At 40.5% G+C, this 228,011-nt stretch overlaps 5 protein-coding genes and 1 non-coding gene across 19 annotated transcripts; 2 read left to right on the top strand and 4 right to left on the bottom strand.

The window, feature by feature from the left end:
• Positions 1–11,815: 11,815 nt before the first annotated feature.
• Positions 11,816–11,922, bottom strand: LOC123955844. Its single transcript, XR_006821389.1, has one exon. It is a non-coding gene; the product is annotated as a U6 spliceosomal RNA (small nuclear RNA).
• Positions 11,923–46,328: 34,406 nt separating this feature from the next.
• ADRA2A (adrenoceptor alpha 2A) lies at positions 46,329–48,403 on the bottom strand. Of its 2 annotated transcripts, XM_046028061.1 has the most exons (2): positions 48,284–48,403; positions 46,329–47,852 (listed from the first exon to the last, which is right to left on the bottom strand). In XM_046028061.1, exon 2 carries the CDS (start codon positions 47,817–47,819, stop codon positions 46,467–46,469), a length of 1,353 nt encoding a protein of 450 aa, XP_045884017.1. In that variant the 5' UTR covers positions 47,820–47,852; positions 48,284–48,403; the 3' UTR covers positions 46,329–46,466. The 2 variants fall into 2 exon arrangements, with proteins under 2 accessions (XP_045884017.1, XP_045884016.1); XM_046028060.1 differs by lacking the exon at positions 48,284–48,403 and having other exon boundaries at positions 46,329–47,994.
• A 28,375-nt stretch (positions 48,404–76,778) lies between these two features.
• Positions 76,779–175,143, bottom strand: SHOC2 (SHOC2 leucine rich repeat scaffold protein). Of its 6 annotated transcripts, none has more exons than XM_046027761.1 (10): positions 174,208–174,246; positions 131,514–131,593; positions 128,450–129,394; positions 104,374–104,511; positions 93,042–93,172; positions 88,484–88,672; positions 84,338–84,460; positions 81,944–82,081; positions 81,515–81,632; positions 76,779–80,445 (listed from the first exon to the last, which is right to left on the bottom strand). In XM_046027761.1, the coding sequence occupies exons 3-10, from the start codon at positions 129,150–129,152 to the stop codon at positions 80,237–80,239; spliced, it is 1,749 nt and encodes a 582-aa protein (XP_045883717.1). In that variant the 5' UTR covers positions 129,153–129,394; positions 131,514–131,593; positions 174,208–174,246; the 3' UTR covers positions 76,779–80,236. The 6 variants fall into 6 exon arrangements, with proteins under 6 accessions (XP_045883717.1, XP_045883718.1, XP_045883720.1 ...); XM_046027762.1 differs by lacking the exon at positions 174,208–174,246 and adding an exon at positions 148,892–148,907; XM_046027764.1 differs by lacking the exons at positions 131,514–131,593; positions 174,208–174,246 and adding an exon at positions 174,918–175,143.
• BBIP1 (BBSome interacting protein 1) lies at positions 174,646–198,538 on the top strand. 7 transcript variants are annotated; one of them, XM_046027773.1, is made up of 5 exons: positions 174,655–174,771; positions 175,704–175,800; positions 190,921–190,998; positions 191,767–191,936; positions 198,409–198,538. In XM_046027773.1, the coding sequence occupies exons 3-4, from the start codon at positions 190,953–190,955 to the stop codon at positions 191,931–191,933; spliced, it is 213 nt and encodes a 70-aa protein (XP_045883729.1). In that variant the 5' UTR covers positions 174,655–174,771; positions 175,704–175,800; positions 190,921–190,952; the 3' UTR covers positions 191,934–191,936; positions 198,409–198,538. The 7 variants fall into 7 exon arrangements, with proteins under 7 accessions (XP_045883731.1, XP_045883729.1, XP_045883727.1 ...); XM_046027775.1 differs by lacking the exon at positions 198,409–198,538 and having other exon boundaries at positions 174,646–174,771; positions 175,716–175,800; positions 191,767–192,056; XM_046027771.1 differs by lacking the exon at positions 198,409–198,538 and having other exon boundaries at positions 191,767–192,056.
• Positions 193,166–223,715, bottom strand: PDCD4 (programmed cell death 4). 2 transcript variants are annotated; one of them, XM_046027768.1, is made up of 12 exons: positions 223,563–223,715; positions 219,248–219,353; positions 212,750–213,052; positions 210,956–211,050; positions 207,155–207,268; positions 204,811–205,032; positions 203,108–203,205; positions 202,086–202,200; positions 197,630–197,737; positions 197,285–197,395; positions 196,103–196,242; positions 193,166–193,934 (listed from the first exon to the last, which is right to left on the bottom strand). In XM_046027768.1, the coding sequence occupies exons 2-12, from the start codon at positions 219,288–219,290 to the stop codon at positions 193,874–193,876; spliced, it is 1,410 nt and encodes a 469-aa protein (XP_045883724.1). In that variant the 5' UTR covers positions 219,291–219,353; positions 223,563–223,715; the 3' UTR covers positions 193,166–193,873. The 2 variants fall into 2 exon arrangements, with proteins under 2 accessions (XP_045883724.1, XP_045883725.1); XM_046027769.1 differs by having other exon boundaries at positions 212,750–213,010.
• Positions 197,874–198,818, top strand: LOC123955575. The gene has a single exon (XM_046027770.1). The coding sequence runs from the start codon at positions 198,153–198,155 to the stop codon at positions 198,816–198,818; it is 666 nt and encodes a 221-aa protein (XP_045883726.1). The 5' UTR covers positions 197,874–198,152.
• Positions 223,716–228,011: the final 4,296 nt, after the last annotated feature.

Genomic DNA, 228,011 nt, shown 5'->3' with positions numbered 1-228,011 from the left:
CTCTCCCACAAAAGCAGGCACGATGAGTCCTCCAGACCGGCTCTTAGTCCAAGGGGGTAAGGGACTCATAGTTTAGCGTCTCTGAAGGAGGAAGGCAGGAGCAGGATCTCCCTGAGGAGGAGGAGCCATGCGACCTGTCCCTCCTCTTGCGGGCCCTCCAGGTAGCTCAAACCAGGCCATCCTCAAAGGGCAATTCTAGCAGGAAGGGATCAGGACTCTTGGTGGGAAGCATGGAGGAGAGGATTGAAGGGAACGGTGGGCTCGGGGCCTGACTCCCCCCGAGCCCTCTGCAGACGGACTAACCCCACTCAACAGCGTCAGAGCAGCAGCGGTCGCTCACGATGGAGCCCGTGTGCACTGCACACTCTATGGGCGTGTGTGACCTTCACGTGACACAAACTGTTATCTCTTCTGTATAAATGGTGGGACTGACTGTACAAGAAAGCAAATTTGTAGCTCCCCTTGGCTCCTCATGGCAAACCTTTCCCCCCCTCTCCATTGAGACTCCTCATTTCCTCAGGTAGAGGTAGACGTTTCTCCGTGGCCCCCCAACCTGGGATAGCCCCTTCCCCTGCCTCTGTCCTTAGAAACAGTCGTGAACACCCGCCGCGTTCTGCACTAGGGGTCAGGCTCGAGCCTCGTCCATCTTGGATCCCAGCTGAGTGGACTAGACACCCACGACACCACGTGGGATGGCACAAGAGGAAACCCTAGGAACCTGACTGTCTTCCAAGCCTTCCTTTCCAGGGATGCTGACTTTGAAAAGACCACTAGACACCATGTTCCCATCCTCCAGACCCGAGCGATACCAGGCTGACTCTTGCCTATGGTCTATAAGTAATAGAAACGCCAGAATCTGCAGAATCGGTCTGAAGGAGTCATTTGCTTCAAAAAATACCCAACAGCTGTGCATGCCACAGTTGACTGTCCATTAATCATGCATCACGGGGGAACAGGCCATCGCTGCTTCCAAGTCTCCTGCAAACGCCCAGACGGGCACCCAGTTTCTAAACGGCCGGGGAACAGAGACAGGCCTCTAAATTCCAGCTGGCCCTCTCTGAGTGCTGTAAAGCCCCAGACATCTGGCTAGAAATATTGGCAAGTGTGCAGTCCGTTGGCGGTGGAGCACATGGTTATTATATAAGGGTTTGAGCAACATTTGGTAAAGTTACATTCACTCTCTCTAGCCCTGCGATGGTCTGAGACACCACCTCAGCTCACGCCTTTTCCTTCTCCCTCTCTGTCTCTGTCTCTCTCTCGGCGGTTCAGCGCAATGCATATTAAAAATAATTAGACTCACAATATTAATTTAAAAACAATGTAGCCATTGTATTTGCTGAAGGCCTACTGTGTGCCAGGCAGGGCCCTAAGCTGCACGCACTGCCTGCAGGCTGGCGGAATTATCCCCATCCGCAAAGGAGGCAACGTGAGCCAAGGGAAATGAAGGGACTTCCGCAAGTCACACAGCCGGGAAGCGACAGAGCCAGGATTTCAAACCCTGATCTGGCTGATGCCCTCATCGCATTTTCTCTTCTTCCCCACAATCCTGTAGGACCCTCCTGCGATCTCTGTTACCTGGTCAGGATCCCGAAGCCCGGAAATGAAAAATGACTCACCAGTGAGGCCTGAGCAGCTCGGGGCAGGTCAGGGGCCAGGAGGGAGAAGGGGAAGGCTGTGGGCACAGAAGAAGCCTATGAGGGAGACGGTGCAGAAGGAAAACTGTTTGTTGTGAAACGTTTAATTATTGCACTTGGGGGTAATTTATTATCAGGGAAATTAAGTGATTCCATTAGCCTCCTGTCGCTTTCCAAAATAAATCTGTCAGTGTGGGATGAGGGGGAAAGGAGATGAGAGCTTCTCCGTTTTAATTTGTTTTTCTGTCAATTGCCAAATGGAGGTCCAGACTCCATTTATCTATGGGAAGGGAGTTGGCGGCACTCCTGTGTGAGCCTCTATGCAACATTCAGCCCCTCTGCAGCCACATTTCCATATCGGAACAAAAAAACGAGCCCAGCTTGGAAAAATGGGACAAGTGCCCAGTCAGCACAGGAAGAGACCAGAGGCCTGGGAGCTGGAGCCAGCCCTGCCCCCCTCCAAGACCTTGAGCAACTCGGTCCCCAGCTCAGAAATGAGATTCTCCAGTGGTAATGTCCCTTCCCCCCAACATCCCCTGAGCATGGGCTGATGCCAGCTTCAAGGCATTGTCCTGCCTCAGCCCCACAGTCAACTTCTAACAAGGACTTGGTCGATGCAGAGCTCTCCTTCCCCCGCCCACTGGGCACCGTCCCTCTCTGGATCCAACAGGTACAGCTCTGATGGAGCAAATGGTGGTGGAACCGAACCAGAACCCCGGTCTGAGCCTCAGCCTCGACCAGTGCTCTAAGCCACTGGCCTGCACAGCCACCTGACTCCACCGGGGCGTAGGGAATGTTCTTCATGCACGAACGGAGCAACACGAAATCCTACCTGCCCGGACTGTGAGCGATGGAAGACAAGGCACTATTGTTTGCTTCTGTGTGTCGGAATGACTCCGGCGCCTAAGCAAATCAGAAGTGCTTTGTTATTCTTTGTACTCTCAGGGCCTGGTACTCAGCGGGTACCCGATATATATTTGTTGAATTAATCGATCCCCCTGTGATATAAAATTTCTCACTTAGCTGAATGGATAACCAGATCTTAACCAAGGGGGAGGAAATTGCACTTTTTATTATTATTATTATTATTATTACAGAAAATCTAACTATCTGGAGAGAGACGAGCTGAGAGCGGTCTAGTAATTCCAAAGGGGAGAAGCCAAAGTTTGCTGCTCCGCCCCAAGAGCTCTGATTTCCTCAGCAACTCCACTGTGGCTCCGTGAAGATGAACGTCCCCCACTGAGAACGGTGCCAGAGGCCACTGGCTGCAGGAATCTGCTGTTCTCAGATGCCCCTCCCTAGTCACGGACCCGGGGAGCTGCAGTCTTCCTCCTGGCCCAGGTCCCCGGCTCACTTCCTCATCTAGAACGTGACAACAGAGAGCATTGCCCAGCCCCTGAAGACAGGGCCAGGAACGCCAGGCTACCAAGATTGCGTTTAGGCCATTGGCAGACCCAGGCACTGAATGAGACCTTCTGGAAGGTTCAGCGCCTGGGAGTCAGACCACTTCATGGTCGAGGCAGGCACCAAGCTCAAAGCCAAGGGGGCCCAACATTGCCATTTCACAGAGGCACCAAGACATGGGGCTGCCCCTATCAAAGAATTATTCCAGAATTGTTCCAAAGAATGTGATGAGGTTTAGGTCATAGGTCATGTACTGGAAGTGATGCTTCCCCACCATGGACACGGCATGCGACTCACCCCAGCCCACCACCAGTGTTCACTCAGTGGTCCACTGAGCTAGAAGGAACACACACACAAGCCCTCACACACATTCTGGGTTTCCTAAGGAAGAAACAGCTGTGGTTGAAGATGTGAAGCCAGTGAACGCAGGCTGGGAAGGAGACCCAGGCGCCTGACCCAAGTGCCCCACGTCCTTGTCCCTACCTCCTCTTGTCGGGGTTAGGGGGAGAACCACCACCTCTCTTCAACAATGACTGCCTGGGTCCCTTATTTGTATCCTCCATAAGCTAGCTAATGTCAAGCAAGTCACCCAGATCTGTGGGTCTTGAACTTTAATGCATACCCGAAACACCTGGAGACACAGGTATTAGTATAGCAGGATAGGGCAAGGGCCTGAAATCCTGCATTTTTAGCAAGCTCTCGGGGGACGCCCATGCTCCTGGTCCACAGACCACACTTACAGCAGCAACACCCTACCCTGCTGGGCCCTCCGTTTCATCTGTAAAGCGGGGCTCACACTAGCTACCTTCCAAGTTAGAGACTAAGCCTCATCACATCTGCGAAGTGCCCAGCAGAGTGTCTGGCATATAACGGGCCACATAAGCAATAGGAGTTTCACCTTCCCTGTCCTTCCACTTCTTTCTAGCTCACCCCCGAGCCAGTGGCTCTTGACCTTGTTTGGCCAACGGGCCCTTCGAGGCCCTCATGAAAACTAAAGGTTCTTGAGCAGCCATGAGCTAGACTGTGTTGTGATCATGAAAGTCCCAAATCTCCATGGTGTAACACAACCAAAGCGTGTTCCATGCTCCTGCTCCACGTCCAGCTTGGCTCAGGGGGGCTGTGCTCCCTGTCGTCGTTCAAAGACCCTGATGACAGAACCCGCATGTCCACATTCTGGTGCCCGCTCCGGCTCTGACACTGACTCTGATGGGATCTGCTCAGAAGGGACCTGTGGCACTTCTCCTCCTTCAGAGGGCAAGACAGTTCCCGCACAATGCTTCATTTCAAAGGAGCCAAGGACGTGCAGGTCTGCCCTGTGCCCAGAAGATGGAGATCCAGAAATATGCGGTGAAGAACTCTCATGATTACCCCCTACCTGCTTCCCAGGGGAGAGGATGCAGTATCGAAGCTCGTTCCTAATTCCAGGAGGTCCACGGACCTCTCACGCCCAGTCCACCCTTTATACGTTTTGAGCAAGTTCGAAGGAAACCAGGGAGGAGGAGGGCTCATTCAACAGTTCAGTAAATGTTAATTGAGCATCTACAATATCAGGCACATTCTGGGAGGGAAACAAGGTAGAACAGGTCCATGCTGTCACGGGTCTCATCCTTGAGAGGGGATAAACACACGATAAGCGGGGAATGACAGGAGGTAGAAAGTACTACCGAGGTAATGAACAAGAATGGGCTGTAACAGAGTAACTGGAAGGTTGGGAGAGACCTACTTTAGACACAGAGGTCAGGGAAGGGCCCCTCTGAGAGCTGAGAGCTGAAACCAAATAGAAGAACCAGAAGAAGCCAGACGTGTGGCCGGGTACAAGAAATGCATTCCGGGCAGGGGAAGCAGCAAGTGCAAAAGCCATGTTTCTGGAAGAGATCAGTCTGCTGGGTGGACAGACAGAAGGCCAGTGTGGGGCAGTCTTCGTGAGTGAAGTGGGCAGTGGTAGAAGTTGAGTGGGACAAAGAGTCAAGGAGCTCAGCAGGGGCCAGATCACGGGAGCCCTGGCCATGTGTCCATGCCGCCTGACCTCGATCCTGGGAATCCTTCCCCCATTACAAGGGGAGCTGGCAGTCTTCTCTCTCCCCACAGCAGGACCCAGCGTGAGGGCTTCCTTCTAGAACTCAACACATCTCCCTTTGCTCTTGTACAAAGACCCATGCTGCCCTCCTCTCCTGTCCTCAGCTGTACCCGGCAGGCCTCCCTGACTCCAAAACAAGTCTCCTGCATTCCTACTTCCAAGCTGTTATGATATTCCTTCCTTAAAATGCTATGTAATGTCCTCTGTACCTGACCTGTCCTCTGTACCTGAAGAATGGTCAGAGGCTTAAATCCCACCTTCTTTCTGACACCTCTAGGGACCACCCACACGATGGAGCCGCTGACCTCTTCTTAAATTTTTTAAGCTTCAGTGAACCGGCCTCATGGCACCTGTCACTATTTCACACATAATTCTCCTCTCTCAGGAAACTACAAGCTGGCAAGGAACAAGAATGACGTCATTCAATTGCTGCTCCTCATCTCCCACAGCTGGTACTCGGGAAATGGTTTGACTTAAGACAGAGGTAGTAGACTGGGAAACGTGCCAACATTGCCCTCTGCACCCAGGCTCACTGGAGGACAGGGATGGGTCCATGGCTTGCTCATCTCGGCCTCCCGGTCCGCTAACACAGGGCCTGGAGCTGGCCAGCACTCAGGGGATATTTATGAAATAAACCACAGGACTCGGCCTGGGGATTTTGGATTCGTGACTCGACATCTCTCAGCCTTGGTTTCCTTATCGCTAAGCCAGGGATGATGAATTCCTTCCACATCAGCTTGTTGTAAAGACCAGGTGAAACGTAAAAGGGAGAGTGGAGCCCTCACATATTATGAGGGGCTGAGTGGCTCCCTGGTCAACAGACTTGGGTCACTCCCGGGGGCACCACACCCAACAGAGAAGGATGTGAACCAGAGGTGGACCGATACATCCTGTTTCCTACCAAAGCAGGCCAGACCAAAAGCAAAGAAGGACAAGGTTGTGTTTCAAGGGAGAGCATCAGTGCTTTGCAAGATAAGGAACTTCTCACCCACCCTGTCTTGTATCAACTCTGCTTGCCTTCTGATTCCCTCTCTTGGCTCGTGGGGAGAGCAGAGGGGAGCTTGGGCAGACGGGTGTCATAATCATGTTCTTGGTCTCCAGGCTCCCCCTTATTTGCTTCTTGGGAGCTGGCAGGAATTGGGTTGCCCTCCAGAGGTCTGCTCTGGCTTCCCACACATTCCATACAACGAAAGAGAGTCTGCGGAGCAGCAGCAAAGGTCAGCGAGGCCATCGGATGTGCAGACAAGAGGTTTAGATCTGACCGAGCAGTGAGTGAGGCAGATCGGAGGGCCAACACCCCTCTCAGCCCCTGCACACCCAGCTAAGATTTCACGGGCAGACAGGGCTGAGTGGCATTCTGGCTCCCCGTGTATGAGCTGTGTGACCTTGGGCAAGTCTCCAAAGCCTTCAAGATTCACTTTCCTCCTAGTACCTACTTCAGAAGGCTTTGGTAAGACGGCATCTGGATAATGGTTAACAAAGAGCCTGGCCTGTGAAAGAGCTCAACCGATGTTAGCTATTGCCCTTATTATATCATCCAGGCATGGGTCTGAGTTCGAAAAGAGTCCTCCCAGACACTCCCCAAAAGGTCAAGAGCCACAGCCCCACAGGGCATGCTTCTGACGCACTTGGGGATCTCCTCTGTGGCTTGGGCCCCCTCCTGACACTCTCAGACACGTCTGAGCCTTGTGAGCTTTTGCGGGACAACACAGGCAGAACAAACTGGAAAGTGTCTACGCTGGCAAGGTCCCAGAACAAGATCATTCACAGAAGGACCACATGTCAAAATTCTCCTTTGGATTAGGAAGCGAGAGAGGTGGCAGAAGGCAGAGCTCTTGAACGTTCCTTTATCAAAGCCGTGGCAAGGCCGGTTTTGATAAAAACCAATCTAGTGGATCGGGAAGGAAGTTTCCCTCCCCACCCCCCGTGCAGGGAAGTGATGTGGTGTGGGTCACCTACCTGCCTTGCTCACCTCACCCATTTCTGAATTTCTCAAAGGCAGAGACAAGCCTATACATCTTTAGAGGGCCAACACCTGACAAAGGGCAGGCACGCAATAAATGCTTGCTTAATTCAACTGAGCAGAGAGAATCCTTTTTCTCTGTCCACAGGTGCAGAAAGCACCCAACCTGACCTAAGGAGGTAGCTTCCAGAGAGCTCCACCAGCGTTCCTGGGGCAGACACACATCCAGCCTGGTAACACAACTTCCCTGCACTATACTGGCATTTCAGTCTTGGGCTTTGGTTACCTGTGGACATCTGCCCCTCCACCTGGACATGTGAGCTTCTGAAGAGTAGAGACACTGTCTTCTGGTGCAGAGGGGGCACAAGCATTATTAGTATGATATGCCGGCTACTCTCCGTTTGCCCCTCCAAGTCCTCCCTCCATCCTTCTCTGCTCTATTCTGTGTCATGGGAGGCTGAACTCCACGAACTGCATCAACAAGGTTTCCTGGTAGCTGGCTTCCAGGTGGTTTCAGTCAATGGGAGGTGCTAACAGACAATCAGAAGTTGAAAGGAAAGGACAGGGTATTTATTTCCCCCAAAAACCTCCCTGATGGAGCACGGCTCGGCTAGTGGCTCTACTCCCCTATGCAAGCCCACGGCTTCTGTCGGGTGGCCCTCTCCTGCACTATTGCTCTCTCCATGTTCCATAACTGGTTCCATCCTTCCCTTGAGCCCTTCAGAGGCAGGTGTCATAATCATGTTCTTGGTCTCCAGGCTCCCCCTTATTTGCTTCTTGGGGGGCTGGCTGGAGTTGGGTTGCCCTCCAGAGGTCTGCTCTGGCTTCCCACACATTCCATACAACAAAAGAGAGTCTGCGGAGCAGCAGCAAAGGTCAGCGAGGCCATCGGATGTGCAGACAAGAGGTTTAGATCTGGCATTCTGCTGTTACTGACCCTGGGGCCCTTCATCATCCTTGTTGGTGCCCCTTTAACCCTGCCCACTGCTTTATAAACAGTCCCCTCATTGAATTCCTCTTCATGACTAGCCTGACTGTGACATCTGCTTCCTAAAGTTCAACAGATAGGCCTGGAAATCCGAGAGGAGTGAAGCTCTAGTCCTGGCAACTGGGACAAGTGACTACGGGCCTTTGGGGAGGCCCCGCCCCTTCTGGGTTTCAGTCTTTCCCTCTGTACGATGGAGGATGATTTGACTAAGTGTCTCTAAGTCCCCCTATATTCTCGCAGGATCCCTGGGACAGTACGGTACAGAGCTGGTGTAGGAAACTACTTGATGGAAAGTTGCCAAGGTGGGGAAGGGAGAGCGCGGATGGAGGAGGGCAGGGATATAGGGGAAGGTCTTTGAGATAGAGATTAAAGTCAATATGATGCTGTTCGTTGACAGAAAGGTGAACAGTCTGCAACAGAGGAAACTGGTTTCCTGTGACCTGGGTTTTGTGCTTTATGTGGCTGCAAGGCCAGTGAGGGACAGAGAGGCTTGGTTCAGGGGAAGTGTGTAGAAACAAGGCAGCTGATGTAGAAACATCCAGCATGGGATAAGAGCAAAGCGTCCTGAATTCAGGTCTCAACTGTGCCATTTCCCAGCTCTGCAACCATACTCGTTCCACCCTCTAAACCTCCCATCCCTTTCCTTAGAGTGAGGATTATAAGAACAACTTCCTCAAGCAACAGATGTGAGAGTGAGAAATGCATGTGTAGCATTTGTCGCCGTGCCTGGAACGCAGTGCTCAATAAACATCACCTATCCCAATAGACAGCACCTGTCCTGTGACCGATCAGCCAGACTGGGAAGCGGGTACCATCCAGTATGAGAACCAGCAAGGCCATAGAACACATTCACCCCAATAGCCAAGCTAGGAGACAGGAAACGAAACCCAAACTTTCTTAGGGGTTAAGTCAGAGGAAACAAGATAAGAGCTTGTAACCACCCCTACTCTCTTTCTAGGGACGATTTCCCAACTTTGATGCCATGAACTTGAATCTAAACAGAGCATGTCAGTTTCAGTAAGCTTAAGCAGCAGAGATTAGACTCCAAGACAGTGGAAGGCGCTGACATCTGCAGGACGGGGCAGACACGTGCGGGATGAGACTATCTAGTCCTGACCAGACAGTGACTGCTCCAGGTTCAAAGGCTGAAGAGACATATGAGCTGAAGAGTGCTGGGGGACACTAGAGCTCTGACCCAGCCAGAGGGCGAAGAGCTCTCAGATTCCTCGTTAACATGCCATGCACCCAGATGAAACACCAGCATTCAAGGACTTAAAGGAAATGTCGCCTTAATAAATGCACAGATGGGGAATCTCATAAGGAAGAAAAATAAGGGTTTTTTTAATTTAACTTTTTTTAATTTTAATTTTTTTATTTAAATAAAGAACCAAATACAAATTATACAACTGAAAATTATCACTGCTGAGGAGTGCCCGGGTGACTCAATTAGTTAACCGTCTGCCTTTGGCTCAGGTCATAATCCCAGGGTCCTGGGATCAAGCCCTGCATCAGACTCTGTGCTCAGCAGGGAGTCTACTTCTCCCTCTCCCTCTGCCCCTCCTCCCCAACTCATGCTCTGTCACTGGCTCTCGCTCTATCTCAAATAAATAAGCAAAACCTTAAAAAAAGAAAATTATCACTGCTGAAATGAAAGTTTCACTAGATACGCTTAACTTCAGATAGCAGAAGAGTCAGTAAACGAAAAGACAGACCTACAGAAATTATTAATCTGAAGAACAAAGAGACAAGAGATCGAAGAAAAGTAGAGCTTCAAAGATCAATAGGGAAAAATCATATGGCTTCACATATCCATAATTTCAGTGCTAAAAGAGAAGATAGTGAGATAGGGTTAAAAAAAAAAGTTAAGAAATAACAGAAAAGGGACACCCGGGTGGCTCAGTGGGTTAAGTCTCTGCCTTTGGCTCAGGTCATGATCTCAGGGTCCTGGGATTGAGCCCCATGTCAGGCTCTCTGCTTCTCCCTCTCTCTCTGCCTGCCTCTCTGCTGGCCTGTGATCTCTGTCTCTCTGTCAAATAAATAAATTTATTTTTTTTTAATTTAAATTTCTTCAAAATTTAAAATCTTCAAATTTAATTTAAAATTTAAAAATCTTCAAAAAAAAAAAAAGAAAGAATAGGAAAAAAAATCCAAATCTGATGAAAACATATCAACTTACAGAACCAAGGAGCACAAATAAAAATTCTAAAAACTGAAAAAGTGCGACCTGGTGCATGATAGTCTCATCTGCCTCTCTCCTGTCCTGGCCCTTCTCCCTCTTAACTAGTCTGGTTTGAACACTGGTCTAACATGAGATCTTCCCTGATTGAGAAGGCAGAGTCGAGGGGGAAGCATCCTTGAGTTGGTCACCAAAGAAAGAGGGGGCTCAGGAGGATCTAGAACCATGCACCCAGAAGGCACGAGTGTAGGAGGTGAAGTGTGACTACTCAGCCAATGTGTGGGTCCAGATTTGTGCCCTGGCCACACTCTGCAAAGCGGAACACAGAGTGAACTATATGGTGAGGAACAGCTCATTATTTTCTACCAAAATAACCCTCTCCTGGACAAACAGCCAGGATCTCCCTTTGCCTGTATCCATCTCTACTGAAATGTAGAGCCAGGTCTTCCCCACACTCTGAATCCTCACTCCCGAGATGAGAAGGACAACGTGCTGTATCTGCCCAGGGTTGCTCATGGCTTTAAAAGCAGGAATTCTCAGCATTTATGGCTGGAAGCTCTGTGAGATCTAGCAGCAAAGAGAAGACCCACAATCCTCCTCCCAAGAGGTATTTTTCAGATATGTTAGGAGATGCAATCCTGTTAGGAGATGTCAAGTTGAGCATCAAAGTTAAAGCATAACCAACTAGTTCAGGCCTTGTAGCTAAGCAGCCCAGAGGCTCAGTGCCAAAGCTTCCAGAGAAGAAGACTTCATACCTCCATGCCCTCCTGCTGCTGCCTGAGGCATCCAAAGCAAAGAGGAAGTGGGAGGGTAATGCTGAGGGTGAAGGTCAAGCTCACCTGTAAGACCAGAGAAGAGATCAGGTGAACCCAGGCAGCCGGCCAGGAGCTGCTCTAGAATTTCTGAATAGGAAGCACTCAGAGCAGCAGTCAGATGGAACCCGCCGCTGGGAACATGTCACTGCGCATCAAAGATGGGGAGGTTGATGGGACTAATCTATAAGGGCCACCTAATGCTGCATGCCCTCTTGGCACTGAATCCAGAGACTGTGGCCGAAAGGGGGAAAGCGGGGGGCTTTTCCCCAGAAGGTGTTAGAACTAGCTGCTCACAGTGGTGTTTCAGGCATTAGTAAGAGAGTCTGTGGGAGGACAGGGAACGTTCTTTCACTCTTCAACTCACACTACCTGTTGTACCCGCTGTCAAAGCAGGCCCTGGTTATGGGTTTAGCTTGGGGACAAGAGAGCGACATAATCAGATGACCTGACTGGGTCCTTGGCTCTGTGTGTCAGTCAGAGTTCTCCGAAGACACAGAACCAAGAAAACACGCTGTGTGTGGAGACAGAGAGATTGATTGATTGATGCCTCTGGTGGGCCCAGGAAGACTCAGCTCTGCAGGGAAGGCTGGCGGGCTGGAGGCCCAGGGACGAGCTGAGCCCATGGTCTGAGTCAGAAGGCAGACTTCTGTAGAAATTCCTCTTCTTTGGTCTTTTTGTACTTGGGAGGAGGCCAATCGTTTTTTGTTGGGTGGTTTTTTGTTTGTTTGTTTGTTTCTGTTTGTTTGTTGTTTTTTTTGTTTTTTATGGAACCCTTCACAAATCTGCGTATCATCCTTGCGCAGGGGCCGTGCTCATCTTCTCTGTATTGTTCCAATTTTAGTACATGTGCTGCCAAAGCGAGCACAAGGTGAGTCGTTTTTATTAAGGCCTTCAGCGGACAGGGTGCAGCCCAATCACATTGGAGGGAGGAGCTAATCTGCCTTACTCAGTATTTATTGATTCACGCGCTTATCTCATCAAAAACCTTCACAGCAACATTCAGAATCATGTTTCACCAAACACCTGGGTCCTACAGCCTAGCCAAGTTGACACAAAATTAACCATCACACCATCATTCCGACACGGGGCGCCTGCTCCGGGAAGGACCTGTGCAGGACGCAGATGAGCCTGAGGACAAGGTCAACCAGGGCCGACGGGGGATTGAGACTACCAGACGTGACTGTTCTCCTAGACAGTAGCCGTTGAAGTCACGGGCCTGTTTCCTTTCAGGGAGGCTAGACCAGAGCGTCTCCAATTTGAATGCACAAGTCAGTCACTCGGGGATCCCAGGATCTTGACATTCAGCATTTCCCATGAGGCCTGAGCGACAGCCTGCAGGTCTGTGGGCCACACCTGGGGTCAGGAGCCCAAGCCCTGAGCTAGACTTCCAGGTCCAGTCCCGGATCCACCCCCTCACATGCTATGTAACTTTGAACAAGGGAAGTACTTACCTTGCTTGAATCTCATCTGTAAAGTTGGGTCAGGGGTAGGGGGGAACCAACAGTATGGACTTCAGAAGGTCTTTGTGAAATTAAAGAGAAAATGAACAGGACGTACTGGGGCAAACAGTTCAATCTCAATAAATGCTCTTGGCTACTACATTAATATGCGCACAAGATTTTAAAAGAATCCATGTCAGGTAAAATAAATAAATCTTATATCCATTGATCCACTTGATAAAAGGACCTAGACATAAAAACCACAGGAAGAATGGTTAATAAAATTGAGAACATTCTCCCTAGAGAAGAATGGATGTCAGGAGGAGGCAGAAGGAGAGTGGAGGCACCGAACATCCTTGAACTAGAGTATCCATGAAAACGAAATGAGAATGACCCTACAAGGCTCTATTAGGTTAAACAAAGATCACAACATGGAGCTTCTGAGGAAGTCAAAATGCGATCCGTAACAGGACCTGCGAGCCTTCGAAGCTATCCAAAAGTGAAGCACGATATGAGGACCGAGTCATCTGTCCCCTACCCGGAAGACAGCCCAACCAGCAAGACCATCAGAGACAAGATTTTGGTGCCACAAATGCACATGACAATTCCCCCAACCCTCCAAGCCCTTCTAGAACTCAGAGCAGCTTACATCACTGGCTCTCCCTGGGGATAGTCTCCACCACGTAGTCCTGGCGCTCTAGACCTGTTGTCCAAGGACCTTTCCTGGGGGACACTTGGCAACCAGCAAGCTTAGTCATGATGCATCAAACAATTCATTCGGATTTCTCCAATTCCATTACCCGGCCCTTTGGGAGCCAGATGGGAAAAAGAATCAGTTCACGTGCAGACCAGAGAAGCAGCTGTGTCGAAACAGCCTTGCCCCCATGAAAACAGCAGCCTCCCAGACCCGAGCTGCCATGGTGCCAGAACATTCGAACAACCACCCTGCAGGGTCATATGTCAAACACTTGGCACACCCATGAAGACAGTTCTCCCCGTACTCTCTGCCCCAGCCCCTACCCCATGACCCACTGGATTGCTCCACAGTCTAGGGACCCAAACTTAAAACCTGGCTCAACAGGGGCCTGGGTCTTCCCAACATCCAGTCACCAGCTATGCAATACGTTGACATTGCCCCATGCATTCTGGCCATGTCCCCAGGACCCACCAGTCGGGTGTTCCTTGCTTCTTGCCTGTGGCTGAGAGTTCCTTCCAAGCACAGGCTTCCCAGGAGCTAGAAGGACAAGGGAAACCACTGCTTCCCCAAACACACCTAGTTTTGTGTGGTCTTACATCCCCATCTCCTGCCCCCTGTCACCTTCCTCTTGCAAGAGAAGAGAGCCTAGAAGAGAAACAGAATAAAGAGGGAAGAACCAGGATGGGGTGAGAATACCTGGGCCCAGCTGTCAGGTTGGGTGGTTGGACCATCAGTGGGGGGGTGGGGGGGGTACTCTTTGCCTCTACATGGGAAGAACCAGCCTGCTTTGTCCTCCTAGCCCCTGAGAATGGGGAGTTTATTTGTTCTTCCTGCAGGAACAGTGAGGTCATCAAGAACAGGGACAGATGTGACAGTCAAGCAGACAGACCTGACCTCAAATCCTGGGCCTGTTGCTCACTACCTATGGATCTGTCGGGTAACTGCCTCTCTCGGACTCTCCATTTCTCTATCTGTGAAAGGGAGATGAGAATAAAAACAGTGCTGCCTCACAGGGCTATCATGAGGTTAAAAGAGATTAAAGCCCATAAAACACTTAGTCCACTCCTGGCTTTCAGTACTGAATAAATGTGGGAGTTAGATCTCATTAGAGACACCCCTGCCCCCAAGTCTGGCCCCAAGTCTGACAACACTCATCAAACTGAACAGAGTTGGGGTCCATCAGGAACACTCGCCAGCTCCCAGGTCCATCTGCATGTGGGCTCTGGGGTGGACACAGCTGTCTCCCAGCACCCCCTCACCTCACCTGTCAGCAGGAGCCAAGGTCAAGGAGATGGGGGTCTCCCCATCTAAGGTTTACCAGGGGAGACAAGAGCTCTGCAGAGTTCAAAGAGCCCAAGGCTCCTGCTATAAAGGTGCTTCAAAGTCATAGTTCCTTCAGCAGAGAGGCAGGGCGTGGGCAGGAATGAGGAGGGAGAGGTAGGACCCCCCACACACACCCCAGGAGGCCTTGCTCCCATCTCTACCAGGCCCAAGCAGCTTTAGCCGGAACAGTCTAGCTTCTCTCTGTCCGACACCCCCCCCCGCCCCTATTCCACAGGGGCTTCTTACTCTAAATCTAAATCTAGAAGGGAGTTGGACCCACATCTGGCCCAGCAGCCTCCACTGACTGCAGGACAACCCGAGACAGGCCGACATGGGGCTGTGGCCTTGGACGCTCACCCTCAGGCAGCCCAGGTTCCTGGAAGTGAGCCTATCCTGACAATTCAGAGAACAGTTGGGTGCCAGCCTCTGTGCCCCTTAGAGGGGAAAATGAGGCATTCCATCTGCAGAGGGAGTGGGGAGGGGGATGGCTGCCCCGATGCCCATTGTCTAAGGCTGCAGCAAAGGGCCACGGGGATCTACCTCTCACAGGGGCTTCCGTGGGGAACCAGGACTAGCAGCTTGTCCTTCAGAAAGGGGCTTACAGACCAGTAAGGAAGTGCCAAGGGTCTGGGGCACTGGGAGAAACACCGACTGGAAGGAAACCGGCCAACAGAGGTCAGTGGTCAGGGGCCCGAGGAGAAGGCCCTAGAAGCAGCTCTCAGGCCACGTTGACCCTTATCCATAGAGCAGGGGGAGAACTCCGACCCTGGAGAACCCCAAGCAGCTCAGGTACCCACTCTCCTCTCTGTAACGAGGCTTCTGAAGAGGCCAAGCCCCAAAAGGCGGGTCTGATTGCTTTCAGCCAGTCGTGGTGGTCCCTTGGGCGCGGATGCGTGATTCTGGCCAATGAGATGCAAGCCTGCTGGAGGGCCGCTGGTCAAGGGTTCCTCACAGGGAAGCAATGGCCCCCGGATGCGGCTCTATGGATGTGGCACCTGGAGACAGTGCATCCATCTTGTGACCGTGAGGAGCGCCAACCTGACGGCCAAGCTGAGAGAACCCCAGAGCAGGCAGAGCTGGAGCTCATGGGACTCCCTGCATCTGGACTCATGACCAGCAGTAAACCCCTTACTGCCCAAGCCCATCTATCCACTCGGGGTTTTGTTAGCTGCGGGCCTTCTGAGAGATTTAGAGACCCCATTTTCTCTCTTCTCCCCACATGCTGCTTGAGAACTATCCAGAGCTTAGGGTTGCCGAGGGAAACTAGGGTTAACAAATAAAAATATCGGGTACCAGTTAATTGAAACTTTAGGTAAATTAGAAGTAATTTTTCCAGTATAAGTGGTGTATGCTGTATTTGGGACTCACCCTAAAATATATACATAAATATCCATTGCTTGTGTGAAACCTAAATTTAACTGGTCATCCTATATTTTATCCGACAAACTCTACTCCAAATCCCCCGTTTTCTCTCACTCAGTAGTAAACTATCCTCCAAGATGGCTTCCCCACCCTGAGGGGCTCCTGGGACAGCAGCAGTACACCCCCTCACAGAGTCTCACACACCACCCTGCACCCCCCTCTTCCCTGCCAGGTCCTAACAAATGGTGACAGAGGAATGAGAAGGAGGGGGACCAAAACATTGCCTTCATGACTGAGAAAGCTGTTGTGGGGGAATCTGGCCAAGAGCTGCAAGCAACTGGGCTCCTAACACTGAATCCCAGAACGAGACAGAACACCTGCCCAGTCCCAGGCAGCCTGGGACTCTCCCAGTCCTACTATGGGTAGGGTTGGGGCCATCCCCCAAGTAACCCCATGACCAGGAACAATGGAGACTCAGGCAGAGGTCGAGGCTTTGCTCTGGCAGAGACCTTGCTTCCAATCCTGACACCCCACTTAGTGGCCATGTGACCTTGGGCAAGTTGCTTTCCCTTCCTGCAATCCCTTCAGATTGAAATATTTCCCTATTATGTGATATATTATTTACTTTAAAATACTTAAGTATAAACAATGTGAAGTAAATGCATATGTGCATATTAATTTATTTTCAACTTTACTCTAAGGCAATTATTAATCACTGCAGTTTCCAATCAGGGATCCACATTTTAGTAGGTACTACTAAGGGCTTCAAATATCCTTATCTAAATTTGTACCCAAGGTCGGTAGCCTAACTTCCTGAAGATCAGACATACTGGTCGTGGGTGAAATGACAAAGAAACAGCCTGGCTGAAAAGACTGTGCAGCCCAGTGCTGACACTCAAGTTCCTTTGGTCCTGTGTGCCCCACCTCTGACTTCAAGGAGGGGTCTGTTATCTGATCTGCCTCAATAGGTGGCGGGTGCTGCCGTCAAAATACCATTTCCTCCCCCTGGAGCGGTTTTTATGCACAGAGCTTGTCCAAGTGCCAAGGTCAAAGCCGGGAGCATGCTGAGCTTGTAGGAACAGGTGTGCCGCGTTAGCCGTCACTTACCTGCAGCTCTTCACGTGGCAGAATCCGAGACTCATGCTCATTGCCATGCATATCCAAGCAGCAAGAAGATGCAGAATTCCAGCCCAGGGTGATCCCTGGAAGCTGTGTGCTAACAAAACCCTGAGAGTTGCTAAATGGCCAAGTTGACTTAGACTTCCTCCCCGCTTCTCCTTCTGGCTCGTTGGGAGGATTCCTGATAAGAACATGAAACACATGAAATACAAATGTTGATACACTCATCATTCTTTTTCTTATTCCAGCCTCCCTCTTCTTTAATCAAAAACCTCTCTCTGTCCTCCAGGGGAGAGGAGTTGAGAGGAGTTGTCCTCTCCCCTGGAGGACAGAGAGAGGTTTTTGAGGAGGGAAGACTGTTTGCTGAGATTTAGAAGACCACACAGCACGTCCCACCAACATGTGTCCAGAGGTCGCACTGCATGCAATCTCAGGGCACACGGGGCTCAAAGAGGCTCTCTCATTGGTAACAAGAGCCCATGCAGGGTCCTCCGCAACCAATGAACATCATGACTTCGCATCACTGTAATCTCGTGGTGTCATGTGAGCTGCTGGAGCCGGCGACCCTCCCACATCTGCCAGTGACACATGACACTGAGACACGGCTATCTTGATGTGGACACATTTTGTCATGGAGATATTATCTCCATGATTATCATAATAACATCAGAAATAACTGTCATATTGTACCTAGCACATAGTAAGAGAAATATAGTGCTAGCCGAGTTCTTCAGGTGAATGTTCTCATAACACCAATACCTTATGAAATCTACAGCAGGGAAAGTGAAACTTTAAAAAATTAACAAAGGTGGGGCGCCTGGGTGGCTCAGTGGGTTAAAGCCTCTGCCTTCGGCTCAGGTCATGATCCCAGGGTCCTGGGATCGAGCCCCGCATCGGGCTCTCTGCTCTGCAGGGAGCCTGCTTCCTCCTCTCTCTCTGCCTGCCTCTCTGCCTACTTGTTATCTCTGTCTGTCAAATAAATAAATAAAATCTTTAAAAAAAAATTAACAAAGGTGCCCAAACTCCTGGAATAAAGGGTAATTGGGATTTTAACTCGAGTGGTTTCGTTCTGGAACCTGTATCCATAACCACTGGTTTACAGAATATCCACAGGATTGGGGGCAGAAGGTACAGAAGTAGAAAATCACATCCTAAAGTTCAGAAAGATCCATAAACAAACTAAAATATCCATGGAAACTCTGAAAAAGAAGATCTATGAAGAATATGCTATATATTCCCAAAAATTAAATCAGTGTGTCACGGCATCTGCGCAGACATTATCCCAATCAAACAGAAGAAAATGCAAGAAGTGGACCCCACTGTGTACGGAATTGAGTACGTGATCAATGTCATGTCTCAGACCAGGGAGGGAAATAGGGATGATTCGATAAGTGATATGGGGCCAACTGGGTGACCATCTGCAGGAAAATAAAGTCAGCTCCATGCTCCACACCGTATACAAGGACAAGGTTCAAAGTGATCAAAGATTTAGATTGAGGAGCACCTGCCTGGCTCAGTGAGCTAAGTGTCTGACTCCTGGTTTTGGCTCAGGTTATGATCTTGGGATCATAAGATAGAGGCCTGCATCAGGCACTGCACTCAGTGGGGAGTCTTCTTGAGGTGTTCTTTCTCCCTCTGCCCCTCCCCTCTTGTTTGCTCTCTCCCAAATGAATAAATAAACCATTAAGAAAAAAAAAAAAAGACTTAAATCGAGAAAACATGAAATCACAAACTGACTGGAAGAAAAAAGAATTTCTATACAGCCTGGTGTAAAACCCTCTAACCAAGACTCAAATTTCAGAAGTCATAAGAGAAAAGACAGACCAATTTGACTAATACAAATTAAAACTTCTGCATGGAAAAAATGATAAGCAATAAAACTCTGGGAGGAAATATTTATAACCCTTATCACAGATAGAGGGCAGTTCTCTCTAAAATGTGCAAACTCTTACAAGTTGCTAAGGAAAGACAACATAAATGGATATGCGTAGACCATTCATAGAAAAGGAAACAAAAATGGCCCTTAAACATATGAAAAGTTGGGGCGCCTAGGTGGCTCAGTTGCTTAAGTGTCTGCCTTTGGCTCAGGTCATGATCTCAAGGTCCTGGGATGGAGCCGTTGTTTGACTTCCTGCCTCTCCCTCCCCATACTCGTGTTCTCTTTCTCAAATAAATAAAATCTTACATATATACATATATGTACATATATACATATATGTACATATATACATGAAAAGAAGCCCCATCTTCTTCATAATAAGAAAAATGTGAAGGAAAACTTCTTTGAGATAATACTGTTTATCTAGCAAGTTGGCTGAAAACCAAACATTTAACTCTCTGCTCTGCTGGAGAGCCCATGGAGAGATAAGCTCCCTCACACACTGCTTATAGGAGAACCCCCCGTGGAGGGCAATTTGGCAACATCTATCAAAATTACGAATGCATGGACCCCTTCACCAGTAATCTCACCTCTGGGAATTTATCCTACACACAGACTTGCAAACTTGAACTAATGTACTTACAAGGTTATTCACTGCAACATAATTTGTTATAGTAGAAAAAGATGGAAAACAGCCAAATGTTCGTCAGTAGGGACTGGCCAAGGAAATCATGACATTATGGTATGTGCACCCAATGATGTGTTGTGCTGCTGTTTGGAAAAAAATAAGCATGAGGAAGCTCTTTATGTCCTGATACAAAAGAAACTCCAGGATATGTAGTGACTGGAGGAAAGTGCAGAACAACGTTTGTAGTATGCTACTTTTGGTGTAAAAAATAGGAGGGGAGTATTTTTTTTTAATTCACTTATATTTTCAAAATAAACTAAAATTTACAAAAGAAACAAGAATGATCCCGCATTAAAGGTAGCGGGCAGGAACTGCACACAGAGAGGGGCTGAGGCGGGAGGGAGAATTTTCACCCTCAACCTTTCCTTGATCCATGCCAGTATATGCCCTATTTCAAAAATCAATATTTTTAAAAATTTTAATGTTACATTTTCAGCTCTTTTCATGATTTACCAAGTGCTATGTGAAAAGAGACATCCTCCCCTAGTCCCTCGAATGAGGCTCAGGGACTACTTAAGTGAAAAAAATGAGGGTCAGAAATAACTGATGGGTGTGTTACTTGGAAATTAAAACAGCAGTTTTGCATTTTGATGAGACTATCAACATGTCCCACATCCGGTCACGCAGGTAGAAGGCTGCGGGGAGCACCCAAGTTCAGAACCCGAAGCCCTCCCCCACCCCAGGCTCTGCCCTCCACACTGGGGCCTGGTTGCAACTTCCACTCACCTGGGGGCTTTAAAATAAGCCCAGGGCCTCAACCCACCGCCAGACTAGTCAGGCCAGACCTCCCTGTGATACCCATCTCAGCTCACACACTGGGTGCCAGGAGTCTAGCTCACTCTGCTCTGGACACTGGGGCTTCCAGAGCCCCTAATGAGTCCCATACGTGCACCGGACAGGAAGCCATCACATGGAGAAATGCCCTGCAGGAGGTCCAGCCTCACATTCTCGGCCTTTCTCCTGGGACTGGCACAAAGGAATCGGAACTGACTTCCGGGCTCAGCCTGGCACAGTGCCACTGAACAGGTCCCCCAGACCCTCTGGGCCTCCCTCTCCTCACGGCCCAATGGGGAGTCATACCTGTGACCTGGGCTTGCTGTGGTACAACTTGTAGACCAACAGACATCATCTGGACCAAAGAAACAGGCCCCGTGACCCAAACCAGCGAGCAAGGCAGTGCCTGGGAAGTGAGAAGTGGGGGGTCTTGCTTTTAGTAAGTCTTCCCACACCTCTAGCATTTTCTCTCAGGTAACTTCTTGGCCATGGAGGCATTAAAAGTCCTAGAGACCCAAAGGGCAGGGACCAGGAGACAAAGGCTTAGCAGGAACCACCACCAAGATGGACAGAGGAGTCAAGTTTAAGGAAAGTTGCTTTCTTGAGGGCTTCAGGCAATGTCCACACAGGCATGTGGAAGAGAAGGAACCGCATGTGAGGTGCTCAGAGTATGGGGCCCGTGGGGAGTCTGGGTGCCCTGGAGTGGATCCCATGGCTGTTTCTCTCATGTCACCCTCTTTGTTCCAGACCAGGGTCAGGGTTCCTTTCAGACCCAGAACCTCAAGCAACTGATACTGATTCCAGGAAGGCACATGTACCGAAAGCCTTCCGACCTTTTGTGTACACAACCTCCAGGTACTCCCATCATCCCCACTGCACAGAGGAGGAAACTGAGACCAAGAGAAGGTGTATGCCCCACATCACTTGCTGAAGCCTTTTAGACTCGGCCCTCCAACACCCTCACCGCTCCTGGGATGCGCTGTAGGCGCGAAATGCACTGTGAATTAACGTACCAGGAAAACAATGTAAAATACCTCATTAACAATTTTTTTATATATATTTGTTGAGAGGAGAGAGAGAGAGCACAAGCAGGGAGAGCAGCAGGCAGAGGGAGAAGCAGGTCCCCAGCGGAGCAAGGAGCCTGATGCAGGACTTGATCCCAGGACCCTGGGATCATGACCTGAGCCGAAGGCAGATGCTTAACCGACTGAGCCACCCAGGTGTCCCCTCAATAAACAATTTTTATATTGTCTATACTTTGAAATGATAGTATTGGGATATGTTGGGTTACACATATTAAAATTAATGTCAACTTTTTTTTTATGTTTTTAGTGTGATCAATAGAAATTTTCCAATTTCGTGTACGGCTCCCGCTATGTGCTTCGGGACCTAAGTGGGGGCACAGGGCAAACATGGAGTCAAGACAAACGTTATTTATGAGCGACACTCGTTTCACATAACTTTCTGAGGGCGTATCTCTCCCAGCCAGCTTCGGGCCGTATCCAAACTGTGCCTCAGTTAACTCCCACTGTTGGTCCCTTCTCTGTCCTGAGCACGGAGCACTGGGAGGGCAGATGCTCGGGGCGAATGCAGGAGCACGGTGCCAGGTGCCTAGAGTGGCCTCGGGCAGGGTCAGCGCAGGAAGATGATGGCAATGAGGAAAGTGAAATCCACACTGGGCCCTCGAGGCCGGACAAGGTGGGAGGCCCCGTCCGTCCGCTCAGCCAGATGGGGCAGATGAAGGAAGGATCCCAAGGACACACGTGGTGCTCAAGCTCCTTCTCTCTACTCAGCTCCTAGGGATCCCCAGGCCTCCCTGGTTACACTCCTCTGAGCCCACTGCCCCACTCTCGATAGAACAGGTGACGGGCTAGGACGGTGGCTTTGGGAGAGCTTGCCCTGCCTCCCTGCACTTCCAGTTCATCGGAGAAGCTGAGTGTGAGAATGACATGGGGTCAGAGCCCCCTCACCTCCAAAAGACGCCATGTGTCACCCAGACAGACACACAGAGGAAGCCAACAGGCCCTCAGAGAAAGAAACATCAGCAGGCCACCGAACAGCCCTCCGTGTTCCCCACAGTGGCCGCACTGCGCTGACCACAGCAGGGACTCAGCTTCCTGGAGGCGGGTGTCAGGCAAAGAAGGAATAACGCTCCCCCTGCTCAGTGCTGAGCTCCGGCTGGCTGACCGGCTGGCTGACCGTCTGTGCACAGGGCCCTACAGGCCGCACATGCTGTTCCTTGCCTGGAACAGCCTCATCACCTGGCAAACCTTCCACTCTTTCCTCACCTCTTGGCTCTGTCCTCTTCTCTGTGACACCGGCCCTGCCCCCCCCCACCGCCCCATACAATGGTACCTCCCTCCTCTGTCCCACTGCCACCCCTGGCACTGCCCTTGCCAGGGCGCCCCACCTGGTGCCAGCGTCCCCTGCACCGGCCGCACCCGGGGAGGATTAAAGACACAGGCCCTGCTGGCAGAACCAGCCCTGCGGTGTCGCCCACGACACCAAACAAGCACTGTTTTATCTCCACCTTCCCCTTTTTATTCCAAACACGAAATAGAGAAGTTTTATCAAGCACATTTAATCACTGCTCTTCCTCCTCTCCTCTCATTACAAGGAGGGTGACTTAAGCTGTGTCCTTGGCAGGCTGGAACAAACGGGGATAAAAATTCAAGTCACTTCCCGACACATCCGAGCTCATCCTCCCCATGTCGGCTCATTCCAGAAACCTTCCCCCAGATCCTCCGGGAGCCAGGGACAGCACCACACTGCAGTCGCACGGTGGTCCCCAGCCATGGAGGTGGACAAGCTAACGGGGGGACAGCCTGCTGTGTCTCCAAGCTGTCTGTTTCTACACTCTCTTCTAGAACAGGAGATGAACAGAATGCTATGGGGAAGCAGGCGATGGAGGGACAGAGTCCGTCTGGGGAGCAGGGAAGACTGGACAGAGGAAGGGACACGTTAGCTGGGTCTTAAAGGATAACAAGAAAGGGAGAGCTGTCCCAGGCGAAGGCAACAGCATGTGCAAATGTAAGGAAGAATGAAAGAACGCGTGCTGCTGAGCCCAGGGAGGACCAAGCTTGGAGGGCCACCTGAGTTGCTGTAGGCCACGGGGAGCCACGGGTGTCTAATCTGTAGGAAGTTCACGGTGGAAGCTGAGTGGAGGGTAGACCATTCTGGAGCATGTAGGGCACTGTGCTGGGCACAGCGTATTCAACTCTTGTATAGAACAACTGACCTGTTATTTTAAAGGTCTTCAGACTACAGACTGGCCAGGTAGGGGGAGAGGAAATTTAACGGAATCCCCAAACAGGGGATAACACAAATGCCACCACGCCTCTGTCCCTGGCAGGCATGGCTAATCAATCACAGTGTCTTCTTCATCCTACAACTGAGGAACCAGGTAGAGGCAGAAAGGCAGGCCCGGGGCCCCACCACGCAGGAGGCTGCAGAGCCAGGGCTGGCGTCCACACACAGCGGGGTAGGCAACAGATTCAGACAAACATCAGTGTGTATCCAGGTTTTTCCATCTGCTGGATGAGTGTCTGCATGGTCCCCCACCTTCCCTGTGCCTCGGTCTCCTCAGCTGTAACGTGGGGATAATAATACCCCTTCACAGGTTGGGTGGAAGGGGATGACAAATGCCAAGTGTGAGTTCAGAGCCGGGCATGTACTAAGTGCTCGAGGAATGGCAACTCTTAGTCGTGGTCATGACACTGTTATTTCTCACGCCTACCATGCCATCTTTCTCTATGTCTTGCCCAACGATCCCCCAGCTCCCATCTTTTCTTTCAACAAGTTTCCAAGGAAGCAGAATGGGAGGTTCTCGAAACAGTCAGGGCGCAGATGTGGGCCTGATCTGGCCTCTATGCTTTGCTCTGGATGGACCGAGAGACGAGGCTTCGTCCCTTCGGCAATGAAGGGAGATGGGGAAAGCAGCTGTCACGAGCTGGAGCTGCCCTTGTGTCATCTGGGCCACCACTTGGGTTTCTAGGAAGGAATTATCTTGGAACCTTCACAATAGTAACATGGGGCCAACTCGACGGCTGCCAAGAGCCCCACCCATACGAGGGGACCCCAGAAACTCCCCTGGAAATTTAATATGATGAGACATATCTCAAAGAGCTGCTTTCAGGGAAAGTCCAAGGATGTTGGAAGATTTTTCTGGACAGGGTCTTTGGGCTATGGAATGTTCTCTCTGGTGTATGCTGAAAACATGAGATGGTCCCTACACGTGATGGAGACAACTCTCTGATGAGCCTTCAAGCTGCTGGTACATTTGGGACCAGAGCTAAGTGGTTCAGGGCAGGGGAGGAGAGGTTGAGGACCACATTAGGGTCTTCCCTGATCTCCTCTGCATTCTGGAGGAATTATTATTTTTTATTTTTTAAAAGATTTTATTTATTTATTTGACAGACAGAGATCACAAGTAGGCAGAGAGGCAGGCAGAGAGAGAGGAAGGGAAGCAGGCTCCCCGCTGAGCAGAGAGCCTGATGTGGGGCTCGATCCCAGGACCCTGAGACCATGACCTGAACTGAAGGCAGAGGCTTTAACCCACCGAGCCACCCAGGCGCCCCATCTGGAGGAATTCATTTTTAAAGGCTGCTGAGCTATCTGCCAGCCTGGGGTAACTACAGTTTTTGGCCAGCACAGGCCTCAGGGGCCAAGGGACCACCACAGAAACCCGGAAGCCCTTTCCCAAGGGGTGCAGGGGTCTCTGTCTAGAGTCCGGGCAGAAGCAGGAACACTGGAAAGAGGAAAGTGGAGAGGTGCCCGCCATGCGGTTCTCCTGCGCTGCTGTCACTGAGAGTGTCCAGCGCCTGCCTGTACCAGGCAGATATTGCCGGAGCGGCTGGACCTGACCTGGGCACACCGAGATGGGAACAGACCCATCGGGACGTCAGAAGGGCCAGGGAACTGTCAGTGAGCGTGTGTCAGGCCACCGACCCTGAGGCAAAGGCTGGAGAGAGCTGAATCAATTTCTTCCCGGGATCTGCTTACAGTTCCACAGACCTGAGGGGGGACCGTGGGCCAAAAATCTGGCCTGGCATTGGCCCCTCCATGTGCAAAAGCTACACACTTCCCACTGGAACAGTTGGCTCACATTGTGTATGGTCTTTAATCCTTGGGCTATGCCTGCAAAGTCAGTTGCTGAAGCCCGCCTTTTCACAGAGGGAGAAACTGAGGTTCGGGTTCAGGACTCTGCCTCGGGTTGGCCAGGGACCCCACCCTGTCTGGAAAGGGCTTCCTGTGGGTGTCCCACCGATACACCGGTGATGACAGATGAGCTTTCTAGTCTGCGGCGTGGCCTTGCCTGAGGGGTCCCGGCAGGGTCTGCAATAGTCCACTCCTCCGTGGGTCAGGAAAACAGCATGGGTCCTAAGCCCGGCCAGGTGATGGGTTCTCGACCTGTTAGGGACCCAGTGGGGCTTTGTACATCCAGGTGAAAGGGAAGCAAATACGTGGTTCTTGGCAGTGCCCAGCAAGGAAAGGGGATGGGTCCCCTTCCCTCAGCACCTTGCAGGCTGGTCTAGTCTGGAGATTTGGGAGCTGGAAACACCAGAACCAATATCTCTCCTTCTGCTTCTTAGGGTGAGGTGGGGGAAGTGGGAGGAGGAAAGGCAGGCCCTGGGCAAGGGTCAAGCACAGAGAAGGGAGGATCAAAAGGCCAACATTGTATTTACTTGTCCCAAATGCTTGCCAAAGGCCACAGGGAAGCTGACAGCTGGAGCACAAAGCCCAAATCTTCCTCAGGACTTGAGCCCTACTGGCATTCTGGAATTCTCCAGTGGGAAAAGGCAGGAGGGAAGGGCTCAGATGGGTTCTCAACTCTTTCCTAGCCAAGGGAAGAGTGGGCTTCTTGGGCCATACAAGGAATCCAGCTACCCTGCCCCCAGCACCCCTGAGAATCCCAACTAGATGATTTTTTGTTTAAATCAGACTTTGCAACTCCCTTCTCCTTCTGCAGGCGAAAGCAGAAACTGGAAGGCAAGACCTGTGATGGCAAGGACTTGAAAACTGCTTATAATTTCCAAGTGTGTGTTAGAGAGAGTGAGAGGTGCACGGTGATTACTGTGTGATTCCATCACTTTGTAGGAAAGTTAATCCCGAGGCACTTTTTTTTCAAAGTACTTTCCCAAGGTTGTGGACTTGATTCTTCTCCGCCAATCCCTTGGGTTGATTTTGAGTACCTCCTTCTTGGGAGCTCTTCTCGCTGGTGCCACTTGTTTTAGCCTAATGTCAATGTTCGCTTTTATTTTCCCAGGACGAGAATGGCAAACATGCTTCGTTTCAGGTGCCACGTAAGCCAAATAGTGGCGGCTACCTGGAGCTCAGCCTTGGGAAGAAATCTGTGGCCAAGACCAGACTCAGCAGGAAATGGTGCTATGATTGATTAGTAATATGTACCAGGGACATGGGATGGAGGAGAGGTAATTCCTGAGCTATCCCCTATGTGGAGATTAAATTAAATTTCCTCCACTCTACCCAGCCAGTCTATAGTCATAAGACCGTTAAAATAAAAAGTTAAAAGGTCAGTGGTCTTACAACAAGAGTCCAATAGGCTGTGCCCAGCACAGTGCCCTACATGCTCCAGAATGGTCTAGCCTCCACTCAGCTTCCACTGTGAACTTCCTACAAAGTAGTCACCAACAACTTCCCATGGCCTACACCAATGCAGGTGGCCTTTCAAATTCTGGGCCCAATTTTCCTCCCTGGGTTCATCAGCACGTGTTCTTTTGTGCCTCCTTGCCTTTGCCTGGGACATCTCTCCCTTTCTTGTTATCCTTTAAGACCCAGCCAACATGGCCATCCCACTGTCCAGTCTTCCTCATTCCCCAGACGGACTCTGCCCCTCATGGTCTGTTTCCCCACAGCATTCTGTCCATTTCCCCATTCGAGTAATAGATCAATAAACAGCGCCAAAAAAGCATTCATAAACTGCAAAGGACTACGACCACCGAGCATCTCAGGGTGGCTTGTGGAATGAGGGTGAATTCTTCTGAGGGAGAAAGGCATCCTCTTACTCCTCGGAGCCTGGAAGGTCCTCGTTCCTCCTCTTCCCCTTGGAAATGCTTAATGAAATAAATAAGCTCTGAGTCGAGCCCCAGTCAGCCAACTTCAGGCTCCTTGAACCCTACGTCCTGACGCTCCCTCATTCATGTCTGCGCGGTGTGACTCAGCACGATCACGTGCCTCCACGGGAAGCCAGGTGGCACGGGGCCCCCACATGGGGAGACGGCTGGCTTTTTCCCATGTGAACAAGTAATACAAGATATGAAAATAGAAATGGATGGAGGAACTCCACCCGACTGCTGATTGGTCTCACTGAGCTAAAAAGGAGAATGGGGTTTTAAGACCCGGGCAAAATCAACAATGAATGGCTTGTGGGGAGGAAAAGAGATGGCATTTTCTTGAGCTAAAGAGACTAAAAATAGTGTGAGGTTTTCCAAGAGGCTGCAGTGGACCTTCAGGATATGACTGTGAAGCGTTTATTCCAACAGTTATTGGCGCACTCAAAGTCAAAGCCATTGGCGGGCCTCTGCTCCCCAGGCTCTGGGAGGGGAGGGGTGCAGCCTCTTGAACGTCAGTCCTCAGCTCTCAGCAGAGCTCCCGCCCGGAATGCCAGCCTTGTCCCCACATGGAGTCCAGACGCCCCATGCCCTGGTTCCAGCCACTCCCCAGAGCTGCATTTCTCAAAGTTTCTCGCTAACGCACCCCCAAGAGCGGCAGAGAAATTACAACGTGGGGAGAGCCAGATCTGAGCCTATAGAGGCTATCCCAAGCATGAAATGTCCTCCAAATCTCAGATATATCCTAAGAATTCATGAAAACTATCTCATTCTACTAAAAACAAACAAACAAACAAATAAATAAATAAATAAATATCCAAGTTTGTGTGAGTGTTTAAAAATCAGTTTGTTCCCTGATCTCACAATTACATCATCGCTCCAGAAAGGAGGGTGGTGTTTATCCTGGGACATCAAGAGCCCCCTGGCCTACCACTGCCTGTGCCTGGCACCCCACAATGACAAAACAGAAGCCCTCCCTGAGGACCTCGGTCTCAGAGCTCCTTCAGCCATCAAAGGGAATCATTCATTCGCCCATCAGTCCATTCATTTATTCACTCAACAGGTATTTACTGGGTTCCTTTAACTGTCCAGAACTTGGGATGAAGCAAGGAGGATCCCAGCCCTCTAGGATCTGTCCCCAGGGGAGAAACAGACAGGAACGTGAGGCATCACAGAGCTCTACGATGAATGTTCCAGCAGGGAATAACCACCACGGCTCTGGGGGCAGGGAGGCAGGGCTCCGGAAAGCCTTCCTTCCACGGAAAGCACAAGCCAGACTACTCCAGCCTAGCAGTCAAGACACGTGGGTGTCCTTGGGCACACCAGTTAACCTCTCAGTTTTCTCATCCATGAAATGGGTACAACGGCTTCACACAGTTTTCCACAGGGATTACAGTACTTATGTACTGCAACGTGATTCAGGCTAAGGTTCGATAAATATTATCTATTAAACAGAGAGCTGAGGAGTGGATGGAGCTGGGATGGGGGGGGCAGAGATAAAGGAGGAGGGTGGGCGAGAGCGTGTTCCAGACAGAGCGAACAACATGTTTAAGAACAGATACTCAATAAATATTTGTTGAACGAATAAATTCTTTAACGGAAGTGAGAGCAATGCAATCTGAGCGAGCCACGCCCTTTATCTCTCGTTTCCTGGTAGGTGTGTGTGGAGCGGACAAGAGGCCCCTCTGCCAGGCACCCACAGGCAAGCCTGCTGCATTTTTCTAACCAGCATGTCAAACACTTCAGGGCCAAGACTGAGTCCTTCCCCCTCTTCTCCCAGGCCTAGAACCCTGAGCCTTTAACCCCTTAGGAATGACCCATTCCCCTCTCTCTTCTCTCTTTCTGCTATTTCACCGTCATCTCTACCCTGGGGAAAGGATTTGACCAAGATCATTGGAGAGAGCTCATGGGTGACCTAAGAAAAGCAAACAAGGGCAGGGGGTGGGCAAGGAGCCCTGAACCTGTGGTCAGAGGCCCTGGATTCAAGTCCTTGTACTGCCAGCTGGCAGCCCTATGACCGGTGACCTTGGGTGAGTCGCCTAGGACACCAGTCCCAAAAGCCCACTGGGCTCCCATGATGAGCAGGTTTGGGGAGGGAAAGCGGTGAGCAGTAGGGTCACCAAGCATCCTGGTTTTCATGGGACTGAGAGATTTCCTGAGATTTAGGACTTTCAGTGCCCAAACCGGGAAAGTCTCAAGCCAACAGAGATGACTTGGTCACATGAAGCCTTGCTTCTCCCCTGCCATGTTCCGCCCCCTCTGCTTCCCTAGACCCGCATCACAAGTCAGCACAGAGCAGCACAGAGCCCTTTGGCTCCAAGGCTGAGCCATGGGGCCATGTCTATGCTGAAGGAGGGAGGAAGAGGAAGAACAGGCTTTGATGTTGCCACCATGATGTTTCTCCACTGGACACTGGCTTCGATTCACTAAGGTGGCCCACTGTCGGCGGGTCAGGCCAGAGTCGCTCAGAGATTCAACATAGGGCAAAAACCAGGCTAGCCGGGGAGTCTGCAGGGCTGGGGGTAGGGGGGACAGGTGGAGGGCTGGTCTGTGCTGCTCTCCAAAGGGTTGGGGTGATGGAATTTAGGACCCTGGTGGCCCTGAGCCCATGGCCCCTCCCCACAAGAGCTAACTGGGCTGGTCAGCCCGATGTTGAACCACCAGCCAAAAAGTAGGCAAGAAGCTGCAGGCAGGTGCTCTCAGCTGGGCCCCACCCCATCTGCGCTGGTTACACCGGGACAGCCTCCTGGGACCTCTGCTCAGAACCCCATTGCGGGCCCTGCCATCAAGATCACAGCGGGCTCCCTGCCATCCCGTTGGAGAGACAGCTTGTGTTTTCAATTACCAGTCCCCGTTTCCGTCCTGCTTCGGGCTCGGATGCCAGGCTATATTAGGGCATGCCGAGCCAGGCTTGTGGGGCTTTCTCATTAGCCACATCACATCGTATTTTTAGGAGAAAGGGCTGCCTTTCTCCCTTATTCCCCAAGCGCCATCCCCAAGAACATACCCCACTCGAAGACCCGAGGGCCCCCGTGGTTCCCACTGCAGCCTGGAAAGGAGTCAGCTCTGAGAAAGGGGCGAGGGACGGGATGAATCAGAGGCCACAAGGAACATGGTCCCTCTGCCTGTTTCTCCACCCACTCAAGCCACCTACACTCAGTTGGCTCCAGGCCCTGCCGAGCTCCCGGTGTCTTATGGCCCCGTGCAGAAGGATAAAGACTCAAGACGCTTGTGGGGACCAAACTGCCTTCCTCGGAGCCACCTTTCTGTCCTTCTGGTCCCTCCGCAGACCCCCAGCAGCGCGGGGGCCTACCACCCTCTTGTCTGCTACGTCCATCGTCACTGCGGCAGGAACCTCACAGTTTCCAAAGTGCTGCCCCACTCACGGGAGCATCAGACTCACCCACGGGGCATGCAGTGGGATGCCTGTTCCGCAGCTGAGATGGTAAAAAGGGACTTGATGGGTCCAGGTCCTGGAGACAGTACATGCGGGCTTCGGGGCCTCAGCCTGGCCCCAGGGGCGCGGCTGAGAAGCCAAGGCCCAGCCGCCTAGTGAAGCCGTGCTCTTGGTCAGCAAGGAAGAGCCGTCATGGGTGGGATTCCCTCCCCGAAGTACCCTGCTCACGCTGGAAGCAGCAAGTTCGGCACGTGCCGGAGCCCTCCGTACTTCTCTCCTGCCCCAGCTGTCTCGAGCCAGGACAGTCACCCTCCACGGGCGTGGGCAGTGCTCCCCATAACTTTTCAACTATCTCTGGTCCCTATTCCTGTTCCACCTTAAATCAGCCTCGCTGGCTCGCTGACTCTCACACACAACATACACAGACGGGCACACATGCACACTTGCCCGCGGTGACTCTGGGACGAGAAGAAATCCCCCGCCCCCCAGGCCAGCTCGGGGTGCAGGAGGAGGGCAAGGCTATTCCTCCCATTCTTCCCCAGTCCACAACCGAGCACAGTGCCACAGTACAGGGCCTCGGGCTGAAGGATGGCTCCCAGAGCGGGGCCATGATCATACTGGGGCAGAGGGAGCAGGGCCGAAGTCCCATTTCAATGCAGTGGCTTTGGAAAGAGGGCTGGGATCTTCAAGATCTCTGTGTCCATGAGAACTTTAGGATAAGGCCGCAGACAGAACACAGGGACCCATTCCAGATGCTTCCACACTCTCTTCCAGAGAAGGGAGAGGGCAAGCCCTTTGCCTAGAGCTCTGTGGCCGCCAGCCCTTCCATGTCAGGCATGCGTCATGGTTCAGGACCTAGACCGTGTGACAGGGCCTGCTGAGGGGAAGGGCACCCGACCAGCAGGTCAATTCACCTTGGTTAAGTGGCTGTGGCCACTTTTGCTTCTGTCCCCAGCTTCACTTCAAGCTACAGATCCAGGCTCACTTTCCTGGGCACTCAGGGCAGCCCACACAGTGCATGCATACAGGCTAGACAACGGAGGAGGGGTTAACTTCTTTCTTCCATTGACCACTTCCTCCAACATCTGGCCACCCCACCTACACCTCCCTTCCCACGTCTTCTGCTCTTTCCTCACACCCACTGGCCCCCTCCTATCCCCATGGCAGCAAAGATCCTAAGATCAACCAGGCCCTATCAGATACCCTGTATCTGGAGGGCACAGGCATAGGCGAGGTTGGCTTGTAGAGAAGGAAGGCAGTCTCCACCCACCCAGCAGTTTCAGGTTAGTTAGAGAGAAGGGAAAAGCTTACATAGACCCCACCACTACCACTGAAAAAAAAGTCAAACAATATGACAAGATAAAAAGATCCAGGATCCATCCCCCTAGGTGGTGGAATTAAGCACTCTGGAAAGATCAATAGGTCAGCGTGGGGGCGGGGGGGACATAGAGCAAGAGGAATTTGTAGAGTTGGTGACAGCCCAGTTTGTCTTGAAAAGACAAGACAAATGTGGACTTCAGGCACCTCTCTCTTTCTGGTACCACATAACTTAGAAGGAACACAGGTCTGCAGATCCCAGAGCACAGACTCTTGACCTCAATGTTCTTTCATTTTCCCTGGACTCACGTCACACAGAGCTGATTTACAGCCATAACTGACACTTAGAAGATTCATGCCCAATCATCACTGCGCAGTTTCAAAGGCTGGGATCCATATGCATGTGTAAAGAAGCAGAATGTAAGTGCAGAAAGTTGGAAACCCAAATGGCCCAGGCGCTTAGCCCATATGGTTTCATTTTGCCAACAAGATCAAAGAAGAATATTCCAAAAACTCAATAAACACACAAAAAAATGCATACACATTTCAACAACCTCTAAATCCCGTTCCTGGAAGGTCTGGCCATGAAATCAATCACTGGGTGACAACAGCTCCTGTTTGGGGACAGTCAGGATTTGGGCCATGAACTCAATTGCTTCTGGTAATGAAGACAGTGTTGGACTATTTGCTCAGCCAGGAAACTGCTGTGAGAACAACTGTTCTGTCCTCTTTAAAAACACATAAAAAGTAAACTCGACCCTGGAAGTGTAAGTCTGGATGACCAGGAACCTTGCACCACTCACCCACAGCTTCAAAGAATTCCAAGAACCAATGGATGACCGCTAGTTCCTCCCAACTCTTCCAAGCAGTTGTACCAACTACGCCTGTAAACATGGTCTGTAGGCTCCCACAGCACATGCGTGGCTTATGGGTTTCTGACGTTGGAGTGATGGCCTCCAGACAAGTTCAAAGAACTATTTAAGGCCATTGGAAACCAAGGGCAGTGTTGACACAGTTTAAATAAGAGAATGGGCCCTAACACGAGGACCAAGTGCCACTGGCTGAAGTACAACTAAACTCACTTCAAGGTCATGCAGCCTTTCAGGTAATTTTGACCCAAAGATCACAGGGCTGTACCCATTGGGATTTTCTTGGTTGTAAGTGACAGAAAACCCAACTGAAACCGGCTTAAATAAATGGAAGGGAATTTATCAGCTCATGAATTTTTTTTCTTTTTTAAGTCTAGATGTAGGTCTTATTTCATGCACATCTGAATTAGGGACTAAACTGATGTCATCAAGACTCCATCTCTTTCTCAGCTCTGCTCTCCACCATGGTCACCCCAGGTGACCGCTGGACCCAGCAGGTCTAGTCAAAAAGCACACTTGCCTCTCTCCCAATAGTTCCAGCAAAGTCTTCTGGGATCTCATTGGTTCTGACTAAGTCAGGGATGGATCCATGACTGCAATGGCCTGAATGTTTATATTCACCCACAAAATTTGTATTTTGAAACCCTCACCCTGCAATGTGATGGCCTTAGGATGTGGGGATCTGGGGGGGTGCTCAGGTCCTGACGGTAGAGCCCTCATGAATGGGATTCGTATTCTTATAAAAGAAACCCCAGAGAATTCTTTGCCCCACCTGCCATACAAGGATAAAACAAAGTCTTCAACAGGGAAGAGGGTCCACACCTAATTATGCTCGCACTCTACTCTTGGACTTTCTAGCCCTAAGAACTATGAGAAATGAACCTCTGTTGTTTATAAGTCACCCAGTGTGTGATATCAAGGTCTGTGTAACAGGGGACTGAAGGGACTAAGACAATGACCTGGTCACTGTGGTAAGGTTGGGACATACACTATGGTTTCATGTCTGTGCTTAGCTCATATGACCACCTTGGAGCCCAAGATGAGCCCATATGACCATCCTGGAGCCCACCCCGACCACAGGGACTGAGAGCAGTAAGAGGAAAGTGTCCAAACACAGACAGGGGCGGGAGGAGAGAAAGAAGGGAGTAGGATCTCTGGAGGCAATGTTCACCACATTATACCAAATGAATCCATTTTCACATGTGGATATCGTCATACACATGACCTTGATGAGCTCCAGATAGAAATTACCACCTCTGTTCTCTCTGTCCCAGGGCAGGGAGATTCCTGGAAATGCTTTGGGAAAGCCAGGGAGAAAAAGAACAAAGCCCAGGAAGAGCTTAGAGGTGACCCCTTAGCAAAGCGCGGGGTCGATCTCCTGCCTCCTTCCACTTTGCTCCCATGGTCCTCCGCCCATGAGAGCCGTGTAGGCCTTATCTGCAAAGCTGCGATCAAGGGAGTGTGAGTCATCTCTGCCCCCTCACAGGAGGGCCCCCGAGACCGGGTCAGAGAGGCATGTCCAAGACAATCTCCACGCATTGCTGGGACAGAGAGCAGGCGGTGCCATTACTGAACAAGTAACTTCATCATCGAGGAGATCCAAGGCTCAGAAGACAGCAGCAGGTGCCAGATCCAAAACAAAACAAATTTAACACGAGCAAACAAGTGATCACATTGGTCACCAGCACAGCCAAGAACAAGCTATGACAAGTGCTGGGCAGGGGAATTACAGTGAGTGGTTCTGGACCAGTTCCATGAACAGGGATTACGTCCCAGGGCGGCCTGAAGATCCGTGAGAGGGGTGGGAAGGCCCAGGCCCTGCCAGGTCCAGGCCACATCACAGAGAACCCAGAAGCGGCTACTAATGCACAAACAAAGTCTCCCTGACTTGAGGCTCCCCCCTCACAGTCTCTATGAGGAGTGACATAGAGGAGCAGAGTCACCCAAAAGCAAAACAGAGGGTGGGGTGTGTTGTCCCCCAGGGGGCCACCATGATTGTGATGGTGAAGCTGTGAATCACACAAACTGATTGCTTCTGACCCCTTTCTTGTCCTTCCCCATGGAGTCAGGGCCAGGCTTAATGAGCTGAAACCACCTTTGGTACATGGGCTGAAAGCTGAAACAGGAACACTTGTCCCCAACCCCCAACTCCACTGCTCTGAGTACAAACTTCTAGATCAGAGTTCTGTTTTAAACCCATCTGGGATGGTCAGTTTTATGCGTCAAATTTGGCTAGCCCCAGATACTTTTGTCGAACGTTATTCAAGATGTTTCTGTGAAGGCATTTTTAGAGGAGATTCACATTTAGATCAGTAGACTCTGAGTAAAGCAGTTAGCTCCCTGTGGTGGTGGTGGGCCTCGCCTAGTCAGCTGAGGGCCTCCACGGAGAGACTGACCTTCCCCAAGCAGGAGGAAATTCTGTCAGCAGACTAGCTTTGGAATCAAACTGCAGTTCTTCCTGGGCTTCCAGCCCACCTGCCTGTCCTGCATGTGTTGGAGGTGTTGTTCTAGCCTCCACAATTGTGTGAACCAGTTCTCTAAAGTAAATCCACATGGTAAATGACGATGATGATGGATGGGTGGGTGGATGGATGGATGTGTAGACAGAGGCATAGACAGGTATGCGCATATGTTAGAGAGACAGATCTAGAAATGACTGAGAGAGAAAGACAATGGAAAGAGAGAGAAATGTATACACACATACATCCTGTGGTTCTGTTCCTCTACAGAACCCTGATTAATATACCAGCTGTCTGGGTTTAAACCTGAAACCCTTTCCACATCCCCACACACTCATCCCACTGTCGTAGGAGATGAATATGTAGCATATCCACCGTATCCCATATATATTTTTATCACATATACTATATATCATGCACACACATACACACAAGCGCACGCGCACGCCCCTCCACCCCTCCAGGCTCTGCACAAAGGTGCGCTCTCTGGGGTTCCCTCCATGATCCTCAGGCTCCAGGGTCTACAGCCTGCAGGTCAGTCCACACACCCTGGAGCACCTGCCTTCATTTCCAGTCATATCAGACACCAAGGAACAGCAGAACTACAGCGCATGAAGGTCAGAAGAGCCAGAGATTTCAGTGGCTTCCACCAAAGCCCAGAGAAAAGCCCTTTTACCAGACCCACCACTGCATAAGGACTTTAGGAGAGGGTCCTTATCAAGCCGGAGGAAGGCTCTGCCCCCACAGACTGCTCCGGCCGGTCGGAGAACAGAATCCGCTCCGCCCCACCCAGTGGGCGTGCACATGCAGGGAGCGTCCCACAGTGTGTGTCAAGTTTCACACTTGACACGATGTATTCACCTGCGTGCCTGCCGTTCCATGTCTGAGCGTGGTTCCCGAAGGTCCCATCTACTGTGTGGGGTACCCTCCGTCACATTACGTGTCATTCACCCATTCATCTGACAAAGGCTCAGTGGACACCTACTGGGGGCTGGAGGTGCCTGGGACTCAGCAGGAAACAAAGCCCCGCCCTGTGTGGAACGGACACTCCCATGGGTAGAACAAGATAAGAACACTGATATGACATGATAACCACACAGCCAAGACTTGTGGAAAAAGATAAGATCTTATCCAATTTTTCAGAGAAGGACAGTGAAACTCCAGTAAAGGAACAACTTGACCAAGGTCACAGAGACGGCCAGAAATGAGGCCACAGAGCCACCCACGTCTGTCTAATACCAGCACCCAAGCTCCTCTTCCCCGGGTGCCGGAGAGCGTGGGAGAACTTGCCGGCGACGAGTAGCTGGAAGGCGAGATGGCTTTCCGAAGGCAGAGTGTCTGCATTTCTCATGCTCTCCTCCTGCTTTACATCTCCAGCTCGTCTGACCAAAAGTTCCCTATGATGTGGGCACAGTGGATCTGGCGAAGATGCCAGGCCCTGGCTCGAAAGCCACATGAGCCAGAAGAGTGGCGGCGAGCAGACCCTCCCGCAGAGCTCCAGAGGATGAGCGGGGCAGTCCCGTTCGGGCATCGGCCACCTTCGGGGACAGCGAGGGAAGTTGGCAGGGAGTCAGACCCAAGTTCTAAGCCCTGGGAAAATTAATGCCAAACCTCGGCTCCTTTCCTCCTTGAAAATTAAAAAGTACTGCGGTGTAGCTTGGCTTTGCAGTTTGGGTGTGATTTCCTGAGGCAGCTGGGGAAGACTGTGCGTGGTGTTCCCCCGTGCAGGACAGCTTGGGCAGTTATGGAGGAAGAAATGAGAGAGCTGGGATCAGGAGACAGTAAAACCCACCTGCGGGGAACAAGGCAGCAAAGAGCAGAATCCTGGGTGCCGGGAGACCTTGGTTTCGGGGCTGCTGCTCTGGAGACCACTGTGGTCATCGTGGGTCTTACACAGGCCTCAGCGTTCATCTGCTCCCACTTTCTCGCTCTATTGAAGAACACAAGGTCTTTCTTTCATCAGGCTGGAAATGAGAAAGCCAAGAGCCTAAGAGGTCACATCCCTGTCACGGATCACCCTGAAACACTGGCTCTACGGGCATGCTGTTGGCCGCCCCCAACTGGGCAGCCCACCCTGGCCCAGCCCAGAGCAGCTCCATGAGCAGACCTCAGCCTCCAGCTCTCAGGCTGGGGTGGAAAAGTTCCTGCCCTCTGCCGAGCACTGCCCTGGGGAACCCACCAAAGCGCTAGGAACTGTGACCGAGTCACAGTGAGGAAACAGTCTTGGTCGCCTGTTTGAGGTTACCATCAAAGCCGCCGGACAGAACCAGGATGGGAATCCCAGCTTTCCAACCCCAGTGTCCTAGTGGGTGGCTCAGTGGGTTAAAGCCTCTGCCTTCGGCTCGGGTCATGATCTCGGGGTCCTGGGGTCGAGCCCCGCATCCGGCTCTCTGCTCAGCGGGGAGCCTGCTTCCTCCTCTCTCTCTCTGCCTGCCTCTCTGCCTACTTGTGATCTCTGTCTGTCAAATAAATAAATAAAAATCTTTAAAAAAAAAAAAAAAAGTCCTTCTCAGGAACACCAGCCATTCCCTCCAAGACCTAGGACCCTCCGGGAATGCCTCAGAGAGGCGGATCCCTCTCAAACAAGCAAATGTTGAAAGTGTAAGGATTGGGTTTCAAGTCAACAAACAAGTGGAGAATGACAGAAACAGACCCCCCAGGAACCGTGAGCCTGCTGCTCGGAGCTCCAGGGGCAGGCAGAGCAGACAGGCATGTCAAGTCCCAGGCTCCCCAAACTCCTGGCAAGCAGAAGGCTTTCCTCAAGGAAGGGCCTGGACGGGCCCGGCACAGCAGTGAGCAGGGACAGTCCCCGTGTCGGGGCTTATCAGGTATCTCTCGACTCTGAGCAGGAGCTCTGGGGTGCTGAGGGCTTGCAAACCCTCATCTGCCCCTGCGTGGCCCCCCAGTTTTCAGCCACTCAGCCCGCTTGGGTTTCTCCCTGGCCTGTGGTAGACACAACCGCCGAGGCTGGGAGACGGAAGCATGTCAGGCCCGGCTGGACCTACATAGCGCCAAGGCCAACCAAGTTACCTGCCCAAGGGGATGACTGCATGGAACCCTGACCGGGAAGCTCTGAGTCCAGGAACCGCTCTCTAAGGATGGAAATCCACGGTGGGGGCGGTGGGGGTACAGTATTTCACGGCAAGGGTACCTCTGAAATCCCAGTGACTGGGTCAGCACAGGGAGAGACTAACACTGCCCTTGGGTGACCCTAGGGGCAGCAGGAGCCCTGGCTTCCCGAGGGCCATGTCAGCCCCCTGGCCAAGCCACGGTTGGCTCTGGGTTACTGCTCTCAAGTCCACCCGGCTAGCCTCCAGCCACAGCCAGAATGATAGATGGATTGTGCTCCCACCCCCAAAAGCTCTGCAGTGGCTCCCCATTGCCCTCAAGACAAATCTTTCCAGATGGCTGTGTGACAGGCCCTGCCCCCTCCCCCTCCCCACCTGCCTTTCAGCTTCTCACGCCCAGTCCCACCAAAGTGGGCTTTGCTGAGTTGCTTGAACAGACAAGGCTTCCCCCCAACAACCCCCACGGTCTTTGCCAGACCGATTCCCACCCATCCCTCAGTTCTCATCCGGCTGTCACTTGGGAGGAGCCTCCCCTGGTGCCTGAGCCCAGACCAGGACCCCTGGCGGTGAGTCCCCATCGCCCACGGTACCCCCCATCATCCTGCTTACCACTCCATGGTGCCCACTCAGTATCTGTCTCCCTCCGAAAGATGTGTGGCGAGACAAAGCCCCTCGGAATCTTGTTCAGCACTCTGTCCCCAGCACTGAGCACAGAGCAAGATCAGTGATCTTAGTTTGGGGACAGTTCCCAAAAAGAACTGTTGAATGGATGAATGGATTTATCATTCATTAAAACTCCTGAGGCCAAGGCATTAAAAAGAAACTTTAAGGTGAGTATCTGCTGAAAAGGAAGGCTACGAGGTACACACAGGTGCTAAGGAAGGAACCCCAGAATCCCCAGCGTACCCCGGGAACAGGGGCCAGGACAGTCACTGATCCGGGCATGTCCTCACCACTCCTCACCAAGCCCCAGCTTCATGGGTCACCACCCGGCAGCTCCTAAGCTGGGACCAAGCCACAGGCATGAGGAGAGCCTGGAGAGCTTTGATCAAGAGCTCACCCCCATGGCTCCCTGGGCTGTCTCTCACCTGACTCACCAGTGGGCAGGGAGGACGGTCCCTGTGTCTGAGTCTGCTTATATCTGTGTGTCTATGTCTCTGTACGCAGGCGCACTCTGCCATTACCCACCACAGAGTGGACAGAAGGAGAGTCCATTTTTCTTCTACAGCTGCCCAGTGACCCATGCAACTGGCCCGTGGACAATCGGAAGGAACCAAGCCCCTGGCCTCCCTCCAGTCTGTCCCTCAAAGTGGTAGCACCTGGCCCCTCTCGAGTGTTGGGTCCTACCCTGGCTGTTCCTACCTGATCTGCCCCTCTGGCCAAAGCCTCTGCCTTTGTCCATCCTGTTCCAAGTCCCGGAAGGCTGTCCCCAGGAGCCGCTCCCTCACCCTGACTCTCTCTGGCACTCACCACACTCTGCCTAAGGGCAGCCCTCCGGTGCAGGACTGAGAGTGAAGGCACTGATTCTCTGGGTTGCCCCTGTCCAGGCACGGTCTGGCAATGACTGCAGCGGCCCTCTGCCCACAGCGCCCATCAGGCTCCCCTCCCACAGCTGCAGTTCTAACGGTTTTGGTAACAGCTCCCTCCCCTCACCCCGTCAGGCTGAGGGTGCTCACAGGCCCCACTCTGCACCCCCAAGGGGCTTCACCACCCTCGTGTGCTCCCCTTCAGCTTGCCTGAACCTTGTCAATAGTCCCCCTTTTAATCTCTCTTTACTCGCCGTCTTAGGACCTCATCTTGTTTTTCTCAGAGATGGATTCCAAAGAGGCCCCAAGTTCCTGCCCTTGAACAGCTGGATAGAGACTTAAAGTCCAGTCCAGCTTGGCCTCCCAAACCATCCTGAATGCTCTGGAATCACATAAATTCCCTCTTCCATGGAGAGTTGCTGCTAAAAAAAAAAAAAAACACCTGCTGGAGAACCAGCGTTGGCCTCTCCAAAATGTCCACATTCCATCATCCTGTCCTCCTCCTAGTAAGTTCTAGTAAGCTCCATTACCATGGTAGGGAATGGGGATTCCAGCCCTGGGGGTGAGAAAGAGGAGCCAAATCACAAGTTGGAGAGGGGCCAACTGTGATGAGAATCAAGGACACAATACTGCAGTCCTCTTTAATTCCCTTTGTGACCTCTTCCTCTAGGACACACACATTTGCCCTCAAGTCCCCTGATGCTTCCACCTCAGGTCCTGGTGAGCAAAATATCCCCATGAAAGAGGTCTTGAACCTGTCTGCACATGGAGAGACATGTGCACACACATACACGTTCACATACATTCTCACACATGTGCACATAGGCCTTCACACACGTGTGCACATACACTCATTCACATGCACACACATACATAAAGGTAGAGCCCACATTTGAAAAACACACCGAACTTCCACTTCCACCCCAATTTTCAGGAGGCTCATGACTCTTTTAGCCACTTATTCCCAAGGACAACCTCTGGCCCTGCCCAGTGGCTTACCTGAAGCAGAGACACAAGGAGAAAGCAGAGTCAGTCATTCATAGCATCTTAAAATGGATCAACAGAAAGGCCCAGTGAGATTTCTTAGCCCAACATTACCCAACAAGTGTTCCAGTGAACATGAGTCTCTGAGCTGCTCTATGAAAAATAAAAGTCCGCAGTCCAGGCAGTTCGGGAAACACAGGCCGCCATGTTCTCTCCTCTCAGAGAATCCCAAGGCTCTGTGAGGTCCTGAAGAAAAGGTTCCTGCTAAAGGTCATTTCACCCAGTATTCAGGGATAGATGATAGGTTGGCAGATGGACCAAGAGACAGATGGCACATATGTGACAGAGCAAGACAGAGGGAAACAGATTGATTTTGAAGTTAAACAAACTCCATGGAGCACACGTTTAAATAACATTGACATAAACCAGCCATTTTCATAATTAACGGAGGCTCAGAAAGGGCTTTGCCCAAGGTCACCAGCTAGGAAAGGGCAAAGATAAGACTAGAACTCGGGCCTCCTAATGCCCAGGTTCACACTCCTTCCAACAAGTTCTGTTCTTTTTTTTTTTTTTTAATTTAACTCTAACCCCCAGGATCTCTGGGAATCAAAGAGGTCAATGCTATTTTCAAAACAAACCCTGGTGTTTGTGATTGTACTTGGTGACTTCACGAGGCTTCCCTCGCAGACACACCTTCTGCTGAGGAAGATGTCCCCTCCTGCATCCCGGACTCCCAGGGTGCCAGGGCCCAGGGCGGAGTCCTGAGGGCTAGGCCTGATGAGTCCGGGCTCTCGTGAGGCCAGGGGCCTGGATACTGGGTCCTGCTACTCTACTTGAGCTGGGGAGGGAGGCTTCCTGACTGGTGGACCCAAATGGCACAAGTGCTCACGGTGCCATCCCCGGGGATGGGGTTGGAGAAATGAAAGCCAAGGTCTGAGGCCTGGGTGTGCCTCCTCAGCCCGGCACTCCTTCCACAGCTCTGCTACCAGAACTAGAGCTCTCCTTCCATCCCTCCTCCCTCAGCCAAGGTCCTGGCACCCTGCCTCCCACATCCTATCCCCTGAGCTCCCAGCCACAGCGACCTCTCCCTCACTGCGCACTCACGGCCCAGAGAGATGCCCAATGCCCTCAGCGGGCCTGGACCTCCGGTGCCCCCCAACCCTCCCACCCCTGCCACACAGTCACCGGGGTTTGGCTACTTAAAGGCTTCCCCCAGCACCTCCTGTCTCCCCACGCGGCATGGAGGCTTCCAAAGCCCACAGCAGGCCCTAATTTCAGCTACCTCCCTCAGGGCAAGTGCCAGGCTCGGCAGGTGCATACACAGAGGAAGAGAACCTTCTCGTGGTGCCCGGCGTGGTGCTTGGCACATAGCAGGCACAGAGGGGGGCCTGGGTTTATAGGCAACTTCCTCATCCAATAGCAAAATAGAATTCATTTTGGAGATCCGTCACAGGACAGAGGAACCACAAGGAGGAGGCTTCTGGAGCGACTCCAGGATGCCACACCACCCACCGGCCTGTGAGGGTCTCAGGTCCCTGAACAGCACCATGTGGGGGCAGAAGACGTGTGCAGGCATTTCTGGCCCTTGAACTCTGATTTGGTTATAGACTCACAGAGAGGGAAAGGCCAAGTGCTTCCCATGCTCCTCTGCAGGCCTTTAGCACAGCTGAGCTGAACAGGAGAATTACAGGGAGAAGGCCGTGCTTGCGGCTGGGCTCAAACGGGGCACCAGCCCTCCCCAGCTCAAGGCGCTTTCCAGGAGTAAATCTGGCAAGACATGCTTCACACCCAAAAGCCAGTGGCTTTTGACACCTCAACCAAATTTCCATAAAATAGGAGGTTCAGCGGTAAAGACAGATTCTCCTGGCCTACACACTCAGGAGGAGATGCGGACAGGAAGGTGTGGGGAAAATCTTATCTCCTGATCCTTAGGCAAAGATCCCCACGTGGGCCACTTCTCCTCAAATCTGCCCCCTGCCCCCGCCTCTGCAGGCTGTTGCTTGAGCCCTCCTCAGAGCAAGCAGCAGCATTGAACTCAGAAACCCAGCCCCCAAGTCTGGACTCTAGCCCTCACTCCCCCACCTTCCCCGGCCCCATCCATCTCTGAGGCTTCTCTGCTGCTGGAATGGGGGAGGGGGGTGCACACCAGAGGCCCCGCACTGTGTGCCACCATTGCTCATACTTGTCTCTTTCCCAAGCAGCAGGGCCTCTGGGGGCGAGGGCAAGGCCAACACCTCCCAGGCAGACAGAACCGAACGGAGAGAGTCAACAACGGCCGTGTTTGTATCTGCTCCTTTGTCTGGGACACACAGCCCAGTTCCTGGGGGCTTGCCAGGATGGCCTATTGTCTGGCAGTGTTTGCCTTTGGGGCGAGAGGTGCCCTGGAGTGAGAAGTGGGGGGAGGGAAAGCAGGGCCCGGCACCACACCAGGCAGCCAGCCTGGGTGCCAGAGGCCATGGCTCATGAAGCCCCTGGGCGAGGAGCCAAGGGCCTGCCCACTCTTCTGTCTGCAGGCTCGGATGACCAGTGACGGCAGAAACTTCCCCCCCACACAAAGACCCCTCAGAACCATTGTCTTCCTTCCCCCAGACCCCTTCCGGGCTCTCCACTCTCCCATCCCTGCATACCTACCCTCACCCCCAACTCAAGGAAGGTAAGGAAGGTAAGAGACGCCGCATAGTACTGCCCAGAGGGAACAGAAACAGCTCAGGGAGAGCCGAGGACCTGCTTCTGGGGGGACGTCCAGAGTCAGTCTGCGCATGTGCTGGAGGCGGCTGGCCTTACAGTTCCGTCTTCCCCACCACCTGTGCCTTGATTGCCCTCAAACCCAGCTCCTGCATGAGCGGCTCTCTCCCATCAGAGCTGCACGTCCATCAGCTGCTGCTAAACTGAACGAGGCAGCATGTCCCCGGAGCTGTAGGACCCTGTGCAAGTCAGTTCCTCTCTGACGAGGAGGGGCTGGATTCCTGGGTCTCCCAAGGCCCTTTCAGCTTCAAAGTCACAGAACCAGAACCACAGGGCGAGGGTCTGAAGCCCTCCTAGACAGCAGAGCGGAAACGGATACTACAGCAACGCAACAGGAAGGATCCGTGCCTTCGGCCCGAGACCATTCAAGCCACCAACCAACACACGGTTCTGTGCAGGGGTCTCCACCACACTTTGTGCAGAGACCACACCCTGAGCTGTACACCGCAGGCTGCCGGTCATCACACTGTAAAGAGTCGTGCACACTTTGAGGTGTACAGACACTTCGGGGCACACAGACACTTTGCAGCATGTAACACTTTGTAGATCTACACACTTGGGCGGTATCCCACACTCTGCGTAGAGACTTCCCTGCTGGGAGCACTCTGCTAGTGTGAATGTGACTCTGGCAGGGCTCTGAAGCTCAGCCTGCAGACCCGGGAACCAGATAAAACTGGGTGGGATGCCTTTCGGCCACTTGTTAACCTTGAGCAAATCACTTGCCCTCTGAGACTCAGTATCGCCACCTGTACCAGGGAGATAATAGTACCTACCTCATAGGGCTTGAGGGCAAGATTAAATGAAGCTGAGCCTACAATGGGCTCAAGATAGCGTCCAGCACACAGAAACCCCTGGTAAAGGGTGCCTGGGTGGCTTGGTCAGTTAAGCTTCAGACTCTTGTCTACCAGGGTCACGAAAGCAGGGTCGTGAGCTCCAATTCAGTCGGGGGAGCCCTTCGTGGAGCCCCTCCTCCGGTTCCGCTTGGAGGCCTGGGCTGGGCTCAGAAACCTTTCCGCCTCTGGATGGACTCCCTGGGATTTCAGCTTCTCTCCCTCTCCTTTCGCCCCTCCCCCCCATGGCACGCATGCGCGCTCACATGCCCTAAAACAAATCTTAAAAAAAAAAGAAAGAAAGAAACACTTGGTAAACGGTAGCCTTGCCATTGCTCACACTTTCAAAGTTTAGTGTTTTATAATGTAATCTACTGTTTAATTTAAAAATTTTAATTGAAAAAAAATATATATATAATTGGATGTTCCCAGGGTCGTAAAGCTTTGGAAACTCAGATAACAGACAGAACCATTTAATTCATATTTATTTCACATTTGATCTGTAAACTTTTTATTTAAAAAAAAATCCACTGTCATTAGCAACGTGTGCTGCCATTAGTTTGTCTTTAGTGAAATAAGAGCGCAGGCCTTAAAGAGTCTCTGTCTATAACATGTAGAAACTTCGATGTAAACACGAGGTGTCCGCCCTCCTCCCTTGATTTTGGGAGTTCGTCAATGACATGATCTCAACCAGAAAAGCAGAGGGGAAAGGACAGCACTTTGATACCTAAGAGCTCCCAGAGCAGGAACTGCACAGTTTGGCAGGCTCATTTGTCTTTTTGAACTGTTTACCTTGGACAAATTGTATCAGGTTTGCTTCTTCCACATAATTTCCACTCCTCCATCTAAAAACAGCAGCTAAAAGATTTCTTGCAGTCAGCACTTTCAGAGAAGGAGGGGCAGGTGCGAAAACATACAAGATAGAAACATACATATTCTTCAAGCAGTGGCCCTGGAGAGAGGGAAGATGGGAAAGAGGGAGGGAGGGACCCAGGAAAGAGATACTTTTAAAGTGAGTTACCAGGGTGAAGGGTGCATCAGAGGATAATGGCTTTATACACAGGGCTGCTGCAAGGCAAAAAGGTTCATTTACTTCTGTCTTGGTCCCTCCTTGTAATATTTACATAGGAAAAGGCAATTATGCTGTTAGGCACAGGGGGAAAAAAAATGGACAGAAAACTTTTCCCCCTCAAGGAATCTCAAAGCAGGTCCAGCCCCAAGGGGGCAGTCACCAGAAAGGGACTTGCATTGCAAAGGGGCCGGGCCTGAACCGAAGACCATGCGTCTGCCTCAGAGGCATCTCCAACAGCATCACAAGCCCAGACATTGGGGACCTTAGCGTGTACTATCAAAAATAGTGTTTATTTACAGTGAGGGGATGGGAGGATGGGCAGGGCTGCCCTGAGCATTTTTTAAAAACAGAGTTGGGGGGGAAAGAGAGAGCAATTAGCTTGGGCTGGGTAACCCCCATCCCTTAATCCTTCGTGAACCATATCCTCTGGGGTCCGTTCAGTGCTTTTGTGCTCTGATCTGCACTGACAGCTGGACTCATGGGAGGCGAAAATACCTTTAGGAAACAATACTGATTAGGGGACGCCCAGGAACCCAGGAGGATCGCTCCAAGTCACAAGCGGCCCTAACAACAACAGGGGGGCCTGCGGCCCTCCCAGCCAGTTCTTTTCCCTGGGGGGAGGGGAGGAGGGAAGAGCAGAGGCCCACAGGAGGCCACAGGGCAAGACCGGGCCAGGAAAACACCGAGTAGGCAGGACCCGGGTTTCAGTGTGCTGGGACTGCATAGATGCGCCCCTCGATCCCGCCGACTGCGGCGGGCGCCAGTCTGTTCGCGGGTCGCGGACCCGGCGCTCACACGATCCGTTTCCTGTCCCCCCGGCAGAGGATCTTCTTGAAGGCCCGGCGGAAATCGTGGTTGAAGATGGTGTAGATGACCGGGTTCAACGAGCTGTTGCAGTAGCCGAACCAGAAGAAGAACTTGAAAAGCGTGCGCGGCACGGAGCAGCCCACGGCCGTGAGCGTGTAAGTGAAGAAGAAGGGGAACCAGCACACCACGAACACGCCAATGACCACGGCCAGCACGAACGTGAAGCGCTTCTCGCGGTTCTGCCGCCCGCGCCAGCGCGACGCCTTGGGGCCCCCGCCACGCTCCTCCCCGGGCCCCGCCGCCAACGCCCCGGGCCCCGTGGCCCCCGGCCCGCGCCGCGGCAGGCTGTCCCCGGGCTTCACCTGGCTCGCCCGGGCCTTGCTCTTGGCCCGGGGACCCCGCTCGGACCTGCGGGGCCCCGGGGGCCGCTCGGCGTGCTCGGACGACGAGCTCTCCTCCAGGTCCAGCGCGTCCGCGTCGCGCGGCCCGGCCGGCGCGGGCTCCCCGGGGGCGCCGTTGAGCTGGGCGGGCAGCGGCTCGGCCTCGGCACCCACGGGGCCCACGCCGCGCTCCGGGCCCAGGCCGTTGGGCCTGCGCTCGGCGCCCCCCGGCGGCGCGGCGGCGGCGTCCGGGCCCCGGCGGCTGGGCGGCACGCGGGTGCGACGCTTGGCGATCTGGTAGATGCGCACGTAGACCAGGATCATGATGAGGCAGGGCGCGAAGAAGGAGCCGATGCACGACGAGATTACGTACCACTTCTGGTCGTTGATCTCGCAGCGCGGCTCGGCCGGCTGCTGGCCGCCGCCGCCGCCCTTCTTCTCGATGGAGATGAGCGGCGGGAAGGAGATGACGGCCGAGATGACCCACACGGTGACGATGATGGCCTTGATGCGGCGCGGCGTGCGCTTCAGGTTGTACTCAATGGCCTGCGTGATGGACCAGTAGCGATCCAGGCTGATGGCGCACAGGTGCACGATGGACGAGGTGCAGAAGAGCACGTCGAGCGCCAGGTAGATCTCACACCACGCCTTGCCGAAGTACCAGTAGCCCATGACCTCGTTGGCCAGAGAGAAAGGGATGACGAGCGTGGCCACCAGGATGTCGGCCGAGGCCAGAGACACCAGGAAGAGGTTCTGGGGCGCCTTCAGCGCGCGGCTTGTGAACACCGCGATGATGACAAGCACGTTGCCGAACACCGTGAGCAGCATGAGCAGGCCGGCCAGGCACACCAGAGTCAGCGTCACCTGCAGGGAGTAAGGGGTGGCCCGGGCGCCGCCCCCTGGCGCCTCGGTCCCGTTCCAGCTCGCGTTGCCCGCGTCCGGCTGCAGGGAGCCCATGGGCGCGAAGCTGCCCTCGGCCAGCGGCTGCTCCTGGCGGAACATGAACGCGGGTGCCCGCTTGCCTGGGCCTGCTGCCAGCTGCCTTCCGGCCCAGAGCCCCTGGGTCCTCCTCTTCCTCCCGCGCCCCGCTCGCCCTGCGGCGCCTCACATGGGGAGGGGGCCGCGGGGACGCCGGCCCGAGCTGGGGGGCGGCTAGCAGCCCATGGACCCGGCTCCCGCGAACGGCGCCCGGCCCGCGCTGCTGGCGCTCGTGGGGGGCGACTTCTCCTTCCCAGCTCCGCACAAGTTTTATTTCTAAGCGGCGGGAGAGAGTAGGTCGAGCCGATGGGGAAAGGGAGATTTATTCTTCAAGGAGGGAGAACAGAAATCATCGGTGGCCTGATCACTTGGAGGGATGACAGAAAATTTAAAATCTAGCTCTATCTTGACTCTGGAGCCTGAGCGAAAGCAAGAGGTCTTACCGTGTGCGGGGCCCGCCCCCACCCCGGGAGGCAGCCGAAGGGCGCCGATGCGGGCCTGGGGTCCTATGTCTGTCTTCTCACATCCCCGAAGCGATTACCGACTCTCTCGCTGCCCCCAGACGCGGCGGTGCCGGCCGGGCCCGGGCTGGGGCCAGGGTGCGGACTCCGCCGCCTCTCTCCGAGCGCCGCCGGACTTCCAAAGTTGCGTGCCCAGCTGGGGCTGGGGCTCAGCGCGCGGAGCTCGGGGGCGGCGACGGCGGCGGGGTGAGCCGTGTGCGGGCCGCATGAAGACACCCCCGTCCTCAGGTGGGCCGGGGCAGGTGGCCGATCGGCCCTCCGAGAGCCGCGGCCGAGGCACACGGCCTCCTGGGCTTTGGCCCGGCGAGCTGCGGGCTCTGAGTGCAGCCGGACCGGCCGGGGTCCGAGGGCAGCTTGAGTTGGGACAGGAACGCGGGGCTAGGGGTAGAAGGTGCTGGGGGTGGCCCGGCGGCGGCGCGCCGGCTGCTGGGCGTCCGCACCGAAGCCGGAGCCGATGCTGCTCCGCCGCGCTCACGGTGGACTGGTTTTATAGCCCCAGGATCAAGCCGGCGTTGCCGAGCAGCCGGCGTCAGCCCCCACGTGGGAAACCGACCCTCCCCGCCCCTTGCGCCTCCCCTCCACGGGTCTAGCGCCCTCGCCCCGCGTGGGACCTTGGGGAGCGCTGCTCCCCCGGCGGGACGGGCTCTTTGGAGAGGCGGGTACCTGGAGCGAGGGGTTTAAAGAGCCCGGGGAGTGGGAGCGGCCCCTGCTGGGAATTGGCCGAGCAGCTCTGGGCCGGCCCAGCCGAGGGCAGCTGGTACCGGGGAGTGCCCCCATCGAGCTGGGTCGGAGGAAAGAGAATTGGGGACCCTGGCCCGAATCGGAAGCAGCACCCACCGGTACCAGCAGCACCTGAAGCAGCCTGGTCCTGGGCTGGGCCGGTCTCGCCCGCAAGGGCTCCTGGCGGTGGGGCGAGTGGGATCCTGGTGAGAAAGGAAAGCACGGGTTCGGATCGAACCCTTGGGGCGGAATGGGACGGACCCCCGGAGAGCGGGACCCCTCTGAGTCCAGAGCTCCGCTCTGGGGAGAGGAGGCCACGTGTGGTCCTGAGCCACAGAGCGGTCTGCGGGACACCGGCAGCGGGAGGTGTCTGGACCGCGCCCCCTTACACTACGGTGAGGAGGGGTCCTGGAGGCGGCGGCCACGCGCCGCGACTGAGCGAGGGCGCACTGACACCTGCTGGCAGCTCGTCGTCACGGCCGCCACGCCGGGCGCTTTCTTCCGCCTCTGCAGTCCTTTTGCCTACAGCGCCTTCTGCTTTTTCAGGACAAGTTTGGGTCCGAGCTCAGGAAAGGAGAACCCAGATTTCAAACTGCATTTTGTCACGTTGCAGAAATCTTCCTAAAACATATACTTGGTGTGTCGGGAGTGGGAGTTCGCCTGAGAAAGTCACATTGGGAAGGGCTCAGCAGGCATCGGGACCCAGGACTGGCATCCCATCCTGGCCAAGGCACGGCCCCCCGTTCCCACAGATCCGAGATGCCTGCAGCGTACCCTAATGATTGCCCAGTTCTAGCGGACCACCAACCATTTTGTGTTGGTGGAGGCAGGAGAACTAGTCTCCTCCCCTTCCCGCCCCCATCTCAGATGCCTGCACACCGTCTTTTAGTTAAGGAGGGGAGTGCTGGCCCAAAGAGGAGAGAATCATTTCCGTGTTCTCTCTGACCGGAATAGCCTGGAGCGAGGTGAAGGGCTAGTTTTTCTCCGCCTGCTGATTGCCGGACCATAGATCTCAGCAGTTGCCAGTGGACCAGCCTGAGTTGTGTTATCTGCGCTTTTTAGATCAGCAGGCAGTTTAAGGGTAAGCCCAGGAGGACAGGCACTGTTAACGGGAGAGATAAACAGAAAAGTTACCTAATTGAAGGATCTGGTAAAGCAGAATGCCTTCTGCAATCGGGTAAACTGGAAGTTTAAGACCCAGCAGACCACCTCCCCCAAAGGCAGGGTGCAGGCTGGGGGCTGGGGAGGAATGCAGGGCCGGGAGCCTCAAATTGGGCCCGGAGCCTCAAGTTGGGCCCCAGATGATGTCTACAGCCCGCACCAGGGATACAGTGACTGAAACAGCATCTCTGGATGGACATGGTCAGGAAGTCTGTATCTTTTCAAAGCACTTTGCAGAGTCTCATTTGACTTTCATCTCCCAATCTCTGATCCAGTCCAGGGAACTCCTCTACTAGTCTTAATTCTGAGGAGCCAAAAGCACTTTTCTGGAGGATCTAAAGAAAGCTGAGGAGACAGAATTTCCTCCCTCTGTTGAGCCCATCACTTCCCACCCTGTACTCAAATCTCGGCTCTGAGTCTCCTGGCAGGATGCAGTAACATGGCACTAGGCTTGGTTGGCCAGGTGATACACTCTTTTTTGCACAGCAACCAGGAGCCCTGAACTTTGAGTATGAATGATGAGAGACGCAAAAATCCAAGGCCAAGGCAGTCTGGGGTTCACGGTGCTATTAACAGAACTTGAGGACAGCCTCTGCTGCCCATCTCCCTATCCCCTGCAAACACGCTGCTGTCCTCCCGTCTCATTTCAGAAGCAAGACAGAAAGTGAAAACGCAGGCCGAAGTACTTTCCTTTCTTGGTTCTCTGCTGCTAGCCTGTGTATGACACCTCTTGCCACATTTTCTGAATGCTTCCCAAACAGCCAGTCAGTTCCTTAATTCCTGGGTTTGGAGTCTTTTCTACTAAAATGAGAACGGGTCTTTCAAGGAACTAAGGTCTGTGAGACAAGTAGTCAACATTTCCTAGCTTTGGCTAGTACCCTGTGTGGTCCTGTCCCAGGCTGTGTCCAGAGCCCTTCACCTACAGTGTTCTCCCTCCTTCCTCTTGTACATGCCCCTTATCACCAGGGGCTTGGCCTCCTTTCTTTGACACACAGGGTCAGTCTAACTGAGCTTAAAAAGCTAAGTGGGCACCATTATTTCTTGCTAGAAGATTTAGTGCTGTGCTAGCTGACTGAGACAGCACTGAGCAGAGAGACATCCACAAAGACAATACTTCCTAACCAGGCTTGCATATCAGCATTGCCTGGGAAGGTCAAACGCACTTATCAGTGCTCCCCGGCACTGTCATGATTTGTGAGGTCTGTGGTGGGAGGCAGCACGTGTATTTGAAAGGGTTGGTTGGCAGGCGCTAACAAGCACCCTCAGGACTCAGTGGCCTAAGGAAGACAGGTCGGTTGGGGGAGGGGGGGTTGCAGGAGAGAGGAGCGACCCTCTGGGTGGGGGCAGGGAGGGAGCAGCCAAACACCCTGAGGACTTTCAGCCAGCCAACCTGAACTACAGAGAAGGTGCTCCAGATTAGGAATCACTGCCCTGGCGGCCAGTGGGACAGCCAGGGGGGCTATCCCAGGCCTCAGGGATCTGAGGCAGAACAGGTGAGAACCACTGCAATATGGAGGTTGACTTTTGTGGCTCGAGAAGTCACCTCTGGGCATCCAAGTGGGGGTCCACCACTACTTTTACTATTAATAAAAATAAATACTATTTCTTAGCTCTAACCCCATACCAGGCATGATGCTGAGCAGTTTATGTATTATACGTATTTTATATGATCCCCCCAAAACAACCCTATAATGTAGATACTACCTATCTTTACAGATGGGAAAAACAAGACTCAGAGAGGAAAACTGGCTAAGTAGATAGTTCATCTAATAAGTAGGAGGGTCAGATCTGTCCTGATTTTAAGCCCACTGAGCTTTCCAACTGCCTTTCTGTGGGTGCTGTCCTCTACCACACTGACAAAAGGAAACCTGCAAGAGAATCATCAGAAATACGAGTGTGGACAAGCTGTCAGATCATCCCTATATCCTCTTCCTCCCAGTCCATCGTGTGGCTGCTAGAGCAGGACAGTGTGGGGCCAGACGCGTGCCTTCAGTCCACGTCTGATGCTGCCACACGAGAGGAAGCATCGAGCGTCCTTTCCACAAGACTGAGCACTTCCCCATGGCCAGCGTGATGGAGAGCCAACACCAAAACACCGCTTACACAACCACGGAGTTGTGACTTCCCCTTGACAGAAGTCACAACCCCACTCTCCTGGGCGCCCATACATACTCCTTCATGGCTCGGGTGACCTTTTATTGCACCCGCTCACCTGTTCGTTTATATGATAGTATAGTAAGGGGGAAGGACTGTTTTGTTCATCTTTGTATGCCTAGAACTTACATGAACAGGCTTCCTGGAAATCAAATTTCTGGAACCTACCCCTTGGAGATTCAACAGGACTGTGGTAGGACTTGTATTGTTAACAAGTTCCTGAATAATCCAATAAATACCAAATGTAAGACGCGCTGGCATCAATACCGGTTAAATGTGTGTGTGATGACTGCAAGAAGGAATTAGTGAATGGATGGATACCACTTTCCATTAAGGTTTCCAAGAGGGACGAGGCCAACAAGAAGGTGCCTACGATGACTAGCACTTCGTTCCAAAGTCAGGAATTAGTTGAGTTTTCTTAACTAGTTCGGGGACTTGAGTATAGGATTGTCTCATAGCCTATCTATGTATCTCTGTCTTTTATTATCTCTCTATAGATTTTTTTCCTAAAAAAAAAAAAAGAAAGGAAGGAAGGAAGAAAACATATAAGTAATGAGAGATGTTCTATTTATAACTATCAGCTAGGCAATTTGCCAATAAATGAAAGCTGCTTAAACTCAATAATCTGTTTGTCCTGGAATTCCATTTGTAACTAAAGGGTCAGGCAACACCAAAATGTACCTTGACTTTGTCTGAAGGGAGTGAGGGAACTGGGTAGGAGGTATTATTAATAGCTTACTTTCTTTCTTTCTTCTTGAAGGCTTGACTAAGAAAAAAAACAAAAAACAAATAACAAAAAAAAACCCAAACCCATGCCTCGTTAGCCTGGGCTCCTGGCTGTGACATAACCCTCAGGAACAGGAGTGCAGACACACAAACATAGGGCACACACCCACGCACGCAGACGGTACTCAAACACACATTGTCATCCGTCTGAACACCAGGAGCAGGTGGGGAACGCCGTGTCCCCACTGCTGCCCCCGCCACAGCACAGCTGGGACCGAAGGCTGCCCCGAACCAGGGACATCTGTCAAGTCCCTGCCTTGTCCACACGGGGGTGGTGGGAGGGCAGTCACAAGGAAAAAATCCTCTTGCTCCCTCTGAGCCATTGTTTAATTCCTGCACTTTCTTGTAACCCCAGCCAGAGCCCTTCGGGGTCACACAGTAGCTGAGGGCGAGTGTAAGCGCAGAGAAAGGCCAGGATGAGAGCTGTTGTTCGGCGCTGCCTGATCTCCCCATTCCTGCGTCTCATCAGAGCGGCGAGCTGCCGGTCAGTCCCACTGTGCTCACAAAAACAAGTGAGACGTCCTGCCGCTGCCTCCTGCTCTTTCTCTAGAGCCCGGGCCGTCATCTCACCTGTATCCCTGGGAGAGGAAGCCGGGTGTCTTCCGCCACCACCAGCCCCAGACCAAGAAGAGAACCCTGTGCCGGGATGGGCGATTCCCCCCGGGTGCAAGAACAGGCTGGGCTCCTCTCTGGCCCCTCGCTGCAGCCCTCCCTCCCCGCCCCATGGACGTGGACGTGTCTGTGTTTCCACAACCGTGGGAGGGGGGAGGGCGGTGCCCACACAGGAACCTTGTCATCACCTCGTGCAGCTCTCCAGGGCAGTCCCCATAAATAAGTGCCCTTTCCCTCACATCCAGGCGATTATCTTGCCTGTTTTGTCCAGAAGCGTAAGGAAAAGCATACCTCGAATCAGTTACGTCAGGTGATGGCTGTTCAGTCTCAGGTGTAATAGGGGAGCTGGAGCCGCTGCGCCTGGGGGTGAAGGAGATAATGGTCACCGGCGTTAATAACTCTTAAACTAACATTCATTCATCTGTGTAGGCAATCACCCTTCACATTTACTCAAAGAAACCATGGAGACACGATGCCTGAAACATAACACAAACACACACACACACACGCCCATGCACACACACACACACACACACAATATAAGATGTGGTCTGCCTATCAACGCTCCCTGGAAATGATTTCACCAACTCCAGAAGAAATCCTTCTTTCTAACCAGAAAACACAGAAAGGGAGTTCCTGGAAGCTACAAGGGATGGCGGCAGGGGAACCCCGAGAGAAGGGAGCAGGGGTCCTCGCAGCAGTAAACCCCGGCTCACCTGTGAGCTGTGCCTGCGTGTGACCGACAGAATGCAGCAGAGCAGACACTTCGAACACTCCACTTTGGCAACAGTGGCCGCAAAAGGAAAGACAAAACCTGTGATCTGAAACCAGCCTTAACACTGCTATGTGTTTGCTCAATCTTATAATGTGTATAAAATCGTCTCAGCACTGCTTCTTCAGCTGTACCACTACAAAAAAAGGGGAAAAAAATCAAGCTACTAAAAAAAGAGTTCAGAGACTACAGTATGCTAAGCGAAAGAGGCCAGACACAAAAGTCATGTATTGTAGGATTGCATTTACACACAAGATTCCAAATTGGCAAATCCATGAAGGCAGAAGGCAGATTTGTACTTGCCGGGGCTGTAAGAAGGTGAAACAGGGAGCAAGCACTTTGGGGGTGTGAGGCTTGTTGTGGGGGTGATGAAAAAATGTTTTGGAACTAGGTAGAGATGGTAGTTGCTCACCATTATGAAATAATCACTTTAAAATGGCTCACTGAAAAAATAAAATGGGTAATTTGGGGTCACCTGAAATTTCATCTAAAAATTTTTAAAGATCTTATTTATTTATCTGAGAGAGAGAGATCACAAGCAGGGGTTTCTGCAGAGGGAGAGGAAGAAGCGGGCTCCCTATGGAGTAAGGAGCCCAATGTGGGACTCCATCCCAGGACTCTGGGATCATGACCTAAGCCAAAGGCAGACGCTTAGCCAACTGAGCCACCCAGGCACCCCTCACCTAAACTTTTTTTTAAAAGAGTTCAGAAATTGTAAGCGGTTCTCCACTACCTTACACCCAAGACTGAAGAAATACAATTCCCTCAAGACAATCAAACGCAATTTTATATGTTTGTTTGCTTCCAGGGTTCTTTTTTTTTTTTTTTAAGTTTCCCCTTCTGATTTACTTTACACTATGAATATGCAAAATATGCTTCCAAAAGTCAAAACGATACAAAACAGAAAAGTGTCATCCCATCGTGATCCCTCCCACCACCTCCCCCACTTAAACCAGTTTCATTGTCTTCCTTCTATAAAGACAAGCAGACAACGTATCTCTTGTAAATCACTCCATATCAGTTCATATCAACCTTATTTTCATCTTCTTTTTTTTTAATAGCTGCATAGCATTCCATGGTGTGTACATATCATTGCTTATTCAACCCATTTCCTATGCTTGGACATTTTGGTGATTCCAATACTTTGCCATTATAAATGATGCTGTGCAGGTGCACTTTCATTTTGTTGGAAACATAACTTGAGCTTACATTCCTAGGAGTGAGACTGCTGGGTTGAAAGGCAAATGCTTATGACTCTTGTAGATATTGCTGCGTTTGCACCATTTTGCTCTCTCTCGGGTCACATATGCGAGTGCCCATTTCCCCAAAGTCTTGTAAATGGAGCATATCATATTGTCAAACTTGCAAATTTTGCAAACCTGATGGGAAAAATAGTATCTCATTGTAGCCTTAATTTGCAGTTCTCTTATGAGTACAGCTAAACATCCTTTCCAGATCTACTTTGGTCAATTTTACATCTTTTTGTCAATTGTCTATATTTTTAGCTTATTTTTCTATTACTCTATTTAGCTCTTTTGGCCATAGTTAGAAAGGTTTTCTCGCCTATGTTTTCCTCCAGTTACTTGTATAGTTTTAATTTTTATATTTAGATCTCTTAATCTTAGTAATAATAATAAAAGAATAAAAGCTTTAATTTTTTTCAGTATTATTTTATTATTTGTCTGATAAGACTAGTCCCCTCTTTCAGTGTTTCCTTTTCAGTGCTCTCCTTGGTATTCTTGAATATTAATTTTTTCATAAAAACTTTAACATTGACTTGTTTTCCTCCATACAACTTATAGGTACTTTTTTCACTAAAATCTTTAAAATTCTTTATTTAAATTCAATTCAGCTGACATACACTGTAGAATTAGTTTCGGGGGTAGAATTTAATGATTCACCAGTTGCATGTAACACCCAGTGCTCATTATATCAAGTCCCCTCCTTAATGCCCATCACCCAGTTATCCCATCCTCCCACCAACATCCCCTCCAGCAACCCTCGGTTTGTTTCCTAGAGTTTAGCATCTCTTATGGTTTGCCTCCCTCTCTATTTTCATCTTACTTTATTTTTCCTTCCCTTCCTTTATGTTCATTTGTTTTGTTTCTTAAATTCCACATATGAGTGAAATCATATATGATTTGTCTTTCTTGGACTTATTTTATTTAGTATAATACCCTCTAGCTCCATCCACACTATTGCAAAAGGCACAATTTCAAAATACATTATATGTTTATTAAAAAAAAAAAATTTGGAAGGGGAGGCGAACCATAAGAGACTATGAACTCTGGAAAACAACCTGAGGGTTTTGAAGGGTCAGGGGTGGGAGGTTGGGGGAACAGGTGGTGGGTAATAGGGAGGGCACGTTTTGCATGGAGCACTGGGTGTTGTGCAAAAACAATGAATACTGTTACGCTGAAAAAAATAAATAAAATGGGAAAAAAAATAATAAAAAAAAGGCACAATTTCATTCTTTTTGATAGCTGAGTAATATTCCATTATACACATATATACACAGTATGTATAAGAAGATATATATACAGAAGATAGAGTATATATATATATCTTCTTATACATACTGTGTATATAATGGAATATATATATACTGTATCTATATATCTATATACTGTATATAGTGTATATATACTGTATCTTCTTTATCCATTCATCAGTCAATGGATATCTGGGATCTTCCTGTATTGGGGCTATTGTGTACATTGCTATTAATTCAGGGAGAATCAACATCTGGATGATGCTGAGATATCCTATTTCAGGAGAAGAAATGTCTTTCAAACTGTTCAAGTCTTCTCTGTTTTTTAGGAGTTTTTTTTACAATATGTATTTTTATATGTTTTTTACTGTATGTATTAATATTTACATCTATATCTATGTATTTCTTGCTTATTATTTTTCTTCTTCCTAATGTAAATGGGATTTTCTCATCCATTGTATCTACTGGTTATTATTCATGTATACCATACATTCTCAATGAGTCAACAGCATACAGTATATTGTGTTAAGTTTTGGTCTCAGTTTTGTCATAGTATCTTATCATACAAATTCTGTATTATATTTATTGTGTTCTTCTCTATTTTGTCCTTTCTTGATTTAAAAAAAATTATGTAGGAAGGCTTGTCTTTTTCTTCTAGTGGTTATCTTTGAATTAATACTTTTTTATAATGCCCTAGTTGTTTTTTTTTCTTACTAACCTTTCATTATATGGTATGTTGCTTTTAAGTGGTATCTTTCAACTGTCATCTACACAAAAATTACCTCTCTTTTCCTCTCTCTCCCTTCTCAACAATTTCATCAAGATATAATTCATATACCATAATTCATACACCTAAAGTACACAATTCAATGATTCTTAGTATATTCCCTGAATTGTATGAGCACCCCCACAATCAGTTATAGGAAACTGTCATCACTCAAAAAGGAATCGTGTACCAATTAGCAATCACATTCCATTTCCCACACTTCTCCCAGCCCAGGCAACCATTTATCTACTTTCAGTCTCTTTAGTTTTCCCTCTACTGGACATTTAGTGTAGATGAAATCATATAATTTGTGGCATTTTGTGACTGGATTGTCTCATTAGCATGTTTTCAGTGTTTATCCATACTGTAATATAATGAGTATTCCTTCTTTTTATTGCCAAGGACTATTCCATTCTGTGGGTATATCACATTCTATGTATTCATTAATTGATGATTAGTTGATTATTTGCACTTTTAGCTATTATTAATAATGCTGAATGAAAATTAATGTACACATTTTTATGTAGACACATGTTTTCATTTCCCTTGGATGTATATCTAGGAATTGGGTCATCTATAGGTCTGTGCTTAACCCATTTTGGAACTTCCAGCTTCTTTTCCAAAGCATCTGCACCATTTTACATTTCCACCAGCAATTTGAGCATTCCAGTTTCTTCACGTCCTCACCCATGTGTGGTATTAGCTTTCTTTTTTATTATAGCCATCCTGGTGGATATTAAGTCGTACCTCATTATGGTGTTGGTTGGTATCCCTTCTCCCCTTTCTTGGATTGCATCCTTTCTACTTTGCCAGAGTATTTAATAGCTGCACTTTCTTCTGTACCCTCATTCCACCCTTATTTTGGTTTTTGTTTGTTAATTTCTAAATCTAAGCTCGAAATTTACTTTAAGACTCTTGGCACTTTTGAAACACACAGGCCTGTATTTGAATCAGTTTCCCCTACTTACCCTGTGCCCACACAGACGTCACTTAACCTCTGTGAACCTCAGTTTCAGCATCTGTAAACTGGGAATAATTGAACTTACTTCCTGTGGCAGGAATTAGATGAGATGATGCATATTAAGTACTCAACAATACTGCCTACCATACACTGATGGTTAATTCATGATATGTATTATTACTAATATTGCTAATTATTTCCTACTCTCTTCTACATAAGTAGTATATAGGATGTAATAACACAAGAGAGGCCACAAAGGAGAAAGAGACCTCACCTCAAAAAGATGTTTTGTGAAAGATAGCTTGATAATGATGCATGTTTAAGGGTACTGTGTTCTAAAACTCTAGAAGAGTCTAAGAGTCCTCACATAACCCTAGCATGGATCATAGCACAGAGTCCATTATGCTAGGGAGCACTGTTCATGAGTAGTGGAGAACCATATTGGAATGTCTAGGCAGCTGTGGATAGAGACCAGGCTAGAAAATGCATTTCCAATAAATCTCAGATAACATTAGCGTAGGTAATCCAGAGATCTGAAGAAAAACAGTGGAAGCAACACAAGATTTGCCAGACCAACTCGGACAAACTCTAATGTCTTTTTCACCAACACCTCAATACCCTCCCTAGTTGATGATAAGACTTCACTACATTTTTTTCTATTTTTACAATATTTTTTCAAGTCACTAAAATATTTATTTCTTGTTTTTCTCCACATTAGAATGCAATGAGTCAGAAGAATGTTATTGGTGAGGAAAAGAAGCGAACATTTAAAAATAGGAAATTCATACTGAAGAAATGCAGAAATGCCATTTTAAGATTATATTTTGGCGAAGGCAATTAATAAGCTTTTAACAGACGTTATCCAAACAAAATAAACTTTAAAAAGCAACATGAGGGGCGCCTGGGTGGCTCAGTGGGTTAAAGCCTCTGCTTTCAGCTCAAGTCATGATCCCAGTGTCCTGGGATAGAGCCCCACATCGGGCTCTCTGCTTCGCGGGAAGCCTGCTTCCTCCTCTCTCTCTGCCTGCTTGTGATCTCTGTCTGTCAAATAAATAAAATCTTTTAAAAAAGCAACATGATTTTGACAGTATTGATTGCAAAATGAAACGACTTTTTTTTAATGTGCTAAAGAGGGACTAACCATGTTCACTATTAGTGTGGTAAGACCCAATATGCAGTATCTGGGAATGTTAGCATGTTATCAAGGCTAATTCGGAGAGTTGCACAATAACTACATGCTAGGGCTTGTAAGTCACTTGTATAGTCAGGAGTAAAACAGGTACAAAATCATAAATGATACTTTGAGGCTGCTTTTTACCACTTGGGGCATCAGAGTACTGCCATAATTTCTTGAAGAAAGCACAAGAGTCAATTTAACACCAAAAGAGGTAACAACTAGAATATTTCTGAGAAGAATGGTGTTTCAAAATTTGAGAGGTTAACTATAAACATACCAGAATGGCTAAAATAAAAACAGTCATACTAAGTGTCAAACAAAATGTGGACCTATTGAATTCTCATACACTTACTGGTAGATATGTAAATCAATTCAAACACTTTGGAAAATTGTTCAGCAGTATATTTTAAAGCTGAACATATGTATATTCTATAAGAATTTCATTCTTAGGTATATATTAAACAGACATGCATATATGTTTATTAAAAGACACATTTAAAAATATCCATAGAAACTCAAAACTGGAAACAATTTTATTATCTATCAAAATGGTAAAATGGTTTAAAAAATTGTGGTATATTCCCAGGATGAAATGTTATACAGCAATGCAAATCACTAAACTACAATTAGATGTAACACTATGAATCTAATTTGTAATTTGTGTACTCTCTGTCTTCTTCCCATCCTCCACATATTTTTAGACTTTATTTTTTTAATTTTTTAATTTTTTAATTAACATATAATGTATTATTAGCCCCAGGGGTACAGGTCTGTGAATCGTCAGGTTTACACATTTCACAGCACTCACCATAGCACATACCCACCCCAATGTCCATAACCCCACCCCCCTCTCCCGACCCTCCTCCCCCACAGCAACCCTCAGTTTGTTTTGTGAGATTAAGAGTCTCTTATGGTTTGTCTCCCTCCCGATCCCATCTTGTTTCATTTATTCTTTTCCTACCCCCCAAACCCCCTGGTTGCATCTCCACTTCCTCATATCAGGGAGATCATATGCTAATTGCCTTTCTCTGATTGACTTATTTCACTCAGCATAATACCCTCTAGTTCCATCCACGTCTAGACTTTAATTTTTTAGAGCAGTTTTAGGTTCATGAAATTGAGTGCAAAATAGTTTTCCCATATATATCCTCCCCCCTACCAACACACGCGCGCACACAAACACACACTTTCCAAACATCAGTATACTGTACTACAGTGGTACATTTGTTACAACTGATGAACTAACCTTGACAAGCCATTATCACCAAAGTCCACAGTTTATCCTAGGGTTCATTCTTGGTGGTATATTCTATGGATATAGATGTATAAGAACATGTATTCCCCATCATAGTATCATACAGAATAGTTTGACTGTCCTAAAAAACACTCAGAATAGTTTCACAAATCCTGTGCTCCTTCCAATCATCTCCACAAAGCCCTTCTTTCACTGTCTTGTTTTGCCTTTTTCCAGAATGTGATACAGTTGGAATATTACAGTATATAACCTTCTCAGATTAGCTTTTTCACTTAATAATATGCATTCAGGGTTCCTGCATGTCTTTCATGTCTTTTCATGCCTTGATAGCTTATTTTTAGCACAGAATATTTCATTGCCTAGAAGTACCACAATTTATCCATTCACCTACTGGAGGACATCTTAGTTGCTTCCAAGTTTTGGCGATTATGAATAAACTCTCACAGACATCTGAATGCAGGTTTTTGTGTGGCCATGTTTTCAGCTCATTTGCTAAACACCTACGAGCATGATTGCAAGTGTATGTCTAGTTTTGTAAGAAACTGCCAAAGGTCTTCCAAAGTGTCTGTACTGTTTTGCATTCCTGCCACTAACAAATGAGCATTCCTATCACCCCACATTCTCACATTTCTTATCAGGGTTTTGCATTCTAGCTATTCTAATGAGAGTGCAGTGGTATCTCTTTGTTTTATATTTTCAATTCCCTAATGACGTATGATGTTGAGCATCACTTCATATATTTATTTAACCTCTGTTTATCTTCTTAGGTGAGATGTGTTTCGATCTCTTGACCATTTTTTAAATGGGATGGGGTTTTTTACATTGAATTCTAAGAGTTCCTTGTAAAAATTTTTGTAAGTCCTTTATCAGAAGTCTAATGCAAATATTTTCTCCCAGTCATGGCTTATCTTCTCATTCTTTTACCAGAGTATTTCAAAGGACAGAATTTTAAAATTTTAATGAGACCCTACTTATTTCATAGATCATGACTTCAGTATTATACCTACAAGGTCAACACCAGATCCAAGATCATCTAAACTATCTCCTGTATTATTGTCTATGTGTTTTATAGTTTTGCATTTTACACTTAAGTATATGGTTCATTTTGAGTCAATTTTTGTGGAAGGTTTAAGGTTTGGATTTCTTTTTTTTTAATGTGAATATCTAGTTGCTGGCACACAATTTGTTGAAAAGACTACTCTTTCTCCATTGCATTGTCTTTGCTCCTTTTTGAAAGATCAGTTGACTATATTTGTGTCGGTTTATTTCTGAGGCCTCTATTCTGTTCTATTGACTTGTCTCTTCTTTCACTAATACCACACTGTCTTGATTATTGCAGCATTATTCAAGTCTTGAAATTAGGTAGCATTAGTCCTCAACTTTGTCTTTCTCCTTCAATATTGTTCCAGGGTTTCTGAGTCTTTTGCCCTTCCTTACAGATTTTAGAATCAGTTTGTCAATATCCACAAAATTTTCTAGAATTTTGTTTGGGATTATGTTGAATCTATAGATCAAGTTGAGGAAGAACTGGCATCTTGACTGTTGATTGATTTCCTATGAATGAACATAGAATCACTCTCCATTTTATTTAGCCATTGGTTTCTTTCACCAAGAATTGTATTTTTCATCATGTAGACCTTATACGTATTTTGTTAGATTTATACCAAAGTATTTCATTGTTTGGATGCTAATGTTAAATGGTATTGTTTTTAATTTCAAATTCCTATTCTTTGCTAGTATATAGGAAGGCAATTGACTTTTGTATGTGAACCTTAAATCCTGCAACCTTACTGCAATCACTTATTATCTAAGAGTTTGTCAGTTCTTTTGGATTTTTTATATAGATGATCACATCATCTACAAAGAGTTTCATTTTTTCCTTCCCTTTTACTTATCTTCTGTTATTGCATTAGCTAGTACTTCTAGTATGTTTGAAAAAGAAGAAATGAGAAGAGACATCCTTGCCTTCTGTTCTTAATTGAAAAGCTTCTAGTTTCTATTTACTATGCTGTTAGCTATAGGGTTTGTTTTTTGTAGATGTTCTTTATCAAGTTGAGGAAGTTACACTCTATTCCTAGTTTTCTGAGATTTTTCGTAAATGGATGTTTTTTCAAATGCTTTTTTCACAACTTATATGATTATGTGATTCTTAGTCTGTTGATATGATGGATTATATTTATTTAGGAAAATTAAAATGGCCTTGCATATCTGGAATATATCCCACTTCGTCCTTGTGTATATTTCTTCTTATACATTTTTGGATTCAAATTGCTAATATTTTGCTGAAGATTTTTGCATCAATGTTTGTGAGAGATATTGGTCTGCAGTTTTTTTGTAATGGCTTTGTCTTGTTTTGGGATTAAGGGGATTATGGCCTCACAGAATGATTTACAAAGTATTCCCTCTGCTCCTAGCTTTTGGAAGAAATTATAGAGAACTGGTATCAAATCTTCCTTAAATGTTTGGTAGAAATCCCCAGTAAAAACATTTGGCCCTGGCACTCTATTTTGGAAGGTTATTAATTAGTGGTTCAATTTCTTTACTAGAATTGGGCCTATTCAGACTCTTTCCTATATGAGTTTTGGCAGACTGTGTCTTTTGAGGAACTGGTATATTTTATCTAGGTTATCAAATTTGTGGGCATAAAATTGTTCATAATATTCCTTTATTATCTCTTTAATATCCATGGATACTCTGGTGATTGCCTGTTTTTTATTTCTTCTATTTCTAATTCGTGTCTTCTTTTTCTAGTTAGCCTGGCTAAAGTGCTGTCAATTTTTCTGATATTTTCAAACTAGCTTTTGATTTTGCCATTTTTTCCTATTGATTTCCTGTTTTTTAGTTCACTGATTTATGTTTTGTTTTGTTTTGTTTTGTTTTTTTTAATTTTTCTCTTACCCACTTTGGATTTAATTGGGTTTGCTTTCCCTCTATTTTCCAAAGTTGAAAACTAGATTGATTTTAGATCTTTTTTCTAGTAAATGCAATCAATGCTATACATTTCCCTCCGGGCACAGCTACAACCCACAAATTTTGATGTTCTATTTTCATTCTATTTTGTTCAGAATATTTTAAAGTTTTTATTGGAAGTACTTTCAATATTTAGAAATGCATTTAATGTGCAGTACTTTCAGATTTTCTAGCTATCTTTGTTATTGGTTTGTAGCTTAATTCCATTGTGGTCTGAGAATACAAATATGAGAACATATTTGTATGCTTTCTTTTAAATTTAAGTGTATTTTATGGTCCATAATCTATGGCCCGTGTTTTGATGATTTTTCCATGTGAGCTTAAGAAAAATGTGCATTTGGGGACGCCTGAGTGGCTCAGTTGGTTGAGCGGCTGCCTTCAGCTCAGGTCATGATCCCGGCGTCCTGGGATGTGCATTCTGCTATTGAAATTACTGATATGTCAATTATACCCAGTTGATTGGTGCTAATGAGTTCAACTATGTTCTGATTTTCTGACAGCTGAATCTGTCCATTAGAGATAGAGGGATATAATAGTGGATTGTTTTATTTCTCTGTACATGTTAGCTCAGTTTTTGCCTCACATATTTTGATGCTGTATTGTTAAGCACCTACACATTGTTATGTCTTATTACTGATGATTTTCCTTGTTCTGAAGCTTGCTTTTTCTGAAATTAAAATACTACTCTTTGATTAGTGTTTCTGAAATTAATATACTACTCTAACTTTGATTAGTGTTAGCATGGTATATCTTTCTCCATCCTTCTGTTTTTAATCTGTGTCTACTGTGATACTTGTTTAATTGGTGCATTTAGACCACTGATGCTTAAAGTGATTATTCATATAGTTGGATTAATATCAAACTTCTGTTCATTGCCCTTGCTTTGTCTTACACATTTTTTTCTGCCTTCTCTGTCTGAATTGAGCATTTTATACAATTCTTTCCATTTTCTCTTCTCTTAATGTATCAAATATATGTATATATATATTGTATATATACAATATATATGTATATATATGTATATATTGTATATATATACATATATATACATATATTTGTTAGTGGTTGCCCTCGAGTTTACAATACACATTTACTAATCACAACTAATTTAAGTCCACTTTCAAATCACACTTATGTCACCTCGTTGGTAAAGCAAGCACTTTGTAACAGTATTTTCAATTCATCCCCCCATGTTAACGCTGTTGTCATTCATTTCACTTATCCATAATCTATAGTCACCAAATACATTGTTGCTGTTATTTGGAACAAACTGTTACCTTTAGACTAATTAATAAGATGATTTTATTTTACCTTCATTAATTCATTGATACTCTTCCTTTATTTAGATTAAGTTTCTGACCTGTGTCATTTCCCTTCTCTCTCTTAAGAACTTCAAGGAATTCTTGCAAAGCAGGTTTACTGGTGACAAATACCCTAAATTTTAGTGTGACAAAGTAGTCCTCCTTTGGAAGAATAATTCCACAAGGTACAGAACTCTAGGGGGGCGGGGACTCCCCCACTTCCAACATTTAAAATACTTCACTCTTTTCTTACGTGGTTTCAAAAGCAAGTCAGATTAATTTTCTTGTTCCTCCATGGGTAAGATGTTTTTACCTTCTGATTTGTCAAGATTTTTTTATCTTTGACTTTTCTGTCATTTGAATATGATATGCGTATGGGTTTGAGTGCATTTATTCTGCCTGATGTGCTCTGAGATCCCTCGGTCTACAGTTTGTTGTATGACATTAAAGTTGGGAAATTCTCTGTCATTTTTGCTCAAGTATTGTTCTTCTCCTTCTAGTATTTCCATTACATGTATATCTTCTGTACTGCTTCGTAGTTTTGGGGTACTTTTGTCGTTTTTCTCCTTGTTTTTCATTTGGATAGTTTCTACTGACGAGCTCAGATTCCTCAACTGTGTCACTTACTAATGAGCCCATCAAAGGTATTTTTTTTTTTTAAGATTTTATTTATTTGTCACAGAGAGTGAGCGAACGAGAAAGGGAATACAAGCAGGGGGACTGGGAGAGGGAGAAGCAGGCTTCCGGCTAAGCAGGGAGCCCAATGTGTTGCTTGATCCCGGGATCCTGGGATCCTGACCTGAGCCAAAGACAGACACTTCACAACCGAGCCACCCAGGCACCCCCATTCCTCATTCCTATGTTTTTATTTCTAGCATTTAAAAATTCATTCTTAAAATGAATTCTTAGAATTGCTATCTCTCTGGTTACATTACTCCATTTCTGCATGTTGTCCACTTTTTCCATTTGAGCCCTTATTAATCAGTTAAGTTCCTGGTCTGACAGTTCAAAAACCCCTGTGATAGATATCATAGTCTGGTTCTGATGTTGGCTCTGTCTCTTCAAAAATTTTTTTCTTTTAATATGCTTTGCAACTTTTTGTTGAAAGCCAAATATGATGTATTGGGTAAAAGGAACTGATACAAATAGGTCTTGATGTGGTGCTATGATGTTGGGGGAAGGAAAAGTGTTCCATTGTCCTGAGTAGGTCTTTTAGTGAGCCTGTGCTTCTGGGCTGTGACGAGGAAACAAATACTTCTTAGTCCTCTCTTCCTCCACCCCCACCATTTCAGTGGAATAGGAAGGCTACACTTGGATATTTCTATTCCCCCACAGGAGAAGCTAGAGGAGTCTGTTAGGTGTTTCTCTTCCCCCAGATCAGTTAGGCTCTGATAAAACCTCAGCAGGTTAGTGTCTGGTAATATAGCTTCTCTTAAGGAAGGGTAGGGCTTGTTAAGAACAGAAATGTTCTCAGTATATTTCAAAATGGCTCCCTTTCCTCTCCCCATGCTGGAAGGATGAGGAAATTATTCTCCAATCTTCACTGTAAGAACCTGCCAGGGCTTCTGGAGATAAAAACTTTAAATAAAAGTGTGGGGGTCCCCTTTAGACTGGGCTGCTGGGATATTTTAACCCTCAGACTTGTCCACACTGAGCCATCAGCAATTCATGCATTACAGTTTAGGTTTTCCTAACCCAACACTGGATTCCATAAAGATTTATACTTATGGGTATCTACTCAGGATATCTCTTCTGGTAATTGTGATTTTCCATACCCACCCATTTCTCCACTTTGAGGAGCACCAGTTGCCCTGTGACTTCACTTCTCCTATAAATCTAAGACCTGTTGTTTTTCAGTTTGTTTAGCTGTGAGAACTTTAGAAGTGAGAACTTCCAAACTCCTTACATGCTGGGCCAGAAACTATAAATTTTTGCTTTTCAATAACATTTATCAACCTTGAATAGACTACAAAATTTACTTACTGATTACCATTGGCCTTGCCTCACTAGAATGTAAATTTCACTTACTATGGTCTGTTTTGTTCACTAATATATCCTACACCTAGACAGGTGCCTGGCATGTTACTGAGTGCTCAAGTACTTGCTGAATGAATACACACCATTTCTTCATGCTTAAGTTTTGGATATTTAAAAAAAAAAAGAACTTGAATGCAGAATTCTCTATCAGCCATGTCTCAAAAGGCAACTATGAGAACTTTAATTTGGATTTACACCCTATAGGCCACCTGGTTTCTATAGTCTTGGAAGTAAATGCAATCTGGTTGTAAGACTTGTCACTCCATTGTTCCCTTGGATTCATTTAAACTGGTCGGGATGGCTAGCCAAGAGGACTGTTTTTTAAATTACTATTCAAACAGCTCCAAACATCTCTCCCCCAAAGCTGAACCTTTAGAAAATGCATTCAGAGCGAAGCATACAATATCACAAAATCAACATGACAAAGTCAAAAGAACAGCCAGCTAGTAGAGGTAGTCCCCACTACCACTGTACTACTTATTAGCTAGTTGACTTAACAAGTCTTTGGATTTGATTATTTTTATCTTAAAATGTCTTATTCTACCTGAAAGACAGGGATGGTCCATGTAATTTCTTTGAACCCCCAAACCTAAAGTCATTGATCTTTGACTTTATCCAAAACAAAAATTTTATTAGCAAATATTTCCACCTTTAATCAACATGAAAGATTGCCCAACCACACAAAAATAGTAGCAGTTAAGAATATAAATTATACATTGTAGACTTAAGTCATTAACACTTTGCTTATAGCTTATACTTTGCATTTGGTTTAAAAGGATACAAAGGGAAGAAGTGTGGAACTATTTAAATTGTTCAAATTTATGGTTGTTATACGGTTTTTCAAATTAGTAGATTCTTAATGGAGGAGAAGTGTTTGATTTGGCTTTCACCTAGTTAGTCGGTTTCACCCATGGCAATATATATGATAGGATTCAGATGGGGAGGCTACAATAAAGTAATAGGAATACTAAGGAGTCAGAAGACTCAGGCTCTAATTTCAATGTGACATGATACTGCATCAGTGTATAACTCATTCAATTACCCTGGCTATTCCTTCATCTTGAATATAAAGATAATGAAGATTTACATAAAAGTCAAAAGAACAGCATGGGAAAAACAGAATTAATATACAAATGATCCTTAAAACACACACACACACACACACACAAAAACTCAACAGTTATAACCAAAACCAATTAAGTGGAAAAAATGATTATCAAGGCTGTCAAGTTTTTAAAGGTTCAAAATACCTGAACAATCCTCAGTGGAATTCTAGTAATCCAAATTATTTTAAAATTCAGTCTTAGATAAACAATAGTATATTGTATATTGTGGAAAAAAAGTTATATAATAACTGCTAAAGCACTCAGGTACAAGAAAACTCTTATTGAACCTAGAACTTGTTTTAAAGAGTTTCCTGGGTAGAAAAGCTTGTGTGTTTTATTTTTTTAAGATTTTATTTGTTAGAGAGTGAGCAAGCACAAGCAGGGGCAGCAGCAGACAGTGGATGAAGCGGGCTCCCTGCTGAGCAAGAAGCCTGATGCAGGACTCAATCTCAGGACCTAGGGTCATGACCTGAGCCAAAGGCAGACACTTAACAGACTGAGCCACCCAGGTGTCTTGTATATTTTAGAATCATGCATGTTTTTTTTAAAGCTGGCATTAACTACGTGGTATTCAAATGTGCGTTTAAAAAAAAAAAAAGTGGTGTTCTCCATGAAGTGTGTGTATGGGTGTATGTATATGAAATGAAAAAAATAAATGCTAATACTCAGATCTCTCATCTACAATTAAAACTAAATGAATGTGTTAAGACTAATTATGCCCTGGGGAAAGTAACAATAAGTTATTACTGTACAAAGCAGAAAACTAGAAAAATTTTGCTTTTAGTTTTCATCTGCAATCTGAATTAATTAGGGGTTAAAAAATTCTTGACTATACAGTGTTCTTTTGAAGTTGATATCAAAGGCCAAATGTGTAAATTACTTGCATCTATGCTGATGTTTACAGAAGGAAAAAATAAATCACCAAACATTTTAGAAGAAAATGGTAATCATTCCAAACCCAGGATCATCCATAATTCTTCATGTTAACATTTTATTCTCTATAAACCAAAGTCTATTGGTGCTTTTTAAATAGCAATCAATGCTCTCAATTACCTCGGGATGCCTTTCTTAAGCAGTAATGAGAGGTGCTTTGAAGGTTAGAAAAATTGAATGAATCAGCAATTCCTAATTTTTAAAAGTAGATTACTCAAAATAGATGTGAAATCCATTACATTGTGACCTCCTCAATGGTGAACATTTCTGTCTGTAATGTGTATTTGATAAGATATATAATGAAGGGGCGCCTGGGTGGCTCAGTCGGTTAAAGTCTCTGCTTTCAGCTCAGGTCATGATCCCAGGAGTCCTGGGATTGAGCCCCGCATCAGGCTCTCTGCTCAGCAGGGAGCCTGCTTCCTCCTCTCTCTGTCTGCCTCTCTGCCTACTTGTGATCTCTGTCTGTCAAATAAATAAATAAAATCTTTAAAAAAGATAAAAGATATATAATGAACATTATTCTGCACCAAGAACAGTGCTAGTTAAAAATGCATGGAATCTCCAGTAAGTAAAATTCAGCAAAACATGACCCTCCAAACTCTCCACCCAAGTTAAAACAAAGTTGACTTAATTTATGTTTTCATCGTTATGCTTTTACTCTTTCATATTCATATAGATGTTCTCACATAAACATATGGCATATATCTTCATACTTTAGAAATTAAAACGCTAACTCCAAGCATTCTGCTACTTCTACCATAAGAAATATGGCCATTCAGATGCTTAAACAGTGAGCATTAAAACTCCCTCCCTAATAAACAAATTACATTAAAATTAGGCTTTCTAATTTTCGAAGCTAGCAATAAAAACAAACAAACAAAAAATCCATTCGGATTCTCACCGAAGGAAAGGAATTTTAGTAACCATACAGTTAATTCAATAAAATGAAATATGTTAAAAGACTTGGGACATTTACAATGCCTAATTTTGAAGGTAATATTTATAATATATATACTCTCTCATTAGGCACTGTTCCACTTATAATTTAAAGGAGAAATTAATACCCAACTTTTAAAAATCTCAGTTAAAAACAACAGTTTTAGAGTTGACAGTTTCATTGTTCTGTTTGTGAGAATGCAAACTGGTGCAGCCACTCTGAAAAACAGTATGGAGATTCCTCAAAAAGTTAAAAATAGAACTATCCTATGATCCAGCAATAGCACTATTAGGTGTTAGTCCAAATGTACAAAAAACACAGATTTGAAGGGATACATGCACCCCGATATTTATGGATTACCAACAATAGCTAAACTATGGAGAGGGCCCAAATGTCCATCAACTGATGAATGGATGTATATAATGGAATATTACTCAGCCATCAGAAAATTGAAATCTTGCAATTTGCAACAAATTGGGTAGAGCTGGAGTGTATTATCCCAAGTGAAATAAGTCAATCAGGGAAAGATAAATTTCATAGGGCCTCACTCACATGTGGAATTTCATAAGGAGAACAGGCAAACATATGGGCAAGTGGGGGGAGGAGAGAGGGACACAAGCCATAAGAGATGCTTAACAATAGAGAACAAACTAGGGGTTGATGGAGGGAGGGAGGTGGGGTAAGGGCTAGATGAGTGATGGATATTAAGGAGGGCACTTGCTATGGTAAGCACTGGGTGTTGTATGTAAGTGATGAATCAGTGAATTGTACTCCAGAAACCAATATTGCACTATAAGTTAACTACCTGAAATTGAAATAAAAATAAATGAAGTTTCATTGCAGAAGTCATTGAAGAACCAATAATCTAATCACTTAAATTTAATCTAAGTATTTTTATTTTATAAAGGTAGTCTCTTCAAGTCAGAATCTTTTGATACACATTTTAAAATTGTGCCCCTCCCAAATACAGTCTCTTCCTGGGCCTGATTTTTTGCAAGTAGGTTTAAGACCATGAAAATCTTGTTTTTTAGCTAGACTAGGTAAGCAGGTCTTGATCAAAGAAGAGTTTAAAAAAAAAAATGTATGGGGGCACCTGGGTGGCTCAGTCAGTTAAGTGTCTGCCTTTGGCTCAGGTCATGATCCCAGGGTCCTGGGATTGAGCATTTTATCAGGCTCCCTGCTTCTCTCCCTCCCCACCCCCCAACTCGTGCTATCTTTCAAATAAAATCTTTATAAAAAATGTATACATTTGTATACATGTATACATTGCAGAAGATTAACTACGAAAAATTAAATAGCAAAAAGGGAGAAAAACCACCATACCATACACAGGTTGACTAAGTAATTAGAATGTGAAAAAGAATGGTAATTTTTTAAATGAAGAAAAACAGGTTAAATCTTTAGGTGACATTTCTAGAGATAAGATTTAGGAATCAAATTTAACTAAGAACATAAGCAATCATCTTCATGGAAAGACCATGAAGAATTGCCCTTAACATTCCTTATCTGGCACCCTCCACCCAATTCTTTGGGGAGAGAATATTGTACACAGGTTCAATCTTAAGAACGAGCAGTTGGTATAATCTACCTACTAGCTTCTATTTATAAGGTTCAGGGCTGAAAACTAATTATGAAGAGAGTTCTGTATTTGTACTAATACAGTAGTCAGCAGTCACGGTTACTGAGAACTTCGTATGTGACTATGGTGACTAAGGAAAGCTAAGTATTCAATTTTAATTACTCTGAATTTAAACAGTCACATTTGCCTGGTAAATAGCAATGGTTTTGAACAGTACAGAGTCCTGGAAAAACCGGTATGGAAATTATAGGATACTAAAGTAGAATACACTGAGAAGTTAGAAAAAGTGAACTCTGAATGGAACTGGCTACTTCCTAAAGACCATATCCCTTGTTTCCTTTCCAGTTCTACTACAGCTACTTCAATTGTTTATTTTTGACACACTGCGCATGAGCAGGGGGAGGGGCAGAGGGAGAGAATCTCAAGCTCAGAAAGGAGTCAGACCTGGGGCTCCATCTCACAACCCTGGGATCATGACCTGAGCCCAACACAAGAGTCAGATGCTTAACCAACTGAGCCACCCAGGCACCCCCTATCTATGTAAAAGCTAAATGTTAGAGTTCCCCAGGATTCCATCCTGGAGGATTCCATTCTCTTTCCATTCAACATGTGCTCCCTAGGAAATTCTTGTTTCAATTATCATCTATATGCTGAATGTTGTTTCCAAGTCTAACCTTCTAAACAGTAGACTTAATTATCCAAATGCTTTCCTGACATCTCCATTTGAGGTCCCACAGGTAGAACACATCCTCTCCCTACACGCGACCAAACTAAAAAAGACCTGGTGGGTCTTGCAAAGTTTCACACTTTAGTAAATACACCCAGATGCTTAAGGCCATAATCCCAGAACTAAACTTTTTTTTCTCTCAAATAAATCATGAAGTTTTACTAATTTGTCTTCTACTACTCCCTTAAATGTTTCTTTTTCGATCCCCACCACTACAATCCCAAAGTCATTGTCTTCTCTCACCTGTATTACTCTAACAGCCTCCCATTTGGCCACTTGGAATCTAGTTTTTATTCCCTTTATCCACTCTTCTCAAAGTAGCCAGTGTTTTTTTGAAATACACATCCAAGAAGGTTAAGAGGAAAGATGATAGTTAATCATTGTGCCTATGACTAGTATTTGTGATCTTCCCTGATAACTTTTCTTCAGCCAATTACAGTTTCTACTGGGTAAGGTCTCCATTACCCTTAGGGATTTTGTTCTCATGAAACACTTAAATACACAATTTAAATAATGTTCTTTATTAGCTAATATCCTAACTTTCTTTTTCTAGGAATCTTGTGCTCAATTTTCACCTTTAGTTACTAAGACATCCTAAATGGTAGAGCAGACTTCCTTAGGAAAGCTTAAAAAACAAAAGGCATTGTCTCGGGAAGACTCAGAGAATGAGGAAATTACCTTTAATAATTCAATGTCTCCATGATATATTCATTATATACTCTAATAGAAAAACCAAAGCAGGAAAAAAAAAAACAGCACCCATATAGTTTGTGGCTTTATAAAGAGTAAACAATATAAATAACTATACTGAAGTTAACTCTTGACCACATAAAATGCTTTGTTGCATTTTTTTGTGCACCTGTTTTTGTATACCTTATAGATGCCATTTGCTGTTTTACAGTTTTCCAGAAGATTAAATGGTAGTGAAGAGTCACTTCTCTCAGTTCCACATTTTTGTGGCTTGATGACAATGCAAAGATTGATTTCAAAGTCCAATTTCAGTTACATGTAGCACTGGAATTTTTTAAAAGGTTCAACTGGAAAATATTTACAAATACTTTATTTATATTGATTACCTTAATGCAGAATGACTAACCAAAAAATTAAGATAATTTTTATGTGGTCAAAAAATCAACAATATAATTCAGGTGAAAAGCATATTTTTTTTTTTTTAAAGATTTTATTGGGGTGCCTGGGTGGCTCAGTGGGTTAAGCCGCTGCCTTCGGCTCGGGTCATGATCTCAGGGTCCTGGGATCGAGTCCCACATCGGGCTCTCTGCTCGGCGGGGAGCCTGCTTCCCTCTCTCTCTGCCTGCCTCTCTGCCTACCTGTGATCTCTCTCTCTCGCTATCAAATAAATAAATAAAAATCTTAAAAAAAAAAAGATTTTATTTATTTATTTGACAGACAGAGATCACAAGTAGGCGGGGGGAAGCAGGCTCCCCACTAAGCAGAAAGCCCGATGCGGGGCTCGATCCCAGGACCCCGAGATCATGACCTGAGCCGAAGGCAGGGGCTTTAACCCACTGAGCCACCCAGGCGCCCCGAAAAGCACATTTTCTGAAGGCTGTTTTATACCTTCTGACCTTGAATCAGAATTCAGAATAGCTAAGTTTTCACTACAGCATGAGCCCTATTAAACATCAGTGGAAGCCTGAGCTTTACTAGGAGAAAAGTCAGAGCTGTTAAATATTGTTTTCAGATACTATCATTTTTGCAGTGCTCTATCTTGCAACTGTGTTCTATACCTTATAAACTCTGTACTGTGCAAATTATCATGTACCTAATTAAAAACAAGTTCTCAGGGGCGCCTGGGTGGCTCAGTGGGTTAAAGGCTCTGCCTTCAGCTCGGAGCCTGCTTCCTCCTCTCTCTGCCAGCCTCTCTGCCTACTTGTGATCCGTCTGTCAAATAAATAAATAAAATACTAAAAAAAAAAAAAAAACAAGTTTTGACATGCAGGTTAAAATCAAAGGACACTATTAATCTATTCATCCTACAAAATACTTGTTAGTCTTATTTAGCAATTACAAGACAATGTGGTGAACTCTGTTAAAAATGAGTTTTGAAGTGAGAAAAGTAAAACATTAAACAAGGAAAAATTATGTATTAGTATACTTTTCTATTAAAGACAGATATTTTAAAAAAAGATTAAAGCCATATATAACATTCCCTTTAGTACTGGGCACTAGGTTTTAAGTGCTAGCTAGCTAGAGAGATTTACTGAATAATTTCTACAAAATTATTTAAAGAAAATGGTATAGACAACTGAAGCAAATGTTGTTTGTATATTAAGCTGACTAAACCAATTTAAGATTAAATCCTCCATATAAATAATATCAATAATGATAAAAGGTAAACTTAATAACATAGGAAATCCAATTAATAACGGTCATTGATAAAGCCCCTCTTAGATTTTCCAAGAACATTTTTATTAGCACCTAGGACATATAAAATCCTTATAATGTCATTTAAGTATTATTCAATTACTATTAGGATTTTAGAATAGAGCTCTAATAATCTGCACAAAGACTGAATCTCCCCACGAGCCCACTTAGTCTAAAATGCTCCTTCCTCAAGATTCTTTACTTTGATCTGTCAGAAATTTGACATAATATACTGATTTTGTTAGAACAAGGCACTTTTACTGCCATCTGCTGAAAAACTGTCATAATATACGTATCTATGATGTGACTATATCCCCCAACATGTAGCACTGTTGCACACTGCACAGCCTGCAAAGCCTGCACGTTAATGGCCCTGCCCATATTACTCTTAATGGTCCAGACACTAATAGTACGGACATTAATCTTCCTGTCAAACTTTAAAAGTCCCCAATCTAAAAAACCATAAATTACTATCCAGCTCAAGTCCTGATCATTAACAAGTATTTACATTCAGAACAGTTTACATCTAGAATGTGTATGTCAGCAGGATAGTTAACAAGGATATAAAGTTTTTTTAAGCGTAATAATGACCTAACTTCAGTTTTAAGAGTCTTAAAATCTCCCAAAAAATGCACTTATATTTTAACTTGTATTTCAAAGTTCAAAATAAATCTTATACTGTTGGTGGGAATGCAAGTTGGTGCAGCCACTTTGGAAAACAGTGTGGAGATTTCTTAAGAAATTAAATATAGAGCTACCCTATGACCCTGCAATTGCACTACTGGGTATTTACCCCAAAGATACTGATGTAGTGCAAAGAAGGGCCATATGCTATACAATGTTCATAGCAGCAATGGCCACAGTCGCCAAACTGTGCAAAGAACCAAGATGCCCTTCAATGGATGAATGGATAAAGAAGATATGGTCCATATATACTATGGAGTATTATGCCTCCATCAGAAACGATAAATACCCAACTTTTGTTATCAACATGGACAGGACTGGAAGAGATTATGCTGAGTGAAGTAAGTCAAGCAGAGAGAGTCAATTATCATACGGTTTCACTTACTTGTGGAGCATAAGGAATAAGATGGAGGACATGGGGAGATGGAGAGAAGTGAGTTGGGGGAAATTGGAGGGGGAGATGAACCATGAGAGACTGTGGACTCCAAACTGAGGGTTTTGGAGGGGTGAGGGGTGGAAGGTTGGGTGAGCCTGATGGTGGGTATTGTGGAGGGCATGTATTGCATGGAGCACTGGGTGTGGTGCATAAACAATCAATTCTGGAACACTGAAAAGAAATTTAAAAAAAAAAAAAAATTGCACAAGGATGCCTGGGTGGCTCAGTCAGTTAAGTGTCCGAATCTTGATTTCAGCTCAGGTCATAATCTCAGGGTGGTAGGATGCAGCCCCAGCTCGGGCTCAGCACTGGGGTGTGGAGCCGGCTTGAGATTCTTTCTCTTCCTCTGCCCCTCTCCACCCCCCTCACTCTCACACTCTCAAAAAACAAATAAATAAATAAACCCACATATGTTTCCTTAGAATTAGTGTTACCAGGTTAAGAAGGCATTCTAGTCAATAACAAAGTACTGGTACCTATTTTATAAAACATCTTAATACTTACGTTATATAATAACGCTCAAGATATCCCAAATCAACATCACAATTCTTATATATTCAAATTCTCGGAGATGTGAAAATCAACCAAACATGGCTACATCTCTTCCAATTGCCCAAAATGGCTCTTAAAACTTAAACTAACTAAAAGAATCAAAAGAACAGAGCAAGAGAAAAGTTTTAGCAAAGATAGTTGGTATGCCATCTTTCTATCCTCTGGTATAGGCAGAAGGAAGCCTTTCTTTATAAGGTGTTCATTTTAGGTAAATTTGAAAATTTCAGGAATTTACTTCCCTGCTTATTTATAAACTCTGCCCATTTGTTTTCGTCTAATTTTAATCATACAAGAATAACCATATAACCTTGGTTTTCCAGAGGCAGTTCTGATGTATGGCTGTTTCGCCCAACATAATGACTGTTAGTGCTCCTTTTCCGTTTCAGATTGTACCATTTTATACATTTTAACCACAACCCAATACTGCTGATTGTTAACAATTATAATTTTGTGATCTGAAATTTGGACTCAGTATGCATGGCCTAGCAATAACTGACATGAAAAGCAAAAGTTGTAACAAAAGTTATCACAGAAAGACTACATAAATTGTGACGTATAACCATTTATCCATGTTAAATGAGTCAGGCTTTACAATGAGATAAATTAGAATTATGTAATTACATTTTTGGAGCTCATTCCAATTTATCACCCACCTTTGAATATAAGTACAAATAAATGTTTTATGCGTATTTTCTCCTTCAAGAGTTTCTATCTTTTTTTCATATGTATCCATTAAGTCCATAAATTATGTAGCATCTCCCCCCTTCTTTCTGTATGAAATAATCATACAGGATTTAAAAAGTACTGTATTACCACAAAAGGACTGTTTAACGTTGTCTTTGCAGTTTTGATATCATGATATATTAACAAAAGCAAAGTTTAGAGCAATTTTCCAATGTAACATTCTACAACACTTTTTTTTTAATTTATTGAGCCTTATTGAGCGACTACACCTGATTTCTTCAAAAGAAAGGAAAATGTCTGGATATGCTAATTAGTCCTGCTGCAGTTTGAGGAAAAGTATTAGCTCACAGTCATTCAACAATATTCCTTAATATATTCAAACCCTGTTTAAATATTAAATTTCTTGATTTCACAAGGATGTCCTAATTAAGAGTCCATTTTAGTTTCTTACTAGAAATAATGAAATTCAAGGGCTTTTACAAGGTGGCAGCCATAAAAAGGGCACATGTTTTATACTTCCTAAAAAAATTTTACAGTCCTCAGCTATAGACGGTCTGCCTGTAACATGACTTGTTAAGAGTGTGATCCTTCTGCACTTCTGTTGCAGACTAACATAAATGAAGGTAGGGGAACCAAAATTTCAAAAACCAAATCTATTTTCATTTTTAAGAAACATAACCTTTTTTTCTCACAAAAAAAAATTAGTTTACTGCTTTGAAAGTTCAAGTTCTATCATTTTTATACATAAACACAACTGGATATGATATTTAAAAAAAACACATACACATAGATATATAGAGCTGTAATAAACAAATTCCTTTTATAAACAAAATTTTAACTGAAAAGCCACAGTAGACGGGAAAAAAAGAAGAAAGGATATTACTTGGTAAAATCCAGTGACATCTACAATAGTTTTACAGCACATTTAAGCATTCTAGGGTTTTATATCTTCACCTGCCTTCCATTTCTTACTTGCTCCTTAAAAAATTGCCAATTATGAATCCAGGTTCGACCTCAAACTAAGTCCTGATTGTGAGTGCCAGAAAAAGGAAAACACTCCAAATTTCCATTTTAATAGAGCTTCAATTCAAAAATGGTTTTATTTAAAACACAATGCCCACCCAAATGGAGGAAAAAAAAAAAAGAAAAACAAGCAGCAATACTTAATTACACAAAACATTCATTATATGGGAAATGTTTTTTAGGATGGTATCTAGAATGCACTTGCTCTGTCTCTTTAATAATTAATGGACTTAGAATGACACTACCAAAAGTAAGGTTACTGTCTAACGGGCACACACTTACAGTACTGCTAGCCTTAAAAGCAGTAAAGCAAAAGAAAACATATCAAATAGCACATGCACATCTTACAGAATTTCCACTGAACTATCAATGGCTTCTATACAATGTGCCTCTTTTCCGTAATTGTATTAACAGCTACCAAGAAAGGAAAGATGAGATTAAAATCAATGGTACTGAACTGAATTGTTTGAAGCCAGTGCCCCAAATGTGGGGAAAAGTGCATTTAGTTCAGCAGCAACATAGCACAGTGTGAAGATATTGTGCTTAGACGCAGATATTCCAGAACTGAGAGATGTACAAGGCAAGTCAAGATATAAAACCATAGTACACTGTTAAATAACCTTGAAACATACATATATTGCAGTGTTCAAAGAAAAAACATTCATTTCATTGTACAAGGCTAGGGAGAAATCCTTAAAGTTACCTATTGTAGTTTATGATATAATAAATACATATCTATATAGCATTGTATATACATATATAGAATGTGTGTGTGTTTATGTGGGGTTTTTTCTTTTCTTTTCTTTTTTTTTTTTTTTTTTGCCAAATTATTCTGTTAGTTTTTGTCATTCTGCAACTTTCAGGAGTGAAAACTCTTCCATACTATAAGTTTCTGTTTCCCCAAACTTAAAAGATATTTATACTAGAAAAGATCTCAATACCCTCCCCCAACCTAAAGACTCACTTCATGTATTTTGCTTTACAATTGATCAGAGAAACACAATTAAAAGAATTCTAGAATTTTTGACTATATCTTTTCACTTGCCAGTTGTTTCAACAAGCAAATATCTTTTAATATTTAAACCAGCTGATGCAAATTCTTTAGCAGAGGATATAAACTAGATTTCACTGATTAAAACAGAGCAAATCAAACAAACAAACAATAAAAATCCAGTGATTTACTCTGACTGTAAACAATATATAAAATTTAAATCTCAAATTTCAAAATAAGTTAAAGAAAGATTCTACCTTTAGGGCCTATAATAGTACAATGATCTGACAACTGGTAAGGGGAAAATGTATATAAAAAGTTGCAACAAAATTGTCCATTATTTTTGCTAAGAGAAAGTATATCTAATTATACTACCTCTGGCCCTTAAATTTAATAACTTCATAATTTGTTGGCAAATGTTTTTAGCAAACTGGCATATCATATTACACAACAGAAAAACATCCATCAAGTTCAGCAAAGAAAACTTATATAAGCCTTTTGTACAGAATTAAAAAAAATCTAAATGGCTATGATTCCTCTATTAGCAGAAACACATAATGCAGTCTTTATCAATCTGCCAAATATATCAATATCTACATAAATAGATACAGATATAGATATGAAACATTAATGGCAGTCTATTTTTGAACAGTGTGTGGGACCAGCAGATTTGTATCAGACCATGGCACGATATGGACCCTGCATCTTTAGGAACTGAATGATAAAAGAAGGACCCCCAGCAACAATCTGAGGAGGAAGGTGACTGAGTGGACAGTTCTCGATACTCATGATTGAAAGCTTGCTGCAAAGAGCCAGCTCAAAGGGAAGGCTATGTAGATTGGGGTTGTCATTCAAATATAGTTCTTCTAGGTTCTCCAGTGTACCTGTTTAAAAAAAATCAAATCAATTACTATTTTTTTAAAAAATCAGTTACTATTTAGAATTTCAGTTGGGCATGATACTATATCCTGGGCATTATATATACTGAATACACATTGACTCTTATTCTCTTCTTTTCATTTTAAAACTCTACAACCATGGATCTCCCAATTTTATTGCATATTCAAATCAAGTGGGGCTGATCTAAAGAACTCTGAGGTCCAGGTCATGTTCTATACCAATTAAATTGGAATTTCTTCCTTTATGGTCAGTTTTCAAGTTTCAAGTTTTTTTTAAATACACATGCTACTATTATTATTCTTACTTTACACAAGTAGAAAACTTGAAGCTTAGTGAGTTTCCATATGTTACCCAAAGCCATAAAGCCAATAAGCAGCATGGCCAGATTTTGAATTATATCTTACCCCAAAACCATTTCTTTAAATTAAATTGTAACTTATATTAAATATAACTCTAAACCCATTCTTAACCACTAATATAAAGGGTCTCTGAAACAGCATGATATAGATGGAAGAACATAATATATGGAATTACTAATTTAAGAACTATAATGTAACCTCAATTGATAATTCTCTTTGTAAAATGGGGTTACAACTTGCACCGACTAAAACTCAAGGTAGTCACATTGATTATATGAAACACTGAAAACATTTCAAGATACCATTAAACAGTAATTTAGTCAAATAGTAAAATTAATCCTAAAACCTCAAGAAGAAATGTTCTTTTGGCATAAGACATTATTAGTTTAATTCAAGCTTGTGTAATTTTTAAATGGAAGAAATATAAAATAACTCATCTAAAATAAGGTTAAACATAATGGAAATGGAAGTAGGTCAAAATATTCTCAAATGCAGTACTATCTCTAACATCCCATGAGGAAACCTAACCAAAACCTGACCAACCAACCAAATACTTGGAGCTCTATTTAAAAGAGAGAAAGAGAATCTTGAGTAACATCAAGTGACAAAAACAGATTTGTCCTATTTATCTGAAATACTGCTTAAACACACAAGAGCAAATTAGTACAGAGTCAAGTATCCAAATGGTTCATACCAATTTCTTCAGGAAGATGAGTGAGTAGGTTCTCTCCAAGGCCTAGATGTGTGAGATTGGTAAGGTGACCAATGCCTCTGGGAAGGGTGGTCAACTGGTTGTTTGTCAAGACTAATTTCTAAAATATTAACAAAATAAAAGATAGTTACACATGGATTTCCTACTACTGATATAAATTTAAAATAATATATCCACTAAGCTGATAAGATAAATTAATAGGTAAATTAGATTAGGTAAAAATCACTCAATAAATTTTACTTTCCCAAAGTATATCATTTATTAGCAAGTGAAAAGCAAACATAAAACTCAGCTCTAATGCTATAATAAAAAATCTCTAATTAAAGAATTATATCAAATTCTTAAGAAACATATGCAGTTTTGAATGTACCCCAAAAACTTTAGTCATATAAATCACCAAGGATGTTTTACCTGTAAATCCTTAAGGTAAGCAATTTCATTTGGCAAGGATTCCAATTTGTTCTCCTCTAGATCCAATTCTCTTAACTTCCTAAGGTTTCCAAGACCATGGGGAAGCTTCTTTAGAAGATTGTTTGATAATATTAGAACCTAAGAGAAATTATTGATAGTGTTTGGTAATTCATGAAATGGAATTATATATTACCATTGGGTGGCTTAAAATTTATTAAACTGCTAATTTTCCAAAGAGTGAATATATATATTTTTAAAGATGTTATTTATTTATTTGACCGAGAGAGAGAGATCGTAAGTAGGCAGAGAGAGGGGGAGAAGCAGGCTCCCTGCTGAGCAGAGAGCCTGATGCGGGGCTGGATCAGATCTCAGGTCTGAGATCATGACTTGAGCTGAAGGCAGAGGCCTAACCCACTGAGCCACCCAGGTGGTCCCCAAAGAGTGAATTATTAAGAGCAATGTTCACTATATAACATAAAACATTCAACTTACTATTCTTAAAAAAATCACCATAGCTATTGGAAATAAAAGATTTAACTGAAGTCGAAACGAATGAAAGCAAAAGTTTAATTTTACCCATAACAAATAAAATGTAAAATTAACTACTTTCACTAAAATTCATATAGTTAATGGTATTTTGATACTGAGTGGTTACCAATGTGTATCTGATAGGAAATCACTTATTTATTCAAAACCCCTTACAAGCCATCACTTTTAGGGAGGTAATGATTTCTAAACTGCCTATTTCATACACAATAGTTATTATTTATGGTATATTTATTATATTGCAAGCCATCCTCTAATATACTGAAGAGGGGAAAAAAGTAGTTGAGAAAGATAGTCCCTGTTCCCAGAGAAATTACGGTGGTGGTGGCAGTATTAGGAAGATAACACCGAGTATGGGGATAGCGGAAAAGAGCACAGAATGGAAAGCCCTACATAAGATTCTGGTTGATGTTTTATGCCCACTTTTTTCCCTGCAAAGTGATAATACCTATAATAAACATACATAATAAGACCAGAAAAACCCAGTAGCTATTGAGTTTACTACTTGCAAGGCACTAAATGCATTGTTTGCATATTCACATTTAATCCGAACTCCAATCTTCTGAGGAAAATACTATCATCTTCATTTCACAGCTGAAGAAACTGAAGCTTGGTCGAGTTAAATCCATAAACATAGATAAAAGTGGAATTGTACCCAGATCTGTCTTCGCTCAGAATTCATGCTTTTAACCACTACACATACTATTTGACCTTACTAAATAAAATAATTTTAAAAAGAAATTAGATTTTAAGAAAACATGGATACAGAGGAAACTTTTAAAAATATATATTTAGGTTGCCTAGGTGGCTCAGTTGGGTTAAGTGATTGCCTTTGGCTCAGGTCATGATCCCAGAGTCCTAAGATTAAGTCCTGCATCAGGCTCCCAGCTCTGCCGGGAGTCTGCTTCTCCCTCTGACCCTCTCTGCTCTCATGTTCTCTCTCACTCTTTCTCTCTCTCAAATAAATAAATAAAATCTTAAAAAAAAACCCATAAAAATATGTATATTAGTAAGTTTTTTCATAAAAAGGACAAACATTCCAGGGACTCAGAAGCTTGAGAATTCATCCTTCACTAAGGAGGGGACAATAAGATGGATCTTTAATTACGGAAAATAATTTAAAAGGAAAAAAAGGGATGAGAAAAGGATACTGTAGATACTGAGAATAGTAAGACTAAATGTACAGCGGTGCCTGGGTGGCTCAGTCGGTTGAGCGCAGGCCTTGGCTCAGGTCATAAACCCGGCATCCTGGGATGGAGCCCTACATCGGGCTCCCTGCCCAGTAGGAAGCTTACTTCTCCTTCTCCCTCTGCCTGCTGCTGCTCCCCTTGCTTGTGCTCCCTTTTCCCTCTCTGCCAAATCAATAAAATCTTAAAAGATTAAATGTATACAGAGCTAGAAACATGCACAAATTCCCAATAAAGAAAATATCTAATTGGTTAAATAAGAGCATACTAGGTAATTAGGATGTAAAAGTGGGCCAGAATCATACGAAAGGTCCTCATTGCCAGCCTAAGGACTCCATAATCATTCTGGTAGACATGAGTGCAGGATTCCTAAATAGAGTTAAGGGAAAAACTATGTTCTAAAAGATGCTAAATTTTAAAGACATTTCTTTTAAAGACACTTTATAGCACTCAAACCTACCAATTTTTAGTGGGCAAGAGTAATTCAGAAGCACTGAGCCCAGATTAAGTTAATACCTCATCATCCTAATACAGTTTTATGTTTAAGAGAGCTCTAACATTTCTAATTATGATCTTCCTCCAGTAGAAATTGGAAACTTTATAAGCAAGATGAATGCAGAAGGATCTAAAGAGTTCTAAATAAATGCTCTTTTATACTTACCTCAAGAGAAACAAGACCAGACACATCCTCGGGAATCTTTGTGAGCTGATTGGTGGCTAAATTCAATTCTACCATACTGGTCCAAGTTCCAAAATCCAAGGGAAGTGATGTCAACTGATTGTCCTGGCAAAGACAAAAAGAAGTAACCACAGTAGAATGATAAAAACAAAAAGCTCCAAATACATACACCTCTCTTTGGAAAGAAAATTCTTAATTAAACATAAAACCCAATTCCCCTTTTGATACCCAAATAAAAAATGAAAAAGCAATGAAAAATCTAAGCCTCCAAAGTAGTTTAACCTTTTTATTTTGTTCCTTATGTGACTATCCATATTGGATACAGAAAAATATACTATATAGACCGACAATTGAGATTTCAAAGGTCCCAGTGAAAAATAGGTTTTCCCCATTTCACAATAATATACAGAAATCATGGAATAAAACGTGGATGCTCATGAGCACAATGGAAGAAGAAATACTGAATTACAGCCCAGGAGGAAATCAGATAAACATAGCAATTCTAGAGACACTGAGCAATAAAGGAGAAGAGGAAAAAAATCTTAAGAAGATAGCAAATTAAATCATTAAAACACTGATAGTATCCCCAATTTTACTTTAAAAATTCATAAGAGATGGCAAAAATACATATCTCACTGAATAATAAAAAACAGATTATGAAACAATATGATCCAATTTTGTTTAAAAATTAAATATAGCGGGGCGCCTGGGTGGCTCAGTGGGTTAAAGCCTCTGCCTTCGGCTCAGGTCATGATCCCAGGGTCCTGGGATCGAGCCCCACATCAGGCTCTCTGCTCCGCGGGGAGCCTGCTTCCTCCTCTCTCTCTGCCTGCCTCTCTGCCTAATTGTGATTTCTCTCTGTCAAATAAATAAAATATTAAAAAAAAATTAAATATAGCTACATGCAGAAAAAATTGTGAAATATATACCAGTGATTAACTATTTTTCTTCCTGCTTCCTCAAATCTATATATAAAATACATTTTCATCAATAGCAACTCTTACCACAGTGTATTTGTTGGGAGTTACTTGTATCAAGAGAGGATCATCAGTACCCCTGATGTATGCCAATGTGTTAACAGTGATGCTACCTCAAGTGGTAGGATTATTTTATGTCCTTTTTGTTAATTTGTATTTTTAAATTTTTCTGCAATACACATGGATTACTTGTCTCATTTTACACAAAATAATTGGTAAGATTAATTCCCAGAAGCAAACATCCATTTGAAAACCAAGTTTTTCTTTTATTATAATATTTACATTTACTACCTATTCATTATAACACAAACTTATTAACTACTGGTAATTAGTAGCTTGATAAAGCATTTTCATTAAAAAAAATTTACTACTGGTGTTTATGAGGAGGAAAATATCAGGTTTCATTTTGACTTCAAAAAAAATTTTATTAAACCGCTGTCATGCTATTGAAGAAAAATTAAGGCAAAGCTCTAGGCAAAGTCTTATTTCACTGAAAACAAGACTTTCCAAGCTAATGTTAAAGTAACATCATATCCATAAAAATGTATCACCAAATGCAAAAAACTAACCACACCTGGACTACTGTGTTCCAAGACTCTTATTACAAACAGAACATTCAGAATAAATACAATTACTACTACTAAATCTCATATAACTGAAATGATGAACAATAATTTTATACCTGTTTAAGATTATGTAAGATTATCTTGAATTCCCATTAGTCCACTTATTACATACTTCTAAAGAATTATCATAAAAGATACATATATTTACAAGTATGCATAGAATCAATAAATTCTACATTTAGACTATAGTTCATAAAGATCCGCAATTATGTTGAAATAGTTCATCAAAGATAAAAGCCTGTAGTATAATACAAAAGAACACTTACACCTGGAAGCAGGAAATCTATGTGCCCTGGATTCCTACATCTCAGCAACAAATTAGCTATATGGCCAATTTACTTTTTACCTATGGGCCTAAAGTTTGTTCACTATAAACAAAATCACTGGAAAAAAATCAGGTTTCATTTCTTTCTTCCTTTTTCCTTATTACAAATGTGAAACTCATTCACTATAGAGAATACAGATACACAAGAAGAAACTAAAGATCACCCATCAGAAGAAAAAATTTGCAAATTATATATCTGATAAGGGGTTAATATCCAAAATATATGAAGAACTCCTGTAACTGAAGAGCAAATACTATGCAGCCATCAAAAAACCCCGAAATCTTGCCATTTGCAACAACGTGGATAGAACTAGACGGCATTAAGCTAAGTGAAATAAGTCAATCAGAGGAAGACAATTATCATATGCTCTCTCTGATATAAGGAATTTGAGAGGCAGGGTGGGGAGTTGTGGGGGGAAGGGAGGGAAAAAAATGAAACAAGATGGGACTGGGGAGGGAGAAAAACCATAAAAGACTCTTAATCTCAGGAAACAAACTGAGGGTTGCTGGCGGGGGGCGGTTAGGGATAAGGTGGCTGGGTTATGGACATTGGGGAAGGTATGTGCTGAGTGCTATGAATTGTGTTAAGACTGATGATTCACAGACCTGTACCCCTGAAGCAAATACATTATATGTTAATAAAATAAAAAATAGGCAGAGGATGCAAACAGACATTTTCCCAAAGATGACATACAGATAAATGGCCAACAAGCACATGAAAAGATGCTTAACATCTCTAATCATCAGGGAAATGCAAATCAAAACCACAGTGAGCTATCACCTCGTACCTGTCAGAATGGCTGTTCTCTAAAAGACAAATAACAAGTGCTAGTGAAGATACTAAAAAAAAAAAAGAAGGAGGACCTTTGTGCACTGTTGGTGGTAATGTAAATGGGTGCAGCCACTATAGAAAACAGTATAAAGGTTCCTCAAAATATTAAAAACAGAACTAGCATACAATTCAGCAATCCCACTCCTTGGTATTTATCTGAAGAAAATGAAAACACTAACTCAAAAACATATATGCACCCCCATGTTCATCGCAGCATTATTTAAAACAGCCAGATATGGAAGCAGCCTAAGTGTTCATGGATGAATAAAGAGATAAAAGAAATTTCAGTACACACACACACACACACACAGGACAGTATTAAGCCATAAAAAAGAATGACATCTTGTTTGTGACGATGTGAATGGACTGTCAGAGCAGCATGCTCAGTGAAATAAGTCAGATGGAGAAAGACAAATACCTCTTATATATGGAATCAAAACAAACACCAAGCTCAAAGATAAAAAGAAAAGACTGATGGTTGCCAGAGGTAAAGGTTAGGAGATGGCAAACTGGGTAAAGGGAATCCAATGGTATAAACTTTCCAGATATTAAATAAGTCAGTCATGGGGATATAAGATACAGCATGGCAACTATAGTTAATAATACCATATTACATATCTAAAAGTTGTTAGGAGAGTAAATCTTAAATTGTCATCACAAGAAAAAATATTCCGTAACTATGTATGGTGATGAATATTAACTAGAGTTAGTGTGGTGAACATTTTCCAATATACAAATATTGAATATTATGTTGTACAACTGAAACTAATATAATGTTATATCAATTATTCCTCAATAAAAAAATCATCCTTAAAATAATTATGGTATTTAAAGATAAACATATTTTAATAAATTCTGGCTATATACACATATAAATCTATAGATACTTAATATATTTAAGCACATTAAGAACAGTTTTTAAAAACTGTGTGGATGCCTTAACAATCTTGCATGCTTTAACTTTTTCCTACTAAATATTAGAGAATGTTTCAACTGGTATTAATATTCTTCTAACCTTGAGTATTACTTTTAATGACTTCATAGTATTAACAGTGTATCAAAGATACACTTTTAAAAACTGAAACCTTTGTTAGGTTGGTACCAATTAAATTGAAAATTCTACAGTAAATATCCCTACAACTATGCTTTCATGGATATTTATGATGATTTCTTTAGGATAAAGTGCTAAGAGTATGCATGGCTCTAAGATATTTGTTATCTAATACAAACTGTCCTGATGTATCATTATTAGTTTAGGCTCCATCAGCAAGTAACAAGTGTTCTCCATACTAATAAAGAAAACACAAATATTAGTATAAGTACTAATAATAGCAGCTTTTCTCCCCCTCAAAACAAAGAGAGGCTTACCTTCATATTCAGCTTACTTAATACTTTTGCTCTGGAGAAAATTCCAAATGGGATTTTGTTGATTCGATTGTGTTCCATGTTCAGGGAATAGATGGTGGAAAACTGAGATGGACCACCTACTGGGTATAACTGGAAGCAATTTCTAGCTAAGGTCAAACTATTCAGTTTCACAAGACTTGATAAAAGACTCTGTAAACAAAATAAACATAGGAATTAGAATTGTAACAAGATTATTCCATAGAATACAGAGCAGCGGTCACAAATGCCTCAAAGGGCCTTCAAGTAAAAAATGACAGAGACTTGTTGTTGGGCTAGCTCAGTGATGCGTTACAGGGAGGACAGTCACTACTCAGCTCGAGCTAACTATTGCATTATAGGAATATGGAAAAAACAGATTTCCAGATTTTACAGGAAACAGAAAAACTCCTATAAAATCTGATTTTTATTCCTTGGCTTTAGCTTATATAGAACACTATAAAGAAGGGGGACCTGGGTGGCTTAGTCAGTTAAGTGTCTCTTTTGATTTTGGCTCAGGTCATGATTTCAGCGTCATGAGACAGCCATGTTGACTGTGGAGCCTGCTTGGGATTCTCTCCCTCCTTCTGCCCCTCCCTCACTTCCCCCCGTCTAAAAAACAAAGCACCAAAAAAAAAAACCACTCTATAAAGAAAATATGTCTGAGGGTAAGAGGTATCTCGAGTGGCCAGTTTGAGAACCTTATAGAGCAGAATCTTTGGCATCACACAGTCCTGAGTCTGAGTCCTGGCTCTGCCACTTGCTATGTGACCAATCCTATTCAGGTCCAAATTAATTATCCTCTAAATTGTTATTAAGATTAACATAAGACTGACTCAGAGTAAGCTGTTATTCAGTAATTTAATAGCTCCTTTAAAGAATATTAAATTCAGAAGAAAATAACACTTCCTGATATTATGTAACAGTGTTTTCCATACGGTAAGATTTCAGAGGGAAATATGCATCTATCAAACAAGTATTTACTGCAGATACTACCCCCATATCCCCTCATTTCAGCCTCCTACCATGTAACCACAGAGCTAGAGTTTAGATATTACAAAAGAAACCCTGCCATTAAAATGACTAAAACCTATTTAGAGAAATAAAGCACAAAGATGGGAAAAAGAAAACAACATGTAACTGTATATAATCAATAATAAATTAATATGTAATATGCTCTTGCTTTTCTAAGTCTGCTTGAAGGAAGAACATTAGCTTGTTAGAAATGTAGACCTTTCGGTCCTATTTCTACCGAATTGATAGGAATCTTAACAAGATTCCCAAGTGATCTGTATGTGCACTAATGTTTGAGAAACACCGGTATAGGCTATAAAACAACTCTGAATCCTAGCTCTATTTTTCAGTGGCTTGTGACTTTGGACAAACTATTTCTCCAAACCTTAATCTGTTCATTTATAAAATGATGATGTCTTGTTTTGTTAAACTGTAGTGAAGACATTTTAAAGAGGTAAAATACATAAATAGCTTTACAATGTCTAGCATATAATAAATGCTTAAATTTTAAGTCCCTTCTCTAAATTTAAAGAAAAGAAGAAATACTAGAGTAACTGGAAAAGCAGGAAGGAGACTGAGAGTGAGCTAGATCTTGAAGGATGAAAAAAAAAATTAAATATTCAGAGAAGAAGAAGAAACATTTTGAAGTAAAGACCCAATCAGAGAGGAAACAAGCTGTGTGAGTTATGTATGTGTGTATATTTCAAATAATGTTCAAATATTAGCTGTATACCAGGAGGAAACTGAAGACTTAGTACTTGAGGTGTCAGTCAAATCGTAGGACCAGCTGAAAGAATGAAATAACTATGTAATTGAAGGTATAATTATATGGTGAACTGAAACTTGTTCTTTAAGCTGAACGTTAAGAAGCTTTCAACATTTGTCTACTGATGTACACAGATAAAATAAAGAGCTCAGTTAAGAGTGCTGAGAACACTTTGCATGGCAGTCAATTCTGGAAAAATGCCTACATCCTACTTTACTGAAAGTACATGAAATTTTGAGTATCATGGTAAAATTTTTTTTTTATTATTCTTACATGTAGCTAACTTTACTGACATTCTTTGAAAAAAACTGCAGAAATCTGAAGAGGTAACAACAAGGCAACTCTCCAACCTTTTACTCTTAGGGCATATAATGAAGCTATGAAGTTGCTTATCAATTCCTTAAAGTCAGACACACCTGGATCCCCATTCTAGGTCTTCCACTTACCAGTTACGTGGCCTTCAATGAATTAGACAATCAGTATATTTCTTACACTACTCTCAGGAAAACAAGGTACAAATCTGGCTAAAAACATAACTTATTTTAAGTCTTATTACCCTTCCTATTTGATAATACCCCAATAATTAATACAATTATAGTGAAGATTCAAATGGGATAATCCATGTAGAATCCCTAGCCTTACCTCTTGACCATATGTACTTAATAAAATCCTTTTCCTTCTATGTGTCTACTTTAAAACTAGTCCATTTTCAGATAGTCATCAAAAAAAAAAAACAAACTATATGGTCATTTTGCCAGCTCTGATTTCAGCAATGAACCCCAATTGAAAACCACTTTCCTGATTGTGCATGCCCAACCCAGTTTGAATGTCTAGTAAGTGCTGTCTAATGGATTTTGTTGTTTTCCTTATTGTGGTTATTATAAATGCAGGTAATTACAAATTTGCATTAGGAATATGCTGTTTCCAAAGCACACAGACTCCTTATTAAATAAAACTTAATCCTTTCCCAGATTTGGACAGGACCAATCAAGGGCTTCCCCCATAGCTTCTCCAGCTGAAAAAAGGTGACTTTAAATACGTGCATGTGGGAATGAAAATGCATACACATTGTGCGCGCACACACACACACAGACACTTCTTCCAGAGTCAGACTGAAGAGAGCTGTCTTCTTTATAATTCTTTTACTAAAAATAAATCTTGATTAATTTTAGTCACAAAATATTATATATGAAACTAATTAGCACAATGTCTGTATCCTAAGAGGTACCCAATAACTACTAGTTTTCCTTCACTGATAATTAGATATAAAAATAAGTTTAAAATTTTCTCACTTCTTGAAATTTAATATACACCCAGTCTTTCTGTTCAGCCTGACATTGTAAAAGCAGTCAGTTTTACTTAAACTCACAAATCACACCTTAAAAAAATCCCAGTAAGGTCTCATTATTGTGCTAATTACTGTTAGAAAAAGAGATGACTTTAAACAATAGAACCCCACCCATTTTTACCATTCTAAATAACCACTAGCAAAGAAAGACAAAAATCCAGACAGTCTAGTTGTCAGGGCTATCTCTACAATCTGTGGATTCTATTCCTAATCCGGTTTAAACTGCAGGTGAGATACCGTCATAGCAGTTTTAGTGAACTGGTCCATCTTAGCAAATACAATCCTGAAAAAGTGATTTTTGTACTCTGATCAAAGGTTTTCTAAAAACCCAAACACCCAGAATAAAAGAAGCAGAATTAATAGGTACTTTTTTCTGTATCCCTATAGAAACAAATCAATCATATACATTTATTTTATAAACTAACTGCTACGAGCCTATAGCTTTATATATTCAAACTGTTCTTTATAAATCGTATCTAAAAACATTTGCCCAAAGTATCTTTTTTTTCCTTTTAATATCTTTATTAACATATAATGTATTATTAGCCCCAGGGGTACAGGTCTGTGAATCGCCAAGCACCTTTATTTTTAATTCAAATACACACACACACACACACACACGCACACACACACAGGAAAAATAAAAATAAAGAGTCACTTACAGAAAACATTTTTAACTATTAGGAAAAAAGACATTTTGCAAAGCTCAATCAGTAAGCCACAAGTCCATTCTTTTGTTAGAATAATACAGTAAGACATAATGCTTGAATAACCGTAAGCAAACATACAAGTTGTGGGTATGCTAAAATAATAATATGTAGCAAAAGAATAAAATAAAAGAGTACTTCATTCTGCCCAAAATAAACAAAAATATTTTTTCATAGAACAAAACCCAAATTAAAAATAATGTGTTAAGAATTTACAAATTTTGGTGACTGGTATATGCTAAATAAGCTTTATTATTATTGTATAAACAGGGTAATAATCTGATCATGGAAGTGTTACAGCTAATATTAACATGATTAATAAATAGTGTGTTCTATATAACTTATTCTTTTCGTGAACCATATTTTCTACAGCACTTTTTTAAATAACTGAATTGGGAGGGGGAGTTGAGTTTTAAAACCAATCATACAACTTTTCCTTAATAGCTGCTACTGTCAGTTCCAAAATGATGTGAGAAAGATTTACATGATGATTACAATGGGAATGTAGCAAACTGATTTCTCACTCTGGTTTCTCCCTTCTATACATAAAAAAAAAGAAAAAATTAGTATGTTCCTACAATCATAACTATTCTTTCTTCTTTGGAGTATTTATTTTAGTGGTGGCTAAATGTCTGTAGCATACTCATTATTTAAACAATCTCAATAATCAAATTATCCACCCAGCTGTAAAGATTTACCACCTCTCACCTCTGGTAGAGCAGAAATGTTATTGTTCTCTAAATTGAGCTCTTCAAGGGCACTGCATTTTGCCAGTGATCTGGGTATTGCTGACAGTCTGTTGTATCTCAGACCAAGACGACTTAAACTGGACAGGTTTCCTGTGAATACAAAAAAAAGGATTTTTTTTTAATCTGATAAACTTGTTAATTTCTTTTCTGATTTCAAATTACAACTGCTAGTATCAGGTTTAAATGTCACATGTAGTGCAGCCAGCCTCTAGTTTTAAATGGAACACTATAACCAGCGTTAAAGAACTACGGACATAGATGCCTGTGTCACACTTAACTTCTGGAGACAAATATTGTGATGTCCTTTAACTTTCATCATCTTTCTTTTTTTCTTTTTTTAAAGATTTTATTTATGTATTGAATAGAGAGAGAGAGAGATCACAAGTAGGCAGAGAGGCAGGCAGAGAGAGAGAGGGAAGCAGGCTCCCCCCTGAGCAGACAGCCAGACCTGAGCCAAAGGCAGAGACTTAACCTACTGAGCCACCCAGGTGCCCCAACTTTCACCATCTTTCTGAAGTCTGCTCATTTCTTTATTTTTGCTTTGATCATTTTTCAAAAAGTTGCTGAATAACTTTCTTTCTTAAATGTATCACCACTACAATACTTACAGAAAACATTTATTAGCTTATAGCATAAATTAAGCCTTGAAACCCTAGGAGGGCAGTCACTATGCCTCATAATCCTATCTAGTTATCATTCATCTGCATCTTTCCCTCTTGCTGAAGAAATCAGTGATTCAAGTTATAAGAAATCACTAAATCAAGCTAATTTTTACTCTTTACATCTTCAAGGTAAAAATTCGTCATTGATAATGAAAATATTCTGATAATTAAATACCATAAGTATAGCCAACTATAATGCAGAAAAACTCAGCAAACATTTCAATTCCTGTAGGAATTGTAACTGGAATTATTCCAGAGGTATACTATTTTAATTTACATTACTTTCTTTTTTTTTTTTTTTTAAAGATTTTATTTTATTTATTTGACAGAGAGAGATCACAAGTAGGCAGAGAAGTAGGCAGAGAGAGAGGAGGAAGCAGGCTCCCTGCGGAGCAGAGAGCCCGACGCGGGGCTCGATCCCAGGACCCTGAGATCATGACCTGAGCCGAAGGCAGCGGCCTAATCCACTGAGCCACCCAGGCGCCCCTAATTTACATTACTTTCTAATAATAGTGTCTGGAAACTGGGCCAAGAGTTTGCTGGTTCTGTTTAAGTAAGACTCTGTTAGGCAGAAAACTGAATTTAAAGGCAACAATAAAAACTATCACTTAGCAAAGACAGTTAATTTTGTGTTTAAAATTCTAAACTGGGGCGCTGGGGTGGCTCAGTCAGTTAAGCGGCTGCCTTTGGCTCAGGTCATGATCCCACCCTCCTGGGATCCAGCCCCACGTCAGGCTCCCTCCTCAGTGGAGAGTCTGGTTCTCCCTCTTCCTCTGCCTGCCGCTCTGCCTACTTGTGCTCGCTTGCTCTCTCAAATAAATAAAATCTTGAAGAAAGAAAAGAAAAAAATCTTTCTAAATTAATGAAGGATGTGCCACTAAATCTTTCTAATGACATTCTGGTAAGATACGTCAATTTCGGAGGGGGGAAAAACAAGCTGAGGATTAGATGACTTTCCAAAGCCCCAAAGAATTTAGAGATTAGAAGGGCAAGAACATGGTTATCACTGCACTATGACACTGAATATGATACAAATGTTTCTTAAAAGTTGGGTTTGCAGAAAATAAAATAATCTGCTTTGTGGTGAAGTATAATTATATTCATATTTTTAGTGGCAAAAAAACTAGGGACAACCCATTTATTCAAGGATATATGAAGAATTATTTAAACTGGAGACACCACAGTGTGAGAGACAAAGAATTCTGTGTTATCTATGTGACTCGGGGCAAGTTACTTAACTGAATCTATTTCCTCATCCATAACGTGGGGATACCAAATACTTGATAGGGTTGTCTAAGGGTTAAATACAACATGTGTAAGATATGTAGCACAATGACAGGTACATACATTCAAAACATGACTTTATTCTGTAGTATATGTCTGTACTCTACTGTATTTTATACCTATAAAATTATGTTACAAAAAATTTTAAGATGTGAAAGACTATGATGTTAAGTGAAAAAGATAAGAAAAATTATGCATTTTGTATGATCTCAACAATGTAAAAAAAACAAGTAGAAAAGAATGGAAAGAAAACATTCAAACTAAGTTATCTCTACAAGGTAGAATTATGGAAGATTAATTTTTTTTCTGGAAACTTGTCTTTTTCCTAATTTTCTACAGCTTTGCCATTTAAAAACATTTTGATTAAAAAAAAGTCTGTAATTATGAAGTCATTTTAATTTAAAAGACTGCAATATCTTTATACCATTCTCTTTTTGAATGAGTATTTTACATCGTGGAGACATTTTATACTAACGTAGAGGTAAGAACATTCAGACATTTTACATTGTGAGGCTTATCTTCTCCATAAAGTGTAGATACGAGCTAAATTATGAAAAAACTGAGCATAGTGGTTTGAATTCCCCCAACAGGCTGAAAATCCTTTAAGTAAGAAACCTTATATATTTCTATCTCCCCAGAGAATGTTTCAGTGTTAAGCCCACAGCAGGCATTCATTCACATTTTCTTAATTAACTGCAGAAGCTAAAGCATTTTCACTATTTGTCCTTCTCTCCATTAGGAACAAATGTTTAATCTTAAAACTGTATGAGGTGCTTTTCTTTGACCCGTTCTCATTTTAAAATAGGGAGGGAAGGAAGAAATCAGTATTTTATCATTCATTTGCCTATCCCATGCCCACTATAGTTACAACAAGGCCGGTAATGGTGGACATTTTCCTACAAGCAGTGATAATATCTGATTTTAAAGAACTTCAAAAATCTTATGGTAAAATTTAAATTTGCTGTATGAAGTTGAAGACAGAAAAGGCAGTCAATCTTAGTGGGGGAAAAAACAAAAAACGAAGACAGACCATTCCTTCCTTTCCTTCATACCACTGCTTACCCTATGGAAGAAGCCTGATTCAATGTAATAAAATGGCTGAAGCATTTACCAAGGAGTCTCTGACCCCGTATTTTTGCTCAAACTGACATCTCTCATTCAGTCACTGTTTAGAGCAGAGCAGTACACAAATACAGTATTTTAAATATGATTTATACTCATCAAAACCTAAAAGCTTTCTCTAATAACAAAGATTAGTATAACAAATTCTAAATACTTATCAACTCAAAAGCCCAATAAATAGAACGAGATTCCCGAAATTTCTTTTCGAAAAGCAAAATAACTCTTGAACTTCTAAATCAGAATAGGTTTCTTGAATTTAAAAATTACATGAAAATAATGTAGTGAAACTGCCACATGACTTTATCTAGTACTAAAATTAGTGGTTATTTAAACAAAAATAGTACCTCCATCTTTCCTAAACTTTTTTCTTTTTCTCCCCCCACCTTTTTGGTGTGGTAGAAATTGAACTTTAAAAAATGCAACCTAGGGCGCCTGGGTGGCTCAGTGGGTTAAAGCCTCTGCCTTCGGCTCAGGTCATGATCCCAGGGTCCTGAGATCAAGTCCCACGTCGGGCTCTCTCCTCAGCGGGGAGCCTGCTTCCTTCTGTCTCTCTGCCTACTTGTGAGCACGGCACGTTAAGTCTGTCGTTTTGCCAAAGTTCATGACTCTCAACAAAATAAAAGAGGTGAAAAAAATTTAAGGATAAAATACCCTAATTCTCAGGGCGCCTGGGTGGCTCAGTGGGTTAAGCCTCTGCCTTTGGCTCAGGTCAAGATCTCAGGGTCCTGGGATGGAGCCCCGCATTGGGCTCTCTGCTCAGCAGGAAGCCTGCTTCCCCCCTCTCTCTCTGCCTGCCTCTTTGCCTACTTGTGATTTCTGTCTGTCAAATAAATACATACATACATACATACATACATACATAAATATTAAAAAATACCCAAATTCTCTTGGGCAAGGAAAAAAGCTGGACATCAGAAGTGTGACATTTTTCTTTCAGTGACTGGTTTTACCATAAACTAAACTGCAACCTAGAAATCAAGCCATGGCTTGCTTTAATGTTGAGCTATGTGACTAAGAAATAAAATCAACATTGCTGAGCTTCTGTGTAGAAATGTAGGCTGATCACTGCCACTCACTGGCATTTAGCTTTTAAGTGCTTAACTTTGACTGTAAGTTGTTCTGTGCTCTGCTCTGACAGCTTGCTTTCTTATGCTGTCAGATTTCTAAATTACAGCAACATCAAATGGCTATGAATTAAAATTAGATGCTTTCAATTTCAGCATATATAATCAGCATCTTTAGGTTAATTCAGTATAACTTGAGTGAAACTCAACTCAAATGATCTTAATTTTATTTTAACAAAGTAGCAAAAAAAAAAAAAAAATCAACAGAACAGGCACACAGCTCTAACAATGAAAATACTGTCAACGGTAGTTTTTTTTCCAGAAACACTGAACCAAAAAACTGAAAGCAAACTGAAAAGCAAGCAATATAAAAATTCTTAAATGTCAAAAACCCAAAAGAATGCCACCATTAAAAAGAAAACTAGTAAAGTTGTTATATGAATCTGAACTGTAATTACCTAAAACCTAATTACTAAAACTCTACTTGTTGATATAACCATAATTACTGTATCATTTCTTCAGAGCCCAGCACAACAAAAGACCTCTGTGAATTGTTCTGTGCTTCAGCCTTGAAGGCAAGTTCTTGTTGCAGATTTCTCTCTTTATCTCATTTGAGAAGAAATAGAAAACAAAAGTTTTTCCTACTTGAGACCTCTAACCTCCCCCCCACCCATAGTTTCATAAAATCACCACAGATCACAGGAGATTTAACATACCAAGTTCATAGTTTGAAACAAAATGACGGCTGTAATGAAGTTTAATATTTTTCTTTCGTTCATAACTGACTCTTGAATTAGAAAATATTTACATGAAAGAGAATATACATTTTATTCAAGAGGGTAGACTAACGGTTAAGTCAGAGAAACTATAAATATGTTTTGAAGTACTCTCTCGCTTAACTACAACCAGCTGTCCCCTCCCTACTTCCTTCTGCCACTTCTCCACATCCTGTGAGCTGTCAGTGATCCTCGCACTGCTCAGCCTGGATGTAAATGGCAGTGAGTACTGCGCCAAGGAGTGAGAAACTACTCTAGGAGTGTTTGTGTTAAATAAAGAAAGGGGTAAAAACATCTCGGTCTACTTATAAGAAAAAAGAAAAGGCAAGGAAATAAAGTGATTTTTGGAAAACTTGATTATCAGGTGACAGTTAAAGGATCTCATTTCAATTGTGAGTTTACAGCACGTTTCTTTAAGTCCAGGGAAAGGCGAGTAGGGCAGCTGCTGCAGGACTTGCATCAACTGTGCAGGATAGATGTGGATTATTTTTTTTTAAGTTATATTTTCCAAGAAGTAGAACAGGAAAAAACAGGAAAGATATCAGGAGAATTATATTCCAATAAAGTTTACCACTAAATGTTTTGGGTGAATTTCTCTTCTCTGATAAATGAGAGGGAGAATCTCAAAGGTCAATCAATTAAGACCTGATTTGTAACAGACTAAGACCCAAATGTTTGAATTTCTCACCAAATCTCAACCTTCTGCTATACAATTAAAATACTGGGGATGAGAGCAATGGAAAAGGCAAAAGAATTTTTAATATACACGGTATATAATAAATGACAATATTATAAAAAGTTTCAATAAATATTACTCACTGCCATTATTTGGATTAACAGCTATAAATACTCCATTTGTTGGCAACTATCCAAAGCATGTAAAAATATTTACAATTTTCTTATTGTTAATGTTTCAGTCCTTATTGATTTCCAATACATATTTGTAATCTGATTATGCAGAATGTTCTAGAAGCCAGGCATTTATGTTATTCTGAGATAACACCTTAACCACAACAGATTAATAATGAAGCTAAATGCCTTCATATTAATAAACATACTTAAAATACAGTAATTCTGGCAGGAGACATATATAAAATTAAGAAAGCCAGGAGAAAGGAGGATACATGGAAAAGTGACCCTTTGTCAGAGGAAGTGAATCCAAAAGACTGTGACCCTAGTCCTCATAAATGGAAGATCTTTATCACCCACAACCACCACCTACACTTCTCTGTTTGCCAGGGCTATTCATTTTTGCACTCTAATTTCATCCCCATTTCATTATTATTTGACACAACACAAATACAGACACATTCATAAAACATTAAACAAAATACTGCTGGACTATCTGAAAGAAAGAACAGCGCTGACTAATAACGATGTCCTGTATATATCCATTTGATCAGCTGCAAGAGTACAGAAAATTACGTAGGTATTTAGGTGAAAGAGTCCTGAGCAGAGACACTTCTTTATACAGAGAAGTATAAAGGCCCTGAGGCTAGAACTTGACTGATACACTTAAGGAGTAATAAAGTGTACAGCATCAATCATATCCTAAGAAATACACAGTGACTAAGCACTGGTGACAGGGATAAGAATATAAACTTTATAACATTTCAAGCATCTTTAATTTTGGTTCCGTCTGATTTGTGGTAAACAAACTTTATTTTTCTTTCCAAAACTTCTGCTCAGCAGGGAGCCTGCTTCCCTTCCTCTCTCTCTCTGCCTACTTGTGATCTCTGTCAAATAAATAAATAAAATCTTTTAAAAAAATGATATTTCTATTAAAAAAGATTATGCATTATTCTTTTCCCTTTACTGTTGCAACTAGTTGGTTATTCAAAATAAGCAAACTTACAGACATATCTTGCAACGTAAGAACATACAACAGAAGCTAAGTGTGTCTATGTAATTCAAGAAAACTATAAAAAGTATATAAAATATATAAAACTATCAAAATTAAGCCTATATTTAGTATCCCAGGGAAATGGACTCTGAAAAATCAACACTGAGAAACATAATGGAGTTCTTAAATTTCAGAAATAAAGGAAAGTACTCTGGGTGGCCAGGCAAAAAGATTAAGTCACAATGGGAAAAAATTGGACTGGCTTCATACTTTTGTACATTCAATGCCAGAAGATAGTACAACCATGTCTTAGTTTTACTAAGATGCTTAAGGAAAGAAAGCTGGACCCAATGATTTTTATATCCATCCAAACTGTTCAGGTATAAAGGTTATAAACATTCTATAACTAGGGAACTATTTATTTATGAACCATTTCTGAGAAAACTGCTGTAAGACTGACTTGAGCCTACCCAGAGATGACTGGGGCAACTATGACAACACGGAACTGTTGATGAACATTAAAAAGAAAAACAACTACAGAGCGGCATAACAAGATATACCATAAATGTTACATGTCCCAACAAGTGTCATCTGACAAAAATTAGGAGGGGGGAAAAAAAGACAAAAAAGGACAGGTAGTAGAATAAATGCACTGGTTGCCTCACCTATGTCACTCTACTCAGCAGAAGAAAATTAGAAAGTATTCTGAACAGAAGAAAAACACAATATATCAGGATTGGTGAAATGCTACTAAAGCAGTACATAAGAGGAAATTTATAGCATTAAATGCACACATGAGATAAAATCTTCAATGTAAGAATATACAACACAAACTAAATATGTTGATATGTCATTCAAGAAAACTCATGAAAAAGCAAAAAACAAAAAATTCACATCAATGACCTCTAAGTTTCTACCATAAGAAACTAAAAAATAAAACTCGAAACACATAAAAGGAAAAAATTAAGGTCAAAGTGGAAATCAATGAAATAAAAGTCAGAGAAACAATACAGGAAATCGGTAAAATTTAGAGATAATCAATTAAATTGACACAATTCTAACCAGACAGTTAAAAAAAAAAGAAAATCTAAGTTACTGAGACCAGGAATGAGAGAAGTGACACTACGACAGATTCTATAGATATCAAAATAATAAGGGAGTATTATAAACAATTTTATGCCTATTAAATGTGACAAATGAAATGGACCCATTCCTTGAAAAACATAAATGATTAAGTTTGCTCAAGAATAAAGTGGGGAGGGGGAGGCCTGGGTGGCTCAGTGGGTTAAAGCCTCTGCCTTCAGCTCAAGTCATGATCCCAGGGTCCTGGGATTGAGCCCCACATTGGGCTCTCTGCTCCCCCTCTCTCCCTGCCTGCTTGTGATCTCTCTGTCTGTCAAATAAATAAATAAATTCTTAAAAAAAAAAAAAAAAAGAATAAAGTGAGGGTTGGGGCTCCTGGGTAGCTCAGTCGTTAAGCATCTGCCTTCAGCTCATGATCCCAGGGTGCTGGGATAGAACCCCAGATCAGGCTCCCTGCTCGAGGGGAGGCCTGCTTTTCCCTCACCCATTCCCCCCGCTTGTGTTCCCCTCTCTCGCTGTATCTCTCTCTGTCAAATAAATAAATAAAATCTTTTTAAAAAAAAAAAAAGGAAGAAAGAAAGAAAAGAAAAAGAATAAAGTGAAGGGCACCTGGGTGGCACAGTTGGTTAAGCCTCTGACTCTTGGTTTCAGCTCAGGTCATGATCTAAGGGTTGTGAGGTGGAGTCTCATGTAAGGCTCCGCGCTAAGTGCAGAGTCTGCTTAAGACTCCCCCCCCCACCCCTCCTCCCTCTCTCTAAAATAAATCTTTAAAAAATAAAAAAGTGACAATCTAAATAGCTCTGTATCTATTAAAGAAATTGAAAATTTTTAAAAGATTTATTTATTTATTTTAGAGAGAGGCGCAGGGAAAGGAGCAGAGAACCCTCAAGCAGACTCCCCACCAACACAGGGTTCAATCCCAGGACCATGAGAGATCATGACTAGCTGCAAAATCCAGTCTGCCGCCCAATAGGTGCCCCAAAATTGAAAATGTTTTTTTAAAAGTGTACCTATAAAGAAAAACCCTGACCCCACTGACTTCACTGATAAATCTTACCACATATTAAAGGAAGAAATAATGCCAATTTTATACAAATTGTTTCCCCAAACTGAAGAGTACGAAACACGTTCCTACTTACTATATGTGGCCAGCACTACCCAGAAACTAAAACTAGACAAAGAACAGGTTTTATAACATTATATGTCACTATATGGTACATCCAAAGCAATTAAGTAAATCTAATTTTTGAAACTTCTACCAGAATGTATCTTTTTTATTATGTCTTCTTGAACATCAATAACATTATATGGGTTTTTGTCAAGTTCAGGGAAAGACTGTAGAATTATATTTTATTTAGTTTCTTCATTATATTACTTCTATTCTCTTTCTAGAACTTCTAGTCCTTTCTCCCATGACTCCTTATCACTTACTTTGTATCCTTCTTTCTTTTTGTTCTAGATTCTAATGGACTTCTTACACTTACCCTACACATCTCTATTTTGGTCTTTGGATGTGTTCATTCTATTACATAGTATTCCCATTAAATTAAACTTTATATGGAAAAGGTGTTTCTAAGAAATGTATTATTTCTTTTTTTGCACCAGTCTGATCATGTTTTATAAATGCAATAAATATCTTTTCTATGCTTTTTCTTCTAGGTTCGCTTTTCTTTGTTCATCCTGGCCATTTCAATAGATTTTAAGATAGAAAAGCAAGGGGGCGCCTCGGTGGCTCAGTCCTTAAGTGTCTGCCTTCTGCTCAGGTCATGATACCAGGGTCCTGGGATTGAGCCCCACATCAGGCTCCCTGCTCAGCAGGAAGCCTGCTTCTCCCCTCTCCCACTCCCCCTGCTTGTGTTCCCTCTCTCGCTGTCTCTCTCTCTCCGTCAAATAAATAAATAAAAATCTTAAAAAAAAAAAAAAAGATAGAAAAGCAATAAATAATTGTGTACAGTCTCTACTGATCCAGAAATCAGATTTTTTTATTTATATAGGAAATCTGGTAAAATTCTTAAGAATACAGTAGAATAATTCACTGTAAGTTGTACACCATCTTGCCTTTCAGAAATAAATCTAATGCAGGTAACTAGATAACTAGAATACTTAGTCTGTTGCTACTACAAACAGTAATGTGATATAAAGAACTCTGGGCCAAGAATCAGGAAGATATAGGTTCTAATGGATAGCTATTATATCCTAAAGAAGTCTCAGATTAGTTGTCCTGCAACCTGGAACAGTTTATTGTAACATATTAAAAAGCTCCTTAATAATTGCTTCTATTTCAAGTAATGATAGACTAGCTAATTCAGATAAACCCTCCCACCAAAAAAAAGTTAAATATACTTCCAAAACAAAAATCAGAGAGCTAACAAGATAAAGACTAAGTACCAGGCCAGATACAGGCTGGAAACCCAAGAAATAAGCAAATAATGGAGAAAATTTTGTCCTAAGAGTGCTTCTCTAACTGGAAGACACAGCTCATAAGGCATGTTTTTCTGCCTAGAGTCAAAATCTACAACTAGCCAAGGTGGGAAGTCTAGAAATCAGTACCAATGGGGATACTACAGGGTTCTCTCCTCAGCACTAAGGGTAAACCAGAGGTAAAATAGTCCTCCAATCAGTCTACAGACTATCTGTGAATGACCTGGGGGGCCAGAAAAATTTCAAACCTTAGGATACAGATAGATTCAAGTGGTCACTTAGGTACCTGACAGAAACAAAAAAAAAATCCTTCTGGAGAAAGATATCACCATTATAGGCCTCTTATGATATAATAACAGAACCTCATAAATGTTCATTACTGCAATTACAAAAAGTAAGTCCAGGTGTAATTTTCCTAAATAAACACTACAGTATCCTGTAACACACCAGTAACTAAAAAGGTGTCCGAATTTTTAAAATTTGCTTTACTGTTTGTATAAATTTATGGACATTTAGAAAAATAAAACTGTGTAAATACAGAACATTTCATAGCAAGGACACTTCAACTTTTCGAGTCTGGCTAAGTCTTTGAAACACATTTTGTACTTCAAGGCATCTCTTCTCTTAGCCCCTTCAATAGTGGAAATGAACAAGCTTTAAGTTACACTGCCCATGTTTTAAAGACTAAATAGCAGTGGTTTTATTTTTTCAGTGTGTTTGCTTTAGCAAAGAAGGGACCACACCCTATATAATAGCATGCTACATTCTGAAATAGCAAAAACAAAAATGCACCCATTCTGCAATTTAAACAATTATAATAAAATATATACTCAATATTCAATATTCCAAATTCTATCTTCTTTATAATCTGATCAAATTCATTTCCTAAAACCTACTTAGAAATGGAAAAAAAAAATGTCTTGCTATTTTGACAATAGTGAATTTTAATCTTTTAACTCTTATTATAGAAATGCACCAAAAATAGTCTTTTTCTAATGTTCAGGTAACTATAAATGACTATCAATATAATCCATACCTATAGTATCTGGGAGGTCTAGCAGTTCATTGTGCTGCAAGTCAAGGTTGGTTATCTGTGTACAGTTTCCAATCTCCTTTGGGAGGTGTTCAAGTTGATTGTGAGCTACATCCAGCGTAATGAGGTTACATAATTCACCTGTAAAATTGGCCAACATAAAAATTTAACAAGAATTATTAAAGAATACATTAAGTAATACTGAAGGAAAGAAAAAATAAAACTCTTCATTTTCTATACCATAATTATACCTTTCTGGAAAATGTAAAAATCAAACACACGCTCTGAAACTTATTAGAAAAGGACATCTTAAAATATTGAATCATTATGTTGTACGCCTAGAATTAATGTAATCTGTCAATTATACCTCAATAAAAAAGAAGAAAATGACATCTGATAAAGTTAAAAATATAAATGACCGCCAACTAATATTACATATGTAGTTTTAAATAACCAATTCAACCACATTTATGTTTGTATATTCCATACTTTAAGTAGTACTCACTAATTTTTTTTTAACCAAATTCAACACAGTAATGTATTAGATTCATCTTGAATTCAATTTGACGGTCACCTTCTACCTCAAAATATATATATATAGAATCTCAAATAGGCATATGTTCTGATGTTATATAAATATACAAAGTGAGATTTATAAATCAAAAACTGCTTCTAGATTTTGATAGTACCCCACAAGGATAGAAAATAAGGTATATTTCTCCACATTCTAGTTGAAAGAGCTGTACTGGCAATTGAGATTATTCTTAGTGTTATTCTGCAACATTCTTTCTTGCAGAATTCTTTATTTGAACATACTGTTCAAAAACTTTATAATTTGTAACAGCTACATTGGTTCTCTCATGACTTCCCTTTTTTTCAAAGGCATTAGTTATAAATACTGAAAAAGAAAGATAAGCAAATAAAGCGCATGAAACTGAAAAAAAAATGTGTCTAGGGCACATTATTAAGCCATATTACTATAAACACAGGCAACAAAGAGAAAACAGATAAACTGAATTTCATCAAAATTAAAAACATATGTGCATCAAAGGACACTATCAAAAGAATGAAAAGGCAACCCAAAGAATGGGAGAAAATATTTGCAAATCCTGTATCTACTAAAGGATTAATATCCAAAATAAAAGAACTCTTACAATTCAACAAGTCCCCAGTTTATAAATGGTTAAAGAACTTCAATAGACATTTCTCCAAAAAATATACAAATGGCCAATAAATACATGAAAAGATGCTCGACATCACTAATCATTAGAATAATCAAATCAAAACCACAACGATATACCACTTCACACCCACCAGAATGGCTATAATAAATTAAAAAAAAAAACAAAAAAAAACAGAAAATAACAAATGTTGGCAAGGAGGTGGAGAAATTGGACCCTCATGCTAATTTACCACCCAGGTTCTCAGGGTAAAGACAGAAGAAAAAAGTCCTTTCCTGTTTTCCCCTAGGCATTGCATATTCAAACTGCAGAAAATCAAAGGCAAAGACAAAATTTTGGAAGAAGTTAGAGGATAAAAGCACCTTACTTTTGGAGAAACAAGAATAAAAACCATATATTCAGACTTCTCTTCAGAAAAGCATGTAACAAACAGAGAATGCAATGAAATATTTAAAGTTTGAAAGAAAAAAAAAACAAACCCAACCAACCTAAAGTCTGTATCCAATGAAATTATCCTTCAAACAAAATTTTCCCTCAAACAAAATTTGAGGGAGTTTGTCACCAGCAGACCTGTCTTACAAGAATACTAAAAGAAGTTCTTCAAAAAGAAGGAAAATGATATAGGTTAGAAACTTGGATCTATATAAAAGAAGAGCATTGCAGAAGTAATAAAGGTAAAATATTTTCTCACTTTTTTTTTTTTAAAGACTTACTTATTTTTGCGAGAGAGAGCAGAAAGTGAGTACACTCGGGGGAGGAAGGAGCAGAGGAAGAAGCAGACTCTCCTTTGAGCAGGAAGCCCAATAAGGGACTTGATCCCAGGACCCCAGCTGGGATTACCACCTGAGCTAAAGGCAGATGCTTAACGGACTGAGCTACACAGGTGCCCCAAATATTTTCTTACTCTTAATTGATCTAACAGATATTGGTTTGTTCAATGTATTAGTAGCAACAATATATTAGATGATTACAGATTAAGGAAAAATGAAATGAATGACAGCAATGTTATGAGGGACAAGAGGGAGGAATTGGGAATATTCTGTTTTAAGGTAACCACACTAGCCATATGAAGCGGTACAGCATTATGTGTGAGCAGACTTACAATGAGCTACAAATGCATACTGCAAATACCAGGATGACCACATATATACAAATAAAATTTTAAAAAAAGAAGTATAAGCAATATGTTAAGAGAGAAAATGAGTAAAATGCTCAGTTAAAACCAGATAAGGCAAAAAAATGATGAACGACAAAAAGAAGTTCAGCTAATAATAATAGTTGCAAATATAACTGATATTTATCCAACTCATCAGTAAACACTATAAATGTAAATAACCTAAATGCACCAAATAAAAAATAAGAGACTGTCAGAGAGGATAAAAGAAAAAAGACTCAACTGCATGTTGTTTTCAAAAAACTCACTTTAAATTACATAATGGTAAATGGAACAATTCTCCAAAACATAAAAGTTTGTATATCTACTTATCTCTGTATCTAGTACAGTGCTTAGTACATAGCATCATGTTAACTTAAAGAATAAAAGAAGTTAACTGGGGAAGATAAAATTTGGATTCTAATACTCTTCAAGCCAGAGGTAATAAAATACTTTTTTAAAATTTGCCATCATCTTTTCTAATAAATAATATTTGAAATTTAGTACCTACGAAAATAACTTCAACTACTCTAAAGAAAGATACACAAGCCCAAAAGTGTACAGAGTTGAGGCAAGTAAATAAAACAAACTGGAAGAAGACAATGACTAACTTTAGCCCATTTGGAACAGCTAGGATTCAACTCAGATCCATTACCACCATATTGCAGGACTTGCAACTTCAGTACTATGACATTTTGGACTGGGTAATTCTTTGCTATATGAGGCTGCCTGGGGCATAAGCAGCACCCCTAGTCTTAACTCATTAGATGCCAGCAGCGCCTCCCAAATAATAACAATCAAAACTGTCTCTAGACATTAACAAATGTCCTCTGTCACAACACTGCAAAAACTGCTCTCAGTTGAGAATCACTGCTACATTGGAATAAGAAAGTTCAATACTGTTCAATTCTCACATTTTTCAAACGAAGCTGGAAATCTAGATCTTCAAATAAAATCTTTTTTTTTTTTTTTTAAAGACTTCATTTATTTTATTTGACAGACAGATCACAAGTAGGCAGAGAGGCAGGCAGAAAGAGAGAAGGGAGGAAGCAGGCTCCCCGCTGAGCAGAGAGCCCGATGCAGGGCTTGATCCCAGTGTCCCGGGATCATGACCTGAGCTGAAGGCAGAGGCTTTAACCCACTAAGCCACCCAGGTGCCCCTCAAATAAAATTTTCTAATGCTAAAATGCTAAAAACGAATTCTTAGGTTAAAACAGAACAACTGTGTTACTAAACATGTTTGTGGGCTTTTTTTCAGCATTCAGGATGCCAGTTTGACATCTCTGAACATAGAAATGAATTAGTTACTAACATTTTAGGACAGAAATTTGCATATGACTACCTAATATTAAAACTAAGAAGTGTTTTTAAAAAGCAAGATATAATACCGAGACTCAATTAAGTTAAACTTTTTTGATTTGTATAAACCACCGCATGGCAACTGGATTATTTTAAACATATATTCTCTCCAGAAAGTCATCCTCCAGCAATACAACTCTCTGCAAAGTCAGGATATCATGGTAATAGTGACACATTAGGAACAGCATCACCTAATAACACTAATACTTCTTTCTCACAATCTAGTAATCTCTAAATATTCTGAAAATGCTTAAAATTCAGGAAATGTGATTTAATTTTTTAACAGCACAGAAAAAAGTAACATGATTTTAAAATCTGGTCTGTTAGTCCCAGAAATACAGTACACTCAAAATGAAATTACATATATTATTGAGAGTAAAATCTAAAAGTTATTTTAGGCTTTTCCCAAAATCTACATATAAATTTTAGGAACCATGGAGAACATTTTCCGAATAGATTTTGTTCAGTCCAAAGAAAAAGTTTAAGTGCTCGCTTCGGCAGCACATATACAAAGAAAAAGTTTAAGAAACTTCAGGGAAGTTTATCATTTATACATAGTTCCCATAAATATTTTCAAAACTAATCCAAAGCTTTGTACTTAATGCAATTAACAAAACATTTTTAATGTTGGTGGAGGGAAGTGTTTAAGATCTCTTTTCTTTGGAGTTAACACTCGTAACTGCCCAAGCTCCTCTTGTCCATAGTCAAGTAATTAGAAACATTTGAAAACTGTGAATATATGACAAATTCTGTATTAGACATTGTATCAAGATAAGAGCCTACATTATAATTTGTAAGTAATTTAAATATTAAATATATAAGCAGTTCATGAAATACTTATACACAACTTGTTATTTCTATACTCTGTCCAGCTACACAGTACTTTTAAACATGTTTTACCACAATGATTCAAATATGATAAAAAGAAAACAAAACAATATGTAAATCCACCCCAAATGGTTCTCAAAGACAATAACTAAGGTTTAAAAGTGACTTGCCTCTGAATGGGTTTAAGAGTGGTTTTTATTTCCTACTTTATACATTTGTATTTTGTGATTTCTCTTCATTTGGTACATTTTTTTATTCAAAGAGAAAAAAGGGAGATTCAAAGAGGTAAACACTAGCAGTCTCTTCTACACTGTTCACAGAAGAGTATTTTCCGACCCATAACAGAAGTTCCCCATCTATGGAGCACATATATCTTTTAGTGAAAATGAATGCATCATGCTGTCATACTGTTAACATCAGCCATTAATACTACGCATCTTATGACTCATATCCCACACTCATTAAGCAATCTTTTGATTTTAAATTTGACTTCCCACACATTTGCCTACAGAGAGAACATGGACTTCATTCATTTATCCACTCTACAAATGCTTATGAAACACTTACTAGACACTATCCCAGAGGATGAAGATACAGTAAGAGAAAAAAAAAAAAAGATAAAACGCCTGCCTTCATAGAACTTATATTTTAATAAGGAAGAAACAAATTAACAAGTAATCAAGTGAGGAAGTATTAAGAGCTATCAAAGAAAATAAAGCAAGATAAAAATAAAAGAGTGCATGGGGAAAGAGAGTGAAGGTGTTGGTAATAAGTAAAAGGGAAAGAAATGCTGATGAAGTACCATTTGCAAACAGACCTGTTCTTAAGGATTCTCTCTCCCTCTCCCTCTGACCCTTTCCCTGCTCCTACATGCTCACACACTCTCACACTCCTGCGTGTTTCTCATTCGTTCTCTCTGGAATAAATAAATCTTTTTTTTTTTTAAGATTTTATTTATTTATTTGACAGAGAGAGAGATCACAAGTAGGCAGAGAGGCAGGCAGAGAGAGAGAGAGAGGAGGAAGCAGGCTCGCTGCGGAGCAGAGAACCCGATGCGGGGCTCGATCCCAGGACCCTGAGATCATGACCCGAGCCGAAGGCAGCGGCTTAATCCACTGAGCCACCCAGGCGCCCCTCTGGAATAAATAAATCTTAAAAAAAAAAAAAGAAGAAGAAGAAGAAGAAAGAAAGTTAGGAAAAGAAAATGGACCTAAATAATGGGAGAGGGAAGAAACAATGAGAATTCTCGGGAAAGAATGTTCCAGGCTGAGTGAAGAACAAGCACAAAGACTAGGAGGCATTAGAGTTCAAAATGCAACAGAAGGTCAATGTGGCTAGAATCATGATTAAGGAATCAGGTGGTAGGAGATAAAGTAGCCCTGGATCAGATCCACTTAAAGTACTGTAGGCTAAGATAAAGAGTTCAGCTTTGGCTAAGAAATGAGTGGTAATCGTAATAAGAGTGTTTATTATTGTTTTTACAGTAGTTCCAGGTTTATAGAAAAACTACACAGAAAATACAGAGAGTTCCCATAGATCCTTTTCTCTGCACACAGTTTCCCCTATTAACATCTTCCATTAAGTGGTACATTGTTACAGTTGATAAATCAACATTGATACATTAATATTATTAACTGAAAGTTCGTATTTTATATTAGCATTCACTCTTTGTGTTGCCCAATTCTACGGGCCTTGATAAATATATAATATGGTGTACCCATCATTACAGGTATCATACAGAATAGTTTAAATAGGGGTACCTGGTTGACTGACTCAGTCATTTAAGCATCCAACTCTGGTTTCAGCTCAGGTCATGATCTCATGGCTGGGGGAATCTAGCCCCACATTGAGCTTTGTGCTCAGTGCAGAGTCTGCTTCAGATTTTCTCACCCTCTCCCTCACTCTTTCCCTCAAATAAATAAATAAAATCTTTAAAAAAAGAAAAACAACTAGCCTAAAAATCCTGTGTTCCACCTACACATTCACCCCTCTTTCCCTCTCCCAGAACCCCTAGCAACCACTGATCTTTTACTTTTGCCTTTGCCAGAATGTTAATATATAGTTGGAATCACATAAGATGTAGACTTTTTCAGACTGGCTTCTTTCATTCAACAATATGCACTTAAGGTTCCTCTATGTCTTTTAGTGTGGCTTGATAGTTCATTTATCACTGAACAATATTCCATTGTATGGTTGTACCACAGTTTGTTTACCCATTCGTTTACTGAATGATATCTTGGTTGCTTTCAATTTTTAACAATTATGAATAAAACTGCTAAAAACATTTTGTGTTCAGTTTTTTGTATGGACATGTTTTCAACTCATTTGGGTAAATAACTAGGAGCATGTCGGATGGATTGTAATGGTAAGACTACGTTTAGCTTTGAAAGAATTTGCCAACTGTCTTCCAAGTGTCTATACCATTGTGCATTCTCACCAGTGACAAGTAAGAGTTTGCATCTACATTTGGTGTTGTCAGTGTTTTGGATTTTAGCTATTCTAATAGGATGTAGTGATGATGGTGGTATTTTGAAAGAAATCTTACAGGATATAAGGGAGCCTTATGGAAAAGCAGTAATAATGTGATAATGTTTTCCCTCAAAAAACAAAATCTATCCTGGAAAATTAAGATCTACATAAAAACATATACAAGTAGAATGCTGTAAACATAAAGTAGGGAGTATATAGGGGCACCTGGGTGGCTCGTCAGTTAAGCTCTTAACTTACTCTTGATCACATCTCAGAGTCATGAGTTTGTGGAGTTTACTTAGGAAAAAAAGTGTTTAAAGTAGGAGGTATAAACACATACACAAAGTGATGGGTCGGGAGCACCTGGCTGGCTGTCACTGGAGCGTGCAAGTCTTGATTTCAAGGTTGTGGGTTCAAGTCCCACACTGGATATAGAGACTACTTAAAAATAAAACTCTTAAAAAAAAAAAAAGTGATGGGCAAATAGAGAAGGAAGATTCTGGCTGGGTGGGTTAGGAAAAGCTAGATTTAAAAAGATGGTCAGAAACAAAGACAAGAAGACGGAAGGAAAGAAAGGAAGGAAGGGAGGGAGGGAGGAAGAGAGAAAGAAGGAAGAAGGAAGAAGGAGAAGAAATAATAATATGAGGTAATCAGGGAGGCAAGAAAATCATAGACTCCCATTCTTTTGTTAGGGATATATTCAACAGAAATGAGTCCATATATTTACCAAGAGACTTATATTACAGTAACATGGTAGCACTATTTGTATTAGCTCCAAATTACAAAGTACCAAACAACAGAAAGGATAAATAAGTAGTGGCATATTCACACAATGAGATATTATGCAGTAATAAGAATAAACTATCTCTAACTACATACACCAATTATGATGAATAATGCCAAGAGGAGAATTCAAACACAGTAACATAAACAGATTAAGGATCCATTTATATAAAAACAAAGAAAATTAACTGTTAGTAGAAGTCCATATACTAAGTTTACTCTTCATGGGAATAGTGACTGATAGAGGGATATTATGGGTGGTCTTACTGTTCTATTTTTTTAATTTGGATACTGATACTACACAGTTTGCAAACAGTCTTCAGTTGTACATTTATGATGTATCAATAAAAAGATTTAAAAAAAAAAAAAAGTCTCTGGCCCAAGCTCCTGCTTTGGACATGCCTTAAACTAAACCATGGCATAAAACCAGAAAAAGCCATTCCTTAAATTTGTGTTAGATGGATAATCTTCAACATATCTTAGTAAAGTGTTGGGGTTTTTTTCCTCTATGGAAGTTCTCTAAAGTCTAAATTAATTCCACTTTGAAAAACTTATTCTCTTTTTGCCTTTAGAGGAGGAAAGGTTGCACATTATATCCAAGACTTTTTAAGCATGACGGTACCCTATATACAGACAATGAAGCAAACGGGACATATTCCTTCTCAAAGGTGACAACACTGTCTAGACTCCCGTTGGGATTCTTCCTGCCATTTCTCTGAGCAATATAGCCTCCCAGGTTACTCTAATATATTAAACCCATTTTCATTTTGTAATACAGGAAGTGTTACACATGCAAAAAGAAGTGGCACACAGGATGCCTGATATCTAGAAGTCAGATAGTTGAGATATAAAACTAATGTTCATTGAACAACAGAAGAGTGATTTTAGGAGGAGAAAAAAAAATTTCCCCTTCTGGAAACTGCAAGTTATTAAAATGCATTTAAGTACCAAATTCCTGAGGAATATTTGGAACTTTTCTAAGTTTCCACTTTTTCCACATCTTATTTTAGAAAGATCTTTGACTTTTAGTAATTGTTAAAAATTTTTTATATTTTATATGCGGCTTTGCTCAGAGTAGCTTAACAAATACTTGATTAAATAAGTGACACACTAAATGAGTGGGGTTTAACCAGGAACAAAGAAATGTTACTATGCAAACATCTGGATACACTACGGTCCCTAAAACATAACAGAAAATAAATTACTGCTCCGAGAGCATTAATTCAATCAGTCTGAAAAAAATTCCTATGTTTATGTTCTCTTTACGAGGCACAATACTAGGCCCTGAAGATACAAAAAGACTACAAGACACTAAATACCTGTTCCCATGAAACTTAAAATTAGTAGGAGACAACACGTGATTTGATGAAGCCAGAGAGGGCTCCGCTTATGAAATTTTACCATTAAGGACCCATTCTTTAAAGATCTTCAAGGCCTTTCATTATCAAAGTTCTTTATCTTTAGGGTGACCATCTCATTCACTTCTTCACTCAAGAAAAATTTACTGTGTATCTACTAGAAATTAAGCCGTGAATAAAATAAAGTCTATTCTCAAGGAGCTTACTTACATTCTAGTATGCACCGAAGGAAGCATCAGAAAATAAGGAAATAGAGTGTTAAGTGCTGTAAACAAAAGTAAAGCAAGGAAAGACAGCTGGAAATAAGAGTGTCTGGAGAGGCAAGGAGGAACTATGTGCATATGTGAACTGAAACACAGGACACGTTAGAGGGAGAAAGGAAAAGAAAACACATCTGGAATCCCAAATATCAAACTAAGGAATATGGACCTTTTTGATCAGGTAGTAAGGTACAATTTAAAGTTTCTGAACAAGCAGAACATTGTTCTAAAAGTCTATTTTCTCACAGATTTGAAGGAATGGATTGGAGAAGGCAGAATTAGGAAGCACAGTCTATTAGGAAGCTATTGCAATTAGTCTGAATAATACAATATGAGGGCCTACAGTGAATAATCGAAAGCAGTTGAATGAACAGGCGCCTACACAAGCAACTAAGAGACATGGAAATAACAATAGGGATGTGGTAAATTATATACAATAAAGGGGTTTTGTTTTTTTCACAGGTGGTTGTGGACCAACATTCTGTAAAGCACAAAATTGCATTCTTGGATGTTCCAGCAATGTCACATTGTTGATACAAGATTCTAAATGCTTACTTTCGATTTGTTGTTAACTTGTGACAAACTGGTGACAAAAAAAGTGGTCGGCTAGCAACCTGTCTGTCGGTGATTAGGCCACATTTGACACGATCTAGAATACGGAAAAAAAAAATCCTAATTCCAAGATCTTGAACCTGAGTTGACAGAGAAAATAATGATGTAATTAAAACAGAGAAACAGAACCCAAAAGGAAGAGAAGTATTTGGTAAGGAGTTATATTTTGATCATGCTGAATTTAACATATCAGTAAGACATATAGGTAAAAATTTTTAGTTAATTAGGGGAGAAAAAATAACAGGTAAGAAAATACTGTCATCACAGAACATTTTTGTCCCAAGAGGGTGTTGGGGTTAAGATCTAAAGAGTCAAATATTGGTCTTCTGGCTAATGGTAATAATGGACTACTGGACAAATTATTTTATTTTATTTTTTGATTTTATTTATTTATTTGAGAGAGAGCATAAGGTAGGGAGGGTAAGAAGCAGCAGCAGACTCCCCATTAAGCAGGGAGCCCGATGTGGGACTCAATCCTGGAACTCCAGGATCATGACCTGAGCAAATGGCAGTTGCTTAACTGACTGAGCCACCCAGGCACCCTGGATAAATTATTTTAATAACACTACGAAAGCATGCAGAGAGACTCAAAGCAGAAACTAGAACAAATTCAACTCCTGCAAAAAGGGAACTGTGGTAAGCAGACTTTTAAGATGGTCCAAATAACCCTATCTCATGTATAACTGTATACACTGCATAATTAACCCTCCCCTGAGTGTGCACTGAACTCAGTGACATGCTTCTCATGAAGAGAATATAAGAAGAGTGAGGAGATGTCACATCTGTGATTATGTTACAAAAGACTATGTATGCTCTTATCTTGCTACCACTCTCTTCTTTGATAAAGCAAGCTGCCATGGTGAAGAGATCCATGTGGCAAAGAATTGAGGGCAGTTTCCAGCCAACAGCCAGTAAGAAGCTGAAGCCCTTAGTTCAACACCCTGCAAACAAATGAATCCTAAAAACAACCGCATAGGCTCAGATGTGGAGCCTTTTCCAGACACGCCTTCAAGATGGCACCCCAGCCCTGGCTACCACCTTGAGTAAGAGATCTTGGGAGGAAACCCTGAATCAGATGACCCAGTTAAGTTGTGCCTGATTCTGAACCAAGACAGTAGTAAAAGAGTGATTTTTAAGAGCTATGCTTCAGAGTAATTTCTTATGAACAGTAGATAACTTATATAAAAAATTACACAGGTTATGATCCACATTTGTTAAGGCTTTTACCATGAAGTTACTCATAAATCTGGCAGCAGAAAATAAATCTCAAGTAGAAAGTCAGAGTCCTACTGATGACCTGAGAAGCCAGAGGGCAAGGTCTAGGATCTATGACAATGGCTGAAATTCAAGGTTGCATATCCTGGAAAGGAGGAAACCACAAAGAGCGGAGTACCAAAATCTGCATACACATACCCCTCAAATTTTTGACTGACTCCAAAAGTACACTTATGGGAGAGAAGACTGCAAGAAGCCCAGGGGAAAAACAATAGCTAGAAGCTAAAAGAGCCAAGCAGAGATTTTGACAACTGCCATCTATAGTGGGTAAGTTTTTGGAATTGCAGTCCTGCCAAGTTAGAAGGGTCAGAAAACAGTATCTCAAAAGAGCCATATTATAAAAATAAAGACCATATATCAAGACTAAATCTCAAAAAACTACAGTATCTCAAATTAAAATTTCATGTGCATGGCATTAACAATAGATTTAGACACTGAAAAAGAAATTATATATAGCAATAAAAAAAAGCAATAATCTAAAACACACATAAATAATGAATACAACATCAATGACCTGAAAGGTAACATAAAGAGATACAATATACATGTAGTTAGAAATCCACAGAAAAAAAAAAAAAAAGGTGCCAAAATCAAGAAAATTTCAAGAAATAATGGCTTAAATCTTTCCAGCTTTGATGAAAACCATAAACCCACAGATCCAAGAAGCTCATAAACTCCAAGCAGCTGGAAACCAGGGACAAAGAAAAGTATTTTCTGAATATACAGAGAAAAATAAAACACAGAAACAAAGATAAGAATAAAAGCTAAACTGTTGCCCAAAACTAGGCAAGCCAGAAAAAAACAAAGAAAACCAAATAAAACCCAGAGACACAGGAGAGGTTTAAAATACAGGAAAAAGGAAAAAAGAAAAAGAAAGCTGTCAAACTAGAATTCTATACTAAGAAAAATAGCTTTCAAAAATAAAATCAAAAGGCTTTGAGACAAACAAAAGCCTGGAGAATTCATTATGAGCACACATACACTACAATATATATATAAAGGAAGTTCTTTGGAAAAAAAGGAAACAAATTCAGATCTACATATAAAGGACGTAAGTACTAGAAATGGTAAATTTCATGAGTAACTATGAAGAGGTTTTTTGTTTTGTTTTACATTTTGTAATATCTTTAAAAGATAATAAAGAAGGATGATGGCATGGCAAAAGGCACAGGAACCAACCAAAAGAGTCCACAATAACCAAAGGTGGAACTGGGCAACAAAATAATAAGAATCATACTGAACTGGAACCCAAAGAATAGAATAATGAGTCCAGACTGATATAAATCAAGTAATGGAACAAATAAATATTTGAGGGAGAGAAAGGACAGCTCCTCCCTACAGAAGAATATTACATAATGCAAAAGAAATGAGAGAAATTTTTAAAAAATCACCATTAGAATACAGTACTAATTGTTTCAGGGAAGAAGATCAAGATCCACCAATGAATGCTAAAATCAGGGAGCAAAAGATTAAGGAAAAACTAGATACTGGCATAAACTAAAACGAGCATTCCTTAGGGTAATTATTAAGAAGAAAAAATTAGGGGCGCCTGGGTGGCTCAGTGGGTTAAAGACTCTGCCTTCAGCTCAGGTCATGGTCTCAGGGTCCTGGGATCGAGCCCCGCATCAGGCTCTCTGCTCAGAGGGGAGTCTTCTTCCCTCTCTCTCTCTGCCTGCCTCTCTGCCTATTTGTGATCTCTGTCAAATAAATAAAATCTTAAAAAAATAAAATTAAAAAAAAGAAAAAATTAACTTTAAAGTAGAGCAGCACAGCAAAAATCACATAACCAAGGTCAAAATCACCAGCAATGAGACATATCAACATCATGTATCTCTTGATGTGATTCAGTGGGGAAAGCACCATAATCACCTCAGTGGCATTCTTGCCAAACACATAATCTCAAACTAGTTATGAGAAAATATAAACAAAAAAATGAGTGATTTATTGCATAATACCTGAGCAGTACTCTTCACAAGTATCAATATCAGGAAAGAAAAGGAAAGACTTTCAAAAATCTTTCTACAGGGGTGCCTGGGTGGCTCAGTGGGTTAAGCCTCTGCCTTCGGCTCAGGTCATGGTCTTAGGGTCCTGGGATCGAGCCCCGCATCAGGCTCTCTGCTCAGCAGGGAGCCTGCTTCCCCCTCTCTCTCTGCCTGCCTCTCTGCCCACTTGTGATCTCTCTCTCTGTCAAATAAATTAAAAAATAAAATCTTCAAAAAAAAAATCTTTCTACAGGTTGGAGTAGAATACAGACATAGACTATTAAATGTAATGCAGGATTCTGGGACAGAAAAAGGACATTACTGGAAAAACTGGTGAAATCTAAATAAAATTCGTAGTTCACAGTATTGTACCAATGTAAATTTATAATGGTTATATAGAATGTTAGTAAGAGAGGAAGCTGGGTAAGGGGTATATGAGAACCCTGTGTACTGGTTTTACAACTTTTCCATAAGTCTCAAATTTGATCTAAGTGAAAAGCTTAAAAAAGATAAAATTTAAAGCAAGAATAAGAGCAATGCATTATTATGGGATTTATAGTACACGAATAAAAAGGTATGACAATAATTGCACGAAGAATGGAAGAAGTAAAAGTGTTCTGTGTGATGTTCCTAGGACATACGAGAAGTGGTATAATATTATTTGAATGCAGACTGTTATATGTACTGTAAATACTAGAGCAGATACTAAAAGCAAAGTAACAAAGACATATATAACTAATATGCTAACAATTGAGAAAAATGGAACTTATAGAAACAGTCAATCTAAAAGAAAGCATGAAATAAGAGGAAAAGAATAACATGGTACAAACAGAAAATAGATGGCTGATTTAATCCAATCATATTAGAAACTGTATTAAATGTAAATGGTCTAGACCCTTCAAGTAAGACACAAACTTCTAGGATTAACAGGATCTCACCCATATAAGGAATTTAAGAAAGACAACAGATGAACATATGGGAAGGGGTTGAAGAAAAAAAAGGAGAGGGCGCCTGGGTGGCTTAGTTGGTTAAGCAACTGCCTTCGCTCAGGTCACGATCTTGGAGTCCGGGGATCCAGTTCCACATAGGACTCCCAGCTCCACGGGGAGTCTGCTTCTCCCTCTGACCTTCTTCCCTCTCATGCTCTGGCTGTCTCTCTCTTCAATAAATAAATAAAATCTTCAGAAAGAAAGAAAGAGAGAGAGAAAAGTAGAGAGGGAAACAAGTCATAAAAGACTCTTAACAAAACAGAACAAATTGAGGGTTGATAAAAGGAGGTGAGTGTGGGATGGACTATAGATGGGTAATAGAAATTACAAAGGACACATGTTATGATGAACACTGGGTGTTTTAATTAAGTGATGAATCACTGAATTGTACTCCAGAAACCAATACAGCACTGTATGTTAACTACCTAAAATTTTTTTTAAATGCTTTACTTGACAGAGATCACAAGTAGGCAGAGAGGTTGGCAGGGAGAAAGGGGGAAGCAGGCTCCCCACTGAGCAGAGAGCCAGATGCGGGGCTCAATCCCAGGATCCTGAGATCACGATTTGAGGTGAAGGCAGAGGCTTAACCCACTGAGCCACCCAAGCGCCCCTAACTACCTAAAATTTAAATTAAAAACTTTTTTTAAACTGCCAGGATTAAAAACAAGATCTATATGCTGTCTATAAGAAACCATTTTAGAATGTAAAGACGCAAAAAGGTAAAAGAATGACAAAAGATATACAATGTAAGTACCAATAACAAGGAAGCTGGATAAAACAGGATTCATTAAAAAAAAAAAAAATTACCAGGAATGTTACAACAGAAAAAAGACAGATATTTTATAATGATAAATAATCTCATCGGGAAAAAAATATCCTAGGTATATCTACAAGTAATAACAGTTTCAAAATATAAGCAGCAAAAATAGCACTAGTGTTGAGAAAACCTATTAGTATGGTTGGCTACTTCAACACTTATTTTCTCATTAATTGAAAAATCAGTGGATAGAAAATTGATGGTGGTATAGAATAAATGAATAATATCAACTAATGTGACCCTGCTCCAAAAAAACCGAACATAATGCATATAGAACATTTAGTAAGACAGGCCATATTTTATAAACCAATAACAAAAATACCAGAAAACATCTCTTGAATGCTTGAAAACTGAACAATTCACTTCTAAATAATCCATGGGTTACAGAAGAATAAGAGATATTTAGAAATTATTTAAAATAAACAATAACAAAAATATAACATCAAAATTTGGATGCAGCTGCTAAAATAGTACTTGGGGGGATTTATAATGAAATGCTTATATAATGAAAAGTTAGAAATCAATCTAACAACTTAAAGTAGACAAAGAAGAGCATATTAAACCCAAAGTAAAAATAAATGAGCAGAAAACAAACAAACAAAAAGATTAAAAAAAAACCCCAAAGATAATAGGACAAAAAACAAAACCAAAAGCATTTTTTAAAGACCAATAAAATTGATGTATCTCTAGTCAGACTGATCAAAGAAGACCAAATTACCAATATGAGGAATGAAAGAGAGACACGATTACAAAGTATGCTAATGACATTAAAAGAATATAAACTATTATGAACTTTATGCCAAAAATGCAACAAATTATACAAAATAGACAAATGCTTTGACAGATTCAAACTACCAAAATTCAACTGAGAAGTAGAAAACTCAGGTAACTCTGTATCTTTATTAACTAAATTAAATTAGATCAGTAAATAAAAACTTTCCTACAAAGAAAACATGTCTCAGATTGTATAACTGATAAATTCTTCTGAACATTTGAGGAAATACTTCTAATTCTATACAAACTCTTCTAGAACATAAAAGAGGAGTACTTCCCAACTCATTCTATGATATGAAGCCAGCCAGCATTACTCTTATGGCAAACCATTATTTAAAACAAGAGAGAGAGAGAGAGAGGATTACAGATCAACAGCTGTGATGAATACAGACATAAATTCCTTAATAAAATTTTAGTAGGGGTTAAATTAAAATCAGCAAAATACAAAAAGGCCCTAGTAAAATGTATATAGTAGGTACCCAAATACTGGTAAACAATCAGGTTTCATAAGTGAAACCTAAGTGACCTAGGTAAGTGACCTACCCTGTGAAGTCATATGACCTGCCCTTTTGAGTCATATCAAAGATGCTTATATTTTATTTTATATGCTACTTATTTTTTTTAGAGGGAGAGAAGGGCAGAAGGAGAGGGAGAGTGATAGAATCTTAAACTCCATACCCAGCTCCATACCCAGCACGGAGCCCCATTTGGGGCATCTCATGACCCTGAGATCAATCTGAGCTGAAACCAAGAGTCAGTTGTTTAACCAATTGCACCACCCAGGCACCCCAAAGATGTTTATATTTTAAAAAGAATTATTGTTCCTAGGGGCATCTGGGTGGCACAGTTGGTTAAGTGACCAACTCTTGGTTTTGGCTCAGGTCACGACCTCAGGGTCATGTGGAGCTCTGAGTTGGGTGGGGCATGGAACCTGACTTAAGATTCTGTCCTCCGCTCTTTCTCTCTTTGCCCCTACCCCAACTCTCTCTCAAATAAATCTTAAAAAAAATTTCAACTCTTGTTCCTGAACTTATAGGAATACTTTCAAATATTCAGGGATTTCCTGTATAAAAAAAAAGAACATAATAATTTGACAAATTACATGATTAACAAAAGCTGGAAATACCTATCTATCACACATGCTTGAACAGATTTATGAACTTACATCAGAATTTCTACCATTACTTTAGTCTTAGAGGCTTAGTTTTCCCTTTCACTGCAAAGATTTCAGGAGCTCTTCTAATCAAGGACATCTGCAACTAGGCAGCATGGGCAAGAGTGTCTATATTCCTTTGACTGGGTAGCCTGACCTCAGGAGGGTGAAAGTCAATTGCATTCTCTCTCTGATCCTATCAAACTCTTCTAAGATGGCTTTAGCAATAACAACTTTTACATGCTTTTGTTGTTCAGTGAAACACCCTACAATCTGATGACAATAAACTAAGTAAATTAACAGTTCATCTCCAAGTCTCTAGACTCTCTTGAGGATTCCCAATCAAAAGGAGTTATTTATTTACAACCATGAATTCCCTTTCCTGATTTCTTTTTCCTGCCAAACTAAGTAACTCATTAGCACTTGTAAAAAACACTCAAATGAAATCCATTAAATGATATTACCTGGACCATGAGAGCAATTTTATCACTCCTGGCAGTCCTGGGAGAATTTCAAGAATTTTAGGGACAAAGGGTTAAAATTTCGGTTAATAGTGAAAAATGCGTAATAGTACTTGGCTTCCTTAAATTCCCTTCAAGCCCCATTTATTGAAAACCTGTAATTTATTATCTACAAAAATTCACAGAAAATTAGTAAGGAATTAAAATCTCTAAGGTCCTTCAACTTTTAAAAAAATTGCTGGTTCAGTCCTTAGTATTTTTATACAGATATTATTGGTATATATTTTCTATTTTGATTATATCACTTAACTTACAAAGTATAACAGCAGCACTTCAGTATGGTAGGAATTCTGTTTTCAGTAACTTACCGTGTCAAATGGATAAAAAATTTTTCCTAATTCTAATTTCTTATAGATCTGAATGCAGTAGAGAGTTCTTTAAAATGGGTAAAAATGATATGGATTCCCAAAAAGCATACATTTTAACGTATCATTTTATTCTCATAAGCAAATGAATTATTCTGACAAATTCATATGAAATTGTGTATTATATATAAATGTAGCATTTTATTGATTATACAATGTAAGAAGAATAAATGAGTTTTACAGCGGAGGGGGCTGGGGGGATGGGTGAGCCTGGTGGTGGGTATTAAGGAGGGTACGTACTGCATGGAGCACTGGGTGTGGTACATAAACAATGAATCTTGAAACATTGAAAAAATAAAACTAAATTTAAAAAAACTTTAAAAACAATTCCTTCTAACTTAGCTATCTTTATAAAGAATAAAAAAGGGTTCATGTTTAAATAAAGAAATCCTAGGGGCACCTGGGTGGCCCAGTTGGTTAAGCGATGGCCTTCAGCTCAGGTGCTGGGATAGAGCCTTGGATCAGGCTCCCTGCTCAGAGGGAAGCCTGGTTCTCCCTCTCCCACTCCCCTGTTTGTGTTCCCTCTCTCGCTGTGTCTCTTTCTCGCTGTCAAATAAATAATTAAAATTGTTAAATAAATAAATTAATTAAATAAAATAAAAGAAATCCTACACTAGCCCATAATTCAATGAAGGAAAACTAGGAATATTCCAAAGAGATAAAGATGGAGTGTTTTCTGATTTCAAAGAGCAACCATTTCCTTCCCTAGAAGAATAAAATCCTTTATAACTTCATTTTCCAGAATTCCCTAAATTATTCAGTCTATCTGATGACCTTAACTCTAATCTACCCAGCCCCCCCCCCAAAAAAAAATTTACAAAACTTATCTTTAACATAATACTCAACAGAACCAGGACAGTACAGGTCACAGCGAGAGGGAGTGAGTATTTCCTGTTTTCCCTCTCAAAACACTTCTTGACTGTCCTGATATACAGTGAAGGGTCTCTTTTCAGGATTACAAATGGTAAAAGAAGGTATGGGAAGAAGGATGAAGCACTGATCTATAAAAGAAAGCAACCGCTAGAAGACCCACCTACTACTTAACACAAAAAGACAGGACATTTACTTTATGTGTCCATGCCTTATCACACAAAAAGAAAGGTAAATGAGTATTACTAAATGAAGAGTTTCCTTGGCTACGCTGGTGAATTATCTCTGGCTCTTCATAGGATTACATTTACTGTCTGTTTAGTATTCTTTTACTGTTTTCTGCCAGTGTTCACCCATGTGAATATGTAACACTGGTATGAAATCACACTGCATTAATAAAAATGCCATTAATGCTGAGACAGATAGATGTTTTGATTTTAATATAGTTACAGAAAGCAACGCAGCTTGTGTAGTGGCTAAATTCCAAATATATTATTTAAACTAAATAGTAGGCTATATTTCAAGAACTTCTAATTTCTCATATTCCTCAAATATATTGCTAGATGGCATGACTGAAAATGGTGTACTCATGACTATACGCATTTAATATGCACACTATAAATCTAATAGATATCTATAATAATGTGAATCTAATACATAGAGAGAAGTTCAACAAAATGATTAATTAGCATATATTTTGAATTGTAAATTCTTATTATGGGTTGCAGCAGTAAATCAAACTACGGTAAAGGTATATGACACTTTTGGGGCACCTGGGTGGATCAGTCAATTAAGCATCTGACTCTTGATTTCGGCTCAGGTCATGATCTCAGGGTTGTGATAGCAAGCCCCATGCTTAAGATCCTCTTTTCCCCTCTCCTTCTGCCATTCCCCACCCTCAAAAAAAAGGGTATAAAACACTGTAAAAAAGGTCAAATTTCCACTTTACTTGATCTTTGCCTGTGGGTCTTATTTGTACACATTCTCAAAGGGGCTCAGGATTTTATTTTTTGTAATTAAAAAAGCAGTAAACTGGGGCACCTGTGTGGCTCAGGCCATGATCCCAGGGTCCTGGAACTGACTTCTGCATTGGGCTCCCTGTTCAGTGGGGAGTCCACTTCTCCCTCTCCCTTTGCCCCTTCCCCTACCTGTGTAATCTCTCTCTCAAATAAACTCTTTTTTAAAAAAGCAGTAAAGCAAGATCTGCACCACAAAAAAACTATTTGTCTTTCCTTTATAATAAAAGACAGCTTTCAAAAATTAAAAACAAATCTATAGTGATCAAAACACTGCAAATCAAAACCACATAATACCACTTCTTACTCATGGAATGACTATCATAAAAAAGATGATAGCAGGGGCGCCTGGGTGGCTCAGTGGGTTAAGCCTCTGCCTTCAGCTCGGGTCATGATCTCAGGGTCCTGGGATCGAGCCCCGTATCGGGCTCTCTGCTTGGCAGGGAGCCTGCTTCCTCCCCTCTCTGGCTGCTGCTCTGCCTACTTGTAATCTCTCTCTCTCTCTCTCTCTCAATCTGTAAAAAAGAAAAAAAAAAATTGAGAAAAAAAAAAAAAAGATGATAGCAATGATGTTGAGGATGTAGAGAAACCAGAACCCTCATACACTGTGGTGGGAACATAAAAAGGTGCAGTGACCTAGGAAACCAGTCTAAAAGTTCCTCAAAAGTTTAAATATAGAGTTACCGTATGACTCAGTAATTCCATGTTTAGGTATATAACCCAAGAGAAATGAAAACAAATGTCCACACAAAAACTTGGGACACACGTTCATAGTAATTTTATTTGCAACAGCCAAAAAATGGAAACAACCCAAATGTTCAACTGACGAATAGGTAAATAAAATGTGGTATATTCACAGAAAGGAGTATTATTCAGCAGCAAGAAAGAATGAGGGGCACCTGGGTGGGTTCTTTGGCTCCTTCCACTCAGGTCACGATCCCAGCATCTGGGAGTAAGTCCCGTATCAGGCTCCCTGCCCCCTGGGAAGCCCGCTTCTCCCTCCCCCACTCCCCCTGCTTGTATGCTTGTATTCCCTCTTCCACTGTCTGTCTCTCTCTCTCTGTCTATCAAAGAAATAAAATCTCCAAAAAAAAAAAAAAAAAAAAAAAAAGGTAAACTAGCGTCTGCCTAGGTCTAAGGGGTTTCAAAAAAACAGGAGGGGTAACTGCTAAAGTGTACAGTTTGTTTTTAGAGTGATAAAAATGTTCTAAGATTGTGATGGCTGCACAACTGTGGATATGCTGAAACCCACTGAACTGTACACTTCAAATGTATGAACTGTATGGTATGTGAATTATATCTTCATTAAACTGCTAACATCTTCCTCCCTCAAAAAAAAACCCCAAAAACAAAAACCAAACACTAATGCTATGGCTTTTAACTGCAGCTACAGATACAGTAACAGGGCTTATTCTTTAGAAGTACATATCCCTTGAACTTGCCAGACTACTAAGTCATAAAATAAGGGAGTGGGGCCCACTCTTCTAGACTAGTGGGGGTAGTACAGTAAGACCTAGGTTCAAATCCTGACTCTTAACTTCCTAGCTGCATGACTTTTTAAAAAAGATTTTATTTGAAAGAGATAAAGAAATAGGGAGAGAGAGCAGAGCAGGAGGGAGGGGCAGAGACAGAAGCAGCTCACGTAGGGCTCGATCTGGGACCCTGGGATCATGACCTGAGCCAAGGGCAGACACTTAAACTACTAAGCCACCCAGGTGCCCCCTCCCCCAGCTACATGACTTTCGGTAAATTATCTAATCTCTACATTTTCAGTTCCTACTTCATTACAATGGAGGACAAAGTGTCTATTTAATTGGGTTTCTGTAAGAACTTAATGAGTTAAAATAAGCAAAGTATACCATATGACATACTGTGCTCAAAACAGCAATTATTATTATTACAATTATGTTATTTTTACTGGACATTTTCTTGTCCTTTACAGGGAAAAGATAACGCAGACTTCTGCAATGTCTGCCCCAAATTCATGCATCTAAGTTTATTTATTTCACAGAGAGAGAGATCACAAGTAGGCAGGCAGAGAGGGGAAGAAGCAGGCTCCCTGCTGAGCAGAGAGCCCAGTCAACGCTGGGCTCATCCCAGGACTCTGAGATCATGACCTGAGCTGAAGGCAGAGGCTTAACCCACTGGGCCACCCAGGTGCCCCAAACCTTATAAATTTTAACCCCTTTTACGAAATATTAACTTTTATCTTTAAAAGCAGTTTATTCTCTGATGCCCTGCTTGGAATAAAATAACATTTATGAAGTTACTATTCTTACAGAAATACAAAAATTACAAGAACACAAACTTTAATAACGCCACTAATTGTGGGAGGGTACTCCTTAAACAAATTCAAAGGTTATTTTTTAAATTACAAACTTAGGAATAAAGGTCAAAAGATTAGGCAGACACAAACCATTTAATTAAATAAAATTTGCCAATTTTTAAAAATACATTCACTTAAATAAAAATGCTGATCTATAAGCTAAGAACAAACTGAAGTAAATATAAAATCCTGTAATTTCGGGGCACCTGGGTGGCTCAATCGGCTGAGTGACTGCCTTCTACTCAGGTCATGATCCTAGAGTCCCAGGACTGAGTCCCATATCAGGCTCCCTGCTCAGTGGGCAGTCTGCTTCTCCCTCTGACACGCCCCACTCTCATATTCTCTCTCTCTCTCTCAAATAAATAAATAGAAATTTTTAAAAATAATAAAACCCTATAATTTCTTACATAAATGTATGTTCTTAATTCCTAAGTAATTTGGTAACATCTCTACGGAAAAGACATTCTTAATAGGACTCTTATGAATTAAAGCCAACATATTCAGGGGTGCCTGGGTGGCTCAGTGGGTTAAGGCCTCTGCCTTCAGCTCAGGTCATGATCTCAGGGTCCTGGGATCGAGCCCCACATCCGGCTCTCTGCTCAGCATGGAGCTTGCTTCCCTTCCTCTCTCTCCTGCCTCTCTGTCTACTTGTGATCTCTGTCTTGTCAAGTAAATGAATAAAATCTTTAAAAAAAAAAAAAAAAAAAAAAAGCCAACATATTCAGACAGAGGATAACACATACACAAAATAAGAACAACAAAAACAGGAAATAACATTTGATATTTCTATATAAAAATTTAGCATTCCTTTTTTCTTTAGCAATTCCATTTCAGAATGAACAATCTATACTAGTGAGATTTTAACTGAATCTGGTATGAAATCAAAAGTCAATCAACAAGCGCACTTCTATCTGAAAACATGAAAAGGAGTATTTCCTTTCAGATTCCTGAAGATATTTTAATACCTGATAAGTGAGTCATACTTTCAAAAAGCACAGTTCACTGCTTGGGAAAATCTATCATGGATTAGAAAATGCATTTAATGAAACCAAAATTAAATTGGGATTTTGTGTCTGGTGAGAGTTAAATGTAGAAAAATGCCATACCTAAAACTTAAACCCTATCTTTTTCAAAGCTAAATAAATTTTTAAACACACCTACAGAAAAGTATCTCTCTATAAAGCTGCAGTGCCTTGCTTCCTTTGTCACCCACTCACCCAATGCTCAAGCAACAATATTCTTAAATCACCTACTTTATTCAGCATGTAACTGCCTTTCGTAAGAAAACCTTCCTTAGAAAGTTAAATAATTAACTTTTACGTCAATTTTTTTAATGTTATAAAATGAGCCCATAAATACCTTTATCAACTTCTTAGAACTGATAAGTCAATGTTTACTATACTCCCTAATTAAAAAAATTAAAAAATATTTTTACTGACTTTTTGACATATATATTTACTATTTTTTATACTATTACCATTCTTTTGCCTTTTTTTTTTTTTTACATGGCTCTGATATGCCAATCTTTTGTAGTAAATTAGGCAAAGGAGTCATGTGAATTTACACAAACATTTTTCAGATAAGGAAGGAAAAATGAAAACTGGAAAATGTAGCCTAAGTGAATCTACTATACTTTTTAAATATTTTTAAAATAGGTGGTAACAAGTTAAAAATTCAGGAAACATCTTTTTATTGCTACAAATTCACCTCTTCTCCAGGGAAAATGAAAGCAGAATAAGTTTATGTGAAACAGGCCCAACTACATCTATATTCTAACTCACTTTTCAAAAATCTATAAAATAAGCTCACACCATATACTAAAATTGCTAAAATTAAATGAAGTAAAACATAAAGAAGAAATTTAGAAACCAGCTGTTTTTAGGCAAGGATCAGATATTTTGATAGAAAAGCACTTGACATATTATCCGGCATAACAATTATCTGGCATAACAGATAACCACAAATAGTAGTAACCCAAGATCTCTTACCAATTTCAGCAGGTAGTTGTTTGATTTTGTTCTCTCGAATGCTAAGCATGCTGAGTTTTGACAGATTTTTGATGTCCTTTTCCACAGTAGTAATACGATTAAAGCGAAGGTAAAGAGTGGTGAGAGAATCTAGCCTATACACCACTGAAGGAATTTCTCTCAGTTTATTATGCCGTAAATCAAGCATCCGCAGCTTCTTCAAGTTATCAAGAGAGTCAGGCAAACTGGTAAGTGAGTTTTCATTTAGAGCCAGTGTCATGAGATTTACTAGACAGCCCACCTCAGCTGGGAGGGACTGCAATTTGTTGCTATATAAATAAAGTTCTGTTAACTGAGTCAACTCTTTGATTGATGATGGCAATATGTGTATAGACCTCTTGGATAAGTCCAAACGCATTGAATTCTCTTCCCGGCATTTGTTAAGCTCTTTAATCACCTCTGCATTGCTAGATTTTTTTCTAGTCCCAGGTGCTGGATTTGGCCGTTTGATGGTATTGTCAACTGAAAAAGCCACCCCTGGCTGGGCAGTACTGGAGTCCTTCTTTCCGTCTTTGGCATCTTTCCCTTTGGTCTTAGGTTCTTTTTCTTTGCTTTCTTTCCCAAAACCTCCAGAGGCTTTTGCCTCCTTTTCTCTTTCCTTGGCTGATGGCACTTTGGGATCTTTCTCTTTAGAGTCTTTTTCTTTTCCTAAACTACTACTCATGGTGACTCAAGCTTGGGCAAAAACTACATGAACTCCTTTGTTTTATTTGCCAACAACAGTAACTGAAATTCGAAGATGAAGAGACAAAGATCCTACACAATCACAAAAGGTGTTGGCTTGAAGAAGTAATCACCATGGAGGAACAGCCATCTGTTACATGTTGGATCTAAAAGCACTATGCCCATTTCTGATAACTTGCTCCAACTGGTAAAATGGTGATGGTCAATGGTTCATTAGAATTCCTGAAATACAATACAAAAAGAGTATTAAATTACTTTAGATTATAATTTATATTAAGTAAATGAGCTCTGAAAAACAATCTTACTGAAAATTTGGCCATTTTCCTATGATTTGATGTAGTTACATTAATTGAACACTTTCTACTATGCAAAATCCATTGAAAAACTATAAAAATAGTTAAGGCAGGCCCCTATCTTCAATGACTTTATAATCTAAGAGGAAGACATAAGGTAAGTATAATACAAGTTACTGTTAAGCTTATAAGAACTGAAAAGTGGAAGAAATCATAACAGCAGCTAATGTTTGAATGCTTTCTATGTACAAGCACTACTGTAAGAAACTTACAAATATTAACTTAATACATACAGCGGCCCAAAAGATCAACTCTTGTCCCTATTTTTTAAAATAGGGATAGCAAGGCACAGAAATACTTTTAAGTAACTAGCCCTGTCATCTTGAAAAAGCAACAGAGTTGAGATTCCAATGTATATATCCACAGCCTGTGCTCGTAAGCACTACACTAAAACTGCTCTATCCGCAACTAATTGCCAGACAGCTTTAGGTGTCAGAAAGGACTTCAGAGAGTATAATGATAGACTCAAGAGCAGTCTCACAAAAGAACAAAATGGCAAAGTGAAATATGTACGGAACACAGCAAATAGTTAAATCTGTACTTTAGGGGCACCTACGTGGCTCAGTGGGTTAAAGCCTCTGCTTTCGGCTCAGGTCACGATCTCAGGGTCCTGGGATCAAGCCCCGCATCGGCTCTCTTCTCAGCGGGGAGCCTGCTTCCCTTCCTCTCTCTCTGCCTGCCTCTCTGCCTACTTGTGATCTCTGTCAAATAAATAAAATCTTAAAAAAAAAAAAAAAAGAATCTGTACTTTAGGGGCAACTGGGTGGCTCTGTCGTTAAACGCCTGTCTTCGGCTCGGGTCATGATCCCAGGATCCTGTGATCGAGCCCCACATCGGGCTCCCTGATCAGTGGGGAGCCTTCTCCCTGTCCTACTCCCCCTGCTTATGTTCCTTCTCTCCGTGTGTATCTCTGTTAAATAAATAAATAAAATCTTAAAAAAAAAAAAAAAGAATCTGTACTTGAATAAGCATTCTAGGTGATTCCAATGCAGGTAGACCTAGGGAACCACCTTGAGAAACAGTAACAAAGAGCCATCTCCAATGAAGTCTATAAACTAGAAATTGAATGGTGATAAGGGTTCTAAAAAGTAGAAAAAACTGGTAAAATGACTGACCAAAAGGAACTACAAAGGCTGAATAGATGAGTAAAACGTTTGTGAAGGAGTCAGTCCTCCCTAAGCATTTTGAAATTTAAAATGTAAGTTTGTATCCTGTGGCTCTGTTATTAATTTTATAAGTAACTGATCTTTATGTGGTAGTAGGGCTTAAAGATTAAAGATAAAATGATTAACATCCTACCTGATCAGCTTAAGAGGTTAAAAAAAGAAAAGCTAAAATTTTATGAAACCACCAATAGTCTAAGTGCACACGGTCATGCTAAGAGTTTTTATACAGAGGATGTGAGCCTTACCCTATACAAGGTTATAGTTTAATTGGATAGCCAAAACACTCACATATAACTAAACATAAGATAGTACAGTAAGGTGCGCCTCGGTGGCTCAGTGGTTTAAGCCTCTGCCTTCGGCTCAGGTCATGATCTCAGGATCCTGGGATCGAGCCCCACATCAAGCTCTCTGCTCAGTGGGGAGCCTGTTTCTCCCTCTCTCTCTGCCTGCCTCTCTGCCTACTTGTGACCTCTCCCTCTGTTAAATAAATAAATAAAATGTTTAAAAAAAAAAAAAAAGATAGTACAGTAAATCTTCAGACAATGACATATGCTATTGCTCTTTTGAGAAAACTGTCATCAGTGAAAATGGCTGAGAAAGGTTGTGTACAGAAGTACAAGGAAGTAAAGACAAGGTGGCAAATCAGTCCAGGTAGATACAGTGAAAGGGTAACTTAGGCCAAGAATACCAAATGATCTTAGTTTGCCATAGGAAAATGAAAAGGTGGAACTTTGCTGAAGCAAAATCTCAGGGGTGCAGTAATAATAGGAGACGGATAGAAGACTAATGATCTGTAAATTCCAGACTAGAGTTTGAACTTACCAGCTTATGATTCTACAGTTAAACAAACGTGCAATTTTTTGCTAGTGCGTCAGGAAAGTCACTATCTCCACTCACCACCCCTTCAAAAAGAGAAAATAATGACTTTTGAGCTACAATGGAGAAAAACTAAGAAACCTTCAGAGGTACTGATTGAAAAAGCAATGCTATTAAGCCAAAATGAAAGCACATTTATTAAAATGATACAATGGTGAAAAATGGGAGTATATACACAGATGACGGAATACAGACATTACTATCAATTCAGATTAAGAAAGGTTATTTATACCAAGTTTCTGAAAATCAAATTTCTATTTGGCAAGATATGTATGTACCGAATTTCAAGTGAGATGCAGGTGGTATAAAAAAGATGTTACATATTAAAGAACAAACCTAGCATCTCACAAAGTATACTAGCAAAACTTGAATGCTTCTGCTTAATTATCAGATTCAAAAACATTTTTATGAGTAAAAAATAACACTTTTCTAAACACAACTGGCATTTTTAAAGGTGGAATCCTTGCTCTCCTATTCTGATGTTTCCCAAACGTCAATAAGTAAAATAAAATAAACCTGGAATATTGGTTTAAGAAAAATAAATTCCCAGGCTCTATCCTAAACCACTGAACTGGAATCTTCGGGAAGAGGAATCTAGGAAACATCTGTTTTAATAAGAAATGTTTCAGGGCGCCTTGGTGGCTCAGTGGGTTAAGCTTCTGCCTTCCGCTCAGGTCACATCAGGGTCCTGGGATCCCAGTATCACATCAGGCTCTCTGCTCAGCAGGGAGCCCACTTCCCCACCCCCATCTCTGCCTGCCTCTCTGCCTACTTGTGATCTCTGTCCTTCAAATAAATAAGTTAAGTTTTTAAAATGTTTCAGCAAATGCTTATCAAGTTTGGAAATAGAGGATATAACCAAATCTGAACACTGAAGATCTGAACATTGGTATATTTACTACTGTATTTCTTAAATATTATTCTAAAAATGAATATTGAGGGGGTGGCTGGCTGGCTCAGAATGACTGTATGTGATTCTTGATCTCGGGGTTATGAGTTCAAGCCCCACAGCGGATGTAGAGATTACATAAGAAAATAAAATGAAAACCAAAGAACTACATAAATACTTGTATGTTACATACATGATATTACTATAAATGTTAAAAATGGCTCCATAAAAAAATAAAATAAAAATGAAAACTGAGGATTAAGGAGTGGGTCAGGAAAGAAACTGCATTAATGACAAAACAAGTTACTAATAATTTCAAGTTTCCACTGAAGTTTGAAAAAAGACCTCCCATAATATATAAATACCATAATATATCTGAAGTTCATCCTAGAGATACTTGAGCTGTTTGATGGTTTCCCTGCAATAGTGATGGATTTGAACTGACCCCAGATATTCATCCTATAACTCTTGTACCTACTGAGATTTATTGGTATACAGTTCAGGCACTGTTCATAAAAATATAACTAGTTAGAACAGAATTTGGACTTTGACATCACCATACTGAGAGGAATTAACTAACCAGGCTTGCATATTAACTAAAAAATGTTCATATCCAGTAAAAATATATGTTAAGACAACTAACAAATGACTTGACAGTCCCAAATTAAGTTCCGGTCTAATCCAGATCTGAATCAGATGACACCACTAGATTTTTTTGGAGAAGAAAAAAAGTATTGGGAATAATCCTTCATGTTTCTTGGAAATAAACTAGCCAATAGATTTCTTAAAAACCGGGGCACCTGGGTGGCTCAGTGGGTTAAGCCTCCGCCTCCAGCTCAGGTCAGGATCTCAAGGTCCTGGGATTGAGCCCTGCATCGGGCTCTCTGCTCAGCAGGGAGTCTGCCTCCCCCTCCTCTCTCTCTGCCTGCCTCTGCACACTTGTGATCTCTGTCAAATAAATAAAATCTTAAAAAAAAAAAAAAAAAAGATTTCTTAAAAATCCCTTTATAACGTTGTGGGAGATGGTTACATTTGCACAATTTGACTCCTGCACCCACTTATGTAATAGAAAGTGACAGTACCCATTCTAAAAATGCTTAAAATCTAGTGAAAAAGCATAAAATTGCACCAATTACTAAGCTGAGGCTAGCAATGGTGTTTCTATATTGGGGTCTTTATCACTCCAGAAGATTCCTCTATTCCCCACCACGTAATAACTATCATAAATAGAGCACTTTTAATCTTATTTCAAATTCTTACAACATCATCAAGGAAGATATTAAAAGTGTCTCCACTTGGTTTTTTGAGTCCCTTTTATCATTTACCCCAAAATGAAACCAAATATTACCAATGCTATCTGTTGGCAGAGGTCTTAGTTGATAAAACTTTTTTAAGGTACTTAATTATGTTCTAAATTACGTTCTAAGGTACTTAATTACGTTCTTAACTTCAAGTTCCTAAGTAGAAGAGTTCCTATATTTCTAATTTATAGATAAGAAAATCGAGGCACTATAGTCAGATAGCTGGATGTAAAGAAAAATTCAAAACCAAGTCTAACTGATTCCAAGCCCATGTATGTTCTTTCCACTATACCATGCTGTATTTCAAAGACAGCTATCCAAATCATAATTGTATTAGGATGCTAATTATAACATTTTAGGCATCAATACCTTCTAAGACAGGGGTCAGCAAACTTTTCCTGTAAAGGGCCACATATTAAATGCTTTAGGCTTTGTGGGCCAGATGTTCTATTACAGGTGCTCTGTTCCATCACTTTAGCATGGAAACAGCTGTAGACACTTGTAAGTGACTAGATGAGGCTATGTTTCAATAAAAGTTTACCAAAAGAGGCCACATACTGAATTTGGCCCCTAGGCAACAGTTTCGCAGATCACTGTTTCATATTTCAAATCGTTCCTTTCAGGAACTATATTTTTTACGCAAACTCAATGTTAAGAAGTAAAAAAAGGGGCGCCTGGGTGGCTCAGTAGGTTAAAGCCTCTGCCTTAGGCTCAGGTCATGATCCCAGGGTCCTGGGATCGGGCTCTCTACTCTCTCTACTCCGCGGGGATCCTGCTTCCTCCTCTCTCTCTGCCTGCCTCCCTGCCTAGTTGTGATTTCTCTCTGTCAAATTAATAAAATATTTAAAAAAAAAAAAGTAAAAAAAAAATCTCCTTGTTCTTATAATAGTATTACTCAACATTACTTTTAGCTATTTCTAAAATAACTACCACATCAATAAGGCACATATACTAAATATATTCCCTAGTCTTACCTTAAATGTGGGTATGAAAGCTTTACCATATTGGACCTTGAATTACAATGAACATGACTTCTGGCTCCAAAGAAGATGGAATAAGCCCACCTTATCATTTCTCCCATTAATTACAACATAAAACCCTGGACAAAATGCATAAAGCAACTAGCAGAAGTTTCTGAAAAGTAGAGAAAAGAAGGTACAGTAGCTAGGGACTCTGGCTGAAGGATAAGTACCTACCAAAAAAAAAAAAAAAAAAAAAGTCCAAGCAATGTTCTCTCTCTCTATTCAGGGGTCTATGAAGAGAATGAAAAGCTACCGTCTGGGAGAAAATGTACCCAGAACATACAAAGAAGTCCTTTAAATATTAAGAAAACAATCAATCTAAATAGAAAAGGGGTGAAAGACTTACAGAGACACTCCACTAAAGACACATAAGATGTTCAATCACTAGTCATTAGGGAAACACAAATATAACTGCACGCCTTTGAGAAGAGCTAAAATAAAAAATATGGATGATACCAAGTGCTGGTGAAAATGTGGAGAAACTGGATCAATCACTCATTGCTGATGAGAATGTAAACTGGTACAGCCACTTGGAAAACGATTTGGCAATTTCTCATAAACATACAACCCAGAAATGGTACTCACAGGTGTTTATCCTAGAGAAATGAAAACTTATGTTGACACAAAAACATGTATACAAACATACAAAGCAGCTTTATTTGTAATGCCCCAAAGGTAGAAACAATGTCAATGTCTTTTACTGGGTGAACTGAAAAACTGGTCCATCTACCGTTCAACAATAAAAAGGAAAAGGAACAAACTACCCTTGCACACAAAAACTGGGATGGATCTCAAGGGCACTATGCTGAGTAAAAAAGTATCAAATAGTTGATATGTGTGGTTCTGTATGATTATGTTCATACAGTATTTTTAAACAACAAAATTATACTTAGGAAGAGCAGATCAGTGGTTGCTATGGCTTAGGGTTGGGTGAGAGTATGACTATAAAGGGGTAGCATGTGCAAGCTTCTTTGAACTGATGAAACAGTTGTGTACTTTGTGTGGTAGTTATAAGAATCTGTACAAGTTTTCAGGGTGCCTGGGTGGCTCAGTTGGTTGAGCATCCAACTACTGGTTCAGCTCAGGTCATGATCTCAGTTTCATGGGATTAAGCCCCATGTCAGGCTCCGCATTCAGCAGGGAGCCTGCTTGTTTGAGCTTCTCATTCTCTTTCTACCTCAGCTCCTCTGCCCCCCTGCTCTCTCTCTCTCTAAATAAATAATCTTTAAAAAAATTTTTTAAAAAGAATCTGTACAAGTTTTCAAATTTCATGGGACTATCAACATCCCCCCTCCAAAACAAGACTGCATAGAAAAACTGGCAAAATCTCAAGATTGTAGTTTACTTAATAGTATTGTACCAATGTCAATTTCCTCCTTTTGATAATTATACTATAGTTATTTAAGATATTATTGGTGGAAAATAAATGAAAAGTACAAGGGATCTCTCTGTACTATTTTTATAAATTCTATCAGTGTAAAATTATTCCAAAAGAAAAATGTAAACAATGAAATACAATGGTTAATACAAATCTACCATACATAAATTATAAAAAAGCACACTGAGTTTTTTCAATACAGTGGAAGTTAAAAACCACATTGAAAAAAAATTTTGAAAATAACAATTTAAAAAAATAAATGAGTAACAATTCATATTGGCTATAAAAATATTTTTCTCAATCAAAAATATATCCATTCACAGATACCATTCAATTTGGGAACAAAGATATTTCATAAACATTACCAGGAAAGAAAAGATTCTTTCTTTTAAGTATAAATACATTTAAATACACTTTAGTTAATGCAATTATCATTCATGAAATAATGGTGGGTAAATCAGGAACACCCTAATCATACATTCCCCTCTGTCTTCCAGATAAAATTACAAGATAATTTAACTAGAATTAGTTTAAAAGCTTGGCCATTATACATCAAAATACTCAGTAACTCCAGTTTTACTTGTCATATCTAATGTTAACTGACCTTTTAGTTAAAAAAAAAAAAAAAAGAAAAATTGAATGGAGTGGAATGAGGAAAAATATCTGCAATGTTATCAGAGATGCTACCATAAGTCTGAGGTATAACCCACTAATATCCAGTAAGCAGGGTTGTGCTGATGTCACACCACTGCTCTTGGAATTTGAGGGTCAAATTAAAAGGACAGTTCCAATAGTTTCTTTGCTGGAAATAAATAATTTCATTATTTTGTAATGTATCTGGTAAGATTTAAACATAAGTGACATAACTGACATCTACTACAGAATCAAAGGTGAACATTACTGTAGAAAAATAAAAGGTAAAAAAAAAGAAAGAAAAAGAAAAGGTAAATGAGTTGTAACTATATTAGGCCCAAGAGGCAGGGAGCCAGAGACTATACTGGAGCACAGTTCTGGCAATATGGTAAAGAACCAATGCAAAGAAAATTTATTTACTCAGGCATTTTTAGAAATGATATATGTACAGAAGATGAATACTAGTAAGAGATATATAAGCAGTTCCTAAATGGCAGTCCAAAGACGACTTCAAGCAAAAGAAATATTACAATAACCTCATATAAGCATTTAACAAAGTATTTATTGAACTCCTCTATGTGCCAGGCATCATGCTAAGTGCTGAATAAATAAAACAGACATGGTTCCTGTCCTCAAAGTGCTTACAGTCAGGTAGAAAAAAGAAACAAAAAAAAGCATTCCATAAATAGAAAATAAGATATAAAGGCTGAGATATGCAAGAACATCATGAGACAGAGTGAAATGGAAGCCGTTTCACTGATATGAGATCAGACCGAAGTTAAAACAAGATTAGACAGGATTTTGTAGCCATAATGAGCACAGATCTTCTACACCATTCGATGGTTTTAAGAGAGTAACATGGTATGTTTTTAACCTCTCTCACAATATTGTACAGAGAATGGATTTCGAGGAAAAGAGTAAAAAGCAGGAAACCGATTAGAAGACTATTACAGCAACTAGGTAAGACTTGATCTTACACTAAAATATTATACAACAGATAAAGTAGGTACATTCAAGAAATCTTTAGTAGGAAAAATGAACAAACTTGGTGATACATTCTATGTGGACAGAGAGGTGGAGGAAGAGAATCCTAGAACTAAGAGGTTTGAGATAACACCATGTGGAAGTTATCAGCATATTGATAGCCCATAAGACCATGATCAGCATGAACAATACAAAAAGGGGGGAGATGAGTTCAGGGCTAGACTCAGGTCATCTGTAACAAAGACCCTGATCCTAGGCAACCACAAAATTTACAGATAAGGTATAAAAGGTTTCTTCCTGAGGACAAAAGATGGGCTAGAGTGGTAGAAAGCAAAATCAAAAAAATATGGTATCCTGATTATACCAAGTATTAACAAGAATGTGGAACAACTGGAATTCTAACTCACTGCTGGTGGGATTGTAAAAGTTTTCCAATTTTTAAAACAGTCTGGTACTCTATTAACAAGAATAAACTCTCACCATGTCAAAGTAGACCTATAAAATTACAACTGATTATATTCTTTCAATACAGTGTGTACAAATTAACCTTCAGTACCTGCCATGTAAATATTATTATATGATCCATTATATCTAATATTATTTACTAGATAAAGTTATTTTATCTATTGTTGATCAATATATAGTTGACCTGTATAGCCACCATGATAAAAAATATTCATGTCTTATTTTAGATTAAAAGCTACATAGTACATAAATAAAAATTAAAATGGTTAACGATACACATACTTTCTTGGTAAAAGAAATTACCAATCATATTCATATCATCAGTACTGAAACTAGAAAAACCTATGAAATCATCTAATACAAACCCATCACCCTTTCAATCACCCACTCATTCACCAAGCACCTATGAGTCAGGTACTATACTGTTATCTGGGGCTAGAAAAGCCAATCAAACAAAAAATCTTTGCCTTCAGTGACGTTACAAAGAGAGGGAAACAGACAAGTTATAAACTTTGGGAAAGGTGATGTGAGAGCATAGAGATGAAGGAGGGGCAGAAAGGAGAAGACTGTGATGAGACTACAATTGAATCCTTAAAGTTGAAAAGAGGTTCACAAATTCATTCTGTGGGGATGGGTAGATACTGTGTACACAGGAAATGGCATGAGAAAATTATCCACACCCAGGAACCACAAGCAGTTTCTCTACGTTGGAGTTCAGGCCCCAGAATAAGGTTGGAAATCCAGACTGTCAAATTATGAAAGCTTAAGTATTCAAATTTAGTAATTTGGACTTTACTCTGCAGCACCACAATTTCAAACCCTAATATTCCGTAAGGATACTTTCAGGGGCTGCTAAGAGTAAATATGAAGAGCTATTAAAGGATTCCCAAAGAAGAGGGCATATAACAGAACTATTTTTGAAAACTTATCTGATACTGTTTCGCATAATTTTAAAAGATTAGGGATTCAAAAGTAAGACAAAAAATCTAGTTAGAGGGCTACTACAAACTTTAATGACTGATTCTCAAATGCTCTCAAATCAGGGCTAGACATGTTCTAGAAGAATCATTTGGGGAGCTCAGAAATCCTAAACCCAAGAAACCTACCGAAGTAAGTATCTAGGGTAGGAAGCAGCAATCTATACGTTCAAGAGTTTTCCAGGTGATTCCAATGCAAGACCAAATTTAGAAACCATGCAATAAAACCATACAAAACATGATAATGGTAAACTCAACCACATTTTTCTTTTTTGAAGATTTATTTGAGAAAGTCAGAGAGAGTGAGCCTGGGGGGCAGGGAGGGGGCAGCATGGGAGGGAGAGAGAGGTAAGCAGCAGACTCCCCACTGAGGGCAGACCCCGAGGTGCAGGGCTTGATCCCTTGACCCAAGAGATCATGACCTGAGCTGAAATCAAGAGTCAGATGCTTAACCAACTGAGCCACCCAGGCTCCCCTCAACCACTTTTCCTGAGAGTATTTTGGAATTTCTGGCTCATTTTTAGCTTGTCTCAATGTTTAGGGAAGTGCTGCCGGCATTTAATGGACAGGAGATGGAGGCATGAAGAACCATCCCTGCATGCTGCACAATCTTTAAATGACCATCGGATATATAACTAGTTGAAATATCTATTTATAATTCAGAACACTTAGACCCTAACACCATTTTCTTAAGTAATCTCTATGCCCAAAGTGGGGCTCAAACTCATGACCACAAAGATCAAGAGTTGCATGCTCTACCAACTGAGGCAGCCAGGCACCCCTAGAACCTAGCTCCATTTTACATATGAAGTCCAATTATTTTTGCACTTTTCAGGAAATATAAACAACATCCACATTCTATATGTGCTGCCGAAGGGAGCACAACAACATCCACATGCTAGAAGGGAAAGTTACTTTGTTTAGATTGTACTTCAAGAATTATTATTATTATTTTTTTTTATTCATGACTCTGACAATCACTGACACCCATACAGATCTTGGCATCTGAGTCACCACCTATATAAGTCTGCATTTGCAACCATTATGATGGTATTATGTACAAGCCTTGGTCTTCATTATTTTCTAGTATTGTGCCTGAGCATTTTCATACTGACAAACAAAATGTGTATCTTATTTTTCCTTTCAATTAACCAATGTATTATATAGTTTCAGTGTAAGTCATTGTTTCAGAAGAGTAAAAGGGTTTTACAAAGTAATTTGTTATTTAAAGGGGATATTAGGTCTTAGGCACTTAAAGAACCACTGGTTCATTCATTCATTCATTCATTCATTTTTTAAAGATTTTATTTATTTATTTGACAGAGAGAGACACAGTGAGAGAGGGAACACAGGCAGGGGGAGTGGGAGAGGAAGAAGCAGACTTCCTGCTGAGCAGAGAGCCTGATGCAGGGCTGGATCCCAGGACCCTGGGATCATGACCTGAGCTGAAGGTAGACACTTAACGACTGAGCCACCCAGGTGCCCAAGAACCACTGGTTTAAATTACAAACTGATGTTAACAATACTGGGTAAGAATAATTCAAGAGACATTTTAGAGACAGAATCAAAGTAGTTGGAGATGAATGGGTTAAGGAGAAGAGATCCAGAATAATGTCAAACTGCTGGCTTGAACAACTAGATAGATATAATATGGATTATTCAAGTTAGGGAACCATTAAGGGGAAAAACTGTAAAATTTTGGACAAGCTTCTATTGAGGTTCCAAGGAAAACACCAGGCTATCCTATTCTAGTCTACACTTGAAAAATAGGATTTGGAGAGATGCCTAGATGGCTCAGGACATGATCTCAGGGTGCTGGGATCGAGTCTTGTAGGGCTCCATGCTCAGGAAGGAGTCTGCTTGTCCCTCTCCCTCTCCTCCTCCCCCCCACTTGTACACTTACTTGCTTTCTCTCAAATAAATAAAATCTTAAGAGGAGGAGGAGGGAGAGAAGAAGATAAAAAGGAAACAGGATGTGGAATAAAGCAGAAAGGTCCAGGATAGAAACAAGCTTATGGCATTGGTATCAACAGCATAATGCCACCTGAAGGTCTGAAATGAGAAAATCACAGAGAGCATAAAAAATGAAAAGATGGGGGCGCCTGGGTGGCTCAGTGGGTTAAGCCGCTGCCTTCGGCTCAGGTCATATCTCAGGGTACAGGGATCGAGTCCCGCATCGGGCTCTCTGCTCAGCAGGGGGCCTGCTTCCCTCTCTCTCTCTCTGCCTGCCTCTCTGCCTACTTGTGACCTCTTTCTGTCAAAAAAAAAAGAAAAAAAAAAAATGAAAAGATGGGGCGCCTGGGTGGCTCAGTGGGTTAAAGCCTCTGCTTTCGGCTCAGGTCATGATCCCAGGGTCCTGGGATCGAGCTCCGCATCGGGCTCTCTGCTCGGCGGGGAGCCTGCTTCCTCCTCTCTCTCTCTGCCTGCCTCTCTGCCTACTTGTAATTTCTGTCTTTCAAATAAATAAATAAAAAAATCTTAAAAAAAAAAATGAAAAGATACTGGTACCTTGGGGAAGATAAACATTTAACAATAGGTGGATGGGAAAAAAAAAAGAAGAAGAAGAGGAGGTAGGAGGTAGATGAAGAAGGGCCCAATAAATACCTTGCTTTCTTAATCTCTGAAAAAAATTCTAAGCTCACCTGAAAAGGTCACCCAGATGTCTAATTTCACAGGTCAACTAAAACTTGTTCCTTTCAATTAAGCAAACAAGCTACAATTACATCAGACTTTCTCACAAAAGGAAGCTACTTATATTTTACTGACAACCCGTATACATTAAAAAGACTGCATTGTTATTAAAAGATCTTTCTAGAGCCAAATCTTTTTATTTTTCATAAACGTGAAAGACATCATAATAATGGTAACATAAGGCAATAAAAGCAGATAATCTAAACCTAACAGATCAAGGGAAATTTAAGTTTTAAAAAACTTTATACAAAGATTAAAAATAATTTTTCAAAAAGGTAAGAAGTTTTTTCCAAACTATAAGAAATCTTAGACTTAATGTTTTACACCTTAATTTTAACATTTTTTTTTAAAAAGAGAGCGGGGGAGTGTGCATTGGGGAGAACACACACACAGAGAGAGAGAGAGAGAGAGAAACTCAAGCAGAATGCACACTAAGTGCAGAGCCCAATGTGGGGGCTCAATGTCACAGTCTGAGATCATGACCTGAAATGAAACCAAGACTAAGACTGACTGCACCACCTGGGGGCAACTAATTTCATTCTTTAGGACAAGAAGCATTTTGTGAAGCACAAAGATATAAAACCAGCAGAAGTACCAAAAGGCCACAGGCAAAGAGGGAGAACTTATTATAAGCAGTCATATCTGAAGAAACGGAGTGGTCCTAAAGAAATGGATGGTAGGGGTGCCTGAGTAGCTCAGTCGTTAAGCACCTGCCTTCAGCTCAGGTCATGATCCCAGGGTCCTGAGATCAAGCCCTGCTTCAGGCTCCCTGCTCAGTGGGGAGCCTGCTTCTCCCTCTCCCACTCCCCCTGCTTGTGTGCCCTCTTTCTCTCTCTTTCTGTGTCATATAAAAAAAAAAAAAAAAGGAAAAGATATGGAAGGTAAAGGGGCACCTGTGTGGCTCAGTCAGTTAAGGTGCTGCCTTTGGCTCAGGTCATGATCCCAGGGTCCAGGGATCAAGCCCCACATTGGGCTCCTTGCTCAGCGGGGAGCCTGCTTCTCCCCTGACTGCCACTCCCCCTGCTTGTGCTTGCTCTCCCTCTCTCTGTCAAATAAATAAAATCTTTATTTTAAAAAAATGGATTATAAAAAAAACTATCAGGCCCACAGAAGTCATTTCATGAAATTAGACCCATATAGACTCAACAGCAGATGAGGCTCCTACAGGTGATTCCATAAAACCCACGATTTAGTACTTACTAAGTACATACTCTGAACATAATAGATATATGTCACCTATAGTTAATAATATGTTTCCACCATTTATAACTCTATCATAACCTCAATTTTAACTTTAAGTTGTCTGGGGGTTTGGGAGCACATCTAAACATGGAGGCCTTTGAGTATAAGATATCAAAGCCCAAGCAGAGAGAACATCAGAGAAAACAGCAAAATAAATAACACAAAAATTTACTCCTCCACAAAAGCAATGGAAAACTGGCGAAACCCATTGGAATAAAGTTTATCAGAACTATCAAAATTAACCAAAAACTTGCACCCAGGGTGCATTTATTTTTTTAAATATTTTTAAATTTTTAAAGTAGGCAGAGAGGCAGGCAGAGAGAGAGGAGGAAGCAGGCTCCCTGCTGAGCAGAGAACCCGACGTGGGGCTCGATTCCAGGACCCCAAGATCATGACCTGGGCCGAAGGCAGAGGCTTAACCCACTGAGCCACCCAGGCACCCCCCAGGGTGCATTTAGAAAGGAAGGAAAGAAGGACTGAATCTCAGTAAGTGATATTTTAACTTGTCCTAGTCCCAGTCCCTGCTTTCCAGATGGATAGTAGCCTTGAAAAATTATAGCCCAAATTCCCAGTACAGCCTAGCAGCCCCTAGAGGGAGCAAAACAAAGCTGAAGCTCACTGAAAGCTTCACTGCCCCCAAATTATTACTATTAGACCTGTCTGGTAGCTCCCAGAAAAAAGTCCACTTGCAATTCTATCCATATTTGACCTGACTCAGTTGTTTATCCATTGCAAAATAAATTTTCAGGAAAAGGTTTGCTGAAAACAATTAAAGGCAAGTGTTTTATACTCATAGCTAATTGAGGTGGTGGCCAATATTTGGACTAAAGAACAGGTTAATCAAAAAGTTTTAAAAACAACAACAACAAAACTAGGAATGAGATACCATACGGACTTCGAAAAGTTCCAACATATCCCTGGGAAACTAGACGCTCATGTACATACTTAAAGCAGTATGCATGCCCGAGGTTGTATATATGCTCAGGAAAAACCTGAGAATGCCCCAAGCTCTTATTTTTAACCATGGGGCCCTGCACAAGCAGGAGCAAAGGACTAAGGCAGAGCTGTCAGATGCCTGTTGAGTGCTTAAAGATACATCCCCACAACAGAGTTCTTTAGCAAAGACTAGAAGATTTATTAGTCCCAGGCATTCAAATACAGTTCTGTCCAATCATTAGCTAACCACTAAGCTAAACAAGTAGAGACTTCGGTGGCCACACACAACAGAGTTAGTTCAAAAAAGTCACTAAATCAACAACAACCACAACAAGCAGCAAAAACAACACACCCTGGGGAAAGGGCAAAATCTCCATAGTTGCCCTGTTTGTTATTTAAAATATTGTTCTTTAGGGACGCCTGGGTGGCTCAGTCAGTTAAGCAGCTGCCTTCAGCTTGGGTCATGATCCCAGTGTCCTGAGATCAAGTCCCACATCAGGCTCCTAGCTCAGCAGGGAGCCTGCTTCTCCCTCTGCCTCTGCCTGCCACTCTGCCTACCTGTGCGCGTGTGCGCGCCCTCTCTCTCTGACAAATAAATAAAAATAAAATCCTTTTAAAAAATGTTGTTCTTTAAACAATTTTATTATTCAAAATGTCCATATTATTGGGCACCTGGGTGGCTCAGTTGGTTAAGTGACTGCCTTTGGCTCAGGTCATGATACTAGGGTCCTGGGATCTAGCCCTGCATCGGGCTCCCTGCTTAGTGGGGGGCCTGCTTCTCCATCCCCCTGCGTGGGCTCTCTCTCCGTTAATATAAATAAATAAAATCTTAAAAAACAAAATAAAAATGTCCAAATGTAATTTTTCAACAGAATGTCTCATCAAATCCAGACCATGAATAAAACATAAAAATTATTTGGGGATGGGGCGCCTGGGTGGCTCAGTTAGGAGTCCATCTCTTGATTTCAATTCAGGTCATGATCCTCAGGGTCCTAAGATTGAACTCCACATCAGGCTCCACACTCAGCACAGTCTTCTTGGGATTCTCTCTCTTCCTCTGCCCCTCCCCTTGCTCATGTTATCTCTCTCTAAAATAAACAAATAAAATTTTTAACAACAGAAAGTTATTTGGGGGAAAAAATCCAATAGATAGTCTGATGTTGAAAATATAATAACTGGGAGCACCTGGGTGGTTCAGTCAGTTAAGTGTCTGCCTTTGGCCCAGGTCATGATCCCAGGGTCCTGGGTCCTCCTTCTACTCCTCCCCCCTGCCTGTGTGTATGCGTGCACTCTCTCTCTCTCTCTCACACACACACACACACGCACTCTCACACTTTCTCTCAAATAAGTGATATCTCAAAATAAAAAAAGATTTTAAAAAAAAGAATACAATAACTGAAATGAAAAAGTCACTAGAAAGGTTCAACAAGTATAAGCACACAGAAAAAAACAGTGAACTTCAAGATAGGTCAACTGAGATTATCAAGCCTGAGGAAGAGAAACAGAAAAAAAATGATGAAAAATGAAAAGAGTTATCAGAAATTAGCGGAACACCATCAAGTGAACCAACATATATAATAATGGGAGATCCAGAAAAAGACAAGTGACATATATTAGAAGAAATAATGGCCAAAATGTTCCTTTACAATTTTGAAGAAACACATTAATCTACACCTCCAAGAAGCTGAACAAACTCCCAGTAGGATAAATTCAAAGAAATCTACACATAGGCATCACTACCAAACTGCTAAATAACAAAGATGACAAAGAAAATCTTGAGCAGAGCAAGAGAACTGACTCACCATGCGTAAGAGATAAAAAGGTTAACAGATTTCTCATCAGAAAATATGGAGGCCAGAAGGCAGTGGGAGGACATATTCAAAGTTCTGAAAGAAATAGAACTGTCAATCAAGAATTCTGCATCCAGCATTATTCTTCAGTGAAGGTGAACTTAAAACTTTCCCAGATAAAAATGAAAGAATTTGTTGCTGAACTGCCCAATAAGAAATAGTAAAGTAACTCCTTTGGGCTGAAAGGAAAAAACTAAATTAGACAGTAATTCAAATACAAATGGAGAAATAAAGATCATGAATAAAATTGACTACAAAACAAATATAAAAAACAGTATACATGTATTTCTTACTTATAGCTTTTTTTCTCTTATTCAATGTAAAAGAAAATTCCAAAGAGTGCTGTATGGAAGTGCTGAATCACTATATTGTACATCAGAAACTAATAACTACACTGTATGTTAACTGGAACTTAAATAGGAACTAAATAAATGTAGTTCTACTCTCCAACCCACACACACACATACACACACAAGAGAAAAGAAAAAGAAAGAAAGAAAAGAAAAAGGAAAAGAAAGAAAACTGCATAACGCAATAATTATACATCTCTGCTGATGGACACACAATGTAAAAGATGTAATGTGCATGACAATAAACAGCAAAATGAGGGAGCGGAGTTACATAGGCACGAAGTTTTTGTACACTATTGAAATTAACTTCATATTAATCAGAACTAGACTGTTATGATTTAAGGTGTTAATTCTGTAGGGCAACATCTAAGCAATCACAAAGAAAATAGTACAATAAGAAAATATTTAACACAAAAGATGACAGCAATGGAAGAATAGAAAAACAAAAATGATAGGACATAGATAACAAATAGAAAAGTGGCAAATGTAAATTCTACCTTATCAATAACTACATTAAATGTAAATGGGTTAAACCCTCAAAAGGCAAAAGTTGGTAGAAGAGATGAAAGAAAAGGTGATCCGACTAAACGCTGTCAATAAAAAACATATTATAGATTAAAAAAAAACAGATTAAAAGGCAAAAGGTATACCATGCCAATAGTAATCAAAAGGGAGCTGAAGGGGCTACACTACTATCAGATAAAATAGACTTAAAAGACAAAAATTATTACTACAGACATTTTATAATAATAGATGAGTAAACCCATCAAAAGATAAGACAATTATATACAAATGTGTACTTAACAGAGCACCAAAATATATCAAAAATTGAAAGAACTGAAGTAAGAAATAGATGATTCAACAATAGTGACTTCAATACTGCACCCCAATAACAGAACAACTAGACAGGAGATAAGCAAGGAAACAGACTTGAATGCCACTAGAAGCCAACTACACCTGAGGAAATTTATCAACAGTCCACCCAACAACAGCAGAATATACACACTCTTCTTAAGTGAACATGAAACATTCTCCGGAACAAACCATATGGTAGAACACAAAACTTTTAGTATCAATAAATAATAAGTACACTGTCCAAGCACAATGGGTTATAAGAAATCAACAGAAGGAAATTTGAAACATTTACAGGCCTGTAGAAATTAAAAGCCACACTCCTAAATACTCTATGGGTCAGAGAAGAAACCGCAACAGAAATTAGAAGCCCAAATAGATGAAAAGAGTGTCACAAGAGAGGCAGTTCAATTCCCTGGCAAAGCAAGTCAGAGCCTGAGCAGGCCAAGAAGGGTGTTATTACAGGGAAGTAACCTAGCATGGACTAACAAAACTTGAACAGAGTAAGAATGTGTAGCCCTTCAGATGGGTATTTAACAGAGATCTTTCTGGAAAATGAAATAAGTGAGTCTATTACTTCACAGAAAACTGAGTATACTTGTACCCAGTGATAAAATTAGCTTTAAAACAAAAATTAAAGCTTTGAAAGTATATATTCTCTACCAAGAATCTCAAAAACTACTCAATATTTAAAGGCCTTTCTTTAAAATAAAAAAGTGACCTTATTAACAAATGTGACTTTCTTAAATATTGCAAAATAAAATGTGTCAACATTTAGAAAATCTACATAACTCAGGAAACCAGTACTGTACAGTTGATTATTTAAAAATCACATATGGGTAAAAGATCCATTCAAAGTACAAGACAGATCAATGAATCTTATTTAACTGAATGAAAAGTTCATTAGATGGTACTAGAAAATTCGGACATCCACAGAAGTGAGAAAAAGGCAACTCAACCTAAATCTCACACTGTATAAAAAAATTAATTCAAGTGGCGCCTGGGTGGCCACTTTTGGTTAAGTTGGTTAAGTGTCCAACTTTTTATTTCGGCTCGGGTCATGATCTCAGGGTCCTGGGATCGAGTCCCACATCGGGCTCTCTGCTCAGCGGAGAGCCTGCTTCCCTTCCTCTCTCTCTGCCTGCCTCTCTTGTGATTTCTCTCTGTCAAATAAATAAATCTTTAAAAAAAAAAAAAAAGAGAAAATCTTTGGAATCTAGAGTCAGATGAAGATTTCAAAAGCATAACACCAAAAGCACAATTCATGAAAGAGAAATACTCATATATCCCAATTCACTAAAATTTTAAAATTTCACATGGAAAAGATATTGTTAAGAGGATGGAAAGACAAGGTATGGGAGAAAATATTTGCAAACCACATAGTCAATCTTTGTTGACTTATAACTATAGGCATAAAGAATGCTCAAAACTCAATCTTAAGAAAACAAACAACCCAATTAGAAAATGCGCAAAGATACAAGAAAACCTTTCATCAAAGAGGAAATACAGACAGCAAAAAGGCAAAAAAAAAAAAAAGATGTTTGATATAACTGGTCATTAGGGAAATGAAAATTAAAACCAATGAATTATCACAACACACCTATCAGAGCAACAGTGGTAATATCAAATGCTAACCAGGATGCAGAGAAACTAGGTATCTCCTGATCGCCGGTAGGAAGATAAAAACAGAGGTGGGTATGGCCACTCTGACAAAATAGTTTAATGATTACTTATAGAGTTAACCGTATACTTACCACGTGTTACCCAGGAATTTCACTCTTGCATTTACCCCTAGAAAAGTGAAAATTTATGTCTATCAAAAAAACCCTGTACACCAAATGTCCATAATATCTACTCGTAATGGGCGGGGGGGGGGGGCGGGGATCAACCCTTGGTTGATGTCCTTCAAGTAGTGAAGTGATATTGTCAACACAATGTAACACTGCTCAGCAACAAAAAGGAATGAACTATTGATACACTCAACAACCTGGATGGACCTCAAGGGTATTTTGCTTAGTGAAAAAGTCAATGTCAAAAGGTTATATACTTTGTAATTCTATTTATACATTTCTGAAATGATGAAAAACTATATGGATGGGGAACAGAGTAGTAACTGTCATGTTAGGACAAGGTGGAGAGGGAGAGTTCCTTTGTGATAATGAAACCACTCTGTATCTGGACTGTGGTTATATGAATCTACACATGGAATTAGAAAGCACAGAATTATAGACACACCCAAATGAATACCAAAAAAAAGGCAAAAAAATAGGGTACCTGGGAAGTTCAGTTGGTTAAGTGTCTGATTCTGTTTTGACTCAGGTCATGATCTCAGGGTCATGAGATCAAGTCCCAAGCCCCTATAGGACTCCTCAATCATTACTGAGTCTGCTTGAGAGTCTTTCCTCCTCGCCATCCCTCCCCCTCAGCTCCTCCTTATGCTTGCCCTCTCTCAAATAAATCAATAAAATATTTAAATTTTAAAAAATGGCAAAAAAACTAAATAAGGTCTATGGTCTAGTTAATGATATTATACCAATGTCAATCTCCTGGCTTTGATAAAGCACTATAATTATATAGAATGCCAACACTGGGGAAAGCAGAGTGAAGTACTATTCTTGCAACTTCCTATGAGTCTATCATTTCGAAATGAAAAGTTAGAGAAGAAGTTCAATAATATAGTTTTAGATTTTACACTGCAATTAAACTTTAAGAAATTTGTGTCATTTGAAGCAGTAGCAGTGAATATATACAATTATGTGAAAAGGCTATTAAAATATTCCTACCCTTTCCAACCACATATCTGTATGAGGCCTAATTTTCTTCATATTCTTCAGCAAAATATACCATAACAGACCAAAGCAATTATGAGAATTCAGCCATTATCTACTTAGACATTAAAGAAACTTACAAAGATGTGAAACAAATTCACTTGTTTTGAAAAGTAATTTTTCCCCCCAAAATACTTTAGGTTAACATGTAATGAGTTTGTTTTAAAAAATCAGTGATAGGGGGGCGCCTGGGTGGCTCAGTGGGTTATAGCCTCCGCCTTCGGCTCAGGTTATGATCCTAGGGTCCTGGGACTGAGCCCCACATTGGGCTCTCTGCTCATCAGGGAGCTGCTTCCTCCTCTCTCTCTCTGCCTGCCTCCTGCCTACTTGTGCTGTCTGTCAAATAAATAAATAAAATCTTTAAAAAATAATAAGTGATAGGGCGCCTGGGTGGCTCAGTGGGTTAAAGCCTCTGCCTTCCGCTCCAGTCGTGATCCCAGGATCCTGGATCAAGCCCCGCCTGGGGCTCTCTGCTCAGTGGGGAGCCTGTTTCCGCCTCTCTCTCTCTGCCTGCCTCTCAGCCTACTTGTGATCTCTGTCAAATAAATAAATAAAGTCTTTTAAAAAAATTTTAGAAAAAGTGATATTTTTAAACTTCTTAGTTTTAATTACTAATATAATAAATATAACCCATATACAGAAGCTCTCTGGTGCTCTAAATAATTGGCCAGAAAGTTGGAGAACTACTACACGGAAGTATTCAGGGATGAAGAAGAATCAGATGGACAATTTACTCTCAAGTAGAGGTGAAAGGGGCTCGCTTTGGCAGCACATATACTAAAATTGGAAGTAGAGGTGAAAGATGTTACGCTACTAAACTCTAAACTTCTAAGTTTATGATCATTTAATAATTTTTAAGGTTAATTAGAAAAGAGGGGTGGCTGGGTGGCATAGTCAGGTGGGCACTGGACTCTCGGTTTCACCTCAGGTGATCTCATGGTCATGAAACAGAGCCCCAAATCAGCACGGTGAGTCTGCTTGAGATTCTCTCTCCCTATTCTTCTCACCTTCCTACTCGTGATCCCTCTTTCAAATAAGAAAAATCTTAAAAAAATAAAATAAAACAAAAAATACAAAAGAACAGACAAACCATAAGAGACTCAATCTCACAAAACAAACTAAGGGTTGCTGGGGGGAGAGGGGTAGGGAGAGGGTGGTGGGGTTATAGACACTGGGGAGGGTATGTGCTATGGTGAGTGCTGTGAAATGTGTAAGCCTGACGATTCACAGACCTGTACCCCTGGGGCAAATAATACATTACATGTTAATAAAAATAATTAATAAAAAAATACAAAAGAACATGCTACAGACTAGGACTAGATCTTTGTAACTCATACTTCTAAAACAGGATTTGTATCCAGAAAATATAAAGAAACACAATAAATTGCTAAGAAAAAGAAATACTGTGCTAAAAAATGAGGATGCAATTCACAGAAGATAAAAATTTTTTTTAAGATTTTATTTATTTATTTGACAGAGAGAGAGAGAGATCACAAGGAGGCAGCGAGGCAGACGGGGGCGGGGGCAGGCTCCCCACTGAGCAGAGAGCCCGATGCGGGGCTCGATCCCAGAATCCTGGGATCATGGCCCAAGTGGAAGGCAGAGGCTTTAACCCACTGAGCCACCCAGGCGCCCCCACAGAAGAAAATTCTTAAAAGGCCAATAAACACTGTTTGAAAACTAATTATTATCACCAATAATTAAGGAAATATGAAGACATATTACTGCCATCAGACTAGCAAGTGAAAAAGTCTGATAAAACCAACTTGCTGGAGAATGTAAAACCATGAGAACTCACTCAATGCTGGTAAATGTCCCAACTGTTAAAGCTACTTTGGAAAGCAATTTGGCAAAAATCTGATGAATTTGAAAATGCCTGTTATCTACCCATCCAATCAATCAATCCTATTTCTAGGTATTTACCAGTATGAAAACTTCTACACACCCGCACAAGAAGCTACTGCAGCAAGGTTACACTTCACAAAGATAAAAATCAATGACTACACCTAGAGGAAGCAATATGGACAAATCTCAGAAATAAAAGTGAACAAGAACAAAGAAACATACAAGCTGCAGAATGATATAGAATGGTTCCATTTGTATAAAGTTCTAAAACATACAAAATTATACACTGTCAATACATAAGTTTGAGACAAATGTCAAATTTAGAACAGTGGTTTCTAAGCTATGTCTGAAGGTAAACAGAAGGTAAGATAATACTATTCCAAACCAAAGTTTGATGAATCGTTTAATATGCTGTTTTCACAGATTTCAAATTTACATTTCCATTTTGAAGCAAATGCTTAAATGAATTCTAAGTTCTACCTTTGTCTGTATGAAAGATCTAGAAAGATAACATCACTAGTCATTAAGAGAACCTTTATTTAGAAACACAATGAGAGATAATATTTTATCTATCAAATTGATGAAAATATAAAACAGTGCTGGTAAGGATACAAAGAAACGGACACCTTATGAACAGCTGGTGGGCATATGATTCAAGTAAAGCTTTTCCAAAAATGTCGCTTCTTCGTAATATAATTTGGGAGTTTTTGTTTGTTAGAAGACATTTTGTAAAGGTATGTGAGAGCTACATTTACAGAAGATTACAAAAATATATCCCAAACTGTTCATCTAAGTGCTTTTCCCTCAGGAAAAGACATGGGAGTTGGGAATGACGTAAGGAGTGGGGAGAAGAGGGGAGGGGAGGGCACAGCAGGGCATAAGGTAAAGAAATAGGTATTGAAACCAAATCTTAAAGAGCAATGAACGGTGAGCTAGGAGTCTGGACTCTGCCACAGATTCTTCATCTAGATCTTCTATGGAAGACACTGATGAGATACATACGAATTCTGGGCCTGACTGACCTGGAAAGGAAGTTATGTGTCCATTTGTACTTTAGTTTGCCAGTACTAAAGAAGACAGATGTGTCTTCAAGCCCTCAGTTAAATCCTTTCCCAAAAAGCAGATCTCCATTCCCTCTGCTTTTACCTGCCAGGTTCCTAATGGTATAAGACTTGTTACCTCAGCTCAGGCAGGTGTGAGTTTATTATTTTTTTTTTATTTTTTTATTTTATTTTTTATTTATTATTTATTTGACAGAGAGAGAGGTCACAAGTAGGCAGAGAGGCAGGCAGAGAGAGAGGGAGAAACAGGCTCCCCACTGAGCAGAGAGCCCGATGTGGGGCTCGATCCCAGGACCTGGAGATCATGACCTGAGCCAAAGGCAGAGGCTTAAACCACTGAGCCACCCAGGCGCCCCAGGCAGGTTTGAGTTTATAAACTACTATCACATAATTACATTTGATTTCCAAAATAACCCTGGGAAGTAGGTAACCAAACTAGTATTCTTCCCATTAACAGGTAAGTTAACCAAGATTTATGGAAGTGAAATTATTTGCTCAATAGTATGGTGTGAATCTGACAATAACATCACAACCAGCAACAGATATTTACTGAGTATTATATGCCAGGCACTGTGCTAGGTGCTTTTAGCAATCATTTCATTAAGTCCTTGCAACAATTCTAAGGCAATTTAATCCCCATTTATAGATAAGGAAAGGAAACAGAGGCTCAAGAGCAATCAAGTGACTTGTTAAAGATTACAAAGACCATAAAGCAAAGTAATTAGACTAACCTAGTTCTGATTCTAAAACCCATGTCTTAAAACCTATGTCTATACTATTTCAGAACACATTAAGTAGGTATAAATGATGATATAAACAATCAGGATTGACACATGAACCAAGGAAAACCTAAGTTTAAGGAAATGTTGGCTTAAAGACCAACAAAATACAGAAAATCTAAATATCTTTAAAAAATTATCTCCCTCTCATCTAAAACCTAATTCTAGAGACAACACTAGTACATTCTGGCACTTAAAAGATAAATTTCTTAAATTTATATAATTATAATTTATAATTATAATTTCTTATAATTATAATAATAATGTTATTATATGCTTAACGCATAATTCACGTAACAACAAGTTCAATTACTTTCTACTGAATGCTATCTACTTGAACAGTGTACAAAAACAGCGTATTTTATCAGTATGTTCGACCTTAATTATATAATCATGTGGGTCCACTCTTCCACCAATAGGATATATAAATAATTATTTACATAACTGACCACTAGAAATTATGATGCAGCTCAATTTAGAAGAGAACCTGACTTATACATGACTGACTCATGCACCAATTACTGAAAACTAGTATTAGGGGTACCTGGGTGGCTCAGTCAGTTGAGCGACCAACACCGGTTTCTGGCTCAGGTCATGATCTCATGGGTGGCAAGACTGAGTCCCAAGTGACACTCCATGCTCAGTAGGGAGTCCACTTCTAGAGTCTCTTCCTCTGTCGCCCTCCACTCACTGACACCCGCATGCACTCTCTCTAAAATAAGTAAATCTTAAAAACAAAAACATAACAAAACAAAAACCACTAGCACTAACTATTCCTTATTAGTAATATTAAGAATACATGGTTATTGGGGCGCGTAGGTGGCTCAGTGGGTTAAAACCTCTGCCTTTGGCTCAGGTTGTGATCCCAGGGTCCTAGGATCCAGCCCCGCATTGGGCTCTCTGCTCAGCGGGGAGCCTGCTTCCCTTCCTCTCTCTCTGCCTGCCTCTCTGCCTACCTGTGATCCCTGTCTGTCAAATAAATAAATAAAATCTTAAAAAAAAAAAAGAATACATGCTTTTTTAAAAACTATTTTTCTCTTAACTAAAAGAAAGAGAATAATTCAGACATGTGAAGGGACACCTAGACGTCCACAGACTTACTTGGGAAGTACTAAATTAAATTTATATTAAATATGAAGCACCTTATAACTTAACTCAATCTCTACTCTAAGTTCTCATGTTAAATGGATCTATCTCATTCCCCATTTCTATTTCAAAAGGAATGTGATTAAAAGTAATACACTGAAAATATAGTAAAAAACAGACCAAAAGATCTGGAGCTATACACTTTGGGCTCCAAATTCCCTGATAAACTGCAATGTGACCCTGAACACAGCTATACTTTAAAGGCCTGTTTTTTTTACTTTTTATTTAACTTTTTTTAAAGATTTTTCAAAAGATTCTATTTATTTATTTATTTATTTGAGAGAGAGGGCAGGGGAGGCGGGGAGCAGAGGGAGAGGGACAAGCAGACTCTGGTCGAGGGTGGAGCCCATCGTAAGGGTCAATCCCACGACCCTGAGATCCTGACCGAGACAAAACCAAGAGTCAGACATTCAATGGACTGAATCACCCAGGTGCCGCAAAGACCTGTTTTTTATCCGAAAAATGAGTTTAGGGGCTACCTGATCTCATAGGTACCTTAAGGCTCTAAAATTCCTACTGCTAAGTCTTAGCAGAAAGTAGTTCTAAGGACCAATATTGGGTGTTTAAGACACAGTAGGTACTTGAGAAGTACTTCCAGACTGAAAGACCAATTCTAACCAAACGTCCAGGTCAAAAAACAAACCCTTAGAATTATAGCAAAGATATTATCATAATTGTGTTGGGTAAGTTTACAAATCGGGATAGTAATTACCATTTATCCATATTAAAAGCTTATTAGGTCCCCATAACTATAGATAACCCTAATTGTCATGCAAACAGATGCTCTGGAATACCCTAACATGTTTACCTGAAAATGTTCTGTAATACATTCTCAGCATTTCCCAAAATGTACTTCTACGACATCTACTTTCATGGTTAAACAAGTTTATAGTTAGGATGAGATGTTGTTCAAACATAATTATGCTGTGTTTTTATAGCAGAAATTACCCTTTTTTGATATAATAATGTACTTTGTGTTAGAGGACAGAATATACAAGATTTCCCAATACATTTGGATCAAAAAGCTTTTTCTAAGGAATATCTATAAAATTTCATAGAGTTTCAAGTGCTCTAAGTGCAAATATTCAGTAATAAACATAGGTCAGCATGAGAGAAAGCAGAACACTTAGAATTTTATGAAACTTTAGTAATTTTAAAAAACACTGGAGTAATCAATGATTAGAGTAACAGGGGCTCCTGAATGGCTCAGTGGGTTAAGCTGCCTTTGGCTCAGCTCCTGATCCCAGGGTTCTAGGATCAAGTCCCTTATCAGGTTCCCTGCTTGGTGGGGAGCCTGCTTCTCCCTCTCTCTCTGCCACTCCCCTACTTGTGCTCCCTCACTCTGCCTTTCACTCTCTCTTAAATAAAACCTTCAAAAAACCAAAAAAACAAACAAACAAAAAACAGTTATTAAAAAAATAACTGGAATAACAAAGACTTAACACTGAAATCTTCAATGATCTAAAAGGCATTAAAATTTTCTGTGAGGCTATTAGAATGTACTTGCATTTGAGGCTAACAAAGTAATATATTCCATCATACAGAAGGAATGGGATGGAAAAAATAACTTGTTTCTCCGAGCAGTCACCCTGCTCTTGCTAATAGACAAAGGACAGGTAAAACACAACTAGGTCAAGTGTATAAAAGATTATCTTCATATCAGAAAAGAAGCAAGCTTGCCCACCAGCTACCAAGATTTTTTTGGAGTATTTCTTTTAATAGAGACATTAAGAAAATAAATTGACATTTCTCTTGAAAAAAAACAAGATGTCATGCAGAATACCAGACCATGGGACGCCTGGGTGGCTCAGTTGGTTAAGTGACTGCCTTCAGCTCAGGTCATGATCCTGGAGTCCCGGGATCAAGACCCACATCAGGCTCTCTGTTCACCAGGGAGTCTGTTTCTCCCACTGACCTCTCCCTCTCATGCTCTCTCTCATTCTCTCTCTCAAATAGGTAAGATCTGGGGGGAAAGAAAAAAAGAATACCAGATTACTCCGGAGCTAAAATGTATTATGCCAAAAGACTTAAAATTTTAAAAAATCTAGTGTGTATATATTTCAAAAGTTCAATTTTTAGGGGTGCCTGGCTGGCTCAGCAGGCAAAGTATGCAACTCTTGATTTGAGGGCCATACATTCAAGACCCACGTTGGGGGGTACAGCCTCCCTTAAAAAAAAAAAGAAGAAAAAAGGTTAATTTTCAAATCCAACTGAAAAAGGAATCACCACCTAAAATTAAAGAACTAATGAGCACTCTAACTAGAGGCATTTGTTTTCAGTTTCATTCTTTTTTTTTTTTTAAAGATTATTTATTTATTTATTTATTTGACAGAGAGAGATCACAAGTAGGCAGAGAGGCAGGCAGAGAAAGTGAGAGGGAAGCAGGCTCCCTGCCGAGCAGAGAGCCCGACGCGGGACTCGATCCCAGGACCCTGAGATCGCGACCCGAGCTGAAGGCAGAGGCCTATGCTTTGTAATGTACAAGGCTTCATAAATACAAATTAAGTGACATAATCAAACTCAAATGTTACATTGCGATTTTTAAAAGATTTTATTTATTTCTTTGACAGAAAGAGTGCACAAGCAGGGGGAGGGGCAGGCAGAGGGTGAAGGAGAAGCAGACTCCCCACTGAGCAGAGGGCTCATAGGATATGGGCCTCCACCCCAGGCCCATCAGATCATGACCTGAGCTGAAGGCAGACGCTTAATGGACTGAGTCACCCAGGCACCCCGTGATTGTTTTAATTAAAATATTTGCTTGAGGGCGCCTGGGTGGCTCAGTGGATTAAGCCTCTGCCTTCAGCTCAGGTCATGACCCCAGGATCCTGGGATCGAGCCCTGCTTTGGGCTCTCTGCTCAGCAGGGAGCCTGCTTCCCCCTCTCTCTACCTGCCTCTCTGCCTACTTGTGATCTCTCTGTCAAATAAATAAATAAAATCTTTAAAATAAATAAATAAATAAAATATTTGCTTGAAAAGAACTTCTATAAATGAACTGGTTTTGGCTTTCAAAAACTGTATCAACATACATTTTATTCCTTATACTTATAAATGATTTTAATTTTGATAAAACCAGGCCTACAGACTTTACAATTTCAGGTGAATATGGCAATATAAAGATGGTGTAGCCCCTTTCTCCTCTTGAAAAATCTCAAAACAACTAGGAGAATGAGAAACAGAAGCAAAATCTACATCCCTAACCAAGAGACATCCCTAACCACATAGATGAGAAAGGCTGCCTATGCAGTGAAGGAAAAGAGGGATGCTGGAAGATCTCAAGCAAGAGAGAGGTCTGCATCTTCACATCTCAAAAGTATCACACACCTCAGTTCTCTAAACTGTACAAGTCATAGCCAGAAGGGTAAGCCCAACCCCCTGGTTTGGCACATCTGAAGGTTTCAAAGACATCATCTGACTAATTATACAGGAGAGTCAGAACTGATCAAGAAAAGGGGTCCATCTTTTCCTAAGAAAATAATTAATGTACTTTAAAGAGAATTTTTGTGAGGCACCAGGCTGGCTTGGTCCACAGGGCATGCGACTTTTTTTTGTTTTTAGATCATGTCATTCTTGATATCAGGGTTGTGACCTCAAGCCCCACACTGGGCGTAGAAATTACTTAAAAACAAATACACAGGGGCGCCTGGGTGGCTCAGTGGGTTAAGGCCTCTGCCTTTGGCTCAGGTCATGATCCCGGGGTCCTGGGATCGAGTCCCGCGTTGGGCTCTCTGCTCGGCGGGGAGCCTGCTTCCTTCTCTCTCTCTGCCTGCCTCTCTGCCTACTTGTGATTTCTGTAAAATAAATGAATGGAATCTTTAAAAAAAAAATACATAAATAAATAAATAGAATTCTTTGAGAACCTAGGCAAAACATCAGTACCCAAAAAAATGGAGAGCAAGAAGGACTCGATGCTAAAAACAGTACATCAATACCTATAAGAACTTCATACGTTTTTCAAGAGAAAAAAGTATGACTCAAGAATATATATCCAGTCTAACAATACAGTTCAGCAATAAAAGCCAACAGTTAAATAGCACTGAGTATGAAAGAACTCAAGGAATACTGTTTCTATGAACTGCTCTTGGAAAAAAATACTAGTTCACAAAATTCAACTATCCAAAGGATAAAAAGAAAAACCATGAAAAAAGGACAAGGTCTGAGCATAAAAGCCATTTAATTATTGGCCTTACACACAAAACTGGTACTGGTTTCCCAGAATAGGAAACAAAGCAGAAGAGGCTGCAGAGTGAAAGATGTGCTTTACACTTCATCTTTTAGATTTTGTACCTAAGCATGTAATCACTAGATAAAAATTACTACTTAAATTTAAAAACTCTAAAGAATTTAAGTTCACTGAAACAGTACTACTTTTCTGGTTAGTTCTCCAATGACTACGCCTGAGGTAAATTTACTCAGATCAGAGGTCCTAAATTATATTCTCAGAGACAAACATACTTCCCCAAAGCATCTAGAAGAGTTCAGATATTTAATGTTGCAATATAAAACACAAAAATTTATCTTTGGAGACAACACTACAAAGACATTTGCAAAAAAGTGTTCAGAGCAATGTGCATATACATAGCACAACATAAGAAATAACCTACATGTACATCAATAGTCTCAATAAATTACAGTGCCACACAACAGAATATCATACAGACATTCAAAATGACAGCATACAAGTATAATACAAATTTATGTATAAAACTGTCCATTTTGCGTTAAATGGTAAACAGTAAATTATGGCCTCTTTCCATATAAGAATACAGATATACTTCATTTCTTTCCATTGCTCTGACTTGTGCTATAACCATACCCTAATTTACTTAATTATTCTCCTATCAACTGACATTTAAATTGTTTCTTTTTTACTTTCTTCATTTACTTTTTTAAATCAAAAAGATCTGAGAGAGAGTGCACGTGTGTGTATACACACTAGAGGGTGGAGGGGCAGGGAGGCAGAGAGAATTCCAAGGAGACTCCATGGTGAACATAGAACCCAACATAGGGCTCAAACCCATAAGCCCAATATCATGAGCTGAGTCAAAATCAAAAGTTGGACACTTAACCAAGAGAGCCAATCAGGCACCCCTTCATTTACTTAAATTAAAATATATACACACACACATACATATTTTTTTGGCCAGTAAATAGTGTTTGTTGAGCATAAATCTTCACATATAGGAACTAATACTTCTGTAAGGCAGATTCCTGAAAGTGAAAGTATTTAGTCAAAACTAATATTCATTTTAAAGATTTATAGGTAGTACCAACTGGTCTCTTTGAAAGAGACTGCATCAATTTATACTCCCCCAATCTTGCCATTATTTTCAATCTTTTTCATTTCTATCAACCTGATATATGAAAAATGATATATTTTAATCTACATTTCCTTGGTGTAGTGAGGGCAAACGGATTTTTTAAAGATTTTTATTTATTCGAGAGAGAGAGAGTCAGCAAGCACAAGCAGGGGAGGAGTAAAAGGAAAGGAAGAAGCAGATTCCCTGGTGAGCAGGGAGCCCCAGATGGGACTCAATCAGATCCCTGAGACTCTGGGAACATGACCCCAGCCAAAGGCAGACACTCAACCAACTGTGCCACCCAGGCACTGCCAAATACTTTCATTCTTCCACTGTTTGTGGTACTAACAAAACACAGACCATGGCTACTACATATAACAAACATAGTTTTAATTTTTCATTTGACAGTATTTAATAATTGGGAACTTCACTACAATCTAGACCTTTACTTCTCATTGAAAATTTAAAAAGAACAAAACAAAACAAAAAAAAACCCCAAAATAAAAAACCTGAGGCACCACTGGGCCAACATTTCTTAAAATCAACTGGCACTGACTGAACAGAAGTTGTGCCCTCCAACTTAACCTTAATGTATTCACTCATTTATGTTACCTGTCTGGTCTGCTATAGGAATTTAAGTTGAAGACCCCATTTCTATGGAGTTATTTGGTTATATACTAATTATCAGGATTCTTCATATGAAGAATATTTAATACCTTTTCTTACATATTTATGCCATACAGATTTCTTCTCTGTGAATGGCTTTCGACTTACTCATAACATTCATAAATATATATAAAGTCTTAAAAGTCTACATTACCCATCAAATGATAGTAATATTTATCCTTGGGTATTAAGATGTTTGTCACCTTTCTTTATCTCTACTTTTTAAAAAATGTATAAAATAAGCATTGATTCCTTTTATAATCAGGGAGGGGGGAGAACTATTTTCATTCGAAACAAAAAATTCTAACTGATAGTTTGGTTATGTTGACTTTTAAATTGACAAAGGATAAAGCTAATTAAAAATTTATTTATAAAGAAAACCTGAATGTGTACTACAAGAGGAGTTTAACATAATAATCAAAGTCCATATGCATTATTTCATGATAGCACTTCAGATCTGAATTGTAACATTTTTACAAAAGATATTCAAAAGTGCATGGACTGATCCGATTCACACTGAAGTTATAAATTAAGTTTTTGGATACTGATACTTCAGAGAAACACATTTGTTCTCCAGCTGGAAATATAAAAACTGTATTCTCAGTAGCTTGGTCAGTTAAGGGTCCGAGTCGACTCTTAATCTCAGCTCAAGTCTTGATTTCAGGGTCCCAAGTTCAAGCCCCATGTTGGGCTCCATGCCCAAAAAAGCTATATTTTCATTCAGATATTTTATTTAATACATACTAAGTGTTATACACTGTGCAAGGTGCTAGGTAGGCAATAATAAGGCACAGTACTTGGCTGTAAGCTTATAAATAAGTGAAAAAGGCAAGAACACAGTGTAGTAAGAGCTGCTGAGGCACAAAGAAAAGGAATTTAAACCAGTCTTGGGGATTGGAGAAATAAGGAAAGGCTTCTTAAAGATAAACCACCTTAGGAGAAATCAACTAAGAAGGGTAAGAGCGGGGCAGGAATCCTGCAATCACCCTGACTCTTCTCTCTCCGATTCTCATATCCTAACAATCACCACTCCTATCTATCCATCCTTCTAAAATTTCTCCTGACTCTTTTTTTTTATTCTCACTGTCACTACCCTGCTCCAGGGTATACTAAATTCACTCCTCTAACAGCTTTGTAACTGGTCTCACCACATCAACCCCACCATCCAGTTCCTAACCTAATCACTACACTGTAATTACAGTGATCCTTCAAATACTCATTCAGGCTACTGTCCAAATTAAAACACTTGGGGGAGAATGGGTGGTCCCCACAAACCTAGCCCTCAGGATAAAATCCAAAATTCTTACCAAGCCCTTCGAGACCTGGCCCCCACTTACTTCTGCTACAACCCTAGTATTTCCCACAAGAACTTCTTTCAGATCCCCTATCAGATCCTGCCATCTCCCGTTGCCAGGAATTTACGTAAGCTATTTCCTCCTGTCAGAAACATAGGTTCTTCAGTAACTCTCATGTATTCTTCAGATCTCAGTTTAAAAGTCTGGAAAGACTTTTGTGATCACTCAAAAGCCTTTCTCAATACACCCTTCTAAGCTTGCTCCCACTTAGAATTGCCCCATCACAATATTTATCACACTGTACAAGCATCAGGTTAGCTATCTTGACTCCCTCATTTAAAGTAATGGGAAAACAAGGAAACTTTTGTTTTTCACAGTCGCGTTCTAGTATTTAGAAACATTACCTAGTATATATAGTAGTTATATTTACTGAAAGAATTATAAATATCTGTTACCTTGGCTTTATCTACCCTACCAAGCAGCAAGCAGGCACTTTACACAAAGAAGCAATTTTTAATCTACAAAGCACTCTGCAACTTCAAAGATATTATGAACTTCTTAAGTACACAGTAAGTGCTCAGTAAACACTTGTTAGATGAAGATAGTCGAACAGAAGACAAAACCCTTGTCCCATGCATAGTTTCCCTAAATTCTACTTAAAATTAACTCTAAGTCACTCCGATTTTGATATAAACACCTAAAAATGACAAGATTTCAATTGTAGTTTCTTTTGTTTATAAAGATCTGAAATGCTCCTTACTTTTTAAAACTTTAAAGGACAAAAATCAACTATTCTCCTCTCCAATTCACATAAAGCTATATATTTCTTATAGCTCAAGAGTTAAAAAGGAATCTTGAGAACTGGAAGACTAAAGATCAAAAAAGCATCCAAAATTAACATGCCCAAAGGAATGTTGTTATTCATACAGAAATGGAAAAAATACATTCTTAAATAGCATGAATGAACCTGAGATAAGGGTAGTTTTCATGGAGGATAAAGAAATAACTGAAAAAATAAAATGCTCCATACTAGCCCATGTTAATAAGAATTATGTAAGAGTATGGAATTACAGCACCTTCAAATTTATTTAACTTTTTTTCCCTTTAGTGAGGAGGTAAGATGAATTTTTTGGACTGGCATGGAGAGATAGGACTAATTTATTTTACATAATAGCAAATATATAAAGAGTTTTTAGGGAAATCTACATTTCTTCTTATGGAAAAGCCTAAGATTATGAAATTTTGATTCTGGGCAAAGTTTTGAGTGAAGAACTGTAAATTCCCGTTTACCCAACCCACAATATAAGCCATAACTGGGAATACACCTCTCCTGGACAACATTTCAATTTACCATCTATAAAAACTGCAAGATTCTACAGCAAAGCCTCAAAATAAAAGGTAGGGGTGGGGTAGTAGGGATTTAAATGTCTCAATGGACCTAAGATACAATAGTAAACATCAAGTATCTTGGCCAAACATTCTCTTAAAAGCTCTTATGCCACCCAAACAACTCTCCTAAAGACTGACCTGTGAATGTTTGCTTTAACTGCCTTTTTTGCCAAAGAATTCAAAACACGTCACACACAACTTAAGTATTCTCCAAACACAGGTTACTTTTCATTTACCACGTGCAAACGGGCAATAAAGAAAAAAGTTGACTACCTAATTATCAGTGAAAAGCAAAAAGAAAAAATGTAATTGCTATCTTAGTTTATATGCACTAAGATGACTACTGCATTCAATAAAGTGTTTTCAACCTAAAAAAAATGTTTTTCAGCATTTTTAAGCTAAAAAAGTTAACTTTCTCTAACTGCTTCATTTTTATAAGTATAAACTCACATTCCTTCACTAGTTTTTTTTTTTAAAGATTTTATTTATTTATTTGACAGAGAGAGATCACAAGTAGACAGAGAGGCAGGCAGAGAGGGGGGGGGGAAGCAGGCTCCCCGCTGAGCAGAGAGCCCGATGCGGGACTCGATCCCAGGACCCTGAGATCATGACCTGAACCGAAGGCAGCGGCTTAACCCACTGAGCCACCCAGGCGCCCTCCTTCACTAGTTCTTAACTGATTATAAATCCTTTCCATTATGCACTCTATAAATTATTTATCAGAAACTGTCAGAAAAAATGTAAACAAAAATAAATGTATTACACAAAGCAAGATTAGAGGATGTGTGGTCTCAAGGTATCTTACATTTAAGAATCAGTATTTGGCAAGTTGCCACTGTTATAGAGCCTATTTACACCTGGCTGGCTCAGTTGGCAGAGCATTTGACTTCATCTCAGGGTCTTCAGTTCAAGCCCCATATTCAGTGTGGAGCCTACTTTAAAAAAGAGAGCAAACAGACTTTCTCACATTTATATAGAACAATTTTTGAAACTATTCAGATGACGACCCTATGCTCAACTAATTATTTATCTACTTACCCTGTCAGTTAAAATAGGATTTACAGAATTCATTTGGGCTTTAAAAGATATAATCTCATTATCTCTGTATTAGGTTTTTTTAAATACCCCAAAACAAAAATATTGCCCAACAAGATCAAAAGAAGCCCAACTTAAGGTTAATAAGGAATTTCTCCCATCAAAATACTGAACTCAAAATATTGAAAGGCAGCTCTTGCTTACATTTTTTGAATATACAAAAAAGGATATTATTTTTGAAGTTAACACATTAACACATTAAACCCAACCAGTTCCCAACTAGTATGTACTATATTGTGACTATAATCCCAAAATGATTCTCATATAGCTAACAGAAATTTAGACATAAAAAATTCTGATACCACAAAGATGTAAATCATTTAGTAATTTGCAGGTAGCAAGTGATAGGATATTTAAATCATGCCAGAAAGAAAAAAAAACATTATTTGGCAATACTTAATTTTACTCTTGGAAGCAATGCAAATATTATCACATTGTTAGTTATAAAAACTGGATAATGATAGAGTCAGGAAAGAGATGAGTTAATTAACAAATTATTTTAGCACATGACTCTACCACTTGTGGATTAGCAATTTTTAAAGAATCTGAATATAATCAAATATAGCAAAACTTGAATTTTATTAATTTCAACTTTCTTTGATGAAACAAAAATATTTGAGATCTTGCCACAGGATCATTATTATTTTATCAATTATCATTAAATGCATACACACACACACACACACACACACACAAAAGAAAATGTCAGTATAATTGAGTTCCAGCAGAGAAAAGACCAGATAAATTCCTCGTTTTTTTTTTAAAGATTTTATTTGAGAGAGAGAGAGTGCTCGAGCAAGCAGGGGGAGCAGCAAGCAGGGGAGAAGCAGGGTCCCCACTGAGCAAAGAGCCCAATGCCAGGCTGGATCCCAGGCCCAAGGAAGACGGGAGCCAAAGGCAGCCCCTTAACCGAATGCACAACACAGGTGCCCCAATTCTTTATGTTTTTATATACAACTAGTTTGCATTAAGGCATTACTCACAGAGCTAACTCAGCAAGAATTACATAGCCGACTTTTAAAGCAAATTAAGTCTTTCCTTTTTTGTATCATAAAAATCTTTAAACTGAAACATTTAACTAAATATCCATCTTTATGCATGCAAATCAACTCAGTCCCTTTAATTAATAAAATAAGATGGCAAAGCTATGTTTTCTCGAATGCCTTTACAACCATACTTTCCTGAACAAGGAATATGAACTACATTTCATTCTTCATAGTCAGTAGCTAATCAGTTTCAGTATCTAGTTCTCATAGGCTGACATAATGCTGCAATGTTTCCGTTGCACAACATTCTGGGGGAAACGTTTAGAATTATTTCCACTGAAATTTTTAAGTCCTGTACACAAGCATCATGGAAGTGTTTAAATCAGAGCTATCAAACGTCTTTTTTTTTTTTTTAAATATTTTATTTATTTTATTTGACACAGAGAGAGGTCACAAGTAGGCAGAGAGGCAGGCAGAGAGAGGGAGAAACAGGCTCCCCACTGAGCAGAGAGCCCGATACAGGGCTCGATCCCAGGACCCTGAGATCATGACCTGAGCCGAAGGCAGAGGCTTAAACCACTGAGCCACCCAGGCGCCCCAGCTATCAAACGTCTTAAATAAAAATTCTAATTAAATTCTTAAAAATTTTGTTTTCTCAAAAATAGTGACTCTATTTTTTTAAAAGTCATTTTTCTCAAGCCCAAGAAAAAAAATTTCTTGCTTTTTCCTGCCTTATTTGCAACCTAAAACATCCACCTTAAGTGTGTCATTCACTCACTTATCATCATTATATTTGATCACCTTTTAGCTTCTAAACATTCAACAGAAAGCCTGACAATCTCACATGTTTTGGGGACTTCAATACACTTTGTTCTTTTCCCAAATACTCATGTTCTGTGTGTACTACTATAAGCTATTATATAACAGGGGGTGGGAAAAATTAAAAAATACTGCAGCACTACAAGCCATTTAGCATGCTGAGTTCCCACAGTTGCTTAGTGGGTGTTCTGAAACTAGGCCATATTTCTAGTATTAAGAATTTCAAATCACTACTTCCAAAGTACAGAAATAAACGTCTTCAAGATTAAATCATAAAACCTTACTATTTTAAGCTGCCTAGTATATAAGTATCCTATTTCTAGGAGTTTAAAATGGTAATTAACACATGGTAGGTAAACCAGTATTTGTTTTAGCAACAATAAATAACCAGCTTTTCTACCCATAGTTACAGAATCATAGACTTCAATAGATTACAATATGAAGATAACGTGCAGTTTATCTGAATAAGAACTAAAGCCCTTAGGTGAAATCTTGAATTCTTTACCCCAAAGGAAACATAAACAAAATTGGAATTAAATATAATCTCTTTCAGGTCACTCAATCTGTTAGACTCTACACGCTTATAACAAAGAAGTAATTACAACCCCCAATCTAATTTTTCCAGTCCCGGTTACCAAGAAATACCAAAAAATAAATCTTACTCTTTTTAACAGAATAAAAGATGCAGAAATACTTAGGTCATTTTGTCATATCATTGCAACAGGTATGTTTTTATTCAAAACTAATGAGGAAAAACATGTTACTCAATTTTACATATTTCATAGCTAAGGAAGGAAAGAAACAACATGGTAGGTATAAAATCCACTTCTACAAACTGTAAAGTACTTATACTGCAGTGATTCAGTACTTTCAGTAATTATTTGCTTCAACTTAATTTTACTCAGTACTTATGGTGCCTACTATGTCTCACCTCATTAAGCAAATCTTTCTAATAAAAAAGTTTGACACTGTAATTTTTTTTAAAGATTTATTTATTTGAGAGAGAAAGAGATCACAAGTAGGCAGAGGCTGGCAGAGAGAGAGAGAGGAGGAAGCAGGCTCCTGCCAAGCAGAGAGCCCGATGCAGGACTCGATCCCAGGACCCTGAGATTATGACCTGAGCCAAAGGCAGAGGCTTAACCCACTAAGCCACCCAGGCGCCCGACATTGTAATTTTTTAATTGCATCATTTTAGATAAAAACCTCTCCCAAATACAACACATGGGCCTGTGTAATCTTGAACAAAACTCACTAACAGCAGTGAATCACTTCTTCATGATCTTCTATCAGCATTACTATTATACTCTTCTATATGTAAAACAAATGGTGCTTTGAAAGATTCTATGTTTATCACATTAAGCTGCCTTAAACACCCATTTAAAAAAAATGTGCTGTATCTGATTTTTAAGTGCCCCCCCCATGTTCAACTCTCTTATGACCTCTACGAGATATCTAAGTCCTTTTTACATTTGGTTACTAAACTTTTTTAAATTGTACATTATGAGAAAAAAAAAAAACAAAACGCCTTCAATTAAGACCTGAGGGGGTCTAAAGGCAGAAAATATGTTTAAGACCAAAAGCACTATGACATCTCTTTGTCCTTTTCAGTGGTCTGTTTGTTTTGGGGCTCAAGACTACTAATTTTAGTAATTTTTTTATTAGGACCCTACAGTCTAGGCATTAGATACTAGAGAAATGGTAGTAAGACAGACAGACATACTTGATGCTATCATGAAACTTACAATCTAGCAAAAAGACAGACATTAAAAACATCATTACGAAAATATTCAAAAAGAGTAAGTGCAGATGCCAAAGAACCTTAGAACAAGAGAATCTAAGGATCAAAGAAGGCCTCCCAGAGGACGAGATATAGAGGCCAGAGGGTGCCTGGGTTAGCCAGGTGAGAAGGCAGGGCTTCTGTCTATCCAAGGAGATGAAACCAGAAAGCTTTAGTTTCCTAATAAATAACCTTGAAATAAATGAGGTGACATAATTTATAATGTAGGGGCACCTGGATGGCTCAGTTGGTTAAGCATCTGACTCTTCATTTCATCTCAGGTCATAATCTCTTGGGGCTGTGGGGATCAAGCTTGGTATCAGGCTCCTCCCTCAGCAGGGAGTCTGCTCAGAAAGATTTTCTCCCTCTGCCCTTCCCCACCCCAACCCGGCTTGCTCCTGCTCACTCTGTCTCTCAAAATAATTAAATAAAACTTTTTTTAAATGTATAATGCATTTGCTAAATGGTGAAAATTTTAAAAAGGAATTTCTTGAGTTTCTATAACAAAAATAACTGGAGGGATCAAAAGCAACAATAAAAAGCAGTATGAGAATCTTTTAAAATGAGAAACCATGGCACTTTGAGGGAACAGAGTTGGAATGGCAAAAAAAAACGGCCTCTATGGAGTATCAAATCATACTATATGGAAAATCACTTAATATTCAAATTTAGAGAATTTTTAAATCATGTAGGCCACACACAGTCTTCTACCAGATATAACTGCTGATGATATAGTCTGACTTACCCAAAGGAAAGAGTGGCACTTTGAAGCAAGTATGAAAACAGGTGGTTTTAATGCTCTCAGAAGAGTGAATCTTATTTTTTTAAATTTATTTTTAGTAATCTCTACACCCAAGCAGTGGGTCAAACTCATGACCCTGAGATCAAGAGTGGCACGCTCTTTCAAATGAGCCAGCAGGTGCCCCAAGAAGAGTTAATTTTAAATGTCTGTACAGTAAACACCACTGAGTTCTAAAGGGGTTCATAAATGTTACTCTTAACATGATGCATAAATGTTGAGAAAAAGATATTTAAATGTGACTGAAAAATAATTATCAAAGGTCTAAACCTGGGGATTATTCCACATCAGGCTGGTAAGTTCTTGTATTTAATTAAAATATTAACGAAAAATATACTTAGTTAAAAGATTTAAATAATAATTTATGACTCAAATCTCCAACATTCATGCAGATCCACAATCCAAGGCCCAAATTAAACACAAGAAATAACAATCTCTAAACATATATGCTTTCATGAATCCCTACTAAAATACTAAATCATACATAGAATCCAAATTGCTATTCACCTGCAATTCTCCAAATGGACCTTAACATCTCTAAGTTCTATGCTTTTTCTGTCCATTCTACCCTACTTATCCCTCAAGAGTTAATTCATGTCCTATTCTCCAGCAAGCATTGCTGGTTATACATGCAATCTGTGTCTTAACCCATCTGAGTTCTCCAACACATACTGATACTGCTATCAAAGCACTTGTCAACACTGTAAAACAATTTACTATTGACTTGCACAGTTCATGCAACAAACTGTGAACTTTCTGAAAGCAGAAAACATAATGTTAACTATGTATCTTCAGAGTCTGGGACATACATGGCACTTAGTAGAAGGTCGATAACATGAATATGAAATTATAGCTAATAAGAAATATATACAAAACAAAATTTTAAAGTTAACTTAAGGACTATTTATAAAACTGACAGTTTTGAAAGCAGGAAGAAGTGTTGTACAACACAAAACTGGAAACTGAGAAAGGGCAAATTTAACTGATTAATATCTAAAACTTGGAGTTAATTTCATTGTCAGAACAAGTAATTTCTTGTCTGCCAAGACATCAGAATTTCCAAGACATTAGAAAAACCAAAAGAAAAAAAGAGCTCTTTATCAACTATGAAATTACTTAATTAAAATTGTACAATTTACAAATAGTATTTGAGGGCAAACAAAGTACTTAAATTTTAAGTGTTCACAACGCTATAAAACTTAGAAGATATACAAGTCAAAATACTTCATAATTCATAAAGTCTTTCAAGTTCATTTCACATAGGGATCAATTATACCCACTTTTAAGGTCCCTTTTAATGTTTTAGCTTCAAGCAGTATGTTCATTCTTTCCAATAAAAGAACCCTTACCTTTTACAGCATGTACTACTTTTTGCAATCAGTTCTGATCTTTAGAGAAGTTGGAATGAGATATATAGTGTGAAATCTAATTAGTTCTTTTAAATCTTGATAATGGGAATTTCATACTTTCTCAGAAAGCACATATGTTACCAACATTTCAAAAGCTAAAGAGCCTTTTGTAATTAGAAAATTCTTTTCATGTGTTACAACTTTGTTTTGCAGAATTAAAGATGCTGTGCTAAAAAGATGGGAACCAGGAGAAAGTACCAAAGAACGAGCATTAGTTTACCTCAAAAACAATGCAATTACCTATTTTAGAACATAAATCAGTGTTTCCAACTCATCCTTGTTTCTTTCAACCTTCACTGACTGCAATTACATTTCAGAACACTCTATATAAAGTTCAAGCATTCCATAGGTCACCTTGTGACTTAGAAATTTTTCAGATCTTAAAAGTCAGTGTAAACAGAGCTAGGAAAATACAAAATTTTAACTAGTATAACCTCAGAGAAAATATTTTCAGGAAGATTTACATGGCCTGACTTTGATGTGGTATAACTAGCAGACAAAACAAAATTCAAAATTCAAAAAACAAAACTTTTATAATTCAGCCTATGGAAGATTTAGCCTTAAATTATAATATGCCAATACATAATACAAAATGCATGAAGCAAAGTCTAACAATAAGCAAAAAAACAACCAATTTAATATCTGTAGTTTCTCAAGTACATGAAAGTACTTAAAATAACACTCCACTGCGAAATTACAGCTAATTTCTAATTTATGTACAACAAAATATTTACCAATTCCCTACTAGTCTTATTAGGAAATGTCAAAGTGTTTATTCTATATCTAAATTTCCTCTCCTAAAGGAAGTGATATTTTATAAAGTAATTCAAGAACACCTCCACCAAGGCCAAAACATAAACCTCAGAACTCACTGTAGGATTTATGGGTCAATCTGTTTGGTTTTACTGTGTTTTGTTGCGGGGGTTGGTTTTTTTATTATAAACATAGATTTTATGGTTTCATACATGAATGATATGTAAATGATATATGAATAATATAGTAAACTGAATTCTTTTTTTTTTTTTTTTTTTTATTTGACAGAGAGAAATCACAACGAGGCAGAGAGAGAGGAGGAAGCAGGCTCCCCGCGGAGCAGAGAGCCCGATGCGGGGCTCGATCCCAGGACCCTGAGATCACGACCTGAGCTAAAGGCAGAGGCTTCAACCCATAAAGATATATTCTTTCGACCCCAAAAAATACTCATCTTTCTTTCTACACACAGAAGATATATTTTAATCAATAATACAAGTTTATTTTTATATTTAAATATCTCACTAGAAAAAAATCTAAAAATTAAATTGTTTAAAGAACACAAGTCTTACAGAAATACTAAATTACACAACAGATATTGGTAATCCAGCATATTTTAAAAACAAATAGGACTGCCTGGATAACAAAGAAATTCAGTATTATTTACCTTTCCCCCACATGGGTAAGGCATGTCAAAAAATATACCAGCAGAGGGGGCGCCTGGCTGGCTCAGTCAAAGAGCATGCAACTCTTCATCTTGGGAGTTTTGAGTTCAAGCACCATGCTGGGTGTAGAGATTACTTTAAAAATTTAAATTAAATTAAACACACACACACACACGCACACGCACATCCCCCAGCAACTATTCGGAAGGCATCTTTGGAAGATCCCACACAGAATTCTAGTTTATGGCTCTCTGAATATAGGACAAGCCCTGTTCCAAGTTATTAAAGAAACAATAATACTTTAAACGCACAATTCCATCAATATAACACAAGAATTTATAATTCTGATGTACTTTTTGTTTCAAATTTCTGACTGGTCTGTAATTCACAAGTTGTTGCACATGTCTGGCTACAATTATCAAAACATAGCTCTCATCAACTTTATATGGTAGTTTAAAAACTTTTTAAAAATCTAGCTGCAAGCTATTAATGTATCTCTTAATATCACTTTTATTCCCAACAACTTTTAACAAGAGAAAAACACTTGAAAACTGTATTAACAATGAGAGATTAATAAGCAAATGCCAATCTGAGAGTAATGTAGTTGTTTCTTCAAAAACTAAACAAACACCATAAGAAAAAGTAGTCATCTTAGATAGGCTAAGTCCACCTCTCCAAACTCTGTGGCATTTCAAGAACATAGCTTTATGTTAGGTTTGTATTATACTTAAGCCATTTGAAAGTTACAAACCTTAAGGCCTTTACTTGTCTAAGATCTATTTTTCAAATGTATATTCATAATTAAATAAAAGCTTCAGTGTACCTTATGTCAAATAGGTATTTAGAAGATTTATCATATTCAATCTAAATTCCACAGGTAGGGAATGGTTTTCTATATATATATATATCATATATATATGATATATATGTAATTTCTAAAAATTCTTGTCACTGTCACACAGAAAGTCTTCAGCACTTGACAAATTCAAAATAAAAATGTATGAATGTTACAGATTGTACCCAATAGCTAAGTTTCTTCAAATACATATTAACAGTTTTAAGAGCTATGGCATGGAAGGGCCAGGGTAGAAATCAGTACACTAATAAACTGAGATTTTAAAATAAGATAATTTTTCAGTGTTAATGCTACATTTAAATACAAAAATATTTGGTTACACAAGTATACCCTAGGATTCTGGAAAACAAAAACTTTTAAGTTTCAGATACAGTAATCCCTCTCAGTAGATACCAGAAGCTGACATTTATGAAGAAGTATACAAAATTGCACAGGTGAAAGCTATAGACTGAAGCAAATACTATACAGTACATATCTACAACCCAATTTTGCTTCAGCATCCCCAGAGACTTAAAAAATATTTCTTTGGGTAGGTTGCAAAACATTGCTTCCTCTTTTATTCTCATCACCCCCATTATGATACAAAGCGACAGACAAGAAAATCCAATCACCAACTGTAAGGGCTGAAAGCTTCGAAACACATAAAAAAGCATCTTCTTTCCCACTCCCGAATCGGTATTCATTCCACCTGTTTGTAAATCCATACAAACACAATAACACAATACCTCTGCTGATTTAAAAACGGGAGGGGGAGGGGGCAATTAAGGGTTTGAAGTCTTTCTTCTTCTACCTAGGCTGGGGCGGGGGAGGGGGATGGTACAAAACAATGGATACTGAGGGGCTGGGGGGAAATCGCTTGCTCCCGAAGCCTCCAGCGTTAAAAGCTTGGGGGGTGGAGGGGGGGCGGGGGGAGGAGATAGAGTACTTTTCCTCTATTCCTAAAAGCTACCGCGGAAACAGGCTGCCACCAAGCAAGTCCAACAGGGCGGTCCTGGATGCCCACAACTCGCCTCACCAGGCAACAGACCCAAAGCCAACTCGCCACTCTTCACCGAAACGACAGAGGGGAGAGAGTGGTGGGCTTTGGGGAAGGGCGAGGAAATACCCCACCCCGCACCACTAGCACTGCGCCAAGGCCCGGCCAGCGATTTACACGCCTCCCGGACGCCCACGGGGCGCCCCGAAGCCTGAGCCAGGTGTCCCCGGGGGCAGAGCGGAGCAGGGCCATCCGCCGGGCGCCCCCGGCCCGCGCCCTCTCCCCGACTCGCCCCCGCCCACGAGCTGCCCCGGCCGCCCGCCGCCACCGCAGGCCCGGCCCCGGCCGCTGTCAGAGCTGCCCGGCTCACTCTCGGAGACCGGCTGCGGGCCCCGTACGAGCCGGCTCCGAGGGCCGGGCCCTCCCTGCGACAGGACCCAGGAAAGAGGCGGCGGCGGCGCCTCCCAGGGCCCCAGCCCCTCGGGCCTCGCCCCGGCCCCGCCGGCTCTACCCCCTCAGGGCGCGCGGGGCCTCCCCCAATCGACAGCCAGCTGGACCGCCCGACGGGTAGGAACGAAAGCAGGAAGAACAGACCAACAACGACCCTCCCGCCTCAGCGGCCCGGGGTTACCGTCAGGAGCCCCAACTCCGCCATCCTCCTCGCTCGCCCTCCTTCCTCCTCCTCCTTAGAAGCGACGCTGCCCAACCGCCGCCCCCCGCCCGCCCCTCCCCCACTTGCCCCGCCCCGCCCCGCCCGCCCCTCCACACACTCTCACTCCTACGGCCCCGCCCCACCCCTCCGGCGCAAGCCCGTCACTCGCCGGAGAAGAAAAACAGGCGGAGCCAAGCATACTGACGCTGCCCAATCAGAGTGAGGCACTGGCGCCAAAGACGCTGCCCAATCAGAGTGAGACCTTGGAGCCAGGTTCCCTCGCTCCGCCCTTTTCCTTTCCTCTGCCGCTCTACGCCCTCTCCCGCCCACTGGGCGCCGCTGGCAAGCCGAGCCACAGAGTAAGCCTCCAACAGGGTAGAGCGACAACTTGCAATCGGAAGTTACTGTTGAAGCCAAAGCAGCCATAACTGATAATGGCAGGGTGTTTCCTGGCCTCCCGTCTCCAGTGTGACGTAGTTTTCCCTTCGCCCAAATCTCACCGTTGCCCTGGGCAACAGTCGAGCCGTCCTGAAAGATAAATCTGTAAGTAGGCCCGGAAAAGGACCAAAGGTGACCAGACATCCCAGGTTAGACGGCTTAATTCATATTCAGAACTACCTGCCTGGGATGGGGAAGAGGAAGGAGCAGGTTTCCTGGCCCTTATTTTGCTGGGACGTCTGGTCACTTACCTAGGTGGACAAAAGGTTAGGGTTCCGAAAATCCCTGTCCAGCCCGGAAGTTGCATTTGGCACTTCTGAATGGGGTCATGGCGGACGGGTGGGAATAGCCAGAGACCCCGGCACTACCGGGAATGCCCATTCCTGCTGGAGTCGCAAAGTGAGATGTGGGTCCGTCTGCCTTGTCCGGTGAGGCAGCCCACAGCTAGACGGCCGGTGGGAGACGGAGAGCCGAGGGGGTGAGCAGGACTCACAGCCGCTTCCGCTGGAAGAAGATTTTCTTTCCGGGCTGGCTTGCCCGCCCTACCCCCGCCCCTCTGAGGTTCCCTGTGGGGCGAGGCCGCTCCACCGGCCCCTCGCGCCCAGCTGCAGCCCGCCGGGTAGGGAGGGGGCTTAGGCGCGCACCGCAAGGCACTCCCGCAAGATGGAGCTCCTGACCTCGCCCCTTAAGTTCCTATTAAGTGCTTCCACCCTGATCTTTGGAGGACAGAGAATTCTGGAGCTTGAGGAAATCGTTTTCCATTACCACCTAGAAAGGAAGGTGGTGGTCCTGCACTGCAGCGGCAACACTTCTAAGTCTTACTTCCCCGCCTCTTGTCTTAACATTGCGTTCTTCCTTTTGTTTCTCCTCCTTTGGGGGCTTAAAACCAATGACTTCGGTGCTGGGTGAAGCTATACCGTCCTAATCCTCCACGCCTACGTTTTACTAAACAGCTTAATGCTTGTGAATATTCATAAAAATACCGTAAGACTTTTATATGGTTCTTTTCAAGAGTTGTTACACTTTATCTCATGTAGTTCCTTCTGTAGGCTTGAGTCAAGAACTGTAAGTCATCTTGGTCATACTGGGTTGGATGCCTAACGTTGCCGGAAAAAAGACCAGGAGAACTTTCAGGTAAATTGAAAACTATTTACCCAGCCAGTCAACAAGGGTGCAAACCTAACTTCTTTGCTTAATTTTCTTCTACTTCCATACTACTCATGCTGTAGCCAAAATGAACTATTCTTGTTTCTTCCAAGATTAATCATTGAAGCACTAACCTTTCATGACTCTTGTTTCCATGTCCTAGTTATCCTTGGAGATGTGTTTCCAGGTTCTCTCCAACAGGAAGTAATTTCCTCTGTGCTTACCTAGCATTTTTTGTACTTCTTTTATGACAACCACTGTTTTATATAACAGCTGCTTATGTTCTTAGCTTTACTATGTTTACATCTAAATAGAATGGTTTGCCTATTAGATGGATCTATTCTCCCTATCATGTTATTCTGCTCGTGATATTATTTTGGTAAATACTTCCTAAAAGACTGAATATATTTGGTGTTTTCCGGGTGCCTGAGACATTGCCAGCTTCAGTTGATTAAATTCAGTGTAGTTCTTGTTACTCAACCTTTTCTTAGGTTTCCCCTCTGAAGTCTTTCCAACATGATTTCTTCCCTCAATTAAAAAAAAATCATACATAAAAAAGTCGAAATAATACAAAAAACATTCATATACCCTTCACCTAGATCCAGCAGTTAACATTTTGCTGTATTTATTTCATCCCTTTTCATGCTTTTTTCATTGTCATTAAACTATTCGGTAACAGGTTAGACATTTGTTAAGCAGACACCTCTAAAATTTCCAAAATGTATTCCCCAAGAATTATAAAGTTCTCCTGCAAAACATAGTATCATTATCACAACTAAGGAAATTACTAATTCTGTGTTATTTAAAATCTAGTCTGTATGTGTATTCTCTCATTTGACCCAAGAATATCTTTTATACCTTTTCCCCTGCTCCTAAGATCCAAAATTTAGGATCCAGTCAGTGTTTATGTCATTGTCATTTTAAAGAATTCAGGCCAGAAGTGTCTTCAGTGTTTCCTTTTTTCTTATTCCTTTTAAGTCTTAACGTATTTTGCAAGAATATTCACAGATTCATTCTTCGCCAATCATGATTACGCCTTCTAAGTAACTATGATACCATTGTCACGCGTTGTTAGTTAAATCCATCCCACTTCTCTGCACACACAGCCTTCTATGGTATCCTACAACGGAGAGTTTAATATTTAATCCTCCTGTCTGTGGAGAGTAAGTGCCAGTGTCCTGGACTGACTGTCTCCCTGTAGTAGAGTGTTGCTGCTACTTCACCAGCACTTGGAGCTGATGTGATATAATCTGCAGCAGTGTACTGATGTCAGCACAGTTTCAGGAGTGTCAACTCCTGGCACCCCGAGGACTGTTGATGAAAGATGTGTGGGCTCTGCAATTCAAATACAGATGAATCTTGATGTTATCAAAGCAGATACCAAGGCAACTGCTGGCCATCTGGTATTTTGTGTGAGTAGGATGTGTCATTTTCTATTAACTTAATAGTAGTGTCTGCTGGTGAAGTATACCAGAACCGGTGGCATCATCCAAATTCATCCAAGAAGAACAGTTCCTGTTCTTAGGCCTAGGCACAGTTCAGAAGCTAGACACTGCACATTTTATTCACATGAGTCTAAATTAATTAGCCAAATTGAACATGTTGCAACATTTTTCTGCTAGCAGATGCCAGATAGCAAAACAGAATAGAACTACTATAGTTTCCAGCCACATGACATATGATGCTATTTGGCATCTCCAGATGAATATTATCAGTCCAAATTAAGCTCAGCTAGCATGTGGGCAGCCACTTGAGTGAGAATGGACATTACTACTTTATGTCTGCTGAAAAACACTTTCTTTTTAGGCCCCCTCTGTCACCTTTTCTTCATGTTAGTTTACATTCAGAAATCTAATACACATTTGAAAATTCACCTATCAATCATGTCTTGAATAAAACAAATAAAATGTTTCATATTTTTCCTACCATTCCTGCCACCACCATCCACAACCTGTAATAGGCAGATTGAATTTACTTAAAAGGATCTAAATTAGTAAATACTCACCAAAAAATATCCTTTGTTGTTCTTTACATAAACAGATTGCTTCTGGTGCCTCCCTTAGTTCTCAAAGATTGTATTTTTGTTTCTTAATACCTATTAGTGATAAAATAGGGCATTTGGCATTTGGTGTATTATAGTGGTTCTGTATTCTACTTAAGTTGTGAAGTCAAGGGTCTTTAGCAGTGGGAATAGTAAGGGAAAAGGAACAATAGGCAGTAAAGGGGACTACAGAACTCCCCATGTTCATCTAAATGGGACATTACTTCCCAGCTCTAGCCAGATTTTGCCATGCTAGAATATGGGCCCAGTGTTGCCAGATCTGTCAAGAGGAGCAAATTTGGCCTTTATGTGAAATCTTCCCATTTTAAAACATTGGTTCACATACTTTTTAAACATTTAGCAAGCCAGCAAAAATTTAGCTGCGTAGGACGAAGGGCCAGAAGTTTATGACCTGTGACTCTTATGTGAAAATAGTATTAATACTTAGACTAGAATCTGAAAATGTTTTTTGCCCCCAAAAATGTGTTTTTTGCCATATTTCAGGTGCATTTATTTTTCTAGGTTAGGCAACAAGCCATCTGTCACCTCCATCAAAAATTCAAGATAGAGTCTTATGTACACTAAGCTTCCATTCCCTCAATTAGAATTTTAAACATTTTTACTCTTTAGCACCAGCTTAACTTATCCACATTTTCTCAGCCTTGAATTATATTGTGAAATAGATTTGCCTTATCATATTTTCTTAGAAATATATTTAAGAGGGGTGCCTGGGTGGCACAGTTAGTCAAACATCCAACTCTTGGTTCAGCTAGACTTGTGAAATTGAGCCCCCACATCAGTCCCCACACTCATAGAGGAGTCTGCTTAAGATTCTCTTCTGCAGGGGCCTGGGTGGCTCAGTCAGTTAAGCATCTGCCTTCGGCTCGGGTCATAATCCCAGAGTCCTGGGATCGAGCCCCACGTTGGGCTCTCTGCTTAGTGGGAGCCTGCTGCTGCCCCTGCTTGTACTCTCACTCTCTAATAAATAAAGTCTTTTAAAAAAAGATTACCTTCTCCTTCTGCCCCTCCCTACCTCCATGCATGTGTGTGCACTCCCTCTCTTTCAAATAAATCTTTTAAAAGCATATTTGTCAAGTGCACAGTTTGGCAGCACATGCTTTGTTAAAGTAAATAAATATGACAGGTTTTTAAAGGAAAACATCTTTCAATAGCTCATGCTGTCTTACAGGTACTATAATGTTGATAAGGAGTCAAAGAACTTTTAGAGTCAAAGGTACTTAATGGGAAATCTAGAACAGTCTGCTATCATATCCTTATTTTATTTTTTTAAAGATTTTATTTATTTATTTGACACAGAGGGAGAGATCACAAGTAGGCAAAGAGCAGGCAGAGGGGGATGGGGAAGCAGACCCCCTGCTGAGCAGAGAGCCAGATGTGGAGCTTGATCCCAGGATCCTGGGATCATGACCTGAGCCAAAGGCAGAGGCTTAACCCACTGAGCCACCCAGGAGCCCCTATCACATCCTTATTTTATAGTGATACGAAAATTAAACCTGGAATAATAAATGTCACACTATATTTCTAAGCATTTTAACATCTACTTTTTACTTGAACCTTGCAACCTAGGACAGATACTAAATGTGCTTTTTATGAGAAAATCAAACCTGTGATTGGTTAAGAAATGTATTCAGGGTCATGCTAGCTAGCAATAGAGCTAGAGTACAACCCTGTATCCCATTTCAAGTATAATGTGAAATAGAGGAATCCAAAAAGAAAAAAATCTCTCCAGGGGCGCCTGGGTGGCTCAGTGGATTAAGCCGCTGCCTACGGCTCAGGTCATGATCTCAGGGTCCTGGGATCGAGCCCCGCATCGGGCTCTCTGCTCTGCAGAGAGCCTGCTTCCTCCTCTCTCTCTGCCTGCCTCTCTGCATACTTGTGATCTCTCTCTCTCTCTCTGTCAAATAAATAAATAAATAATCTAAAAAAAAAAAAAAAAAAAAACCTCTCCAATACAAGTTTCTGTTTTAAATCATACATTAGATTTTACTATCACAGCTTATTTAAAATACTTGGAATCTGGGGCACCTGGGTGGCTCAGTGGTTTAAGCCGCTGCCTTCGGCTCAGGTCATGATCTCAGGGTCCTGGGATCGAGTCCCACATCGGGCTCTCTGCTCGGCAGGGAGCCTGCTTCCCTCTCTCTCTGCCTGCCTCTCTGCCTACTTGTGATCTCTCTCTGTCAAATAAATAAATAAAATCTTTAAAAAAAAAAATACTTGGAATCCTAGAATACTCTGAAGCATTCAATTTCAAATTTTAAAAATGGAGTTTTGTACAATTAGGATAAGCTGATAAGTTTAATATAAATTGGGGTGCCTGGATGACTCAGTTGGTTAAGCAACTGCTTTCGGCTCAGGTCATGATTTCAGGGTCCTGGGATAGAGTATCACATTGGGTTCCCTTCTCCGCGGGGAATCTACTTCTCCCTCTGCCCTCCACCCCGCTTGTGTGTGCTTTCTTTCTCAATCTCACTTTCCTCTATCTCCCTAAAATAAATACATAAAATCTTTTTTTTTTTTTTAAGTTTAAGATAGATTAGTGGAGGGAAAAAGAATTATGGGAAGAGCTAATAGCAAATTAGGAGTGGTAGGCACATATGGAAGATAGCCACACTGACCCACAAAATGGCTCCATGGGGGCTCCTAACAAAGATCAAATATTGGATTAAGACTTTAGTGTGACCTAGAAGGACAGTTTTAAAAACATCCAAATCCTGTCCCAAACATTTTTAGAAACAAAGACTTGGCATTGATATTCACAGTATGTTTCATTTTGATACTTTTTTTTTTAAGTTTGTATTTTTATAAGTAATCTCTACACTCAGTGTGGGGCTCAAACTCAAAACTCCAAGACCAAGAGTTGCATGCTCTAATGACTGAGCCAGCCAGGTGCCCCTCATTTTGATACTTTTTTTTTTTTTAAGATTTTCTTTATTTATTTGACAGAGAGAAATCACAAGAGAGGCAGGCAGAGAGAGAGGAAGGGAAGCAGGCTCTCCGCCGAGCGGAGAGCCCGATGTGGGATTCGATCCCAGGACCCTGAGATCATGACCCGAGCTAAAGGCAGCGGCTTAACCCATATGGCTATGCTTTGAGTTACCATGAATGCAATTTGTACTTTATAATCTATCCCCCTTCTCTGTCTGTCCCAAGATTATAGCCTACGTTTTCCAGATGGCTAGATGAAAATAGTGTACCATCTAAAACTAACAGTCTTTTTTGGCTGTTTGACCCACAATATTGGTCTTATCAATGTTCTCTTATCTAATCTGTGGGAGGAAAAAATGCAAAACTCGTAAGCTTTTAAAGTGTTGCATATTTCTAATTAAGCTTGAGATTTGAAAGTTCCAGTGTCATCCTCTTAAAGATAAGACTAATGCTGTAACAAAATCCACAGACAAAAAGCAGTATTTTTTCCTAAGAGATTTCTTTCAGAATGGTATCACACATGACAACTGGAATGCTGAATCCTCGAATTAAGGAGAAAGAAATCGAGAGATAGAAAACATGTTGGTTAAAGCTATGGTAAAGAGGAGAAAATGCGGTGCTTAGTCAGTATGCTGCACTTACATGTTTATACTGAGGTTTACTCTTTGACTAATATTTTATGTTCCTCCTCCTTTGCAGAAGCCATTTGTGGCTTAAAACTCCCCATTTCAGTAGAAACTGAAGATGCCATGGTACTTTAACCTTCATTGGCTTCTACATACCATTATCTACTATCCTCTTATCTAACATATTCTGAAGTGTTCATGTTCCTTCAGTGGGGCTCCATACTCAATCCGTCTAGTGTCTTTAGGCCGTTCCTACAGATGCAGCATAGAGAAAACTGAAGAGACCAAGGCTTTGGAGTCAGGCAGACATGAATTCAAATCCTGTTTCTTCACTTCAAATTATGTGATATTTGACAAAATAACTTTTCCTAGACGTGGTCTTACTTAAATTTAGTATAAATTTAGGAGATGCAATGGGAGGTAGGTAAATAGCTAATTCAATTCTAAAATCACCTCTTATGGTGAAAGTTAATTTATTTTCAGAATTACTGTAGAAAAATCCCTTAAAATGTCTGTGTAGTTAAAATAGATGATTTTGTACTAAAACACTGCTGTTACTGTTACTCTTTTTTTTAATTTTTATGTATTTCTTATTTTTTTATAAACATATAATGTATTTTTATCCCCAGGGGTACAGGTCTATGAATCGCTAGGTTTACACACTTCACAGCACTCTCCATAGCACATACCCTCCCCAATGTCCATAACCCCCTCCCCTGCTCCCAACCTCCCCTCCCCCCAGCAACCCTCAGTTTGTTTTGTGAGATTAAGAGTCACTTATGGTTTGTCTCCCTCCCAATCCCATCTTGTTTCATTTATTCTTCTCCTATCCCCCTAACCCCCCATGTTGCATCTCCACGTCCCATAGCAGGGAGATCATATGATAGTTGTCTTTCTCCGACTGACTTATTTCACTAAGCATGATACCCTCTAGTTCCGTCCACGTCGTCGCAAATGGCAAGATTTCATTTCTTTTGATGGCTGCATAGTATTCCATTGTGTATATATACGACATCTTCTTTATCCATTCATCTGTTGATGGACATCTAGGTTCTTTCCATAGTTTGGCTATTGTAGACATTGCTGCTATAAACTTTCGGGTGCACGTGCCCCTTCGGATCACTACGTTTGTATCTTTAGGGTAAATACCCAGTAGTGCAATTGCTGGGTCATAGGGTAGATCTATTTTCAACATTTTGAGGAACCTCCATGCTGTTTTCCAGAGTGGTTGCACCAGCTTGCATTCCCACCAACAGTGTAGGAGGGTTCCCCTTTCTCCGCATCCTCGCCAGCATCTGTCATTTCCTGACTTCTTAATTTTTGCCATTCTGACTGGTGTGAGGTGATTATCTCATTGTGGTTTTGATTTGTATTTCCCTGATGCCAAGCGACGTGGAGCACTTTTTCATGTGTCTCTTGGCCATCTGGATGTCTTCTTTGCAGAAATGTCTGTTCATGTCCTCTGCCCATTTCTTGATTGGATTGTTTGTTCTTTGGGTGTTGAGTTTGCTAAGTTCCTTATAGATTTTGGACACTAGCCCTTTATCTGATATGTCGTTTGCAAATATCTTCTCCCATTCTGTCAGTTGTCTTTTGGTTTTGTTAACTGTTTCCTTTGCTGTGCAAAAGCTTTTGATCTTGATGAAATCCCAATAGTTCATTTTTTTCCCTGCTTCCCTTGCCTTTGGCAATGTTTCTAGGAAGAAATTGCTGTGGCTGAGGTCAAAGAGATTGCTGCCTGTGTTCTCCTCAAGAATTTTGATGGATTCTTGGGGCGCCTGGGTGGCTCAGTGGGTTAAGCCGCTGCCTTCAGTTCAGGTCATGATCTCAGGGTCCTGGGATCGAGTCCCGCATCGGGCTCTCTGCTCAGCAAGGGAGCCTGCTTCCCTCTCTCTCTGCCTGCCTCTCTATCTACTTGTGATCTCTCTCTGTCAAATAAATAATCTTTAAAAAAAAAAAAAAAAGGAATTTTGATGGATTCTTGCTCACATTGAGGTCTTTTGTCCATTTTTTAGTCTATTTTTGTGTGTAGTATAAGGAAATGGTCCAGTTTCATTCTTCTGCATGTGGCTGTCCAATTTTCCCAAAGCAATTTCTTGAAGAGACTGTCTTTTCTCCATTGGACATTCTTTCCTGCTTTGTCGAAGATTAGTTGAACATAGAGTTGAGGGTCTATTTCTAGGCTCTCTGTTCTGTTCCATTGATCTGTGTGTCTGTTTTTGTGCCAGTACCATGCTGTCTTGATGATGACAGCTTTGTAATAGAGCTTGAAGTCCGGAATTGTGATGCCACCAACTTTGGCTTTCTTTTTTTTTTTTTTTTTAAGATTTTATTTATTTATTTGACAGAGAGAGATCACAAGCAGACAGAGAGGCAGGCAGAGAGAGAGAGAGGGAAGCAGGCTCGCCGCTGAGCAGAGAGCCCGATGCGGGACTCGATCCCAGGACCCCGAGATCATGACCCGAGCCGAAGGCAGCGGCCTAACCCTGTTCGAGGTCTTTTCTGGTTCCATATAAATTTTAGGATTATTTGTTCCATTTCTTTGAAAAAATTGGATGGTATTTTGATAGGGAATGCATTAAATGTGTAGATTGCTTTAGGTAGCATAGACATTTTCACAATATTTATTCTTCCAATCCAGGAGCATGGAACATTTTTCCATTTCTTTGTGTCTTCCTCAATTTCTTTCATGAGTACTTTATAGTTTTCTGCATATAGATTCTTAGCCTCTTTGGTTAGGTTTATTCCTAGGTATCTTATAGTTTTGGGTGCAATTGTAAATGGGATTGACTCCTTAATTTCTCTTTCTTCTGTCTTGTTGTTGGTGTAGAGAAATGCAACTGATTTCTGTGCATTGATTTTATATCCTGACACTTTACTGAATTCCTGTACAAGTTCTAGCAGTTTTGGAGTGGAGTCTTTTGGGTTTTCCACATATAGTATCATATCATCTGCGAAGAGTGATAGTTTGACTTCTTGTCGATTTGGATGCCTTTAATTTCCTTTTGTTGTTACTGTTACTCTTAAGCAAACAAATTTAAGAGCCACTATGCTAAAAGAAAGAAGCTAGAGTACATTTCTGGGCACTGAAACTGTTCTTCCTTTAAGATGATCTATAAGGCAATTCAGATGCAAAAGGGATAGGTGGAGAATTCTAAGTGTTCTTGCTCACCTGTAAGTTCTCCACTCTGTTCTAATAATAAGCCTCTATAATTCTAATGGCAACAGACTTATTTTTTCTAAGAATCTAATTTTATGACAATATTGTCATGGTTTAAGAATCACTAACATCGGGGCGCCTGGGTGGCTCAGTGGGTTAAAGTCTCTGCCTTCGGCTCAGGTCATGATCTCAGGGTCCTGGGATTGAGCCCCACATCGGGCTCTCTGCTCAGCAGGGAGCCTGCTTCCTTCTCTGTCTTTGCCTGCCTCTCAGCCTACTTGTGATCGTGATCTCTGTCAAATAAATAAAATCTTTAAAAAAAAAAAAAAAGAATCACTAACATCCATTGAGCCTTACCAGGTGGTAGGGACTGATAATGAATTATGAATTAGGTCATTTAATATAGTCTGAAGTCAGTGCCCTTACAAGCTTTATTTTACAGATGAAACTAAGGCTTAGAAAATTAATTTGTGGGGTACCTGTGTGGCTCAGTGGGTTAAGCCTCTGCTTTTGGCTCAGGTCACGATCTCAGGGTCCTGGGATGGAGCCCCACATCAGGCTCTCTACTTGGCGGGGAGCCTGCTTCCTCCTCTCTCTCTGCCTCCCTCTCTGCCTATTTGTGATCTCTGTCAAATAAATAAAAATCTTCAAAAAAAAAAAAGGAAAATTAATTTGTTTAAATAACTAAGCTGCTCCAGATCCTTCTCTCACCCACTACATGTATATACTCATCTCTTTTTACCACCTATCCTATTACCATCTGCCATCTTTCCATATCCTTCTTAGGTGATTATATCCACTTCTGTAGCTTATACTACTGTACCATTGGCTCTCTGGGCATCCAGTCCTTTTTGCCTTCCTATTGGACTTCCGTACCCAGTGTACCTGATTCATGGTCTTTACCCTTCCCTCCTTAACCTGTACTTTCTCTGTGTCCTCAACTTCAGTTAGTAGCTGCATTAACTCAAAAATGTTAGCTTGAAATCTCAGTCATCCTTTATCATTTCTTTATATCCCAGAGGTTATGGGGGATGAGGGGATAATGGAGGATACTTGAATCTCAACTTCTTATATCCTTGAATACCTCTTGTATCTTCTCTTGATGCTTGTTATCACTGCTTTTGTTTGTACACCCATCATCTTACCTAAATAATTATAGTTCCTTATCTCCTTGCCTCTTGTAGCTCTTGTTTTTCCTTTTTGTCTAGAATGTGTTTCCAAAAAACTAATCACATACCCACTCAGAGCCATCCAATTAGCTCCTTTCTCTCTGGAGGATATTAAGCCCAAACTCTGAGGCATGACATTTAAGGCTGAGTATGAACTGGCCTCCACTTTGTCAGTCCCACTACAGTACATATACTGTATGTGCACTGTACTCTCTAGCCACTTGCTTAGATTTTTTTCTTTTAATGACTCCGAGCATATTGTTCACTTTGTCTAAAACACTGTCCCCTTGCTACACAGCTGCTTCTCTGCATAGTAAACCCCCATTCGTCCTTGTGGCTAATTCTAGTATCACATTTAGTAGTTCTTCCAAGATCAGCCACTGTCATCTTTCCTAAACCAACCAAGTTATTTATGGTTTTGGTTTCTTAAGGCACAGTACACATGCTTTTATTAAAGTAGGTTGTATTCGACTGTAATTTATTTACATGTGTCTCTCTCTCCCCTACCTACCTTCCCCAAGTTCCTCAAAGAGAACTGGTTCTTATCCACTCTAGCTCCTTTATTTAGCTGTGGCTGGCACATTACGAACATTTGGTATGTTTGTTAAAAGAAAAAATGTGTTTGGAAAGGAACATATGATCCCAAATTCCTCTTATATATGTTTTTTTTTTTCCATTCTGAAAGAGTAATTTCCTTGTCCTGAAAAGAGCATCCTTTCTGCTCGTCTTTACTGTCCAGTATTTACTTTAAAAGCTCTGTCCTATTAACAGATATATAGCTGTTAACTTTATTTTTCATCTTCAGTTATTATTTTATCCATGTGTATGTAACTTGTTTTTAGTTATTTTTTACTAATAATTGTAGTAACTCAATACAGAATATCTTAGTTTTTCATTTAAATTCATAAACATTTTTGGAGTACCTGGGTGTCTCATTTGGTTGAGTGTCTGACTCCTGAGCTTAGCTCAGGTCTTGATCTCAGGGTCATGAGTTCAGACCCTAAGTTGGGCTCCACAGTGGGTATGAAGCCTACTTTTTAAAAATAAATAAATAATAAATAAATTTATAAACATTTTTAGAGAAATATGGTAGGAAAATTAACCATTAAAATATGTTCAAGCATGAAAATGTATTACATTATAATAAAATTAAGTGGAACGGTAATAGAAGTCTAGGTAGAAAAAAATAAAATTTCTGACAACAGAATTCTTCATTCTTTTTATTAATGGATGATAATAGCTGTCAAATTTTTATGGTATTTATATTATATTGGATAGGTTTTTAAAAGACTGATGTAACAGTATTTTTAAATATGTGGAAATTATATCTTTGTAACTACTTGAACTTTATGATAAAGTTGTATGTCAATTTAGAAGGGTTTAAAAGGGTACTTAGTTTTTATCTAGTTTTTTAAAATCCCTGTGGGTGTTATATAAGCATAAAATCTGAGGACTACTGACGTATATTCTCAGGGTTTAGAAGTACACTTTAGTGTTCTTGTCCCACACATAATTTAGTAAGGTATCAAACTAAATCACCCCAGAAATGTTTTTGTCCAAGTTGTAAGATTAATTTATGTTATCAATTTGGGCATGATTGATTTAAAGTAGTAATCCTTCCTAACTTAAGTGTCTTTCAGCTCCCACTCCTACAGTTAGTAAATATTTCATGACAAAGACTTGGTTTCCCTCCAAGTTCTTCTGCATTAATTTGAAGCATCCAGCTCAATGGCTATGACAGTTATGCTTATTTTGTCATGATTTTGAAACGTACTATTTATGAAAACCATTACCTCTGGGACAGATTACAAACTAAAGAAACTATGGGGGAAAAGAAAGCAGATTATTTTCCAATTACCCAGACCAAGAGCCTCAAAAAGTAACTGACATCATATTCTCTAAGCATTAAAAAGTTTGGGTTCTATTAGTATAAGAATTTTACTTCTGCAATTGTTTACTCTTAAAATATACCTTGATAAATTTATCATTTTAAAATCTGACATAGTAGTCCATTATATGGCTCTGTCATAATTTATTTAACCGTTGATATACTGCTGAACATTTTACTATACAAAGCAATGCTTTAATGAGCATTCTTGTTCTTAGATCTTTGTACACTGGTGCATTATTTTCTTTGGGGCTCATTACTAGAAGTAGTACATTTATGTCAAAGAAAATGTGCATATTTTGTATTAGTACATAATACAAAATATTAAGAGATACTACAAAATACCCTCTAAAAAATTTGTACCCCAGGTGAGGCTCCATAGCTCAGGGGTTAGAGCACTGGTCTCGTAAAAAATTTGTACCCCAAAAAACCAACCCACCAACAGAAAATGCCCATTTCCCTATACTTTCTCTAACTCTGGATACTATCAGGCTTTCGACTTTTTTGCAAATTCAAAAAATTTAACATGCACACCAAAATGAGGTCACAGTGATTTTCACCTTAACGAGTCCATGATCATTTCCCTACTTAAACTGCAGTACTCCACTCAGCACTCCTAAATCCCCCTGAACTATTTTATATTCTATAGACGTACTACTTTACAAAATACTATTATTTATTTCTCTCTCCTTACTCTAGAGTATAGGCTCCAAAAAGTTTTGGGTTTTATCTGTCTTGTTCACTAATGAACAGTGCTTTCCACATGATAGACACAGTTTTAAGATTTTATTTTTAAGTAATTTATACCCAACATGGGACTCATGTTGTAGCCTCTCAGACACTCACGTATTTATTGAACATGGCACTTGTATGATACACACGAATTTCAGTCATGGTTGGTATGTTTCTTCTTTGACCTGTATGTCCCTAGTGTTACATATATCTTACCTTATCATAGTACAAAAGTACCTTTAGGAGCAACAACTCCTTAGGGCACATTACACCAGACAAAACACCCATGTTTGGCTATTAGCAGGCCAGCGGGTAAAGGAAAAAATGCTCCTTGCTTCTGTGGACTCCCTGGGCAGTTGATCAAGACAGTGCAGCCTTGCCAATGAGGGCCATCCAACCACCACCTTGCTTATTTTAGCCCTTCCCTTCCTGTTTCTCTCCTGCGAATGCCTGGGGGGGGTGGGCTAGGAACAATAACCAACCCTGGTAAAGCAGACACTCCACCCAGGCAAGTGACTGCCAGCACTCATCTTCCCCACACCAGACCCAACCCACTCCCTAGCAGGCCTTTGGCCCCACACCCTTTGCAGTAACAATGGCAGCTTTAGTGTGAGAGAACTAAGGTTTGGTACAGCACCAAGTTTCATTGTTTTCCTGGAGCCCGATTTTGGATGTGAGATACAGGAGAGAGCAAGCAAAGGATAGTGACAGATCTGAGTAGCTGCAGTTGCTACTCTATAAAACATTTAAGTATCCATCCACTGCTTTGCTGGTAAGAAATTTTGTGATACAAAAATTCTTAGCTGTTATTTCCCTCATATTTGTCAACATCTGTAGTATCTATTCTCCCTTTTGGCAGTATATCCTATCAGACCTACACCAAATAAGGACCTATTGAATATTTTCATTGTGATATTTTAATGAAGAGGCTGTTTTCTATTATAGCAGTATTCAGACTAATGAGGGATTTGCAATGCTATTAGCCTTCAACATAATGGGGGGGGGGGGTGGGCGGGGGAATGACCACTGGGTACCATTGGCAGGCCTAAGTAACAAGAAAGTGGCAGAAGTAGTGTGTTCTAAGGAAACTGCATATTGCACTTATCGCAGATTCCAGTTAGTGATGAGATGCTTTATTCCTAGTCCATTCCCTATTTCATTTCCACTCCCGGAAAGAGCAGTGTAGGAGTAAATTTTGATGACAAAGTTCTGGAAAACAGAGTTTCCTCAGGAATTTTAGATATTCCAGACTAGGGATTTGAAGAGATCTGGTGGATAGAGTAGGAAGATTCTATTACAGATGTCAAAGTGTAGTAGAGTGGGATAACTGAGACCAGAAGCAGCTTCACTTGATTAATCTGCAGTGGGCGGTAAAGACAGGCACCATGCCAGCATCACCACTTTATAATAATAAATCTTTCTTTGGTGATGTTGTGAAAGGCACATGGTAAGGTTGCATCACTATGGTGAAATATCACAAAAGGGGTGGGACTGTCTAGAGAAGCATCTGTGTTTGGAGAAGGATCATGCTACAAATTACAGTCCAGAACACCCTGAATATACAGCACAGCAGTAATCTGGAATGTAACACTGGAAACAAATGTCATCAGCCAGTTGGTATATGCTGGTATCTTAACAAAATATTCGAGATAAGGTATTTGCTGGCACTTTAGCATATAGTATCCCTGTTATTAGAGGATAGTAGTAAACTCAAAGCAAACTTCTCACTTCTGTTCAAGAATCAGTTTTGCCCATTTGTGTTGCTTCCTTACAAATGTCAGCTGTGTAGCCAGGTAACTGATCCTTAGGATGCTTTTTGTTTTTTTTTTTTTAAGATTTTTTTTACTTTTTGTCAGAGAGAGAGGGGGATCACAGGCAGAGTCAGAGGGAGAAGCAGGCTCCCCGCTGAGCAAGGAGCCCGATGTGGGACTCGATCCCAGGACGCTGGGATCATGACCTGAGCCGAAGGCAGCTGCTTAACCAACTGAGCCACCCAGGCGCCCCAGGATGCTTTTTGTTATTAAAGCAAAGGGATTAAAGTAGAAACCAGATGTTAGCTATTGAGAAATGGGAATGTTAGGGAAACATTTACCTACTTCCTCCTTTTTCCTAACTACCTGCCTTACCCCCCACTTTCCAAATGGTAATTTTTGTAACTCATCCACCATTTAGGAGATGCTATCAGTGAACCAAACAGCCACACATAAATGCTTCTGGTTTTCCTCAGCGGTATCTTTTAGGTGATTATGTCTAAAAAAATGAAGTCCTATCTAACTTTTCATAAGGGGAAAAATTTAGAACATGTAGCCTTACAAATTAACACCTCCACTGATTAAAGAATGTTGACAAGATCTAGATGCTTACGTGAACTCTCTCAACTTTGTTTCAGTGAAGACCCACAAGAAATTAATGGGATAATTATGCAAGGACAGAATAGTTAGTTTATAGAAATTGTTATTTTAGTTCTTAACCTACAATGGAAATACCTCCAGCAATATGCTTTGTAAATTCATTCTTGAATATTAATAACGGATTTCTCGTTGAAGGAAAAAACATAGCTGTATCCAACAATTCAGATATGGCGGAAGTGAAGTCAATGTTCCGGGAAGTTCTTCCAAAACAAGGTATCCAAATCACAAATACTTAGGTCACAGACTATTATAGGGGCCAAAATAAAAAGCAGTAGGCATGGCATATAACAGGCTCAATACTAAACATTGGTAACTATTTTGTATCCTGTATGCCACATTTACTGTGCACTTATCACTACTATGTTTCTCTTAGGAGTAGGTTATAAAGAACTCATCCATTGCTTCTCCCCACCCCCCCACCCAGTAAAAAGATGACAAATGAAGCACTCTTAGATCTAGAAATCCAGTTGTACTCAGATTTGCAGATAAAAACATGAAATTGTCAGTGAAAAAAAAGTGTAATTCACTAATGTTAAATAAGGTCTGAAAGTGGGGAAAAAGAAACCTAAGTCAAGCAATTGTTAAATGCTGATGGTGAAGTTAAACATTTATATTAATATTTGCATATTCATATTATATTTATATGCTTATATATTATATATTAACAAATATTCATATTAACACCATGCTTTTACTATGTAAGTATTCGTACACTATATTTCTCCCAAATCTTTTTGCAAATTAAACATCTGATACAAAATGTTGTATGTCTCATAGGTAGCTTAGAATGTTAGGTAGGAAGTTCAGAATGTCATCCTTATAAACTCCCTAGAATTAAATGTTGATATATTTGAAATAACTAAAAACAAAAATTTTCACTGACAATGGATTAAGTCGTTAGATGCTCATTCTAGCTGCAAATCCAAACCACCATACAACTGGGTCATCTCACTAAATCATTTTTTTTTTTTTTTAACTTAGGGCAGTTGTCAGTGGAAGATATAACCACAATGGTGCTGTGTAAACCTAAACTTTTGCCTTTAAAATCTCTGACTCTGGAAAAACTGGAGAAAATGCAGCAAGCAGCCCAGGATACGATTCGCCAACAAGAAGTGGCAGAGAAGGAACAACAGCAAATAACTCACTGAATGGTAACTTAGCACTTCTACAGGATACTCTGCCTTACTATTAACAATAGCTATATGATAATTTGCATCTGTATGCTAAAGATGGTGTGTTTAATAAAACTGATAGTGCTTATAAAATAAAAATACCCAAGACTAACGAAACTTGTGAATTTAGACCCTCTGGTTTGTACTGAACATGAGCAATTAAAAAACTGAACCCAAATTTTATAGTTTTTTTTTTCTTTTACCCAAGTTTTTAGAACTATAAATTACACTTTCACTATTCCTATGACTGTGAGTCTTATAGATACATTCCTAGGTACAAGTGACTAAGTGCAACGTTTATATTCAGGTAATCTTTACATGTTTATTTAAAACTGAATTTGAAGATACATTCTAATCTCGTACAAAACATTTTTGGTGTTTTTACATCATCATCTAATTTTAAAACTTGTTTATGAATTTTGTGTTTCATATTTAAGGCTATTTTGCCTGATCAACTGGTCCTCCTGGCAATGACAGAACTGTATTTCTTAAATCTGATTTTTAAGAAACCTTCACTTATAAAGTAGTCCCCTGAACTTTTAATGATACTGACTTTAAGGACTAAATTACCATGCTACCTTTATCATCCAGGTATAAAACACAATTAAAACCCTAAAAGTAGAAAAAAAAATATGGACTTGAAAGAGCCCATGAGATAAATATGAACATTAAATTTGGGGTTTTAGTGCTAAAAGACTGCCTAAACCTATAATGGGCATATTCCTAAGAATATATTTGTAAATCTGAATGTAATTCTTGGCTGGTTGCTACAATCAATAATAGACAATTTAAATTAGCACAGACCTTGAGGCCTTGCTGAGTTTTGCTCTGCAAGAGGTCAGAAATGTGATCATTCTTTAGAGAACTATTATTTATTGGTAGCTACTATCTTCTTAGACACTGGATAAATGTAAAACCTTTTGAGTTTCTAAAGAATAATTTTTTAACACAAACACTGGTAACAGAACTTGATGACGAAGGTATTATATTTTAGAAATTTCACTGGGCTTTAAAGAAGATCAAAAAACCAAGTATGTATGCATTTCCCACAGACAGTATTAGAAGAATTTACTATTATACTTTTGATTTAAAAGTTTGCAAAGAACAAAGTTAAATTCACTAGGTTCAAATACACTCTCTTACAGGATTTAAAATTTGCTGTGTAAAATAAGTTTTTAAAAAGACCTAAGATATAAGTACTCCCAATAAACAATCAACACTGCTTCACAAGTTTTATTTTGTCATACATTCTTTTAGAACCGGGTTCATTTTTCCAGTTTTGTAGAAAAATAGATGTTCCAGCCACCATTTATTTAACTGTCTAGTCTTTAAGACCAATCAATATGTTCCCTGGAAAAATGAATAAGTCTTATGACTAACTCATTTTCTTAAAATTCTTTAAGACAAAGAAATAACTTTTTTTTTTTTTTTTTTTTTTACTCCCAAAGCACAGTATTCCAACAGCAGCAGCCAACATGGGGTTTTAGCAGCTTAACTTCACCCCCTAAATAAAGCTTTGTATAAACCAGTGATTTTACTACAAAAACACTGTCCTTGAAAGAAAGGAGTGGCAGTCAGACATCAATGCAAAACTTGGAATGATTAGGTCATAAACATGGCACTTACAAAAGGTAGCTTATGAGAATATTCCACTTAAGAAGTGGTTACTCTTCTGTCCCTCCTTTACACCCTCAAAAAAAAAAAGAAAGAAGAAGAAAAGATAAAAAGGAAAACACTTCCTTAAAAATTCCCCTTTAAATTGTAAGTTTATAAAATTTCAGAAATGCCTTGTACCCAAAACAAGTGCTTCAAAAAAACAAAACAAAACAAAACAAAAACCTGTGCTAACAACTCTTACAATTCAGAGATATTTGTATTTTTTTTAATAATATCTAAGACTGTAAGAGTTCTTATATTCAGTAGCTCTCTGGTTTAAGACGACCTCCATCTCCTTCACTTACAAAACGTTTTCTGCCCCTGTAATGAAAAGAACACAAACATGAAAATAGATACCAATTCTGACTATAGATCAAAATCAAAAAGCCTTGGGTTCTTTTGGCTAGTCATTAGGTTCTGAAGGGTTTTACTCTTTAAAAAAAAAAAAAAGTGAGCACACCTCTAATTCCTTTGAGAAAGACGCTTTCCCTGCTATATACTCTAGGCTATAACAAATCAAATGAACTGCTAATCTAAGCAGTTTTTAGTTAAATAAAAGCTTTATTATTAAAGTAAGTTCATTGTCCAAATGGAGCCATGTTGATAAGATATAAAGCAAACATGCTATTTAGAATTTTAATATTTACTCCCACTATGTTATTAGTATTATTTGAAAAGTGAACAGTGAGCCAAAGAAACAGTAACATAATTTGGAATTATGTAAACTAGAGCTACAGAACCTATGAAAATGTCCATTTTTAAAAATTTTTTTAAGTTTCTTCTCAAATGTAGAAAAGCCATAACCTGTACATGGAAAAACAAATCAGAATCCAATTAATTCCAGTCTATGCTCCATTTTGGAATTCCTACTATTTCAAACTCAAGACACCTTGCTTCAACCCAGGAGGAATAGTTGACCAGCAGCCTAAAGCAGTAAGTGGGAACAGAGTTTGCTCAGGCGATTAGCCCTCTTTCTGTAACATGCACAAGCACTCAAGATGTCACACAAATCTGCACTTCACCCAAATAAGCTAATGGGTAGAGGATAAAAAGTCACTTCAATGGCAAACAAAGTACTTTTAGGTATCTCCTCAACTGATCCTTGAGAGTAAAGCCACAAGAGAAATGACCAGTTAGATTTCTGAACAGAGGCTGAAAATTTTAAAAGCTAGTGCCTTTTCGGGGCACCTGGGTGGCTCAGTGGGTTAAGCCTCTGCCTTCAGCTCAGGTTATGATCTCAGGGTCCTGGGATCGAGCCCCACATCGGGCTCTCTGCTCAGCGGGGAGCCTGCTTCCTCCTCTCTCTCTGCCTGCCTCTCTGCTTACTCGTGATCTCTCTCTCAAATAAATCTAAAAAAAAAAAAAAAAATACTCTCTCTCCCTCTGCCCCTCCCCCATCTCATTTAAAAAAAAAAAAGCTAATGCCTTTTCATATTAAGTCTTAGTGGAAATCGGCTACATTTTCCTGCATATAAAGGCTTCAGATTTTAATATTAGGAGACTGAGATGGGGATCAAAGCAGTAAGAAAGAACCCTTACCAAAGTTGGCAGTATTTACTGATGTATATACCACTTGGCACATGAATGATGCCATCACCAAGCAAAGATCTATATATAGATTTTTAGAGATCTATATTTTCAAACATTTTTATCAATGTCATTAAACCCTATCTTCCTCCTCCTCTATCAATGGCTTTTAAACTTTCTAGAGAGACACTACCAGCAACTATTTTTTCTGAGCTTTCTCACAATCGACTTCAATAAAAATAGAAAAAGCTTTACTTTTTCGGATTAAAAATTACGAAGACTTAAAATGTATGTAAAGCAGACATACACAAATTTATCTATTACTAACATTTATACCTATTTATCATCTTCATTATAAGCTTTATTTTAACCACAAAAAAACTCATCAACTCCTAAAGAGTTAGATCCCAGTAGTACAAATATATTATCTCCAAAGAATCACACACATCCACTTTCCAATGAGGTAAGATTCAATTAGACTTAATTCTCCATTCCATGAAGGAGAAAAAGGAAGCTACATGGAGTACAGGAATGAGCCTAGATCTTTGAGCCAGGAAAGGTCTGAATTCATCCTTGGCCTCTATTATGTGTGACTTTAGGAAAGGTATACCACACACTTCCTTAAACCTCAATCTTCTTATCTTACTGGTGTTAATATCTACTCTAAAATAATATTTCAAGTATGTAGAACAGCCTGGTACACAGAACTACTACACAAAGTTCGTTTCCTTCCAGTGAACAAGGGCTTCATGAAGTAGGCATGTATAGATTTACAAGGGGGCAAAATAAGTTTCGCCCCTATTTTTCCATAAACTCAAAACAGATGATTTTCACTCTTAAGTAGCTTTAGGGGAGATGTTATTTTTCTGATAGAATTCCAGAATTCTTCTGGAATGATAGAAAATTAGCTTAGCCTTCCAAGCACTTAGCCAGTATCTTATGTGAAAAAAGTAATAAAGTACCTTGAAGGACAAAGATCTCTGAGTTGTTTGGAAATTATTCCAGCCTGAAAACATTCTTCTACAAATCGCTCAAGCACAAAGTATGAATGTGGAACATCCAGATTAATGTCTGGAATTTCATTGTAAATTCTCTCATAACCCTAAAACAAAATTATATACAGAATGTTAGCCCATATGAAATACATAATGCCATACAACCTATCACTGTCATCATGCTACCTTTAAGGCCTTAACTCTTCACAAAATTAGACTGAAGTCAGATCTGATCCTTGAAAAGTAGAGACAGCAGGTATGTTTGTTATAGAATGTTTTCTCTAAAATTGTTCTCTCAAGAGAGTTTAGACAGATATCAGACACTGGACACATTTCTTCATCTACTTCTCCATATATGTTTATTACACTTTTTAAAAATACAAGGCAAGGGGCACCTGGGTGACTCAGTCATTAAGCATCTGCCTTGGGCTCTTTGGGCTGAGGTCATGATCCCAGGGTCCTGGGATTGAGCCCCACACAGGCAGGAAGCCTGCTTCTTCCTCTCCCTCTGCCCCTGCCTGTGTTCCCTCTCTCACTCTGTTTTTGTCAAATAAATAAATAAAATATTAAAAAAAAAATACAAGATAAGTAAGAACTTCACTAATATTTTAAATAGGAATAAAGTGTATTTGTTAAAAGTCATGTTCATGTTGTTTCTAGATATAAAACAGAATCTCTCATATCTTAAAAGTAGAACTTTTTTTTTTAAAGATTTTATTTTTATTTATTTGACAGACAGAGATCACAAGTAGGTAGAGAGGGGGGTGGGGGAGGGAAGCAGGCTCCCTGCTGAGCAGAGAGCCCCATGTGGGGCTCCATCCCAGGACGCTGGGATCATGACCTGAGCCGAAGGCAGAGGCTTTAACCCACTGAGCCACCCAGGCGCCCCTTAAAGTAGAACTCTTGAGGAAGAACAATCACATCTTTAAAAATCCACTGAAGAGCTACTTTCAAGAAATGGCTACAAGGGGTCAAACATAATCACAACCATTTAAAAAAACAAACAAACAAAACAACTACAGGCACAGTATTATTAAACATACCTAAAAGAACATTTCATTGACAGTTCACAATCTTTATTCAATCATTGTACATTTAAGGTATTATACATTTAAGCCTAAAAATTATTCAAAATGATGTTATACTTACTCTTTTCATTTGGTCTAGAGTAATGGTAGAAGATTTCCAAAGAGATTTTAATAAATCCAAAATCATCTTAAATGTACTTTCTCCAGTTGACTCTAAAACCATTACAATGGCCTAAAAATTGAATGAATGAATGAATGGTCATTAATTCATATAAAGAAACTGCTCCTAAAATATATCAGATTCCTTTTGTCTGACATGTAATTATAATCACTATAAGAAATTAAAAACTTACTCCCTTAATATTAAAATTTTTAAAAAATGATATGCTATTAAAGAAGCATTAAGTCACTGTAGTGCAAAAAGGAACACTTAATAATTCTCTGTGGAATGTCAAAGTAATCTTACTTCATATACAAGCTCATGGTGAAAATGAGGTACTTCCAGTTCCTTAAGGCAATGTTCAGCTTCAGATATGTCTCCAGAGAGTAAATACTCTTTCAGCAGCATATCAATCTATTAAATTTAAAAATTGAGGTATGTTAGAATTCTTAGTTTTTATTTACTTCTTAAAGATTTTATTCATTCATTTTTAGAGAGAGCACACATGTGTGCGCAGAGGGGGAGGGAGGAGGAGGAAGATTCTGAAGCAGACTCCACACCAACAAAGCACAGAGCCCAAGGTGGGGCTCCATCCCACAACTCCCAGATCAGGACCTGGGCCAAAACCAAGAGTCTGATGCTTAGTTGACTGAGCAACCAACATGCCCCTAGAATTCCTAATTTAAAAAAAAAAAAAAAAAATCTCTGCTTTTTGTCTATAGGATTTACTTATTCTCAAAGCAAGTGACAAATAGCTGTGTAAGAACATACAGACTCAAGACAACACTATCATGACAAATTTTTTTAATAATTAAAAAGTAAACCCCTGATGGCAGCCACCTGGCCTTCTGGGCCAGCTGCTCTAAAGACCGTGGCCACCCAGCTCCAACGTGTCCTGTGGTTCGTGTCAGTCACCATAGGACCTTGGAGAGCTGCTGCCATCGCCACCACCAGTATGGAGGAGACACTTAGGTGCAAGAACCTCAAACTGGGACAATATATTTGTAAAGATCCAAAAATAAATGATGCTACACAAGAACCAGTTAACTGTACAAACTACACAGCTCATGTTCCTTGTTTTCCAGCACCCAACATAACTCGTAAGGATTTTGGTGGCAGTGAAACACGTTTTACTGGAAGGTTTTCTCAAGCCTATATCTTGCCGAAATGTAGTCCTTTCCATTCAGCCAGCAGATGGGAAAGAGGAAAAGGAACCCCAGAAATGGCTATTCATACAAGGTGGCAGTTGCACCGTCTCTTTTCCTCGGATGGTTGGGAGCAGACTGATTTTACCTTGGATACCCTGCCTTGGGATTTGGGCTTCCTTGATTTCAATAGAGCACTCTCAGTATGTGAATTTCCAGATTTTCCTTTTTCTTCTTCAAATACCACCTCGTGGATTCTGTGTAACTCTGTTTTATTTTGTTTTGTTGTTTTACTTAAAAGCATATTATTTAATTGGACTTTTGAGAACTGTGTGATAACTGAGTCTTAGATACTATCTCTATGAGACAGATAGCTTATTACCCCGATATTCTTTACTGCCTTTTCCAAAGGCAAGTTGCCCCTTGTCATTTTCACTTCTGAAAAATAAAAGTAGGACTTATTCACACACACAAAAAATAAACCCTCAATTTTTAAGTAATTCATAATTATAAAGAAAATGCAGTACTTTAGTGTGTCTTAATAATCACTGAGATCTAGGAATAGACTCAAGATGTGCATGGCCTGAGTTGTGACCAAAATGCTTCAATGTTCACTATAAAACAAGGGATGTTAAAGACCACTAGAGGGCACTGACTGAAGGTCTCAAGATGGATTTTTAATGAAGTATCACAAACTTTCACTTCCATCAGGATGACCTTAATAGTGCACTGGGAGCCAAAAAATAAGTGATGATAATAGAGCTTTACGAGACAGAGCAAAATATGTATACACTCTCTCTTTTCTCTACAGCTAAGGATTTGAAACCAATTATCTAAAACATTCATCAGTAATTCAGCTTCTAGTTATAGCTAAAGAAGCAAGACTTGACTTTGTTTAAATAAAATAAATCTCTATGGTTCCAGAGAGAAGGAGGAAAAGTTTTCCAGCACAAGAACTTCAACAAGAATCTTCTTCTCTATACACTGCCTTTTTTTTTTTTTAAGATTTTATTTATTTATTTGACAGATATAGATCACAAGTAGAGAGGCAGGCAGAGAGAGAGAGAGGAGGAAGCAGGCTCCCTGCCAAGCAGAGAGCCTGATGCGGGGCTCGATCCCAGGACCCTGGAATCATGACCTGAGCGAAAGGCAGAGGCTTTAACCCACTAAGCCACCCCAGGCGCCCCCCCCATACACTGCCTTTTCAAATCACTTTTGCACCTAGTACACAATCAGTGAATATTGACTGACTGAATTAAATAATCTCATTTAAATATCTTTTGACTTCAACTTCTGTAATGTACTCTCATGAAAGGTAAAGTAAAATTTGATCAGTAGATTACATCCTAATGAATAATTCCTATTATCCTGCTCTAGGAAAGTAAATATTTAAAACATGGCATTTGAAGTGTTTTTACTTTATAATTGTAAATTAATATATTTAATAGATTTTGTCATTTAGAGTTTTATAACTTTGTTATGCAACTTTAAGTATTTAAATGTTTCCCATTAAGTTCTATGCATTTTTTTGAGAATGATAAATTATAAACATATGTATACATTTCTAAAAGTCCTTTGTCCAACTCATCCTTCCATGTAAAAATAAATATCCAAATAATGCAACCCTGAAACTCATATTGGCAGTTTTACTTCGATTTTTATCTTGACTGTTTTTTGCTTGAGATAATTCATATAAAATAGTTAGACAGTTTCTCAAAATAATGATTTTAGGGTAGTATTACCATTTTTTTTTTTTTTTTTAAAGTAATCCCTACCCCAATGTGAGGCTCGGACTCACAATCCTGAGATCAAGAATCACAAGTTCCAAATGAGAAAGCCAGGTGCCCTCAGTATTACCATCTTAACAATCTTACATCTTTCAATCCATAAATATACGGTATCTGGATAGCTTTTTATTTATTTAGGTCTTAATTTATTTCAACAATGTTTTACAGTTTTTGGTATATAAGAATTATACTTCTCTTGTTAAATTTATTCCTAAGTGTATTAATATTTTTTACTCTATTGTAAAAGCAACTGTTTCCTAATTTCACTTCGTATCATTCATTCCTAGTATACAGAACTAGAACTGAATACTGTATATTGATCTTATACCCTACAACCCTGCTGAATTCATTAGTTGACAGTTGGTTTTTTTTGTTTTTGTTTTTTTGTAGATTGATTCAGATTTCCTGTATATAGATCATGTCATCTGGGAATAGAGATAGTTTTACTTCTTCCTTTCTCACTTAGATGCCTTTTATGTCATTTTCTTGCCAAAATGCCTTGGTATCTTGACTATGTTTACAGCTCAATCTTCCCAATTTGAAAAAATTTTTAAAAGCACATGTTGCAATCATGACATTACAAACCCCAACTTACCTACTTTAAGATATATAAAAGCAAACTGGTCAAAAATCTGTACTTTCAGCTCCTTAAACCCCAAACTAGGTACACATATCATTAAAAGATTAAATATCGAAACTATAGTCACATGAAAAGATTATACTCAAAAATCAGAAGCACATGAGCTATAAATCTTCTAATTTTCTTAACAATCTGCAAGTAAGATTAAATACTTTTTCTGGCTTACAGTTAGAGAACATTACTTTATTACCAGAAAAAAAATCCACAGAAAATAAATCTGGCATCTCAATTATTTTTACTTTTAAAGCATGCATACAGGTAGTGACCTTCCTTAGAAAAATCTACCACTCTGTTCTACTCTAGTGTTCATAACTCATAACTTATGATCTGAGAGTACCCACTTTCAAGCTATTCATTTATTTATTTTTTTTAAGATTTCTTATTTATTCATTTGACAGAGAGAGATCACAAGTAGGCAGAGAGGCAGGCAGAGAGAGAGAGAGAAGCAGGCTCCCCGCTGAGCAGAAAGCCCGATGCGGGACTTCATCCCAGGACCCTGAGATCATGACCCGAGCCGAAGGCAGCGGCTCAACCCACTGAGCCACCCAGGCGCCCTCAAACTACTCATTTAAAAATGTAGTTATTGGGCGCCTGGGTGGCTCAGTGGATTAAGCCGCTGCCTTCGGCTCAGGTCATGATCTCAGGGTCCTGGGATCGAGCCCCGCATCGGGTTCTCTGCTCCGCGGGGAGCCTGCTTCCTCCTCTCTCTCTGCCTGCCTCTCTGCCTACTTGTGATCTCTCTCTCTGTGTCAAATAAATAAAGTAAAAAATCTTAAAAAAAAAAAAAAAAAAAAAAAAAAAAAAAAAAAAAAATGTAGTTATTTACTGAATAACTACAAGACAGAAAGTCTTATTTTCACAGTATTTGAAAAGTTTTAAAAACCAATATAAGGCTTCAGGCATTCCTTTGAGGTTCAAACATAGCCTTCTTATGAAAGCCCTTTTAACTTAACTCAGTCCTATTTTTAAGTTAGGGAAACCTTAAAAATTTAATAAGAATTATATAATTCATGTATAATTTAAAGCACTAGGGTATAAAGCCAAATATATAAAAGTTATCCAATTTTCCATTTGTAGCTTTAAGACTGAACTTCATCTTTGTCTGCAAAAATACCAGTTAGAGGGTATAGTTTACTCCCCTATAGAAATAAATGTCAATTAAATTAAAGACAATACCCAATAGTTGTTACCTCTTTAACAAGGTGATTAACAGACCGCTGCCCACCTCCAGAACCCCACACACTGTCTTTGCGCTTTCCACCTTTAGACATACTCAGGAGTACAGTAGCCTTGTCCAGAGCGGCTCTACCAAAAAAAAATAACAACAATAAATAACTTTGACAACTTGGACATGATTGATGCTGACCTAAAAGCTTTCACATAACCTAAAAGAAACCTACAATTCAAAAGTCCTTTAAAAAACTACTTTTTAAAATAAAAAGTTAGGAGCAAAAAAAAAAATCTGCTTTTCATGTTAATATTCTCATACTCTTATTTTCTAGTCAACAGAAATCTAACCTTATTACAAAATAATTCATCTATACTGAAGAGAAACATTTCGCATAAAACTTAACTTCTATAGATCTATGCATTCCCACCAGGGAAACCACTCCACTCTGATCTGAGTAGTCCTAGGAAAATTAATACCTACACCTGAGAAAACCTAACACATGGCTAAGACCAAATCAAAGTTTCCAGAAAGTTATAAAAATCAAACAGGATGACTCCCAAATATTACATTTAGCTTAAAATTAATTATACCAAAGAACAAGAGTAAAAAACATTATTTCCTAATATTGCTGTAGCAGATAAATATAAAATAAAATTGAAAATGGGCTCCTTTGTTAATACTGTCCATCTTACTAGAGTATTAAATAGTTACAGAATATAATTCCTGAATGAAAACTTGAACAGACCTTAAACATTCTCAGTCCAATCCTTCCGTTTTATAAATAAGGAAACTGAGGCCCAGAGAAGAGTGGTGTGACATAAAGGTAGCTAACGGTTTAGCTAAAATCCCCAACTTCTACGTTATAGTACTGCCCTCTTTCTGTTATAGCATGTCAACAATCTCTCAATTTTGTTTTAGCAGCAGAGAATGCACACAAATGACAGACATCTACAATGTCTGAGTAATTCAGATGTCATTTCAATAAAACCCTGCAGAATTTTCCCCTTTCGAAATTCTAAGTAGAAAAATTAGTTTACTTACCTAGCCTGTACACAATCTACAGTTCCTTTGTAACTATCAATATAGGTATTACATAAAATTCCATCTCCAACAGCTCTAGCAATAAACTGGCCCACCAACTACAATAAGAAAAAAAAATCTATATAAAAAAATCTAAAACGAACCTTTATAGGACACAATTTCTAAACACATAAATGATGAAGAACAGCTGAACTACACAGTCAGTATCTAAGATATATAGGAATATTCAAAGACATCTACTTAGCACCTGCTAGTTATGCTCAGCATACACTCCCACATCTTACCCTTCAAGATGAGTACTATGGGCAGGGGCATATTGCTCAATTCTAATCCCCCAACACCTTTGCACACTGCCTGAAACAGTGTATCATCAAAATTACTTGTTAAGCCAATGGCCTAAATACAAGAGAACAAAAAAGAAAATGGGACTAGGTGTTCTCAAAAACTGATTAAAGAATTTATTATATGGAGAAAACTTTGTGTAGAAATTTGTCTGAAAGTATATCATAGCATTACTTATTTTTGTTGTTGTTATTGTTAAAGCAGGCTCCACACCCAATGTGGGGGCCTGAACTCATGACCCTGAGACCAAGAGTCTTATTTTCCACGGACGGAAAAAGCAAAGTACTCCTTTTCATAGCACTATTTCTTAAAAAATTGGAAACAACTTTAGTGTCCAAGAATAAAGGATAGATATGTAAGATGGTACATTATATGGCCATTAGGAAATGCGTTTACATTTTATGGTTTAAGAAAAATCAAGTTTATAAATTAGAATATACAATGTAATTCATCAAAATGCAAGGATATATAAAAACCATAAATTGATATATACCCATAGAAAGTAAAATAGATTTAACACCAAAATGTTAAAAGTGGTTATTTTTGCTGGCCTTGCTTCCTTTTGACCTTTATTTTTCAAAAATTCCATAATATGTATTTAAGTAATCATTTCTTAAATATAAGAGTACTGCTATCAAAAGAAAAAAATGTCCATGTCTGAATCATTGCTCAATACCTTATAAAGACTACTGTCTGTCAAAGAAAAGTGTAACAGAAAAAGCATTTAGGAATTAAACTACTTATACTCTATTCCTAAATTAACGTTTAAGTAAAGTGCTCCTACCTTGATTTAAAAGTTGGTTAAGTAAATACCAACGATTTCACACATTTTCAATTTCAAACCAGTCACATTATAGTCACATTATAGTATCAGCATGTATTAAATCTAATAAAAGTATAAGGCTTTGAGGACAAAATCTAAACAGAAACATAAATTATTAATTTTCTAACTGTTTACCCACAAAACTATAAAAGGGAACAGAAAACATCAGTTAAGCCAATTCAATCTTCAATTACAACAATCTACATATTTTTAAAATCGCAGCTCATATAACAGCTTAACCACATGTAACAGAAAATATACAGACAGCAAAAACAAAATGACCTATAAACTATAAAGAGCATGGGTAGAAAGCAGGATATAAAATTATAGTATGATGAAAACTACATTTGGAAAAGAAAAAGATAAGAAGAACAGTTAGACAAAAACACTAAAATGTCAGAGGGCTATTTTTGTGTGGTAAAAAAATATGGGCCATTTTGTCCTCTTTAGCTACTGAAATTTCCTAGGAGCATGTATTATGTCTATAACTGGAAGTGTAGTGGGGGAGAGAATGAATAAAAAGAAGAGTCATACAAACCTGTGGTGCTCTAGGAGTATCCAATGCCAATTCAGGTAGATCCTTCAATAATTTGTCAAATGACTTTTCTACATCATTTGTGCTCATTACTGTCCCACAAAGGTCAGAAAGAAGCTTAGATGTCATTTCTCTATGACTAGCCTTTCCCTCCAATGCCAAGGACACTGCCAACACTGGTACTCCACTTTTCATTTCACCAAGATTTAAATCTCTCAGCATTTCCTATTAAAAAAAAAAAAAAAACTAAAAAGTATATGTCACTGCCTTTAATTCAATGTAACTTTATTTTCAAAAATTCAAGATTTTATCCATATATCTTACCTTTTTTCCCCTTTGGAAATAGTAAGAAAAGCAGTCAAATTTTGTAGGATAGAATAAACACATCTTTCTGTGCATATAAAATTAGATATTGATCAACTCTGTCAAGCTTTTACTATCTGAACATCACTGAACTGAAGTAATCTCTATATCCAACATGGGGCTCAAACTCAGGACCCCAAGATCAAGAGTCACGTACCCTTCCCACTGAGCCTATCAGATGTTCCTAATTTCTAGGAATATTCGTCTATGAATATTTTTGGTGAGATTCATTTTACATTATCATAAATTGTTTATACTCTACTTTTCCTCAGTTTTCTCTTCCCATTATAGTTTATACTGTTCATATAAAGTTTAAAAGGAGATCTTAAACTACTGTTTTTAAGTGGAATTATTTCTTTAAATGCTGGGATTAAGTTGAAATTTCCTATTAAAAATATAATAATAGCTGCTAATACTAACTACTGTATATAATGTACCAAGCATTGTAACAGCAACTTTAGTTTTTATTATCTTATTTAAGACTCAAAACAACCCTTTCAGGGAGGTATTGTCATCATACCCAAAGCAAAATTAAGTATTTACTGAGGACATAACTGGAGTGGCCAAGTTGAAAGTGGAATAGTCAGCTGACCCTACAAGCTAACTTCTAACTCAGTTACATAGAGAGCCTTCCTTTTTACTTACAGGATGCCAGGTTTAAATACTCAGGGTACTTAAACCATGTTATACTACTAAAAGGGTGCCAGAACTACTTTCATAGCCACCTAGCTGGTGTCCTTGTTAGCAGTCTCTTCCCACTGAATTTCCTCTTTTCTGGACTGTGTTTGAACAACTCATTGCTTTTTTTTCATTTTTTTTTTTTTTTTTTTTAAGGAGGATTTGTTTATTTGACAGAGAGAGACACAGCAAGAGAGGGAACACAGGCAGGGGGAGTGGGAAAGGGAGAAGCAGGCTTCCCACCAAGTAAGGAGCCCCATGTGGGGCTCATGACCTGAGCCTAAGGCAGATGCTTAACAACTGAGACACCCAGACGCCCCTAACTCACAGCTTTTAAACAAGATACTTCTCTCTGGAAAACTCTTCAACCATCTTGCCCTGTCAAACTTCTAATCATTCTTATATAACTCAGAATCATCTTTTCTATTACTCTCTATTTTATGCTTCCCTAACACTCTGCTTATAGTACTACTCAGTTAATACATACATAGTTTATGTCTATGCTATGTACATGCTAGGTAGATAGGATTTTAATAATCTACCCTTACAGGACTTAAGCTCTTCCTCTACAATAGAAGGCTTCACATTATATATATCACTTCCCTGACTGAGCTTCATAAAGGAATCACCTATTACAAATTCCTTCACATGGTATGCACTGAACAAATATTTATTTTATATTTAAGTCCTACACATCTAAGGATATCAGACCTCATGGTATCAGACAAACCAAGAAAGCCAATCTGAAGTGTGAGAGTCTAAATTGTAAAAGCCTTTTAAAGAGTTGCAATTAAATAAAAAAAAAAAAAGAAAACACATTCCTTCTCTTGGTTTCTGTATACATTCTTATTCAAATCTTTATATCCGTGTTCTCTTTCTTGGACATAACACAAAGATAAATTTTATCTTAATCCTGAGCATGGAAATAAACATCAAAAAAACAGAACTAAATCAGGCCATTTTTAACCAAGATCCCTGAAGAGGTTTGAGAAAATCCATAGATGCTAGAAACTATTATAATTTTATACAATTTAATTATAAAAATATATAATTATAAAAATTATTAAAATATTACTATGCCATTTTTCAGGGAAAGAAATGGCATATAGTCCTCATCACATCCCAAATAGGAAAGAACTAATCTGTATTAAGGAAATTTTACTCCATGTCTTAGAAATTCATTTATGCCAAAGAAAATGCTTAAACTTAATTCAGTGATCCAAGATCATTTTGGATATGATGTTCTGCTTTTAATAGTGTTTTCTTTCCTATATTAAATAAATCATACTTGCAATTTTAAACCTACCGCAACTTCATTAGTATCTCCATGCTCAAAATATTCTTGTATGATTGGTGTTAAAGTCTTCTCAAATGCTGTTTCATCCAAAGGCAAAACTACAGTTTCATAAACACAGTTCTCCTAGAAGGAAAAGGAGGTGAAAGAGTTTATAGATTAAAAAACAAAATATTCATATAAACTGAAATGTTTTATTTTTTTACTTTTTATTTATTTTTTTTTTAAGAGAGTAAACAAGCATGGCGTTGGGGGAGGTGCTGTCAGAGAGGGAGAGAGAGAGGAATCTTAAGTAGGCTCCATGCCCAGCAAAACCCTGATGCAGGCTTGATCTCACAACCGTGAGATCATGACCTGAGCCGAAATCAAGAGTTGGACATTTAACTGACTAAGCCACCCAGGCGCCCCTAAAACTCTGTATTTTTAATTTTATATTCTGACTTAAAATTTAAATACAAATTACATATTCTTCATATTCCAACTTAAAAATTAAATATAAAATATAATTTTATGTTTTTAATTTTGTATTCTGACTTTATATTCCAGCCAATTTTTTTTTTTTTTTTTTTCCCAGAGAGAGAGAGATCACAAGTAAGTAGAGAGGCAGGTGGAGAGACAGGAGGAAGTAGGCTCCCCGCTGAGCAGAGAGCCCATGTGGGGCTCGATCCCAGGACCCTGACATCATGACCTGAGCTGAAGGCAGAGGCTTAACCCACTGAGCCACCCAGGTGCCCCCCAGCCAATTTTTTATTCCACCCTCATTCAGGGCAAGAAAAAGATATGTTACATGTTTTGATCATTGATACTAAAACAGAATCTATGTCACTGTTCTTTTACAAATTTGAATAAACTAATAACAGAGATTAGAACCATTAACCACAGCAAATATGACTTGCTCCCAATCCCTGATATTTTGTTAATTTTTTATCTCTCTCACAAAACCAATCCTTCATTGACCAAAAAGCTTTAAGATGGCTTCCTATAGGTCATACCTAGTATTCTCATTAAAACTTCACTTTTAAAAAAAAATGGACGGTGGTACCTGGGTGGCTCAGTCGGTTGAGTGTGTCTACCTTCAGCTCCGGTCACGATCTAATGACCTCGGGGTCCTCGAAATCAAACCCCACATCTGGCTCCCTGCTCAATGAATGGAGAGATGGCTTCTCCCTCTCGATTTGTTTCCCCCCCATCCCCCGGCTGTGTTCTCTCCCAAAGTACTGATAAAAAATAAAATTTTAAAAATGGACTTCATGATTAGTATAGTAACAGAAGTCCCTATATAATAAGAATCAATGTCATAGTGACTAAAAAGTTCTCTGAGGGTGCCTGGGTGGCTCAGTTGGTTAAGCATCTGCCTTTCGGCTCAGGTCATGATCCCAGCCAGGGTCCTGGGATCTAGTCCCACATCAGACAATAAGCCTGCTTCTCCCTCTCTCCTCCCTGCTCATATTCTCTCTCTCACTCTCAAATAAATAAATAAAAGTTTTTTTTTAATTTTAAAAAATAAATTTAAAAATCTCTAAAGAAAAGCATTATTCAACTAAAATTTCAAAAAAGGAAGATTACTCTCAATTTTCTATCCCCTTTGTCCTCTGCAAAAATACCCAGAAGTGGTTATATGCACCTTGTGATTAGTTTCTAATAACATATGCTTGAAAGACTGTATGTTAAGATTAGAGTATTTTGCAATGATTCTATAGTATTTGAATCCTACATTTTTTCCTGTTCTCAGAAATATTTCCATGTCCAACAATTAGCTAAAATAGATAAGTATATACAAACATGGAATAAAAACAATAGGGCGCCTGGGTGGCACAGTGGGTTAAGCCTCTGCCTTCAGCTCAGGTCATGATCTCAGGGTCCTGGGATCGAGTCCCGCATCGGGCTCTCTGCTTGGTGGGGAGCCTGCTTCCTCCTCTCTCTCTCTGCCTGCCTCTCTGCCTACCTGTGATCTCTCTCTGTCAAATAAATAAATAAAATCTTAAAAAACAATATAACATACACCCTGATAATTTCCTGTCTAGAATTCTCATCACCATGTATTATCTCTTGCAAAGACAGTACTTTAAAAAATATGTCATAATGTCCAGGATTCGTTTCAAAATAATTGGGGGGGGGGGGGTGCTGTGCATGCAGGGTGATACAAAAGGAAAAATAAATGGAGGTACAGGATTAAACAAGACTGACCAGGAGTTATTAATTACTGAGGTTGGTAAAGCTGGGAGAGGAGTACAAGCATGTTCATTACACTATCCCAACATTTACTAAAAAATAAATATAGAGGGCATGTTTTGCATGGAGCACTGGGTGTTGTGCAAAAAGAATGAATACTGTTACGCTGAAAAAATAAATAAAATGGAAAAAAAAATAAAATAAATAAATATATATATGTTCACTATAAAATCTATTAAAAATTTACATTCTCATGGATGAACCTAAGTGAAATAAGACTGAGGAAGACAAATACCACATGATTTCACTCATGTGGAATCTAAAACAAAAACAAATAGGGGCGCCTGGGTGGCTCAGTGGGTTAAAGCCTCTGCCTTTCGCTCAGGTCATGATCCCAGGGTCCTGGGATCGAGCCCCGCATCGGGCTCTCTGCTTGGCGGGGAGCCTGCTTCCTCCTCTCTCTCTCTCTGCCTGCCTCTCTCCCTACTTGTGATCTCTATCTGTCAAATAAATAAAATAAAATCTTAAAAAAAAAAAAACAAATTAAAAAAAAAACAAATAAACAAAAAAGAATCAGGCCTGTAAACACAGAGAACAAACTGACAGTTAGGAGAGGGGAGGGGCAAGACTGGTGAAGGGGAGTAGGAGATACAGGCTTCCAGTTATGGAATGTGTAAGTCATGGGAATAAAAGGCACAGCATAAGAAAAACAAAATTTCATTCTTAACATTGAAAAAAGATAGTCATGTTCCCAAAATAAAATTTACCACAGAGTTACCATCCTAAATAGTAATATTTTAAAAGGAGCCTAATATCTATAACTCTTTAATAATGTTCAAAAGAATATATATTCTTCTCAATTATCATTACTATAGAAACTATATTAACAGAATTTATTGAAAAACAGTCTATTTAGGGGTGCCTAAGTGGCTCAGTCAGTTAAGCATCTGACTCGATTTCAGCTCAGGTCATGATCTCATAGGTCTTGAGTTTAAGTCCCATGGTGGGCTCTGCACTCAGGGAGCCTGCTTGAAGATTCTCTCCCTCTGCTCCTTTACCAGTCTCTCTCTCTCTCTCTCTCATAAAGAAATATTAAAAAAAAAAAACAAAACAGTCAACTTGGGGCACTTCAGTGGCTTAGTTGGTTAAGCATCTGCCTTTAGCTCAGGTAATGATCCCAGGGGCCTGAGATTGAGACCACACTGGGTTCCCTGCTCAGCAGAGAATTGGCTTCTCCCTCTGCCCCGCCCCCCACTCTGCCTCAAATAAATAAAACCTAAAAAAAAAAAATTTTTTTAATTCAATCATCCTAAATCTGTAAAGACCATTTTGACTCATTTCAGAAATGAAATGAAAATTACACATGTCATTATCAGTTAATTTGATTTCCTAATCCAAAAGTAAAAGTCCAAAAGGACTGAGTATATGTATGATTTAGACATAGATACTAATGTGTGTATATACATACACACACGTTAGGTGTATATCTATACACACACACAATGCTATAAATCATATATACAGGATTTGACAGGCACAGAGTATAGATATAGAATGTATAATTTGACAAATGTATGAGTAAACTACAGACAAGAAGTCAAAAAACTTACAGACTAAAAATATAAAGTAAAACATTGATACCTGGTCATCATCATAGTTAGGATCCTTCACATCTACCTCCTCCACATCATATACCTGTCCAGGTGTACCCCAGACACCTTTGCCTCCTGCACCACCTGAAAAAGTTTCGAATTGAGAAAGAACACAAAGTTCAGTTCATAAATTTTAATTGAATTCTAGATATTCAGATATTAATTAAATAAGCTAAACTGCATTTAATTTCTATGCCAGTTTTTTCTCCAGTTGAATTATACTTTAAACCTCATTTTTTTTTGGATCACTGCTTTTTTAGGAGTGATTAGATATTATATATTTTACAATCTATTTCTAAAACATCAAGTTGAAATAGCTTATAAAGTTAAAACTAAAAAGGCAGATGCTTTAAAATGAAAGCAGAAACAAAACAAAACAAGATCAGAAAAATATGTGTATCAGGGACTCCAAGGGGTGTGATAATGTAGCTGAGCTCTAAATTTTATTTGACATTTCATAATACCAAAACAAAAAGATGTATTTTGAGCCAATAAGATGTGGCATAGGAAAATCAGTAAGGGAGAAATTACTTAACAAAGAAGCACAGTTTCCGCTCTAAGTGTTTCAAAGTCAAATACCCTTTAAATAGAATAGTACACATTAAACTATACTTGACAACTGGCAATATGCTACAAATAACTAAGCTATTTAAGCATTACCGCACTGATCATTATTTCTCTGTACCTCTATTTACAAATGAACCAGCTAAAGTTTAACAATTCCAACTTTCAAAGTGGTTTTTCTACATAAACTTACTGAAATATTTTTATAATGCTTAATACATTACATTATGTTTAAGTAACTCCTCAGTATCACCAACTTTTTTGAGAGTTTTTTTCTATCAAGACTAGAGCAAAGCAGAATCTGATTATTAGGATTCATTTTGATGTAACCAATGGTTATAAAGCTATTCAACAAAATAACAGTTTTTGACTAACCACAAAAACATTTAACAAGAATCCTAGGCTATATATTGAAGTTCACACCATTCAGAAGCTGTGAAATCTTCAAATTATATCAAAATCCTACTACAGACCAAAGCTAACATTCCTCATCAAGAAATACTTAAGTATCTACAACTGCTCGTCATTACTCCAGGCACTGGATATAGCAGTAAAAAAAGACCATTCCTGGGGTGCCTCGGTTAAGTGTCTGCCTTCAGTCAGGTCATGATCCTGGGGTCCTGGGACATCCAGGTCCTCACTGAGTAGAGAGTCTGCTCAAGGATTCTTTCTCCCTCTACCCCTCCCCCTACTCATGCTCTCTCTCTCAAAATAAATAAATATAATCTTTAAAAAAAAAAAGAAAAGGATCATTCCACTCCAGTATCCAAGAAAGAACTGAAGAGTACCTGGCGGGCTCCTCACTGGCTCACTTGGTAAAGCATGCAACTCTTGATCTCAGGGTTGCAAGTTCAAACTCATGACTCCAAGATCAAGAGTGACATACTCCACTGACTGAGCCAGCTAGGTCCCCCAGGTAGGATAAATTTCTGACCCTACTTTCAAGCAAAGTTAGAGAATATATGCATAATTCACAACTGTACAAAAAAATTCATGTGTATTTTGCTGAAAATAATAAAGTTCTGCTCAAGAACACAATCTTCTCCAGAAAAAAAGCTCAACTTAAAGAAAAAGTGGGATGATCCTCAGATTATTACTTTGTAAATACATATACAAATCAATGTTTAAATTTCTCACATTCCTAGAACAAGGAAACCATAGTTTAAGTATCAGGCCATACTGTATTCTATTTGCTTCTTTGTATTTGGAATACACCAACCTTTCTTTGGTAGTCCCCTTCCTTTGCCAGATCTGGATCGCCTATCTAGCAACCTTCCCTTTGGACTGGTTGGTACAGTTACTCCACTTCTAAGGGCTTCACTTCCATTATCACTGACTGAATCGCCTCTGCCAGAGTCCCGGGATGAGTTTTTCCTCAGGCGCCTTTTTGCCTTGGCATTAATTCTAGCTTCATTAATGGAGGACGCCGAAATCCAATTTCCATTTATCTCATTTTTTATTTCTTCAGTCCCAGCATTTTCTTCATCACCAGAAAAGAGAGAGTCACTTAAATTATCAGGATCTTAAAGAGGAAAATGAAGAAAGAAAATTCTACATAAGTACTTTATGTTATACCAGTTATCATCATAAATTATATTAGGTTGAATCACATGAAATTATTGTTTTTTAGGTAACAGTGACATTGACAATTTATATGATTTGATCTAATAAATGACAACAAAACAGAATTACTTTTCACATTATCACAGAAAGTAAACTAAGTTCATTTTGATGAGCAAAGTTTAATGAAAGCACGTTATCTCCTATGTTTAGAAAATAAAATCTATGGGGGGCGCCTGGGTGGCTCAGTGGGTTAAAGCCACTGACTTCGGCTCAGGTCATGGTCCCAGGGTCCTGGGATCCAGCCCCGCATCAGGCTCTCTGCTCAGCAGGGCGCCTGCTTCCTCCTCCTCTCTGCCTGCCTCTCTGCCTACTTGTGATCGCTACCTATCAAATAAATAAATAAAATCTTTTAAATAAAGAAAAGAAAAAGAAAATAAAATCTATGTTAATATACAACCACAGACGAAACCTTTAGACTCTTGTGAGCGAAGAGAGTTAAGCAGTTGGAAATAATAAGAAAATACTAACAATCTTGAACAGAAGAAAGATAAACTAATATTTACAGAATTCCTACTATAATTTATCTGGCACTGTGCTGGATGTTTTGTCATTTACCCACAAGTTTGAGAGATATTTACTACATAAAAGATCATTAATACAGATAAGGAAACTAAGGCTGATAGTGTTTAAATAACTTGCCAGAAAACTCGTTAATTAATTATAGACACTTAGGAAATATTACTAATCCAAAGAACCTGAAAGGTATTTGGCAAATAAATGATGACATATGATTACTGAGCTTAACTGCTAAGGATTCATTCTTTCAAAGGTAAAGCCGGGGTGGGGTGGGGGGGGTAAGATAAAGCTTGCTCTCAAAGCTCTAATTTACTTCTCCAAACGACTCATATTACATATCACCTTCTGACAATCTTCCAGACTATGTAAGATTTATATATTATTCCCTGAAAGACGGCAACACATTTGGAGTTTCCAATGGTCCCATTGTATCCTTTAGGATACACTCTAGTTTTATTTCCTCCATAAAAACTTTTCTAACAATTCTAGCCACAATACTACTAATGCCCACACACAGTTCATTTACCATGTAAGAAACAAACCACTTTGTTATTTCTAATTTATGTAGCAGTCTTACTCTTCCAAGTAAGTCATAAGCCTCAAAAAAGGAACCATGCCTTTATCTGTACTTCTCTGGACCCTCAGCACCCAAAAGAGCATAATTCATACTATCAACTCAAATGTCCGTGGTGATCAATGGCATGAATACAGTTGGCTTTGCTCATAAAACTTCCTTAGTCAGTAAACTACTGAATTAGTTACCCTTGGGCCACAGTTTTGTTCATTATGGCTAACTCAAGTCCGAACCGAATCCCTCAAATGGTTTTACATTTCCTACATGTAATTAAACCGTGTCAAGTCTATGTGTATAGGCTTTAACTTGTCTTTTTTTTTTTAAAGATTTTATTTATTTATTTGACAGAGAGAGATCACAAGTAGAGAAGCAGGCAGAGAGAGAGAGAGGGAAGCAGGCTCCCTGCTGAGCAAACAGCCCAACGCAGGGCTCGATCTCAGGACCCTGGGATCATGACCTGAGCCGAAGGCAGCGGCTTAACCCACTGAGCCATCCAGGCGCCCCTAGGCTTTACTTGTTTTAAGATAGTATGTTGAAACTGAAAATTTATTAAACCAACCTGTAAGAAAGAGATGTGCTGAAATCTTTGTAATTCTTGACAAAAAGTCTAAAAGTTAAGAACACTGTGGTAATCAAAAAACAAACATTAAGTAGAGTCCAATTACATCATTAGTCTCCTAAATAGTCTTTGTGCCTTCAATCTTCAAACCATTTCTCCAAACTGCATGAAAACTGATTTTCTAAAACATGCCTCCACTGAAAACCCTTTGAAGGTATTCCCACTGGGTCAAAATAAAGTTTAAAACTCATTACCTTGTAACTTAAGAGCCTTCATGATCTTGCCCCTACTTACATCATCAGAGTAACTGCTGACCACTCCCACATTCAAAGGGTCAGAGCTTAGGTTTGGTATCACAGGTAGTAATGAAGGGATTAGTTTAGCATAAAAGTACAGAATATATTGGGAAAAAAATAAAGTATAAAATGGAAGACCAGCGAAGAATATGATACAATAATTTATTCACTAACTGAAAAGATCAAGGGTAATAATTTTGGGGTAAATAAGAAAGCAACACTCAAAAAATAAAGAGCTTTTAAACAGAAGCAGCATGAAATGTAGTCTTAAAAAGATTTCAGACTAAGACAGGAAGTTAGAGGGTGAGTTTGAGACATCATCACAACCATCATCATAAATAAACTACTACAACTACTAGTAGCAGTAGCTGTCACAGCAGGAGTGAAACTTCCTTTGTCATTACCATCATTGTTTTTACTATCTAAATACTAGATAGATACCAGGTTCTGTGCTAGGCACTTTACATACATGGTCTTTATCTTCACAAAGCTTTATCTTCACAAAGCTCTATAATGAAGCTGTTTATCCTCAATTTACAGACAAAAATGTTTCATGGAAAAATTACATTATCTAAAATGGACTGTGGCCAGGATTCAAATCCATATTTAAATCTCCGATGATTATAACTGTAGAAAATACAGAGCTAGAGCAGAGCAGAATAGTGCCAGCTAAAGAGACAGGACATGGGAATGATCATAAAGAGAGAAAAGCGGAAGAGTAAGAGGAAGAAGAAAAAAAAGACCAGAGATCAGACAAGTCAGATGTAATTTCAAGTAAGAGCAGGCAGTTGAAGAAAACATTAAACATCTACCTGTAGCATACTGCTTTCATTATTCTATAATTACGGAAAGCCACTAAACTCACCCAGATGATAAAGGACTTCAAATTACAATAAAATGCTTTAAAACTATCACTTGGAGTACTAAAGTATTCAATTTCAACATATTTCCCACAACTGAGTTTCAGCTATTTTAATATCCTTTCAAATATGTTTGTATGACTGCAGCAGAACATATCTAGGTATATTTTATCTATTAGATCTTATAATTTTTAACCCATGTTTCCATCAACTACTCTTTTGTATTTTGCTATTCATATTTACCTAGTCTTTTTTTTTTTGAAGATTCATTTGAGAGAAAGAAAGTGCACATGCTAGTAGGGGGTACAGGATGGAAAAGGGAGAGATATCCTCAAGCAGACTCTCCACTAGCATAGAGCCCAATATGGAGCTCAATCCCAGGACCCTGAGATCATGACGTGAGCTGAAATCAAAAGTTGGCCACTTAACCAACTAAGCCATCTAGGTGCCCTGTATTTGCTCAGGTTCTAGGGTTCCATAACCACCACTGATCTGACTTTAAGAAAACCAAAATACAAAAGATAAAAAACCTGAGTACATTATGTTGTGACTTCAAAATTGTTTTCCACTGTGTACTAATTCCCCTTCTAAATTCTCTGGCATCTCAGTAGTAACCAATGTAACTTCCAGTATCACAGTAGCAATCAAATTTTCAATTAATGGTCCACTGACTGACATATCAGAATTAACAATATTACCACATTTTCATTTGTTACATACAAAGTTAAGTGCTACGGGCATGACACACATATACTATAATCTCATTTAATCCTACTGATAAACCTATAGAGAGAGCATTTATACCCCAGTTTTACACAACCTGAGAAAATTGAAGGTCAGAGCAAATAACCTACTTCCCCAAAGTAACAGAGCTGGTCTAAGTAGAAGTTGAAATTAATACAGTAGTCTGACTTGAACTATTTGATTCAGGAAGAATTTATAACAAAGGTCTGTCTTAGGACCATCCAAGTATTAAAGAACTACAAGTCCTTTATATTAAGGCAGTTCTGGCCAGAGGCATCATGTCTGTGAGTCACGCTGTCTCACGGAAATATAACGCAGGCCGAACAAGTAATTTTAAAGTTCCTAGTATCCATATTAAAAAGAAATAGGTGAAAATAATTTTAACATATTTGATTTAATCTACTAGATCTGTTAGAGATTTTGAACACAGAGTCAATATAAAAACTTAATGAGGTATTTCATTCATCCTAAGTCTCAAAATCTGGATACGTTTGCACCTACAGTACATCTCATTTCAGACAAGTCACATTTCCAGTGCTCAATAGTCACACATGGTTAGTAGCTATCACACTGGGCAGTACAGAAAAGCAGCAATTATCTATATGTGAAATATATTCTTACCAACCCCACTTCAATGAAGCAGGGATATGATGCCCATTTATAACCTTAAAAACAAGTATTCACACAGCTACTGTATATAGCAGCACCAAAATAATCATTAATTATTGCAATAATTTTTTTCAACTATAATCTTCTAGCACACTTTAAATCAGGTGTATAAATACAAAATAGCAAAGAGGTTTCAACTTCAAAGTGTCTGTTCAGATCAAAGAAAACTATATAATTTGTACACAATGAATTAGTCATTGAAAAAGTAATACTATTATAGTGTTAAAAAATGAAATATGGGGGCCCCTGGGTGGCTCAGCGGGTTAAAGCCTCTGCTTTCAGCTCAGGTCATGATCCCAGGGTCCTGGGATAGAGCCCTGCATCAGGCTCTCTGCTCAGCAGGGAGCCTGCTTCCTCCTCTCTCTCTTCCTGCCTTTCCACCTACTTAAGATCTGTGTCCATGTATCCACTTAAGATCTGTATCTGTCAAATAAATAAAATCTTTTAAAAAAATGAAATATGATAAAATATACCAATAGGAAAAGCTCTCGCCATTCAGGATACTTCAAAATCCCATATAAGATTTTTCTAAAAGTTATGAATACATGTAAGTTTTCTGAAGTTATTCAACATTTAAACCTCTATTCCACAGAACTATATTTTTTTTAAGATTTATTTAGTTGACAGATAGAGATCATAAGTAGGCAGAGAGGAAGGGAAGCAGGCTAGCAGGGAGCCCGATGTGGGGCTTGATCCCAGGACCCTGGGATCATGACCTGAACAGAAGGCAGAGGGTTTAACCCACTGAGCCACCCAGATGCCCCCCACAAAACTATTTTTATGATAAGGTGCTACTGAAGCACCACGGAAAATCAAGAAAAATACTACAGATAATATTACATATAAATTATTAATTAGGAAAGAGATCGAGGGGTGCCTGGGTGGCTCATGGGTTAAGCCTCTGCCTTCAGCTTAGGTCATGATCTCAGGGTCCTGGGATCGAGCCCCGCATCGGGCTCAGCGGGGAGCCTGCTTCCTCCTCTCTCTCTGCCTGCCTCTGCCTACTCGTGATCTCTGTCAAGTAAGTAAAAGCTTTAAAAAAAAAAAAGGAGGGGCACCTGGGTGGCTCAGTGGGTTAAGCCGCTGCCTTCGGCTCGGGTCATGATCTCGGGGTCCTGGGATCGAGCCCCACATCCGGCTCTCCGCTCAGCAGGGAGCCTGCTTCCCCCTCTCTCTCTGCCTGCCTCTCTGCCTACTTGTGATCTCTCTCTCTGTCAAATAAATAAATAAAATCTTTAAAAAAAAAAAGATTAAAAAAAATTTAAAAAAAAAAGGAAAAGAGATCAAAAACACCAGTAATAGTTTGTATTACAGAAATCACTAGCTCATTTGAAAATATCAGTGAACAGGTTTACTATTCTTCTCCATTCTGTACCTTACAGTTTATTATAAAAAGTGGAGAATAAGAATGTATGAAATGTGAAAGGATGGGCAGAAAGATAAGGACATGTGAAGAATTTCCATAAAAATAAGAATCACAGGGTGCTCGCTTCGGCAGCACATATACTAAAATAAGAATCACAGGAGTACCTGGGTGGCTCAGTTGGTTAAGCATCCACCTTCGTCTCAGGTCATGCATGATCCCAGGGTCCTGGGATGAAGCCCCACATCGGGCTCCTTGTTCAGCAAGGAGTCTGCTTCTCCCTCTTCCTCTGCCCCTCTCCCCCAGTTTGTTCTCTCCCTCTCAAATAAATAAATATTTAAATAAAAAAAGAATCCCAAACTTGATTTTAAAAGTAATATAACTCACTTTCTTGTAGCATGAATAAGATGGTTTTAAAGTAAAAAGATGGTTTTAATACTATGTTTTCATAAAATTTTGTAGGACCTCAAATATGCTCACAATACAGTCAAGGTTCAAAATATTCTTGCTTACCTGTGGGGTTTACATTCAGTATTTGCTCATTTTCTACATCCATAGTTCTTAATGTCGCTTGCACTGATTAAATTACTAATGGAAGTCTTCCCTTGGGATCTATTTCCTTAAAAAGAAAAAAGTTTCAGTATCTTCCAAACTGACATAATTAATAAACTGAATTTACTTAATCACTGTAAAAAAAAAAATCAGCACAGAATTTCATTTTTTGAAAAAGAGTTCTCTTTACTTTGAAAAATAGTTTACCACTATTAACATTTGGTTTCAATCTTCCTGACAAGTGTATCTTTGTCCAATTAAAAAAAAACATATTTCTGAGTGTGCCAAAGCATCCCTTTAACTTGGAAGTAAAATTAAAGCAGTACATACATACTCCAAATTTTTTAGGACTACCAGGCTTCATAATTAATCTGATATACATTAATACTGGATAATTCACTACGAATGAATTTTAAGAACTACTACAAAATGCAAGCAACAGTTTTAATCAAGCATATGACATGACTGTGTTAATTTTTCACATTGTAACATATCTGAAGGCAGACAGGTCTGCCATTTCATTACCTAGGTATCCATATTTATAGTTGTAAGACTTTGAGATTGGGAGAAATTTTTGTAATGTTTTTTTCTACAATGAGAATATTATTTTCATAATCTAAAAACCCATTCTTTTTTTTAATTTAAAGAAAATTTGAAGATTTTATATTTGAGTAAACTCTACACCCAATATGGCGCTCAAATTTATAACCCTGGTATCAGGAGTTGCATCCTCTACACACGAAGTCAGCCAGATGCCTCCCCCATTCTCTAAAAAATAAAAAGTAAACAAAAAAAACTTGCCTTCAAAAAAGAAATAACTACAGTGACATTAGCATTTATAGACCTCAGTTCTAAAATGGCTTAAAAATTAATGCTGAAGGTTTTGATGAAATCAGTTACCTCTTATTTAACTTAGTGATACAAATCTGTTACCTGAAAGACTATCAAAATATATTTTCATGGAAATTATTACCAGAAGATATAAAATTATTTTAGAATCTCTCTGCAAATATTTTTAAAATAGTGGCTTACAGTACTTAACCACTGATCTGTTCACATCATATAGGCTATATATAAGGCTTCCCAATCATTTCACTAGCAATATGCTTTCAAGATATAAAATGCACAAATTAATGAAAATGACTAATAAACTAATTGCAGAGAAGCATACCTTTCTCATATAACAACCTATTTTTAAATGTCATTTTATTAATATCAATAAATATAAATGATAAATTATTAATTATAGTGTATTAATAATATAAATTATAAATTAATAAAATTATTTAATAATATGTGATGCCTCCTGGGACTCAACTTTTTTTTTAAGTAAACTCTAGGCCCAATGTGGGCCTCGAACTCATGACTCTGAGATTGAGTCACATGCTCCACAGACTGAGCCAGCCAGGCACCCCTCAACTAACTTTTAAATTCCTTAATATTTACTATTTTAACATCTAAAAGGTTTATAGTCCTTTGATCCAGAAAAGGGTATTATTTTGTAAAACAAAAATACACACACCTTAATGCTAACCATGATAAAACTTCTTAATAAGGCATAATCCTTAGGCTACCAGGATGCTATCATACCACTTCAGAAGTTAAGAAAATGATGAGATTATTCTAATTCTACTCAGAATACAGAGACTTAAGTAATTCTATATAATGACTTTTCAATATCATAATTTCTATCAACTCTGAATTTAGGGGAAAAAATCACCGTTAAAGATATGCATATAGAGATTTATAGAAATTAAGCAAAAATAGTTTGGAAACCTAGGCACTTCGTGTTTTTCATGTCTAAAAATGCCGTATCTGTTTCATTTTATATGAGTTACATATTACAGGGCAGTGAAAATGTCTTATGTGTATGAGCTTTTTAAACTAGAATTACATTGAAGTCTTTTTCATACTTGATGCAAGTATATTCTTTGGGAGAATACTTTCTGCAGAACCTAGCTACTAAAGGAAATGAAATTATTTTAACTGGTGTTTATAAAGCCTTTTATACTTCACAGAGAATTTTATAGGCATTATTTCATGTCCGTCTCAAAACAACCTTGACCTATTTACTCCACTCTGCACACAACTAAAATTCAGAGAAGGTAGATGATCTGTCCAAAGGCAGTCCTCAATGGAAAAACCAGAACCCAGACCTTTCAATCCAGTACTGCTTGCACAAGTTCAATGCAAGATTTTAATATCCCACAAGAAGATTCTGTTTTAGGGCTAACAGACAGAAGCTTATTAAAACACAGACTCTTACTGTTATATCAAATCTTTAAATACTACTTTCCAAACATTAAAAATATTTTAAACTATTACACAAAAGACATTCAGTTGGGCAAAGAAAATTATCAAGTATGACTATCATCTAGAACTTACCATATTTGTTTTTATTCAGTAATCCTAACAGGGGGTGGGGGGTGGGGGGAGCCTTGTCTGTGTCTTTAGGCAATGATAAAGCAATCAAGAACTCAGTCACACCTGATAGCAACACAGACATTTTAAGAATTTAGAGAAAGATAAAGATACATTGCATGTTTTTCCTTTCCTCAAAGTAGTGGAGCTCTTTTCCAGTTTACTCAACAATCTGTAAGATTTTTGCCCCACACTTACAAACTACATAAAGCAAAAATTCTAAATGCCACATCCTTGAAACTAAACAATAAAATTTTCCGTAAGAAAACAAAAGCATTCATGTAAGTTTGACAAAATTAAGGCTAACATTAAAGTTTTCATTTCTTCAATGTGTTTTACAGAAACATACAACCAGAAACATTCAAATGCCATGACATTCCCCAGGAGATAGAACCTCACCTTCCCACTAGCCCCCACCCCAAAAAGCTGTTTCCTGAAATAGGCCTCATAAAGCACTCTGACAGTTTCTAGTCAAGTTTAGGCCGTATGTTAACCAGAAAATTATTTTGTTTTCATTCCAGGGCTAGCTAATGCATTAGCAACTTAAAAATCAGCTAAAAGTATCCAACCACACTGATGCAAAAGCTGCGAAGATATCAAAGTGCCATGTATTTTTGCACACCCAGCAACTATTTTACTTTTCATTACTACAACAGAAGAACCAATCAAAATATAATTCAAATATCGCTGCTGAAATAGTAAGGAATTTAAGAAACCTATAATGAAGGAAAGTTAAGGGCATAAATACCAATAATTAAATTTAAAACGCATTTGCAGTGCTCCCCTTTTAGAAAAGTATACGGTGGTTTCTAAGAAAACTCACATTAGTAAGAATGCCAAAATTCTAAAACAGCAGTAAAAATACAAATAAAAACAGGCGGTGACTTTTTGTTCACACGAAGCTGCATTTTTGATCGTTTTAATCATTGCAGATACTGCACAGTTGCTGGTCACACAGCCAGTTCTCACAAGGGTGTGCGAGACGGGAGAGACCGACTTCTGCAGACAGCTTTCGAAGCTCAGGGCGGGGCGGGGGGGGGGGGGGTACAGGACCCCTCCCCGCGTACACTGCAGCACCAAATTGACGAATGCAGCAGAAATGGCCTGCGTTTCACAGAAAGAGGGCTCCCTTCCTGTCTTTGTTGTCCCTGGGAGATTTTCACTTAAACCAAAAAAGCGACCCTTCGCCCGAAGTCCGCGCAGAGCCGGGGAGGCAGGCACATGTCCGCCTCCCAGCGGCCCCTCCCGCGGCGGCTGGCCTTCCTCCCCGCCGCGGGCGCAGGCCGGGACCCCGCTGGCCCCAGTCCAGGCCAGCCCCGGGGGATGCTGGACCAGAGCAGTCGGGCCTGGGCTCCGGAGCGCGGGCCGGGGTCTGGGAACGCTGGGCCGGGGCCCTCCAGGGAGACCAGGAGGGCGGGAAGGGCGGGAGTCTTCCTCACAGGATTTCAGTCAAGCCAGAAACACGCCTCCCAACGTCCCCCCTCCAAGTAAAAATGAAAACTCGGCCTTAGCGGGGATGAGGAGCAGCCCCTCGCCGGCGAGCGCCCCGCGCACTCTGCTCAGCCCGGAGAGGGTCCCGGAGGGGGCGGGCCCGCGCCGCCGCGCTCCGGGCCTCGGCCCGGAAGGGAACCGGAGCCCGCCCTCCGCATCCCGGAGCGTTGGGCGGCCGCGGCCTGCCTGCGGGGCTCCGAGGAGGAGGCCGGACCCCCGCCCACCCGGGCCGGCCCCGAGCCCAGCCGGCCGCGGTCTCGGGCCCCCTCCCCCTCCCAACGTGCGGCTGCCTCTGAGGAGAGACGGGGGCTGAGGGAGAGAGCGCAGTCGTTCTGAGCGTGCGAGCCGCCCCGCTGGTACTGACCCCTCCGGCCGCCGCCGTCGCCACTGCTCGCCCAAGCCCCCGGTGCGCCGGCCAAGACCCGCTGCTCAGCCTCTGCCGCCGCCTCAGAGCGTCTCAGCCCCCTCTCGCTCTGTTTGTTTTTGTTTTGTTCTACCCAGTAACACGGGGGCGAGAGAGCGGCGTTTATTGGCCGAAGTGAGGAGGCCCGCTGGCCAATCGCGGAGGCGGAGCGGGAGCTGAGGAGGAAAAAGGGAGGGAAGTGAAACGTGGAAAGCTGGGTAGGGGCGCCGGAAGGCGCATGCGCATCGGGGTCCTCGAACTGGCTGGCGTGGGAGCCCTGGGGGAAGCTGGGGGCGGGAGGTTGGGAGGCGTGGCAGGATGGAAGTGTAGGCGGAAGGAGTGTGCTTTTGGGGTGAGGACCGGGCTGAGGCTGCCTTGACCAGCTCACTCCTTCCTCTCACAGGGCAGTCAGCGATCCCAACTAAATGTTGGGCTTCTGGAGGGTCCCTTTCCTCCATCTCCAGATGCTCCTCAAGCGAACACCCTTAATCTCTACAGTTGCTTCTCCCGCGGGTCCTGTTCACTCCTTGGCTCCTACTGTGTACACTAAGAACTTTATCTCAGTGAATGCCCGCATCCCTTGAAGATAGAAATCACTCCCATTTCATATATGAGGAAACACTCAAAAACTCTTTGAAGTCCTGTGCTAATCATGACTAGTTAGGCTCCTGGGATTCAAACTCCCACAGTCCCGCTCCGGGACTGGTGTTCTCAATCATGGCTATAACTTCTTGATTGAAACCTTTACCCCGCCTGGCTGTTGTTGGTGTCTCTCCTCCTTGACTGCATTCTCTTTGGCTTCTCTTGTGCTCTAATTCTTCCTCCTTCCCTATCGCCTGAGGAAATGACCAGAACCTTCTGCTGTCTGTTTTCTCGGGAAAGTTAAGCCATTATCTCTGGACAGATTTTCTGATTGTCTGATGTGCAACACCTAAAGGGTCTGTTGGTCTTTTGGCAACCAAACTGCCTCCTCCCCCACCAGGGAACTCCTTCCCCTGACTTAACCCCTTTCTGCCCAGTCACCCTGCCTGAAAGTCATCTCTAATGGTATTATTTCTCTGAACAACTACAACAAAAACCCCTTTCAGTAGCTTCCGGTTGCCTGCCTGGAGCGCCAGCGCCTCAGCCAGGCATTCAAGGCCCCATGGTGTGTCTTTCTGGCCTGACTTTCAAGACTTTCTGGCTATGTCTCCACAATCTCCCAATCCACACACCTCCTTGGCTGGAACCCACTTGGACCTCTCACTGTTCCAAAGGCTTCCCCACCTCCTGAGGGCTCTTTATCATATCAGCTTGAAATGCCTCTCTATCCCCCATCTCTGCCTGGTACAATCCTACCCATGCTTCATGGCTCAACCCCACAAGCCTTCTTGAACCTCCTGACTTGATGTGAATTTCCTGTCTCCTGATCCCCCCAGTAATGACTTTTACCTCTGGGGTTATTGAAACATTCTGCCTAGCCTAACTCTCCTCCCCATTAAACTGTCACCTTGTCGAAGGCAAGACTCCTGTCTTACTCATCTGTTATCATGGTGGGTTTTAAGAAGGTGCCTTGCACATTTCCTGTACTGGCAATAAAGGTACCCTGATCTGAGTTCACAAAGTTTCTCAGCATTTCCTGCTCATTCCCACCTCCTGGGCAAGAGCCCCTTGGCATGTCCAGCATCTGAATTAGCCTTATGACTCACTTTTACTTTTTAAAAACAAAGCTTCCTGGTCACTCAGTTTTTGGTTGTTGTTGTTTTTGTTTTCTCCATCACCTGCAGCTGTCTCCTTTCTTTTCTCTGACAGGCCTCATGGCTCCCCCACTGAGCAGTAACTGCTGGCTCCTTTTTATCACCCATCCCCCTTTCTCCACATTTTTTCCTTTTCTCATTCCTTTGCAGTTCTTGATTCTTTCCTTCCTTCTCCCTGCCACCAACCTCCTCTGACTTTTGCTGGGTTCTTTCCTTCCTTCATTCATTCATTAATACATTTATTAAGCACCTATGGCATATGCAGGCTGCAATGGGCAAGCACCCCAAGATCTATGAGATAATAAAAGAGTGGGATATGATTATCCATATTTAAAAGCAGCTAAAACAACCTAAAGCTTTTAGAAAATTATCCCAAAAGAACCCATTATGGAGTAAAATGTTCATATCTTTTTTACCCATCATCTCTATATATGATGTCTGGCGTCCCAGGACCCACCTTCGAGACTCCTCCTCTACCTGGGTGTGGCTGACCAGTTTAAACCAGGCAAAAAAGAAATGGGATCCTAGGGGTGCCTGGGTGGCTCAGTGGATTAAGCCGCTGCCTTCGGCTCAGGTCATGATCTCAGGGTCCTGGGATCGAGCCCCGCATCAGGCTCTCTGCTCCGCGGGGAGCCTGCTTCCTCCTCTCTCTCTGCCTGCCTCTCTGCCTACTTGTGATCTCTCTCTGTCAAATAAATAAATAAAATCTTTAAAAAAAAAAAAAAGAAATGGGATCCTAGTCCTAGTTCCCCCACTAGTTACATGTAAGAACTTCAACCACTCTCAGGACCTCTGTTTCATCACCAGTAAAATTCAAAAACCAAGTTCAATTAATAGTTCCCAAGGTATTTTCCAAAGATCATTAATTTTGTGGGACTTTAATGGATATCACGAGAAATATGTGGAAGGGACATAATCAAATCAACTTGGAAAGAAATTGTTTTAACAAAGTTAAAGCTGGTTTTGGTGGGGGGCAACTCTTCTCAGTATTTTTAATGAGCTAATGAGTCTTGAGCATCTTGAGAGACCAGAGTAGGAAGCTAAGTAACATTCCCCAACCTATTTAAACACAGAGCATTTTTTCCCCAAGATACCCCAGAATCAGTGTTACTTAGAGACCAGTTTGGGAAATATAGATGACAGCCACTATCATCAACATTCCTTTCAGATGTATTAAACACTGGCCACCTGCGCCTTTACTAAACATTAAAAAATAAGAAGCTGAAAAATGGAAAATTATCCAAGTGCCAGGCATTTTTCCTCATCAAATCAGTCCGCAAATATTTATTATGTGCCTGTTCTGTGAAAAACACAGAGCTGATCCAGCTGTGTTCTTGGCAAAAGACATTATGTTCTACCTTAGGGTAAGTAGTATCTGTAGCTTCCCAGGCTTCTGGGCCACAATGGGCACTTTCATTTCACATGATAATTGCTCACAACCTGACTTTCTGTTTCCTAAAGCCCTGTACTCATGGGCTTATGTTAACTTATGTGCTGGATGAGAGAAAAGGAGGAAACCCTTCATCTTAACTCATTCTGGCCAGAATGATGGAAGTTCAGCTTTTGTTTCAAGAATGACCCATTCCAATTTAGGATAGGATGTGCCACCACCGTTGCCTAGGATGAGACAACTGTTCAGAGGTGGCAACAGAGGCCGTGCTGGGTGATCAGCTACACATACAGGATGTCTCTCCTCTTCCCCGTACCCCTCGGGTTTAAGCATTATTGATTCCTCAAGGGACACCAAGAGTGTTTAATTTGTTAGGGTGTATGGAGGTGGGAGGGTGGAAAGTAGTTTCTAGTTTTTGTCTCTTAAGATGGGTTACTTGTGTCTCTAGCTAGCTGTGTTGCCTTGGGTGTTTCACTTCCCCTCTGGGTGGATTGAATGCCTCAATCTTGCACCATCAAAGAAGGAGCCGGCCCCTGCAGCTGAGTCTTTAAGGAGTCATTCCAGTTCTGACACCATGATGCTGGGCAAGGCCCTGGGAGGGCGCTGCTGGAGTCCTGGTAGCAGGGGACCAGACATGAGAGCATTTGCCACTGGTGACAGGGAAGAACTAATCACCAGGTGTGGACAGAGGAATTGTCATTCTCAGCCCAGGGGCTTTCTCTGAATACAAAGCTCAGGTAACATCCCTTTCTGGCACCCCAAAGGCCACACTAAAGGCCGAGGTAGTGTTGGGAGTACTGATGAGTGAATGTCAGTGAAGACTTGGAAACACGCACGTGCTAGGCAAAAGACAAGCACCTCAAATTGCCATTATTGCCCTTGGCACTTTCAAGGCTTTTTCATTCTCTGGGCAAACCCCTGTCTGAGAACACAAGTTTGCTAGTAAACTCTGTTCATGCCCTTGCATAAGATCTCTAAGAAGCCATCTCTCTCTGGGGACCGATGGAAGCCTTAGTCCACTTCCTTAAGAAGAACTTTCAGATAGCACTGTCATTTGCAACAACAGCTCCCTGAGCTGACATCTGCCTCCTAGTTCATCAGACCAAGGACTGAATTTTAGGACTTCCTATAAGGCACTGGATTGTTTTTGAGCAGAAATGGTAGAAGACTAGAGAAAGAGAGGCTTCTACTCTGAAGAGAGAGAGTTGCATAAAAAATTCTAAGGGTGATGATGATAACTGACATTTGTATTGTGTTTTAAGGCTCACCGAACTTTTCACATAC

The sequence above is a fragment of the Meles meles genome, chromosome 13 (assembly GCF_922984935.1).
Source record: "Meles meles chromosome 13, mMelMel3.1 paternal haplotype, whole genome shotgun sequence".
Classification (NCBI taxonomy): domain Eukaryota; kingdom Metazoa; phylum Chordata; class Mammalia; order Carnivora; family Mustelidae; genus Meles; species Meles meles.
Note: the sequence above shows the minus strand (reverse complement) of the source record. Positions and strands in the feature narration are given on the sequence as shown.

What these genes read in the sequence shown, in the direction of transcription:
- ADRA2A (XM_046028060.1), bottom strand. Translation starts at nt 47,864, where the DNA reads ATGTTCCGCCAGGAGCAGCCGCTGGCCGAGGGCAGCTTCGCGCCCATG.
- SHOC2 (XM_046027764.1), bottom strand. Translation starts at nt 129,152, where the DNA reads ATGAGTAGTAGTTTAGGAAAAGAAAAAGACTCTAAAGAGAAAGATCCC. An exon ending in TAAGTAAGCTGAATATGAAG is followed by an intron (nt 84,461 to 88,483) that starts GTAAGCCTCTCT and finishes TGTCTTTGCCAG; the next exon opens with GACAATCAGTTGACATCACT. An exon ending in TCATCTTCCTGAAGAAATTG is followed by an intron (nt 80,446 to 81,514) that starts GTATGAACCATT and finishes TTTTTTAAACAG; the next exon opens with GTACACTGGAGAACCTAGAA.
- BBIP1 (XM_046027773.1), top strand. Translation starts at nt 190,953, where the DNA reads ATGGCGGAAGTGAAGTCAATGTTCCGGGAAGTTCTTCCAAAACAAG. An exon ending in GGAAGTTCTTCCAAAACAAG is followed by an intron (nt 190,999 to 191,766) that starts GTATCCAAATCA and finishes TTTTTAACTTAG; the next exon opens with GGCAGTTGTCAGTGGAAGAT.
- LOC123955575 (XM_046027770.1), top strand. Translation starts at nt 198,153, where the DNA reads ATGGCAGCCACCTGGCCTTCTGGGCCAGCTGCTCTAAAGACCGTGGCC.
- PDCD4 (XM_046027768.1), bottom strand. Translation starts at nt 219,290, where the DNA reads ATGGATGTAGAAAATGAGCAAATACTGAATGTAAACCCCACAG. An exon ending in TTAATCACCTTGTTAAAGAG is followed by an intron (nt 197,738 to 202,085) that starts GTAACAACTATT and finishes TAAATTTAATAG; the next exon opens with ATTGATATGCTGCTGAAAGA. An exon ending in ACCATGAGCTTGTATATGAA is followed by an intron (nt 197,396 to 197,629) that starts GTAAGATTACTT and finishes TTCAATTTTTAG; the next exon opens with GCCATTGTAATGGTTTTAGA.